Source organism: Cheilinus undulatus, linkage group 15 (assembly GCF_018320785.1).
Source record: "Cheilinus undulatus linkage group 15, ASM1832078v1, whole genome shotgun sequence".
NCBI lineage: Eukaryota > Metazoa > Chordata > Actinopteri > Labriformes > Labridae > Cheilinus > Cheilinus undulatus.
In genome coordinates, this window is record NC_054879.1 from 18711513 (window position 1) to 18999870 (window position 288358).

A 288358-nucleotide genomic window follows, 5' to 3' on the forward strand; every position below is an offset into this window, starting at 1 on the left:
CAGGAGCCCTCCCCCCACCCGAATCATCCTCCAGGGGGAGGAAGCAGAAGAAGTTGAATCATGCAAGTGTCTATATGAACAATAAACTGGACTGGACATAACATGGAGGCCTGTTCAGGAAGGGACAGAGAAGGATGTTCTTTCTGAGGATACTCAGATCGTTTGGTGTTTGTGACGGGGTTGTGTAGTTCTACCAGTGGCCAGTACTCTCTTCTTTGCTGTGGTGTGTTGGTGGGGTGGCATCAAGACTGGTGGGGTCAACAGACTTGGCCCGCTCTGTGGTGGACCTAGAACTGGACACATTGGAGACAGTAGTTCAATCGTCCAACCTGGTGTTCTATATAAACATCTAATTATAACATATTTATTTTTTCTTTAAATATTTCTATTGATATGCGTTCCAGTATGTTATTAACCTTGTAAAGCCGATGGATTGGCCAGGCTCCATGTCTGTCATCAGGCAAATCCATCTTGCAAAGCTCCTGTCTGCAAAGTTTGTGGCAAACCAGACACTGTTTGGACCAATCAGCATCATTTGAGGAGAACAAGGCTGTGACTATGGGTGGAGTTAGTTGCACTAACAGCAAACCATGGTCAGAGCCATTATCCACAACTGGAGAAAACTGGGAACAGTGGTGAACCTTCCCAGGAGTGTTCGGCCAACCAAAATTACTTCAACAGTGCAACGACGACTCATACAGGAGGTCACAAAAGAACCCAGAACAACATCCAAAGAACTGCAGGCCTCACTGGCCTCAGTTAAGGTCAGAGTTCATGACTCAACCATAAGAAAGACACGGGGCAAAAATGGCATCCATGGTAGAGTTCCAAGGCCAAAACCACTTCTGACAAAAAAGAACACAAAGGCTCGTCTCACATTTTCCAAGAAACATCTTGATGATCCCCAAGACTTTTGGAGAAATATTCTGTGGACTGACGAGACAAATGTTAAACTTTTTGGAGGGTGTGAGTCCCATTACATCTGGTGTAAAAATAACGCAGCATTTGAAAAAAAGAACATCATGCCAACAGTCAAACATGGTGGTGGCAGTGTGATGGTCTGGGGCTGCTTTGCTGCTTCAGGACCTGGACCACTTGCTGTGACTGATGGAACAATGAATTCTGCTGTCTACCAGAAAATCCTGGCCAAAATCCTGGCCATTACTTTTTCACACAGGGTCAGATAGGTTTCTCCTTGACAGAGGGTGGCAAGCTTCTGAGTTATCACAGTCACAGTTACCTATCAAATAATGTTTCTTTAAACTGTTATCTAATTTATGACATAACTGACCAAAAGTGACTTTTAACAAGGTTCAGTAACTAAAGAGTGAAAAATACAAGGTATTTTTAGTTGACCTGAACCCCACACAAATCCGTCTAAAGCCTGAATCATACACCTTCCAGCAAAAACTGTAAGCTGATAAATAGTGCAGGGCCCGGCCTTAATGAGAACCAAGTGCCCTTGACCTTTACTCACACTGTCCAGCTGCCTCCCCATTCCTCATACAGTGACGCTATTCTTCCATTTCATTATGTCAGACTGAGAACAGAGTATATTCTTCAGACAAGTAAGTAGGGAGGAAGAGGTTCATTCCATGTGGGATGAAGCGATCATCCCTTTAGGTTTTCTACTCCTAAAACTAACAAGCTTGACGAGGACCAGGGTATTTGTATGAAGCTGCTTAATACAATGAAAATAGTCCTCCCACTCTCTGCACCTTGCTTCTCAGAGGGCAGATGCTTTGAGGAGGGGGATTTGGAGGGTTTGTGTGGATTGAAATTGATTGGACTGGACCTTTACTAGGATCTCCTCACATTTTCCATCTAAAGAAGCTGAGGGGCTAGTAGACCATCACATCATTACAAAGGCTTCGATAGCCAAACCTCTGTTATAAGGGAAAGTAGGCAAGGTGCCCTGTGTGTGCATATGGGTGTGTGTGTGTGTGTGTGTGTGTGTGTGTAAATTGGATCTACAAGTTTTGCTCATTTTAGTTTACTAAGGTGCTCCGAAACTAAAGGCATTAATTATTTAACCTCAAACTGTATGTCTCCTCCCTCCTCTCTTATGTTTACCACTATCTTACTGATTCATCCATGCTGATAGGCCACATGATGATCTAGTGATTATTAGTGTCATCTAACAGCATTCACAGATTCTTGGTTCAAATTCCCATCAGGATTTGTTTTCCTCTTACATGTGTGGGCTTTCCCTGGGTACTCCAACTTCCTCCTACTGTCTCAAGAGATGGTCATTAGATTCATCAGTGGCTGCAAATTTTCCATAAGTGTGAATGACTGGTCATACGTAGATCATTTTAGACCCCTTTTAGGAGTGCTGTAGCACCCCCCACATTTTTTCTCCGCACCCCACAATAATTATTTTAGGAGCTAGTGCCCCACTAGATTTAAAAAAAAAATAAGAGTATGTTGCAGATAACTTTCACTGGCTGAGTGCAGGGAAAGAGGGGGAGTGTAGATCTGAATGAGGGATTCCAGGAAAACAAGCAGTTTTAGTTACTGCTTTGTGGGCAACAAATAGAGTTTTGAATTTGATGTGACCTGCAACTGGAAGCCAGAAAAGAGAGGTGAACAGTGACTCTATTTCAAGATGAACAGTCTTAAAAGGGATTGTAATATCTGACCCAAAAGTCAGGATCTATAGCAATAATAGAACTGGTCTATGGGGGGGCACCGGTAACCTCATGGTTGTGTTCTCAAGCTTGATGTACAGTGGCTGTTGTCCTTGAAGCAGGCCAATTTCAAATCTAAACCTGAGTTTCGTTAGTTTCCGACTCTGCTGTTCTATCTGGATAAAGATGCAGCAACCAAAATAAATCAGAAGTTGAAAATATGGTCCATGACCAAACCTGAAAGAACACTACACTGAGTAGCCATATGGCATGACTGATGTGGAGGCGCATACAGCAGAAGTTCAGATGTACATTAAAAAAAGGATGGCTGACCGATCTGTTTCAAAAACACATCAGAAAAACATTTTCAGCTCATAATAAAAAAACAGTGTCTCCGACATATTTTGGGAGATGGTCTTTCTGGGCAGAAAGGTAAGGTTTGAGACTGATCTGCATTTCTGTGACTGTGCAGGGTTCAGTTGGGTTTTTTGTCTAATGTGTTGGATCTGCTCTGCTGAATGATTGGTTCAGCCATCACTGGAAACTCAACTTAAATTTCTTAGGTTTTTTTTTTTTTAAAGAAATCTTTTCCAAACTATGTTGTCACACCATTTCAATTTCATAAATTGTTGCAAAAAATAGTGTTTTATACAACCCCAATTCCCCTAAAAGTAAGGGCACAGAGTAAAATGTAAATAAAATGAGAATGCAATTGTTAGTAAATCTCATAACCCCATATTTTATTCTCAACACCAGAAAAGCACTTGGAGAGCGCAGACCTCTGCCATTAGCCCTATCTCCCAATAGTAGAGAATCCTTGAAAAAAATTCCTGGATCCAGACAGTGATCTGGATCACTCCCAAAATCTAATCACTTCTTCCTTATGCCATTTCTGACATTTCCTGAAAATTTCATCAAAATCTGTCCATAACTTTTTGAGTTATGTTTCTAACAAACAAACTAACTAACAAACTAACAAAAACCCTGCCGATCACATAACCTCCTTGGCGGAGGCAATAAAAAACATATTAGATGTTATAACTAAGACATTTTACCATTTCATGAAAAATATAAGCTCATTTTGAATGTAATGGCTGCAACATATCTGAAATAAGTAGGGAGAGGGCAAAATTGTTGGAAAACTAAGTAGTACTGATGAAAAACAGCTGGAGAATTTTGATACTAATAAGGTTAATTGGCAACATCTCAGTAACATGAAAGGGTATTATAGCAGATTTTTAGAGAGTCTCTCAGAAGCAAAGACAGACAGAGATTCACCAATCTGTGAATAAGGAAATCTACAGATTGTCAAAGAATTTTCGAAAAATTTCGAAATTTCTTCCTCAATGTAATATTTCTTAGACATTGAATATCCCATGATCTAGGAACATAATATCAAAAGATTCAGAGAATCTGGAGATATCACTGTGTGCAAGGGACGCCGCTGAAGGTCAGTATCAGATGTTTGTGACCTTTGGGCCCTCAGGCAGCGCTACTTTTAAAAAACGTCCATGAATCTATGCTGGAAATCACTGCATGTGCTCAGGAACACTTCCAGAAATCCTTGTCTGTCAACACAGCTCAACTGCTGTATCACGCAAAGAAGAAGCCATATGTGAGCAGACATGTTGTCATCTTCTCAGTGCCAAGGTTTATTTAAAATGGATTGAAGCCAAAAGGAAAACTGTTCTTTGGTCAGATGAATCAAACTTTGAATTTCTTTTTTGGACATCACAGATGTTGTATTTTATGGACTAAAGAGGAGAGGGACCATCAACTTGTTATCCTCGCACAGTTCAAAAGCCGACATCTCTGATGGTATGGGGTTGCATTATTGCCTGTGGTGTGAGAAGCTTACACATGTGAAAAGGCACTATCAATGCTAAAAAGGATGTTGAGGTTTAAGAGCAACACATGCTCCCATCCAGATAGTGGAAGGCCTCGCACATTTCAGCAAACCACATAATGAATCCATCACAACAGCATGGCTTCACGATGGAAGAATCCAGGTGCTGAATTAGCCTTCCTGCAGTTCTGACCTTTCACCAGAAGAAGATATTTGGCTTTTCATGACATGAAAAATCCAGCAACAAGGACACGGGGCTGTTGAGCAACTAGAACCCTACAATAGACAAGAATGGGAAAACATTCCTCCCCCAAAACTCCAGCAACTGGTCTTCTCATTTCCCAGATGTTTACAGTCTCTCTGTCCCTACTTTTTTGAGATGTGTTGCTGCCATCAAATTCAAAATGAGCTAATATTTTTTTGCATTATGGTTAAATTTCTCAGTTTCAACATCTGACATGTTTTTTTCTACTCTTAATGTAACATTGGGATTAAGAGATTTTCAAATCATTGCATTCTTTTTGTTTACATTTGACACCGCCCTAAGTTTTTTGAGAATTGGGGTTGTACATGTTGTAGCTTTAACAAACTACTTCCCATACATTTGGGTATAGTCAGAAAGGGAATCAATAAAGCAAAAAGGCTTTTATCACCCCTAAATGCTCTGTTTGTTCCTCAGTGGCCCGCTATAATGCTGTATTAACTACATAATGCCTCCATTAGGACAAAGTGTCATCTTACTGAATCAATACCAACATATCTGACAGTCCCCATGAGTCTGTCTGTCCCCTGCTAACTGTTCATGTCATTAGTGTTTTATAGCAGGCACTTCCCTGAACTGTTCAGATGACCAACTGGAGAGGAAGTTAGGATCGGAGCATGAAAACTCTGTCAGGTCAGACAGGTTTGTTAATGTCGTTTTCCTTCTGATGACAATCAGAGGAAGTGGAATGGTTTTATCATTCACACTGTAGCAAATCAGCTACATCCAGTTCCTGAAGGCCCTCACCGGACCTGAAAATTCATCCTATATGGGATCATATGTTTACATGGACCAAAATGCCCCATGTTTGCCAGGAAAGGTTTAGCTCAGTTATCACTGTGCATGCTCACATTTAATTATAACTGTACAATAGATGCTCATTTATGAGCAAGAATTCCCACACACATACCTCCCTCCTCCACACACAAACACAATAAGGTCCCCATGAAAGGCAGGCTGAGATCTAAGGGGACTTAACCAAGTTTGACAGTCAACAGCCCTATTAAAGCAGGGCCCGCTGCAACCAAACACAGCGGTAATTGTAAATGTCAGGCAGAGTTAACACAAAAATAAATAGCTTTACGTTCCCTATGTGTTCATATAAGTGGATGAATGGAAGAAACATTACAGCACACTCCTAGCCTTAAACAAGTCAGTCATCATCAAGCTCCATAGCATGTCTGATATGTAATTGTAATCTTATAGGGAATATGATCCCTCTCAAATGCATTAAATTATAGATTTTGACTGTAAAAACAGATTACACATATGTGAACCATGTTACATTTAAGGCTTTTTCAAGACAATAAATTGACCTTACCATTACACTTAGGTTTTTTCCCCCACATTCTCTTCTTTTGTTAGATCAAATTGCAAATGACATGAACCAATGATGAAAGGACTGTCCCAGGGCTGGACTCTTCTTCTGCATTCCTCCAGGACTGGTGTTGTATGACTGACTGACTCGTTGGCTGGAAGACAGGCGGACTGTGGTCAAATCTTAACGGACTTACTTGGGGGAAATGCGGAAAGAACATGTCATGTCTCCTCTGCTGACACTGAAACACACAAGAAGGAAAGAGAGAGAGAATGTGAGAGAGATAGAAATCTGTCTTTATGCACTATGTGGAAGCATTCATGCATGTATGCCTTATGGTCTCAGTAGTACATCCGCTGGTGTCATTTGTTGTTTTTCACTTTGTTAGGTCCCAGTTGTGCAGTGCATTGTGTATGGATTAACCAACAGTTCATCCGTAGAGGGCTTCCCTCATTCAGTAAAAGACCAACATTTTTAAAACCCGTCTAATAAAATTACTTACATTATTATTTTTGTTACGTTCTATGGATGAAGCTATACTTCGTGCATATGCTGTGCAGTGTCTCTAAGTAACTAAGTTACTAAGTAAATTAAGTTACCAGCTCTAATAACCTGACACTCCAGATAAGACTGTTTCATATTAACTTGCATGGCAGTGATGGGTTCACTGGGCAAGATCGAGTGATGCTGGGTTTTAGCATTCAGGTGAAAGTCAAAGTCTTTCGGTCCTCAGCCCCCGGTATTATTTAACTCTTTTAAGTCCCGAAAGTTGACTGATGGACAGAGATGCCAGATGGACTCCTTTACGATGGCAGTAGCTGCACTTCTAGAGGCACCTGTTGTGCTTTCCAACCTGATTCAGCTCCTTGTATGCTGGGTGTCAGGGACCTGGTTGGTTGGAAAATAATCTTGGAGGGTGATTGGATGACTGTTCCGTCAGTCACAAATATTATAGGCCAGTCAGAGCACACAACACATGACTCAATGAGCCTGTGAGCTCAACAGGCTGCTGCTATCATTGTTATCTATCTCCTGGTTATCTTTTTCACTAAGAAAAGCTTTCAGCGTGGTTCTTTGTTTTCTTTTGATTAAGAAATGCCATCCAGTTCTGATAAATCCTTTTCTGGCACTAACATGACAAAGTGTCCCTGGGCAAGACACTTAACACCAAAAATGCATACGAATGGGATTAGTTGATACTGAAGGTCAAGTCTCCATAGCAACCTCTGCCATCAGTGTATGAATGAAAGTGGAGTGAATGGGTAGCTGTGACCTGGGTGTAAAAGCACTCTGAGTTGTCAGACGACTAGAAAATCATTATACAAGCTAAAGACCAGGACGTTATTGTTTGTGCTCCATGCAACTGAAATGTCACTGACTGGTCTGTGCATTTTCAGACCAGGTAGTGTCATTCATATTGGAACTTTGTAACAAGCCTGATGACAGAAATGGAATTTGGCCAACCATCGGCTTAGCAAGGGTTCAACCATTCCTGTATGATTATTCTAATCTTTCCAAATTGCTCACATTTTCTTCAGTCTAGACAGATTAGTGAAATGAGGAAAACAAAACAGTATGAAATTGCCTTCATTGATGAAATTGCCCGTCCTAGCACATGGTCTCTTGATTTTTCCTGCTAGGCTTGTTTTCATCCCTCCTCTTTATTAATAGTATTGTATTTGTGGTGCAGAACCATAGTCTTTTAATGCTACAAAATTTCCCTTCTTTGTCAGAACAAGACTTGAGTTGTGATTTCAATCACCCTGAATCTTAAAAATTACTGCTGAGTGTAAAAATAAACAATAATGGACTCTACTGATCACAGCATGAGAATTTCATTCTTGCAGCCAAACTGACAAAATTGAACCATTTTTTATGGTTGTCCCCAGATCCAAAGTCTGGGTCAGCACCAAGGTATTCTGGCTCTGCCCTTGTTCTTAGTTATGACACTAAACCTCAAATTTCTCCTGCTGCTACAAGCATGAGAATGTTGCTTTGAGAAGTCAAATGACTAGAAAAAGGCCATAAAGGCTATACAAGCTCACCGATTACCTAAGTTCAGTGTAATAACTGGAGTCACATAAAATGAAATACTTCTATAACGTTACAGAAGCCATACAGAGGATAAAAATGACCAACTATTCTTTAACTGCTGCAACAGCTGGTCACTGCTGGCTGAAACATTTTCTAGAACTCAGCTGTTTAAGTGAAAAAGTGGCATGAACATGTGGCCTTACGATTGACGGAGGTCATGCTAGGAGGGTAGGCAAAAAAAGTGCTAGAGGCACCAGTAGTCAAAGACAGACCTTGTCAGAAATGTATCCCTGTGTCCCTGGCCCTCGACCTCAATCATAAAACTCACAGACATAGAGAAAACCCGCTGCTAAATCAGCCCGTCGCTGGCTGACAAACTGGGTTTGATCCTGGTGATATATGGCTTTAATATGTGGATAGAGGAGATAGAGTAATGAAGCTAATGCAAAACAGACAATGAGGAAGAGAAGAACAGAGAGGACGAGTGGCATCAAGAGAAACTTTTGACTTTAGACCAAAATGTTGTGTTTGTGATGCCAGGAAACTAAAATAAGTTCATTAAATTATAACAATAATATGTTGAAATTTAGCATAAACATTAGCACTTCTAACCACATTTCTAAATGTTTATTTACACAATTTAAAATGTACTTATTAATAAATGTAACACTGATTGGAATTCATGCACATATGTAAAAAAATAGTAATGTAATGATGACAACTTTTGCACAATAATAAGTGAGTTTCTCTAAGTTAGCTCAGTGACTAAAGAGGTATTTTCATGGCTTTGGTCAAAGATTTATTGGCTCTGCCCCCCAAAATTACACCAAAACACCCATCCTTAGCACAAAGAGTGCAGGCAACGATGTAAACAAAAGGCAATCATGTTGTAGAAAAAAATGCTCTATTGCACTCAACTGTGTGAAATTCATCCATGCGCATGATGCAAAGAGAGTGGCTGCAGTGGAAATTGGTCTCATATTTAGCATCATGATCTCATCAAGAAATCATCCTGCTGGCTGCTATATAGACTAGGAGAGAGAGGGAGGGTGAATACAAGCAAGAGTAGCCTATTTATTTCAGATGAGTTCATCATAATAAGCTGTTAATGTCTATAAACTAAGGCTAATGGACATGATGTAAATTGCTATAAAATCCCAATAGAGGGCTAAATAAAAAAAAAAAAAAAAAAAAAAAAAAAAAACAGACAGAAGCAGAGTAAGGACAGAGAGGAGAGATGGAAAGTGGAAATAAAGGAAACTTAATAGAAAAAAGTGAGGGAAAAAGTAAGAGGGAGGAAAATGACTTTGGATAAAGGAGAAAAGAAAGTGACAGAGATGATGTTGAGAAAAAGAAAGACAGAAAGAGATGACAGAGTGCTGACATCAGAGGGCCAGCAGTCCCTCCACATCACTCAGCCTTCATGGAAAATCAATTCTCCCTGGTATGGACAATAGTGTCGACAGCAGGCAGGAGCAGCAGCTCTAAAGGCTCCCTTCAGCTATTAACATTAACACACAGAGTGGTTAGAGCGTGTACTCTTCAGGTAGTAATGCAATCACTTTAGAGTGTTTCAGGCAGGGATCCAGACTGGGCTTTTCATGAATTATGATGCATTTTTAGAGGTTATTCTATGGAAATATTTGACTTAAACGTAAAACTTCAGCATTGTATCAGTATTAAGTTTAATGACTCATTGGTATGTTTCATACCTAACCGTCACTGCCATCATGGTTTGATGAATGCAGTCATACACTGAACATGTATGTATGTAAAGAAAAATCAGTCTGTCATGCGAGATTATAGTTAACTAAAACTATTTACATAACTAAAACTAAAATTCAAAAATCATTTTCGTTAACTGAAATGAAATTAAAACTAAGTTTTACAAGAAAAAAGAACTAGCTAAAACTGTATAGTGTGCTGACAAAACTAAGTAAAATAAGATAAAGAGAGAGACAAAATATCCTTCGTTTTAGTCTTTGACACAACCATACTGACTGACACCTACACCCAGGTCTGGGGAGTGTAAAATTGCCTGAATTGATTGGTTAGGACTTCACACAGTGGTACTTTTATGTCAGGAGTTGTAGTCAAACATCATCTTTAAATAAATAAAATGAGAAGTGAAGAGTAGCCTGTTTAAATATGCTTTTAAAAATGTATGATGTTCACTTAGCCCTGACATGTATCCAAAAAACCCTAAAACTAAACAGCACCAACACAGTCTTTTCATCCAAGAAGTGTGTGTTCATGCCTTATTACAATGTCCCATTCCCTCTCCACAGCCAGGCCATGGCCCTTTACCGTGTGCAAGAGCAGTGACTGAAACTTTGTTTTGAGCATGAATAATACTAAGAACTTTTTCAACATGTCTCTCTGCATATCAGCTGGGTAGAAATGTCAAAGAATGTTATTCTATTAAGGAGTCCCTGTGTTCCCGCATTTGTGAACTCATGCTCGCCTGTCTGCACACTTGCCAACGGCACAGTCGTGGACGTCAAGGATTAGAAAGTGATGCAACTTCCCAAGTAAATAGTCCGCTACAAATACATGGCCCTAATGGCTGGCATCTTTCATCCAACCTTAAACATTTTATTTCAGACAATGACAGAGGACTCTGATCCTCTTCAGAACCGTTTTGCAGAGAAGAGCCTGCGCTAAAAGGTACTATTTGATCAATGGATAGAGAAAGCCAAAAAGCTGGTTTCTATCTGCAGTGTCTGGCCGGATGTTAACTTTGGCTCCCTGAGAATACAAAATATTATAAGAAACGGGACAAAACAGGGTGAGAGTGCAAAATCCACATTGCAAAGAAAAAAACTCAGAACTATGTAAAGGTATAACATATCATCAGAGTAAGTGGCTAAGTAGCCACAGTCACAAAATACATAGAGCATTAAGGACAAATCATGAAGCAGCATAAAGCAAACGTTAAAAGCCAACAATACACAATGACTCCATACAGCTACTTTAAACATGTAATTTAAGCAACTCTTTGAGCCCATAAAAGGTTCCTTTTTCAAGAACCAATTATATCAGCATTTTCACATTTAAAAAAGTGTGCCACCAGGCAGTTGGAAACCCAGTTCACCCTCTGACATATAGAAAGAAAACAGGAGATGCAACACTCTGCTCATCTGATGCTGACGTGCAGAAATCCTCAGGGAAGTTTCTACCTTCTGATGAACTCAAGGCAAACAAAAACAAAAGTTTCATTTGCGAGTTCATCACATTTGGGATGCCTTCGTGACAGTGGTTTTATCTTGGGTCTAGCTTAATAAAACAAACATCCCTGAATGTTTGGCTTAACAAGACAAATGTGTTGTATTTTTATTTCCTCAGTAATCACTGAGGAGGTTGTGATGATAGCTTCACCTCCCTTTACGATAGCAGCATTTGTTAAAGTGAAAGAAATGAGCACTGCAGTCCTGGGACCTGTGTCTACTGACATGATAACCCCACGTGTTACTTCTAAGTGTGTTTTTAGGTCCCATAGAGAGCGCAGGATTTACAGAGCATCTATCTTTGTACGTGTGTGGCAGAGACAGTGTTGTGACAGCTTAGAGCTCCCTACAGTGTTCATGTGTGTGAATGGGATCCTCATTGTTTCAGCGTTGCCTGACATGTATGTTTGTATGTTTTCTTGCAAACTCCGCACAATGCAGGAGGGAAAATCCCCAATTCATGCACAATTTATTGCTGCAGGCATGTAAACAATGTCTGCAGAAAAAGATAATTAACCCAGGACATTGCGGTTCTTTATCAACAGACCTTTAACCCAGGATCTAAGCTTACCAGGAGGACATTCTCCCAGCAGGCTATGAGAGAAGCTGAAAAAAGCAGTATGAGTTTGCAACATGGCTTCAGGCCCTGCAAAGCAGCTGCACACAGCTGGAGGCCATTTTACCAGGAACCAAGAGAGAAGAAAGGGAGTAGGAAGAGGGATGAGGCTATCCAAGGAGGAGGCATCTCAGCATGGGGAGAATGGGATGTGGGCCTCTGTCCTGCCCTGTCTCCATCAGTTCTAAACAGAGGCTTACACCCAGTGAAAGTGATGCTCAGGAAAGTAAAAATAGCACTGCACCATGTTTGCCATTTTCACACTCACATGTTCCTTAAGCCAAAATGTGCTTGCATACATGTGTTTGCAAGCTATTTTTCACCAACATGTCTTGGCATGAAGAGAGGGCATGTGCAGAGTGGATGAATTAATAGTTATCTTAGATTTTTTCTTCATTTTTGTACAACTTAGTTTACATACATTGAGTATCTCAGATAGATTTTGTCAAGTTTTAATTCATGCACAAAATAATAATAGAACAATCGAGTAAGGACAACAAAAAAAATTAATTAAGAAAAAAAAAAGAACAGACATTCAGTTACCCCACCCAACGTAGTTTATCAATGCACCCATATGTTTTTTTGTTTGTTTGTTTGTTTGTTTGTTTTTTTGCCTTTTTCCAGTTTTTTAGAACTATTTTTGTTACAAAAGTAGTAACCCAAACTTTGCTTTTGTGACACCAAGTGGTAAGAATGATTTATCTCCAAGAGACAGCAGAGGGGTTACTGTAGGGGCTTTTCTAACATGTCTCTACATTTCCCAACAACTCTTTCCAAAAGGGAAGAACTACAGGGCACTCTGATCCAACATGTACATTTCCAACATTCTCCCCCTTGTATCAGGCCCATCCTGAATAACTTTAGTGGAGTGTAATAGTACCTATGTACAATTTTGTAAAGAGTAAATTTACTCCTCATATCTCTTAAAGCCCAACCAGAGAGTGATATTATGTCTTGCCAAGCATCCTCTCCAACAGTATTTCCTAAATCTTTTTGTGTTACAGAGCCATGAAAAAGTATTTGCCTCCTCTCTGATTCCTGGTTTTTTGCATAGCTACAATTAATTGCTTTTGATCATCAAACCAATTTTAATATCTCACAAAGACAACCCAAGTAAATACAAAATGCAGTTTCTAAATGATGATTTTATTTATTAAGGGGAAAAAATCTAAACCTATCTGGCCCTGTGTGAAAAAGTAATGCCCCCTCCTTGTTAAACCATGGCTTAACTGTGATTAACCACAGTTTTTGGAAAGCTGAGTTTACTTTCACTGGCCACACCCAGGCCTGATTACCACCAGATTTGTTGAATCAAGAAATCCCTTAAATAGAAGCTGTCAGACAAAGGGAAGTAGGCTACAAGATCTCAAAAAGAAACGCATCATAAGGTAAGATAGACTTTAATGTCCCTGTAGGAAAATGTATCCTGGAGCGCAGGACTGAGTTTGTGTCGCAGCAGTGCCACGCCACCTTGCGCATCATGCCACGATCCAAAGAAATTGAAGAACAAATGAGAAACAAAGTGATTGAAATCTATCAGTCTGGAAAAGGTTATAAAAAAAGCCATTTCCAAGGCTTTGTGACACCAGCGAACCACGGTCAGAGCCATTATCCACAATTGGAGAAAACTGGGAACAGTGGTGAACCTTCCAAGGAGTTGTCGACAAACCAAAATGACTCCAAGAGTGCAACGACGACTCAGACGAGTCCAGACTTAAATCCAACTGAGATGCTGTGGTGCGACCTTAAATGGGCAGTTCATGCTTGAAAATCCTCAAATATGACTGAGTTAAAACAATTCTGTGAGGAAGAGTGGGCCAAAATTCCTCCCCAGTGAGGTGAAAGACTCATCACCAGTTATCACAAACGCTTGACTTCAACTATTGCTGCCAAGGGTGGCAAAAACAGATATTAGGTTCAGGGGGCAATTACTTTTTCGCATTGGGCCAGATAGGTTTGCTTTTTTTCCCCTTAATAGATAAAATCATCATTTAGAAACTGCATTTTCTATTTACTTGGGTTGTCTTTGTGAGATATTAAAATTGGTCTTGAGATCAGAAACATTAAATTGTGATAAATATGCAAAAAACTCTAGAATCAGAAAGGGGGCAAATACTTTTTCACGGCACTTTGTGTCTGGCATGTCCAAACCCTTCTCTATCCAAAGAACCTGCTCTAAACTTTTATTTTTGAGAACACTCCCTATACTGCTCCACATTTTGAGGTAAGTTTTGAAGCTTTTGATGGGTGCTTACGATGATCATTATAGTTTGAAATTACATGCCACCAAATAAAGACCATACAGCATTTTTCAATGCTGTCTTTGGTACAAAACAGCACGAAAACTCCCTTTAAGTTTGGATTCACATTATCCAATGATGGATTGAGAAAAGTATTATACAACCATTAGCCACTTAACGGCTATATTCACTTCCATGCATTGCATTGTAAAGCTTAGGGGTGTTGGAAAGTCAGCATGGACTTAGATGAAAAAGCACAGCACAGCGGACAAATTGTGATATTTTACCAGAGTAAAGTGTCTAAATTGTTTAAAATAAGAGAAAATGATTTTTGACAAAGAAGGACTGTGGCTCAGTCGGTAAAGTAGGTCATCTCTCAACAGGAAGTTTGGGGTTGGCATGCCATGTCGCTGTTTCCTTGGGCAGGACACTTATGTGTATGCATGTGAATGGGATTAGTTAATACTGTTTGCAGCCTTCATCATCACTGTGTGAATGTGGAGTGAATGGGTTTGAATGAATGGGTAAGTGTGGCCTGAGGTGTCAAAAGTGCTTTGAGTAGTCAGACAGCTAAAAAGTCCATTCATCATTTACAGACTAACAGAAGTTTTTTTCTTCTAAGAATGACAGACACAAAGACAAAGTACGTGCAACAATATATCTGTTGCAGCACAATAATACATTTCAAAATAAAACATGCTTTCTATGCCTTTATTGAATATTTAGCAAAATCAACTCATTGTGCAGCAATGACGTGATTGTCTTCATCCAGCAGCACAGAAAAGAGTCAGAGGGTTTTTATTAGATAAAGCATAAAAGTTATCCTTGTATCTGTTTAAAGATGTTACCATATTTAGTTAAGAACTATTTTTTGGTGTCATCTTTTTATTTCCTTGTTGTTTACACTCGCATAAAGATGGTTTAGCCCATGCCAACAGACATTCATTAAGTTTAATAGAATCTAAGTTAAAAACCACTGAAGCAAAGCTGCGTAACAGTTCTTTGGCAAGTGAGCATATACAGCAACAAGGCTCGCTGTCATAAATCTGGAAAGAGCAGAGCTGTACTTTGCATGATTGCATATTATCCCTGTTCAACATGGGGAATGGATTTTACACACCATGACTTTGTTTTTTCATTATCATCACCCCCCAAGTGGAACCATGCATCCTGCATCTAGTGGCAAGTTGACTGCATTTCAACAGCACGTAGTCAAGCAAGAAGATGAATGCTGCAGGTTAATCTTCTCCTCTGTTATTGCGTTATCAGGTTCAATTGTTCAAAATGTTCTTATCTGGCTGAGCAGAGCTGCCACAGGCATCGCGCTTCCGGCAAAACTGCCTCCCAGCGTTCTCTCCATGGCTTCATCTCCACCCAACTTTCACTCGCTCTACCTCCTCCACTTCCGCCCTCTCTCTGTCTTTTTCATCACCCCAGTGGTTTTAATACCATGGAGGCTCTTTGGATAAAAAAGATAGATTGGTGGCGTTGTGAAGCATACTGTGTTCATTGTTTCCTGAAGAGGGGAGGGCAGCGTCCTGTCTTCTCTCTTTGCACATCTGCTTGGGAACATCTGGATAGTGTCAGCCTTTCAACATTAAGTAGAGCAACCATCATTCTTTCCCCCTGTCTGACACATCTCATCTCCTCCCAGTCAGAAAATAAGAGAAAACGCAGAGCTTCCAAGTTCAAATCACACGACAAATCAACATGGATTCAAAATGCTTTATTAGAAGTGGCTGCAGGAAGAAGGAGGTGGAAGGAATTAAAGAACAGATACTGGGATGCTTTAGCTGGGAGCTGCTTAACAGATGTGGTGGCTGACAATCACTGACAAAATGTAAAATAAGCAGATTTGACAGTAAAAGATTGTGTAATATGCACAATTTTACAATCTTATTATCAGATTGAAGGTTGCTCTCACTCAATCAATGATAACGACATGAAAAAGTCAGTTAAAAGCTTTAAATCTTAGTTTTTTCTTCTAACAGCAGCTCTGGAGATAGATGTTATGAGAAAGACAAAGACAATGGTAAGGGTGGAGATGAAGTCTCATGGGTTCATGAAACATTATTTTATCTTATAACTGGTGCAAAAACATTCATCAGGTCAAAGGAAACATAAGCTCAAAGCACATCTGCAGTGTCCATGACACTGAATCAAAATGCATACATTCAACTGTCACCTTGATTAAAAAATGCCTCCATTGCAATGGGACTAGCATGAACTCATAGCACTGACTTTAAACTGCTACAGGAAGGCTTTCTTCCTCATCTGTTCAGATCAGCCCTGAAAAGTGCTCCCAAACGTTGTAGCAAGTCACATACAATAAATACATATTAATCCAACATTTGCAGAAGAAAAGTCAGTGGAGCAAATTATTGTGTGTTCAAGTGTGAGACAAGTGTGAATAAATTGTCAGAACACATTTATGAGGATAAGGAATGTTTGTTTTTTAGCTATATTTACAAAGATATAACTGATGGAGTACTTTAAAGGGATACTTCAACATTTTGGCAAATTCGCCCATCGCCATAATTCCTATAGTCTTAGTAATAAATTCGTTACCTTGAGTTGTCGGTGCAAGCTATTTTTAGATCGGTGCTGCCGAGTTCGGACCTGCTTTGCCAACTCAATGTAAGCGGACGGTATTCCAGCTTTCCCTCATCAAACTCATCAAATACACAATCCAACAACTCCAAAATGCTCTTGTGGACAAGTTGTGATCTGCACATTCACCATGCTATGAAATAATAACGTATAATTATGTAACATTACGACACATGAAGCAAATACTTGCAACTATTTCTTGAGTGAACCACTGGGCAGAGTGACACAGTGCAGCAGCCATGTCCGGAGTGTAGTTCCAGCTTTGCATTTAGCTTTAAACCATCTCCATCTCGTAGTGTTCCATGATTATTTCATAACATTGTGAATGTACAGGTCACAACTTGAAGGCCAAGTGAAGACAAGCTATCTGTAACTTTAGACTAAACAACTCCAGGAGTCCTAAGATCAGGGAACAGAAATCAAAGGATTTGAAACCTCCGTAATGACAATCATCTAGATGATGGGTACCATCTTTTGTTTGAGTTTGTTTCTGTATGCCAAAGTATTATCTAAACCGCCCTTCTATGTTTAAATCAAAATTTCTGTTGCTAACAGACAAACCAAAAGCTATTAGTAAACTTGGTGCTCTTGTAAAGAACACTCTTGGTTATTTGTACTGTATGTTCTGTTTGTGCTCTACACTGTGTGATCACGGTCTAAATCACATAAATACAGTAAATGAAATTAACCCTTGCTCCCTTGTGATTTTAAGCATGGTTGAGGCCAGTATGTCCAGAAATCGGACATGCAAATAAGTGTAATGAAATAATCATTTTTCAACATTTTTATTTACTTTCACTGCTTTAGACCTCTTCAACAACTTCAACTCTGACCACAAAAAAAAAAAAAATTCAATGTTACTGCCTTTTTATGCCAGTTATTGTACACTATGCCTTGGATTCAGTGAGATAGCGTCCATGCCAAACAGATGAGTCTGTTGGAGCGAAAAACACACCAGTTTTATCATCCTTTTCTCGAGCCTCCTCAAATCATATGCTAGCAAATGCATTTGTTCATGTGAGGTTTATTTTATGTACAGGCATAAAAAAATCAGAGGAAATATGTAGGATATGAATCACGAACATGCGCATTTCCACCTCTAGCCAAAATGTGACTGCAATTATGCTAATTACGTGCATTTATAAATTTACTGGATACTTGAGATATGATATATTCTTACCTATCGATCGAAAGGACCCGTGCATCCTCATGCATGTCCATCCACTTGCTATGAAGTTAGGGCAAAGTTGAAATTGTCCAAATGTCCCCCTTTCTTAGTCCAAGACTGCATTTTCGACTGTGAACACTCCACTTCCAGCATGTCCAGTTATAAACATAGATGCAGATTCGCACCCAAGCACACATGTTAGAGCACACAAACTTTTCCTTACACATGTAGCTCACTCTCAGACATCCATATCTAGTGGCACAAATCATTTCATTTAATTCCGATGATGTTTAGTGGATGAAATAGTGCTTCAAACACTCTGAGTCCATGGAAGAAATCCTGCATGTGCATTGCTGAAGGGGTTAAAATGGTGCGCTGGCACTATCTGCTGAATCACTGTGGAATGGTGAAATTTAGAGCCCTGGTGATTGAGTGACTGCATAGAAATGGTTGCTATATGTTGTTTTGGTGCCATAGACACACAGTCAAAAAATGCGTTTTTAATGGAAGTCTATTGTCCAGATTTTAGACAAAAAAGGATGGATGGAGCTTCAATAAAGTTATATGGGCAACACATTTTTTTTTTTTTTAGAAAGAAAAATAATAACTTTGGCCACATTTGATGCCTCAATCTATAAAAATGTGACTATCAACTCAAAATAATGATGCTAAAAATGAGGAATGTCCTCAAAATGGACATAGTAGGATCTGAGTGTTAAATGAATGTTCAGCTGAGTCCGAGGTCCTGAGTGTTGTGGAAAAAGGTTTTTGTTGACGATATCTCTGTACTTGGTCCATTCAGATTTCCCTCAACCCTGACCAGTCTGCTTGTCCCTGCTGCTGAATAACACCCCCACAGCATGATGCTGCCACCACCAACTTCACTGTTGGGATGGTTTTAGGCAGGTGATGAGTGATGTTGGTTTCCTCCAGACATAACATTTAGAATTGAGGCCAAACAGTTCAATCCTGGTTTTATCAGACCCGAGAATCTTGTTTCTCAGTCCTCCAGGTGTTTTTTTTTTTGGTTTGTTTGTTTTTGCAAACTCTGGGTAGGCTTTCATGTATCTTGCACAGAGGAGAGGCTTCTGTCTAGCCACTCTGCCATAAAGCTCAGTGATGGTTGTCCTTCTAGAACTTTGTCTTATCTCCACTCAGGATCTCTGGAGCTCAGTCAGAGGGACCATCAGGTGCTTGGTCACCTCTCTTACTAAGGCCCTTCTCAGCCGATTGCTCAGTTTGGCTGGGTGACTAGCTCTTGGAAGAGTCCTGGAGGCCACTGTGCTCTTGGGAACATTTATCACAACAGAATATTTTTCTTTCCAGCCTTCTCCAGATCTGTGTCCTACCACAATCCTGTCTCTGAGCTCTGCTGGCAGTTCCTCTGACCTCATGGCTTGGTTTGCGCTCTGATATGCATTGTCAGTTGTGAGGCCTTCTATAGAGAGGTGTGTGCCTTTCCAAATTATGCCCAGTCAATTTAACAACAGGTGGACTCCAGTCAAGGTGCAGAAACATCTCAGCAAAGATTGAGAGAAATGGGAGGAACCTGAGCAAGTGTTTTTGTAAAGGCTCTGAATACTTGTGTCAATGGAATATTTCAGTTTTTTATTTAAAAAATGCAAAAAATTCTAATATTCGGAATTACTTTTTCATGATGGGATACTGAGTTTAGCTTAAAGAGAATAAAAAATAATTTATTCGACTGTATCATCAGGCTGCAACGTAACAAAACTGAAAAAAGTGAAGGGGGTCAGCATACTTTCTGAATGCACTGTATATATCAGAAAAATGTTTTCTTTGGAAGGCAAAATGTGCAAGACAGTGATCTTAAACATGCCAAATAAAAGAAGAAACCCGAGCTAAGTGTCTTCTTTCCAGATGTGATCATTTTCACAAACCTTTCCTTCTTAAAGTTAAAGGAAGAGCCAACATTGTTTGTTTATTGTCTGCATGAATACATTAAAAATAAAAACACAGGAGCCTCTCTATCATCATCCATTTTTTGGAAAATATTTTGCCAATATTTATTATAAAAATATAAATGTTTCCACTACAAATCATTTTACATTAGTAGACAAGGCCATCTACATTTGCACACGTAAACTCTCACACAGACACACGGGTCAGTCTTGAGACAGAAAAAGGGTGCATAACAGTATTGCTCTCTCAGATGTCCCAGGTTTAAAAAGTAAGTCCAAAAACCAAAACACAGATAGCACAGACACATAATTTACTGTATGCTACATAAAAAACATCAACATTGCGCGGTATAATGTTAACAAATAAATAATAATGTCAAAGTTGCCTTTTTATTGTAGAAAAGAAAAAAAACAAGGCAGACAAATACAATTCAAAATAAGATAAAATATAATACAGATGATTTTTGTCTCTTTTTTAATTAAAAATGTTGCACATTTTTTTTATTTATTCTTTTTATACATACAAACATTTGTACAAAGAAGGATGGCCATGTACATATAGTGGGATCTGTAGTGCTAGTTGCTATTATGATGGTTTACAGTATGTACATGCTAATTGGAACACATAGCAGCAACAGCAGCATCCACAGGTAGACTGAGTAACAGAGGAGTGAAACGCTGAAAAGGGCCGGGGTTTCCTAAAAGCACCAACATTATCACTGTCCACCAGACAACCTTGATCTATGACCATGGCAAAAATAGTTTCATTAAAAGTGCTCAAATATGGCGCGCCGGTAGTCGAGTGGTTAAGGCGCATGCCATATACGCAGGCGACCCGGGTGCGAATCCGGCCCGTGGCACTATTTCCTGCATGTCTCTCCCCGCTCTCTCCCCTGTTTCCGACTCTATCCACTGTCCTATCAAATAAAGGCAAAAAGGCCAAAAATAAATCTTTAAAAAAAAAAAAAAGTGCTCAAATATTTTGTACCACAGTAGGAAGAGATTTAACCACCTCCAGGGTTAACAAGGACCCATCCAACAGCACCGAAGTACCAAAGTGCCACTTTAGAAATACTGAATACAAGCTGCGCTGAGGGAAAGGCTGGGTGACATAAAAGCAAGAAATAAACATCTGTACTTCATGGTACTAAAATCATCTATGTTCGTAGGTGCCTTTAGGAAATCCCACCCTGGACATACAGTAAAATGTCAATCTGGAAAGTAATCTTTCATTGTAAATGTTGCATCTCCCTCAGGGCATTTTCACACCTTGCTAGTTTAGGGCAGTGAAGAAAAAAACCACACTTTTTTATGAACACAGGAAAAAGGACCAAAACTTTACAGGAAATAAAATAAAAGTGAACCTTTTTGCTTGAGGATCTTGCCTTGATCCAACCCAAAGACAGGAGGCCCTCTACTTTTTGCATGAAACACACCAGGATTGAAAGATAAAGACTTAAATTTATACTAAAACAAAGATCTATATTATATTAAATGTAAGCTCTTGTTAATAAGTTATTGAAGAAAGCAAAGGAACTAAGACATCCTCTCATCAACCTTGTTGATCTCGACCTTCTCACTCCATATGATACCAATATCTGTATAACTCTTGGAAAGACAAAGATACCTGATGTGCTGAGTTGAATATCTTGTCCCACCTGAAGAAGAAACTTGCTAACACATCAAGAACATCTAAAAAAAAAAGAGGTCCACTTGATACCACTTCATTCAAGTTCAGTTTTCCCTTTTATGACTGTTTCTTCAGCAGTTTTACCATTTTCGTCCCCTTGTCTTTCTCAAATCCTGGCTCAGCTCCATTCTCTCGTTCTGTTTCCCCTTGTAAAAACATATACATCCTGAGATTTTACACATAGGGCATTGGATAGAGGAAACAGCAACATAACTGTACAACATCAGCTCAAGAGCCAACAGAACATAGATATCACTTAAAAATTCTGTGTGTGAAGTGTGTTATGGCCCCTACACCTTCAGAGCACAGCGTTTGTACAAGTGACAGACTCATGACTTCCACGCGATGAGACGTTTAACTGATTATCATAATTATTGCTTTATGTGACATGTCTATTGAATGCAAATGCTATAGGTTAGAGCTACAGAGTTAAATGGCTCGGTTGTCATCTTGGTGTGTCCGTAGAGACGGCAAATGTAGGTAGTTACAACGAAATCTCACGCCTCAGAGCTTGTAAGTTCACGAAGGGTCCACACCTGGGTGAGGTACTGCTATGTGCCATTGCTCAGCCATTTCAGCTCCTTGTCCCACATGCTGAGACTGTGAGCTCACCCCTCTCCTTTTAGGCTATGCTTTCCAAGTCAAGCTACTTTTGGAGAGCTCCGGCTGTTTGTTAGTCCAGTCCTTGCCGTTTATCACGGTCCAGTCCCAGTAAACATCCCCAGTCAGGTTTCTCTGACCTCCATGGACTTCCTCTGCTCTTTCTATCCTCCTTTTTTGTCTGTAAGGCATCTCAGCTTGGGCATGGAGGGATGAAGGGTGGAAGAGACTGCCACTTCACAGCTGGCAGGTCTGCACTGAACTCTTCCCTTTTCCCCCTCAGGACTTCATATTGTCTTTCAACAACGCATTGACAGCCCTCATTTGAATTATGTCATGTTTTCCCTCCATTTCCATCGTTTCCAGGTTAAACATGAATCCACCGTGTTAGACTGTGATTAGCAACCACACTGACAGACGGTCTCTGGTGTTTTTATTCATCGGGTTCCTTTTTCTAAACAGGTACTGGGCCATTCTTGGTGTGAGAATCAAGGGCTTTGAGGCTGCTCACGATCTTCTTCTGCGGTGCTACGATAGTCACTCCAACCTTTTTCAGATCCCTGGTTGGTGAGAGAGGAAGAGAGAGAGAGATGTGGAGAAAAAGATGGAAATAGTGTGTTAGTGATAGAGAATATGATACCCAGGTGACACTTAACAACATGTTTCCAGCACTGCTCCCTGCACTTTCCAATGCATCTGTCATTCACAAAGGACTGCATTTCCCACAAGGCCAATGGGCTGCCACATCTTTGAAGGTCTAGGGGGCTGTGTTGCCTAGACTCCCCATCACTAACTAACAGGGAGGCGGGCCTATGGGGCAACAGTGACAGCTGCTATTATGACCCTGTCAGTTGGGGAAACAACATGAGGGCCACTGTGGCATAAAAGACCTACTTTCTTGAATTACATTAAACTGGATTCGTGTGACAGAGCAGGTAGAAGTCTGTGGAGAGGAGCGGCACTGGTACACTTGCAGATATTACATTACATGTAACTTCTTGATACAATCACGGGCTGCTGAAAGATTAGTCCCATGCATTCAAGTGTAAGAAAAGCCAATTTGTGCAGGAAAACTAGATTAAACCTTTGAGTGCTACAGCAGAAGATTTGCACACAGAAGTTAGTCAGCTCTTTCACAAATGAATGCCCATTTTTAACAGATACAGATACAAAAATACAAGTTTACACACCACAATTTATCAGTATAAATGCATTAAAACATCTCTTCTGATATTTATTATAACAATTGGATTAGTAGAAGCAGCGCAGTTGCATAACTACAACAACAATTTTCAGCCATTGAAATATTAAAGTGTTATTAAAGTTTTCACAATAAAGTTAAATTATTTAGATGCAAGCATTTTTCTTCCAAAGCAGCAGAAGAAGCGGATGTTAAAACATCTGAAGTAATCAGGACGTGGTAAAAAAAATCACCATGTTGCTTCACTATGTTCTACAATGTAAAGGGACAGTTCACTTAAATTCAATAACAGTTTTAAATCAAAAAAAGGGATTTATTGTGTATTTTCATAAAGTCTTTAGTAAACTAAACTGAACATTTTTTGCCTGTTGGCGCTGTATCAAAGAGTTGTATGTCATAAAAGGAAGAGTTTGGTTTCCAGTCATAAAATGTAAAATATTACATAAAATAGATCCAACAGTAAACTAAGAGTCTGTATGATAATTTACTCAATTTAAAAATGACAAAAAAATGCAATTGCTGTCATGTGTCTGTAACTGTAACTCTGAACCTTATATTTGATGAATGTAACTAATCTTTCTTGCCATTCCTAAAGTACTAAAGAAATCCAGTAACAAGCTTTTATAACGACAGTCGGGCAGCAGACTGAGCATTATCTACTTTGCTGTGTAAGCTTCAGATACGTTTGCCAGAGCTCCCATTGCTAAAGCAACTTAGTTACACTGGCTTATGTAGTAATAGTAATTGCATATGGTTGTTAGCTTTCGCTAAAGCTAACACAGCTAAAGCGAGCCACTGTCTGTGTAGCCACTTCTAAAACAGGTCCATAATTTAATCTCAATTAAATTACCTTTTTTTTAATAGTTGTTGTTAGGTTTGTAATGTTTGCAGTGTTGTTATTTCATGAATTTAACTGACAGACTTTGTTTATGAAGAAAGTTAAATAAAAACAAAACAAATCTAAAACTGGAAATACGTTGTAGTTGCAAATTAGGACACTTCCTTTCTGAGATATATGGTGTGTCAGATAAACTGTCAGTGAGAGTGGCCGTCAGAATTGTAGGGTCTTCAGTCAGACATCTCCTGATTTTATGACAGTGGTTGCATTGCAGGAGGCCTTTGTTTATTTTGCAGTGTCGCAAATGTCTTAGAAGTAGCGATAGAAGCTGTTTATTTTTAGTGATATTGATACCCTTATTTATACTCCTTTTTGATCTGAGCCCTTTAACAAAATAATAATACATTTTAAGCAGAAGTGGCATAAGCTGACTAAAGCTTTGGTTAAAAAGTTGAAAAGGTCAATTTCCATCTTTAAATCTATTTTACATAGCGGAAAAAACAAACAGTCCTCATATTTACAAGTATATCTATTAAAGTTTCTCTTCAAAAACAATGTCTTTTAATAAATATCGAATTAGAACACATCATGACATTTTATTTAACTTTACCAAATAGTGATTTTACTGATCTGACTTTTAACAAATCAAAATTTAACAGTCAGCCCTCTCGTAAGTGAGCTACAGAACTTCTCTTCATCTCTTCATCATAGATTTCTACATTGGATTACTATTTTTAACTCATGGGACTTGTTACAATGTTGGGAGCACTTTTCAGCACTGTGCTGATGAGGAAGAAAATTGTCCTGTAGCAGTATGAAGCCAGTGTTATGAGTTCATGATACTCTGAGTGCAGCCACAGTCAATTTTCTTTAAGCCTAAAGTTTGGGTTCAATTTGATGCACAGCATATGTTTCCTCTTGTAAGAACTGATGAAAATTTTTGCACCAGTAATAAGATAAAACAATGCTATGTCACCACAAGTGAGACTTGATAGCAGTTTTGATCAGCTAAAATGTTATTGATTTTCAGGTTTTGAAAAAAAAACTGGGTATTCAATCCTCATCCCTATTTACAAGAGTAACTTCTGTTTATCTTTTTAGGTTTTAGTTCAAGACTGATGGAAACAAATCTTCTGAGGTAATACTAAATTAAGCCAACCATCCCTTTAAAAGTCTGACAAGTGAGAGCCAATCAATGGTTCTTGAAGTAAGGTACTGGGGTCTTGTTCTCCAACCCACCATCCAGAGCCTGAGGAGGAGGAGGAGCTGGGTGTTAGAGAGTGGTGATTCCCATGGACGGCTCCCATTCTGGGCAACTGGCCGGTGTGACGTGGACCTCGGTCAGAACCACTCTACTGAGAGAGAGCCAGGCCCGGCAACATTAACACTTTAAACTAGACGTCATCCATATCCATACATAAAAATAAATCATTTTACAATTTACCATCAACTTTTTGACCATTGAATATGCAGGGAATACAGTGGTCACCAATTAACCTTTTTTTTTCTCAAGAGACAAAATACATTCAATTTTTGAATCATAAAACATGTGGTATTATTAAAAATGTACATAAATGACACAAGGCTTCAAGATACATACATTCAAACAATCAGACAAACAGATAAACATCTTAGAACATTTCAGACAGTCATTTCCATTATTGCATATGATCAAATCTTATGGTATTGCTTAGAGGAAACTGCGATGGTTTTGATTATAAAAAGGAACTAAACTGATACATAGATTCACACTGAAACAGTTATTTTTCTCCTCTATAATTTTATACTGGTGAAAGTCAGTGGCAGGTATGATATGCTTCCTCAGCTTCAACAAACAGCGAGGTTTATTTAGTCAGCTCTCATTGAGATAAGAGCAGTGCTAGTGAATACACAACAGAGGCTGAGGTGTATGACAGAGTTAGAAAATGTCAGTGATTCTTTAACTTTGAATTGCTTTCCTTTTGATTATTAGTTCAGGTCAAGCTCATCACCACCTTAATCAAAATGTACAATGAACTTTACATGCACTCTCTTCAGATGAAGAAAATAGACTGACCAAGTGATGCGGCATTTCCTAGTCAATCTGTTCTATGCCGGCTTGAAAAAGGACTTCAATTACTTGAGCAGATGAGTCAGCACACTGCAGCCAAGTATGATTACTGTTCCTCAGAGGTCAGAGCCCTGCCAAGCCTTGTGCTGAATATCAAGGACTAGATTAAGACTGTACAGATCGATAGAGAAATCTATATTGAGCAATGCATGGTCTTAGCCAAGGCTGCTTGCTGTGTAGCTGAGCTTGCCTTGGATGCTTCAGCCTATAAGACTACAGTGGATTAAAACTGCAGTGATCCAATTTAGTATCCCACCACAGAAAACAGAATCATGGACCTATATATCTGTGGTGTGAGGTTTTTCCAAAGCACATCTGCAATGTATTTTTTCCTCTGTCATTGTGGATTCCTACCACCTGCAGTGTAAGTACTTTGTTTTAATGTTTTGACTTTTCATTAAAAGAAACCCAAAATACACAGATAGAACTTTTAGTACCCTTCAAAGACGAGGAAATAAGCTAAGAAAGCTTAGCATCATTAGAATTCTTACTGCAAAAAGCCCTACCTTGGGGTTTCCTTACAAGAGCCTTAAAACATGTCCAGGAAAACTATTTTGAACATGTATTGGTTTCATATCACTGCATTTTAAATCATCCAAGGATTTGCCTTAGGAAAAGGTTAATACTGCCAATTTAGTTTATTCTTTTAGTCCCTTTGGGTCATTTTAATTTAAAGGTTCATTATTAATTAATATAACATTACAATTAATCTTTTTAAGCCAGTTACTTTAAAAGATTGTTACTTGGCTAAGTTATGGACAGGGGTGAGAGGTGGCTGCAGCACTGACCACCGCTCTCCAACAGGCCCTGACGCTGCCATCACTACAGTTAATGTCGTCTTTGATCACAATGATTAGAAATGTCAAATTATTTACCCGGTCACATTCCACATCAATTAAAGCTCCAGTGGGCCAACAAAGCTAATGAGAGCAGGAGGAAGGATAAAGGGGAAGAAAAGAGAGAAAACCTTTACTTAGACTCTGAAAAAGCATAAAAAAATAAAGTAGATCTCCCTTGTCAGCTGGTGTGCTTGTTCCACAGTAGCTACACTCTCAGCTATTAAAGGGAAGTACCCTCTTTGTCTATGTGTTTATAAAAGTGCTAAGGATTTAAGTTTAACATACCTTGTGCAAACCCCCAACTTCAAAAAAGCTGGGACATTGTGTCAAATGTGAATAAAAACAATAAAATGAGTTGAAAAGCCTTTTCCACCTGCACCCCCACAATAATGCACATAGACAAGATATTTGAAGTTAAAACTGATAAAATGTATTGTCTTGGAAATATGCATATATATATATATATATATATATATAATGAATTTGATGCCTGCAACATGTTCCAAAAACTTTGGGACAGGACCACCTCTGTGTTGCACTTCTTGATGGAAGTGGAAGTTGGTCCAAAACCTGTTTACACCTCTCAGTATTAATGGTGTCCACAGAAGTGCAAGCTATCCATTCCACGGACACTAAAACACCCCCACACCATCATAGAAGCTGGCTTTTAAATTTTGTGTTCTTTTCCTCTCTAGCCTGGAGGACTAAGAAATGATTTTCCCCCCAAAACGTCACAAGGTAGTTTTATCTTACATTAGTAGATGCAGCTACGTACTGTATTAACTGACGGTCAAGGGTGGACTGGCAAACCAATGACCTAGACATTTTCACCAGTTGATGATGCACTTTAGGACCGGTATGAAATATTTATGATTTTTTTTCCCTGCTTAACATATAGAGCAGGGGCATAGAGCAGGGACAGCGGTCCATTGGTCGTTTTCTTCATAATGACAGTCGACCGGCCTAATTCCCTGCACACTCCGCTCCAGCTTGAAAGTGAAAGTGTTAGAAGAAAACAAATTTCAAGCACAAAGACTATCACTGGATATGTAAATAATTGTAATAAAAAAAATCTGCCACTTAAGATGCAGCAAATGTTTAGAAAGCTATAAGAACAATTCTTGTAGTCTTTCATGGAAAAGTGGAAAAGGTTACCCCATGGTTTATGGTGAATTACTGAAACTATTTTTTAATAATTTTAGGAGAAGAGTTCCTTTAAAACCTAGTCATATAACTATGACCTACAGTAGACCAGTTAACCTACTTAACCTGTTGAAAGTTCAAGATGTTTTTTAGCCCTCAGCAACTTCCTAGTTTGTCAGTCCTTACTATTTTTGGCCTATTGCAGATATCAAGTGTGTTAAAAAAAGCAGTTACAAATTAAGTTTCAACATTAAAAATTAAATTTAAACACGTAGTTAAAATCAAATACCTTGAGTTTAAAAATCTATTATCTTGTCTTTTTACTGTATTCAGCTGAATGTAGGTTGCAAAGGATTTTCAAATCACTGCCTTCTGTTTTAATCACATTTTACACCATGTCCCAACATTTTTGTTTTTGGAGTTTGTACATTTACAGGAAAAGTCTTTTGAGAGCAGAGTCAAATCTATAAACTCTCTCTATACAAAATGTACTGCAGGGTCACGGTTTACTTGACTCTATGCTGAGACAAATCCTTTCATCATTTCTGACACCCAACATTGTCCAATACAGTAATGGACTACATTCAAGGTCGTATCTTAAAAACCAAGGTGTGTGTGTCAATTACATTTTTCATCCTTTCATTAACCAAAATCAAGCCTGATTTATACATCCCTCAACATAACCATTAAAGTAATGTGTGAATCCGGGATGTGAATTTCTGTAACAAGTCTCCTCTCTATGCTGTTGCATTAGAGCCACTACAAAAAGAAACTCTTCAGTGCTGACATACTGGAGGATTTATAGAGTACTGACTGACCAGACAGCTTCATGGTCAGTCTTACAAACCTCTACTTAAGAAAAAACCCACGGTACATTTTGCAGTGTGTGCACTCCGAATGGAATTTTTCTAAATCTGACTCCCAAATAATTGATTGATAATTGATCTTTGCTTTGCATTTTAATGCTCCGCAGTAAAGAGAGAGCCATGCATACCTATTTGACAGCTATGCCTTTATTTGCTTCTTCAAAGGCCCCTCTCGTTACCCTTTTATCTTGTCAAATCGCCCCTCTCATTCCCTCCTTCAGCGCCTTTTCTCTCTCCATTACGGAACTCAGAACTCAACATCGCTCCATTTTAAAATCTTTCTCTCTATTTATCTCTCTTTCTTTTAATGCTCTTACCGTCTCCCTCTGTACTTACTCACAACGCTGAGAGCGTGGCTAAAGGTCTGTCATTATGAATTAGCATGACTCTCTTCTGGACACCTTTAGTGAGGACTCTATAGCTTTCTTTACTAACTCAGAACAAGAGTATGTGTGTGTGTTCTTCACCAAGAGCCTCTTCAAATTCCTGGGCTTGCCACAGGTTCTGGGGCCCTGTAAACACTACTGACATGAATAGGCAGAGTAGCCATGTGTGTCTCTGTGTGTGTGGTTGTCTTACTCTGTGGAGGTCTTGGCCAGGGTGTCACAGGAGCTGTAGCTGACCCCAGAGAAGGCCTCTTTGCAGGGTAAGGTCCTCATTCCATCCATCCAGTCCCCCATTGTCCCCACAGAGGGAACCTCTGAGCTGCTCCTGTCTAACAATAAGTTTGCTGGCCTGAAACGAAGAAAGAAAACACACATTAAAAAATATATTCAATAAAAATCAACGGACCAGAATATTTACAGTTCCTTGGGTCATCATACCTGTGATATTTTCCAATAAAAGAAATCAAGGTCATGGTTTCAGGTTGAAGATGCATTTACAACATCCCAATCTACATTTTTAACATAAAATTAAATAAAAAAATAACCTTGCAAAGCAGATAGGTTGGTTTCCATGTCTGTCATCAGGCAAATCTATCTTGCAAAGCTCCAGTCTAAAACACTTGTGCCAGGTCTGAAAACGGACTTGACCAATCAGGGTCATTTAAGGAGTCAAAGGTGATAGCTACAGGTGAGGTTTAGTTGTACTGATAGCTGATAGCAATGGCTGCCACTGGTGTAGTAGTTAGCATGGATATAGCTAGCTGGTCTTATCAGAACTGGGCAATATTTCTTTATTACATCAAGACTAGAGAGCCACACTAAAAGCCTTTCTTGGCAGAGAAATTCTTTTGCACTTCTCCCAACCAGCCTCTGCATGAGTTTTATCCACCAATGAGCTCCATCCTTCATAAACTACAGCAGTGACAGACTGTCCATCTCAAGTTAGTACCGGAGCTGTGCATGCCTACAACCGCTTTTGTCTTGATTGGCCAGTAAATAAAATGACACAATGTTTGTCAAATCACCTTCCAAACCTCCTCAAATGCTTTGCATGGGACGTTTCCCAGATGACTGTATAATCTATCCTTTACAATGGATATATGAAACAGTCCATCTGGCATGTCAGGTTAATGAAAATTGGCTTACTTGAATAGCTATCTCCATATATCACACACTTGATGCCTTTCCATGCTGCTTTTTTGTTAGCCCTCTCTTGTTAAATGAATTTATGAACTGACTACAAAGTGTGTTTGTTTAACAGTAAAGCTCTGATTCTTTTCACTCCCCATACACCTAGAAAGTCTCCAATGTGTGAAATAGTCAGAGACAATAAAACACTTCCTTTAGGGAGCTCACAACCCACAGGTGGATGCTCTATGGGAACGATTAAATGGAAAGGAAGCAACAGCATACTTTTTTTTGACATTTGCAGCTCTGCCAATCAGGTCAGTTCTGTCAGTGCTGGAAAGTTGCAGTACTGTCAGTAATTACACTGCCTTCTTATATGATCCAGTTGTAAAAGTATGCATTGGTGATGCGATTATAGCCTCAAATAGCCTAACTACGTATGTCTTTTAACTGTGGCACGCATGGGAAGAACATGCAACATTCACGTAGAAAGCCCATGTCAGGATTCCAAGAGGAACCTTCTTGCTGGAACTTCTATTTTCTGTCTGCTGTGAGGCAACAAGGGCACCCACAGCAACCATATTTGATATGATACAGATTCAAATATTCTTTGAGGCTTTGCTCTGGCAAATCTGCCACACCACTCATCCACCAGTCTAAACCATGCCTTTTCTTTAAACCACTGATACTAGTGTCTCGAAACTTTTCAGCTACTCTTTGTGGAACAGGGGCTATAGGCTGTAATGATGATGTCAAATTCACAAAGCATGCTCATGGTTGGCAGCTACATAAGCTGCCAAGTAGACAATATCCTTGTCTAGTAAGAACAGGCATTAAAGAACATCAACTAAGGCAAGAAGAACTTAAGCTGTTGTTCAACAATCAACAAGGGACAACATTTTAATTTTTAAGATTTATTTTTGGCCTTTTTGTCTTTATTTGATAGGACAGTGGATAGAGTCGGAAACAGGGGAGAGACATGCAGGAAATAGTGCCACAGGCCGGATTCGAACCCAGGTCGCCTGCGAATATGACATGCGCCTTAACCACTCGACTACCGGCGCGCCAACAAGGGACAACAGTTCACTTTCAAAGTTACATAAACCGGTCTGGTCTCTCTTTTGTATTGATAAAAGAAGAGGTGATGCAACAGAGTGGTAGCATGACCCTGTCCTGATTTCTATCAATTAAGAGGGTTTTTTTAGTGCACAGTTTTTCTGCATGGGGTTTTATTCATGTTGCTCTTCATCCCAGCTTTGTTGGAAGCTTAGTCATGATTAGATTAGATTCTAATACACTGAGATTCATGTATAAAACATGGAATACTTTATATTCCAGGCTTGCAGACCTTTACAGAATTATAAATCAACTAAAACCACAAATACAACCAAAGACACGCCTCTTGTTTTTTTTTTTTTTTTTTTTGAGTATTCATTAAACGTGGACTTTATCTTGGGGCTTTGTTTACAGGCAGACATTGAACCTGGGCCCAAAATATTTCCATTATATATTTAACATACACAGAACAAGATTACTAACAAAAGCACAATCAGTTTCTGTCTAATGTCATTACAGTTTCCTGCTCTACACATACCATGAGGCAGATTTCGACACTGGATTTGATTAGACTTGATGGTTTCAATTGGATCAAATCAAATTAACGGCACTGCGTTGGGCTTTAGAGCGCTCAGTCAACAGAGGGTGAAGGAAAGCCTGCAGGGAGAGTTCTGACTCACGAACTGATGGTTCAGGACAAGAAGGAGGGAAAGGAAGGACAAGAGAGGGTGACAGAAACACAAAAAGATACAGAGAGGAAAGTGGGGAGGATGCTGAAGATGACAAAGGAAGTTATTTCCTTTATCTGTTGCTTCTGCTTTGAAGCCATTACTCATGCTGTTTGCACAAATGTGTTGCAATTTGTTGTGAAATCCGATCAAGTCAATACAGGAAAGGGAAATGAGGTCAACCACCTCAGGTCAAAGAGGAACTCAAAACAAACTGACCAATCAAATAGCAGCCAAATAATAGATTAGTTGGGGCTGTCTGTGAGTTTAGTGCTGGGAGAGCGTTATTTAATGCTGGATATAATGCACACTCTTTCAACAGGGACACCCTGCATCTGTTTTACAGAGCAGACAAAGACACCTGCGTCACGACCAGCACTGACACAATTCCACATACACACTTATGCACACAAGGGAATAAAGCCTTGCAAACAAGGCAGGACAAGACTGGAAAAAGGTAGTTCTCCCTCAGGGAAAACTATTCATAGCCTTGTAAATAAACTCATTAGAATACCAGGAAGTCCACCTCCGCCTGGCTGATTTAGATTGGCAGGGGGAGGTTTGGAGCTGCTCTCTGTGTTTATGTGTGTTAGAATGTGGGAAGCCCTGCCCCAGGTTGGGTTACCTTTGGGGAATAAGGAAGGTGTGGGCTCATACACAGCGTTGCAATTACAGTGAAAAGTATACATCATTTTGGATGTATTTTGCACTTTCTCAGATTTTTATGAATCAATTATGGTCAATATAATTTGGCCTTTTTTAAGAAAAAAATTACAACTCAATCTCTTCAATGTCAATCTGTTCTACAAATTATTGTCAATCAAATGAAAGTATGAAGCTATGTTAAATAAATTAGTGCATTAACACCCCCCCCCCTTCAAATCAGTGCTAACAGCACTGAGTCTGTGTGGATAGGTCTCATCAGTCTTGCACATCTGGACACTGCAATTTTACTCTACTTCTCTCTGCAGAACTACTCAACTCTGTCAAGTTACATCCCTTCTGAAGTCCAGCTACAAAACTATATAGGACTGAAGGCTGCCTTTTGACTCAGTAACTCCAAAACATTCACCTTGTTGTATTGAAACCATACCTGTGTAGCTTTCGCTGTATATTTTCGGTCATTGTTATTCTAGGAAACTAATCTTCTCCAAAGCAGTAGCATTGACTAAGATTGTCCTCCTGGATTTTTCTATATTTTGCAGAATTTATTTCACTCTATCTTCACAAGCCTTCCAGGACCAGCTGCTGAGAAGCTTTTCTGCAGCATGATGCTGCCACCACCATGCTTCACAGTGGGGATGGTGTGTTTGTGGTGATGTGCAGTGTTTGGTATCCACCAAACATAACGTCATGTCTGATGGCAAAAAAGCACCATTTTGTTCTCATCAGAACAAAGCACTTTCTTCCACTTGACCACAGAATCTCCAACATGCCTTTTGGTAAACGCTAGTCGAGATTTAATCTGAGTTTTCTTCTATAGTTGCTTTCTCTTTGCCACTCTCCTGTAAAGCTTTGACTGGTGAAGAACCTGGGTAACAGTTGTACGCAGAGTTTCTCTCATCTCAGCTGCTGAAGCTTGTAACTTCTTCAGAGTGACCATAGGTGTCTTCGTGGCCTCTCACTAGTCTCCTTCTTGCGCGGTCACTCAGTTTGTGCAGATAGCCTGATCTAGGCAGATTTACACATGTGCCATATTCCTTCCATTTCTTGATGATGGATTTAGCTGAACTCAGGGGACATTCAGTGCCTTAGAAAATTATATCCATCCCCTGACTTATAATTTTCAATAACCTTTTCTTTGAGTTGCCTGGAGTGTTCTTTTGCCTTCATGGTGTAATGGTAGCCAGGTAACTAGTGACTGAACCTTCCAGACACAGGTGTCTTTATACTACAGTTACATAGGACACATTCACTGCACTCAGATCCCCACTTCACTAACCGTGAGACCTACAGCAACTGGACTTCTGTTTAATTAGGTCAGTCACTTTAAAGGGGGTAAACATTTATGCAGCCACTTATTTCACATTACACATTTTTATTCAGTTGACACTGCTTGTGAGGATTGGTTTCAGCTTTGATTCTAAAGAAGTTTTTTTTTTTTTTTTTTTGTGAAAAAAATCCCTGTTATATTACTCATAGCTGATTTACAAAACATATACAAGGGTTAAACATCCAAGGGGGTAAATTCTTTTTATAGGCACTGCATCACCATTGTATTTCAACTCCAAAATTATAATTTAAGTTTTAATAAAATACTTTTTTCAGTCATTACACATATAGATTTTCTTATCATTTTTATAATGAAGAATGGTCCATTAGCATTCTATTTGTAACCAACATAATAACATAATCTTTTCTTTAGATATGTTCCACCTTTTGAAAATAAGAGGTACAGGTGTTGCATTTAAAAAACAAATATAACTCTCCCTGTACACTCCAGGTGACATATTTCTACTTAAAGAGGCAAAATAAAATCAAAAGGATGTTACAGAGGAAATTATCAGGCTGTCATGGAGCAACCTTTAGAGAAACAGCAAAACAGAAACAAAAACCAGCCATCAAAGGAGAAAGAAAGGCGAGATGACAACTCAACTTGAGACAGGAAAAAGGGAAGAAAAAAGCTGCGTTTGAGGGAGTAGAGTGGGTGTTGTTACAATGATTGAGTCTTTTCCTGCCAGATCAGAGGCCTGTCAAAATGTTGTAGGCCCCCCAGGACCCCCTGGAGAGACTGGTTTGTAGGAAAGGGAAGGTGTATGGGGCCATGCAGTGATGGTGGTTTGCATGAGTGGGAGAAAAAAAAGTGCAAAAATCTCCTTGAGAGGAAGGTTAAAAACTTTTTTATGTGAAATGAATGCTGAAACGACAGTACCCGCTACATTAATGCACCATAAAGAAATGACTGCAATAGTAATGGCAGGTCTTTTTTATATTTTTACTTAGATAAGACTGCTCAGAGTTCTTTTTTTGTGCAGCATTATTGATCCTCTCCTCTCCTGTAGCCCCTTTTCCTCCTTTCCTCCTCTGATCTCATCTCCCCTTTATCCTCGGTGTTCTTTCCCCCTCTCCTGTCTCCTGTGAGAGGTAAACTGCAAATGACCTTGTTTCCTCTTCAATATCTATTTCTTTGTTTCTTTTGTTGTTACATTTTCAGCAACATCTCACCGCAGCTCAAGAGACAAGATGATTGGAGAGGAAACAGAGACATGCAGTGATGGGGAAAATAAAGTGTAAAGAGAGCATCTGTATGATGGCAAAGGAGGGCTGAAACCCCCTCATGGACTAAACACGATAGAAGAATGCAGAAAACACCCGCTCAAACAGAAGGCAGAATAAATCCACCACAGAAAGAACATTAAGTCTTCCCCTCATTCATTTCCCTTCCCCTTTTCTGCTCTTTCTTTGATTCCTCTGACCTCTAAATAACCAGGGCTGTGTAGTGTCTTGTTTTTAGAGCTCTCGGGGGAGGAGTGAGGTGGATGAAGAAGAGGGCGGACAGATATGTGGGCAGGAGAGAGAGGGGAGAATTCACAGGGATATGTTAAACTGGCTGATAATCCAATATTATATCTTTTAATTTGGTTTTGAGATGTGGTCACTGGGTATTCGCTGCCTCTGTTGGGTGTGATGGATACGATGTTGTTTTAATCAATACCTCTCAGGTGGTCTGAGGGAAGCTATTAACCTAGATGACTCAGGTGTGACATTTTGATTTGATACCAATCAAGCATGCAGAGTTTGTCTGAGAAAAAGCCAAATTGTGGTGCTTTGATGTCTCAATGCAGAGAGCTTTGGAGTTTATTATTTTTGGAAGCCAACATATGAACATATGAAATATAAGAGAACCAAATACTGGTATTAGGCTAATTTAATTAAGAATCATTTATCTTTAAGGCACTTCTCTGCAGTACCTAACATCTATCTTGTATTCCAAATTCTGCCTCTATGAAATGCTACACAACTTTATGATGTTTACCATCGCCAACAGAGATTACAAAGCCTCTTATAGATTCAGTTAAAGGGCCCTCCTTGGATCTGATTTAACAATATCAATGCATTATGGATGCATAACATTATTGGCAGTTTTTGCAAAAGGCAAGTATAAAATTTCTTTCACTTTTTACAACAAATACGAACAATAGTTTGAGAAGTTTCATGCAGGATCATCGGACCTACATCAGCTCGAGTCTTATAGTTTGTTCATCCTCATTCCTTCAACTATGAAGTGTTTTTGGGACTGAAGTTCATTAATTGTTCAGGCTTAAAATTCTAATTGTGTGTTTGAAGGTTTAAAGGTTTAAGGATAAGCAAAAATGAAAGATCAGTATCGATATATAATGAATTGAATTTGTAATTATTGGCATATCAGAAATTGGCATAAACCCAATATCAAGCATCTCTACAAAGCATGGATTAGTTACATTAATGCTAGCCTCCTGGCTTGAATTTGCCTCCAAAGCCAGACTTAGATCAACTTTCAGGGCGACTGAAAAAGTTTGATATCATTGGGGTCAAATACATCTCCTTTTGTTCAGTATTCCAACTTTTATTCAGGTCCTGACATGGCTGTGCAAAGCCCCCCCACCCCTCTAAAATTAGATATTACTGAAATTTTAGATTTAGTGTACAATTGAGCCAGCATTGTTTTTGGCACATTTCTACCTTAAACTCACTAAACTATGGGGAGAAACTGTAACCATCTGCTATGCTGTATAGTCTTGTTCTCCATGTCCTGTAAATCACTGAAAGCTAATGTCACTACTTTGGTCAAGAGCATTATAAAACTGAACTTCAAAAATACAAAAATCCCTTTAATCTCTAAACCCTGTTTTTGTTCCAGCCAACGGACATTCTGAAAATTAAACAAAAAGCCCATATTTTTCTGTGAATTAAATTTTGAGCGTTAATAGTTTCTTTTTTCTCATTACAAGTTCACAAAATTGTGTCATTATTAATTTCAGACAAACTACAAACTGACTAAAACAGCATCATTATTTGATTGTAGAAACACTATCAGCCTTGTAAAATGAGATTTTCCACAGCATGGTAAAGAAGCTCTGCTTTCACTGTGATTCTCTCATAACTCAGTATGCTGCTATTAGCCAGCTGAACGGTTGAAGTCTTATCCATCAGCAGTCTGCACCATAATTACCAGTCTGTAAAACTAACTCTAAAGTCTTTTCATTAGTTCAGACCCACAACCTCAGTCACACACTCAATCTAAACTGTTACACAGCCTCCCACCTCTAGTTGCTTTTGTCTCTGTGGTTGATGGCCACTGCATTGCTGCCATAATGTTCTTTAATCCAATGTAATCAACAGTCAACTGATAGCGCTGGTAGCATCTCATTACAACAGCTCTGTTTAGCACTATTTTGATCCTGAAAATGAGGATAAAGATGCACGCGGGCTGTGTCAGGCTGTACTCACTTACAACCAAAGTGCTGAGTAATAGCAGAACATCCTCCTGGATGTTAATCTGCAAAGACAAAACGGATTGAAAGCTGGCGGTGCTAGCATTGCTAACATTGGCTACATTCAGAAAACCAGCTACACACCGTTTACCTTCTGCTAGTATCATCCTGTCTTAAATAAAAAGTGCTCCATTTGGACTGTTTTCTGGGCGTCTTCTTGACTTCAGGACAGTCCACTCATTAAAACAATGATTTAATAGGACATGAGCATTGCAGAAGCACTAAAGGCGCAGTGGTTGAACAGTGCAAGCTTTACATACACAAGTGCATTGATTTGTAAATCACTATTCCTCTGACATTAACAATGTCGTTACTTCAGTTATGCTTCTGCTACTACCCCTGGTCCCGACTCAGCAAGGCATATCAGGGGCATAAAAGTTCTAGACTGAGTTCTGTTAGTACATAAGCTGCTGTAATCATCACCATACCATGTTTTAGACAATCTGTTAAGTCAATCAGATCGACAGTGGTCTCTAAACTGACTGGGCTTATGTTAGTCCATAATTAGTCCCTGACAGTACACCTTGGCCCATAGACCCCAGCCACTCTCCATCCACATGCAGGGACAGTAAACTCTGGCCAGGCCCCCCTCTGAAACCTCCAGATGCCTAACCCAGGTCCCAAGCTTTGGTCTGGGCTTTATAGAGGAGGGAGTGCTCCATTAGCAAGCCAGGACAGCCAGGAGACAAACGAGGTGTGTGGACTTGAGTGCAGCTGCTCCTGCTGCGCAACTGCCACCAACACCACACAGACAAAGGCGCAAAACACACACACATTCACACAGTTCTCATAAATCACCACAGCCGCCTCTGTCTGCCAGCCTGTGCTCGCCTAGTGTTAAAAGCCAATCAGGGAAATTACATGCAAACTCCAAGGGACCTATTTTCACTTTCTTAAGAAATCATTAGTCAATGTTATGAGCTCTGACGTCTCCATAATACCACGGCCGTCTGCCGCACACCCGACGCCTGCCCCCCACCATGCTCAGAAGCGACAACTGTACATGAGCTGACCTGGTTACCCACAGCCCCTGAAAGAGAATGGTGGTCCCAGCAAAGGAGCAAGGCATGAGGGAGGAGTAAAAGGAGGGGAAAAGTAGCACAAGATCAAGGGAAAACTAAGAGAAACACACACAGGCATTAGACTTCATGGGAATGAAAAAGATGAAAAATGCAGACGTAAATTGTTTTAGGGTACATCTAGGGGAGGTGTGATAAGAAGTGCTTAATTTCATGTAACACCCTGTAAATACAGGAAACAGGAAGGCAAGATTTATGACACAGTCTTGTTCTGAGCGGCTCTAAAAACAAACAGGCATGCACCAAGCGACAAGACTTGACTGAAACAACCACTGCCTCTTCACAACTATGTCCTCTGAATTTATGATACGACACATTTATTTAATGTAAAAACCCAGGAAAAGCAGCAATGGAGGCTGGAAGTCAACTGTTTATAGATTCACAATCTTGTTGGCTTTTTCCATGTCAAACTAAAATAGAACTGTCCCAGCCATTTAACAGAACAGACATGTTTGTGGCTGTGTAGTGACAAAGGCTTATCTTTTACATGTGGATATTTGTGGACTTTGACATTTTGTTTTCACCATTATTGTCCTTACTGTCACATCCCCTCTGCCTCTACACTGCCCCTAACAGTGTCTGGCATCTTGTTTCAGTGTCATGTTAATTTTGAGGACATGCACAACTAACTAGCCATACAGAGAAAGTGGGCATGTTGTAGCAATAATGTCTGCATGTAGCTAAAGTATATCTCCACCTTTAGGTTTATCTACATCCAGAATGCTGCAGAGTTGCATTTTTAAAACTTAAAGATGTGGTATCATGCGGTTACCTTGATGTTGTGTTGGCTGTGATTTTCAGGCTACCAGGGTTGCGGATGAGTTTATCTAGGATGCTGACGATCTGTTCAAACTTCGGTCGATTGTTCCTCTCTTTCTGCCAGCAGTCCAACATAAGCTGGTAAAGGGTGGCTGGACAGTCCATGGGCGGGGGGAGGCGGTACCCCTCATCTACCGCTTTTATTACCTGAACACAGGAAAGAACAGAAAAGGTTTTAGAAATAACAGATGAGATTCATGCATTAAAAACTGTTTCTATGTTTCAGGGTTTTACATATGAATTAGTAACATAAGTAAGATGTGGAAATGTTGACTATGTGATTATACACTCAGAGGTGGGCTGTGCATGTTCAGCAAATTAATTTGATGAATATCTGTTCAGAAATGGGTTCACTGGAACCAGCAACAGCATTTTTGTGTTATTTTATTAGAAGGTTTGACATTTTCAGTGTTGTGTGTTGCAAAAACATCAGGAAACAAAAACAGTTTCTGATTTACCAAATGGAGGTTCTATTAAACTAAATCAAATTATGCTACAAGGGACCATTTCAGAATAAAAAAAAGTCCCAAAATGATTCCAAGCAACACCCTCAGGATCTAGTTATTGGGCAATAACAAAGGTTTAAATGTTTTGTCTTGATATTTTCAAAGTTTTTGTTACATTTTTAATCCTAAATGGCATCCTGCATATTCTGTTTCTATCAAAAAACATTCTCCTGCTGTCATGTTTCATAAGCCTCTGCGTAACATTATAATCATCTAAATCAATGGGTGTTTCAGGCGTGTCCACTTTATTACCATTTCTAAAACTTGGCAGATTTGCAGAGCTGATAGCACAGCTGGAGATGTGTATGTCATACAAACCTCCTTTTAAATAGGTTAACTTAATAATACAGCTGTACTTACATCCTGATTGGACATCTCCCAATATGGACGTTCCCCATATGACATCACTTCCCAGAGAACAATGCCATAACTCCAGGCATCACTTGCTGATGTAAACTTCCTGTAGGCAATGGCCTCTGGAGCGGTCCACCGAATGGGGATCTTACCTCCCTGTGAGACAGAGTCAGTCAGTTGATTAATGTCTCATTAAAACACACAATCAATCATCAAATAAGGCTGTGTTTTTTAAACTTCATCTGGAATCCTCATATATTCGCTCATCAGTTTGTCTTTGGTGTGTTCAATTCATGTAAGACCAGAAGTCTAGCATATGAATAGCAAATGAAAAAAATAAAATGAAAAAATGGGCTGATTTGAATTAATTTTTTACCAATAATTCAAAAAGGATCTCAAGGTTATACTCCATTCTGCTGTTCTAAAACCCTCTGAACCCAGGGGGTTCTCTGGTTTAAGTTAAGCAGCGAGCTCTCAACCTCTGGTGCAGATATGCTACTTTTATCTTTAGTATGATTATAGTTATGTGGAGTATTTTTTTCAATCACACAAGCAAAAATACAGAAATCTAAGCTAAGATGAAATATAACAAAATATATATTTTTTGGCTATTTTATGGGATCCAAAAGTTTGAAATTGTACTGAAATATTGTTTTGAAAGACATGCTTAAGAAGGCCACACACTCCATGATAATCCAGCAGATTGTTGGGCTGAACCCCTTCTTCTGATCAATGTCAGCAAAGGCCTGATTATTGGATGGTTCTAAACAGGAAATTTTGCCAGATTGTCCTGTGGCGTGGTTTTAAGAGTGAATTCTGCTCTCCCCAAAAAGATCAGAGGCACTCAACCCAAGATTGCAAATATTAAACATGTTCAATATTTGTGCTCAAAAATCCTGTTGTGTTAGGTGTAGCGAAGACAGCCAGGCAGACATTGAACAAAGATGTTAGATGGATGTCAAAAATAGCGGGGAAATTTGTTGCAACAAAACAAGTGTTTAACAAGGTGTAAAATATTATATATTGTAAAATATTGCATGGACGAACTGACAAAGGAGAGGAGCTGGACTGAAACTGCAAGCATAATAGACTCGGCCCAGACTCTGGTAGTGGGGACTGTGTTGATCTCTACTTCTACACCACACACTATATGAATGAAACAATGAAAGCAGTGATTAATTGTCGCTATTTAAAAACTGGTTCAGATTTTCAAAATCTTGATGTCAGCTTTTAAAATCTATAAGAAAAAAAAAAAAAACTAAAAACCAAAATCTAAGGTCCCCCTTACAGCCCTTCACTGTGTATCCTTTGCCATCTTATCTGAGGAGCAGACAAATGAGAGACATGGAGCTCTTGAAAGAAGCCCTAAACAGCAGCCAAAGCTAACAGACACCTGCCAAGTCTCTCAACTCATGATGGTAGCTGTTCAGACTACAAATGCACACACCACCCTCTCAACAACACACTTTTATACTGCCTGACCTCTGAAGAAACACTGGGGAAGACACAAGACAGAAAAAAACATTTAACTCAAATAAACACAGCAAACACAAACATCATAACACTCACAAACTGCTCTTCCACTCAAACTGTACCCACCTTCTGCCCCAAATGTTTAAAAGGCAAAACATTTGAACACCACTGGACTCATGCATGGAAAGTACACAAAAATGAAAAAAAGAAAGTAAAAAATTTAACCAAAATAGACGACGCCACAAAACACACACACACAAAAAGTTCCATTTTGGTTTTGAAGATCTGGTCACATGCAGGGAGTGCAGTCAGAAACTGTTTATTATTCTGTCTTAATATTTTACATTATGTATTTCTGGGAGAAAAGGCAAATGGCATACTGTTTATTTGACAAGCAATTCTCAGCCAGAAAATTATACTGTGTTTAAAGGGGCTGCACGCATGGTCTAGACCACAGAACTGAAATGACCACACACTGAGACACACAAGATGGAAAAGGAGAAATCAAGACATATAAATAGGCTAAATGAGTGTTTGATGCATTCTTTAAAATCTTGTCCTACTCTTGTCTGTGTGTTCATTGACTGTATTTAAATGGGCATTTCCTTAATTTCAGAATTAAGGGTGTTGAGAAAATATCTATACCTAGTGGCTGTCTGGTAAATTGGGTAAAGTGAATACTGGAGAGCTACAAAAGCCTTTCTCTCATATTTTAAATATTTTTATTCATGCTTGCTTTGCCTGTTGGGACAAAGTAGAACAGACAGCATGTGACACATTTTTAAAAATGTGTACTACAGCATCATGGAGTCAGTACATGACTTCCAATTATAAAGATCAATACGTAGCAGTATTTTGCTAGAATAATTTAAAACTAAGCAATAACATCCCAACTTCTATGGATACAATCTAAAGCAATATAGTGACGCTCTGTTCCATTGCTGCATCTATCACGTGTAGTTTTGTGCAACATTACTTTTAAAGTCCCACATTCCTGAAAAATAAGTCATACCGCAAAACTGTGCCTGATACATGTATCTGATAATGTTATTTGTGCCTTTATCTGAGTTCCAACTCACCCTGGTGGTGTAGGCCGCCTCCGGGTCGTCCTCCAGGACTCTCGAAAGACCGAAGTCTGACACTTTACACACCAGGTTGCTGTTGACCAGGATGTTCCGAGCTGCCAGGTCTCGGTGAACGTAACCCATGTCTGACAGATATTTCATGCCTGATGCTATTCCACGCAGCATGCCAACCAACTGGATGCCTGTAAACTGAGCATCGTGTTTCTAAAAAGAGCAGGGAAGAACAGAGAGGATAAAGGTAAGAACGTTTATGTTGTACTTTTAATGTACATCTTAAAAATACAAAAGGAGTGTGACCTTTCTGACTATTTGCATAAAATGAAACCTTTCAGCTCGAGTTTCTCCCGCATTTTCATTAACCTTTAAAAACCACCGTTGACATTATGTACTTCTTCTTCACTTAGACTATGAAATATCAAAGCCAGAGAGGCAGTAATGTATGGAAATCAGGATGAGAGCAACATTTTACTGGAACAGGCTTTCTTTTTCTCCATTGAGCCCTGACACATTAACCTCAGACTCACACTGGGCTATTTTTTAACATATTTATAATAGATTAATAGGTCGATATAATAACTGAAAAACCCTTATGTGAAGTTGACTGGCCTTATTTCTGTATCCACCTGGCACGTGACTGAGTGCCCTTTGTCTACGCCCACAGTTCCAACCATTTGTCTTCACATGCACTAATTTGCTCTGTTTGTCCAAGACCACGTCATTTGTGCGATGAGTGTAAGATGAGTGTATTTTCCTTTGAAAACCAATTGGGCCCACCTCGAGTTTTATTTTGTCTGGAGCAATTTGTGGCCAGAACCACCTGGCTGAGTCACTTCAAAGCTTTCCAGAGTCAGGACACGGACATGAGCTGTAATGCACACGCCATGAATTTGCATGCATGTGCTTTAGTGCGTATGTGCAGATATGACACATCCTCAGTGATGAAGTGCAGGCCTCTGGGAAAAATGTCAGGAAACAACAGCTACTCCTCCTGCATATTTCTGGATAGTGTGCAGACGCTTGGGGAAAGGCCTAAAAACAGGCTGAAGTACAGCTGCCTCCATGCCAGTGTTGTGGCTTGGCTTTTGTGCTTTGGTTAATTTCAGTGAGGCAGGTCAATTCTTCTTTAGGAGACGGAGGCATGGCAAGAATCAAATTCACTCCTGGCCAGACAGCTCTGGATAAAGTTCATAAAAGTTGTCATTTGATAAGTCCTGTGTGGTGAATTCAGCTGTAACAGCCAGCACTCTTAAAATGGCCTGTTCTCAGGTACAGAAACATTTACTGGAATCTATGGAGTTGTCATCCTGTTTAAAGACAGTTCCTTAATTTGGTAGCACCAAGACAGCAGGGTTGGACTGTTAGTCTTGTATAATGAGACATTTTCCCGGTAGGCTGATGCACTTCCTGGCTGGTATGCCCTTGTCTTTGATGTTAAATCCAAATCACTGCGCCACAGAGCAGGAATAACAACCCATTGGTGTAATTGGAGATGTAGTGGATTAGAAATATGAGGTTCCATAAAATGTAGATATCAGAGTATCAGCTATTTATGATGGACTTTAAACTTAATTTGCATGAAATTTGTATCAATCTATATTATTTCTTTTTTACTTAAGAGTGACTTTATTATCATATTAATTTATATTAAAAGTGTCTATCTTGTCTGAAATTATAATGTATTCAAACAGAGCATTTTTTTAAGACTGCTTTCACATTATGTACCTATACTTTGGTGAATGTTGTGTGCTTTGTAGTCAGGTCACACTACATGGGAGTCAGTCGAAGACTAGTGAACACATATGATGTGAGCCTTTAGCACTTACTGCTCATTTGAAATAGTTTGGGGAAATAATGTGGTAAAACTATTTAAGGCAGTGAAGAGATGGTGTCAAAAACTGCCAAGGTAAAATGTTCTTCCCAGTTAAGCACGGCAGAGATTGACAAAATGATTATAGACGTTTGAACCAAATATCAAAAATAGAAGCTTTACAGGCACATGCTCTTTTGAGGGTTAGAACCACAAATGACTGAAAGAGGGACAGAGAGACCTAATTTATGATGAAATAATGTGTTGTGCAGGTGTAAGGCAGATTTATTTCACCAAATTAACATGTCCCTGTGTCAGGACAAACCTTGTAACTCCATTTTTCATTAATCTGTTTTTTTTTTTTTTGTTTTTTTTTTTATCTAAATCATTGCTATTGGTCATCTTCTACATCAGTTCGTCTCAATTTTAAAAGCAATAGAAAAATGCTGACTGTTACCATTCAGTGTTAAATCAATTGAAAAATACAAAACTTTTTTCAGTCTTTTAAAGTGTTGATTTTGGAGATATAAGGTTTTGGTCTGATGTCAGTGTTGTTAACCTTGCAAAGCAGATAGATTGGCCAGATTCCATGTCTGTCATCAGGCACATGTATTATTCAAAGCTTTGAGTTGATACTTCATTCTTAGGCAAAGAATGACCAATTAGACTCATCTTAGGAGACTAAGATGAAGAGGTAGCTTTTGGTGTGGTGAAGATTGAAGAGCATTAATGTGGCTATAGCTGTATTTTTTTTTTTTTTTTTTTTTTTTTTTTTTTCTAATCAAAACTGGATGACACTACTTCTACTTAAAGAATAGCAAAGAACCACAATAAAGGTTTTTCTCTTTGGAAAAGCTTCAGCAAAAGCTTCATTTACCAACTAGCTCCACTGATAGTAAACATCCATAAAGGCTGGTTGTTGAACTTATGTTGGGTGGTTTATTCCCAAGGGCTGCACACACCTACTCATACAGTTCTGTGCAAACTTTTAGGCATATTTGAGCCAAAAAAATGAGGCTGAAGTAAGGCATGTAATGGCCAGAAACCAGCCTGAGAACACCGTCAGGCAGGAAGGAGGATTGACACAACCTAGACTGTGCTCTGGATGTCCTTGCATAATACCAGGGGCATGGGAAAATAACTGGTTAAAAAACAACAAAGTCCACACTGTTAGGGTTGAGTAAGGAGTGGATGTTGCAAGTCAACACTGCCTAATGTCTGGGCAAGTAGTAGAGTTGCCATGAGCACCCTGGTCTTGCTCTGGATGTCCTCAGGGCCTAAAAAATGCTGGTAGTCTCCGAGTATTACCAGGGCTGAAGAAGCTTGGACAAAAGAAATACTGTTGAGTTTGACCTCTGCTGCCAAGCCACATAATGTACACCCCCCCCCCCAAGGGCCAGGGTTGTGGCACATCGGCCCCAGTGATGAATCCTTAGTACTCTTCATGCCTAAAAGTGATGCACATGACTGTATATTTTGTTGCTCTACTTCTCCTGTAATGAATGTGACAGGCAGAACTTTTGCCCAATCACCTCTGGGATTTTGCCCTAAACAAACACCACATATGGGCTGTTCCCCAGCTGGATGTAGAATACTGTATATCTAGTGCCATGGATATGTGAAATATTTTATCCAGTGTTTAAGTTTATGAACAGGTTCTTTTTTATGTGTATTCCCAAATCTTGTTTTCCACCGACAGCTTCAGGGTGTGTTCTTTTGTAAAAGTAACAATCTACTGTTAACTCTGAACCTGTGTTTGTATATGAGGGTTTGGGTTTGTCGGCACTCACTCTCAGGAAACTGTCCAGTGATCCGTTCTCCATGTACTCTGTGACAATCATGACAGGTTTACCTGTGAAAAAAAGGAAAGTGTCAGTTTTTGGGCATATCAGGTTAAACTCATATTTTCTCAGTGTACAAGAACCAGCCAATCAAAACGCACCAAATATTCAACATCATATGGATTTTAAATGTATTTCCTAACACTGGAAAAGTCAAAGGGAGTTAACAGAGACTGTTGGTTGACTTAAAGCAGACGTACATGAGCTTTGATAGGGACCAGGTTGAACTCTCTCCTCTCTCACACAGACATGCACGCTCACACACTCAGGAGTATGAAATGATCCCAGTCATAGTTTTAGGGTTCCAGCAGGTCAGCTGTCAAAGTGTGACATCTTTATTTCTGTGAGAGATCTGGCTGTAAATCCAAGCTGCCTGTTATCATCTGTACCTGATCAGACTTCGGCCAACACAAGGTTTATTACAAAAGGGAAAGAGGGAGAAAAAAACTTTTAAGAAACCTTTAAATCAGTGATTGTTGAATGTACAACATTGGTGTTGGGACCTGTTTGTGTCCCAGATGGATTTTCCTTCCCTGCGTTACTCTTGACTTACCGCCATCCGTTAACTTCTTAGCCATTTTATTCTGATTAATGTGCCCTCCCTACTCCCCCCTTCACCCTTTTTCATTGCTGGCCATCTTTCTTCTGACATTCCTGCCTCTTTTTACCCACCACCCTATCCTTCCCTGAAGTCTTCTTACCCATCACCCCATCCTTTTTTTTTTAACTCTTGCATGAATTAATGTGAGCCCTTCCCACATCTGGCAACAGAGGCTGGGTGGAGAGGGTGATGGAATCAGTCAAAAAAGAAACAAATCCATTATTCTCATTGGGAAAAATACATGTTTAATGATGGAAGTGAGCTGACTCAGTATCTTTAATTAAATTTGAAAAAGCAGATCTGGTGTGAATTGCAAGTTTACAAAAATGTTCCGATGAGTCAATCAGATTTGAAAAAGTTGTTACTGGAACAGCAAACAGTTTCAAATAAATGAGCCGAAACAAAAGGTGCGCTTGGTTTAAATGGGGAGAATGGAGATTAAAAAAAATATCAGCTAAAGCTTCCAGTTTTTGATCCTCATGAAGTATATACTTAAATTTAAACAAACACTCCTACGCTCCTGATTAGAATTTCTGTAGTTTTTTCCCAAGTGCATGGATTGTCTCAGTGTAATTGCAGTGTGTTCGCTTACAGTAGAATTACAGTAAATAAATAAAGATAAGGTTAAACATACCATCCACCCTACAATCTGGCTGTGATTGATCACCCCGTTCAACAGGAAAACACACAATTCTTCCTCCCTCCTGTCCTCCGCCCTCTTCCCGTCCCTCTTTCTCTCTTTTCTCCACATTGGCAGCAAAGCTAAAGGCCCAAAGCCCCTTTATTGTGAGAACACCAGTGAGTAGGTGTGAGTGCAAGTGAATGACATAAAGCAGGACATGTATGTGTGGTTTATTCTGCAAGAACACAGCGTGTGGATCAGCCAAAGGCAGCAGCAAGGTAAATGGGGTGTGAAAGTCTCAGGATTATTAAGAATTAACAGGAGCAGCTTAATAAATCACCCTGCAGCTGCATGTGTATGTGTGGGCGTGCATGTGTTTTTGTGAACATGTGACTTTGTGTAGGTGTGTGTCTTTGTGAGCGAGAGGGAGCATATCAAATGGACCTCCTAAAACTATGCACACTAGCTGTTCTGGCTCACACACATGTGTTCAGGGTATCCCTCCAAATGTCAAGAGTAGATGCAAACACCACATACATAGACAAAAAACACAACAACACACAAATACATACTCCTTCACACTAGGCTTCTCCAATTGGTCAGCAAGAGCAAATGAAATGGTCGTCAAATGTAAAGGTCTCTGACCATGGTCTGAACGTTTCAGGACCTCTGCTGTGCCTGAAATCACGCACCCATTCCTGGCTCCCTGTTCTCTATATAGTGAGCTGTTTATGGTGGACTATACAGTGAACTCATCGCTCAATAAAAAAATACATATTTGGGATGCTACTCCACTGCAGACAATGATGACATCCCTGTCACAAAGAAACTTCAGCAAAAACATCTGTGTCACAAATGATGGCAAAATTTAACTGAAACTTATACTCAATGTATTTTCACAAGAAGGATACAGATGATTTTCTAATGCATGTAATTATTTAAGGGAAAATTTCTTACTACCTTGTAAACCCAACTACTTGATCAAACAGATAAGATATTGTGGAAAAATGTCTGAAAACAATAACATTTCTGTATATGATTGTAAATATTGCTGGGACAATACTAGAGTACGATCTTAATGGGGTATAGTCTTAACATAATATACATGATTATCACTGGACCATTATAAAAGGCCACCACAGACCTGGACCTATCCCCTTTGTAAAGTGTCATGAGGTAACTTTGGTTATGAATTGGCACCATGTAAACAAAGACTGACTGACTGATTGACTTGACCAACCTAGTGATCCTCCTCACTTGCTTTCTGTTGCTAGGTTATGTATGCCTATGCTCCTTTAGGACACCTTGCTGCCCTTGATATTTAATGTTTTCAGTGTCTTTGCATATTTGATTTTATTTTAGGAAATTTCCCAAAGAAATTGTAAAAAATGTAAAGGAATAATGTCTTTTCATTGGCGGCAGCTCTACACCAGGAAACTGTACCTTTCTCTCCACCATCAATGTTGACAAAAATGATATTGGGAGTTTTACACCAGATGTAACGGGACGCACACCTTCAAAAAGTTCAACTTCTGTTTCATCTGTACATAGAATATTTTCTACAAAGTCTTGGAGATCATCAAGATGTTTTTTGGCAAATTTAAGTTCTTTTTGGTCAGCACTGGTATTGACCTTTGAACTCTCCCATGGATGCCCATTTGCCTAGTCTGTTATTGTTGAAACACTTTCCTTAACCCAGTCAAGTGAGGCCTGTAGGTCTTTCTGGGTTCTGGGTTTTGTTTAAGATGAGTCATAGACGTGCACTTTGAATTTGGTAGGCTAGCCAGTCACGGGAAGGTTCACCATTGTTCCAAGTTTTCTCCATTTGTGGATAATGGCTCACACAGTGGTACGCTTGAGTCCCAAAGCCTTAGAAGTGGCTTTGCTTTTCCGGACTGAATGATGTCAGTGGGTTTGTTTCTCATCTGTTCTTGAATTTCTGTGGATTGTGGCATATTGTGTTACTTTTGAGATGCTTTAGCCTACTTGGCTTTGTCAGAGAGGTTCTATTTAAGGGGCATCCTGATTCAACAGCTCTGGCAATAATCAGGCTAGAAATTGAGCTCAGTTTTCCAAATTAATTGAAATCACCATTTAAAAAATGCCTAATGTAAAAATTAGTTTGATGCTCTGAAGAATTTAAGTGTGATATAACTGCAAAAAAATAAGAAATCAGAGATGGGGTGAATACCTTTTCAGAGCACTTTATCTGAAATAACAATTAAGTCAAATGCTGATGTTATTTTCCATTATGTCATTTGGTGTAACATTTTCACAGTTTCCAACATTTTCAACAATCCTCTCATGTTTGTCATGTTTGTCTAATGAATGACTTTTTCAAACTGAAAACACATCCCCTTCCCATCAGCTGTTAGGTACTTAATGGCAGACTTAGACTGATTCAACAGATAAATTCCAGCCATTAACATCAGTCCATATTTGCTGATGTGTCAGTGTTTGCCAGCTGGTTGATGTTGGCCTATCCTGAAGTTAAACCAATGAATACATACTTACATAGCATACCTACAAATGCATACCTACTTTTAGGAAGTGTTTTGTTCAGAGGCTGAGTTGGGAAAAATTAGATATCCACCTGAAACTGGTTGGAATTGGCTTCCCTTTCAAAACTGTATTTGCTCAAAACACAAAAATGAATAAAAGGTGCTTAGTATGTCTACATATTGTGAAATTTATATATTGTCTATATTGTCAGATTGTCTTTTGGTGTTCTTCTCTCTGTCTTCAACATCTTGTTTCAATTCTCAAATGGTCGAGGAAACTTTTGTGGCAACTTTTAAAAACCGTTCTCTTGACATCATTTGTAATTTTGGCAAAAATAAATCCCACAATGCATAATTTCAGCAGCATTATGTCTGTAAGTCATGACTCAGAAAAGTGAATCATAAAATGGACAAAAAAGTCAGTTTGCTGTTTTTATTCCCTGGTGATTTAATGAATAAATTAATCAACACAATATGGTTGAACATGCTGTCTCTTGCTGTTTGTACATTCCATTGCGATTCCATTTTTGGTGATTCTGTTTTAGATTAGAGGAAGTCATGCTACTAAGCCACTTAATTCAATTGTTTGAAATTCAAGAGGTAGGGAGCAATTACGGCATTAAAAATTACACGGGAAAAGCAGGGATGAAGAAAAGAAAAACAAATGAGACAGAGGAACCAGAAATGAGGACATGGAGGTATGGGAAGTTCTTGGTGTGTTTTAGTCTACTCTTTAGAATAAATGCACTGGCAGAACTACTTAACAAGCCCGGTGCCGCAGGGAGAGATAGAGGCCAGGCCCGTTTCACAGCGACAAAGTTCAGACTCATTATTTCCCTTTTTCTGCAGTCATTCCTTTTTAAAGAGGCCTTCTGTGTGCTAATGATAGTCTTATAAAGAGGCCCAGAGGGGAGCGAGTCAGAGATATGGATTTATGGATTTATGTCTGCTTTGGACACAGGCTTTGATCAAAGCACATTGATCTGCAGAGATTTACACCGCCGCAGCTCAATAAAACTCCTGCGCTCTTTTACACAAGTGTCGGCCACTTTAGAGCAATTTGTCAAAGACAATTCAAAATCAGGTATCAGTGAAAAGACTCTGGTGCAGATTAGTGATGTAATGTGACTGCATATTCTCTCTCTGTCTGCTTCGATTCTTTGTCCAAGTTTTAGCTTTTTTTCCTCCTAAAACTTTCAGGTATTGTTTCCTATGGTTTATTTACAACCATAATTAAAAACGATTTCCTACAACGGTAACTCTATTCACTGTGACCTAAATAATAAGTCATGAACACACTTACTGCGTGTCACCACCCCTTCCAACCTGATGATGTTGGGGTGATCGAACTGCCCCATGATTGACGCCTCAGCCAGGAAGTCCCGCCTCTGCTTGTCAGTGTATCCTCCTTTCAGAGTCTTGATGGCCACACAGATTTCCTTTTTGCTGGGTAGCTTCAAGCGCCCACTGCACACCTCGCCAAACTCACCTGAAGAATAAGACCATAGACAATACAGAACAACAACACACGAATGAAACACTGTGATAAACAGTCAATGTAATGCTATGGATAAATCAAGTTGTATATACTCAAAGAAATATTTTTCTTTATTCAAAGTAGTATTTTTCCATATTTTATTGTTAGTGATGCACAGATAGCACTTTTTCAGACCAAGTAAAAATGTGTGAATACTTAATAACACCTTTAGAGATATTTAAATTATTTTACTATTTTTTTTTACTATTTATTTTACTTAAATTATTTTTGTAACACCTGTTACACTCAGTAGGAGAGGAAGGTTGTGCATCACGTCAATGAAGGTTGTTAGCTGATTGCTTAGCCTAAGTTCAAAAATCATGCAAAGTTTCAAAAAAGGCAGTACATCTCAGAATCCAAGTTATGGAGGAGAAAACTCCAACATTTCACCTCAGCATAAGGCCTTCATCAGAGTGTTTGATGGCAGCCTTGTGCTGAAACACATAAACATTGCTTATTGTGATGTGAGCCAAATAAACAAGTGAAATGACGGCGCTTTGTCCTCCATAACTTGGAATCTTAGATGTGCTGCTTTTTTAGGAACATATGAACCTGCTACACTCACTGTGATGTAAAAAATTACAGTTCAACATTGTTCTTAATATGAACAACTTCCACATTTTAATAGAAAATTTAGTTTTTAATGTTGTTTTTTGATAAACCAACATATTGGTTTCTCAATGATGAGGACACTTTAAGGAAAATTTGATTCTAAAAATATTATGTTTCCTCTAAGGAAGAGTAACATTTCTGCCCAAATGGTTTATAGATTTGTTGGCATTTGTATCATATGCTTTTTAAATAGTGAATAACTGTCTGATAAGCAAAAGTTTCCAGCGTGTCTCTGGACCGGCCAAGATTTAGGCTAAATCCTTGACTTTGCACTTGCATCACCTGAATTGATATTTTGGAAGGTAAAGCAGGATAATCTTGTTAAATTTAGAGATAACATTTACGAAAAAATAAAAACCTTCTGTGTCCACCATGCAATTTCTAAAACTTTTATTTTTGAGAATTTAAAAACATTACTTGGTACCTTACCAAGTAAAGAAAAAGAAGAACTGATAAACCAGGGCTGGGGTTACATGCATAGCATGAGACCAAAGCAGTGCAGTTATGGTGCACTGAGTAATGATGGTATTTCTTTTTCTTAATTTATCATTTTAACAAGTGAAATTATCACAGAGTGTGTAAGACAAGGCTGCAGATCAAATTGGATCCTGTGATTACTTCTAATGTCACAGTAATTAAGAAATGCATGCTTACTCATGCTGTAGAGGGATCAGAGCATAATTATGTGTTAAGACTGCGGTAATGACACCGTATGCAGTAATAGGCTTTGATATAGGCAACCTGATTTCACAGTTCAGATGAACAGATAGACCTTTCTTCATACTATAAGGTACTGTAACTCCACTTCCACTATGGGAGAAGGTAATTATCATTCCTTGCTGGTGAGGGGATGCTACCTCAGCATGTGCCCATGTGTGTGTGTGTGTGTGTGATTGTGTGTGTTTCTAGTGTATTTCATTTGGTATTGTTAGCTTTGTGGGCAGACCGGCCACTTCAAAGGCAGTCGGCCAATCCTCCAGCTGCTGCCGTGGTTTGGATGGACTGCAGAAGATAAGTATAATGTGTACATTTGTGTGTATGTTTCTACATGACTGTGTTTTCCTCTATATGTTGTGCGGTGATGTAAGAGCCAAGACATGTGCAGATCTCTCTCTCAGTGCTATACAATCATTTCCCACAGCAGCTCTGGATCAGAGAGCACAGATCAGATCCTGGACTAGAATGAACACGGTCTGGAATAACTTAAGCTGGAATAATTACAACCTGTCTAAATACCGAATGCATGCCTGTTCTTTGCTCCTGGCTCTGTTTGGGCCTTCAGCAGCGGACAGATGAACCAGGCTGAGGCCACTTTTTATGTGGTCACTTTAAGAAAGGAGATCTCAGTCCAATAAGGCTTGATTAGGGACACTGACTCCTTTCCGTGCTTTCAGCACAGCTAGGTATCCATCTTTGATGTTAAAGTCTGACCCATGGAAGCAGACTGGAGCATGTGTTCTGTCTTCTAACACACAATCACCGATTGGCAAGAAGATCAAAGTCATGTTAACATTTTTAATGAAGACAGATGAGGTTCAGGGAAAGTTTGGATGAAGAAGAAATATGTTGTGCAGGGTTTTGAGTGTTTATATGGGTTCATAAAAATCACACGGATGGGTGGTATGCTGTATTCCAGCTGACAGATAAAAATGTTTACATCATGGCTTAAGCTCTAAAGTTAACCTCTGGTTTTCACTTCTCATTAACTTCTTTTAGGACAGATTTAGAGTAAAAAGTCAAGATCTCCACTTATTTGCAAGCTGGTTTTAGTTCAATTTAAAACTAGTCAATTTTCTCAAAGGCAGCAGGACTCATTCAATAATATCTTCTTAAGATTCTCCTTAATTTTTTTCCCTTGAAAAGTTTGATTGACAGTGAAAATGTCATGAACTGCTGTTTTTATTGCACCTGTGTTTTTTATTCAACATGCTTTGTCCTTGTAAGCTTTAAGCTAGTGCACATTTTCCTGATTTCCTGATGCCCCATGAGCATAAGGGGGGGCTGCAGGGCTGTATCCAAATAACAATATACCATTTATATATACCACAGTTCCTGTCTGGAGGGACAAAGAGGGACACACCTCTGGCTCTCTATCTCCCTTTCTCTCTGTTATGAGCCACTCAGGCCCTCTCCTCCAGTTATAAGTGTATATAGGTGTGCTGTTTGGCAAAGCATGACATGACAACAGACCAGCCTACCATTTGTTGTCACAGCCCATTAGACACCTCAGGAACTCAGCATCGTGGCTAATGCTAAGCTAGCCAAAGAAACGATTGAAAATGGATTATAAAAAAAAGGATGTTCAAAGTCACCCAAGTTCCAGGCTCATGAGAAAAGCTACAGTAAGGGCTACGTAGGTGGGGATAGCAGCATTAGAACGGCAAAACAGATGGCTTCCAGAGTAAAAAAGAAGTGGCTATGATTTATGGTTCAGAATTTGTACAAGTTTTTATGCCCTGTGTCATATACCACAACGCCGGTCTCAGAGGGTTAGGAACTGTTTGTGAGGCCCAATGTCTCCTCAAATTTTTACAGGGTTTTCTGTCTTTTTTCCCCACATCTGAGCTTCTTTACAAAAGATAGACTATCACGGTAATTTTATCATGGTTTTAGTCACTTCTCATTTATTAGCACCTACTGTCCACCTTACAGCAACACATTATATCCCAAAAGTCTAGTAGGTGTCAAGCCTCAAGAGAATTGTTGTCGCTGAATGCTAGCAATAACCCTAATTTTGTTTTTGCTTTCATGCAAAATGAGACATGAAAACATTGTAAAAAAATAAATAAAAAAAAAAAAGCAACGATAAAAGTATACAGTTCTTATTAATACACATCTAAAGTTTGCTGTTTTGGAGCTGATGTGTAATATATAACATGTTTATCTTTGTTGTCATTTTAAAGCTGCTATCCAGCCTGGATAAAAATAGACTTTTGCACAGTCAGATGTTCAGCATCGTGTTAGAATGGAGAAGCACTAAAATAAATATACTTTGCCTCAGCCAGGCACTGTTGGCATTAAAAATGTATAGCATACTGTAGTGTAGCCTTCTTCAGTGTGAACTCAACTATATGAGAGGGCACCGGGGTCAACTTTTATCAGTTTAGAACCAGGATATAGATAGTCCTATTGACTAGATATTTCATAGTTTATATGTTATGTTATTGGTAACTTAATTCAGCCTTTTTGTTTAAATGTTCCCAAATGGTTAAGCAGTGGAGATCAAGGATGAATGGATTCATTTTTTTAGTATTAAACTTCAACCAAGAAATAGAGAAACTGTTATTACTGGATTCTAAATGCACTTTTAAAAAGAAACTTTAAAAAAAAAATACTTTGCCCTTCCCATTTTTATTGTAGCTCTATAGAGATTAATACTATGTCTCTATTATGAACTATGAAAAATGCGTTGCCAAGTGTATTGTAGTCCAGTTTAGAGTCAGGAATTACACTCTCAGGCCGTCCTGACAGCTTTACAGTGTGCAGAACTGGTGGGACTCTTGAGAGCAGCCTCCTGTTATGTGCTGTGTTCTTTACTCTCCATCTCTTCTGCCTGCACTCCAGCATGAATCACAGTGCATTACCCTCCCGTCTGCACTCCTGCTCAAGTTATCAGGGAGAACATGTGGAGAAGAGAGGAAGCTTGTTTTACTGTGGCAATCATTAGACTGGGTTCAGAATTAAAGCATCAGGCTGTAACCGGTGGGAGGTGATGAGGGACTGAAGAGAAATGAAGAAAAGAAAGAGGGAGGTGAGCAGAACAACTTCTAATTTCACTATCTCCCCTTCATCATAGTGGAGGGCTGAAAAGAGGAGACCTCAAGCTGGGGTTTTAAATGCTTCTCATTTCAAGCTGTGCAGTATATGGCACAAAGTTAAACTAGCCTGCTGCTATGAAGATGTAGATATATTGCAGCTCTACATGCATCTCATTTTAGCTGTATGTGGTCGTGAACTTGGTGTGTCTTTGTGATTTAAGTAGAGTGTGAAGGGTAGGAGAGTGGCATTATGAGGGGAGAGAAGTTCAGGGAGAAAATAAAGCATTTGTGTCAATAATTTGCTTTCAGCACTTTGTTTTCTTTAACTAGAATGACTTTTCAGTGCTTGTTTTCTGCAAATAGGTAACATTAAATCATCAGAGCTTAAAAGGACATCATATTTTGATCTGGAGCATTTTTTTCACTGTAGAGGTCTCTCTTTTATAATCAGTACAGTACCTAATAAAATGTATGAGACATCAAAATATTGTCAGATCAGATTAGGTGTAAAGATGACAATTTGCGTCAGTATTCTTTAAAAAAATTTAAACAAATTTTTAAAACAAAAACATCACGCTTTGAAAAAATCCAGATTCACTGACAGACAGTCATTTGACCTGGGCTTAAAAGGTAGAACCAAAAAATGAGAGAAACAGGAAGAAATAATCCCTCCCAAAAGCTTAACTCTATAATATTGTTTTAGTGTTTTATATAATGTATTTAGGGAGACTGATTGATAAATATACATCTTCTGACCTTTTTCCTTTTTTTTTTTTTTTGTTGTAAATTTATTGCACATTGTTAGTAGAGTATTATCTTCAGGTGGCTCATGTTTACCTGACAGTGTAACTGTATTGTGCTTTCTTGTGCTGGTTGGATCTTAGAATACCTGATTGTTTTTCAGTTAACATTTCTGATTAAGGCATTGGACATGAAAATAAACAATTAATTTATTAATTTGGCCATCATACTGTGTCTGTCTGTTCTCACCTGCTCCCACCACCTTATCAATAGCTATGCAGGAGGCGTCCAGCTCTTTAGCGAACTCGTGCACAGCCTGGCTTGGGTCCTCGTAGGTGTGAGGGTCCACATAGGTCCTGATACCTGGCAAACGCACTGCAGAGAGCAGAAAGAAGGTTGTGTGTGTTAGTGACTATTTCAAAGGTCTCGCTTTTTTGTTAGTTGCCTACACCCATACTGTATGGCTGCTTTTCAATGGCTTCAAACGCCGCTGTGGCAAATCACACAAAACATCTCTGGACAAAGGAAAGAATGCTAAAACACAGTGATAGCATATGCTTAACACTGCTAAACCTGAAAGTATACATAGTCCTCATATGTGTGGCAAGAAATATTTTTACGTGATGGGTCAGAATGCACAAATTATATATTATAATAACAGCAGTTTTAAAATAATTTACATGGTCTGTTTGTAAGTGAAACCTTTCTATGTGCACCCAATATGTTAAAACACATCAAAATTAACAAAACAGAAAAAAAAAATGTAGAAAATTGTAATCTGGCAAGATGGATGCTTCTCCCCAGTGCAAAACACATGACAGCCTGCTTGGAGGCTGCACAAAGGGACTCTCTGACCGAAAGAAACAAGATTCTCTTGTCTGATGAAACCAAGGTTAAACTATTTAGCCACGGTTCTAAACATTATGCTTGGAGGAGACCAGGCATTGCTCATCCCTGGCCCATTACCATCCCAGCAGTGAAGCATAGGGGTGGCAGCATCATGTTGTTGGGGTGTTTATCAGGAGCAGGGGCTGGGAGAGTGGTCAGTGTTGAGAGAGTACAGAGATATCCTAAATGAAAACCTGTTCTGCAGCACTCAGGATCTCAGACTGCACCAAAGGTTTACTTTCCAACATGACAATGATCCTAAGCACACAGCCAAGGCAACACAGGAGTGGCTTAGGGGCAACTCTGCGACTGTCCTAGAGTTAGAGCTCTGACTTGAACCCAATCAGAATCTCTGGATAACCTGAAAATGGCCATCCACCAACAATCCCGATGCAACCTGACTGATTGGGAGGATTTGCAAAGAAGAATATCAGAAAATCCCCCAATCCCAAAGCTTCTTGTGTACAATATCTAAAATTCACTTTGCATGATGGGGTACTGAGTGTAGATTAATGAAAGAAATAATGAATGCAAACAATTGTCGGGGGTCTAAATACTTCATGAATGCACATTAAGTACTGTTTCAACCAATTTTAAAAGTATAATTCTCTGAATACTACACAGAAGAAGATAACTTCGATTGGCTACTGCAGGTATGCCATAAATCTTGTCTGATATTCATGATTCAAGACTGATAGAGGCTCCAACTCAAGGAGTAGTTGTATTGACCCCACACGCTTCAAGATTATTTGGGCAATAGAGAACTAGTTGTAATAACTTTTATTATCTGTATAATATGCTCTGTTTCTGCTCTACAATATGTGATCATGGTCTTGGTCACACAAATAAATGAAATGAAAATGAATTGGGCCACACCCACAGATCATGGGGGGCCAACTGGACCTGAAATTTGACCCTAAAATCTTCTAGTGTGTGGCCAGCCAGTGTTGATTAAAATGCTGTAAAAGGAAAGGTTAAACTTTGCACCAACACTTTATATCACTTCTTAGTGGGCTGCAATGAAACACAGGGGGGATTTGCACTAAAATAACTGTAGACATAAAACTATGTATGATCAGACAGCAAAACCTTCCATTGGTTTGGTAAAGTAACTATCAAAACAATCAAAAACTCTTTAATTATACATTTTTTCCTGTGAGTATTGGTTTAAGACAGACTTTAAACATAAATAAATAAGTAAACCTGTCCTTTGAGTAATAAAATCATACTTTATTAGCCCCTGAGGGGAAATTAATGTTGTGCTTCTGACCTGGCCTAACGATTCATGAAGCTGCAGATAGCTGCACTTCAGTGCCTGGGGAGTTTGGGGGGCGATACTTAGGTCAAGGTGAAAGGAAGGAGTATTTCTAATATATAATGGCTGTGGAGAACTAAAGTAGGGCATAAATAAGAACAAGCAACCAAGATGTGGCCAGGGATTCATAGGCTATGAGAGTTTATTTTAAACCTGTCATCCTTCTGTATTGTGTCACATCAGTTGTACCTACAGCTTTACGCCGCATTGATCTAATTTACATCTGAAAATGTTTTTTTGATAAAAATGACATTTTAAAAAAATGTAAAATCAACTGAAGGACTGTCCTCTGGAGTAAAACCTATAATTAAAGGTTATAAACCTAAACTTTCAGTACGTGCAGCAGCCTGTCAGGAAACAATTTGATCCTTTTTCCTTCAAATGAAGCCTTTAGGATTGGTTTTTAAATGGACCGAGAAACCTCCACTCAACATAGTCTCGGTCCGATTACTGTCATCTCATATGACCAAATGAAGCCAAGTAAAGGGGAAACTACTCCAAGCTTAAAGAAGATGCTTGGTAACAATAACTGTTGGTAACTGTGTGTAGGAACAAGAACAACCGAAAGTAATTGTCTTATATAAAGAAATCTCTGCGTTTTTCTTCTAAAAGAGTACAGAGGGCAGATCGAACCAGGCCTCAGGAACCAGTCCAGTACTTACAGTGACCATTGCCAAAGTGCAGTCTTTTCTCATCAGGATGTTTGGATTTGCTGTGGCAACAAAACCTGCCAATGCAAACAGAAAGAGGTCATAAGAAGTGCCACATTGCCCAATAAGAATTCACCCCTTGGCCCTGCCTGAAGAGCTCTGTGTATGTGTATGTGTGTGTGTGTGTGTGAAATCCCAGCTCTTATAAGTCTAGAGAGGATCAGTAAGTCTTATAATGAGCCTTGGATTTATTCTCTCTCTGAACTGTACTGACTGCCAACTTCAGCCACACTCACCTACAAATACACAGACACACAAACTCCTGAAGTTTCACCTACACACACTGTAGTGTACCAACACATTCACCTGAAGATAAAATATTAGAAACAGGCTAACAGAGAAAACATACTGGATGAAACATCACTATTTACACTGTGTTATGTTTGCTGGTAAATGGTAATTTTTTTAAGCCAAGTGAGTACCGGACAGACCTGCCAATCAGGACATAGAGCAGCACAGTGAGCAGGATGATGGCCACGGCAGAGGAGATGGCGATCAGAACAACTTGGCTGCTTTCACTGGAGATTGAAAAGGCTGCTGAAAGACAGAGAACAACAGGCAGAGGTGACTTATTTTTGGTGGTGCTGTTATTTAACTTATACAAACACACACATAAAATCCTTCAAATCCTTTGGTATCCCATAATGTAAATATATCAGATCCCTGAGGTTTAAAGTTATATATCCAGCTTGCAGGAAATGTTAAAGCCTAAAGGACAATATAAAACCTTACCATATAGAATAAAAAAGAAAAAAAGAAAATCACTATAACAGCATAATGCAAGTATCAGTAAAAAACTATGTCACCTCTACATCTTTAAAGGACATTACTTTCAAAATACATTGCTCCAGAGTGTCTCCTGTATTAATACTTTTTTCTTATTCCCCCATGCCTAAATACTGATCTTACCATTATTTCTCCTACAGCAGGGATATACTTGAAAAATTCCTGTTGTGTTCTGAACTTACAATCAGGGCTGGTCTCAAACTGGAAACTGGGGCTGCTGGCTCCGTATCCTGCAGCGGTGCGAGCTCTGATCTGCAGCAGGTAAGCCGTGTTGGGCTTCAGACCATTCAGAGTCACATTACAACCCCGAGCACGCAGGATGGTGTAGCTGGTCTCCTGTTCTTCCTGTAAGGCACGGGGGAGATCAAAAAAAAAGACAGGGACACAGAGAGGAATTAAATATTTGTGCCATTTCTATGTTTGGAGAAAAAAGTATTTTAGTACAGGCTGGAATTTTCAATAACCACATTAGAAAGAGTTGTATGATAAAACACAGTAAGTATTACACACATGTACATCAAACTCATGTGCAAACACTGAGAAACATCTTGGGCAGTTTTGTAGGTTTCTTCCCGATCTGATGAATTATGCCTTTTGTATTTTATGACTTCTCTCCTACTGATCTCCACTGATAAAACAACAGCAGGATTTACACACAGAGTGTGCATGCGACACATTGTTTCCAGATGTGGGAAGAAGAAAGTGGTGGAGAAAAAAATGAGTGGGCAAGGGAAAATTTGGAAGAGAAAAGATAGAAGGCAGCCCTGAGTTTCCATGAGTAGTTTTGCTCTATTGTGCTCTAAGCCTTTTAGATGTAAACTTCAAACTGGTGAGAAATTAATGATTGAGTTTATGTCAAATAAAAAAAATCCTATTACACCAAGATTTTTATTTAACTTCTTGTCGTTAAACCCTATTTCATACTCTTTTTTAAACCACATTTGAATTAAAGCACAAAAATGTAAAACATGCACTTTTTTTTTCTTTTTTTTTTCCTCAATGTGTAACCGCATCTTTCTTGCAGAAAGTAATAAAGAGTGGTTTCATTTACCTTTTTATGGGCTTGACAGCAAAGTGTTTAATTTTTAAGGAAAATATTGTTAAAGATTTAATAGGTAGAATGTTATATATTTATAAATATATATGTGTGTATAAAACATAAAAATAATGCTGACGAGATGTTTGTGAGAACACAAAGGTCCAAATAAAACAGAATTAAAGCTGCTTTCATGTGTGGGTCAGTTAAATGTCCTGTACCCAGAGCTAAGCCTGTCTGTGAGTATAGATGTAGAAACGCAGCGGTTCACTGTAGGTGGGTTTTATTATGATAAAGTCCTCCTCCACAGGGACACTCTCTCCAGGTGATACCCATCATCCAAACCAAATAAAGCTGAATATTTCATGCAGAGAGCTCATCCAACTCTGGTGATCTAAAGCTGAATACTGCATGTATGACAGTTAAAATCTGGGATAAGTCTGGGTCTGTTTGTTCTTTGATTATTTGGAGTTAAAAAGTAAAAACGGCTGTAACAAAACTCTGGGGCATGGATGCTAACCTTCATAATACTAAATCACTAATAGAACAGGTTTCTGTAGTTTGAAAAGATGTGAAATGACATGTTTTGTCACACAGTTTGACAAATTAAAAAATAAGTGGAAAAATCGGAAAAATTTCAGTGTTTTATACAGAAATCAGCCCAAGGTAGAATCACAGGTAATACGAGAGCTGACATCTCAAAAATATTCTAAAATATATGGTTTGTCTGAGAACCGTGCCTGACTTTTTTTGATGATTAAAAAATAAAATAAAAGTGAAATGCCTTAAAAAAGTAAAATGCTGTATCCAAAGAAAGTGATGGCAAATAAGTATGGCAAATAGGTCAAATAAAAAACCCAACAGTATTTACATTTTATGCACAAAAATATTCATGTCATGCTCGGGCTGCAACAACAAATTGATGAAATCAATAAAAATCGATAATTAAAAGTGCTGGCAACAATTTGTGTATCTATTTGTTGTGTTGTGCGATTATTGCGTCACTGTTTACGTCACACACAGACAGCTGATAAACTTTACTTTTGCTTAGTTTAGTACTTCTCTGATTATAATCTGATGATTAGCGAAAAAATTGAGTAGATATATTCATCATCAACCGTGTCTCATGATGGAGATGAGACGCTAACAATCTAAAAATAGCTTGTTGTCGTAAAAACTCTGGCAGAACTTTAGTTTCTGTTCTGAAACGAGACTGGATAAAAACACTAGCGCTGGACTGTCAGGCGTTAATGTAGTCCATAATATTTACCTCACTTTGTGTTCTAAATGTCCGCTTAAACAGGAGAGAGGAAGGAAAAGCGTGAGCTGCAGTCACAGGGCGAGAGGAGCAGCTGGATGTATGAGTGTCTGTGTGACAGAGATAGTTTGTGTGTCTGTCCGTGAGTGTGGGTCGGTCTGACAACAAGCACGAATTAACTAACGTTAGCTTGTTGAATAAGTGAGTGAAAAATGTTTATAAGTTATAATATCAATAGCTTTAAGAGGCTGAGGCTTACCTGTGGCTCCTCTGGGATAAAATAATTGCAAAAGGACGTAACAAAAGCAGAATCCCGTTATAAAAGTCTTTCATTCCAATCACATCCAGGCTGTCGTCTTTAGTATGATCTTAGAGTGTTTATTTCTGTTTTTAAGGAGGGAGACAAGGTAAAAACATGAAAAATATATTTTTAATTTGTAAAAAAATCATTTTTTGTTCTAAAATCTCTAACATTATCTTGACAGCCTCTGAATATCCATGTTCAATATTTTTCTAAGGGACCCTGCAGGGGGAAAAAAACACCCGATTCATCGATGAATCGAGAAAATAACCATCTAATGAATAGATGATTGAAATCATCGTTTATTGCAGCCCTATGTCATACCGCATGACAAATTTGGGTACTTAAATTACAAATATGTGAAAAGTAAAGTATAAATTTAAACGGCCACATATGTTTCCGGAAAATTCTGATTTGGGACAACAAAACTAAAAAAAATTCCATTCCATTCCTTGAAGTTTGGACAAAATTCAAAATTTTAGCCTTAAATGTCTCCCATCCATATTGTATATCTCAAATTCTGCATTTCTATAATTTTAATGTGACATGTATTGTCATGGTGGCTGCGAGTTCAATCCCCCAAACTCAGCTCCATAACTGAAACCCCCACACTCAGCATTTTCAATGAGTTCAGACGAGCACTGCACAGAGCACCAGAGATCCCAGAGAGCATGTACATCCTGGGATTCAAGAGCACAGGTGCATTCTGGGACCGCCTTCAACACAAATGCAGAAGTTCACTTTTAGATGCATTTCTCCCTCAGTACAAGAAATTTTTGAATGAAAACAAATGTTGGGTTTTCTGTTTAGTAAATATATGATGTGCCTTTATCATTGAACAGAGTCATCAGTTTAAAACAAGAAAGAAACAGCGGAGCTAGGCAGCACTGGTCTGTACTCGTTATACTGTATATTGTTTTGACTGCGAGTCCTTGTGTCTCTTCAGTGTGAAGCAAAATAAGTAGCAAATATGCATTATATTAGGTAGCACAACACCGTTAGCTCATGTGGCATTTTACCCAGACACATAAAAGTGTGCAAAGGAACGTTGTTTCTTTAAACTGCTCATCCAATCCTTGATGCAGACAGATCTGTCGTGACATCTCTCTCTATGATGCAAACTGTTCAATAGAGGGAAAATATGGGAAAGCCAATCTTAAATCTTAATGACAGCCTATTAGGGATGAATCCAACAATCCTTAAAATGAGCTACACGTTTTGCAGCACAGCCAAGCTCATAAAAGCCATCAATGCCGTATCATGCTCAGGCATACTCAAATCTTCCGTTTATAGAGCTGGTTACAAAGGGGAACACATTGGTATGGGCAAGGGCATAAACACACACACATATACACACACTAAAAGAAATGTCCCGCCCATTAATGGAGTGGATCAGACTTTTATGGAGCACAAAGCTTTATAAACCGCCTTATGTGTGAGGAGGTAACCGATACAGCAGACCTGCACAGAGACGACTCTTCATCACGACCATAAATCTACTCGCAGCTTGTCACTGTTCCGCGTTCCAGACAGCATGTGATCCCCTGAAAATCACACACAGGTGTGGCACAAGCACCCCTGTGTGTGTATTATGTGCGAGTGTGTGAGATACAGAGAGACAGAGAAGGAAACTCAGGTCAGGCGTCTCCTTTTCACGCAGGCTGTGGCCGGACACACTGTGTGATCGAGATCTGGTCCACTAGTGTGTGTGTGAGCGTCTCATCAAAACACAGCTAGAATTTAATATGGCCTCTGTGCTGCGTTATGCTTTGGCAATCTAAACAAAGCTGTGGCAAATTATAGCTTGTATAACACACACACACACGCACGCACACAAAACAGATAGAAACCTCGCAGAGAGCCCAAAAACAGGAGATGTTCAGCAGAAGTCTTGTAAATACAGTCTTTTAACTCAGCATTCCTTCCATCTAAGACTAAATAAACAACCCAAATTAAAGCAGATTAGAAGCTCCTTCTCTGCTTTTTAGATTACTGTGATAAAACATGAAAAAACAATCAGGAAAGTGTATTCCCACAAATTTTATTTCCTGAAAGTGCTCTTGGAAATGCCTTATCGGTGGCAGAACACCCTTTAGCCCTCTACAGCAACAGCAAGTTCATATAGCTAGCCTGGGATTTCCAAAGATGAAACACCTCTAGTCTTCTGGGAAGCTGTCCTGTTGGAAATTCCCAAGAATATCATCAAACATTCATAAAGAATTCCCATATATATGGCCCAGAGTTCAGAAACAACCCTCATATTTTGGAAACTCCTGGTTCTACAACAGTGTGATGCAGATAGTTGTGATGGTAAAGAGCTGTGTTAATGCAGACACAGGCAAAAGACTTGTTGGTCTTTAGGGGGTCAGCTGACGTTAACGAACCTCTCAACAACATGAACCTCTCTACAATTTACATACAAATATCCCTAAGTCATGAAATGTTATGTCCACTAAATTCCATAAATAATCAAACCCTGAGAAATTTAAAAGATATTTTTTGAGAGTCCTTCAATACCAGTATTTGTAATCAGGCCGTCCTGCAAGTTTGCCTGGGCCCCTTAACAACCCAGAGAATCTCGGTGCTACTTTTTAGCAACTTTGCACACTTCTCACATACTACTGCCACACTTAACACATTTTTGCAACATTTTAACCCCTTTTCATCACCTTTTTCCTGACAATTGTTTCCACTTCTAAAAATTTTTTTCACTTTCAACTCATTTTCCACTTTTTTAACCCTTTTCTGCCCATTTTTGCTACTATTGACCATTTTTTCTACTTTAAACTAATTTTTGCTGTTTTCAACATACTGTGCTACTTTTAACAAATTTTGTGACTTAATCCTATTGCATCACTGCAACTTCAGACAAATTTTTGCTATTTTAAACGCATTTTGGCTGCTTTTAACTAAATTATGGTACTTTTTAAAGTTTTTGACACTTTTCAACTTTTTGTAATCAATTTCTCTGCCTGTTTTTGCTACTTATGACACCTTTTGTCACTGTTAACAAATTTCTGTCACTTGAAACCCAATGTTGCCACTTTATAATTTCACCACCTTCTCTGCCAGTTTTTGCCTCTTTTTACCTCTTTTGACTCTCTCAAGTAATTATTATTGAATCTTTTTAGCTGTTTTACCTTACCTAAAAAAATCTTTTAACACATTTTGTCACTTCTTAACCTATTTTCTTGAATTTATCTGCCTGTATTCACCAATTGTAACTGCATTTTCTTATATTTTATGTTATTTTTTGACACTTGTAACCCCTTTTCACAACATTTTCCATGCTGTTTTTGCCATTTTTAACCCACTTTTAACACTTAAAACACATTTTGGCACTATTAATCAATGTTTTGCCACTTTTTAATGCTATTTCCCACTTTCCTGCCCATTTTGCTACCTTTTAGCTGATTTGCCAATTCTAACCCATTTAGCCTCTTTAAGCTTCATTTGTCCCCTTCCTTAACCCAGTTTGCCTTTTCTAACCCCTATTCACCTCTTTCTCTCCCTCTTTTTTGCCAATTTAACACATTTTTGCCTTTTTAACACATTTTTTTGTCTTTTTTGTGAAAAATAAATACATAAATTCTGCTACACAATCAGCAGTGTTGGGGACTTTTAAGCCTTAGCAGTCGTTGGCCCCTCTCTGAGATTTAATGTGGTCTTCTGCTTCATGGCTGACTTGCTGTTGTCCCTAAACACTTCCACTTTCAAATAATATCACTTCCAGCTGGCTGTGGAATATCCAGCAGGGAGGAAATTTCATAAGTTGTCTTATTGCAAAGGTGGCATCCACCACAGTACCACACTTGAAGTTCCTAAGCTCTTCAGAACAACCTATTTTGTACTGCAAATATTTACAAATGGAGAATGCATGGCTAGGTACTTGATTTTATACATCTGTGGCAACAGGTCTGATTGAAACACTTAAATTCATTAATTAACAGGTGTGGCCAAATACTTCTGTCCATATAATGTACATTTTCTTAAAGGAAATTACCCATCGGGTGGATATGCAAAGAAATTAAATCCTTATTTTTAGTTGTCTGGAAATGTAACACAAAGTGGCTGCATCACCTTCAGCTTGTGAGTCCAGTCACTTTAGATTTACCATGGTAGGCCAGATGATTGTAAAGATCAATATTCACATTTAACCTCATACAAGAGGAGCCCAAATCATGTCTTAAAATACCTCTTTTGCCCTGCCTCATACATAAAACAGTCTTAAACTGTAAAAAAGTGTGCTGTCACTTTAAGACTTTCCTTGAGAGCCATCTGTTTAACTCCCAAACTCTTCTGATAAAACTTAACAGAGGTATGCCTTTTGAGTGATGTGTGGTTGTTGGAAAATGTTCTCTTTTCTACATTAAGACAGCCTAACGTCATCACTAAATTACTATTGGATTACAGGATAAAGTACACTGTGTATGTCTGTTTCAAACTTATGTAAATACAGACAGAGAAAGCCACAAAGTAAAAAGCTAAATGTCTGCCTGATGCAGCAAATCTGAACATCTTCTTGCTAAAAGCTTCCCTTTGATCTGCCTGTTTTTGTGTTTTGTTTTACTATCCTGTTTATGTGTATATGCAATTATGTCTGCATGTGTCTGTGTATGTGTCTCTGAAAGCCTCTCTCTGTCTCATAAGTGAGTCATGCTGTGCTCTTGATGTGGGGAAATTTGTGCTGCGACTCTTGTCCTCTGATGGCCTTGATGCTTGGCATGCCTGAGGCCATCAGCGTCCCTCTGCCTGCCACACGGAGAGACCTCTATCCTGGGTTGTCATGGGAGTCTCCCCTGGTTGCCCCAGTTCCCTCTGCAGCATGGAAAGGTCTTTTGTCTGGGGTTTAAAATCCGTGGATATGTATGGCTGCTGTGGAGAATCCTCTGGGAACTTTGTTTGTGAGTGTTTTTGTGTGTCTGTACCCGAGTGTCTCCAGTAATTCCTGAGAGACGATGCGATTAACAGGGATCAGTGTAAAAGGCCCAAAGATTTTTCATAATAAACGTCTGTCACACTGACTCTTCCTGAGAACCGAACCATTTATTTTTCTCCTTATCATCTTTTAATAAAAATACATCTTTGGTGTGTGAGCATGTGTGTGAGATTTATAAGCCAGTGTTAAGATTTAGACCTGCAGTGAGCTCTTACCCAGCATCAGTCATTAACTTTTCCTTTCGCTGTTTTCCGGCCCTGTTTTAACAACTTAGGTAAGGATGGCTGAGCAGGGAGCAGAGTTTAGAGAGGAAACAGCTTCTGTCGGCCTACTAATCAAGAGATTAGGGGCCGCTGTTGGCATTCAGGCAAACCGTGATCCGGGACACACACAGACACACACACCCTAAATCTGCCAGAGTGATTAAACTTGCATCCACGGCTAATTTCACCATCAAATGTCAGCTATAGCACAGCATTGGTGCTGAAAGCCATTGTAATTCGTTCTGCACTAATTTCCCCTCACAGAGGAATGGGCGACCCCACAGACGCATTTACTGTCTGCCATAAACCTTGTCTCCATTAGGGAGCAGAGGGGAGAGGAGGACAGGATGAGAAATAGGAGGAGAGCTGAAAAGAGATGAGAGATAGAAGAAAAGGAGGGAGGGAGGAGAGGTAGGAGGAGCAAATATAAAAGAGAGAAAAGAGGTAAAGAAGTACAGAAAAGAGGCGGGGTAGAGACAAGTGATAAAAATGCTGAATAGATAAGCTAAGCAAACATCCCTCTTTGACTCGGACTGTGCCCTTTTCAAACTCTATGTCCAGAGACCCTACAGATATCTGACACACTAACATGTCCAATTTAACCAACAGAAAAAATGTTACTTATGCACCAGCAGTCAAAGTACAATATTATCTGTCTGCATGTGTCAATTAATTCTATATGCCTGTCGCTGGAAAGGCTTATCATACTGTTAGCACCTGCTGCATCACATCATATAGGCTAGCTGGCATGCCGAAAAGAAAGTTGAGCATTTTCCAAAGAGCACCAGGAGAGAAGCAGCTTCCTCCCGAAAGTACCAGGCAATGAATATGCAACATCTTGCACAAACAGGAAGTGTCCATTTGGAAATGTCAAACAGAAACATTGGGTATGGACAGGAAGTAGTTTTTTTGTGACCATTTTCAATGACAACCAACTTAACAGAATTATTTTGTTCTATTAACCAAATGCAGTCCTTGTCTTTTGTGTATTCTGATGTTAATAAATTCAAATTTTCATATAAAGTGTTGGTTGTGATTAGGAGACATGATCTGTCATGTGGTATGGCACTCTGAATATTACTGAAAGGAGCATTAATGAAGAATCATACTTCTCCATGAGCTCATATGTGTGGCTTTGGGGTATAATCCAAGTGTCCCTGGTTGGAGGCTAAAAAAAAAGGGGATGTAGCCCATAAAAGCTATTCAAAATAGCCCATTATATTTTTATATTTTATCTTTGGTTTTCAAAATGTATTACAGCATACCAAAATCCTTTATCTATTTATTTATACTTGCATACACATTTGGCATCAAAGTCCAGGGTGGTTTTCTATACCATGAGTTAAATTAAATAACTGCTTAGCTCATCAAAAATGCATACTGCATCCAGTTAGGTACTGGAGCCACATTTGGAGCAAACCAGTGTGCAGAATAAAATGTTTATGCTATTTGACTTCAGTAAATGAACAAATTAATTAATTCATCAAAAAATGAAAGAATAAATAAAATACAAAAATTCACAAGTTGCAACTTCTTAACCTGATTTGACAAAATTAAATTTTATGTTATCATTTGAACCTTTTTTTCATAAGTTACACGATTTTCTTTCTTTCTTAGAGTGTAGAAATAGAATTTTGAACCTTTGAAACGGAGAGGAAAAGTCAATATCTTCCGACTAAATATGAAACATAATACAACATAAAAAACACATATTTCCCAAAGCTCAAATTGTCACAGAAGTGCAGTGAAAGTGCTTTTTTGCTTTGAGCCACATAAAGTTAAGTATTAACTTCTATATTCTGCACCAACCTTTTCGTAGTACTTGATTTCATAGTCGAGGATAATGCCATTGGGTCTCTCTGGCTCCTGCCAGGACAGGGAGACGCTGTTTCGAGACGTCTTCTCCTTTTTGATTACAGTTACCGGGGAGGGAGCTGGGTGGGAAACACAGACAGAGAGTGAAAAAAGAAAGAGTGAGTTTCTTTATAGTGAAGTTCAGTGGAAGTTCAGTCCCCAGTGTTGCATCCTGGCAATTGTCTATGGTTCCTGTTAGCCTAATTCAGTTTGCTGCCCATTGGGGCCACACTAATGTCTGTAGCCAAGAGTTGGTGGAAGTGGAACAGGTCCATGTACAAAATACAAATGCCAGTTTGTGAGGAACTACATGCATACACATATTGGCCTCCTCGAATAAAACTAACTCCAAGAATAAATGCAGAAAATGAAGGTACTCTATGAGCAGCATTAAATGACAAAGAAAATCCTTTTAGACCAAAACTCAAAACACTTTTTACAGAAAATGTGGGCTATTTTAGTGAAAAGGTTACCTCTGGGGAATAACAACTTTATCAATTATTAAGTTCCATGATGTTGCCCTATTGCTGCTGACTAAGTGAATTCTTACCAAATCAAATTGCTTGTTTTGAGGTATTTGTTGTGGTACCTCTAATTCCTCTGCATTACTCAGAAAAACTGTTAAGCTTTATACCCTTAAAACCTTTTCTTTCCTTGTCTTCGACTTCTGTCCTTGTCCCTTTCGGTGTGGTGCTTTCTCCCTTCGCCAACCTTCCTCACCAATCCCTCACCCATGTACTGCCTTGCCTCAGGGAGTTCACATGGTCCCAATCTAGTAATTCAGTGCATCCCTCCCGCTATCGAGCGCTGCCACCCTCTCCCTCCTTCTCTCTCTCTCTCCCTCTCCTCACTCCCTTTCTCATTTCCCTTTTTTACTGCTCTCTAATTGCCAGGCAGCTCTGGGGCCAGCCCAGCATCTGAGGCATCGACTTTTAATTTTATTAGACCACAGGAAAAAACATGTTTGTCTTTGAAATGTTCGAGCCTTTCTTGATTGTGATTATATAGTTGCCGAGTGTGTTCATGTGAGTGTGAGTTTGTGTGTGTGTTTGTGTCTTTCCGTGCATAAACTCGCGTGTATTTCCGCGGGAAGTTATTTTTTCTCTCGTAATGAATCCAGATGGGGAGAATCTGTTTCTATACCCCCTGCTCCTCCTCTCCTCCTCTCCCTCTGGTTCTGATAGTGGGGTGAGGCTGTGTTTTTTATTGGCTCTGTGGTTTATGGTGGTAATGATTTACTGTGTCTGGGCCGCTTGGAGGCAGCTTCAAGTTCCTCTCCACCTCCTTTTCCTTCCCCCGATTTCTCTCTCTCTCTTTCTACCTCCCTCTTACTCTCTCTGCATGTCTAACACTTTATTTGCTGTCGCTCTCTGTTTCTGTCTCTGGTATAACTCTAAAACTGATATAGCATACAAGGCCCAGAACAGCCTTAAAAAGTGGCCTTCATTACCTCTCACCTGTGATGTAAGGGACATGATACAGGGCTAAGAACACATCTAGTTATTCTGTACCGCACTGGTGGGCTATTGGAAGTGACAGAAAGTGTGCTGGTTGTCTGGAATTCACTCAATGGAGATGCTATTCTGTGGCATCGGATACTGCTAAACTCAAACATTGGCTGATTAAACTAGAACTGGTTTCTAGCATCATTCTCTAGTGGGGTTGGGGGATTGAAGGGGTCAGCAAATGGACCAGGATACACTTCAGGTTATTAGCCTGCTGCTATCATATAATGGAAATTCCCTTTAATAAGCTAACAGAATTAGATTATCAGTAATTTTGACTTAAGAAATTATCTGTTTTACTAAATACACATTAAGTAAACTCTTCCACCAGGGGGCTCTCAACCCAAACAGTAACAAAAGATCACGTCGAGGGCAACAGGGAATCATGGGATACTTTCCAGGTACTTTATCCCCAAACTTAAGTAGTATTGCCAATGTAACCATGCAAAGCAGATGGATTGGCAAAACGCCACGTCTATAGTGCAAATTCATCATGAAAAGCTCTGGTCCACATCGTTTGTGCCAAACCAAAAAAGGTTCTGACCAATCAGCGTCATTTGAGGTAATGGAGGCGGTAGCTACAGATGGGGCTTGTTGTACTGTGAGCAATGGCTGCTGCCAGTGTAGCGGTTAGCTCAGATGTAGTTAAGGTACAGAGGCAGTTTTATCAGATTAGGAAATTTCTTTACCAGAACAAGAACAAAAAGCCACATCAAAAGCTTCCCTTAGCAGAGAAGATGCTTTGCACTTCTACCAACACGCTTCAGCATGAATTGTAGGCAGTGATAAGCTCTGCCTTTCCACCGCATCAGCACAATCCTATAGGAGCTCAGGTTTCAACCACAACTGTGCATCCTCTTTTTGTCTTGTTGCTTTGACTGGCTCATATTGAATATGACATACAGAACATTTATCCACTCACTTTACAAGAATTTTTTTGAAAAGTCCTGCCCTTCCCAAACCGCTTCTATGGGAGATTTCCCTGAATGTGAAATATATGCCCTACTAGTCCATTTACAAAGCCATCTGTGATAATGCAGATATTATAGTAATTAAAGCTTATAATGTCAACAAAACCAGTGAAATCAGTATTATAATACAGTAAAAGCAGAGAACAAAAGTACAGATAAAGACACCAATAATACAAACCGACAATAAACCTTATGCTGATACCGATCCTTGGCAGGTATGTTGATGACTCAGAGGGAAATTTGCATGGCATGGCATATCTGTTGCATTTAATGACACCCAGACAGCTCCCTGCATTATTTCATTCAAATGTTCCCAAAAAAGTAACACTTACGGAGGTAGTGAAAATGTAAACAACACCCAGTATGTTGATATTATTATGGTAACCTGGCACTGACATCATAACCAAAAATCACTTGGTTTTATGTGTGACAACAACTAGAGTATGGTGCTAAAAGAGAGTGAATTTTTTCCAATCTAACAATAGTATTTTCTGTTTGTTTTTTCTATGTTTGGGTTTTGTTTGTTTGTTATTCAAAATGTCTGTATACATTTTCATCACTGCTATATTAGGGGTCAAATGTATCAGCCAATGTTTAAGTCTAACAGCTGGGATTAAAGCTGTATCAGAACAACCATCCATCATCTATCACGCTTATCTTATATGGGGTCACAGAGAGCTGGAGGCAATCCCAGCTGTCACTTGGTGAGAAGCGGTTTACACTGTGCACTGGTTGCCAGTCAATCACACAACTAACAGATAGAGACAAGCATGCTGTCACTTTCACATTCACACCTACGGGCAATTTAGAGCCACCAATTAACCTAATGAGCATGTATTTGGACTGATGGAGGAAGCCTGAGTGCACAGGGTGATCAATCACATTGAAAGGCAAAATCAGAACCAGAATTCCCATCATGAACCATCTTGCTGTAAGGCGACAGCACTAAACATTGCATCACCATGCTGTCCCATGTATCAGAGGGTCTAAATGACAGACTTGTCTTTACATTTCTTTCAAACAGAACACATCAATCGATGGCAGCTATTCAGTTCTACTTTGTGTCTTCCCATCTTCTAATCACACAGTTTTGTTTGTACTTTCTCTGTGACAGTACAGCTATTGATTTTTTACCACCTCATGACTTGTGAGGTTTACATTATTGATAAAAGACCTAAAACAAAGATGAAATATTGATGAGGCCAATAACTGCATCATAAACAGTAGAAAGAAGGATTCATCTAGCTGTGTTTATACAATAAACACTCCATGTGCCAAGTTCAGCTGCAGTTCACTCTGCTGATGTTAAATGTTGTTCACAGTAGTTATGACAATGACTGAAGGGCAAAGGAGGTAGAAGGAGGAGAGTTATCTGACAGCACCTTGACAGCGCAGCCAGGACACACGGCTCCTTCCCAGGGAAACACTTAATCCAGCTTTTAACAGCTTTGGCATCTGTACGTGTGTGTGTGAGAGAAAGTGTATAGACGGGTAGGGCTGGTGCACTGACATACCTAATCCTTGTAAACTCTCAGGGCTGATGGAGAGTGTGCAGCTGCAGGCTGAGAGACGACTGTGTGTGTCTGCGTGCATGGCAGGGAAAGCTGGTACAATGGCAAGGTGAGTGTCTGTGTGCATGATCCTCTGAAATGTGTGTGTGTGATTGATCCATAAAAGACTGTGATACATCCCTTCTTATGATCACTTAAATACTAAAGCTGTTTTTCAATATTCAGAGCACACACAAACTTCCTCTCCAAATCTAATACATATTCTAATCACAGAGAATCCTCTAACCACAAAGATTACAGTGCATACTAACAAAGGAATCCAAACCTTTGCCAAACCCTGTTAGCTTTTTCATTTAGATTCCCTTCCCTCAATTTTTCGGGCTTTTCAATTCCCTTGCTCTGCTCTCCTTATAAAAGAGTATCACTGATTCCTCAGCTTACACATTCACATACGTGCAAATTCTATATTTAGCACTCATTTGTGTTTGACACTTTAAAGAGGTCACATTAAATCTTGTCACATCAAATACAGTCAAGCTGTGACAACTGAGAGTAAACACTGCAGACATTCATCTGTATGTGCAGAACGGCTACACTTGACCTTTCACATAAGCATATTTATCACACTGACAAGCCTCTTGGTAAAGTTAACAAATGTTTGTTTGAATGTTTTCATCTTATCTTTATGTCAATGTTTGCCCTTCAGTCTGCTCCTAGAACACGCTGCAGTTAGAGCTGGATGCCGTACACACAGAATTATACAATCCTTAGTTTTAGCCTTGCCTTAATTTCCAGAGTGACTGCTTTATGAAACAGACCTGGTTAAGGAACTACCTAGAAAGCAGCAAGATATGTGCAAAACAAATGCGCAGCAATCCTTATTTGACAGATCAGTACACACTGAATTCAACTCTGAATATTTTAATAGATTTTTTAGCGTCTTGTCTGTCTGAATTTACACTTCTAGGGACAGGTACAGTGCCCAGGATTCAGACTTGCATCATGACTGTAGAGCTTGCAAGCATCAGACATCACATCGTGTTGTAATCCACATCTCATCAGTTAAAAATTCATTTCTCTGCCCTGTGAATTTCAAGCTTCTGTTAAATAAGTACATGCATGTATTCATACTCTTCCATCAACAGAGCAATAACATGCTGATGTAGATGGCCGAAGCACAAAGGTGTCTGTTTATGAATGGTGGACCACGATTGCTACTCCAAGTAAGGCTTCAATACAAAAAGGAAATGTTGACTGCACAACAAACACTGACAGTTCAGTATGGTACGATTATTAAAGTAGTATGGTACTGCTTTAATAATAGGGTATTTCTAACACATTTTTTCTGTTAAACTTTTAGAAAAGAATTTTTCAGTACAATTCAATATAGTCTAGTCAAAGTGTTTTGTTTTGTCTTTGTTTTTATGTTCTTGAAATAAGACAAATTCCAAAGGTTTAATTTTTCTACCCCAAAATAGCTAGCAGGCTTGTAGGAACCTGGAATTCAAAGATATTCCTGTGTTCCTCAATTAAGTGTGGCACATTAAGGCTCTCTGTCGGTGTTCAAAGTCAAAAAAGAAAGGGTCAAAGTAATGCCAGGTCCACCATGTTGAGATGCAGCATACTTGTTTGACCTTTTGTATGAAATCTTGTTCAAAAATAAAACTTTTAAATGTCCCATTCGATACAGTTGGCCAAAACATAGTGCAACACAAGAAGTTCAGAGTAGTGATTCCTAGACTTGTAGACAGAAACAGAGGATCATTCAGGGGAGAAATGAGGGGGAAAAAAAAACAAACCAAAGAATGAAACGGAATAAAACCCTGAACTCCTAACACCAAAATATGAACAATCACAAAGGCAAACTGTGTGAGAGAACAGTAAAGGGAGAGGGGGAAAAGGCAAGGAATAAATTGATGTACTAAAGTGAGACCTTTGTGCATTCCTTGCTTGAGTCAGGGAATTCTGAGGTTTGGCTCCACAGCTAGATTTATTTTACTCTTGGAATTTCAGAGAACCACTTTCCTTTGCCTTGTTCTTCTTCTCAGAACTGAATGTGTGGAGGGATATTTGTATAAAAGATTGATGGGTGTTTTAGGACCCCGTCCTCACTTTAAGAGTGTCTGTTTAAAGGATGAGGTACTTTTTTTTGCGAAGGAGGAAGATATTCGATCCTGGTCGTTAAACAAGAGAATAGGAGCCTGGGATCGCCTTGTAAATGTCCCAGTTGATGGCTGAAGTGCATATGCTTGGAACACATAAACTACAGACTTGTGTACTGTATATGTGTGAGTTGAAAACAGATTTTGACAGGTTTGGTTTGGTTATGTAAATGCATCAGACCATTAACTGTAACATCTCACCGGCTTGGTTGGTGGTGATGGTGACAGCAGCATACTGCCTCATCTTTGGTGCCAGAGACGACACTCCATTCTGTGCTTCGATCTCAAACGTGTAGTTGGTGTGAGCCAGCAGATCGCCCACTGTCACCGTGGTGTTGTGCAGGCCTGCAGCTCTTGGCAGGAAGCGAACGTTGCTCCGGCATGGCTCACAGCGCTGGGTCCCTGCGTTACTGCCATTAGCGGCGCCCCCACGACAGCGTTTGCAAAGGACGGTGAAGGTGATGTCTCTGCGCCCACCACTGTCCTCCGGCCAGCTCCATTCAAGGATTACTGAGGTCTCATTGATGGAGGAGATCACATTTCGAGGGGCTGAAGGAGGACCTGGATGACAGAAATAAAGTGAAAAAGAGGAGGTAGATATGAAGAAGAGAGAGGTATGGGTGTTAGGTAAGTTGGTAAAGAAGGTGAGGACATTGAAGAAAGGGACATAAGTCTTACAGCCAATTATAAGCAGTTCAACTAATATACTGAAGTACAGTTTCCTTCTCAGAAAAATAGAATTCATACAAGTGCAATGTAAAGACTGTTCATTTTTTCCTAATATGAGATATGTGCTCAGTCCAAAGGAACAGGGACTGTATTCAAGTAATCATCTTGCAAAATCAGCACATTTTATTTAAAGTAAACCACTTTCATGACATATGCCCAAGTACATCTGCCACTATAGTTACTCTGTGGCACACAGTAATACTGAGGTTTAGTTTATAGGACTCTGAGTATCTAATGGAGCAAATATCTGTTTCCTTTTTCCCTTTTTGGATCAGTAAGAGAAGAAAACAGCATGACACAAGCTCTTTCACAAAAAAGGCTCTCTCAAGTTCTGAATGACATATAAAAGTAAAAGCATCTTATTACAAACAGATTTGCCTGAATATTTCCAGATTTTTATATCGAAGCTATGACTGTAATTGCATGGAGGGCTAAACAAAACTGCCAAATAACTCCACAAGCCTGCAGAAGGAGGAGGAGGAGGAAAAAGATTGAAATAAGCTCACTGGATTGTGTTTGAAATTAAATGCTTTGTTTGGTTTGTTTGACTGACAAGAATTTGCTTCATTCTTAAACTATGCATAGCTCCTGTCGTGATGATCTGTATTATTGTTTCGGACTATTTTTATAAGACAGAGCTAAAAGAATAATACAAAAATGTTCAGAAAATATAATTAAAGCATCAAAAGCTTTGGAAGTTCCAGAAATATGAGACTTTCAATAAAATGTTAAAGGCTGTCAGAAATTTTACACATGAAAAGATAGTCAAAGGCAGTTTCTGTGACAAAATAATCAATTACAACCAGGCTCTAAATCAAAGAGTTACATCGTATACAGATTAAGAGAGGTTTAATGTACATTTACTATAAGTTTTATCAGGACAAAATGGTGTGGCTGTAAAGAGTTGGAAGTTAGAAATGGCTGTCTGTCTCTGTTGAATGATACAAAATATAACTCATGAAAAAATAGTTGACTTCAGATGCAGTGGATTTAAATAGTATTCAAATCCCCTTAGTTTCTTTCAGTTGTGTTGTGTTGCAGCCTGAGTGTGACAAGACAAAAGCCTCTCCTCAGTGCAAAACACATGAAAGCTCACTTGGAGTTTGCGAGAAACAAGATTATCTTGTCTGATGAAACCAAGATTGAACTCAGTTGGCCTCAATTCTAAACCCTTTGTCAGGCACTGCTCTTTGTGTACCCAATACCATCCCACAATAAAGCATGCTGGTGGCAGCATCATGCCGTGGGGAGGTTTGTCAGCAGCAGGAACTGGGAATCTAGTCAGGGTTGAAGGAAAGCTGAATGGAGCAACACACAGAGATATCCTCAATGAAAACCTGTTCAGCAGCCCTCAGGGCCTCAGACTGGACTGAAGGTTCACCTTCCAACATGACAATGACCCAAATGTTCTAAAGTGATCCAGCCAGAGTCCTGACTTGTACCTTTCAAACATCTCTAGAGAGACCTAAAAAAATGGCTGTCCACTGACGGTCCTCCACCAACCTGTCTGAGCCTGAGAGGATTTGCAAAAAAGAATGGCAGAAAATCCCCCAATCCAGGCATGTGAAGCTTGTGTCATATTCAAAAATACTTGAGGCTGCAATTTCTGCCAAAGGAAATTCAACTAAGTACTAAGAAAGGGTCTGAATACCTACGTCAATGTGATATTTCATTTTTTTCTTTCAATTTCTCAAATTCTGTTTTCACTCTGTTATTATGGGGTACTGAGTGTAGATTAATGAGAGAAAAACAAACAAAATTGAAAAATGAAGGGGTCTGAATACTTCCTGACTGCACTGTGAGTAATTACCCACGCCAATGACATCAGCAGGGGGTTATGTAAAGGGTTACGCATCTTTGTTTGTTTGTTTATATGTGTACAAGATAACTCGAGAACGGAAAGTCGGATCTTCACCAAACTTTCAGGGAATATTGGGATAGTGACAGGGAAGAATCGATTAGATTTTGGTGATGATCCGCGTACCCATTCGGTTTTTCTCAGACTTTGAATTTTGAACACCATAGTAATCAATGGGAGTGTGAGTTCCTCGGTGGCGCTGCTTAGGCGTGGGTCTGCCGCCTCAGACGGCCATTCTAGTTTCCTATGAGTTTCACCTGTATGTTAAGATGAAAGAAGAAACTTCATCACTCATGTCTGCATGTTCTTCAGCAGAGATGTCATAGGCATCAGGGATCGGACTGTGATGTCACTGTCTCACAGAGGTATAATGCCCTCCATCAGTTACTGGAAAATGCAGCCAAACGAATAGCATCCTTTTGCAATGCTATTACACCCAACACTGTTAAAACTCATAATGCTGACAAGATAGTGTAGATTTAATAACATACTCAGACATGACTCAAGTCCTATTTAAATTAAAGAAATGTCAAATGTAAGAATAAGACTTTTTAGAAGTATTTTAATACTTTCAATTAAAGAGAATGATTAAAGACCTAAATGATCTGCAGCAACCCTGGATTATTATAGTCTGATTCAGATTTGAATATTATCTAGTTTGTCAAGATCTTCTTCACAACTGTTGGTCTGATATCTGGCATCAGAGTAAACTGGGGCCTCATCTCTGTAGTTTTCTTTGAATCTACCCCGGACAGTCCTCTAGGCTCACCTACACCGCCAACTCCACTGATCACATCAGAATCCTGTAATCACAATAAGTTATAACCTTCACATGCATGCACATGTACACATGCAGGCAATCATAAACCAATTTCAAATGTCAGTAAAAAAGTGAACATGAAGATTAACATGTGACATCAATAATGTTGTGTAAGAGCTGAGGATGTGCAAGCATTTTCCACTCCTTCACTCAGGGACTGCTGTACTGATGATTCTCTTTAGACTCTTTCAGTCTGCTAATGTTAACAGATGCTAAAAATCAGTGGTAAAAAAGAAATGCTTTCACTGTTTTGAGCTGCTCAGAAAGTTAAAACAATATTGATGATCAGTGAGTTGAAATGGCACTTTTTGTGCACTCTTGTGCTAATTTGGAGGCGATGCTCTGGGACACAGGGGAATGCATTGATGCATTTTTAATCGCTGGAACTGAATTCTTGGGAGTAGACAAAATAAACTTCATACACTGCTTCACAGCTGTTAAAAAATGTCTCACATTGGATATACCAGGAAATACCATCAGGTTGGAAGTACTGTTTTAGTATTATGGGTTTAGGATTTCTCATATCTCTGCCCTTGGAGGATTTTTCCGGCAATACTTCTGTATGTCCTGAGTTAATTTTAAACAACCTCTATCACAACAGTAAAATCCCTTCTGAGATAATCATGATCATTATCTTCTAACAATGTGTCTATTCATCTACAGCCCTTCCGTCGCTCAATCTGTCCCAATGAGGTGAAATTTGCCTAGTTGACAAGATGGCATTGAGATAATGACAACAGGGACCTGCCGTGACTGTCTTTCTAATTAGGATTCTGTCGATGGCTGTGGGCGTCACATTGTGTTTTTTCTACTGTTCTCCACATAATGAAAGATTTTTTCCCTCCTCCTTTGCACGCTTAGTAGCGGATATATCCATAACCTGACATAGGGGAATGCAGAGATTTATAGTTTTATGGGGATTGTAGTTTGGAAGGCTTGCAGGAGGCATCTGCATCTGCAATCCATTTGCATCAGAGGGAGACAAAGGAGAATCATGTATGGAGCGGAAAAACACAATAAAAAAGGTTGTGGCTTGGTGACCTTTAAATAAATAGGGAATTCCAGCATTGTTTGTCTATTAACCTATGTTTTCCTCTGAATTGGGAAATTTCATGCTATTATAGCAAATCTTTAACTATTTTATGTGGAGAAATCCACCAATAAATGAGATCACACCCTATAAACATATTTAAAATGTCAAATGAGAGCCAGTAAAGGCTTATTTTACAAGTCTTTTTAAGCTTCCAGATTAAGTCTGCCCATGTTTAAGATGCATGACTTTTTTGACCAAAAATTCTTTGCTGTTGATAAGACTAAATTAAGTTGAGACAAGGACCCGTTTCTTGTTGCTTAAACAAGGTTAGTTAAGGGTAGAGTCATGTGAATTCATTTGCATTCTTTACATGCCATCGCTTTTACTCTGCTTACATCTGTCTCGCCTCATTTACACTTTCAAAGTCATTCATTTATTAGAGTTGCTTTTGAGATACTGCACTGAAAAAAAAAAAAAACCCTATTCTGGAAAAATGTTTCTGACTGAAAAGCATCTGAAAGCATTTAGACGATAATAGGATACTTAAACCCAGTGACAGCCAAACTAATGGGTTTAAACATCTCACCAAGGCAGATTTCATTGCATGTTTTATAGGCTAATGAGAAAAATCCTCCCACACCACAGTGTAGGAGATCTCTTGTCAGATATCTGATCGAAGAATAACACAAGAAGTTGTGGTCGGGGTCGTCACTTCAACAATCCAGTGACCCCTCATATATATATCACACAGCCCCAAATGTTGACCTTATGTGGTGTAAAAGCACACTTACGGGTGCAGGCCATGGAGGCGGGGTCTCCTTCTGCTCGAAAGTAGTTCTTCTCGCAGCCACAGTGCAGTGAGCCCTCATGGTGAGAGAAACTATGTGGTGGACACTTTGAACACTCCATATTTCCAAGGGTGGATTTGTAGAAGCCGGCTCTGCACACTGGAGACAAAAGAACAGACAGATACATGAGCATCATGCTGAGCCAGCATACCCAAAGCTACCTAATAGCTGCATTTTCGGTCAAAGCACAGAAGAAGAAAGGGGAGACAGGGTTTATTTAATGCACTCACAGGCAGGCAGACACATCGTGAGAATAAGGCGGACTCTAAATCTGCAGTTAATGTTACAAGAATCCATTGACTGTTGTAGAAGAAGAAAAAAAACAGTAATTCTCTGAAATGTCTAAGTCTCTATTTCTCTCCCTCTTCATCTCTCAGAGGGCACAGCATGAATAATGCAAATTGTCCCTTCAGATAAAAGGGCTGCTCTCTTTAAATATCGTTGATAATAAATCTGCACTCAGCGGTTCTTTTAACTCCTACACACCACAAATCTGTTGCAATCTGTGGAAGTAGGGTGACACTCCACCTGTGTATACTACAGTAGTTCACATGTGTGTGTTTGTGTGTAGGAAGAAAGATCAAGGGTGAAAACAACTTTTATTTATTTAGCTATTATTATATTTGACTCTTTATAGTTCTGCTCTCCTCTTTTCAGATTTCACCGGTTAAAACTTTTGCCATCATAATGGCTTAATGCTATAAACTGTAAAATTACTGGAGGAAGGCTGAGTGATGACCATTTGATCACTGATGCACATTTTTGGGTCAATTTGGGGTGGCTGGCATGTTGAAAACGCTGTCTCAAACTTTAGATCCACTTGGTAAGAAGACAAAAGGTGGGTCTTAAGCCTTCTGACAAGAAGCTACATTGTGCCATCTCACTGCCATATAAGCCATGCACCTACTTAAACATAGCTCACATCCTCTATTCAAGACTACAAAAAAGTATCTTGGACCCTCACCCAAACTCCAACAGGAAGTCCACCAGTTTCATCTCAGTTTTAAAATAAGACTTCTCATATGGTGCCTAATGACTTTAACCTTATATAACTTTTGTCTTCTTCAAAATTTTCAGGCAATGTAACAATACTATACTGAAGATACCCACATGCTATTATCTCATCATAGTGCCCTCTACTGGCATCAAGAAGTGACACAGTTGGGCCATTTCCTTATGTCTCTATCTGTACTGAACCTAACAAGCCCAGATTTTTCAGCTGAAGCCCTCAAAAACTGTCCACAACACTAATGTGTCATTAAAGAACACCACACTGGCAATGTTAGCAGTTCGGTATCTCGCCATTTTCACAGGAAGTAGGCATAACTCTCATATACAACATCTGATTTGCTTCAAATTTCACATGTAAAGCCTGCCCCTCTACGTATCCAAAGGTTAATTGAATCATTTTGCTATAGCCAAGATAGAAGGGCCTTGATATCCATGCACAACACTGACAAATCTTATTAAATGATGCCTCACTGTCAGTGGGAGCATTTTGATATCTCGCCACATTTCACAGGAAGTTGGACTAATTCTGATATGAAACATCTCATTTGCCTCAAATTTCCCATGTATAAACATGGCTTACCACTCTACAGACTGTAATGCTAATTTGATGGTTTTGCTGTAGCGCCACCTATTGTAAGAAACCAGTAACTCCTTTAACATTGACATGAATACCCAATATTCTTTGAATTCTATTCTACAAATATCAGTCCTTCACAGATCACATGTACACATTAGCATACTGCCACCTAGTGTTGACAGCCAGTACTACCTCATATAGTAAGTGAAATATGCTCTTTATATTGATTGAATGACAGTCCTGGGAAACACACTCCAACATGCAGTGGTATATGAGGGCTCCTCAGTGTTGCTTGCAGACCTTGTGGTAATTATCATTATTATCATTGTTACTGTTATCAAACCAGGCAGTAAACATGTTCATTTTTTACATAAAAAACAACATTGTGACAAAGGGGGTGTATGCAACTTCCACTGCCTCTGCAGTTAAGTCTCAATTGAACACAAAAGGAATTGCTTTTCTTTTTTCTTTTTTCTTTTTGCACTGTGGCGCAGGGTCACCTGTCCTTTAACCAGGGGTTTGATCCCCAATTGGGGCAACTGTGGATCAGTAGGTAGAGTTGCCATCTTGCAATTGGAAGGTCATGATTCAACCCCAAGCTCCATCTGTCACATGTTGATGTGTCCTTGGGAAAGACACTGAACTCCAGTTTGCTCCCTCTGCTGCCTCAGTGGCAGTGAATATGAATAGATGCGTATGAATAACATTAGTTCATACTAGTGGCCAACTCTCGCAACCTTCGCCACAAGTGTGTCGGTGTGGGGTGAATGGGTGTGAATGGCTGCGTAAAAAGCGCTTTAGTGCTATAAGGTGCTTTACAAGCTCAAGCCCGTTATCAATTACCTCTGCATTAGCTTCATTTTCAATTACTAAGGCTTCTACTTGAAGAAAACACATTTAGAGATAAAAAAAAATATTCCTTAAAACATCTCTAATAGATGTATAACTGTTACTCATATAAGAAATGCAGATGTAAACAACCCAATGTCTTTTTGATTTGATCATTATCATGATTGAAAAGAGCAAACTGTTTTTGCAAGTCACTGAAATTTGAATTTTATTGGAAAATAGAAGGATGACTCTGATTGATCCAGACCTGTTTCTTTTTTTTTTTGTTTGTTTGTTTGTTTGTTTGTTTTTTGTATTTTTTAAAACCCAAACATGGACTCCAAATGTTATATGATACTGTTACAGGCATCTTACTCGCTCACATACACACACATGAAAACACACACTAGACGAACAAAATGGCTAGCGGCACTAGTGAGCCAGCAGAATGTGTGGGCTCAGCAGAACAGGTCTGACAGATCCCAGTGGTGGACAACACACTTCTGCAAAAGCCAACACTGCTGATACTACTGCCATATCCATCACTGACACTGGCACACCAAGGTCCCTGCGCTGCACTAAATACTCTTCTACCCCCCACTTCACAGCGTGTACGTCTGCATGCATGCGTGTGCGAGTGTGTGTGAGAGTAATAGTATGTGAAGCGGGTTTAAACAGCCCTATATGATCCTACTGATGGAATGACAACCACAACGCTTGCTGACACACGCAAAACAGACCACCCTGATTGGAGGACACGGCAGGAAATTGGACCTGACAGCGAGCGCCCCTGGCCAATCAGGTAGCAGAAGCAGAGAGATAAGCGCTGGGTCAGCAGAAATGAAACAGAAAACAGAAGTCCTGATAAAAGAGATAAAAGTTCAAATGAACTGATCTCACAACAGTGGCTGATTCCTAGCGTGTTCCCTGCCTTCATGAAGAATGTTTGGCTGAACACTTATGCCACTAACAGCTCACCACAGGAAACACCAAAGAAAATGCCTTCACTAAATTTATTGGAAAGCTAAACCACTGGGATCAAGTCCAACTGAATCTGTTTTCATTTAGCTACTGTGTGTACTAGCTCCTAGAACTGATTTAAAAGTGGATTCACAACCAATTCAAATGTATAATTAGTCAGCACATATAGTAAGTACATAGCTACATAGATGCTGTATAACTTCAGAATGTTGTATGTAGGCTAATGTATCATCTTTTCTAGTTGTGTTAGAATAATGTATCATCCATAAAAAGGTCAAAACATGTATGTTGAAATATTTTCAAAATGTAGTACAGATGTATGACTGTATGAAGTTTTCTGCTAAAAAAATAAGTGCATTAGTTCGAGACTTTGAGAAAAGTTGCATAAACCAGTGTCAGTGTATGTGCTAATATATTCTATTATCTTAGCACATTAAACCGCATGACCAAACCATAATCAAATGGCCAACTGTGGCCCTTGGTCCAATTTTAAAGACACAGCTAGTTTAAAAGATAAAATGAAATTTGACCCATATGAAAACACAAAGCTTGTGCATACCTTTTTGTACCTCTTTGTTTGGACAATAGGTGGCAATGCAGCTAAAGTAACTCTGCAAACCAACATTTTGACAACAGTTTGCATTATGTAAATTATCACTGGATCACTGGAAACAACATATTTTGATTCATGAAGTGAAATTTGTTCTTAAACGCATAAAGTCTACAAAAACTACCTAGAATGCACATTTGTGCACAAGGTTTTGTGCAACATTGCACACTTTAGCCACCTCAAGGGGTGGTGGCGTTCCCCAGGCTCTGGCGATGTTGTTTTGGGGGTCACAGGCTGAAAAGTTGGGGAGCCTCTGGATAGGATACCAAAAGTTAAAAGTTAAAAACCTGACCTGCAAAACCTTATGAACAAAATGTTCAATAAGGTTGAGTGAACAGTCTGCTAACAGGAAAAAAGATTGTCCTCTATGAAAACATTCAAACCCAGCAAGCATATCGCCATACTTAAAGCTAACCTCATAAAGTGGCTACACAGTCTACGCAACTATATTAGCTTTAGCTCACTTTGCTAAAGCTAACTTAGCTTCATAGGAATATGTAGTAATCTTAGCTAAAATAGGCATTAGCTTATTTGGGCTAGGAGCAATAATCAATGGGGCTAGGAGTTTGTGAAACTTTTACACATTAATGTGCAATTGTATCACTTATTGTTATAAAATACTAACTCTTTAAGCTTTCTGGTGTGTTTATGCTCTGAGTTATATTAATGTCATCATACCAAAATTATTGCTTAATAATATAACAGAATAATAAATCTGGATTCATCATTTGGGCTTGGCTTTGTACACCTCAGGAGTAACTGCATCTTTCCAGACTTGGAAAAATATGACAAGTCAACACTCCACAAATATAAGATAACATCCTTGTTCTCACTTGAAAGTTAGAAATATAAAGGGGCTTTTCTGTGTCTAAGACGGCCGTGAAACTTATTAGTCTGAGAGTGGATCTCATAAACATTTACTGTAAAAATTAATAACTAAAACTGCACTCACAGTATGAGCTTTTCATATGACAGTATATTGATATGTAGTATTTTCTTGACCACAGCCCTAAAAATGTTTTTATAACAGTTGGAAAAGGATAATAAAGATCCTGTTTCTTCCCTGTGAGTGTGCCAGGATAAAAAGCAGCTCTGACAGAGGCTGATGGTAAAATCAGACTCAGCTCACAGGAGGTTAACTACTTATCTGAAGGGGAACCGAGGTATGTTACAGTGACATTCAGCTAGTGTGTGCAGGGGTATGAGTGGATAGTATGATATCATGTGAGGTGGCATGTGTGTGTGCCCCAGGAGAGGAAACACAGCACCTCTTCGATGACAGAGTGTGTAAGATTAATTAAAAGATGGTTGTGTGTTGATGTGTGCATGTGACACATCCACACGGACACACATTCCACAAGAGCATCACGGCCTTTACAAATAGAAAGAAAATTAAATATTTGTAGAAGAGAAAAGAGGAAGGTTATCACCTCTCAATCATCTTTTATTTATTTTCAAATCGATAACGGCAGCAGACACAGCCTGTGAGAACAGGATATCTATCCGTGTATTTCTTTGTGATATGCACATGCATGCACAAACAGGCAGGCATTCAAGTTGCAAAAAACATCAAATATTCAAACGTCTTCCTTTTATTAATATAAGGACAAGTGAAAAACCATCTCTCTCCACACATCCATGCAAAGCTGCAGCAGCCACATGATAGTAGTTGTAAAATAACTGGGGCTGCAATTTGCTTGATCAATAGTCTGGGTCATAGGACACCCTCATCAATAATTAACATGACTGCTGCCTGCTGGTGGTCACACACAGACCTTCTTTTACAACATGCTAGAGGAAAACCTGACCTGACCTTGGTGAAAGGGGATTTTGTTACGATGCAGCTTTCAAATGGGACAACTTTCAAAGGCAACTATGAGAATTTATTGTCCAAATGAGACATTTTAAAGCCTAAAATGGTCAGTATTTCATCGTTTTAAAATGTAACCATTACGCCTAACAGTACATAACAGGGAATAAATGACAGGAATGTTCCATTACGTTATTATAATCTCATTAAAAAGAACAGACAAGCTTGCATGCAGTGATAATCAGGGAAACCTCACTCAATATTGCATGCAACATGTTAATTCTCACATGACTCATCACCTCATGACCTCATTGGTTGGTAGTAAATTGATTGGTGTCACCCTAGAAAAGTGGGAAAGTACTTCTGCCCTTGATCGCTTTCCTTTTGTCAGCATATCCAGCAGCTTCAGTTTTGTTTTCATCTCTTTCTCTCTGACACACACGTCAAGGCTCAGTCTAGATGCAACCACAGCCGGAGCTAAACACCAACCCAAACAACTGATTTCCTGTTTCCATACCACATTGCCTCTTTTTCTTTTCAATCCGACAACATCCCAATGACTTTCACTCCCTCTCTCCACCCCCTTCCATTTTCCTCTGTGTCCGCCTTTCCTTCATCCTGCCCAGCCTCTAGTTCTTCTAGTTTTCTGTGGCTTTCCTTTATTCCTTCCTTCTTTTCTTAATTGGAAAAGCTCTCTTTGAAATGGAAAAGTTATTTACTTTGACAGTTTAGGCATTTGGCTGGTGGTCTTACCCAGAACCACTTCCAGTGTTACAGGGAAACATGGCAGCAGTAAACATGTTGCCCCCCCTGCCATGAAATTCCCCTTTGGGTCGACCAGTAACAAGTTACAGAGATTTGAAGAAAGGTCAACGACTTATGAAACCAACATAGGCTTGGCGGGAAATTTCCACTGCCTTTTAATTATGTCATTGTTAAAAGTGGGACATCATGATATGATTTAGGAACATTTGGTATTTATTTGTAAAATATGCACTTAAAAATGTCATCATGATAATGATATGACAGCTCATTTTAATCTCACTGGACATTTTGTCTGTTAAATATTGTTTTAAGACTCTGGCAAATTTTTCAAAGACACTAAACGATGGCACAAAATTGGATTACAGTGAAAACAACTAGAAAAATGAGCCAAACTCTGTAAGAATCCACACGCAGATAGCAATAAAAACCACTCTTGTCTTAACAAAAGAAATATAGATCTACTTTTTAAAAGACAAAGACACATAGAAAACATTAAGCTGACTCATACACAATCCTTTACAGATGGTATTTCTGAAATCCAATGATATAAACTGCCTCTTGTCAGGAATATAAATAAAACTTATCATCCAAGTGGATATAGGCTGTTTCTTGTGGCTAGTTGCTCTGTATTCTATCTCTCTTTCATTCATTATTGCATCATTTGCCATGATAATAACATTTGGCACATACTGGAGTATTTCCATTCATCAGTATGACAGACATATGTGGATTTGCGAGCCATCTGAGCAGAGAAGTGATTTTGTACATCTGCGAGGTCCCAGAGCCAGTATCCATCAACTGCAGGACACATTAACCATCAGGGACAGTGAGGAGAGCTGCCAAAGCTAATCAGAATATAAGAAAGTCCTGTTACAGGCTCACGGCTCTTAAGGTCGTAATTGCTGCTTATTTTGTACTGTGGTCATTTTCAGTCCTGTGCTGGCGCAGCAGAAGCTAGCTAAAGGATCAGGTGGGATTTAGCAGCAATATCAGCACAATTTAGTGATTCCTTTGTTGGAGATTTGTAAGCCTGTACAAATTCCTTTTCCTTTCCTTTCCTTTAGCGGCTGAATGCCATCGATTGTAGCTGCAATATCCTGAAATGGGCACGGTATATGGATCAAGAGTGCATGTAAAAGGAAAAAAAAAGTCTCTGATGACAGAGATTTTTAGTTTATATATGTTTTTAGTATATGTAGATGAATTTGAGCATGACTGAAACATTCAAAAAGGCAATCACACTTTTTAAAATGGACAAAGCATAAGGAATTTTTTCTTTTCCATTTAGAGGGAGCCCTGTATATTAAGACATATTTGCCTTACTGGTATATCAGTAGTGTTAAGTATCACTGCTTTATAATCTTAAATGCATCTGTTTAGTGTCACCAATCTAAAATTAAAACATTCAAAGCTCCATTTTTCCACCTCAGTCTCAGCTTAAAATTCTCACTGATATAAAAAAAAAACTCTTCTGTGGTTGAAATGAGAAAATTTGCTCAACTAGCTTTAGCTGAGCACCAAAACTGTGCCACTTGATCCATCTCCGACCTTGATGTGCAGCTCTATCATTGCCATGATGACCTCATAAACTTCATTTTGAGCAGCCATAGAAATGAAGTGGCTGGCTTCATCAGCTGAGCGGTGAAGGGCCAGATTGGAGTTTGTGATGCTAACTGCAGGCTAATGGCCTGGAGAGACCCAGCTATTCAAGTCTGTTTATCTAACCACACTCAAAGAGACTCTTCTGCAGCCTAGATTTTCTTTGTGTGTTATGTGTGCACATATGTGTGTGTGCTCTTGTGTGTGTGTTTGATTTAGAGTCCAGAATGCTAATCATTATACCACACAAGCACCCGCATTCAGTCCGTGTAAAAGAAAGTTATCCTGCATATATGTTTGCGTGTGTATATTTGTGTTTTTGTGGATGTGTTGTGTGTAAGTTTGTGTCCAAAAAAATTTGGCAGAGTAAAGCTTAATTAAGTAATCTGATCCAACACTGATTTGCATAATAAAGCCTTCTGATGAGGAGGATAAGAGGAGGACCAAAGGAAGTAGAGGGAGATGAGGGGAGGAAAAGGAGGAGGATGTGAGGAGGAGGAGGAGGGAGTGCAAGGTGAGGACGGAGGAAGGTCTGCATTGTATTTATTGTTGCAGACAGGAAAGCACAAAGGAAATGTGTTTGTAAGTGCAAAACTACATAAGCACATTAACATCTTAAAAGAACAAACAAGAGTTTGTGTTTGTGCTTCGAGGTTTATTGACTTTAACAATCTGTGTGTCATTTACCAGTATTACTGCTTACACAAGTGGATGAGGAATAAATGTATTGATGTAGCAATCAAAGAAGCAGTACAGGCAAAGTCTGCTCCATTTTTAAAATTAGATACTAACAGTAGTGAATTTTGGCCTTCTAACATCAGTGTAACCTTGATGATAACAAGGACCGAAATTTGAACCCCTTCCTTTGTTTTCCTCTCTTACTATATTTGAATACAAGGCACTTTAAAGGGAAGTTAGCAAGCTTAGCAGACCTGTTCTGTATATAATGAAAAAGTAAAGCAGAGGCATTCTCAGTTATTTAACAATAGGGCCTTGTACATGAAAGCTAAGAGTTGACAAAACATTAAAGGCCAGTTCTGTAGAATATTTTCATCTATTAACTGCAGGGTAAAAGAAGTAGGGCTGTCAAATGATGGAAATGTTAAATCAGGATTAATCTCAGAATTTCTGTAGTTGACCATTTATGGTCACTTCCTCAGTGTCCTCCACCTCTCTGTGATACAGTAGAGCCAGAATGATTTTTTTCAGCCAATCTACAGAGATCAGTCAACCTCACAGAATTAACATCCCATAATCCGGCCAATCAAGAATGGTCCAGTGTTTCAAACTACCTTTTTCCTTAAGAACTTGAAAAATGTAGTTATACGTCTCTTTCGGTCCTAAACAAATGGCCCTAAAATCAAAAGTAACCACGATATGTTGATGGAACTTACACATTTTATTTTATTTAATTTTTTAATTTATTTTTTAAACATTTTTTAAGCATAGAGCTATATGACATGATGGGTATTGTTTGCCTAGGATTTCAAAGCAATTACTGAAATTTTGGCATGAAAAATAGAGGAACCATATATGGACATATGCCTGTTAAGGACATATGACCATTTCATCTAGCAAGCCATATTAAGGGTATTTTCTTGACAAATAACTCATTATAATGTAGGATAATAGTGCTCTATAGTGTAGTTGGATGTTGCCACTGGTTTGTAAAAATTGAAAAGTGATCCAGTGGTAAATTCTAATAATTTATAGAAATTATTAGAGTAAAATAGGCATGATTTTTGGTCAGTTTTATAAACTTATAACATTTTATTACATCTATGTGCTTCATATCAGTTCTTATTTATACTGAGAGCCATGTTTCTGCTCTCAACAGTTTAGAAATATGTGACATTTTTTAAGTATTCTTTTGGAATTACAAAGAAAACAAAGTGGTAAATAGTGAAATATATGGGATTTCAGTTTTACAAGCGTGTAATTGTGATTATTATAGGTGTTCGTTTTGAATTGTAAGATAAAACTAGTGGTATCACCATTCCTTACACAGGGTCCTGAAGCCAGTCATGTCCTGCCTCTAAAAGAGGTCATAATTTAAGGCAGCCTCGCCATGTCTCGTTAAATGAGATCTTGTATTTAAATGAACTGGTTAATTGGAACCAGACCTGCTTTTAGTGAAGATGTTAGCATGAACTTAACCACAGTAAAAGGAACTTAATATGGACTGAAAAAGAAATAAGGGGACAGTAAAGAGATTAATCTTTGATAAAACAAGGCACAGATGATTTGACTTTTCATTTAGCTGTTTCTGAAGTTTTTTTTTTAGGTGAAATGACACATTAAGGAGTGGTGCTGGACTTATTTTACATCACTCTAGCTGCAGAGAGATGCTGATGTGCCTAAAGGGAAAGTTAAACATGGGACTAATTTCATTTGGATAAAATGGTGCACAAAATGGCAATTAATAAGATTAATCTTGACAGCTCTAAAAAAAATCTATTTTATAAATGGCGAACTTTAAAAGTTACAATCCAGCTTCTATATTATTTATTCAATAGAGCAACATGGACATATTGGTCATTTTTCCTTTAAAGTTAATAAATGGAGCATGAAAGAGAAATAGCTCTTTGTTAAAGATTGTGGTCTGTGTGTGAGAGTGTGTGCCTAAGACTGCTGTTGTGTGAAGGACAATAAAGTGGAGCAAAACAGGGCAAGTACTGTACAAAACCCCACACACGCAGAGGCATGGATCAACTCCCTGCTGTATCCATCAAGGATGCAATAACTGTTCCCAACACTCTCCACACTCCAGAGGTTAGCCAGGTCAGTCAGAAAATCCAGGACAACCAGCACTGCTGCACAAACACGCTTTCCCAAATGCACACGCGCACATGCACACACACTGAGGTGATGTTAATTTCACAGGGATGGATGTGGGGAGACAGGACTTAGCCTCACACATAAACACAGGGAGCAGGGAGGAGAGACAAAGGACAAAGAGAGGATGAGGGAGGTTGTGGGTTTGGGACACGGATGGAGAGAGAGTGGTAAATCTCAGCCAAAACATAAAAACACATTACCACATTCCCACACTATGCACACACTTCAACAATACACATATTTGTCTCAATCCAACAAGCACGTTAGCATTACAACTGTTAGTATTTCCTGGGAACCAACATAGCAGTATATGTGTACATGTCTGTGTATTGTGTTATGTTGTGAAGATGACACTGACCTCTTGGTGCCCTCCCACTTGTTCAAACACAGATACACACATGTGCATTCCACTGTTACACTCCCTGGAAACACCACTGCACAACCAAACAGGCCTTTAAACCATCTACCTCCAGTCATCCTTTACAGGACTATTGTGCTGCTGTGAATAAAACCGATAACCAGTTGTGTACACCAAACACTCTTATTCAGCTGGTGATTTAGAGCTGGACAGGCCATTGTGCAGTAATCCCATCTGTGACAACAGCAGCCGTTAGCAACCATGTCACCATTTCCATGCTGATGTGGAAACATTGATGTGGGACACAGACAGACTTCAATCCTCTTTAGAGTTTCATTTGGTCAGTAGGGAATTTACCAGTAATTTTAGTCAAATCTAAAGCCAAAGCAATGCTTTTTAATATTTGATACAAAACAGGCTTTTACTGTCATTCAACAAGGATCATGACATCACATTTTTAAGCTAAAAGTAATGTATATCTGTCTGCTGTCTTCTTTTTGAAGAGATCAACAGAACAAAATGAGGGGTTGGATGGAAAACATTTTAAAAGTAGTAACACGTTTGATGAGCACTTCAGTGCAGATGAACAAACAAAAACACTGTAGTGAAAAGATAGTGATAGAAAGGGTGAGTAAAAAGGGTAGTGATGCTTTAAACATTAATTAACCAGTTAAATATGTGTCTATATGTGTCTGTGTGTTTGTGTGAGCATGTCTGGCCCCTCTTTGTCACGCCCATTTATAGAGACAAGCAACACCAGAGCAGTTTTATTGACCAGTGCCAGAGCGGACACTCTCTGCACTTTAAGAGAAAATAGGCCATCTACAATGCTGCCGGACAGACACACACACGCACACACACACTCTTGCACACACACAATGATGGTGACCCACTTCACTCAATGTGCGTAGTCGGCAAGACTTACAATTGCTGAGAAGAAATTGATGTGAGGCACTTTTATAATCGCATTGATGCAGGACAGCGTCAATGTCGTTTAAAACGTTTCAGGACACGCAACATTTTATTATAAAACTAAGAAAAAGAGTAGGATGAAAAAAAATGTATCTGCTTTAATGCTGATTTCTAATCTTATTCGTTAATGACATTAAGCAGTGGTCTAAACAATATTCATGCAGTTTTAAATGATTTAAATTGCCACTAATTTATTAAAATTTGAATACATGTACAGAACTCTTACTGAATATGCTTTATAAATACATATCTTAGGATGATTAAACACCATAGGGACAAAAGTATTTGGCCACACCTGTTGAGTGCTGAATTCAGACGTTACAATCAGATCCACTGCCACAGGTGTGGCAAACATTTGTGATGCAAAATGGGTCGTTCTGAAAAGCTCAGTACCTTCAGAGGTGGTACTGTGATGGATGCCACCTTTACAATAAGATAGTCAAAATGATCAATCCCAGTGACATTCCAGCCAATGAACAGAGGTTTAAAGGCAGGTTCAGCTTTTCAAACAAAATTTAACTGAACTTCCAAAAACAAGTCCAAGAAAAGAGAAACAGTGAATCTGTTTCTCTCCAAGGAGACCAGAATGTACATACACTATATGGACAAAAGTATCTGGCCACACCTGTTACTTATTGAATTCAGATGTTTTAATCAGACCAGCTGCCAAAGGTGCATAGAAATAAAGCACCTAGCCATGCAGTCCCCATTTACACACATTTGCGATACATAATTGCTTATTCTGAAGAGCTAAAGGAGACCCACTCCATACTCAAGTATATATATTTGAATACAATGTCATCACAGGCATTGTTGGTGTAGTGGTCAGGTGTCTGAATACTTTGGTCCAAATAGCGTTTTTTAATTTTCCATGTCACACGTAAGCACACTGTTTCTTCTATCTACACTAACAAAAATACAGTTAAGCCAAATTCACATTCCAAAGTGAACTACAGCCCTTTCCTTTCTGACATTTAAGAAAAAAACTCAGCGATTTCAGCATCAGTTGTGTGCTCTTACTCTAACCCCCTCCCGTTTATTGATATTCCGATGAAGATGCATCCATATGCTTGCTGACATTGAGCCCCAGTCAGGAAGGAGCTCCCCTGCCTGCTGAGGTCTGAGTGAAAAGTTGTAAAGCCCCCCCTGGGGAAAGACCACTTTCACTGGAGGACCACCTGAGGACGACTGAAGGACACAAACACAGGAACACGCACACGTTTATGCATATGCTGACAGACACCTCCTCACACATCTCAGTATGCTGCTGCTGCCATATGGTAAAGAGCCCCCAGGCTCTTCTCACTTCAGACAACATGACGTTGTGGCTCATACTGCCCACAGTGTTACTCTCACTGGGAAGTGAACCACCTAGACTACAGAATAGACGCTGGCACGAGCTAAAAAACAGATGGAAAACAGTATCATAACTCCCAGCAGTTGTTTTCTATTCCTTTCCCAGAATCATCACTGAGGGGCTACCACAAATCAAAACTTATCAACACATCCTGTTGTTGATTTTCATATGGAATATTGTGTGGAAGAAATTACACTGACAGTGGTCTGGTTTTGCATTTGTTGCTATGGGAGACATCATAAACCACTGCATAAACAGTGATATGATCCATAAGATTTTATTCCTTTAGTTTCCACAGCGCAATCATCAAACTATAACTTCACTTAAATACACCCTGTACAGTTGTTTTAGTGGCCAGTGGATTTGTCTTTCCTTAAATTTAAAAACAGCCTGTAAGGGATGCATGTGTGTTTGGGCTAACAGGATTAGAATTTCAGATGGGAAACAGCGGCGAGGGCGGCCATGACTCCAAGGCCACAGGTGGAATGACAGAGTAGAGTAAGTAACTCGGAAGGTACTTTTTCAAATATTCATCATAGCTAGCTTAATCTCAGAAACATATCATCACACCAAGCCAAATATTTCACATGTATCTCATTAGTTCTAACCTTGAAGTGAACACCACCTTATGAATCACTGACAGAAGCAGGAAGGTCAGAGTCCATTAGTTAAGGTCTGAGAATTCCTCTGTGTAGTCCAGGTCTGAGGTGGCTAATAGGATTGTGCTGCATGCCAGAGGGGGGAATGAAAGGCAATTTGATCAAGGTTTCATGTGACAAAATAATAATCACATTCACAGCCTCATGCTAAGGAAGCAGCACCTTCTAATAGCATTGTTTTGTGTTTTGTCCATTAACCTTGAATTGTTCATATCTTGATGTATTAACTCAAGAGAGATGAGGACGTGTGAGTCAAGCTAGGAAATCCCAAATAACCTGGAAACAATGTTGAAATCTTGATAAAGAACCCTCAAAGGATCATTTCTGAATACACAATTAATGCTTTATGTTGACTTTTATCCTTTTATCTTTTTATGCAGGTCAGACACATACATCATTTATTTATTGTGTGTGTCAAACATTAAATGGCACATTTATTGGCAACCATTTCTGTGGTTTTTGGAGCAAACAAAGTGCAAAAGTTGAGGAAGTAAAGCACATAATCACTTTTCAAGTGAACATTCCCTGTGTGCATTTATGCTCTAATTGAACACAACAGTATTTTCACTATTACTACACAAAGGTATTTAGCAGCAGCGGATTTATTTCACAGACAATTTATTTTTCTCAGTCCACCCGCAACTCGCAGCTCAGAGGAGCACAAATGCAAGCGAAGAGAGATGTCAGTAGTGATTCAGAAAGGTGAGGGAGAATCAGCTGTGCTCAGTTTCTTTACTAACTGCTACTCGACATATTTTTAAGTCTCAGGAGCAAGACTTGAGCACTTTCCTCTTCAGCTGGACTACTTTATAGACAACCTGCTAATGAAGTACTCATGGCATGAGATCCTGTCACACCCCTAATGTCAATAGTTGGCTAAGACAAGATCAAATTATTTAATTGAATGAAGGATGATATTAAGTCAATGAATAATGACATCAGTTTCATTGTCTGTTTCCATGGAAAGTCAGCAATATCAATGTGACTTTTCAGAGTATTATGATCAAATAAAAAAAATGTTGTTTTTTTTAAGATGACTGATGATTTCTTAACTACTTCAAAAAGTACTTTCATTGTCATGTACCTTACAAGAGCTTTTAAGGAGAATAATTGGGGTTCATATTAAAACAACTAATCCCCACATTCAGTTGTGTACTGTGCTGCTCATGTGTAAAAGTAGCTTATTTTATATTATGAATAGGTCTGTTGAAAAATATTTCATCCCCCAAACATTTTCAATTTGCTTGAAATATCTGTCGTTGAATGAGTGAATAACATGAGTTTATACAGTGGATGGATTTTGCTAAAAATATATAGAACTGTTGATATCTGAGAACTCTTAAGGGCAAACTACTGCATCAAGACGAAGTAAGGAACTGCTACCCTATAGGAGTGTGTGTTCAATATGTGCATGCATTTGTGTGTCCATAGATGTATACATGTGCATGCTTGTGTGTGTGTGTATGCATGCCAGAGGATTCCTAGGGCAGGTGTCTCAGCAGTGGTTGGGGCAAAGCAGCGCTAAATCACTCCTCAACTGACACACCTCACCACAGGGTGCCCCGCCATGTGTTACTGCAGAGGGAGGGTGAGGGAGAGAGAGACCCGGGGTAGCGGTTACTGGGTCAGAGAGAAGGAGAGAGATAAACTTCTCTATAAATCAGCATCTTGTGATTTGGACACATGTGTGTGTGTTTGTGTAAGTGTGTGCACGACCGGGAGAGACAAAGAAAGAGAGACAAGGTGCATGCAATGCCCTTGGAAGTGTGTTTGTTTTTGTGTCTTACTGTTTATATGTATGCACCACTTCTGCCCGTGTCTGTGTACTTGTATATGACAGACCAGCGCAGGTGAGCTACAGACACAGCCAGACATCCTGGCACGAACCAAGAACATATCAAGGCTCTCGCCTTACCCTCACCGAAACCTTCTCCTGGCTAACTCCCATCATCCTCAGCTGCTGCGGGGTATTTCACACACAATAACACACATATTCTGGTTGAAAATGAATTATATCAAGAATTGAGGTTATTCTCATTTATATATTTATTTTGTTTTCAGTATCAGAGGTCTTATGTGTTGAACAATTAGAACAGGGATGGGCAACTTAGATAACAAGGAGGGCCATGATTATTTTTTTCATTTGTTTTTGTTTTTAAGATTTATTTTGTGACTTCTTTGAAAATTAACGAGAGATAGAAGAGTGGATAGAGCTGGAAACAGGGTGGAGAGAGTGGGGAATGACATGCAATGAAAGAGCCACGAGACGCCAGACTTAAACCTGGGCTGCCCACATGCATGGGGCGCAACCTAAGTACCTGGCCATCTGTGCCCCAGGACCACAATAACTAGTGTAAGTACACAGAAAGTATAATCTATTACGGCTGAGTAAAAGTGATTAGTTACTTTCTACCCCTGGTTACATGTTTGCCATATGAATGCAAAAATGTTCACAGAAATGCACACCTGCTTCAATCTTATCTTACACACGTATTCTGTGTACACACATAGGCACAGAAACCTGCTGAGTGTGTAAACAAAATGTTTCGTGCATTGAATATGTTAGTGAGTCATCACTGATGACACAAGCATGGATAGTATTCACATGGGTCCTTTAAAAATAAACTTCCTGTACTAATCTTAGAACACATACACGAACACACATTTACACACACACAAACGCACACACATACTCACAACTAAGAAAGCTGTGAAGATTCATGAGAGCACTTACACAACACACTAGAGACTAAATAAGATTAAGTAAAATGACTCAAATTTAGGAATAATAAATATATGAAAACTGCATGAATGAAAGTCAGTTTAGTTTTAAAAAAGCCCCAAGATCTGCAATGCAAAAACTGAGCCCTTTAATGCACTACCGTAGAGTGGCCTTGATTCAACTGATCAAGTGTAATGCCAGTTTATGATATTGGCATACTGCCTCTCAGTGACTAAGGTAATCTTAAACAAAGAAACGTAACAAAGAACTTGGATATTTTTAAACACTTGGTGGAAGTGGTTAAACATGTGCTCTCCTTCTCAGAGTCAAAATAAGATTCAAATTCCCTTGAGTCTCAAATTCATGTTATTCCCTAAGCTCAGGATTGACTCAGTCGTGACTTTCCAAACTTTATTCTCTGACTTTGTGTACTAGGGGTGCGGTGAAGAGGGTATTTTGTGTTGTCGGGGCAGAGCTATTGAGAAGTGCGGCTTCAGCAGAAGTGTATATCCAGTTTGGCACCCTGCAGGGCTAACCTTAGTGGGAGTCTGTAGAGCCCCAGCTCATCGCAGTGGGAAACAGAAGTTAAATAACCAGATTCAAGTAGACATCCTCTGGAAGCAAAGCTCACAGGTTTCACCTGAGATATTGTGATGTGCAAATACACTTTGAAAAGTCTTACTTGCAGTCACATACACTGGGAAAACAATACAGATACACAACATGAAAAGACATGTGGAGACTCACATGTCTTGTTCCACTGTTATCCTTCCTCAATCTCAAAGAGAAAACATGTGGATGTACAATAGTGCATATGGCTAGGAAGACTGGTAGAGCTGGAACAGATGAATCAGTACAAACTGAATTTGATACAGAACTTCCCTTCGAATACATACTGTATACTTTAAAAGAATACACATATGATTACACAGTTCTTAGCATCAGTCAGACATGCTTCTATTGGGGAAGCTGAAACTGAAGTTGACACACACTGTAAAGAAGTTATTGGCCTTTTTAAGGAGAAAGCACATACTGTCCATTCTGTGTCATTCACTGGTCCCCAGCCAACCACAGCTAGTGAACCTTACCTCAACACTTTGTAAAACCTTCTATGAAATCTGCCTTGACCTGTCTTAAAAAGCTGAAGAGTTTTAGAGTCTCATGATGGTCAAAGGGCAAACTCAGAAGCTTTAATGCCCAAGGAAGAGCCAAAATGTGCAGAAACACTGAATTCTTGTATTATTTTCTTTAAAATCTAATTTGACTGATACTTTTACCACACCATTTTAGCCCAAACCATTTCCTAGTAGCCCTTTCCCTTCATTTAAAGAAGAATTATAATGTTGATAGCTGTCTTAATTACCGACAAGAATAGGCCACCAGCAAAACCCACCTTAAAGCATCAATGAAACCGTTTCTCTTCTCTGTCTTATTGAGTTCATTGGTTAGCAATAGTGTAGGCTAATGTTATGAGGAATGGCAAGAGCATGAAAGGCTCTCACCGCTGCCATTCATCAAGAGAGAAGGTGGACATTCATCATTAGGTTGCAAAACAGTCCCGTAAAGAATGGACTGACACGGCCCATTTAAATTCAAACCAAATTTGGAATGCTTTTGTGTATTGTTTTAGTATTAAGGAGCATTATTAAGAAGCCAAGTATATTGTTTCTGTCTGTTTGAGAAATTATTTGCAATTAGTTTAATAGCTAAAATTTGACAAAACACAAATCTGGATAGAAAGTCTTTCTCACACACAGACATGTAACAGTGTCCCCCTTAATGCTGGGGCCAGTGACAGGCTGAAAGGCGAGAGTGATGGATGGGCAGGGCTTAATCACCTTTAATCAGCTCTGTCCTTGAATAATGATGAACAGTCCTTTTTAACACAGAGAATACAGAGAGAAAGAGAGGGAGAAGCTTTGAGAAAAGATGTGTGTTGCAAACTCTTTGTTGAATTCACAAGTAGTGGCAGATGCCACCCCTCCTCCTCTGCTTTCATTCCATACATCCACTTTGTTAAAGCCGCACAGTCTGCATAATACACCGGCAACTGTGTTTTCTCTGCTTGGCTCACACAGTCTCATCCATGTACCTTTAACCTACAACAAAATCAACTGACAACAGTCTACATTTAGCTCAGCAAATGCTAGATGCAGGCGTTGCTGGGTGACTGCCATTTTCCTCTAAATTCCACAAAGAAAGCTGAGATAGAAATATTCAGCGCCAGACGCTGTCGATGTTAAAATGGGCTCTCAGCTCTGCAGGTGTGAAAAGCACCCACCACTCAGAAGAGACACAACAGTTAAAAAATGTCGACTATTTCCTGATTGAATGCAACTCAGTGCATTTTTTCTCTCTTTCCCGGGGTTATGTTTTAACTTTTCAGCCATCACATCTGTTGAAAATAAACAAAACATTTGTGAAACCTTGAGTCACTTACAAACAGCACTGAATGGGAATTTACAATTTTATTAGATACTGATGAAGGTTTCTATGTTTCTGGATGAACAGGGTAAATATATCATTCTTTCTATCATTTTCAAACATCCATTAGCCCCATCAGTCTCCATGAACCCTCCCACTCTCCCATCAACCACCCCAGGCCTGGTGGTTGACAGGCAGCCGAGCAGCAGCGCTGTCAGGGAGGCCAGAGGCTGGAGCGTGGGGGGCCTGATGAGGCTGCTAAGCCCCAGGACAATGCCATTACAGTGGGGATGAGGACTGCATGAATGACATGAGGAAATCATGAGGCCAGCCGGAATGTTCACCCGCTGGGTGCACACATGGTATTTCACTCTATGGCGGGGTGATAACCCCCACTCTCCCCAAAACAGCCGCCCAGAGCAGTCTATCATTAAAAAGAAACCTAGTGTAGGTTCTCATTGCATGCAGATGTAGAATGCTGCATCATTATATGTATACAAATAAATGAGAGCTGCAAGATGTGTGTGCACTCTTTATTCTTATCTTGGTCAAGTAGGTGACTGGACTCAATTGAGATGCACACTTTACCTCACCCTCTCTGCAGATGATAAACCTATTGACATGGCTTCTTTGTCATGATGATGGTTTTAAGAATCACTTCAAAATAAAACTTCTGGGGTGCAGATTGCATAGTGGTTGGGTTACACCCCATGTACGCTGGCAGTCCAGGTCTGTGGCTCCTTTCCTGCATGTCTTTCCCCGAATCTATTTGTTTCTGATTCATCCACTATCCTTCACTTTCAATAAAGGCATAAAAAGCCTCAAAATAAATCTTTTTTTTTATCATTATTATCTATTTTCTTTTTCTTTTTTTAAACTAAAGATCTGTAGCCAGCCTCCCATTTGGTTAAACAACAGAATGAGCGGGTGCCCCCCCCCATTGAAGGGGACCCTGAGCTCAACCTCATGTGGCCCCTCACTTTAAGTCTCAAAGGAGCCAATAGGAGCATGTTACAACCCCATATGGACTGGTCCATAGAGTGTGTTACATATCCTCATTGACAGCAGCCACAGTTCACTGGCTAACAAGAGTCCTGCAGTTTAAACTCTTTGAGTGTCATATGCTCTGAAAGAAAGCATGTTACAGAGACCAGTAGCTACGCGGTCACTCACAGCAATGAGGTCATGAGCGGCTGTGCTCTAATGTTAAAGCATATCTAGCTAACACCGTAAAATGACACTCAAAATGGATCAGCTCAAACACATATATTTTCTAATATTAGAGAACTAATCTTCTTCTCCTTTGGATTCTGCCAGAAGCCACAGTTATGATTGATCCATTTTAAAAATTAGGTGACCCATGACAACATTTACCCTTAGGAGATGTCATGCTGTTGCTTGGCAACATGTAGTCAGCAGTCATGCAGGTTTAAACTTGTGAGCTTGACACATCATCATACAGTAGCTGTTTTCATGCAGTCAAACATATATTAATATAAAGTTAGGCGTCATTTCACAAATGCTCTGCAGTGTCAGAAAGACCGTCTGTTGTATGTCAGAAAACATACTGCATATATGAAAACATCTTTCAGTGTTAACCAGATGTTAAGAATTGAGTGCAATTAAGTGAAAGTGGTGTGGTATGCTCCATCGAACTCAACATGCTTCCTCATCTTTCCCATGTACTGAAAGAGCTCATCGAGAAAGTAAAGCCCTTCTTCTCTTTCATTATTGTTTTTATAGGCCCATAAATAGTCCTGGCTAAATCAATGAGGCCACAGAGACGCTGATGGAGGAGTTAGGGGATAAAGGAATGGAGAGATGAAGGGAGTGATAGATGGCATCATTATAACACAGCACATCTCACTTAACAGAAATGTTGGCTTTGGAAGTAGCATGTTTTAGTGTGTGCCAATTCCTGTCTCGCCTTGCATAAACGTACAAACATAGACACACATACACACTCTCAGACTCACATGCAAAAGAGACAAAAAGTAACTAAAGCCTTTTGAAGCCCAGTATTTCCACCCCCAGAACAGATATACATGAACACACACACAGACACACAAATATACAATATTCAGATTGGAACAATTAAAACATATTTTTAACCACACGCTATCTAAACCTTTCCAAGCTAAGCTATCTCACACACACACACACCATCATAATTAACTCAATTGCAGCAATGAGAAATGACGATAGCCTATTCTTTCTCCACCTGGGGACAATTTACTGGGAATCTCAGTTAAGCTGAACACCCTAGTAATTAACACTGAACCCCAGTCAGTTAGCAGCTTGATAGCATTCATCATTGTTTTAGGTGAACTGAAAAGAGCCTCTTCATGCACAACACAGTGAGTTATATTTTCTCTGTAAAACCCTGGAAGTAGAAGGTCTATAAAAAGGAATAATAACTGCGAAACTACAATGTACTTCAAGGGTGCTTCTCTCCACCTTTATCTAAGAACCAAAGACATCATTTCTCTTTCCTCATGGAGTGGAAACTGACGTTAAAGATGAGGCAAACTTCCTCAAAATTATGAATCACTTCTCCATGTATAATCATTTAAAAACATTTATACACTAAAATTTCCTGTTTTAGGCACTGCTTAGTGGGCAGAGCAGGCACCCTTACACAGAGGCTATAGTCCTCAATGCACAAGTCTGGATTGAAATCCGGCCCCGGCACATCTTTAGGGCATGTCTTCCCCCATACTCTCCCCCATATTTCCCTTATTTCTACAGCTGTCCTATCAAAATAAAGGCAAAAAGCCCACAAAATAATAATAATTTAAAAAAACCTCTGATATATTTCCACGTGAAAATGAGGGACTAGCAGTAGGTAGTGCACACAGCCTACCTTGCAAATTCCCCATAACCCTTCTGTTCAGTGAAGGACTGGAGCAAATTTGTCCCTTTTAAGGAAGTCTTTGCAATTTGACAGAACATGTCTGGTCTCTGTGCCAGATAGGCTTCGCTCAAGATACATGCAGAGTCTGTTTTTGACAGTGTTGCTGCCAAAATGTATCAATCAGGAGCAGATCAAACCAAACAAGAATGAGACAGTCTATTTCAAAATACCACACAATGCAAAGATTCCTCTGCAAATGCAATCCCTGTGTCAATATCAGGGCCCATACTGTGGCTCAAGCAGGTCATCAGTCAGTCAGAAGGTCACAGAGGTGAAGCAATGCCATGGATAAAGAAAAGTTCATATTTAAGGTGGAACACTACACAATTTCTAGACAAATCTTGGTCCATGGTAGGGTAAAAAAAACACAGAATAGTACTGAACTGAACAGCAAATCAACCTAGAAAGACAAAGTAATCTGTTGTTATCACACTAATCTCAAGTTGGACTCATTGCTATCCCAATGCCCATGCAGTTCCAGTGTGAGCTCCAAGTTTTCATGTGATTGTGTGATCTCCACCTGTTCAGGGTAGTGCACTGTTCCTTTGCTTTAGTGGCATGTTCAGTGGGTGAGGGTGTGAACCAGTGGTCACACATAGGGCCGACCCAATGATACAGACACAAAGTATTTTGGGAGCTAGCTTACTTAGTGAAAAACCAGTAAAAAGATGTGTCCACTTGATTACCCCAGCTCTTGCTGCCTATCTGGTTTTGTAGTTAAGTTGTGGATGGCATTGGGGCAATTAGGTGGGGTTGATAGTTTTAGCAAAATCAGCCTGGGTCTGATGGCAGTGCTGTATGGGTTGTGGTGGTCTCTGAGGGCCATGTAGTAGGCTAGGTAAGTACCAGAATGGGCTGAGGTTGCAAAGTGAGTTTGCATGGGAGAGGGCTCTTGTGTTTTATAGTCAAAATGCAGAACCAATTCAGTACCTTAAATACAAGAAAAGTAATTAATGGCCTAAAATTTAGCATAAGCTGTTTCTAACACAGTGTGTCTTGCTGTCAAGGTAGAGCTGAAGAAGCAGAGGCAATTACTGTTCATAACTCTACAACAGAATGACAGTTAAAGAACAGAGAAAAATCCTCCCTGATTTGCTGAGATGTGTGAAAAAACTGACACACTGGATGAAGGATGTTTGCTTTATAATTAAAAGGTGTGCACACCCACCATTAATGTATGGCACTGTAATTAACACCTTCATCCGCTGTTAATGGGATTCAGTGCAATCTATCAAGGATCAAGCAGTCACTTCCCACTCCCCCTGTCTTCCAGTCTCTCAACCCCTAAATTTCTGCATGTGTGTTGGCAGCGCATGTGTCACTCAGCACGACATTAGCATGGTAAGTGCATGCAGATGGCAGCCACAGCCAGTAACCTTTCAGGAGCCATTTACATGCAAATCGATGGATTAATTGGCTAAAGCTCATTTGAGTTGGGGGTCTCATCAATACCACACATTTCAATTACCCCTGAAACTGAGCTGTCATCCCATCCTATCATCCCATGACTCCCACACATGCAAACACACACATTTACAAACAGGATCCACTGGAGTACAGTACACTGATGTCTTTCTGGGGTAATTGAATCTATTAAAAGAACATGACAACAGTAGATCTTTCTGGCTGTTTCATACTATTCTGTCGTGGTTTGGTCATTTTAAAGTAATTTTAACTGTCAATATAGCTACAAAATCAAATAAAAACACTGAAGTAGTTGAAGTTTGACTGATTCTTTTTCCTCAACAATAATGCGATCTCGTCGAATGTGAAACCACAAGCAATCAGTGTAGGTTTTGTGCCAATATGATATAACACATCATGTCAGAGGTAGAGGACAAAAATCCTTGATCCAGATTCCTTTAAGAGACCGCATCAATAAAGCTGTTTGCAGCTATCCAAATTCGATCAGAAAAGCAAGGCATCAGTGCAAAGGTCTTGCATTAATCAGTGAGATAGCGCTAACATTCCTCGAGGCTTTGCTCTTTGGCATCCTCACCAGGTGTTGAAATTGAACACTTAATAGCAAAAGACTAGCGGAGCGGAAGAAATGGAAAAATTGGTCGGTTGTATCGCCAGGCGTGGGCCGCTCTACCTTCACCTTGACAAATGTCTGGTGCCATCCTTTTGAACAGGGGGAGATGAAGGGAAATGAATCGAAGGAGGTGGGAAATCTATGGATGATGAGTACAGTAATCTTGTTGGACACTGCTGTCTGCCATTTTTCTCTGCTCATCTTCACGGTACTTCTCACCTTCTATGCATATCTGTGTATAAACGTGTGTGTCTGTGTGAGAAAGAGAGATAGGGAATGTATAAGTGAGTGTGAGTATTCTGTAAGAAAGGTCAGTGCTCATCTCCACAGTATCCTTCAACCTTTAAAGGTTGAATCCTTTGTCCCAACATAAGTGACACTTTATCCCAGCCTCTTCAGGAGAAGAGACTTAGACAAAGACAGAGAGAGGGGCCCCTGCTTTGAGTGCAGAGGCATTTTTGGCAGCGAAAACACTTGTTGACACACAGCTGTGGTTTCGGTGATGCCAAAGCAGAGGGATTTAGGGAGCGAGGGGGACAGCATGGTTTCTCCCTGTACTGGCAATTACTCTCTGAAAAAACGAACCATCTATAAAAGCTTAACACTAACATAACTTTATTCTGCATCATTATTCTTAACTTGCCCATTGAGATCCAGAAATCTCCAAACATAACATACTGCATTTGCTCTAGGATTTAGCTCCAGAGTCTCAACTCTGGGTCCCATACCATTCTATGAATATTATGCATAACAACAGATTAAAAATAAGAGCCATACTGTATCTGTTTTTTTCATCCTAAAATTAAATACATCAATTTAAATATATACATTTTCCTATTGCGATATTACTCTGTCATATTAATTTTGTTTTTTTAACAAAGGGGATGTTCACACAAATTCAAGATTAAATTTGGTTGAAATATTGCAAACTGGTATCACAAGATAAAATAGCACTGATTGATTTCACATGATTTATTCTTGCAGATACTTCTTGTTATTGTCAGTGAATACCATAAATAAATGAGAAAAGCCATACAGAAACACACACAGACACACAGCTGCAGACCTTTAAGGTTGTCCAGTGAGGTTTAGCGTTGCAGTCACCATGCTTGGCTGCTCTGGGCATGCTCGGTTGTGTTTGGCATTCAGGGTGCAGGGACAGCTAAAGGCCTGATCACTGAGGCCTGACTGGCCTTAATCAGCACATGCAAACTGACACACTCATATGCATACACAACAGTGCTACATATCTCACAAGAAAATGACCCCCTCCACTCACACTAGTGGGCACATTCACTTGTATACACCAAAGGGCATGTCATTCCAGCTGACACCATTTTCAAGTCAACAGCCATGGCTGAGAGGTAAAATGTCACCACTCTGCTTCTTGTGGTCGGACAGGGATGGCAAGAGTATGAAATAAATAAGTGCAGGGACCATTCCTTTTATCTTTATTAAATAATACAGTAAGAAAAATCAGGGACGCATGGAGTCTGAATCTTTGGATAACTTTTAGAAGGACAAGTCTGTCTTAGACATCAATGACTTTTCCACATGGGAACAACATGGGAAACAAGTTCTCTTGAGATTTGTTACTTTGTTTGGTATGTCTTTTTTGGGATGCATTTTTAATTTCTAGGGCATCAAAGCCAACTTTGAGATATTAAGTTTCTTCTACTGACTTCTGCTGACGATAACTTACTGAGCTCCTGATCTGGTCCCTCTTAAACCCTTTTTCCACCAAGCCAGTTCCAAGGCTGGTTCAGAGCTAGTGCTTAATATAGCATCACTTCTTTGTTTTTTCCATAGCCAAAGAACAGACTTTGGGACAGAGGAACAAGTTTCAGCTTAGAATTAATTCCTTGCTATTCCAGCAGAAAAAAAAAAGTTAATTTTTTGTCAGGACCTGAGTGCTTAAGTTGGGGGCTGCTTACATCTGAGGGTCTTGGCTAGATTGCAATGTACAATAACAAGGTAGAGTATCATTCTTAAGAGTTGAGCTTCAAAAATGGAAATGGACCTAAAAGCAAATTAGCAGAGGTCTGAAAAGAAGACAAGCTGTCTCCTGGCTGGACCAGTGCAGTTTAGACTTCAAAAACAGTTTGGAGAGTCAAAAGCAACACTTGTAAAGCAACAGGATCCATAATTTCAGTCATGCTAGTATTTGGTGCCACTGTTGGTGGAAAAAAACAGAGACACACAGTGACATAATGCAACTGCAGAACCAGCTCCAGCCCTTGGAAAAGCAAACGGTGAACAAACTATGAACTGACTACAACTCTAGCTCAGCATTAGTCTTTGAAGTGGCTTGGTAGAAAAGGGGTACCAGTCAGCTTTGCCAGGTGTCAAAGTGTTATGTTACACCAAAGTTATCCTCATTGGGCTTTGTAAGTCAAAGTAAACCATAGAAAGAGTAGTAGCTTTGGTTGCATTGTCTCCAAAAACTACTTTTTGGTCCAGGACAAGCTCAAGCTTTCACTGGTTGAAGTTGCATAAAAAAGACCAATTTTTAGTTCCACCCAGCCATGGTCTAGAAACATAGCCAAAACAACAAACCAGTTCTTAAGTTATCATTTCCAGCAAACAGCAGGCTCAGCTTCCAAGTAATTTACCTTCTTGACAACTTTAATGAAACTGAAAACCCCTTTTCTGTCTTGCAGACTAAAAGGATTAAGTTTCATTGTCATGATTTTCAACAGCTAGCAAAACTGACCAAAGATTTGTACTTTTACAAGTCTGTTGGATTCAAGCAAAAATGAAAAAAAAAAAAAAAAAAACAGCTATCAGGACACTGAATAGGCCTGTAACTATTGATAAAACTACCCGCATTTCACAGAATAGTGGAGTTGTAATATTCAGAGCTCTTTGCAACATTTCTCGGCTGGTAGAAGAGAGACTGTTTTGACAACCAGTAACAAAAAGTTTGCCTGGGTTGTGTAGAGAATAGCCAAGAGCAGTACGGTAGAACCAAAGTTGAAAAAAAAAAGCCAAAAAAAAGCTTCAGAGAAAGTTCCAGAGAGCAGCAAAATTAAAAAATCAGAGAAGGATAACGTTCAAAACTAGAAAAAGACATACTGTGAGCATGTGGGGGGTTAGAAATTTGGACACCGATATGGGACCCTGCCCCATTTAGCTAAGAACAATCAAAATCAGACGCATGTCTTTTCATGGAACAGATCCAGAGAACTACAGGCTTATTCAAATGTGAAATGTCCAGGATGCATTTTTTTTGCTACAAATCATACATCTTTATTTATTTCATGCCACCTTAACACACATACATCTACAAACTCATTGTTTTGATATATCTAAAGGAATATATCAAACTCTATTTTGCTAGATATGAAAACGTTTAGGGGCTATTGGATGGATCCAGGCCTTACTTTCAGGACTAGGGACCTACTCAGGGACTTCTTTTGGACAGTCAAAATCTATGATAAAACTTAATATGCTCTAGGGCCTTTATTTACATCCAGAACAACACTGAAAATCATTTTAAACGTATCCCCCATATTTCATGCACTCCTGTCCTAATTAATAAATGTCTTAATCTTTAAGCCTCTTGTAACAGCAGGCCCCAGGTGATTGCCTACCTTTGCCTAATGTTAAAACTGTTGGGCCAAAGAAAGCAAAAAGATTTTAATTATTTCTTGAAACAAACCTTGGCAATGATTCACACCTTATCAAGTGGCTTTCTAAGTAGCTTGAACTACCAGATAGGAAAAAATAAGTTTTTCAAGTGCTTTACTTATATCATAGAATTAAAAAAAAAAAAAAAAAAAAAAAAAAATATAAAAAGCACCCTTTCTATTAGCTAACACTACCAGAGTTTGGGAACTTGGTCATATTTTGCGAGATCACAGACAACCTAATGACCTGTAAGTGGACCTGAAAGCTTAAGAGCAGCCTTTCCCTCCAACCTCTGAAAATGCTGGATTTTAAGAATTTAATTCTGAGCAGTTTCCTTTGGTCCATTTCAGCCTCTCTTGGGTCAAAAGGAGAAAGACTGTTGACAGATGGTCGCATCATCCCAAAGTTGTATCATTACAAAATGAAATCCATTTTGAGATGGCGGAAAATTCATGTCCTGACTTGTACAGGTCGATGAAGGATTGGTTTGGCAAACTAAATTAATGCACACAGCAGATCAGATATGTATATGTGTGTATCCATAGGTGTGTGTGTGCATGTCAGCGAGAAGCGTCTCCTGCTGCGGTAAGCACTTTGTCTTCCTTTCCTCACCTCCGCTCACTTCTGGTTTACTAATGACCTGTAGATATTGACAGATATGTCTCCCACACTTATGTCTTGCACTTATTCCCTCTCTCACTCTCACGCTCTCTCTCACACACACAAACAAACAGATACACAATCACAAGCACACACAGATCCTGGAGGAGCTCTAAAGAATCTCTTCCTGCTGACTTGATTAAGATGGAAGACACAAACAGAAAAAACACCAAGGTTACCACAGCAAGGTCAACAACACAACAGGCACAGGTAAGAGGGAACAAACACATTCAAAAGCAATAGAGGCTGAACTATTGCACAGTTTGGTTAGACTAATTTACAACATTTGTTTAATTATCTAGACCTGTGGTGAGCTAACACTGAAGACTGATATGTACGATGAATTTTTTGTGGACAATCTGATGAGCAGATATATCAGAAACATAAGGTAAAAAAATTGCAGAACCAGGGAATCTGTTGGACATTATATACAAATGATTATGAATTGCAGATGCATTATAGCCTCACATTTTTGGGACATTACTAAGATCTTCCCCACTCTGGGCTGCATTAGTGGGCTGCAGCTGGTCAAAACCATCTGTGGTGCCTTAGTGTGGCCAAAGTAATGTCGATCTTTGAGAATAAAGGAATTCAGACATTGAATGCTGATTGACTGCCAGAGTTTGATTATGTGGTATGGATGTGGCTCTTCATGTAGCATTAAAGCTAATGCTCATGCTGAAATGCAAATAGTGAAAAGTCCAAAAATCGGTATACCAGTGTAAGACAAAATCCTAAAGAAAGTTATCCCATGACAGTTTACCTGTCAAGGAGGATGGGATAGTAAATCAACTATGACTCGTCTTCTTTTTAATTGGGGGATTATCAGGGTATCACACAACTCATCCTCACCGAGGAGTTTACTCTAGGGTACTGGACAGGAGGCTCCTCCGAACCCTGGATACAGGAGGGACAATGCAAAGGCTGCCTTGTCCATGAGACAGTGTACCAGCTTTTTACCCTTGCAGGACATCTTGACGGAGCAGGCTCATCCAGCCAACGTGTTTTGTGGACTTGGAGAAGGCTTATGATCCAGTCCTTTGGGAGTCATGTGGGGGACACTGCAGGAATTTGAGGTCTCAGGGCTAATGCAGTAAGCCATCGGGTCCCTGTATAACCAAAGGGAGAGTTGTCTCCGCCTTCTCGGCTCAAAGTCAAACGTGTGTTGGCCTCTGCCAGGGCTGCCTCTTACCTCCGATTCTGTCTGTGATTTTCATCGACAGTATCAAAAGGTGCAGCTGGAAGGAGGAGGGTTTCTGGTTCAGAGACCTCAGAATTCCATCTCTGCTTTTTGCAGAAGATGTGGTTCCGCTGTCTTCCTCAGCTGGGGTCTCCAGCAGGTATCGGGGCAGTTTGTAGCTGAGTGCAAAGTGGTCAGGATGAGAGTCAGCACCTCCAAGTCCAAGGCCATGGTTCTCTGCCAGAAAAAGTTGGATTGCTCCCTCTGGTTGGGGAGTGAGTTAGGGTAAAAGGGAGTGTAAGACTGAAAAGCAGTTTGGTGTAGCATCAGCAGTACAACGGTACTGTGTGAGCTAAGCCAAAAGGCGAAGCAGTAAATTTACCTCCCATCCCTCACCTTAGGTCTTGAACTATGGGTAATGACTGAAAGAATAAGAGTGAGGATAGAAGTGGCTTAAATGAGTTTCTCCACAGGATGGCTGGGCTCAGCCTTAGAGATAAAGTGAGGAGTTCAGTTCTTTGGAGGGAACCAAGAGCAGAGCTGCTGCGCCTTCACTTTGAAAGGAGCCAGTTGAGGTGGTTGAGTGACGTCCATCTGACCGTGATGCTTTCTGGGTGCCTCCTTTTGGAGGTCTCCCGGGTACATCTGGCCGGGAAGAGACCTTGAGACAGACCCAGAATGTGCTACAGGGATTATATATCCCATCTGGTCTGGGAACACCTCAGGATCCTCCAGAAGGGGTTGGAAAGTGTCACTGGGGAAAGGGATGTCTCGGTTGCCTTGCTCAGACTGCTACCACTACGACCTAGCCCCAGATAAGCCTGTAGAAGATGGATGGATGGAATCCCAAGCAGTAGCAGACTTTCTGATAGCCTTCTGCAGCAAACGGACGGGCCCAGAGACAGAGCAAAATTGTAGTTTATTGAAAACTTTTTTTCTAATAGAGCAGCCCAGTTTTTATTTGTTGTGTGGCTTCCCCTTTTTACTTGCTAATTTTCTTTCATGTGTTTTGTCAGAAAACTATGGGACTGAATGACACTTCTGTTGTAAGACAGATAGCTGAAGCAACTTTTACAAGTCACTTCATCAGTGCTTGCTGTCTACATCACAACCAGCAAAGCCTCTGTACAAAATTACCACCAGATTTCCATGCTGTGCCCTGACTCTCAAAAGTGTTAAAACAGACATCTCTTTTCTTGCCTGGCTGTCATTAGGCTGCAGTGTTTGTTGAAATGGAAAGGTTGTTACGCCTGCATCTGCGATGTAGCAGCACAGCGTGATCAGACAGCTGCTGGAAGACAGACATTTATGCGGTGACGCTTTGGTTTTTCAAACTGAAATGACACTCTGAGGCCTCTCTTCACTGAACGCATCGCAGATGTACAATGCAATGATGCCTCTGACAACTACTCCCACTGTCACTATACAAGCGTACAGGATGTGTTTAGATAAGTGAGACACTTGACAGCAGAAGCCCTGTGACATGTCTGAGGGTGCAGCAGAGGGCACCAGCATATCTTCTGCACGCAGGATAGCATACATCCTGCATGTCTGGCTTAGAGCATGGCATCTTAACATGTATGCTTTACAGGGCTAAAAAAGAACAAAAGAAGCTTCTATTGAAAACATTTTCCTTATTTTAGTATGAATTTTATTTGAAAAGGTGTTAAAGTGTTATGGTCAGCATGATGGGGTAAGACTTTATCATCTTGTCCTGTGATTTGTGCTTGGTCATATAAAGCCCATACTCTGCTAAAATTGGCCATTAAAGCCATGCACATGATAAAAGATAGAGCTGTGATGTGAAGCACTGATAGTAGTGGTAGCAAGTGCTAATTGAAAGTAAGGAGAAAAAGGTTAAATGCAAATGAGCTGCTGATTGTACTGGAGATCAGCCACAGTTGCAAGACATAATTAAAATAAAGGGGTTTAGAAATGAGCAGGAGCAGAATTTTAAGTAAAATTTGTATTTCTGCAGTTCAATTTTGATTAATGAAAAGAACATTTCATTGTTTTTAATGCGCAATCATTCTTTTTTGTTATTGCATCAAACAAGGACAAAAAACACCAAACATTTACTGATTTTAAGTGTAACTTGCCTTCTTTTTCTTACTTGGGACCTGTTTTTATTAAGATGTGATGGAAAATATATTTATCAGCCAGTGTACTGGAACATTTTTAGAGCAATTCTCAAAGGAAGAAGATTAGTGGCACAAAAATGGAGAAAAAAATAAACAAAAAAGCCAGCCAGCATGCCTCTGTGGATGCAGAATTGATAGCGGTAAAGTCACAAATCACAAAACAAGCATTCTGTGCCAAAGAGTTTTCAGCAGGGGTCTGTATCCCAGTGACAGCTTGCTTTCTTTCGCTCTTGCCTTTCAATCCCCTCCTCACCCTCCCATCCTCCAGCTTGCTCCCTCTCATCTATCAGGAATGATGGAGTGACTCCCCTGCTCCACTCCCCCGTGTCCCTCCCCTGTTACATTACATGTGTATCCAAACATCCACCGTGTCTGTCAAACAGGACGTATCCCGCGGTGCTCATCCTTCTGTCCTTGCCTGTCCACTGACACACATGCTCCACACATATACACCAACGCACACACGTATTGTCAGGAGTGCTGCAATGATCATTCGTCAAAGTTAAGTCACACCCGTCAGCTGCATGTGTGGAAATGTGCACTATCCACACTTGTGTATATTCATATACAGATACATCATAAATGTGTTTAATTTTTTGTGTGCATAAAAATATTAATGCAAACCATTTTTTCTGAACACATAAACCCACACATGCACAAACAAAGTCCAACTACAGTAGTGGTCCTGTCAACTGTTGGGGGTCTCTGTAACAAATAAACACCCCATCTATCCATCCCTCCATTTTCGTCCTAGGCCTGGCTCTGATGTGTGTGCTTCTGTGTGTACTTGTCTGCGTGTGTTGAGTTAAATTCCTGAGCCTGTGGTTACCAACGGCTTTGATGTCCTAACAGCACCAGGGCCCTGGGGTGACAGGCTTACCCGCCACCCGGGGTCTGTACTGCAGGGCCCATAAAGAGAAAAGCAAACAGGCAATAACACCCTGAATGAATAAAACTTTCCTGCATCTTTGGCTCCAGCTTCCTCCTTGGCCCTGCGTGCAAGAAACACACTCACACAGGCGTACACTCGTACGTTCGCATACACACTGACACTGCATTAGCACAAACTCACAAAGGGATAAAAAAGTTTGATTTAAGAGGGGCTGAGACACAAACAGACACGCTCCTGCAGTCATTTACCCTGCATGCAAAGTGTTGACGGGAATATGAATGGGCCTTTTCTCTCTCCAGTGCATCGCTGCAGATAATTTTAAACAAAGACACACACATTGACGCACAGATGTGTATGCTGCATATTGTAGATGAGCATTTACAGCATCATTGCTGTGTTTCCTCACTTAGAGAGCTTCCTGCCTGTGAACACCAGCTGAATGGTGTCTCTAATTAATGCTATATGCCCGTTTACTAACTCTCTCTCTCTTTATGCCTCCTCTTCTCTTTCTCACTTCCCCTCCTCTCTTCTCCCTCCCTCCAGACCAGTTTTATTTCCATCTTGGCTGCAGAGCTGTTGAGTATGAGTCAGAATGATTGCTCCAGGATTTTCAGCAGGCTTAAATTAACAACATGAAAAAAGGTCACGCGAGATCAACTAAAGTCAAACATTCCTAGAGGGGTTGAATGTGGCCAGTACTGACATGTAATACTTTAAAAAATCAAACAGAGTTTTTGACATGTTATAAGAACATACTGAAATTAATTCTGGTGCCTTTTCACATGAATAGCAAACAAGAATATCAACAAGATGGACAGTGTCTATACGGTAAATTTCAATGTCTGAAGCTGCTGATAGGTCTCATTCAAATGGATTACTAGCATGCTGCTAAAACTATCTTTATTTTACATTCTCCAGAACAAAGACTCTTGATGAGTGACATATCTGATTCTGTTTCTGGTTTCTGTTCAGCTGTATTGACCTATCAGGCATCAGCAGGCTTGGTGTGGGCAAGAGAAACAGTCAATATGCTTTGACACACAAGTTCCCATCAGCAGTACTCTAACAAAGGTTTATTGCTCTGTATAAACAGGCATGCAAAAAAGTTCAACTAAAAGTCAATCATAGATCAGATACTTTAATCTCAGCCCCAAATAATCTTCGCATGTCTACAGAGTTAATAAGCATTTAGATTTCCTGACTTTCTTGAACACATCAGTACTTATTCAGTTCACCTTTTAACAATCATCTTAAAAGCAGTTTTCTTCTCTTGAGGACAGGCCTGACAACACTTGACTGTAACTTTTCTTCATACAAATCTGCATCTTAATGTATTATCAGATAAGTTAATTTGTGTTGTAAATCACAAGAAGATCATTTACTTTTCTTGAACTTAAGCTATGGCTTAATTGGAACTCACAGAAACAGATAAAGGGGCACTAATCCTGAGCATTATGGACAAAGAACAGAGGGTATTCACTGGACATGACAGTGGAGGGGGGAGGGGATCACTGCACTCCCAGACAGTGAGTAGCAGAAAGTGTGCACTAGTTACAGGAATCAGTAGGGAGTAAACGGTGCAAGACTTAAATTCAGCTGAAAGTACCGACCTTTCAATAAATATTTTTGCTCCACGTCTTCAACTGATGTAATATGTTTGCAGAAATGTTTGAATCCTTGACGTTATGTTAACAAAGCCACAGGATGAATCCATGCAGTTATACTGTATGCATCATATCACATTCAGCAGATCACATTCATCATAACTGATGAATGTGATCTGAACCTCAATGTTCTCCCTCCTCCTGTTTGTACCCATTTGTTTCAGGGAAAAATAAGGCCTTAAAGTTCATTAAATCCATAATAAAGAATCCTGATATTGCCATTTATGGACAGCATTGTTGACTATAATGCTTTGAGATAAAACCCTGCAAAGTCGGATCAGCTGGTTTTACTGTGAACGATAAATACACGCTTAATCCATGGATATGTATCGCAGATTAAATCGAACCATTAAATTATATTCACTTCTATTCTGGCCTAACACTAGAGTTAGTTCCATGTATATTTAACCCTTCTGTTGTCCTTGGGTCAAAATGACGTGCCCCTGATTTATCCCTACATTAGTTTTATTTCCATGTAAGTTGTACAAAGTAATGTACTAAAGTTGTCTCCAGGTCAAAATGACCAAACAGTTGAAAGTCACAGCATCCGTTTCATACTGCATAAATGTGAAACTGATTTAGTTCTGTCTGAGACTGATCAGTAGCAGCAGTAAAGATGTCAGGACATGTGCAGACTCTACTGTCTGTGACTGGCTCTGACAAACAGGTAGCACAATAGATGAGAGTGTCAATAAATAGAAAAACATATGAAAACATATGCTCATGATCGAAATATGACAATATTTGAGAGTGAGTGTGGCTTCTCAGAGGTTATAAAGGTGCTGCAGATGACAGTTCTGCCCCAGCTGGGGCAAGAACAAGGAAGAGGTATCACATCTGTGCATCAAAGAAGGACTATAAGACACATACTAAGAGCTGCAGGTGTAAATAAAATCCCTGCAAAGGTTGTGCACTTGCATATTGCTATATATTTGCAAATTAGTTGACTGAATTCTGTTGTTTGAATTGCATTTTGATTGGTATATTTCATTTCATTGTCCACTGGCAAAGTTAGAGAATGGGATAAATTTGGGATTTACTGTACTTTTCTGCTACATTCTTAGACTATATACATACTATAGAAATACTGCACTGAAGAAAATTACTACAGTAAAAAACAATATACTAAGAAAAAAAATGCATAGTCAGAGAATCAATGCAGTCTTTCTGCCATATAAATATGGAAAACTGTTTGTACTACCAGTGTATATTAAGGTTTCATTGTGTGAAGTTGTCACGTTAGACATGAATGTGAGACAACGCAACACAAAAATGACTATATTAACTATTTTGTGCGTGACTACTTGGATTATCTTTCTCCGTATGTTCAGCATCACCAGTACACAATGGAAAAATGGTAAGGAGTGCACAACCCAGTATAGAAGACACTTAGGTGACTAAAATATTCTGAAAATATCCATCAACACCATGTGCTGTCAACTTATAGTGTTCAGGGTGCTCAGTTGTGACCATTAAGGACTCCGTTTATATGCTCTACTTGCTGGAAGGGCACTTTTTGAATCCATGGGAAAACTGTTGAATTTATTTTAACATACTGTGAATTTATTATATGGGGTGTCAACAGAGTGATTCAAGACCTTGCTTTTTGGATCGCTCTATCCAGGCCTTGTCTTATTCCTCCACAACCCCCCTTTTCTTCAGCTCCAAAAAGGAATAATGCCAGGCAGCACGGCCAAATAGCTGCAGCAGAAAAGGCCTCCACACTAAACCAAACTGACAAGAGAGGAGGAGACTAATGCAATGAAGCACCAGCGTTAGAGCAGGGCTGAGTACAGTAACTGACTTTTCACACACATAGGACGCTATCTTCTGATGTGACCATGAGTATCTGCTTAAAAATGTGTGGGGCAGAAAACAAATGACACTCTTTCTCAAACTGTTGAGGTGCTTCTCAACCAGGAGCTTTAACAGTTACATGTTATTGTTACTGATGTAGACTCTGCAGCTCCTGTCAGGAGCCTGCACATCCTTAGTATACAGGCAGAGAGCTGCTAGGAAAGAGAACAATGACTCTGAGGACTCAGTGGGCAGGATAACTAACAGGAAAAACATAAAGATGCATTCAGAGAGAAACACCCTGTCAGTAGATGCAAAAACACTTTATGCAAAACTGAAGAAAGAGAAAAAAAAATGGTGGATTGAAAACACTGTCATTGTAATAAGGGCTTTGTGGTGTGTGTGTGTATCAAGAACTGATCTGTTCTTGTGGAGAGCCTGGCAGTTATATAATAGCCAACAGAAACAAACAAAATCCTTCCAAGGGACCAGAGGGGAGCCAATAGCTGCATGGATTCACAGCATTCAGCCACAACAGACTACTAGAAAAAATGTAAAGAGCAGCACAGCCCAAAACACAATGTTGGCAACGAAGAAATAGGAGCTCTGACAGACAGAGTGTCTGGATTTCTTCTGATTCACTTAGTTTATATCAATAAATATCTGAGAAGGAAAAATACATGTGTGCCTTAGGTTTATTATTTTCAAGAACAGACCAAGAAAAAAAACAAAAACATTTTGAGAATATTTGAAAATGCAAAGAAGTCAAACGCCACAGGTAAAATTACATTTTAATGTCATAGGTGAAATTAGATTCACAAAGTGGATGGGACCTTCTAAAAAATGCTGCTGGACAGCGGACTCCTACTATACCTGAGGATGGCGTAGTTGAACACAACCATGCACACTTAAAAAAAGTCATGCAGACTTACCTTGTGGTGTAGTGGTGTGTGTAAAAGTGAGTATATAGACTTTTTAGAAGTGGGTATTCTCTTTTGTCACATCTATGGTGACAATGAAATAAGAGGGTAAACTCTGTATACCCAAATATTACCTGTACTACACCACTTCTTGTAAGGATTTTTTTAAACGTTATTTTGATTTCAGAATAAATCTCAGTAAAAGCCATGTTTTTATTTTACATGTAACTTATTGCATTTAATTTTTACACTAAAGTGTAAAATATACAACTTGAAATGACTTAAAAATATTCCTTGCATTTTGGAAGGCATCTTTTGACCTCCGAGGGGCCCAACCCCCACTGTAAAAAATATTTTATTTAAGTTCAAATTTTATTTTGCACCTAACAAAATTCCCATTGCACACATACGCAAATCGTTTTAAAGAAAATAACCTATTCCAGACACATCTTTTTGCATTGGCATGTAAAAGGCCAAATGAACACGAAAAGTATTTCATCCATCAGAATTTTCTGTTTCTAATGTTGCTGGGCAGGATCTTGCTTTGCTTTTAGTTCTGTGATTGCTGTGCCCTTTATAAAATATCTGAGAGCCTGGGTAGAACCATTCTGTAGAAGAACATTCATGAATGATAGTACACTAACCAATCACATCTCTCCTCTTGGTGGGGGGGATGTGTTACCTTTGACTTTGCTACAATTTCCTCCTGGTGTAAGGTGCACAAAGCAAAAGGTTGTTTAAAGGTGCAGTGTGTAAATTTGGGGAATGTTAGGGACATCTAACTGTCAGAGTCTTGACTGTGACACTTAGTTCTGATAGTAATTGTGGAAATCATTAAAAAAAGGTTTTCTGTGGTTTGGTTCCTTCTGTGGTACGCTACAAAAATGCAGGATGTAAAAATCCAAGATGCTGGAGTTCATGGAGGGGACCTTAAATATTACACAGCACACTTTTAGCATTACCCAGTCAGGCTTGCTCAATCTCCTGCTTGATGGGAGCCACAAGTTATGTCACCATAATGAAGAAGGACAAAGCAGATGATCTATTAAGATTAAATTTGGAGCAAAAACAATGAAAGTTTTGGAGAAACATTTCAACTCCTGGATTCTTGTGGTGGATTTAGTATTCAAGTTACCTAATGTCAATGTGATCATTGAACAGGAAGTAACTTAAAATCTATGAGGCTGCTCTACCAGCTTGTTTCATTCTGCTGCTGGTGTCACAGTTTTATAAATACTGATTTGGAAAAGCGTCATTACATAGAGCTGCTGTTCAGTCAGTTAATTTACCAAGCCAGTGATGATTAAGCATTTAATTCTGTCTGATGGCTGATTACGGAAATAAATCTGAACGCTTTTTCCATAATTGGTCACTGCTCCGATCTTATACAATATTCATGAACAATATGGCTGATTTCAGGTGATGAGTTTCAAAAAGTCATGACCGCTGTTCATTGTTCAGTGATGAAGTGTGTGTCACTTTCTCAGTTGTGTGATGTGTGGTCTGTTAGACTTGTGTGGCAGGGATGAGTGGTGAGCCGTCTTTTGTTTGCACCCCAGTATGATGTCAGAGCCATTTAAGAGCCATGGTTGCTGCTGATAAAAGACGTTTTTCAAAGAACTGGAACTTATGAGCAGGATTTCAAGAGAGTAAAGAAACAGAACAATACTTTCTGCAGCTAGAACTTAAATGTTCTATTGACTGCTATTTTAACTCTGATATCGGACCACACCAAGGAACAAGCTAAATGAATCACAAAAGAAACAACACAATTCAGGAGTCAATCAACTGACTGCTATAAGGAGCATTTAATGATATTAAATGAGAATGGGATGCTGAATCATTTCAGAGGCATTGCTTGTGTATTTCATTGTTCAGGTTTGATGTAGACTTGCGTGACAGAGTCATTGAAAGACGTATAATGTGTCTGCTTGGAAGCCGAGCATGTCTGTGCACAAGGGCAGCAGCTAAATCACTTAAGCACAAGGGTGGAGAGTGATATAAAACATTCGACAGGAGATGGACGGCAAGCTTTGAACCATCAGCCAAGATGATCAGCCACTTGGGGGAGCAGGGGGACAAGGAGGAAGGACAGGATGTAAACATGGAGGAAGAGGCATGTCTATTTGGAAATGCAAGCAACAATATGATGATCAGTGGACTGACCTAGTTTGAATGATTGGAAACTTTACTTTAAAGTGCCTTAAACTTGGCATTTTAAGTAAGTGTTCTTCCTTCTGCTTTCACTTTCAAAGACATATGGTGAGTAATCTAAGCCAGAGCAGCAACTCAAGCTTTAGTAAGCCTGGGTATATGTGTGATTTACTGTATGTGTAATTATAATAAGCATTATGGAGCTGGCAACTCTGTGGATTGAATGTCCTGATAAATCCAGGAAGAATGTAAACCTGCGTCTTACGTCTACATGCTGCAGAACAGCTGCTTGCATTTCCAACACACACACTCCCACCCAACACACACACATCCGTTTGCTGTTTTAGGATCAAATTAGGTTTGCAGGAATTTCACACTGATGCTAGATAAGAGTTAGTTCACCTGCTCCAGTCTGTTCTTATGACAGATGAAAGAGCAGCTTAGCCAGATTAGATCTGGCCTCACATTCTCCGTAGAAAGGCCGAAGCCTGCTCACAAAACAAACAGTAATCCTGACGATGACTGACGCGTCCATTCACCTGGTACAGTCGGAAAAACTCACCACCTTTTCTCCCTGACAGCAGATCCGATGACATCTTCTGTTCGGATCTGGATGATGAAATATCAAAATAGGCTCACCGCAACATCCTGTGAAGTGTGATGACCCATTAAAGCCATCAGCCGCACACACACAACAGCAGCAACAGCAGCTTAAACACACACATGGTGTCCCATCGCCAAAGCCAGACAGAAGGCATGTGTTCTTTTGAAGGCGCCAGTGAAAAAACATCCTCGCTTTCACAAATGTCTTTGCCTGTACACATAAAAACACGCACACAGCCAGGCAAGATAATGACAGTCAAATACTACAGTGTATTCTATTAAAGCCCTTAAACACACTTTGGAGGCTGTATAAACAACAGCAACTGCTCTCACACTCTGTCTCTCTTTCTCTCTCTCACACACAGAGCAGAGGCTTAGGTAATCGGGAGATGCTGCATCAAGGCATTCGGTCAAAGAAAACAAAGCATGAAATATTCAGCGAAGGTGCTCCATCCTCATGACTCAGAGCTAACAGTCGGAGCCAACAACACTCAATCCAAACACCTCGTTCTGGGTCTTAAATCCAGCCAGGTGCCGCTGCTCGACAACGTGAATGTTGCATTGGATAAAGTTGGATAAAGTTGCTAGATAAGTTCATATAACACTGCTTCATTAAATAGAAACAATGTGGACATGTGTCAAATTTTAATGTGTGGTTTGTTCCCATTTAAACGATCTGAACTCTTTCTGTCTGCAGTGGATTCAGAGGGTTCAGGGGCCCATCGTGAGGACTTCAGAGCATTGTGAATACTTGAACGACTGTGGTTTGGACATGTTTTTCACTCTGTTGAATCTGGCCGTACCTCTTTGAATATGTTTTCATCTTTTTCACTCTCTGTCCGCACGGCGACCTAACCCCATGCACTCATCTATCTGTTAACACAAGAGGGCCTGGAGAGCGAGCTGCGTGCTGGGGGCCCCCCGTCGGCTGCACAAGGGAAGCTGTGGGGGCCTGTTGGTGCAGCTGTCCCACTCCACAGTAACATAAGACCTTATTAGAGTCCATTAGTCCTCTCTGAAACCAATAAGAGATTGTCGAATACATCCAAACATTCACACAATTCACAGGGAGACAGGAAGTGACAGGAGAATGGTAGGAAGGGGCACAGGGATCTGCCATTTGTCTGCATTATGTCACATTCTTGCAACTACAAATTCTCTGTCATCCATTTTTTGGAAAAGGACAAATTTATGTGGATCTGGGCTTCCAAATATTTGTATAGCATGTGAAGACATATTCATTATTAGCCAATTAATCAGTAGAAATCCCAAATGTTATTTGGATACTGGACACTTCTTAATTATGTTAATTTTATAATTTTAAGATCTTAATTCCCCTTTGTATTCAAGGAGGTTAAAGCCAATTTCCTCATGTTAATCATCACATTTATATATCAAACTATTCCTTTTCTGTTGCCACCCCCCCCACCATGTTTACAGGATTCCATTGGACAGCTGCCACAAAGTTTCTCCCAGCATCTGGACAGTGAGACAGGCTGGTCTGGAGTCCACTGCCCTCAAAAAAGAGCTTCCCTTGGCCCTGACAGCAGGGGCTTGACCTGGGAGACTGTCTTTGATCTTTAATTAACACTGGGCAGGGCTCAAGGGAGGACAGAGTTGATGAACATGGGAGAGTTTAGGACCAGCTACAATAAGTCAGAGAGCTGCTGACAGACCGGTAGTCCTTTTTGTACACTTTTACCACAGTTTTAACTGTTAAGACTTTGTGGGACAGCCACAGTGCAGAAGTAGCTGCTCTTAAATAGACTCATATGCTAGCTTCTTAAACAGAGTGAGGAGATTGCTGAAACTGAGACTAGAGAAGTGCCGAAGAAGACATGGTTGGAAGACACCAGCCTTAATACAAGGAAGGTGGTGTTTCATGGCACATGCAGCTGGAAGGTCTGTCTCCTGTGCCAAAGCCACTGTGAGCAGATTTCTCTTTGTCATAGTCAAAAATAACACACAGAAGCATAAACCAGTGAGCATGAATTCACCAGGTATATGCCCCTTCTTTTGCAATAAAACATTCTGTTTTTTAGACATGCCATGTGCTATTGCATGCTCATATTAAGTAAAGCATACTTTCCACAAAAATGGTAGCAGCTGCTGTACAGATGGAAAAAAGAAAAAAGTCAAAGCAGGGAAATTGATGATGCACTGTGTCTGATGAAAGATGTTACACTCGCCCACTGATTATCACAGTCATTGCAGATTGATTTTAAAAACGGAAATTAGCAGGATACATCATGTTTTATTTAACGCCCTTAAAAAGAAAAAGTTAACAACTGAAAAAATTGGAAATTGGAATCCATTTTGATCAGTCTGAAATAGACTACGCTGATTCATAAGGTTTATTGAATAATTCTCACTCTGATACAAAATGGACTGAAAAGTTTTACAACAGAGCAGTCAATATATTTTTGTCTTCTTTTTAAAAAAGAGAGAGGGACAAAGGCTTTAAGATGAAACAATATGGAAAAATATGCTTGCCTTATCCTTTAACTGATCTATTCCATGCATGCGTAAGTAGTCATAAAAAATATATATATAAGAAAGTTTCCCATATTTTTGAAACCCATTCTTGCATATGGACAAGTCACTTCAGGCTCTAAGGAGTTTGAACTAAGTTTATCATAACCTTAACCACTCACACAGGATAGTTTTAGAACTTTTGTGTAGTTTACTGAAACTTATAAACCGGTAAAAGCATTTAACATTTGGGTGTATAACAAAAATAACAAAATGGGCCCTGTAAAATAGAAGGAAATTGTCCCTCTTTGCTTTTTCATTCTCGCAGAGTCCAAGTTTTGGACTTGGTCGGACAGAAGCCTGCTCCACTTTAAAGTCAGGGATTTATAGTCTGGTCTGAGTGCACTTAATGTCAGTGTGTTCAAGTTGGCAACAGTCTGGTTGACTGGTAACCTTGCAAAGCAGATGGATACGCCCATTATCTTGTTTCTCACTGGCGAATCTATCTTGCAAAGCTCCCGTCTGAACTGTTTGGGCCTGGTTAGAAAGTGACAGGACCAATCAGCGACGAGGGGCAGTACTTTCTGGCACGGCAAAGTTGTGACATATGCAAGCAGCAACAAGAGGCCGGTGCTGTTATGGTGGAAGACATTAGCGTGGATGCTGCTAAAGTGCAAGTTTTATCAGAACTTGACAACATTTCTTCGATAAAAGAAGAACAAAGAAGAGCAGTGAGTTGTTTTCTTTTCAAAAATGACAAAAGTCGTGTACTGAGATGTCTATTATCACCATGGTTAACATTATGCAGTTCTCTATGGAGTTTATTCCTCAGTAGCTGCGCACGCACACCTCGGTAGCGGCAACGACATCACATGGTTTGTTACTCTGATTGGCCCGCAGAGATGCGACAGACAGAACCATCATCCAATCGCCCTCCGAATTTTTTTCTTTTAAAGGCTCTGCCCTTTCCCAGACGCTGTATATCGAAGGTTTTCCAGGTGGACGTGTGAAACAAATTCAAAGAGCTTCTACATATTGGTGCATTAACCATTGCAGAAACATAAAAAATGATTTTGGTAATTACCAGTGCTGTTAATTTAGGGCAGCTGTGGCATAAACCTTACTTTGGTTAGGGTTAGGGTGGTCTAATAAATTTGTTAAGCACTGTATATATATGACTTTGTTATCAAAATGACAGCATTTTTACAACAAAGATAAATACATGAACTTTAAAAATAGTCTAATAAATGAGGTTTTTATGTCGCTTTGGCACTTGTTAACCCAATTTTCCTAGCTGGGTTAAAGACCCTGTAAAGTGAAATCCAAAATTTGTGTCTTAACACACTAGATATGTTGGAATATGGTTGCTGTAAACATGCGAAAACACTGAGAACTACATGTGACTGAATTTTGGATTTAGACCATTAGAAATGTTTTCACCCATTTCCTGGCTGGGTGTAATTTGGGCGGGGCAAGTATGTGGGCCGCTGATGTCACAAGCCCACAGTGGGGAATAACCCTGCCCCTCTAACACTAATATATAAAACCACTGAGCAGTTCATCTCAGTACACTATGTTATCTGATGATGTCACTGCCTTTATTGAAAGTTAACAGTCAGTTAAGTGCTGTTTTTTGTTCACTGTAAGGTAAATTTTGCCAAATCTATCAGCTACAGTGGCTTATTGATCATTGAAAGCATCACAACAGAGATCTGAGCCTGAAAACAGACTTTGTCTCTTCTCTGGCACAGAGCCAGGCAGCTAAACTCTGTTCATAAGGTGAAGGGGCAGGATAACGATGTGAGAGCTTTCCTCCATTCAGATTTTAACATTTTTTAAATCCCTTTTTCCTGAGTGGGTGTCGCTTCAGCTCAATGAATTGACGCGCCCACACCATCCTGGAGCAGATTTTGCTGCAATTTTCATGGTTTTGAAGCTTAATCTGATATACTACAAGATGTTTAATTTGAATGAAATTTGAACTAGGGGTTCATAATACAGTGACCTGTCGTACAACAAACCTAAATACAGATTCATTTTCACTTTACAGGGTCTTCAATTTGTTTAAACCATAAAATGTACCATGTATGGCTCTATTCTGAGGAAAAAAAACAGTTAATAAGGATATTCTCAATCTGTGCTGTAAATTGAACTGTTTGACACTGAGAAGAAAGCTACTCACAGGTTTAAAAAAGTGGTAAATTAAAATAGAAAGAATGTTTCAGTCAATGACCACCATTAGAGCTACATGAGCATTTCACAGGGCAGGTATAGGCCTTGTCCGCACGTGTAGGCAGGTATTTTTGAAATCAGAGTTTTTTTTTGGGTGCTTTTTGACCTTCTGTACACATGCAAAAGGCATTTCAGGTCATTCAAAACACACTTTTTATGTTAGGCATTTTACAGCGGTGTATTTTTTATGTGTTCATACGACGATTTTTCTAAAATGCTGCGCATGTGGATGGAATTTTTTTGAATATGGATAAGGAAAAACCTCTGGTTTTAAAAAGACCCCCATGTGTGGACAAGGCCATAGACAAAGACCAAGGCAGATTACGACCAGGTGTGATTAATCAATCAGTAGTTGCTTCTAATCCTGCTAATTAGTTGAAACCAGCTCACTGAAGAAGGCAGACTCCCAATCATGTCCTTCTAATGCTAAATTAATATAAATACTACTACTGGTCAGGTGTGTGCCTTTGTTGTTGTCAGTATCTGGCGACACTGTCACTGATGATACTAATGGACTGAAACATTGGATGCTGTTTTTATACAACTTTTTGCACCCATGAGCATTACGGTTTGATAAAAAAAAAAAAAAAGCTTTGCATTCATATCAGAATGTGAGCTTTTTTGTGGCTCTCTGTCTAGTTTCTTCTCCGCCAGTATCGACAGACCTGAGAGTAACTTCTTTTTATGCCCCATGTATGTGCAGTTTAAAATCACTTTGAATTTAATATTAAACACAGACCCATAAGGCTTTCAATATGTTGTATAATGATGGATCTTTTCCCTATGTCTTTTTTATCTTTCTTTTGTTTCATATACAGTAAATGGATTAGCATAATTTGTCTGTTCCAAACTTCAAATCTCTTTCAGTGGGTTTAACATGGTCATAGTGAAACAGTCTGAAGGGACAGTCAAATGACAGTTTCAAAATCAGTAAACATGCTGTTTGGAAAAAGTTGCATCTGCTCCCAGACTTTTAAACAAGGTATGTTTCATGGTGCAGTGTGCCAGACTAGTTCAGCAGGAGCCAGAAAATCTCAAGTGACTTCTATCATTGTGACATTTTGATTACTTCCAATATGCAACTGGCAGCAGCTCAAACCAGACCCCCTCTAAAACATGTGGGATGATGATGTCGCAGACAGACCGTCCAAAATTAAAAGGCATAGTCAGGCAGCTAGACATACTTTCTGATTCAACCGTCTCTGAGGCGACAACGGATTTTTGGGTGAGATGGAGTATCTCCAGACTCCAGTGTCTACCCACTCATGACTCCACCAACACCCACAAGCATCACCACAACTTTTCCATTATTCACCACCCACTACAGCCCGTCCCTTTCTTCTGGGTTATCAGTCCCATCCCTGCTACTCTGGTTAAGATCTTCCCAAAGCTAATGATGTGTCACAGAGAGGATTACTATTGAACTACTGCATGTTGCTCCCTGGAGCTCAAAGATCTGGATAACACATCACACACATGCATGGAAGCAGACATGTAGAACCATCCACCAACACGCTGGGATTCTGAGGTTCTTTAAAAGGCATCAGGCATATATAATACATACCTATACATAAGCATACACGCATGAGCACATTAAAGGTTGTGGGCTGATGGATATGAAGTGTGACAGTCGTCTTATCTGACTCATTGCACTCTGTGCAGCCTTGGCTAACTTTGCAAGAGTGTTTTTAAAAAGGTTAAGGTAAAAGAAAAACTGTTTCAAAGGAATGGCAGGTGATAAAGAGATATTAGATATAAAAAGCATGACTCAAAAGGCTTTCTTACTTTGGCAGGTGTTGCTTCTTTCCTCATACCCTGGGTTGCATAGACACTTTCCAATAGGAACGAGCCACTCCCCATCTGTGCTGCAGTACATTCGTGGAGGCTCCTCCTCTTTGGAGTGATTGACGCATGAGCCTTTGACCTCCACCAACGACTGAGAGTCCATGGGCACCGTATCAGGGAAGGAGGCCAGATTCCTTACAGTGTTCGGGCACTTCTTGAAGTAAACCCTCACTGAAACCAAAGCTACACAGGCGCCCACGTCCTGGAACGCCAGGTAGAAGCCCTTCTTAGTCATGGGACCAACCTCACGCACTTCAGTGTTGAGCTTGAGGATGCGATCTCCCAAGTCCATTTGGGTGAAACTCTCATCAGCAGCGATGGTGTCAATCTTAGAGAACTGGTGCTCTCTGAAGTGACTTCCCTGGTCGTCGTCTGCCTCCAGGTAGAGGAGGTTGAAGGTCTCCTTGCAGGTGCCCAACACCAGCGGAATGGAGTTGCAGTCCCTCAGGGTGAACTTCAGCTCCACATAGATCTTCTGAGCCGACTGGCGAGGGATCCAATTGGTGCGCAGCCAGTTGTTCTGGCTGTACTCCATCACATTGCAGACCTGGAAGGTCCTGATGGGAGTGTAGTGCTCATCCACCCCACTGATCTCCTCCCACTGGAAGAGATGGAGAGATGGGGAAGGTGGAAGACAGAACAGAGGGAGACAAAAAGGAGTAACAGGCAAGAGAGACAGGTGGAAGGGAAGCAAATTTACAGAAAGAGGAGGGATGCAAAGGAGGAAATCGTGAAAGAAGCAGAGGGAATTGAAAGGACGGGTGCGATCAAGACAGTGATCACATTAGAGGAAAATTAACAGATTAAGGTGATTACGGAAAAACAGGGAAAAGGGTCAAAGGGTTAGGGTTTAAAATAAAAGAAAGAAGGTATAGGAGGAGGAAAGAGGAAATTTGAAGCCAGAGAAGGAGGTAGAAACAGGAGAGGAGGGGGAATAGAAGAGAAAAACAAAGTTATCTCCACCCTGAAAGCATTTACAGATGAATTATTTAGACTCAGATTCACTTTTGCTGAATACTAAGCATCTAATAAACACTTAAGGGTGAAAAATCACACTACCAGATCTCGTGTAAATGACTCAGATTAATTAAAAGCAAACTTGCTGGCTTAGCCAAATTTACTAGATTAGAGCGCTGTGAAAATATCTCAGAGAAAAACCATGAGCTGCAATTTCCCATCTCCACCCTACTAAATTTGTATGAAGCTGCTTAATTGCTGTTAAATATTAGCAAAATCTCATAGTGTTTTTTTCCACCCTTCTTCTAACATGTTTTTTTCTCTACAAGTGAGGACTTTCAAGCTGCAGTCTTGGTTATTTGCATCACAGTACTACTGCTACTGAAAGGAAACGTGCTGAATCCACTATGAAACAAAAGAAGCTACGAAGTATAGACAGATGTGTGTATACCAGGAACGTTCGTGTCTATCTTACATTTTCCCTCCACTGGGAGAAAGCAATGAGAGGAGAGGAGAAAAAAAAGAAAGCTGGGTCATTGCTTTGAATTCAACACAGCGGGAAGTCTCATTGATCATGCGCTTTGGCTTCGCTGTCCAGGCGAATCAACACTGAATCAGAGCGATGATGAATGGGAAAACACCTGAAACACTGGGCTCATTGTGGTTAAAATGACAATCATTAGAAAGAATGAGCGTAGATGCATAAATGGATGCTTTTTTTTTCTTCTGCGTGAAATTCAGAATGGATGTATGCCTCAGTGAGCAGTGTTTCTTCACAGACAGACAGAGAAAGAGAAACCCACTCTGGGTAAATGGAAACTGAATTATCGCTCCTTTCACACAAGCATTAATGGAAACATAATCCCGCACACACATATACATTCACATAAGGCTCATGTGAAGTGTTTAGAGTCCCATAGCAGGCGGACACAGCAGGTGCTTTCAGCCTGAACACAGAAATTAATGACGAGCAAAGAAACTCTAGGTTCTCTATTACATGTGTTTTTGTCCCTCTGTGTGAGTGTGTGCTGGCATGTGTGGGAGTTTAAGTGTATCTATGAGTGTCTGCCGCTCAAGGAGCTCTCAGGCTGAAGGATGACCACTTGCTTTTCATCTCACAGTGAAGTTAATGAAACACCCCTGAGAGAGAGAGAGAGAGAATAAAGAGACAGCTTGAAAGAAAAGAAAGAGAGTAAAAGAGAAAGAGGAAGACGAAGGGAGAGATAAAGCAAGAGGAAAAACTGAGCAGAAAGATTCCGTTGGTGTTTAGTCTCCCCCGTCAGGCCTTCCTTGGCGTCACCTCATTCATCAGAATGTAGTTGGAGCTCTCTGTAGGCCCAACAATAACAGGGCAAAGTGGAATGGGGTGGCGCTAAATATAAAGAGGCGAAGAGAAACTTAACATTTCACCTCGCTTTTCTGAACAGTTTAAAAAGCCTGACTGGAATCCATGTAGAAATAATGATGTGATGACATGCGGAACAGTCTGATGATAGACGCTGACACTGCAGGAAGTAGGGGGATGACAAGATCTGCAACTATGATTAGTGATGCTGATGACAGTGTGTTTGATAAGACCATGTAGTTAATTTAACATAATGAAAACAAGCTTCCTATTCTGCTCCAGCTTTACATTTTTTGTGTTTCTGGTGGCTAAACGTTGTCTTTTTTTTCAGGACTGAAAGCAGCACAAGTGGAAATCATCAATTATGTGTTTAGCAAACCAAATTCAATGTGATTTTTGTAGGACAAGGTTGTTGGTACATCTTTGTCTCTTTGGAAAATGCAGCAAAGACAACCTGATCTTTTTCTTTCTGACTTTTTCTGACATCTCAGACGTCTAATAAAGTACGGCAGACTCTTGCACCAGCTATGAGTAAGTTATGTCTACTGATGTGGTGTAAAGTCCAGCTGATCCAGTGGTTTTCAACTGGTCCAGCTTCGTGACCCACCAACAACTCTTTATTGAGAAGTTGCTACCAAAATTTCTGATTCGAATTTTGTTTTGTTTATCTGAAAAATTGGATTTATTTGATAAAAATAGTACAGTCTGGACCTCATACAGTACAGGAAATGTGGAAAATCAAAGAGACAGGACAAAACAAGCATATTATAAATGACTTTCATGAACTGTTTGGCAGAACTTGCTTCAAGAACACATTCATAACCCACTGTAAAGGGTTCTGCAACCCACCAGTCTAGAACCACTGAAATCAGTGCTTTAAGTGGTCCAATATGTTCGGTCCGCAGTAGTGCCACTTCTTAATTTTACCCCTTAGCATACTGGGACTTAATTTGGCATACTGGGACTTCTCACCAGCTGGTACGTCCTCCTGTCCTTTCCACTGCTTACAGCTTTTATGGATGGTTCATTACAGCCCTGGTGCCGTGACGTCCGTCTTTGTGTACAAATTCATGTTAACTCAGTAGTCACTGTGTTGGAGGAAAACTGGAGTAAAAAATGTTCCCCTCTCCTGTACAGGCCAGCACTAGCATGACACAGGAAGCAAAGAGCAGCGCCTCCACCAAGGACCATGATGCTCCACTATCACCAGATCATTTCAATCCTTCCCCGAACAAGAAATCAGAATTGATTATATTCAATACTATAATATTTTTTAAAATTAAATTTTATGTCAGTGTTGACATTGTTCAGTTGGTTCTTTTATAAAAGTGGTGGTGTCACATTTGTCATTTAATGGATTTCACTTAGAAGTGACTGTTTTCATGTCCATATTGCCTAAATTATTTCTGTGATTGTGTGATACACTGACACCAGGTGATTAAGGGAGTACAGGCATTTATTTTTTCTACTCAAAGCACTGACTGGACTAAACCCTACATAGTAACTACTGAAGTTGTAACTGTTGGCTGGATGCATGGAGTTCATCTTAACTAGTACAGCTCAATGCCCAAACTAATCAAAATATTGTTGCAGAAATGATGTTTTCTTTAAATTTAACCAATCTGTAAACAGTTATTTTGAATGCAGTGCTAACTACAGTGGTGTAATTTGTTTCTAACTGTCTGTAAACAGGCTATTGCCATAAAAAAAAAAAAAAAATTCTATTAACTCCTACCAAACAATAAAACAGATGCAAATTATGAAAAAAAACATGTTGATTAGATATATACTGAAGCATCTTCCCTTAGCCTCCAGCCGGTATGAAGAGTGAGAGCGAGTGGTAAAGTTACCAGTAACAGTAGATAAAATGTTGGACGGTTGAAATGATCTCCACTCATGGAAACGACAGTGTAACTGATTACGGAGAACACACTGCTGACACCAAACAGCTGCTAAAATCCTCGACTCCTTGAAATCCAACAAGTCCTCCCATCTTTCAGACTATCTAGGGGATCTTACACCATCTAGGAGGTAGGTGTAAAATTTAAGTTGTAATATAATCCTGTGTTGAAACTTCACAGCTATTGCAACACTTAAATGTTTGCAGTGCCTAAACTCTGTTGTAAGTTTGGAGTTTTAACTTCGGTATAGCTAGTGCAAACCCTTCTCAAAGGGTGGAGCTGATGTTAACAGAGCAGTATTTAGTATCTACATGGGTTTTACCCGACATGTTGTGGACTGAACTTTATTTTACCTTTAAAGAAAAAAAAAACAATTGCATAGCGTGCATCTGGTCATAAGGAAATTGCCTTTTAGCATTGTGTATTATGTTTTGAGTCAGTGGAAACCTGTGCATTAGGGACTGTTTCACTTTCTATTGCTGAATTACCTCATCTATGCCGTTTAGATATCAGCGGCCTATCCAACCTACGAACGTGAGTTGGGTCAATATTTTAATCCCAGCTATAATCTTCTTTCCAAAGCTAGCCCAGTAGTTATTGTCTTACCAAAACCGAATGGTTCCGGAGCCTACACCAGACCACAGTCCTTTAACAATGTAGGCCACATGCTGTTGCAAACTTTTTTTCTTAGAAAGCTTGAATGGTAAAAACTAACCAGGCCACACTTACTTTTTTGTCTGACCTGACTGTGGGGTAAATCGTGTCCAAAACTGATAAAAGTGGTTTCCCCTCCAGGTTTCGTCCTGTGAGGTAGATCTGCTGACAAAGTCGACTCACAACATAGATGTGAGAACGTGCAGATATGCAAACTGGACTAGATCTGAGGTGATGAAGAAAGATCGCTGCTCTCTGCTTTTTTGGGCGAGTTTTCCACACACAAACACACTTGGGGTTCAAAATGAAACCCAGGTGTGTGTATGCCTCTGTCAGTCTGTCTGACTGTGTTCAATCCTATCCCAGAGAAGATGAGCAGACTTTGACGTGACCAGTCTGTCGAGTCCCTGCCAAAGCAAATAAGACCTCCGCTACGATGTTAGGATCCCTATCTAGCATCTGTTACATGGACCCTACTTTTCTTTTCCATTCCCAAATATTACATCATCAGAACGACTGTCTCCATCCTTGCATCACCTCCCAAGCTGAAGCTTACTTTGTGTTCTTATATTAACAAGTAGAAAGAGGGAAGGAGGAAAAGATAATGAACATCTTGGCAGCATATTTCACCTCAAGAGCTGGAGAAACATTGCTACCTTGCAAAGGTAATATTTTACCACCACTACCTGTCACTTTTGCCAAACAGAGGCAACAGGGAACTGCATGTCACCCAGGACAATAAGTCTTAACTGCAGAGCCACCCCCTTGTTTTTTCTGCAGGGGATGAAACCACCCTCTCCCTCCCTTTTAATTGATAAATAACCCTTAGACCTTACACCAGTGCTGGCGACCCTGACCCCCTGATGGCCACTCTGGGTGCACAGTTTGGTGTGATCCTGCCCCTGCTTTCTCTGATCTGTGCTGTAGGTGAAGCAGCTAAAGGGACGGTAAAATGGAGGGTGGTAACCCGATCTGCTCGGGGCATTACAACGACGGCAACAGGCACAACGCAAGTCACAGAGTCAGCATACCAGTTCACCCACTTCAAAGACGTGCAGGTCAATGGGAGCTAATGGACCAGTTAATGGGCAAGGATAGAGTAACAATGCATGTATACCAAGCTGTATTTTAGGAAACACGATTAGAGAGAGAGCCTCCACTTTGAGAATACAGGCTCTATTTTGGACTGAGTCTGATAAAGATCTGATGATGATTTCGTTTCTGCTTTATTGATAACCCTCAGTAAGCAAAAGGCTATGGAATCAAATAAGGGCTGGATCTTATTTGTGAAAGGGATGTCTGAGTTTTTGGCAATTTTTATTGTTCTCTCCTTTGTTTTTATAAACTTTTTTAAGATATACAGTGCTTAACAAATTTATTCGAACACCTGTCATAGAAGCGAGAAAACATAAATATTTTAGAAATCTTTCAAAAACTTGTTTAAAACTAAAAATGTTGTTATTTATTTGGCAAATAACAAATTGAAACAACTAAATAGTCCTTTTTCACACATAATAACCAAAAACTTCTCTTTTGTTATTGAGTTCCAAATAGTTTATAGCTGTTCCCACAGACTTGCTTTAGATGAAACTTTTGTGCCATCAATCTTTGAACCTACTAAATCCCAAATTTGTTCAATAGGACTCAAATCCGGACTTTGACTTGGCCAGTCCATCAGTTCTAGTTCTCCAGATTCCTTTTTCTTGGTCAAATAGTCTCTGCACAGTTTTAAAGTATGACAAGTCATTGTCTTGTTAGTATATGAACCCACGACCAATCCGATTCAGTCCAGAAGGGATTCCATGATGCACTAAGATGTTGTGGTAGATGTTCTTGTTCATGATACCGTCCATTTTCACTAATTTGCCCACGCCGTATCCACAAATGGAACCCCATATCATAACAGAATCTCCACCGTGTTTCACTGTGGGTGCAATGAATCTGGCATCAAAACATTCTCCAGCTTTTCTGCAGACATAAACACGACGATGCTGCTGACCGAAGAGTACAAACTTGGACTCGTCCGTCCAGAGTACCTTCTTCCAGTCATCAACAGTCCAGTGTTTGTGCTCCCTGGCAAATCTGAGGCGTTTCTGGATGTTTGCAGGCCTCAATAATGGCTTCTTAGCAGCTATTCTTCCCTTTAAGCCTTGTTCTATCAGTCGTCTGCTTATGGTTGTTCTGGAGACTTTCTCAGACTCTGATCTAGAAGCATTCATCTCTGCCTGAAGATCAGCAGTGGTCTTCCTTCTGTCTCTAGTACTTCAGATCTTGAGATGTCTGACATCTGCTTCAGTTAACTTTGGTTTCCTGACTCTTCCTTGGGGCATTTTGTAAGTACCAGTCTCGGCAATTGACTCCAAAGCATACTTGACCACACTGTCAGAACACTTTATGTCTTTCCCTATTTGTCTCAGAGACCATCCAGCATCATGAAGTGCTTTAATGCGGACTCTTTCATTTTCAGTGAGCTCTCCACATTTTACCATTTTGAACAGGAATGAGGAATTTCAAACTGAATTCACCTTTTTATACCCAAATTTGAGCCGGCTCACTGGGCTTCTCTGAGAAGTCAGAAATTAATCAAGCATAACATTCAACCACTAAAATGAATTTTTCTATTTTAACTATAATTTGACATATTAATCAAGAAATAATAATGTGCTTTACTATTTTTTTTTTCAGTTTTTTTGTAAATCAGTAAATTTGAAAATTCCTGGATAATAATAATTATATTTTAGCATTAAAAATATCATTTTGGTTAAAGAGCTTCTACATATTGGTGTATTAACCATTGCAGAAACATAAAAAATGATTTTGGTAACTACCAATGCTGTTAATTTAGGGCAGCTGTGGCATAAACCTTACTTTGGGTGGTTGGTCTAATACATTTGTTAAGCACTGTAGATTATATGACTTTTATACTCCAAAGTCATATATAGTACCACAGTCCAGTTTACCTCCACACATGGAGAGAGGGGTAAATCTAAAAGCTGGATCAACCACAGTGACTGCGTAGCCAGTTTACTCTTTAGGCTCCATGGGGAGGTCAGAGGGGTCACAGACCTGACAACTGCAGCGTATCAGTCAGTGGACATCTCATCAGCTGGTCTCACCAACTAGAAACCTAAATACACTCTTCATGTCTTCTTCCGCCTGCTTTTGACTCCCAGCATTTCTCTGCTAATCCTTGTTTATGCTTTGCTCAAGGACACATCAGCTGGGGGATGATGGGAAGCATTATTTCCGAGAACCATGTCTGCAGAATATTAAAAATACTGTGAGGTGTGTAGGCTTGTAATTTGTTATCAGTGGTTGTTTAAATATACCAAAGATCCAAGGCTGCCCATAAGGTGAGATAGAGGGGAGTGCCCGGCCAAACTGGGGGCCAGCGGAGGTCAGCAAAATCCAGATCCAGTTTAAAGTTTAAAGTTAAGCTGCTATAAACATATTTTAACCCTTTTTACTTGAATAATAACTACTCTTATCAAAGCAACAAATATTTTTATGTATATATTTATTTATTTAAGCAGTAGTATATAGCTGTCACATAGCTGAAACATAATTAAAATGTGTTAAAAGTGACAAAAATTGGGAATAAGGTAGTGAAACTGATTTTTTTAAGTGATGAAGATGTGTTTAAAGTGCCAAAAATGGTACCTCGCCAGGAAAAGGAAAAAATGGGTTAAAAGTGAAAAAATAAAAACTGCAGAAAAAACACTGGAAATGGGTTACAAAAAGCAAAATAGGTGTAACAAATACTGAAATGCAGTTAAAATGAGCAAAAATTGAGATAAAAAGCCATGAAGAGGGGTTAATGGGGGCCAAGATGGCCACAGAGATGGGTTAAAGAGACAGCAATGGACAGAAAAGGCGGTGAAATTGGATTTCAAAAGCAGCAAAAATGGGTTCATTGTGGCAAAAACAGGTTGAAAATGGGTCAAAAATTAGGCCAAAATAGGAACAAATCCAGATTGATGAAAAGAGGCAAAATAAAAGGACAAAAGTGGGTTAAAGGAGATAAAAATGGGCGGAAAAGATGTTGAAATGGGATTTCAGAAGCAGAAAAAAAGGGTTTTAAGTGGCAAATATCTGTTTAAAATGGCAAAATGGGTTAAAGGTTTAAAATATGGACGTAACAGAGAAATGCCGCTAGAATTGGCAAATGGCAATAGGAGTAAGTAGTTGTGTGTAATTGGTGCAAAAATGGGTTAAAGAGACATAAATGAACAGAAAGGGTGGTGAAATAGGATATTAAAAGCAGCAAATGTGGATTAGAGGTGGTCAAATGTGTTTAATACGGCATAAAATAGGTCAAAAGAGGCATAAGTGGTCAACAATTGTGGGCCCATTCTCTGGGTTTGTCAGGGACCCAGCTCAGGACTGCAAAGGTCTAATATCTGTAAATAGGCAGGGGGACAGGATTGTGCATGTGGGTTGTAATTCTTGTATTAAGAGATGTGTTTTTGCTAATTTTGAAAATGCTCTTATGCATAATATTTGTTGCATAACATCTGCAATAAAACACTCCAGACTCCCTCCTCCCCGGTCCCTTGCCTTGCCCTGTTAATCCTCGTTTATGGACGGGCTTTTCTGTGTACTCTCTCTCTTTATGGGGGGCTGGGCTGGGGGAGAGATTTCTGCTGGTCAGGCTGATTTCGCAGATGGGGTGGCAGCAGTGCATGGGGGCTTTAAGAGCCCTCGGGTGACTAAAGAAGTTGAAACAGCAGTCTGTGCTCTTAGAGCGAAAAAAGGATGGCTGAAGAAGACAGTCTGACATATAAAAATCAATGCTATCATTTATCCTCTCTTTTCAGACCTGGTCATTTTAAAGATGGGATCGGAATGTCTTTAATTGTGTATGTCATGGTTTTATTTCACACTTTCTGACTCTTTTTCCATCAGTATCAAGCTAACTAACAGTATATCAACACAACTAATGCCAGAGTCCCTCAGGTTTGCATCCCACAATTCATAATTCATTTTCTTTACTCTCTGTATCTTTCCCTTTGACTTAAATAAAACTGATTTTCCTATGAGGTAGCTTTTGTTGTGTAACATCTGACATTAAGTTTTCAAGCATAAAAAAAGAGATTCTTCCTTCAGGTGAAAAATGGGTCAAGTAAAGATCTGACTTCATTATATAAACTCAATTGAAAATGTTTTTTTAATGTTTTTTTCTTAAAGTTTTGCAGCTGAACATTTTAAACTGCAAACTGGAACAACTTTGAAAAAAACTCCTCAATTTGGTCCAATCGATTTCATCCAAACATCAATACACATCAGCTGCAAAAAAAAGCAGTACATTTGCATCCCCAGTTGGTTCCTATAGAAAGTGGACTTCGCTTGCTACGTGTCCATTAATTCTATTTTGCATGCACAGCCAGCGTCTGGGGTTTTGGTTTGTTGCTGAAGAATGCTTTCAAAGCACGCAAGAATGTAATCTTTAACACTCTTTAGTCTTGTGAAGGGCTAAGCCCCCTGGACACTGCTCAGCAATCAGCCTGCCTCCCAGACAGATAACAGTATATCTGGATCACACGCACTCACACACACACAAACACACACCCAGAGTTGTCAGTGTAGTCTGTGAGTCCGGAGCGAACGTCCTGGGGAGGCTAAGCTCTTAATTTGTTGTGACCAGAGCACGTTGTGTCTCAGTAGGCCGATAGCTGCGGCCCCTCCATCACTGTGAATGACTGTGTTTGTCTTTATGTGTGTTTGAAGGCTCTGTGCCACTGCCACATTATGAGAAATCATTTGTGAGCAGCAGTCTCTCTGGGCAGGCTGCTTATCGGAGTGCAGTCAGTGGATGACGTGAGTAATTACAGATGATTCACCTTGAGGACTTGATCATCAGCAATATCTCTCTCTCTCCTCCTTTCCTGTCCTCCCCTCACTCTTCTTCTGTCTTTCTTCCCCTTCTCTTTCTCTCTTTTCATCTTTGATGCCTTTTTTTCTCCTATCCCCTTTCTGTCTCTACAGATTCATTCTAACTCAAGAGTAGCATTGGCTTCCATTGCTGCAGCATTTTCACAAAACCTGCAACCACTCTGTTTGTCTGAACTTGTTTAAAGTAAATAACATGAAATAAAGCAGAGCTGGCCATGCACATCGTATAAACTCCGTCTCACATTCCAAAGTCCAGTCCTGGATCAGGTCCTTGCTATCTGTCCACATTTTCCTTACTATACACGTGAATAACTTCCATCAGCACAAGATCAATCTTTTACTCAGAATGGTCACGCAATTGTTCTGTGGCCTGGAGTCTTCCTTAAAGAAAATGCATTTTTAAACTGCATGCAGTTTTTCCTTTGGGCCAGGCCTTCATTGTGGTTCGACCTCGTAGAGAAACTCGGAGCGCTTAGACCGTGCCAGCACTGTATACGGCCGAGGGAAACAAGGTTTGGCAGCTCCACGGAACAAATGACTGGATTACCTTAAGCCACTGCCAAGGAGTAATTCTAACACTTAATAAAGGAAAAAAGGAAGTGAGGTGTGTGGTTGTGTGCGCAAGTGTGTATGTGTGTTGTGTGTCAGTGGGCCAGCCCTTAGGCACAGTAGTCTAACTAGTTAGACAAATAAACACTGAACAAGAGCTCACAGGAGGGACTGTGTTAGTAGAAAGAGGCTGTATGAGGCTGCAGACGTTCCTTTATGAAAGTCTAATAGGACTTTCTTTGACTTTTACAAAGCTGGAAATTTGAACAGTAATGTGGTTGAAAATCTGTGTGCTCTAAACTAACTAAATTTTGCATTTAAAGGAAGGAAATGTGTGTTTGGTAGATGATCTCTTTGTTGTAATGATGCCTATTGGCAACAGTCTTATACCATTGGAAAGCCTTTTTTATTTCCCTTTTAAATAGTGTCACATTTGTAAGGAGCATGTATTTGTGGGATGAGCAGCAGAGCTGAGAATGTGGGTTGCGCCCATGAAAAAGTTGCCAAATCTCTGACAATACCAAATAGCTTCATCTGCTGTTGATACTGACTCGTTTTGAGGGTCTTGTTGAGGCTTTTTATTGTTGGATGCAATCTCCCCAGTCTCTATCCTCAAAGATGGAAACAGAGCGGGGTTTATCAGAGACTACCTCCAGAATTTGGGAGTGGAGAGGAGGGAATGGCCTGCCAGCAGTCCTGACCTCAACCCTATTGTGAGATCAGCTTAGGCAAGCTGTTTGTGTTAGAGAGCCAACACAACCACATTAGCTCACTTATGTCAAGTGCTGGTGGAACTGAAACTGAGGACAGTAGGAGAAAAAGTGGCTATGACTTATGGTTGTAAAGTTACTGACCTTTAACTTAGTGGTTCTCAACTGGTGGGTCGAGACCCAAAAGTGGGTCACGGAGCTGTTTTCAGAGGGTTGTGAGTTTGTCTAAGTGTCTTTTAAGGGCTTTTGTTCCATTGTTTAAGTTTTTGACAGCAAAGGGTACAATTAGATTTCTATATTTTACCCTGAAATATCAAAGAATTTTCATTGTGAATTTTGCTAACTCATTTTTTTCCCCCTTGATTTTTAAGGAAACCAAAGGTGATTTTCCCCAAAAGGTTAATGAGTTTTCCTAATTTTTTGAGAGAGTTTTCTTTGGGCATTTCGTTTGAACTTTAGCCACTCTTCCCTGGGACTTTCCCACCTAATTTAAAAAGAAAAAATTCACAAGGAATAAGAGACTTCCAGGACTTTTTTTCCAGAAACATTCAGCAATTGTTTCTGGTAGTATTTCAAGAATTTTCAAAGGAAGTTTTGGGGAATTTTCAGATTGTGGATTCAGTCTGGAACAGAAATTTCCTTTATACCTTCAAGGATTCTTTAATCTTTATGTCTTATTTTCTTTTGTCCTGTCACATCTCTATATAGGATTCAAACAGCACAATCTTTTATTAATAAAATCTAAATGATTGACAAATTCATCAGAAATTTGGGTCACCATTTTTAATATGGAACATGTGTTGGGTCCCAAGGCAAGACCAGTTGAGAACCACTCACCCACATACTCAGCTCTGCTGCTCATCCCACAAATGCATATTCCTTACAAATATGGTGCCATTTAAAAGGGCAATTAAACAGGCTTTCCACAGTATAAGAAGCATTGATACAACAAAGAAATAATCTACCAAACACACATTTTCTTACTTTGCATGTTAAGTTTATTTAAAGACTGCTCAAACAGATTTTTGCAGTCACAGCTATTTTTTCAAATAAAAATAAGCTGACATGTGCAAACTGAATTGCAATATAATGATGTATTTTATCCAGAATGTATAAATGAGCACCCCTGACAGATGTGATAATGGGTGTTACAGGCTAGTAATGGTTAACACAGAATGAAGGGAATATTAACAGTTAAGAACAAAAGTATTAAAAGTGAAATCTCAATAATGGAATTATAATGTTTACATGCAACTAAGTAAAGCCCTATTTCTGTTGTTGGTGTAATATTTACTAAAAAGGGCGAGGCTTATCATAATTTCTGTGTGGATGCTTATGTGCCTAAAACCTTAAAACCCTTTAATGCCTTAATCTTTTGTTAAACACCCCGACAAACACGCAGTTCAATTTTCTGTAAGCATCTTGACCATATGGCAGGATCTGAATACTTAACCTTTAACCTGTGTGATGAAGAATGGACATAAAACGTCTAAAGAAAAGTGGGTTAATCTGCACTTGGCTCATTGAGTCAACATGATAGTGTGAACCCCAGGAGTTTGAAAATCACGACTTCATGCAGAGCTGGGGGCTGAGTCCTGCATCCGTGTTCCTGTTGGGGGATCTGTGTTCCAGATGTAAGCATATTCAGACATGATGTGGACAAATATGGAGATAGAGGATACTTACCCCATGCGATGGGTAGGAAATCCATCCTAACTCCCCTTGGCTCGCTTTAGAGTCTAACAGGTTAACTGTGATGAGAGAGAGAGCGAGAGAACAAAGAGAACATGAGTGTCTAGTCCTTGTTAGCCCCAATTAGCTCTCATCTAATCCCACAGGAGGGATCACTAGCACTGATCATGACTTTTTCTCAGCTGCCTCACACACACGCACTTACACACTCACTACATGCATTATGCTAACCAACAGCGAGAGCCGCCTCTCTTGCCTCCTGCACTGCCTAAAAGCAGATGTTGGCCTTGGCAAAACTGGCCACAACAGAGATATCCTGAAAAGATTTTGGACTAAAGTAGGGCCGACTTTACAAATACCAGAAGAAGTATTTCATTTCCAAGTCTCCAGTTTTTGACCCATCTGACCCCACATTGTACACAGCCACACATCGTGATTGGGCTGTCACCAGGTAGAACTGCGTCAAATCCAAAAATCAGATCCAATCAGCATTTCAGAGGTGGTCGGAGATGCAATTGGCCACACTGTAACAAAATATAAATCCAGTTATAATGAATGGAAATAAAATTTTATGTCGGTTTCCTGCCAAGAAGTCTTTCATGTCAAACAGAAATCCAGATGCAAGGAGAGGGAAAGTAATGTCGATGGAATATGACAGAGAACAACTGAGACAAGGACCTCCATTAGCGTGACACTCTGCACTTCAGGCTGGAGAAAGGAGATATCGTGCAAAAGTGACTGCTGTGTCAGTACTCAAGGTACTGCATGGAGAAATCATGACTTAGAGGACATTTTAATTCTGCTGCGTATCTCCGCAATAAAAAATTAAAAGCTTGCAATAAAAAGAGCAATGGCATCAACATGTCTTTATTTGTTCGTATACTCTATCATAAAGTATTGCTATTGACCACAGGAGCATAGGTTAATATCTTCATGAAGCTGTAAATGTGGAGGAAACATGCCTGATACGCCCCATTTCTGATTGAATTGAGTTCAGGGTCTCTCCCTTAAAATTGGAGTGTCAGTTTAGCTCGCTTGGTAGAGCAGGTGCCCACAGAGGCTCAACACACTAGCTGCAGGATCAATCCCCAGTTTCAGCTCTGTTTGGTGCGTGTCTTCCCCTACTCTCTTTTCCCACATTTCCTGTTCCTCTTAAGCTGTCCTATTTGAATTAAGTCAAGTCTTTTTTAAGATAAAATTGAAAAAATGAAATGTAAAATGGATAAAAATGAAAGGAATGGGACACCAGATAGCCCAACAGTGATGGCGTGCACCCTAAGTCTGTAGGCTATAATCCTCAAAATCGCAACCCATAACACTTTGCCACATCTCATCCCCCACTCTTTTATCCTGATTCCCAATTTCCTACTGTTTATCCTCTATAAATCAAACTACAGAGGCTAAACATGATTAAAATTACTTGAAATATTTTGGATATGCATTGAAATAAACTATGTTTAAAACTTTGCTGTGTTCCCTTGGTTCTCCTAATTGCTGTTTGCTTTTACAAACATAATGCTTTATATAAAATGAATGAGGGGCTACTATAGTGTGGCATCCAGTGCATTCAGACCCCCTTCACTTTTTTTAAATTTTTTTGTTGCAGTCTGTCAAAAATTTTAATTTTTATTCTCATTAATCAACACTCAGTACCCCATCATGACAAAGTAAAAACATAATTTTATTTATTTATTTAGTTAGTTAGTTAGTTTGAAATGTTTAAAAAAAAAAAAAGAAACTGCAATATCATATTGACATAGGTATTCAGACAATTTGCAAAAGCACATGAAATGTAACTCAGGTTCCTCCCATTTCTCTTGATCGCTGTTGAGATAGTTCTACACCTTGATTGGTAATTAAGATTGATTGGATTGCATTCGCAAAAAAATCTGTGTGAAAACCAAACGGGCTTTCACCTGTTTTGCAATGAGGAGAAGCTTCTGTCTAGACACTCTGCCATAAAGCCCAGATTGTGGAGGGCTGCTGTGATGGTTGTCCTTCTGAAACTTTTCCCATCTCCACACAGGATCTCTGGAGCTCAGTTAGAGTGACCATCGGGTTCTTGGTCCTCCTGCCCAGATTGCTTAGTTTGGCTTGGCGACTAGCTCTTAGAAGAGTCCTGGTTGTGCCAGACTTCTCCATGTGAGAATTATGGAGGCCACAGTGCTCTTGGAACTTTCACTGCAACAGATAATTTCTCCAGATATGTGCCTTGCAACAGTCCTGTCTCTGAGCTCTGCAGGCAGTTCCTCTGACCTCATGGCTTGTTTTTTTACTGTGATATGCATTGTCAGCTGTGAGGCTTTTTATAGAAAGGTTTGTGTCTTTCCAAATTATGTCCAATCAATTTAATTCGCCACATGTGGACTTGTATCAGGATGTAGAAACATCTCAGCAAAAAGCAATAGAAATGGGAGAAACATGAGCTAAAATATGATACTTCTGTTTTCTTTTCCTTTTTTTTTCTCAAAAAATTTTGCAAAAATTTTTAAAATTCTGTTTTCACTTTGTCATGATGGGGAACACAGTGTGAATTATTGCAAATATTTTTTTTTAATTATTTTTCTTTTTTACAGTAGCATCAGGCAGCAACATAACAAAATTGAAAAGGTGACAGGGGATGTAAATATTTTCTAAATGCACAGCACATATTTTTTGGGAAGAGTTCACTTTAAGGAGAGGGGAAAATATTAAAATAAAAGAAACCCCCTTTTAAATAACTTTAAAATCTGTATACTAATGTCTGACACATTTTGACCTACTGATGGCTCAGTAAAAATATGTCTTTGTGACTCAAACATGCTTACTAGCTGGCATGAAAGAAGACGATTAATGATCGTCTAAAAGTCAAACCAAAATGCTTAAATGGTTTCCGTATTAAGTTTGAAACAAAACTGACTCAGACTCTTTTTCATCCTGCTGAGAGCAAATCAGTCCACAGCTCAAAACACACACACACCAGCGTAAACTACACACACACTCTCCACCCGAGCAGAGCGAGCACACACAACAAAGTGAAGCAGTGGTGCAGTCAGGCCCTGCAGCTGTAACTCTATTCACTGTGAAAATATGAGGAATACAATCTCTCTGTATTCTCCCATTCAAAGCTTCAATAAGTGGAGTGTACACATCTCTGGGGACTGTCAAAGAGAGTGTTTGTGGGTCAGGATGGACTGCTGTGGCACTGTGGAAATTATTTTAGTCATGCAAAATTTACCCCTCACAAGTGAACGAAATCTGAAAAGGGATTTCACTGCTTCGTGGGCTGATTGTTGTTTTACACTGAAGTAAAAGTTGAGATGGAAATCATTTTCTTCAGGCTGGTCTGATAACTATCAGCCAGAGTGGTGGAAAAAAGAGCCTGAAAGGAAACACGCACAGTGAGACTTATTATAAAATTCCAGCTTCAAACAGCTTCCAAAGGCAGGCTCACCTGAGCTGTAGCCATGCTTAGCCACTCAGCCAGATGAGTGGCAGTCGACACATTCCTATTAGAGTCTAATGAAGCTATCTGTTCATGTCAGATAATAGCAGCTCAGCATCCAGGGCCATTGCTTCCAATTTACATTTCTCAACGAGCCGAACCCACCACTCAAATTGAGCCGAGCGGGGGAATTTGAGAGCAGAAAATTAGACGACTCTCATATCGCAGGAGGAAAAAGCCCCCTCCAGCTGCACTTGGCTTGGGAAATCAGCACCCACACATGCACACAAATACACACTTGAAAATGCATGCATAAACACAAACCATGGTGCAGTGATGAAAACACAAAATCACACCACAGATGCTCCCTATTCAGGACTCTAGGGGAGTAAACACAACAATGAAACGTATGCAGATTGACTAAAACGTTCCAACATCCCGTACACTGTAGCCTATGCATACACTCTTCGTGATGCTCACCAAAACATGGGCACATTCCCGCGCATGCGCACTCCGGCGGGCACAAAATAAGAGCATACACAAACTTGAGCTGACAGTCTTCCTTACTCTCGCTCTCCCTCACTTTCATACACACACAGTCAGTTAGCAAGCTAGCGCCAGCCAAGCATATAGCCCCTGCCCCATCAGGGAGTGCCTCTAAACGGGAACTTGGAGTATTAATAGCAAACTGAGCCAGCCTGTCTGGGAGGGAGCAAAACATCAGCAGGTGAATCAATGTTTGACACATATGCAGGCCCCCATCAACACCCACATGCTTTTACACACCCTGACAAAATGATAGAAGAAGACGCCTCACCACAGGCAATCAAACAACTGCAGATTTCCAGGATAAACTGATGCGTCTGCATTGATTTCTCTTTCAGCCTGTAGACATAATTTGCACCCTTGCAAACACAATCTGAGACCACTTGTCATATAGCTTTAAATCTATTTTTTCTCTTGCTATGACCTAGTATTTCTTGGCATAGCACATGCTGAAATATTTACATGAAATGTTGGAGCTAAGATCTGCAGGGTGCCCATTTTGATGTTCCCGGAGTTTAACACCATTCTGACTGTCTAGCTCAAACTTTAATTCAATAGTCCAGCTATTCCAGTAAAATTTGATGAAGGTTTCCCAGCAGATGCATGTGGAAATATAATCCTCAGACATAATTAAAATGTTGGAGGAGTGGCAGGAGAAGCTGTCAGTCAGAGAGCTAGAATCAACACATGGCTCCATCAGCAGAGCCGAGACCGTCCCATCTGGACTAACCTGATACATTTAGGATAGAAAAGAAAAGAAGACGCTGCACTGTGATGTTACTTTAATATCTGATCATGCACAAAGTGTAAAGGGCATTGCCTTTGCAGCCTGGCTCTATGCATGTGAAAGGCTGGCAGGCCGCAGTGCAGGCAAAGCAGGGCGACTTGTGTCTGTGTTAAAGGGTGAAGTGTTCACCTCCCATTATGAATTATTCAAGTGCAGAGTCGCTCTGTCTGATGTTGCTGCTGCCTTCCCAGCCCCTCTGCCCCCATTCCCCTTTCTTTCTTTCTTTCTTTCTTTCTTTCTCAAGACTTTCGCCTTTATATCTCCTATACACACATGGCTTTCAACCCCCACATAAAGGCATATAGCATCCCTGCACACATACCCTATAACATTATATCTCCTCAGACAAGCACACACCCACATACTCAAACACTCTTTCTCTTTACTATGAAGCTTTAAAGGCGTTTTGTTCAAGGTAAGATGCCACTGTGTATCCAGCTCAATGTTTGTCCAACTCTCATCCATAAGCAGAGACTCATAAAAGTGTATAAAGTTGTTCTTTCTTTCTTTTTTTTTGAAATGAAAACTATGTGTAAGCACATTTCCAGCACCATCTCTGAAAGGTACCATCACTCACATACGCCCAACCATCCCAGCGGGACTGCTGCGCCGGCCTCTCCGGGCCAAGCCTCCCCACCGCCGGCTAAAAATACCCGAGGCCTCCCGACGCCCCTCAGCGGGCCAGAATCACAGCACGCAACCACGCACGGAGAAGTGCTGCTCCACAGGAAAAAAAGACGCTCAAAACTTTTGTTTTTTTTCTTTGAATTATCATTTCAGATGCGTAAAATACTTTGGATATCATCTATTCGCTGCTACAGTGATGCTCTGACGGACCTTATCTATTTTATTTCAACTTTCTCAAGTTCTTTCCCAAGTTTTAAAGTTGACAGAAAGCAATAAAAGTCATCCTGTAAATGATGTGGGAAAAATAGGAAAATGACACTGCGTGATGTTTGGGTTTAATATTTAAAAAAAAAAAAAAATCACTCCTTCTGTTTTTCCTTTTTTTCATGTCATCCATGCGCTTTGCGCTTCAAGTCCGTTTTACAGAATGCGATGTAACTATCACAATTTTACTGACACAACTTTTCTATTTGGCTAACAAAGAATTTACACCCGCTGCTTTTATGAAAGTGGATTTTTTTTTTTATTGGTTTGCACCATTTATGCTCTTTGTGCTGCGCGCTCTCTGGGTTGGATCATGCGCCTGCGTGGAAATGAAAGAATAGATTGATTTATCCTCCACAAGGCAGAGCAAGGGAAGCACCTTGGTTTGGTAATAAAAACCTCTATTAATTATAATAATAAGATATGCACAATGATAATAAAACAACTGACAAAAATGTGATTTAAAATTGATTAAAAACTGCCTCACAGTCTGGCGTTTATCAGTCCCAAATGTGGAGCTCTGATTTAACAGAAGGAGAGAAAAAAACCCTCTGCTTCTCATTAGTGAGTTTGTAACTTCATGTTGCTTTTATCTGGTTGTTGTTTCTCTGAAACTGCGTAAAAAGTAGTCTAGTGGCTTCCTTTCTCTTTGGATTTCCTTTAGAAAAAAATATTTACAGAGCAGAGGAGCGTGTTTGGAACAGCAAAGATGGGGGAAATAAGTTTTCTCTGTCGATCATTGTTATCTTTAAACATTTAGTTTGAATGTGTGTGAATTTTCATGATAGAAAGACAGAGTGGCTCGATAGTGACACTCTCTGGTGAATTAAACCAACGGAGGTGTTTCTCTTATAGAAAATTATGATTTAAAAAAAAACAGGTCAGAGGATCTGTCTCTCTCCTTCTCTCTCTCTTTCTCAGACGCACACACCCACTCTCTCACACACATCCCTCACACACTCACTAGTCGACTATTTTTTTTTTTTTTTTTTTTCTTTTTTTACCTTCGTTATAATTGTCTTAAATTGTATTTGTTGCTTTTTCACGTTCAGCGTGGAGGTCACTGTTTTTGATGCGTATTAGAATAAACATGAAGCATAATAAACTCTTCTCAGGGACCTTTGCTCCAGCCCTGATTGATCTCTGTCATCTTTCTCACTCACAATTCCCACTCATGGAAAGAATCACTAAAAAACAAACAAAAATATTGATCTGTATCTCTGAATTAACAGCAGAGTAGAGAACAAGACTGCGTTGGCGCAAGACGAGGCGCACAAAAGGACAAAACAAAACTGTTTAGAGTGGATGAACAAAACGAAAACTGCAGCAACTCCGAGGTCAGGGTGTTGTATTTTTTTTATTTCATTTCTGTGTGGGCTGCATGTCGTTTCTAAGAAACTTTCTCTGACGTGGCATGAGACCCAAACTTTCCAAACTCATCCTACAACACCAGCAGGAGCCCCTTACTGTTTACAGTCCTGTGCGTCTGCGTCAGAAGGATCAGGTTTTGCGCATTTATTCTTCACATGGATCTGACTGTACATTTGTTGGATTTTATGCAAATAGAACACGAATAACTCAATCTGAAGAATTGCTACTATATAATGGGTCAGCCTGTGTCAAGTCTGCTAATTTATTCTACACCAGGGTCAGAGGGCTGTTGGTGTAAACATGAAACAATTAATTTATTCATTTTATTGCTGATCATAACATTTTTAAATTAGATAAGTGTAATTATTGTCACTGTCCCTTTATTCAGTGTGACCCACATCTTTCCTCAAATGTACTGCCTCCCCTCTGTGTGCAGTTTAACCTTTACGCAGCTCTGGACGCGCGTGCTTTTCCTCTCCACTCTGACCTGCTTAAGTCTTCAGCCATGCCAGATAAAAACTAGCAGTGAAACTGTTTAACAATATTTTTGAACAGATAAGAAAGTCCTCCAGTGGCTTTAGAGAGGGAGACTGGACTTGTTTTCAGAGCAGCTCCACGTGTTCAGAGACTCTGCAGAAAGTGGACCGCTCTGCTCTGCGGGGTTTCCAGAGATCACTGCATGTTCATTTTCACCAAAGCAGAGGAGGACATTTGCGCAATAAAGTCGTCTGATCCCTCTTTATTTTCGCTGCTCGTTTCACTAACGCCAGGCTGAAGTTTTCGTCTCTGTTATGGCTTCGTTTGATGGTCAGTTCATCCACGCAGCAGCCTAGAAGTCAGCTCTTTTGGACCTATTCAGGTCAGAACCGTAAAAACACATCCGCGTCTTTGCGCACTATATGCGCTGGAGCTCATCTTCTATTTATTGCCTTTAAATCGGAGTGTCTGCTCGCCTAAGTGGGGCGTCTACCCCGAATGGATCCTCAAGAACAGCATGAACCTGTGATGGGAACAGACAGTGGAGTTTCTTTGCGTCTCTTAACCTCGTTATAACTCCACGATGAGCGCTTTGGGAGCTGTCTCGCCATCTCATTCCATTTTAAACAACTATTAACCCCCCATGCGCGAGATTATCCGACTGAGGCTCCCTTGTCTGCTTTGTTTGGGTCTTTTCAAGTTTATTCCGAAAATTTCAGCCTTAAAGTGGGAATATCCCGGCTCCACATGGCTCCCTGTCTCACCCCCACGCGCTTTAGATCACCTTGTTATTGTTATCGCTCTAATTTGAGACAAGTCCGCGATGCGTCCGACACGCGCGCGCACGCATCCACACATAAACACACATGTGAGAAGGCAGAGAGTTGTCTTACCTTCATTGGGAGGGTAGATGATGGGAAACACGGGGAGAACGCAGGACAATAAAACAGGTAAAATGAAAGGAAGTGATCGCGAATTGCAATCCATGGCGGCGGATCAGAGGTACATAACTCCATGAAGCCACTGACTGATCTGAGAGCGTCTCCTCTCCTCTCGGCTTTCTCTCCTCTCTCTCGCTCCGGATCCCTCCGGCTGGAGCATTTTTCCGCTGGGTCCTACAGAGTCTGACAGACAGGGAAAACACAGAGCGCAAGTTCACCACAGGTCACTTCAGACCCTTTAACGCGGCGTCTTCTCGATTTGGATGGCAAAATATTTCTCTCTCTGGCATACATTACAGTCAAAGCAAGGCTGAAAACCCTCTAACAAAATGTAGAGCCGGGGCTGAGAGAAATATTTAGGAACAATGGAAGCAGGTCTGATGCAGTTATTTAAACCCATTTTCATACTTCACCAATCTTATTTAGTTGCCATTTTCTCTGATGGTAAACAGAGTAAAGGTTTTGACTGAGAATGAGAATCTGTGATTTTTAAATTACACAAATGCAGTCAGTCTTTCTTGGCCATGTCGACGTTAAAGCAGCCCCCCTCCAGGATCTACAGGCCATTTTTCAAACAAAGCAGGGAACTGAAAGGCTCAACTTATGAGAATCAGTAGAATTAAAAGAGAGGAAAAAATGAAGGAAATCATGTTGAAGTCAGTTTTGAAATAAAGCAAGCATTAGTCAAATACAACACCTGGATTCATGTTTTTTTTTTTCACTTGAAAACATTTTTAATATGAAACAGCACACATGAGAGTGGAAATTCAAATACTTCTCACACAAGGTGTGTGTGATCTTTATTATTTTGGGGAGTTATTTCCCACTAAGACTGAACAGCACAGGGTTGTTTAAAAAAAAAGATAAGTTATTTTAACTGAAAAAAAAAGGCAAATCAGCTTATTCTGAGTTGAAAGATCACATTTTTAGCTTTAAGTTAGAAGCACTCAGCCACTTTGAGAATCCTTTGTATTTTTACTCAGCTTGTTAGAAAATCATCCCTTATCTGCAAGGGTTTCCTTGAATGTTTTTAGGTATTAGACACATGTGCACCATGGGTGAAGTTGCTGACTAGGTGAGACACGTCCTGCCTTTAGGGAGCAACCTCACAGGATAAAAGAAAATTGCAGACTTTCTTAGAAAACAACAGCCAAGCTTGTTGCAGGTAATTGATTTATTTTTATTCAGCTCCAGTAAATTCTATAAATTCTAACTCAAGTTTACTCCATGCTACTTGCTTATTAGTTGAGTAAGCTTAAATCAAGTACTAGTAACAAATAGAAGCAATTCATTTAAAGTATGTCCACAATTTTCTTTTTTCTGTCCACAATACACAATGGATGGCTTACTGAATATGATGGAAAAGGACTTCCTGGCTCAGTGTTCACATTTCACTTATCGTCTCTTGTAGACACTAAGTTGGCCTACCTTGAGAGTCAAAAATGCTCGAGATTTAAGTGTGACGTGATAGAAGGTTACACACAAATCAGCATTTGAATCTCAGTTTTAAACACTTAAAAAGTTAATTTTAAACTAGTACTGCACATTTAAGTTAGAAAACTAGCATCAGTATTTATTACTCAGACATATTGTTTGTTTGACAGCAGCACATTTAAAATAAACAAGTTATATTGTACCATATTTTCCTTTTAAGCATTTAGCAGAATAAAGTTGGTAAATAATAAACATTATTATTTAGAAAAAGACTTTTCCAAATTAATGTTTAATCTCATGAATATATACAAATGTTGTATTTTTAATGACATACAATAAACCTTTTATGAATACATAGAGAGGGTCCCCTCCCTAGACTCCACCATCTTGGTTTTTTACATCCTTTATGTTTCTACAATACCGCAGACTGGACCAAATAACAGAAGAAGGGATCAATGCAATCTAGAATTTGACTGTTAAATGGTGCTAATATTCCCAAATTTGACTCACTGCAACTTCAAGTAGGCTCAACTATTTTTATTTTACAGTGTAGACACTTTTACACCATGAGTGAAGTTACTATCTCAGTCTGGGAATCCCCATCTAAGGATGATGTACTGAACTCAGTGGAAGAGCACTCTCTGTGTCAAATGGCAACTTTCAGTCTTTGTTACTAGAACCTAATTCAAAAATTTGAAAAAAATAGCTGAATTTAATTTTAGTATCATCAGATCAGTTGAATCTAGTGTGTATAACTTCAAAACATTAAAAAAAAATGCAAGTAATAAATCTGAGTTGATGAACCTGTAAAGTTGAGGAAAAAAAACAATTCAGTAATCTGAAATGATATACTTTAACCTGAGTCATGCTCCAAAAAGTTATATGCACTACTTAAAATCTTTGATGTAATCATCTACAACAAATATTTTGAGTGTTTTCAGCTTGTTTATTGTCCAGTGCAGTTACTGGATTTATTTTGTCAGGAGGACCTGGTGTTCTGGCTCCTATGCATTACACTACCACATAAATGACAAATTTACTCACTACACTGGTGTTAGATTAGAAATATAGACATAACAAATGTAACTATCATGGTCGTTTCCATGTTACAGTGCTCACTGACCGGCCGAGCTTTTCCTCCTCATTGTTTGCAGTACACTTTTGTTTGCGTCTACTGTGTGCATTTTTGTGGGAGGGCCATTAGGGGCCCCTGACACCACAATACTTGGTCGTCAGTGAAAGGCTGGGTGGCAATGTAACGTCAGGGCCCTCACTGAGACGCCAGCTGTTGCGGTGGGGGGTTGAAGCCTGGAGGTTTAGAAGGCATCTGACGAATGGGGAAAGTTTTAGGGCTCGGCACACACACGCCAACAACAATCTAACGCAGTGATTTATAGGAATTGTAACTAAATGAAATTAAAAACTTTCCTCGGAGTAATTTATGAATACAGCAGGAGGCCTCACGCCGATATATACAAGAAATGATTAAAGAAATTCTTCTGGCATTGAATAAAGTGTTTTTGAAGAAAAACTAATATACTCATCATATTTCAATGGTTGGGATTTCTTCAAACTAAAACTGAAATGTGGTGAAGTCAAATGTTTCAACAGTGGCCAGCTTAGTAACTCATATTTATGTTATGCCCCTCCTAAATAAACGTAATAAACTTTTTTGAGGAGAACAATTACACAAACATCACATGTCAGAAAACATTCCTAATTTGGTGGAAATGTGTCCAAGTGTCAAAATTACACACTGCATTTGATAAATCACTGCATGTGTAGAGCATTCACACACATTTTCAGGAGGTAAATCTAGGCTATTGTTTATATGTGTTTTCTTTTTTACGTGCTTAGTGTTAGGTTTAAAAACTCTTTCAAACTCAGAGCAGATATCTTAGAACAAATGACTTTACAGCAAACTCAGAGCGGCGACTAACTAGATTTATTAGTCGCAGGTCGTCAATGGAAACAGGGAAGAATGATGCCAGCAGGTCTGTAGCCACATTATTAAGTGGCCCAGGCATGTGGATTTACAGCAGGTTTTAGATGTGCCAGCCTTCATCATACATCATCTTCTACATCCCACTAATTCACTTATTACACACTGAGAGAGATTAATATAAGAGGTCCCACGGCTAACCATCAATTCAACGGCTGCTCGCTCCAGGCTCCTAGTTTACAGGGATGAGGATGGAGTTTAGTGGAGAACTTTGTTAGGAAAATGCTGTTAATTTTCTAAAATTCATACTGGTATATCATTAATATAGCTTTTAAGAAACTGACCAAAATAAACTGCAATTTAACCCATTTGTGCCAATTTCATTTTCCCATATTATTATGCACAAAAGCATGTTAATTGTGTCTCTTAGGAAGATGTTCTGCAGTTATTTGATCTCATGTCTAGAAAACCTGATTTGAATGGGTGGAAACTTGTTGCCAGTGTGCTCATACTTTGTCTCTAGCGCTGTACTGATGAAATGTGAACAATAGTGCAAAAAGGAACATTAAACTGAATATTTATTATTTAAAAAAACTTTCTTCATTAGGAAACAATTTTTTAACACAATCTGAAAACAAGTCATTTTTTCATCAGCTAGGGGACCTGTATCCTATTTTTGTGACTTTTTTTTACCCCCACCAAGGAGGTTATGTGATTGGCAGGGTTTTTTAGTTTGTTTGATAGCAACATAACTCAAAAAGTTAAGGACGGATTTGAAAATGAAATGAAATTTTCAGGAAATGTCAGAAATCGCATAAGAAAAAACTGATTCGATTTTGGGACTGATCTGGATCACCGTCTGGATCCAGGAATTTTTTTTAAAAGGATTCTTTACTATTGGGAGATAGGGCTTACGGCAGAGGTCTGCACTCAGACTTTTCTAGTTTTTAAATGCCAACAAACCTGAAGAAAACTCATACTCATATATATATATATATATATATATATATATATATAGTGATCTAAAAAGAGTGGATATTTTTTCAGGTTGTGTCACAGTTAAGATCACAACAGAGGGGTCAAATGTGAGTAGAATGTCAAGATACACCAAAGTAACCACAGGAGTATAACTGTCAGCATTCATAAAAGCAGGCTATTGGTGTCACATGGCATACAAATACATTGTTGTCTAATTCTTAGTGTCTTAAATGTTCTAAAAATGCAAATATGGACAACAAAAAGAGGAATCTATGTATAAAGTTGCCATAATTTACAAAAAATGATTTTGTGTTTTTCTCCCTGATGTGTAAAACACTCAGGGGTTGAGAGGCATCTGGCTGCAGACCTCTATGGTGGGGCATTTTGGGCTCCTCTGTTGAAGACCTCTACAACTTTTGTTGGGTTTTTCCTTAGTTTGTGGTGTGTTATTTTAATCTCATCCCTCTCCCCTTCAACCCTGATCCTAAGCTTTAGGGTTAAGGTGCCCAACCTTAACCTCTTTGGGTAGTCCGTACTTTGTGGTGTGTTATTTTCAATTTTAGTTTTTTTTTTTTTTTTTTATGGTGTGTTAAATTTTAATTTATCCCCCTCAGTAAAATTGCAGTTTTTATCCATAAGATTCTGCTGTTGTGAAAAATAGCCACTGACTGTAACCGCTGACGGCAAGCAGAAAATATATACCCTTCAGTGCGTCATTCTGGTTCTGGCTTGGGTAATGTACGTCACTTCCCGCCATGATCGAGGACACCCCATTGTTGTGGTCTGCAACAGATGAGCCCAAAACATCCCACCTAGAGGTCTGCAACCAGATCCTCTTGAGTTAGAAGTCATCACAGAGGAATGCAATTTTATGACGGTAACGCAGTTAGCACAATTTAAATTGTTTTTTTTTTCAGACCTCAGCTCAATTCTAAACAACAGTTACATTTTTGTATTTTTCATGATTCAGCCCTCCTGATTTTAACAAACAGTGCAATGAGGTAAGGTTTGCATCTTCAACACTAACAGTTAGCAAGCTAGTAGGCTATCTACCACATGGCTACTTACCTCGTTGTCATTATATGTAAGGTTAGGACTGCCACATTTTTACTCCAACATCTTCACATTCTGGATGTGTTTGCTAGGAGCTATAAGCTAACTAATAATGCTGATCTGCTCTATGATGTTGTCCAGGAGAAAGACGAGCCCGAGTAAATAAACAGCTTTAAACACTGACATATTTACCTCATTAAAGGTCAAATTCTTTGGATTAATTTCAGCCATAGTACATAAATGTGGCACTGAAAATGAACAAGGTATGAGCAATTTTACTGTTTCTTACAACTTATTTGCCCACCAGCAACAATAGTTGCCACTTGGACAAATGTCTCCACACACACAATACTAAGCATCTGATGTGATTTATTTATTATTTGGGTTATTCTAAAGACTTTCATAACTAATTTGATGTATCATTATCAACCATAAAAGCTTTAAAATTATATAAAAATGATCTTTTCTTGTGAAGGTGTGTCACTGTTCAGCCCCAGCTCATGACAAAAAGTACTTAGAATTTTTTTTTTTTCCTCATGACTTTTCCAAGATGTCTACTCACATGTTAATGATAGAAAAGGTGTGCTCAACATTTTAAAATTTATTGAGAGAGGGGAACTGACAATCATGGACATCGACAACTATCAGAATTCAAATATACTGTGTAATATTTCTGTCCTTTTTTAAAGAAATACAACTACAACTGTTAAAGAATTTAGGCACTGCTTAAGCTTAGGTGAAAGAAAAACGTTGCCAAAAATGGATCAAGAGTAAAGTAGAAAAACTAAAACATGCATTACTCTGCAGTTTTGACTGTGATTGTTTAGTTCCATAAAGGAAAGACATCTAAACATTACAGCTTTAATTGTTTCGGTCTTCTGATAGATCCTGTCACTGAGTTTACAGTCATAAACCTAAGAGTTGGTCTTGACTAATTGCTGGAAATCTGTTTCTGATTGTGGTGAACTGGAAAAATGTGATGGGTCCCTCCCGTCGATCCACTCCAACATTTTTTCCCTCCTCTCAATGAGCGCTTGTCCATTCTTGAACTCTGTCCAGTGGAACAATCGAGTATGAGAAGGAGGGAAATATTGATTTAGAGCTATGATTGTACCTTATGATGTGTCCTGACATGGCTGAAGTGTATAACACTCCAAACTCACAGAGCAGATGTTGTTTAGGAGCCGCCTTGAAGCCCTGATGGCCCGGCCTTCCTGCGCAGTATCATACAAACAAACAAACAGATAGTCTGACTGTGTTTACCGCCTGCTGTCAGTACCCTCGTCCTCCCTGTGGTTCTCAGGCGGCACATTCCTCCAAATTCACAGTGTTCGAAACGAGGAGGGGAGGACTAGCAGGCTGCTGGCATGTAACACTATCCCCCCACACCAAACATCATACATGGTGCCAGCACCACCACTCTGCACACTTTTCCCTCATTCTTTGGATCTGTTGTGGATTTAAAATTCTGCATGTCTAACACATTTGCAAAGGGGGAATTATTCACTCGGCATGAGGTAGAGGGACTACAGGAGAGCCATCAGCATCCACAAGTGACATTCATGGAAGAATAATGAATGTGTTTAGTTTTTCAACTTCCTCCTTCTACTCTCAATGTGTACCCATTATTAAGGTCATGGTTCATCTGGCAAATTATCTTCTCACCCTCAAATCGACGGCTCTGGCCTGCTATAAAAGCAGGCAAAAACACTGAGCTGGGCATCTCTCCATCCATGAGCCAATCCCTCAGTGTCTCTCTTCACATCCAGCCACAATAATGTCCCGTCAGACAGTGGCAAGAGGTTGGCAGGGAGGAGAGCGGACGGCATGATCGAAGGACAATCGTGGATTTAGCTTATCGATTTGTTTGCATTTTCCTCAGAATCAAAGGATTTTCTCTGAAATTATTCTAAAAAATAAAAGATGATAACAATAAAACCTGCTACACGTTGCTACTATTATAGTTGTTTTGTTTGCTTTTGTTTTCCCACAGTTTTTTTCTCTGTCCAGTGTCAGGAGAAAATTGGTCAAAGCTACGGTTACACATGTGATTGTGTGCGTGATACCAGTGTAGCAGTCAGTTTTGCACCACTAAAGAAAAGCAGCATCACAGAAGAACAACATTAAATTCTAAAAGCAAGTTATTAATTAAAAAAAATCAAGTGCTGCTGCAGAAATGTTTTAGGAAATCAGGGCGAAAGTAAATATCTTTGACAGTAATACATACCAGAACAGGAAAATATTCAAGATGAAGAAGGGTAGAGTCTTTCAAAGCTAAAAACCTCCCAGGATGTTATGTTTAGGAGTATAAATGAGAGTTAAGATGAAACAAAGTCACATGTGAGTGAGTGAGCTCGGTAAAAAGTGTTATGTTGTGTGAGTAAAATTGAAAAACTTTTAAAAGCAACACAAGAATGAAAATGTTTATGGTAGAAGAGTGGCGTTAGGGGTCACGTTTGCATTCAGTCTTAAATTGATTGTCCACAAATGCTACATTTGTTTTGTAACACAGAACACATATTTGATACAAAAAGACATAAACTTAGAAAATAAAAACAACATAAGATATAAAATACATAAATACCAGAGTTCATCAACTGACAACAGGACTTAGGGGTGTAGCTAGGGATTCTGGGCCCACAGAAAGAACATTACACAGGACCCCCTTAACCAGGTAGCCAAGTAACAAATGTTGCGGCACTTTTACAAATATGTCTGCATTGTAATGTTTTTTAACTATAATTTTTCCCATTTATGAGCAATATTTTTACTATGGTAAAATTAAATTTACTTGCATTATTTTGCAGCACTGGACTACACCATTTGGACATTTTTAAGGGAGGGACAGGGCACCCCCAATATTGTACAAATTTCAGGCAGTTAACTGATTCACTTAGTCGCTTTTGAGTCAATAATGACACTAATCACTAAGGAAAAATAAATAAAAACACTTTCCATTGCAGGCATCTCAAGGGCCTGGGTAATCTGTACCCTTTCCCTCCTGTGCTACGTCTGTGTCAGGACTAGATAAATAGGTAAAGCAATCCTTATAACCATGGCTGGAGTGGGGTTCATTTTCAGCCCTGGACTCTCACAGCTGAGACTAGGCCACTTTAGTTTACAACCTTTTACAGTGGATATATAATGTTAGCCTTACTTAAATATAAGAACAAAATAGTTCACAATTCTCAACAACATTGTTCATCCTTTATTGTAGCAAAAATCAAATTACAAATTAGACACAAACAAGTATAAGTTTCCTATTAGTTTTAAGACTGTGAGAGCATTGTAAAACTGTAAAAACAGTTATGAGGGCCCGATGTAGAATAGTTAAGAAACAAGTTTCACTGCTGTTTTAATTCTAGGAGCCAAACTTTATACTTCATGTTTCCATTTAGCTACACATTAGCTACATTATACTCAGAATAAAGCATTGTGCCAGTTTGTTCAGTTATTAAAGTGCACCCAATACTTCACTTGATTAAAAAAAACATGGTAAGTCATACTTCTGAAATATAGAGCTGATATTAAGGAATTGTAAGTCATAAATATAGTATCTGTCTTTTTAATCTTTTAATTATGACTAACTATCTCATTAAAACTCATGATTATAATCTACTATTTTTTAATCGGGTAGGTTTTCTTGTCATTTTTGCACAAGTTCCCTCCATACAAATGTATTCCTCTTTTTAATTATCTTTGAATCAAGTTATTTGTGTGTTTCTGCAGTGCTGAAAATGTCACTGATAATCAAGTGTTAACCACTGTTGAGAAAGAAGCATAATTACAGAACAAATAAACTTGTGTTTCTAGTTGGACGCAGATGGGCCGGACCTCCCTGATCACGCCAGTGGGCTGTGGGAGGACATTAATGTCTAAAGTGAAATTCTGCATAAATAATGATTGCTTGTACCCCTTCATGAGTGTAGTCTTTATGATCTGTTTCCTGTAACTGTATAACAGTCCTTGTGGCCCTAAAACCAGTCCTGCCCAGGTGCCAGTTTAGTTGGTAGAACAAGCGCCCATATACAGAGGCCAGTCCTCCACCCACTGGTCACAGGATCATCTCCTGACCTCAGTGCTGTTTTTGTGTATCTCACCCCACTTTTTCTGCACCGTCTCTTTTCAGCTGTCCTATTAAAATATAGGCAAAAAGCCCAAAACGATATTTTAAAAAAAGAAAAAAGAAAGAAAACAGCTTGGCCTACTGGGAATCATCCAGATTAGCCAGTCGGGGCCTGCTTACAACCATCATTTATACCATCAGTCATCAGGTATCTGTGTCACTGTTTCAATGCAGATGTTCCTAGCTGTAGCATTTTAAGAAAGAAAGAAAGAAAGAAAGAAAGAAAGAACTATGTGGATACTGAAGGCTGGAAGATCAAAAACAATGGACCACGGATGAAAGATGTCAAAGTGAATGTGATTAAACATTCATCAAACTCAAAAATATGCCCAATATTAATGAACAATATATAATAGAACAAAGGATTCTGAAAAGGAGATAATATAAGAAGTACTGTATCCCACAATGATATGTATCATTTGCTCTGCACTGAATGGGCCATAATTTTTTTCCACATACAGTATTCACCCCATTGGATGTTTTACCCTTAAATTAATTTTATATATCAATCATGGTCAAAATATTTAGGCTTTTTGACTAATAAACAAGCTTAAGCAGCTGATATGGGAGACTCTGAACACAACAACTGTTGCCCAGGTTCTTTACCAGTCAAAGCTTTTGGAGAGTGGCAAAAAGAAAGCCACTGTTGAAGAAAACTCATAATATATCTTAACTAGAGTTCACCAAAAGGCGTGTGGAAGACTCCTAACCTTGATTAGCAGATGGATACGCCCGTTTTCCTGTTTCTCACTGGTGAATCCATCTTCCAAAGCTCCCGTCTGAACTGTTTGGGCCCGGTTAGAAAGTGACAGGACCAATCAGCATCGAGGGGCAGTACTTTCGGGTGCGGAGAGTCATGACGTAAGCAAGGAGCAACAAGAGGCCGGTGCAATTATGGCGGAAGACATTAGCGTGGATGCTGCTAAAGCGCCAGTTTTATCAGAACTTGATGACATTTCTTTGTTAAAAGAAGAACAAAGAACAGCAGTGAGTTGTTTTCTTTTCAAAAACGACAAAGGTCCTGTACTAACAAGTCTACAGTTGCCATGGTTCACGTTAAGCAGTTCTGTATGGAGTTTACTCCTTCGGTATGGCCGCAGTGTGTTGTTGCTCTGATTGGCCCGTAACGATGTGACAGACAGAACGTTCATCCAATCACCCTCCGAGTTTTTTTTAAATGCTCTTCCCTTTCCCATTTGCTGTCTGTGAGTGGTTTTCCAGATGGATGTTTGAAACAAATTGATCTGGCGTGCCAGGTTAGGAGACTCCAGGGTAATTGGAAGAAAATTATTTGGTCTGATGAGACTGAAACAGTGTTTTTTGGCCATCAAACAAGAGGCTATGTTTGGCAGACACCACACACTGCACATCACCACACACACACCATCCTCACTGTGGAGCATGGTGGTGGCAGCATCATGCTGATGGGATGCTTCTCAGCAGCCAACCCTGGAAAGATTATAAAGATAGATGGCAAAATGAATGCGGCAAAATATAGGAAAATCCTGGAGGACGATCTAATACAGTCTGCAAGAGAACTGCGGCTTGAGAGAAGATGTATATTTCAGCAAGACAATGATCTGAAGCATACAGGAAAAGCTACACAGAAGTGGTTTAAAGACAAGGTGAATGTTCAGGAGCGACAGAGTCAAAGCCCAGACCTAGATCCAAAAGAGAATTTGTGGCTAGACTTGAAAAGGGCTGTTCACCCTGTGCAACCTGACAGAGCTTGAGCAGTTTTCAAAGGAAGAATTGAGTAAAATTGCAATGTCCCGATGTGCAGGCTTGATTGAGATCTATCCACACAGACTCAGAGCTGTGATTGTAGCCAAAGGTGCATCTACTAAATACTGACTTGAAGACAGTTAATATTAATGCAGACACTTATTTTACATTTCATAATTCTATTTAATTGACATTACTATGTACAAATCTGTTTTCACTTTGACACTGAAGAGGTCTTTTTGTAATTGTTTTTTGTCAAGTAATCCAAATCATATATTGATCATATAAAATCAAAAACAGGGTAAAATATCCAAGGGGGTGAATACTTTTTAAAGGCACTGTAAATTTGAAATCTCTCACTAAGACTCCTTCATGTTCTTCTCCAGTCTTGATATCTGCATCTGAATATTAGAGCTTCAGTTTTTCCAACTCTGCATCATCCTATGTATTTATTGTGTCTGTTTGTTTTTGGGCCACACATTTCAGAGCTCACTAGGCAGTCAGCAGTGTTGAGGGTGCTTCATTTCCTGGGGAAGGAGATGGAATTTCTGTTGATTGTGCTTATTTCTTTGTCTGTTAAGCCTGGATTCTGTTGCTCAGGCAAAGCGACCAGTCGAGACTGATTAAGCCGTAAAATGTAAGACACGTAACTTCCAACATTCCTGAGGATTTTTTTTCTGGGAAACACTGACCGGAGGAAGCGAAGCCTCCGTGAACTAGTTATAGGATACACTACCACACATAAAGACAGCGTATGCATGAGAAATACATGAGAAATTTAATAAGATGTGACTTAATTCGATGGTGTTCCTCTAGTTTCCCCCAATGTCTTACCTGGGAACAGGCTTCAAACTGAGCAATGCCCTGAAACAAACAGTCTGACATGATGTTTTATTTACTGGAGGATAACTAAACAAGGCTAAACCATAAAAGCTGGTAATTAGAGAGAGAGAGGAAACGGCATTTGGTCTCCTTGATGGCGTTGAGGTTTTGTCACAAGGAGACACAAAAATGCAAACAAGCAGAAACTCTCTCTCTCTTTTTCTCTCTCACAACACACACAATGTGCAAGTCATCACAAAGTAAAAAATGGAGACAATTTGTGTAATGACCCATTTACTTTTATTTTTGTGAACATTAATCTGTATACTGTTTCCCCATCTCTCGCTCTTGTTATTGTTGGATTGGAAAAATTAATCGTTTTTAACAGAGAGAAAGATTTGTTGGAAGCAGCGTGCTTGATTACTAATTTCCCTGTAATAATAAATTCATTTCATGGTGTTGCAACAGCACACTCATGGCCAAGTACTGCTTGGGATAATTAGCTAAAATGAATGGAAGTGTAGTGTTTTCTGGGAACGAGTTCAGTCCTAATACAAGAAGACGTCGGTCGCAGAGGCGGCTCTCATCAATCTTTGAAGGACAGTGTCTTCACCCCCATCTGACTCCCTCTGCCGCTCATCCTGCCAGTATTGTCTTGGATACTATTCCTCCTCCATCTGCTATAGGATTAGATTCACACACATGCATGCACGCACACACTGGGGGTTTAGAACACTGTGGCCAAATAGGACATAGCTATGTCTGCATCGTACTTGACACAAATGCAAATTTAGCAGTTTTTATCCATTAACAACTTTTCAAATATGTTCACATGCATGAAAAATTTATGGCTCAGATGGGATTTCTTATAGATTAAGCATAAAATACAATGAATTTACTTTTCATATATTTTTAAATATTTTAGAAAGAGTAACAGGCAGTTATTTTAAGGAAACGATTGTTTTTTTAATGAACTCTCTATTAAACCCTTTAAGAAACCTGTGTTGTAGTATTTCCAAATCTGGGAACAGGATACTATGAATGTCAGAATCACTATAGTGAATATGTGTTACTTAGAGTTCCTTTAAAAAGTATTCACATCTTTCTTTAATCTTAAGGTGAAAACAGATTTCTACAAAGTAATGCCAATCGAATGAAATACGTAATGTAAAATCAGTGATTGCATAGACATTCACCTCTTTGAAGTGACTGACCCAATTCAACAGAGGTCCAGCCAACTGGTGCTACTAGTCTCACAGTTAGTGAAATGGGGATCAGCTAAGTGCAGTTAATGTGTCTTAACTGATTGCAGTATAAATACAGCTGTCTGGAAGGTCCAGTCATTGGTTATTCAGTATTCCTGGCTACCATTTCATCATGAAGACAAAAGAACACTCCAAGCAGCTCACAAACTGAGTGACAGTGCAAGAAAGAGACTAGTGAGAGAGGCCACCAAGAAACCTATGACTACTCTGAAGGAGTTACAAGCTTCGGAGCTGGGATGGGAGAGACTGCATACAACAACTGTTGGTTCTTCAGAAGTCAAAGCTTTGTGGGAGATCGACAAAGAGAGAGCCACTGCGACAAAATGCATGTGGGAGACTACATGCTCACGTGGAAGAAAGTACTTTGGTCTAATGAGACCAAAATGGTGCTTTTTGGCCATCAGACAAGACACCAAACACTGCACATCACTACGAATACTCTATCCCTACTGCGAAGCACAGTGGTGGCAGCATCATGCTGTGGGGATGCTTCTCAACATCCAGCCCTGGAAAGCATGTAAAGGTAGAGGGTAAAATGAATGCGGCAAAATAAAGGGAAATCCTGAAGGACAGTCGTATTCTTAAAGGTCACATATTATACAAAAATCCTTTTTTCAGGCTTTTCTAGTAAAAAACATATGACCCTGATCTGTCCACAATCATCTCAAGAATCTAAAAAAATCTATTCCCTCACCCTTTTTTTCCTCCACCTTTCAGAAAATGTGTGCTGAAACAAGCTGTTCTCAAGTTTGTCCCCTCATGATGTCATGTGGGGAGTTAGCCCCTCCCCCAGGTTTGCTTGGCCCCCCCCTGTTTGGAAGAAAGTTCTGTTCTCCTCTCATGATCCTCTTGTCAACTGGCAGCTGACAGGAGGATCAGGAGAGCCACATCCATTAAGTCACATCCATTTCCTTAGAGGGGAGGAGTCAGACAGCTCATTAACATTTAAAGCTATAGACACAGAAACTGCTTGTTCTGAGCAATACGAAACAGAGGAGTTTTCACACATACAAAAATCCAATACTGGTTTTTTTTTATTTTTTTTATTTGCAACAAACTTCACAGGCATGTTTTAGGGAGCCTGAGACCAATATAGACATTTCTTAAAGGGGTAAAATATGTGAACTTCAAATGATTCTTCTTCTAATTCTTATATAGTTAAGATAACTACAGCTTGAGAGAAGATTTATTTTATGTCTGTAAAAGCTACACAGAAATAGTTTAAAGACAACAAAGTGAATCTTCTTGTCTTGCCAAGTCAAGGCCCAGACCTCAATCAAATTAAGATTTTGTGGCGGGACTTTAAAAGGAATGACTTGAAGGGGATGAATATTTATGCAGTAGCTTATTTTTATTTAACTGACATTACTTTGAAGAAATCTGTTTTCACTTTGTCATTAAAGACATTTTTTTGTTTTTTCATTCAAAAAGCCTTATTATATTGATCATGATTGATTGATAAAATCAATAAAATGGTAAAACATCTTGTGAGTGAATACTTTTTATAGGCGTAATGTGTATGTGTAATGTGTGTGTGCCTGTAAGCCGTCTAATGGGCTCTCTCTAAGCAGCATTGGGAAGACAGTCAGGTCTGTTGCTGCACTGTTGCAGAGACGTAACTAAAATATTCAGGAGAAAAGCACCTTAATTATACAGATGATGGAGTACAGACCCTGAAGTCGTGAGTGTGTGTATGTGTGTGAGAGAGGGAGAGTATGTCAGTATCACACAGCTTCCATAATAGCATCTAATTGGCCTATGGCTTCAAAAGTCTCACTCTCACTGGGTGCATCTGTGTCGTCTAGACTGCTGCTGCATCTTTTTCATTAGGAGACAAAATTCAAGTGAGCATATATACACAAGAACGTATATATCTCTGATGTACTGTATGCATGACATACTTATGCACTCACGCGTATACATACATGCACAAATATTAACTCAATAGGACATCCACACAAACAAAGGGTAACAGCCTTTTGTGTTTACTTCGGGTGCTTTGGGAAAGGAAGACGGAACAACACAGAAAACATTGCAGAGTACAGAAACACACACTAATATACACACATGTACACACACTTGTTGCCTTCTGCCTGCCAAAGCTTCTAAATGAGGTGTTCCTTTTTCATTAATCATGCTTGTTGTTAGGGTTACCTGAGCGACACAGCAAAAAAAAAAAAAAAAAAAACAGGCAGTTGGAGCATTGAGTGACACTGAACAGCCTTGCTTACATACTAATTAAAATACATTAATGTGATTATTTCAACACCTACTCATTAAATTACAATCTCAGCCTACACAGCATGCTTTCATTAGGACATATGCTTCACTTATTTGTGAGGGGCTTTGACACAGAAGCATATAGTGTAGATATAAAGGCATTAGGATTAATGTGCACCACTGATGGATGGCATGGACAAGTTTTGCTTTGAAAGTGACCGTTTCTACTGTAAATTAAAGTCAAAACAGAGCAGGGTGTAGGGCAAACTTCTCAATAGTAATGTCTTTGTCTAGCTTTGTAAACCCCCCTTATGTGGATTTTCGTTTTCCTGTCATCTGCTCCCAGTCTCTCGCCTGTGGAGCTATGAACAGTTGGCAGGCATGGTGAAAACCAAGGTTTTGGGTGTGGTACACATCTACAAATGTGATCCTGGTTACATTAGAAATAACCTTGTGTTGAAACATCATAGTGTCCTGTCTAAATCCTTACTGGAAGCTCAGCTGGAATGTTGTTTTGTTTGTGGCTACACACTTAACACTGCTACGATGCATAATATGCAGATTACAAGGCCACTTGGAGCATAGACAAACATTTCCTACAATAAATCTATTCATCAGTTAAACATCATAAGACAGAACTTTCAACCCCAGGCATTTCAACTACTCTGAAATGTGAAGTAGAATCAAGAAATGCTTTCCCTAAATATATAATGTGCTTCGAAAGAAAGGCAGAAGCAAAGAAAAACTCTTCTCATTATTAAACACTAGTTAAAGAATTAAACATTATACTTTCAGAATGCTGAGCAGAGCCACAAACATGCACTTGAAGCTGGTGCATTATTCCCCTGGTGTATACATCTTAGCTTTTTAGCTTGATGCCAATACATCATAGAAATTGCTATTGTTGATCAACATAATTAACTTTGCAATCATGGTTATTTTACCTAGGTAGAATAGACTGATTCTGAAGTAGAAGATGCTCATGGGCTACACTGCAGCAATCTGTTTGTCTACAGATGTGTCATTGGTCAAAAGTTGGTGGCCTATAGGCTCGATAAATTTAGATCAAAAAGGTTTGCCCTGCCATTCATTTAATCTGAAGTAATGAGGAAATTTCATTTGTTCTATATTCATTTATGACGTTTATTTGTTGTGGAAAGATACAGTATACAACTAAAAACAGCCATCCTGTACAAGTATTTTAGTGTTCATAGCAAATGCTAATGTGCAAAACCCCTCACTAGAAGGGGTTTGATAAGAATAAAAGGTAAAAACTGTTCATTAAAAAAAGGGGAAAGCTAAACATTCAAGCATTTGAATGCATACTTCACACTTTGGCAGTTATTCCCTCAGAACTGGGCCCCAGAGTATGGGCCCTCCCAAGTTGAATTTACTGATACTAACCATGTGTATTAGGTGGATTAGTAGAATAGGTGCTAGCATTCATCCGAGATAAAGTTACTTCATTTGGAGGATATTATTGGGTTCTGTTGTTGGAATTATTTATTCATGCTATTTTTTTCTTTTCTCAACTTTGCCATTTTAAACCAAATGTTGTCACTTCTCCCCATTTATGCCAATGTTTTGCCACTTGACACCATTTGAAGGTGTTTACAGCCCATTGTTGAGACTCTTAACCCCAATTTCAACCACTTTTCATCCGTTTTTGCCCCTCTTATCCCTGTTTTGCCAATTTGATTCAATTTCTGCCCCTTTTATCTAATTTTTGCCACCTACTGCCCATTCTTACCTCTTTTTTCCACTTTTAACCAATTTTACTGCTTTTTGTCCATGACTGCCATTTAGTTTTGCCACTTTTTGTCTCTTTTTTTGCACTTTTTGCCAATTTTTACTACTTTCCCATGACTTTTTAACCCAGTTTTGCTACTTTTTGCCCATGTTTGTCACTTTAGTTGCCACTTTTGCTAGTTTAAGCTCATTTCCTGCACTTTACAACCCCCTTTTTCCCCTTTCCCCTACTTTCTTCAACAGTTTTGCCACTTGTCATCCTTTTTGGACACTTCTTCACCATTTTTAGACAATTTTTGCCAATTTTCATCCATTTTTGTCCCTCTTACCCCATTGATACCACTTTCTGCCTATTTTTACAACCCTTTCCCACTTCTAACCATTTTTTCATGCTGTTTGTACATGCTTGCCAATTCTTTTGCCACTTTTGTCCATTTTTACTGCTTTTGTACAATTTTGTTGCTGTTTGCTCATGCTTGCGGCTTCTTTTTCCACTTTTTGTCCTTTTATTTTGCTAGTCTTTATACATTTTTTGACACTTTCTCCCAAATTTACCCAAATTTCCCAAACATTACCAATAAAGGGGGATTCTGTTTTAAGAAAAGGGGTTTGCATTTTGAAAAGGCTCTTTTGTACTACAGTAATTATAAATAAAATCTTTTTTTGTAGCTTTGATAAGAGTGGTTATTATAATGGCTATCACAGCTTAACTTTACAATGGATCATGATTTTGCTGACCTCCATGGGCCCCTAATTTGGCTGGGCCCCAGAAAGCTCTCCCCTTTATTCCCACTTTGGGCTGGCCTTCCAGCCATTAGAAATTAACACAATTAGCCTACTGAAACTTAAAATCTTATATTTACTTAAAACATAGTGATGATGTTGTTTGTTTTTTATTCAGGATTTTAGAGCCCGACTGTAGAGCCCGTCTAAGGATTTGATAGCTGACTGATTTGTTTGAGACAGCCCGTTAAACCAGAGCCCTGAGCTGTGAGGAAAAAAAGTCTACTGAGAGTATTACATGGTTTTTGTGTATCTATTTGGTTGCTACTCTATGTTCCACCAAAAATTCAATAAATCTAGTTCTGCTAGCCCATTTATACCAGCCATGCTTGTAAACATGCCTTTAATAGAGAGTTTATAGAGCATTAAAATAGCTTTACAGAAACTGTGAAAACCTTTACTGTTCACAGACAAGCAAATCAAGCTGAAGTAAGAACTCAAGAACAAAATGAGGGGAAGTGATTTTCAGTTACTTATGTCGGCATCCAACTACTATGTGAGCTTCTGGGAGTGGAAATGATTATATTTGCTCAGCTGAAAGTAATCACATCAGCTCATAATAAGAGGTTGTCACATTACCGATTGATGCCGACAATGCTGAAATTGACTGCACATCACATAAATGTGCACACAGGGATGCAAACCCCTGTGTACAGAGAATAATAGGACATTGTATCAAGTGTAGAAGACAAAGTGAAACTGCTGGGTGTGTTTCCTCTTTCCCTATACACTAGTTCACAAAGTGTTGATAGAAAATCCAGCAGATATACAGGACATCTTTAATTTACATTCAAAGTAATACTAAACAGAAGAGTGTTGTTTTTTTTTGTTTTTTTTTTTTAATGTAATTCTTCTGCATTCACTCAGAGAAGAAGGCAGTGTTCAGAGACAGAAACATGGATAGGAAGGAGGGGGAGACACATGTGGGAAAGGAGCCACAGGCCGGACATAAACTGGGCCGCGCATGTACATGGGGCAGGGAGTAACTGCTAGGCCATTTGCACCCTGTAAAATTAGTATAAAGAAATCAAGAAAACATCTCATGACATTTCACATGCAGTGCGGGCTTGGACTGTATGTTTGATTATACAAACCAAACAAATACAGACCAAACATTTTTCCACCAATCAGCACATGTAACAGTGGCAAGAAAAAACTTGATTGTTTCAGGCAGAAATCCCCAAAAGAACCAAACATCCATCTGGATAGGCTGAGAATATAGGAATGAGTGAAAGTCAGAGAAAATGATGAAGACAAAAAAGACAGATTGAAAGACAGCAAATATAACAACAAATTATAAAGACTTACAGTAGATGTATATCAATAATTATAGCCCAAAGTCAAATTCTTTTCCAATCTTGCTTGAGGTACATCAATCAGGGATACACATGTGCATAAGGTGCTCAACATTACAGGGCTGTTGTGTTTTGTGCCTTAAGTTCCATACATTTTCATTGCTAGACAGGTCTGGACAGGCTGCAGGCCAGTCTAATACCCACTCTCTTACCTGTGCAGCCATGCTGTTGTAACTCCTGAATGTGGCTTGGCATATTTTGCATTGTTAATGGTGCCTTCACAGATGTGCAAGTTACCCATGCCATTGGTACTACTACACCATCACAGAAGCTGACTTTTAAACTTTGTCTTGATAACGATCCCAAACATCCTTTTCCTTTTAAGTCTGGAACAATCTGTAATGTGGATTTATCAGACCATCCCAGATGAGCTGGGGCCCACAGAAGTAAGTGTCTCATCAGGATGGTGTTGAAATATGTGACCAAAGCCAGATAAAGTTCCTGCAAGTCGGCATTCCAGTGGTTGAGAAAAATGGATACAAAGTCGTTTTCTTCAAAATGATCATTTTTCATTTTTCTCATTTTATGCAAGTCCGACATTTAAATTACTCATTCGATAAAAAAAGTAACACAAATGTGATATTTAAAAGTATTAATTTTGTGTTTAAAAATGCCCTCTTTTTGTAGTTTCTGCGAGGAGATTGGGGGGAGGGGAAACCTCACCTTTATCAACAAGCCTCAAGATGCACCCTGCAGCGAAGAAAAGTAGAAGAGACGATGAAGAAGCAGCAAGAATTATCAACAGACTTGGGATGAATTCAGGATCACTTAACAGTGAAAGTTTGATGAAGGCGGATTTCCTATGGGAATATTTTGATGAGCGTCACCAGTCCGATTCAGAAGCTTGGTTTGGGTGGACTTTATGTAAATGTGGCCCTGTTGTTCACGCCCTTTACCTGGCCTGCCTGAAGGTATGAAAAGTCCTGAAACTTTGAATCTGGTTTTCTCAGAACAAACAGGAACTCGAAGTTAACATTCAATGAGGATATCTTTGTAAAATATGCTCAGATTAAGGTGTATAATACACCATTTGAAAGCTTGGAATCTATGCTTTCATAATGTGTAAAAACTCAAAAATGACCTCGGAAGACTTGCAGGAGTTTTTACCAGCTTTGGTGACATATGGCTTCCACATTGTATGGTAGAGTCATAACTTAAATTTGCTAAATGCTGTGTGTTAACTGACAATGGTTTTCTAAAGTGTTCCCTAGCCCACACTATGATTTCCATCACATAGGTTTTCAGACTCACTACTTGCATACAGAGATTTCTCCAGATTATCAGAATTTTTTGGTGGTATTAGTAGAATAGTGAAATCTAAATTCTTTGCAGCTGTACATTAAGGAATGTTGTTCATAAACTACTGGACTATGTGCTCACTCAGTTTTTCCTGAAGCAGAGAGCTTTACACCATCTTGGTTGGGAATGGCTGTGGCCTTCAGGAATTCTCTTTTTTATTCTCAGTCATAATTCTATCACCTGTTACCGATTTACCTAATTACCTGTGGAATGCTCAAGGTGTTTTGTTGAGCATTTTACAACTTTGCGAATCTTTTTTGCCTCTTTTCAAACCCCTTATAAGCATAGCATCCCTGTGACCATTCAAATGAAATGTGACCAGCTAAACAAATGTGTAGCAGGAGCCCTAAGAAAGAGCTTAACAGCTATGGAAACAATCAGTCTAAAAAGGTAGGTAGTCTTTTCAAAAACTTTTACAGAAAAAATTGATCAGGATGTCCTTCAAATAGCAGTGACACTGAAAGTTTAACTGTACGTCATATTCCATCAGGTCCGTCCACAGGTTTGGCTGGGCCCCCTGACAGACCCAGAGAACAGATCCAGAGAACAGTTGTGATTTAGTGACAGTATCAATTCATGTTTGTTGGATCAGTAGCATTGGTGCTAATGTCATGGCTAACAGTTACTTCATTTTGGAGTTGAAGTGTGCCAAACTATTACTGGGTTCTGATGTTGAAAATATTTATTTGTGCCCCTTTTCAAGCCATCCCCTATAACCTCTTTTTGCCACTATTATTTACCACTTTTCAGCAATTCTGAACAATTTTTGACCTTTTTCCTCTCGTCTTACCCATTTTTGATACATCAACCCATTTTTTTACACATTTTTACTCATTTTGGTCACTTTCCCGCACTTTTGCCAATTCACTAAACACATCACATTGTCACGTTAAACTAGTTTTTTTACTTTTAAAATCTGATTCCATCACCTTTTCTGACCATTTTTGCCCATTACAATTTTTTCCACTTTTCAGTCCCCTTTCATCACCTTTCCACCCATTACTGCCACATTTAGACCCTAAGCACCACTTTTCTGCCTGTTTTTGCCACTTACACCTATTGTTTCCTCTGTTGACCAATTTTCAGCACTATTAAACCATTTTTAACACTCTTCACTAATTTTTTGTGCCAATTTTATCCAGTTTTGTTTTATCAGTATTTTTTATGCCCATTTTTGTTACTTTATACCCCTTTTTAAATCTTTTGCCTGCTGGTTTTTGCCACTTTATACCTTTTATGACACAGTTTTGGCCATTTTGATCATTTCAACATTTTCACCACTGTAAAACAATTATAGCCACTTCAAACCAACTTTGCTACTTTAAAAATTGGATTTCATCACCTTTGCACCCATTTTTGCCACTTTTTAATCCAATTTCACCACCTTTCTGCCAATTTCTGCCACATTGAACTCTTCCTAATTTGTTTTATTCCTGTTTTTGATACATCTGCCTAGTGTCTCCTCTTTTGACCAATGTTCACCATTATTAATCTATTTTTACAGTCTTTGCTTAATTTTGTTTTCACCAATTTTAATCAAATTTCAATATCTGTCATGCCCATTTCAACACTTTGAAGCCCCTTTCACATTTTTTTCCTGCTGGTTTTTGGCACATCAAACCCATTTTGCCATTTTTTTAACCCATTTTTATTCTGTTTTAAGAAAATAGTTGTGCATTTTTAAGAAGACTACATACTACATCATTGGTTCGCAGGACCCCCAGGGAGGGCACAAAAGATCTTGGGGGGTGGGGCGGGGTGGGGGGTAGAAGCTTTTGAGGCTGCCAAAATTAGACTGGCAAATACCGATGATAACCATGATAACATGATAACATGATAACCATGATAAGTCGTTTATAAAATGTCCTTTTGATACAGAAAGCATACATAGGCCTTTTTAAGGATTTTATCAGTGAAACAATTAAAATCTATGTCATTTTTTGATAGCATGTGTCACTTTTTCTTCTCTCTTGGGTCCTGGGGGGGCTCCACTTTTCTTAGGTAAGGAGGGGGCAAGGAAAATGGTTGGGAAACACTGTATTAATACATTTAAAGTGTTGCTTTGATAAGACTGGTTATTTTTTTATTCAGGTAAAAATATGGTTATGACAGATCAACTCTACAATGAACCATGATTTTGCTGACCTCCATGTGCCCCCAGTTTGGCTGGCCCCAGAAAGCTCTCCCCTTTATCCCCCCTTATAGGCAGCCTTGATTCCATGCCTGTCGTATTGTACAAATTTAGCTATGGGACGCTTGCCATATATCCCACCTCAGCATGCAGTGCTCAATAGCAGGGACCCACTTTCCAGCATGAGTGGTTCCCTGTCTCCAGGCTGAACTTACCGCTTGCTCTTGGTCATGAGTTGTAAAATGAATTTATTCAGTTTATTGTGCGCCAAAAATATGAGCACTTTGAATCCATCAGTGAATTGACAATGACAGTGCTCTTTGGCAAACCATTACTAATAATTCTACTTTCATCAGCTGGATTCACTTTGTCAGGTAATCCACGGGAAGACAGGGGAGTTTGAGTTTCTAACCTGAATCAATCAGACATGAATACAAACAGAAAGGATGAATGAATAAAGGAGAGCATCAGTACAGGTCAAAACAAGCCAATGACTCTATCATTGCTCATCACATCAAACCCTGTTCCCGTAAAAACCCAAACAGGACTTCATCATGGATCAGGTATGTTGCCATCCATTATCCCTCTTTTTGTCAGGGCAGTCAAAGTGTGTATATCCTCTGGCACACATGGTTACCATCAGCACCACTCTGACCACAAAACCACAGTGTTAGTCTAATCTCTAAATACTGTGTGTAATAGGCCCCAGTCATTATGTAGCTTTGCTTTATGACACACACAGAGCAGCACTGCTAGGAGAGTGTTTGTACCACAGCCAGGCGAAACACTGTAATACTGAATGGTAATACCCTCATCAGCCGTCACAGCGCTGCCTTTCATGTGAGGAGTGTCTGATTCTCTTCCTGTCTTGTTTACAGGAATTAACATGCTTTTGGCCTTTGTGTCACACTTCCTCCATGTCAGCTGATAAAGACGGAGGCACAGGAAGAATGTGGACATATTCAATAACTGTGGAAATCCTGTCTGTCTTAACTGTAGCTATATTTCTCTCAGTGGCTCTTCAGTAGGCTCTCTCTGCCACCAAGACTCATCCTGAGAACAGAGAGATTACCTCCATTTGTCTTCATTAGCATATTAGCTAACAGGCCCTTTGCCGGAGCCCGTGGGAAACTGCTGTAATTGCTAAGATAGCTGCAGACTAAACCACTGAAGGAATCTGCAGAGCAGTGTGTGTGTGTTTCAATAATGGAGGGATTTCAGAGATGAACCTCACCTTGACTCCTCTGTCTCATGCTCCTCTTCTTATATCTCTGCGAGTGCAAACTGTATGTGAGAGAGAGAGCAGAGAGTTGAGAGGAAACAACAACCCAGAAAATTACTCGAAGCAGCCAGCTGTTTCTGAATCTCATCATAGGACTTTATCAACAAACATAATTCTGGCGCCAACCTCCTATGGTGCTCCAAACATTTCCATGAAAAGAATAATCACACAACTTTGCCATCCTCACTTGTGAGAGCTGGCTGCTTGCAAGGGGTATTTTTGAGTTTTCAATTCATTCACATGAATGCAGAAATGAATTATCCTTGCATATTTGAACTACTAGGCAGGAGAGCTTGTTTGATCCATTCTAATATATGGGTGATTGCAATACACTGTGATTCAAATTACTGAGTGTGCACTCATCCTCAAAAACATCCCATACAGTCCAACTGGCAGCTGAAATGCTCCTAATTGCAAGGCACAAACAAACACAAAAATTACAGCAACTGTGCCCAATTAGGGGATATTTTTGCATTGCTTTCTGTGGTTCTATGGTTGATTAGCTGCCTGTTCAGGTGAGCAGTTACCATTGAATACATCTGAATTTCATAGAGTTCAAGTCAGATGTTGCAAGCTGCCAACATTTCTGTAGAGTATTTAATACAATTTGCCAATGCAACCTCATATGATTCAAAAGATAATTGAAACTTTTACAACACCCTCTCATGAAGAGGACTATAATTACTAATTTATTATGCATGCAAAATCTGGAAGCATTGGACATGAGTTTAGTGACAGGAACAGTCTGTTTTTTGTTTTTTTGTCAGCGAGGTAGCAGTTCTGAGAGCAACAGTCCATGTGGAGAGCAAAAGAGTCTGACAACAATTTAGCTCTAATTAATCTCTATCAGCAGATATCAGAATACTAATACAGCCGTGACTATTCTGTTTGTCTAAGGAGTTGAAACTGCAAATACTGTAAAACACAAAAAAGTAAGTCCACAGGGCTGATTCCATAAACACCCACTAATACTGCAAAAGTGGTGAATTTGTCATTTTCTAGTTCTGCCCAAATTCTCACACCATTTATAGTGAACCTATGGCGTCCCACTGTTCATCTTGAAAATTAGCTAATGGTTACTTACCAAGCAGTATACAAGTGCATTTAGAAATAGAATGTCATGCATTTTTTTCCTTGATTTTAATTTTAAAAGTTACATTTCTACACATTCTAGATTCATCTAATCTAAAGTGAAACACTTTCAAGATTTGTCTTGTTTTAATCTTGATGATTATGGGTTACAGGTCACAAAACTCACTCACAATCAGAGCTTGTCAGAGGGAATATATTTCCCACCTGGCCTGGGAATGCCTCCGATTTTCCCAGTAAGAGCTGGAGGATGTTGCTGGGGACAAGGATGTATTGGCTGACATGCTTGGCCTGCTGCCACTGGGACCTGACCCTGGAGGAGTGGTAGAAAATGGATGGATGGATGGATGGATGGATGGACCAGTGGACATCTTTATCAGTGTCCAGTTTGACAGTGAGAAGTGTCTGATTGCTTTGAAAGCTCATTTTGGTAAATGGACTCCAGACTCAGTAGGTAGTCACTATACATTCACCTGTTCATATTCTATTTTGTGAAGTCTCTATGAGTATTAACTAATTCTATTTCACTATTCTGTCACTGATTAAACTGTAAGAGTATTTGGGTCTTACCCAAGGACACTTGGATATGTCCCTGCAGGAGCAGGGGTTGAACCTCTCAGTTGACAGACAGCCGACTACACCATAGCTGGATAGGCCTTTGGTTTACATTGCTGACCCTGATACGGAAGATTGAGGGTTCCAATCCCAGTCCGGGCAAAATCAGAATGCAGTGTTGACCCTTGGGCAAAGTCCCTAACGCCATGAACACCTGCCTATGTCACAGATGCACGTTGCTTCAAAATAAAAGCATCTGCTAATTGATAATGTGACATTGTAACTATACTACTGCTCTACAACCACCTCTTTTTTGGCCCTTCTGGTCTTAGGATATTCTTGTGAGGTCTGGATGTTGATAACCTGACACACCAGATGGATGTGTTTCGCACATCCATCTGGCAAAGCTTCAATAGGAAACGTCTGAGAAAAGGCAGAGGCTTTGAAAAATCCTCGGAGTATGATTGGGTGAACGTTGTGTCTATCACATCTCTACGGGCCAATCAGAGCAACAAAGCATGTGACGTAGCCGCCAGCAAGCTGCACATGCACAGCCACTGAGGAATAACACGAAACATGGCGACTATAGACATGTAAGTACTCGACTTTTGTCGTTTTTGAAAAGAAAACAACTCACTGCTGTTCTTTGTTCTTCTTTTAACAAAGAAATGTTGTCAAGTTCTGATAAAACTGGAGCTTTAGCAGCATCCACGCTCATCTCTTCCTCCATAACTGCACCAGCTCTTGCTGCTGCTTATTTACGTCACGATTCTGCTGTGCCTGAAATTACTGCCCCTCCTCGCTGATTGGTCCTGTCACTTTCTAACCTGGCCCAAGTCTACCATCAGTCAATCAGTCTTTATTTGTACAGTAACAATTCATAACATAATCTTAGGACATTTAGCAAAGAGGGCGAGTCAGGACTGTGATCATTGTTATATTGCTTAAATATCACCACTGATCCACCAAAAGCAACAATACACAAAATTTAGCAAAGGTGCAATGACGAGGAGAAACTGCCTTTTGGCAGTAAGGAACCTTGAGAAGAACCAGATTCATGCTGAACAGCATGTGTTGATGTTGTGAGGGGATAGAGAGACAAACAGACACAGACAAACAAACAACAGTGAAAACAACCAAAGAAATCCCTATGTAGGGACTAGTTAGGAGTGAAAGTGTGTGTTGGTCTGGACACAGGCTTGTCTTCAATCATTTATCACTTTCTTGATCTTGTTAAACCTTGATTGTTGCATGCCTAAAAGTATTTCAGGCCTGAATGACTAACAATCCAGCTGAGGAAACAGGCAAAAAAAAAAACATAATTACAAATGTTCAAATGAAGAGCAAATGAAAATATGATCCAGGTGAACTAATGATTAAAGGGTGAGGTGTGTCATGAGAACAAGTGATGATAGTCAAGATACCAGGTGACATGTTAGCAGGAACTGTAAAGGCAGGACACATTAAATTAAACATTAAAAAGCAATGTGTAAAGATGAACTGATTAATGTTGATTATCAGAAGAACATTAACAAGAAACACATTAGAGCAGATGACTAAAATCCTGTTTAGTTATAGTATTCATTGTTTAAATGTGTGAATCCTAGTGCTATTCCAGAGTGCAACACTGCATCATTGCTGACAAAGAGGACAACAGAAAATAAGGTCAAGCTAAAGCCCAAAAACACACATGCAGTATAATTATTAAGCACACAATACACCAATCTGGCCAGAGGGGGGCTGGGTTGCGTGTGAAATCCAAGCAACATACTCACGCATGCTTGTTAGACAGTCTAAAGCATGGTGACACAAGCCCCGTGGCACAGTTTCACTGACACACACACTCAGCATCACGCCATCTCTTACCTTCAAATGACTTACTGTTACTGCAGACAGCATTATTCTGTGCAGAAACCTCTCATCGCCCACTCAAGCGTAATGTTTTTAGAGACAGTCTGATATTTGTTTGTTGAATTAAAGTCCTGATGTCACTGCCTGAAGCTGTCCTCCAGCCAATAGTAGACAAAACTGTTTCCCTTAACCAAGAGATTATTTAGGGTCAGTTGAGTGTCTAATCAGTGATGACATTCACACATTAAGATCCTCATGATTTTATGTATTTAAGCTGATCTTACAAAGCAGAAAATGTGCTGTTACAAGTTAACACTGTGTAAGCAGTTTTCAGATTTTTTTTGGATCATATCTCTTTTTAGGTTGTCTGCAGAGACAAAGAAAGAACATTCTATCTTAAAGGTTATGTAAATGTATTGAGTTCCAAATGCATCTGACAAACAGGGGCTTCACATACCTTTATGCAAAAACCACAAAGAAAATGCTGCAAAGGGTTTTAGTGAAATTATTTTCTGGAAGTAAAAAGCATGTTTTAATAATGGAAATAGCACCATAAACATTAGAACAGATTTAAAAAGTTTTAAATGTTGTACTGTCTTCAAGGAGATTTTGGAATCCTTTCAATTATTTGCCATGACAATTTTCTCCACAGATCCTTTGCGCATCACATCACATGCACAGAGAATGTCTCTGTTTCTGTCTCCATCAGCTTTCTTACAAGAAAAAATGCATTAAAGCCCCCTAAGTATCTCTTAAATAGATTTAACATTAGACTTCGAGGCTTTGATGATGGTGTTGTTGGTGAATTTTCCATGCGATCTATAAAATCTGACATTTTAAGTATGGTCTTGCTGTGGGCTTAATTATACAAAGTCAATCTGATAAGACAGTGATGCTCTCAGTTCTTTGAGTAAAAATATCATACATGTTCTTTGCAGATGACGTCATGCAGCAGTGGAGAACATCCCTTTCAGGGGTGAAAAGTGATTTCTGCACAGAGAAATGCTACTATAAAGGCCACGTTTTCAGCGTGTTCTCAGCTAGCTCAGAACAAGACTCCTCAAGACTCTCATCACCCTTCATCTGACTAAATGATGCTGGATGCTAGAAGGTCTGCAGGACTAATTTTTGATATTGATCACCTTCACACAAGGTAAGTGGGTGAAAATGTGGCAAAAAAACACTTTTTTGTGAAGGGTAGGGATCGTATTCAATGGCTGTCTCTCTCCTCCTGACCAACAGACATTTGGGATCAGCTGATTTAAAACAACCTCTTCTTATAGTTGTGTGTTGCTCTGATTCAGTGGTATCAGTGTCTTCATCCACTATGAGTTGCTGTTGTAGCTTTTCTTGTCATCTATTTAATTGGACAGCAAAGAAATCAGCCTTCCGCATGGATGGTTTAGCTGCATAATTTTGATCATTCAGCAAAGCTTCCTCTCTCCTCTAAAGTGCAGTGTTCTCATCCAATTAAGTTTAATTAAAGCTCTAAAAACCATCATAATGTCAGCAAAAATACTGCTCATAACAGTTCAAAACAGAGCCCTAATGGTTGCCATGGTAGTGATCATATTTGACTTTTTCTTGTATAACCAATGGCCATTCACAAGCAAGCTCCTATTCACAGTGTCCTGTAATTTCATTGCTAAATGAGAAATGACCTGTTTAGTTGTGCCTACTTAAATCCAATGTCTCGGCTAGACATTGAGATTTTTATCTGTTTGTATTACTTTGTGATGTAAACCCTTCATAAAGGTGCCACTAAGAAGAGTAGACAAAGAGGTGTAAGACTGAATGAATCAGAGGGGTACATTCAGTAGGGGAGAGACTGGTGCAGTTTGATAGTGTCGCTGGCTTTGCCCTCTATTGGATTGATTGTATTTGATTAGAGGTGCCATGCTGTCTGCCAGGGTACTCCGGCACCACTTAGATTCTGATTGCTTTGCCAATCCACCCAGGCTTAAACCTCCCCCGTCCTGCCATCTCCCCTCTCATCCTGCTCCACCGTCCATCCTTCCATGGTCGAGTGTTTGCCAGAGGCAGAACCACATGGGTAATTCCACAGAGACTTAGACTGACTGAAAAAGTGCTCATTTGACCTATCTGGTTAAATAAAGAAGGGCAAAAACACTCCCCTTTTCCACACGATCTCTCCTGTCTACTTTTCCATCCCTACCTCACTGCTGTCTTTACTTCAGAGCCAAGGCCGTTCCAGGCCCTGTCAGGTCAGGGAACTCAACCGCATGTCAGACATCTCACTCTGACATACAATCCTTCCCTTTCTCCGTTCTCTGCCAACCCCCTACCTCATCCTCCCATAGGCTTTCAGGGAAAGTTGCACTCTTTTGTTTTGCCAAAGTTTGCATCCTAACACTCCTCCATCCTTTTTTGCCTCTAAATTATACCAAACAGAGGTTGCAGAGGTCTTCAAGATGGATCATTTTACGCCTAAGTTAGGTAATAAATCATATGTTGGACCTAGCGGTTCTTTCTTTTGTCATATTTAACAGCAATCAGGGCGGTCTGACAGCTGGGCTGTCTGTTCAAGGATTCAGAGGAGACAAATTTACCCTGCTATTCTCTACAGACCTCACAAAAATATAGTGCCAATCAGTCCAAGTAAATAATCACATTGCATTTCTCTGCACAAACATGGTTGATTTTTGAAATCTGATCAAGTGGGGAAGAGGGGACTTTTTCAGGGTTGCCACTGACGTCATAAAAAACATTCAAATGCATTCAAATCTCCAGAATCTTCACTATTTATCATCCCTACCGTTAGTAGTTAACAAGCCATAATTTTACAGACATATTTAAATTAGTGAGGGAAAAGCATGTTAGAAAATGATTTACAGCTGACGGGTACATGAGTGCTGTCGGGGTTTCTTCTTGTGAAAGGTAAATTTAGCCTGATGTATTGGCAAACTGATATGTTGGCTTAAACCACTAACACAAACACATACAGGCAGGATGCCAGAACAGTGTGCCAAAAGTAGGATAGCTTTCCACAAAATATGCCCAGACTCCCACCTTCACACCTCATGGCCATTTATGTTCTGTTTGGTTCTTTTTAGATCACCTATAGATTTACGGCGGACCACCTGCGAGACTCCCCATCCGAGCACAGACACAGACATGCATTGGCAGACATAAAATACAACCAGCTGGCGGGCAGCACAGAGTCCAGTGAAGGAAGCCTATGATTGATGTCTAAACACAGAGGAATGAATGAAACCAATCAAAACTAACGAGGAATGGCAGCTCAATACAATGGAGGCTGGGCAAACATAAGGAATATGTCTGCGGGTTGACGAGGATGCAGCTACATCCTCTGATTACAATAGCGGTCTTCCATACTGTATACAATCTGTGCACTGTTAGTCTCAGTTCAGTGTACAAATGTTTACCTTGAGCATGGGATGATGAACAATGACTTTCACGGGAAAGAGAAGAACAATGTTTTACTGACATTGATGTTTTGGCTGGAGCTGCATTGCAGACGCATCCAGACTGGTCTTCATTTTGTCCTCCCTGCTCAAAGTACACAAAGCATGTCCAAACTGTTAAATATGGATATAAACTTTCCTGAAGCTTTGACGGATTATTTTATTCTAGAAGAGCATGTGTTTGCACTTAAGTCACTAGGCCAAAAGGAAAAGATTTGGTTGCCAAGCTGGAAGTCTAATACAACAGCTCTGCTGTAAATCCTGCTCTAATGACCATTATAATGATCTAGTTTTGTATAAACTGTTTAAGAGAGATGTGAATACAACTTCATGGTCATTTAGGAAGTTGTAGTTAGTCTTAATGAATTGATATAAATGGGAAAAGCCAAATCAAAGAACCACTTGTCTGTGTAACACAGTCATTCAAACAGCAATTATTGTACAGTGATCATGTTGAAACAGTGCATTTTAAAATATATGAACAAAGGAAAACAACTCATTAGTGTAACCTTCATAAAGTTAGGATTCATATCAGGACTTTATATTGGACTGTATTAGTTTAATCTAGGGCATTGGTTCCCAACCTGGGGTCCAGGACGCCCCTTGGGTCCTGGGGGTGGTTTCGCTTTTCTTAGGAATACCTAGGGGGGGATCCAAGGAAAAATGTTTGGGAAACACTGATCTAGGGGGTTCTTAAAACATAGTAAAGGTTTGTGTATGTGCAACAGCCTGGACAGAAACATCCAAGTACGCTAAAATCTTAGACGGTTGAAATGGTGCAGATATCATGTGGATTTAAATGCACTTTCAATTGAGTTAAAACTTTTATTAGAGGTTTTTTCCATTGTATAATGTGCCATGCAATTGAAGTAGAAAACTCTGCTTTTTGTTTTTTCAAAATAAAAAGCAAAAAAAAGAGAAATGTAATTTGGTCTGCAAACTGAACTGTGTGGAGGAAAAGCTATAAAAATATATTAAATCATTATACTTTGTGTTGATAAGCGTATGTTATTGTATTTTTAAATTTTGACAAATTATGTTCACTAAAAATGTAAGTTAAGAAAAAAATAAGGCAGGGTTAATGAACCAGTGAGATCCATTCTGTATAAATATGCAGTGATTTAAACTCCTGTCCCTTTACCCTGAGGAATAATTGAATTTAAAGGGGGTTTATTGTAAATTAGCATTATTGTCATATGTTGATGTTATGGTCCTCAACCCATGGGTTCTGTATTCATGTGATTCTGCCTGATTGGAGCATAAAGGAGAGAGAGAGAGAGAGAGCCTGTGATGCAGCCCTCTGTATTATTATTTTAATATTTAGGAGTAAAACTCAGTAATCAGCAGAAAAAAAAATAACATCACAAAGATGCTGTACATTATGATTCTATTTAAAATATCCACAACATAACCAATTTTTTTTCTTTTTCAAAATTCAGATAGAAGGGTTAGCCATCTATACCCACTAATTTGAAACAAAAATGTAAGAAATACAAGTCATCAAAGATTTTCATAGAAATATTTATCTTGTTATGTTTCTACAATTTGGTCTTTATACATTTTATGGTATCGGCATGTGATCTCAGTATTTTTTGTTTTCGTACAATTTTGAAATTTACTTAGGGGCCACATTGAGTGAGAAAGACAGCCAGGTTCACATCACAGATTATAAAATGACTTTATATGCGAGCGAGTAGAGTTGCTGAAATCTGTTACTCATTAATGACTGGTCCTCAAAGTCACATGGTAGGGCAGGATCGACATGTCTGATTGGTCCTTAGAGCCATGTGACACGGACAAGCAGGTAAGGCATGTTTGATTGGTCTCCAAATTCACATAACACGGACTGGCAGTAAAGCCAAAACAGTCTGGAAGAGAGAGAGGCAGGGAGGCAGGGAGGCACTCGGCGGAGAAGCGGTGGTGAGACGTATTTTATAGTACTCATTTGGTATCGATACTTTGCTAAAGGGATCGATACCAAAAGAGTACTTGGTAAATACCAATATATCAATACTTTAGTATTGATACTCCCACCACTATTTCCAACCAGCTTTCTTTTCGGTTAGGTTGTCCCCCATGCATGTTTAGATTGCTGGGTGTTGTTGTTTTAGGTTGGGCTGTAATTCATCACTAGTCCTACTTTCTTGTGGTTTTCTTCCTTAACTTGAGCAGGTAGTTTATTTAGTTTGGTAATCTTATTTGTGTGGTGGCTGGTCCAATGGCCCATTGTGGGTTAGTAATGTCCGCTACCCCTCTTGTGTTCTTTTTAGCTGGCACCTACATTCATTGATTTAATTTAACAGATTATATTGATTGGTTTAATATAAATCACGCTTAGATTTACAAAAGGCAACAAAATGCAATAAAAAGGAGATTGAATGCAATGAAATACAGAAACTAGATAGACCTAGTCCAAACCTAATCCGAGCTAAATTACTATTTATAACCATTAATATAACCATGAATGGGACTTAGTAACTGTCATAGTGATAAAAACAATTTTGGAAATTTTGCAAGAATGGGTTCATGACATAGTAGGGAAACCTGAGAAGCCTTTGACCTTGTCTTTCCTAAGTTTGTGAAAGCTGAGCTGTTGGACTGAAGAATTTTTCTTTGTTAAGCAGTTTTTATTGCTGATAACCACAAAACGCCGCAGACCTTTAACAACTCAACATTATTCTGAAGACTACGTAATGCTGGCCTTAAGCTCTGACAGTAAGAAATAATACAAATGAAACAGGGTGGGAGCATATTAATGGTTTAAAACTCCTTATCAGAAAACAGTAATTAAGTCTGGCCTAAATTACAGCATATATGGGTGTAAACTTTATTCTGGTATTCCCAGCAACACTGCGGTCTGCTGTATCCTGTGATGAAGAGGGCGTTGATGACAAATATTTGATTTATACAGGAACAGTGACTTGCAGCAGTGTGAATGACTTTCTCCGATCTGAAGGTTATTCATTACGCCTTCTTGTTGTTAGTTGGCGCCAAACATGTTGACAACAGATGTCTTCTGCCTCTGAGAGTTACTGGCATCACAAATAGTCTGTATAAAATAAAGTCACATAACTGTTTCACTCGCCAGACCTTTGTGGTGAGCTTACTCACCCCTCATAACACACACTTACACACACACATTAATACATCATGGTGGTTCAGTTACTCAGTTACTCACACTTCATATTGCTGCGATGTTTGTTTTAGCAACCACGAAAAGAAAATTAACAGCTCTTTATGATGTTTGTGTGTCTCTAGACACTTTCACGAATGCTCAGACCCTGCCAGGCTTTTCTTCCGAGAACATCAGCTATGTGCATTTTGATAGGCTTTCTGTTACTGGCTGTTAGGTACTGAATACGGTAAATGTCATGCAGACAAATATGAGCAAGTTGGAATCAACATGTAATGGATTTGGCATAAACTTCTAGGTTAGATGGTGACTGGCTGACCCTAACATAACTTAACAACTCAAGGACCAGATCTTATAACTCTTTGATGAAAAAAAATGAATCAGTCAATCAATCAAACTGTGTTTATAGCACCAAACCATAACCCAAGTTATCTCAAGACACTTAACAAGATTTATGATTTTAATTGGTTCTTCATTTGCTTTTAGAATTGACCTTTATTTCATTCTAATGCGTATATCAAAGGGACCTGACATTGGATAGTTAATCCTATTCATCCATCCACAGTGACATACCAATGACGCAGCAGTGACGTACGATAAATATCACTGGTGTCGGCTAAAACCTCATGTTTCGTAACTATGACCATTCAGTGCTAGGAAACTTTAAAAATAACATGTTTTTTTTCTTTCCCTGAAAAGTAGTGATTTTAGGTTAAAGGTTTCTGCCCGACACAAGCAAAATGAATTATGTAAATATGAAATATAATGAGTCATGCATCATTTTGAACCAGCTAAAGACTTTTTCTTGTATCCCTTGGTTGTTTTAGCCCCCTGTGTTGCTGCACTGTAAGACTGAACAGTTGAAGGCTGTTAAAAAACAAGTTGTGTTAAGTTAAAAACCCCAAATAGCTATTCCAGCTCTATTTTTCCGAGTTGAATAAAAACATCTTTAGTTTTAAGTTAACAGTACTCAATCATTAAATGTTTTGGCATTTTTCTCAGAATAGCTTTGGGTATTAGACACTTTTGCACCATGTGTGAAGTTACTGACTCAGTGAGAGAAGCAACTATAGAGTGGATGATGCACTGAGCATGATGTAGTCTGAAGAAGAGCATGCTGGCTTGAAATGTCACTTGCTTGCTAATGAACACCTGATATGGGAGCTCCTTGGTGTGCAGACCTTTTCTCCTTGCATTCTACTTCATTTTTGGATCCAGCAACCTTTTCAAATTACATTTACACAGATGTATGTAGTCCACCTTTGATTTTTCTAAAATACACCATTTGAAATCATTTAAAAATATCTCTTTTCTTCTTTTTTTTTTAATGGAAGGCTTTTGGCGAGCCCCTTTCAGTGTCTCAAGACCCCCAGGTTGAGAACCGCCACCCTAGACTAGCCCCGCTTGTATTTTGTACGGTGGCTGGTAAGGGCAAACGGTCTGCAAAAGCCTTTAGAGACGCAATCACAAGTCCAAACAAACTTCAAAAGGGGAAACACGATGCAACTGACAAAACACTCTCCAAGAATCAAAACCAAATTCATGAACGACAAACGTGCTTCTAATACAGAACCTAACCTCCTGATCCTAAACGCTCTTTAAAACCAGAAACGACAAAAAGCACTGGGCCTTCAGAGGGGGATCATAGCTACTGTAATGTATATTAAATCAGAGGGGGTTTAATTTATTACGATGTTGCTGAAAAACCAGAGTGGGGACATTTTCCTGGCCTTTAATCTATAAACAGGCATACACTGGGCTCGCTCAAGCCTCACCTGATGCTTTTTTAGTCCTGTAACTGGGCTGTGGTGTTGGTGATGTAATTAGCTCAGACAAAGTTTCACTCGCCAGTGTGAGAACTCAGGGCATTTGCAACAATCAGACCGCAGTATAAGAATATCAATCTTTAATTTTGATCATGTGTCATGAAAGATTCAATCAGATAGTGAATGCTGAGAACAGAGGACCAGAGTGGGATGCATTCAGTTTGAGCAGAGGCAGGGATAAAACGTATACCCCCTGGAGATGAAAATGTGTTAACAGAGGGGAATCAGAACCAGGAGGGAGGAAATATTCTCTCCCTAATATAACTACATAACTGGTAACAAGTATTATTACCGCGTAGGGGAGAGTGGAGTGATTTATGCAAAAGGGGAAGTAGTGCCACCCTTTGTTTATAGATAACCAGAGAAGAAATTTGTCATGTGACCACGTATTTTTGAAGTGCCATCCATTTTACCCATTTTGCATAAAAGGGAGACACATGGCATGAGAAGTAAGCACATTTTAGCTCAAAAAACTGTGTTTTGCTTTTCAAAGTAAAATTTCTATGATCAAGGTTTTTTGATTGTTGTGTCTGAACAATTACAGACAACTTTGAAAACATTTCACACGTTTTAGTGCTTTGGTAAGCTACACAATGAGTCTATACAGTTCGCATGATGTTAGCTCTAAACTGCTGGATCATGCTAGTTTTTAAAAATAGTGGGGCTGGGGTGATTTGTGCCAAAGGGCCTGGGTTAAGTTGTGCCAGTAGCACACCCACAAACCCAGACCCACAGACACACCCAAACCCTGGCCCCACACAACCAGACCCAAATACCCACAAATGCAGACTCACACACCCAGAGACACAAATCCCAGACCAACAGACCTAGACCCTAACCCATACACCCTCTCATCCAGACCCCCACACCCAGTCCCACACACCCAGACACACAAACACAACCACACACCGAGACCTACATATCTAGAACCCAGTAAAGAAGGGTCAAGAACAGCTGGAGAAGTGAGGAGATCGGCATGCCTCATCAGTGTTTGATTTACCTGCTATTTGTTTAATTTAACTAACAGTGATTTCAGTTTTGAGTTTGCACTGTTATTAAAGAGCAGTTTTATTCAGTTTTTAAGTGGCCTAAGTCACAATGGGATGTTCAGAAATTGGCCTAAATCACTTTATTCATATATGTTACATAATTGACAGACAGCGTTCTATGTATGAAATGATTCACAAATATATAATTTTTAGCTATTTAGTTTTTTTGTGTTTTCCCAAAAACTAGAAAATAAGACTTTTACCATTGGTTTAATAGGGTGATGATATCTAAATGAAACTTAAAAGAGTAATTTTGTATTGAATTTGTCTTGCTTTTATATAGCGTTACAGTTTATGAAAATAAAATGATCTGTTTTACTTCAATAATCTTCAATAATCACTGGCACAATTTACCCCAACGTATTCTTCTGAAAGGCACAACTTCCCCACACTGGGGGCAAGTTGTGCCATGAGACCACTTTTTTTCTGAAAGCTATATTTCTTAAACAGTTTATTTCAGATCCAAAGTTATTGTTCCCTGATATATGAACGTACTTAAGTTGGAGGCATTACTGTCATGGCCTCACTTGAAAGTCACTTTGAGTAAAAACTGGCACAACTCACCCCACTCTCCCCTAATGACTTCAAAAACACAACCATAAGTTCGTCCTCAGCTCGTTCTCTCTTCCATCTGTCTGTCTCTCTCTTTCTTGCTCTTCCTGCTAGAGCGCTCTCTGAAGGCCCGGTGCTTTTTGTCGTTTCTGGTTTTGAAGAGCGTTTAGGATCAGGATCGTTTTAAGTGTGGAATCGTTTCTGTATTAGAAGCGCATTTGTCGTTCATGAATTTGGTTTTTATTCTTGGAGAGCATTTTGTCAGTTGCATCATGTTTCCCCTTTTGAAGTTTGTTTGGACTTGTGATTGCATCTCTAAAGTTGAAGCGTTTCTGTTATTGAAGCTGTTTTGTTTCATTTAGAGTGCCTCTGGCTTTTGCAGACCATTTGCCCTTACCGGCCACTGTAATTTTGGCTTGCAGGACACCCCTGCCTACCATGCCTAAGCCACAATTTTAACACATCTCTTCAGGGCTGTTTATTTTGTTTTTTTCTCAAAATAGAATCTTTGCCTTTTACCTAATTACCTAACTCTCATCCTAACCATCTCCTGTTAAGTGAAAAGAACCCTTATGATGCCACAAAAGACCAATCCAGCCCTCAAACACTGGCACACTTTGATAAAAGTTTATAATGTTCAGTCTTCTAAAACAGTCCTTCAAAGTAATCCAAAAATGACACCCACTGGGGTTGGGAATCTCCCAAAGCCAATTAAACGTCATGTGGGTAATCATGCACTGTAGCTATATCCAGACTTATAACCACATCAAACTGATTGAGGTGTTTAATATTGGGATTATTATCAAGTTGGACGAAAAAGTTTGGTGTGGTCACATGAAGGAAATAGCGGTGTACCACATTTTCATTTGTGTGCATGCCTTTAAAAAAAGCATGGCACACAGCGATAGAAGGATTTATTTTAACATAGAGGGTAAATGGCAAATCTCAGTAAATGCCAAGGGGGCATTAGGTTCACTGCCTTCATACATGTATTCTGATTCATGACGACTGCATTAGAGAATTTTCAAACAGTGACAATAATGATCATCTGAATTCTTCTACTGTTTTCTGCTGGTTTGAGAAAATTAAATTGGTAACACTTTATCTTAGTGGGCCCTGATGGCCTTACCCTTACCCCTAACCCTGAACCTAACCCCATATTCCTAAGATTAATCCTGGTAATATTGTTGTAATTCTCTAGTAATTAGGCGGCATTTTATCCTAAGCAAAATCCTAACCTGTTGTTGGACAGTGTGGGGAGGTTGATGGGAGATGAGATTTTTTAACCCTCTAACCCCAACCCTAACCCTAAAACTACTTAAAAATTATTCAGGAAGGATTCATTTTGATTTAGTGGACCAGAATGAATAAAGAATAAAGAAAATTAGCATCTGATTTCCACGAAATTAGTTGGTAAAATACCACTTTATTATCTGAAAACTGACACAATATTACCAGGGTTAAGATTAGGGTTAGGGTCGCCACCTAACCCCACAGTCTGTAATGACACCATGTTTGCATAGCGAATGGTTTGGCTTAAGGTTAGGGTAAATTAACACCTAAATGCAAGATAATTGCCATAATATTACATGGGTTAAGGTGGGGGGGTGGGGGTTAAGGTAGGGGGTTAGGGTAGAGTAAGGATTAGGGTTACCACCTAATTACCAGAGAATTGTCATAATGTTACAAAGAATTACTTAATAATAAAACATTATTACTAGGTCAACACTTCCATAAATTTATCATATTCCCGTTATTGCTTGGTAAAATGAAAAATTGTTACTAGGTAATTACTAGGGATGTTCCGATACCATTTTTCCTTCACGATGCGATTCTGATACCAAGGTGTTGGGTATCGGCCGATACCGAGTACTGATCCTGAAATGACTTTCTGAAATGACTGTTCAGACTAGCAAATTATTTTAGACCTACATTTGACTCAGAATGGCTCAAAAATAGATTCATAACATACAGCATCTCTGGGACCCTAAAGTTGTTTTCCTGCTGATTATTAAGTTCTGCTGCTAAATATTAAAATAACAATTATACAGGGGGCTACATCACAGGCTTTCTCTATCTCTCTCTCCTTTTTTTAAATACAAACCTTTCCAAATATTTTTGTGCAGCATCACATGATTACAGAACAGCCTGCTATTGGCTGACAGACACTCACAGAGAGAAACAATATGGCAGTTAACATTCAAACTAGCAGTAATAAATGATCGTAACTTGATTAAAATGAATTAAAGATGTTCAGTATCGGGTTTACCGGTGTGGATTTGATCATCAAAGTCCCCAAAAGACACACAAGTTCCAGGATCGCTGAAAATGCCGCCACAAAGATTCAAAGGCATCAATAGCGTCAATGAGAAAACACAACGGCTAGCTTCAAGAGGAAAAACAAGTAAGATGCAACGGGTTATGGTTCAAAAGTTTTTAACTTTTAATAAACTGTGTAACTTCTTGTCTTTTACAGGGCGGGACTGGAAGGCATTTTAACGATCACATTCTCGATCATGCAGACAACATTCTTTGCAGCTACATCAGGTCCCTTGGTTTTTCTTCGCTGCCACTGCGCCAAAAACAGAAGCCCGTTCATACAGTGGCAGCAAAGAAGAATTGATTTCTGGTTTATAGAGCTAACAGTTAACATGGCTGAAACAAACCAAAATCTAAAGTTAAACCAAACAGTATTGGATTGGTGCATAAACTCGTTTACTCGCTGATACCAATACCTGCATTTTAAGCAGCATCAGACATATTTCCGATACTGGTATTGGTATCAGAATAACCCTAGTAATTACCACCATATTCTTGAGAAATGACTAGATAATTACATCTCATCACTATAAAATTACAAGGTAATTATGGACCAATGAAATAAAGTGCTACCATTGAATTATATATGACCAGCATTCTGCTTCTTTTATTTTAAAAAGAAATGTCAATTTTCTGATAAAAAGTACAACTGAAAGTCAAATATTTCACATGCTGGCCCAAAACTATTTAACTGTCTGTTTCATTGGAGAGATCGTCTCTGTTGATGTTGTAAATGCTGTCAGAGAGTTTCAACAAAGAGTTAAAGTCTAAAAGACAGTGGGTATTTGAAAAAAATGTTGAGCTTAAAATCAAAACTGGAAAAATGTGACATGAAATTAAAATGACTGGTACAGTTTCATTCTTATATTTTGGCAGCCTGGTCCAGCTGGAGTCACTAAGGCCACATACCACAAGTGAACCACATTGGTAAGCAGTACATCCTGTTTTCCAGACAATCCCAGTATTGAGTTTTTCTCCCAACAGGCCTTTCCTCTGCTGCAGCTAGCTGAAGTCATTACACAGTGTGAGGGCGGTGATGCTGCCCCTGGAGGTGGTCAAGAGGTAAATTGGAGCTGAAGTGAGAGGCTCTGTGTCCACTGTGTAGAGCAGGGCCCTGACGAACCCCGGGGTCTTCAGGCCCCTCGTTAGAGACCAGCCTGCATGTTTTCATTCTCTGGCAAACTGCAGGAGGTCAATTGCTGCTAAATTACCGGCTTTGGCTGGGAAAACAGCGTGCAGATAATTAGTTCACTCTGCCTGTCCACACGATTAAGTTTTCTGAAAAACAGTCTAAGAGACGATTCAGGGCTCCAGCGCTGCAATTTGACCAACATTAGTCTAGTATTTGTGTGAGAGTATCTGTGTTTGAGAAGTGAGTAGGAAGCCTGAGAGGAAAACTGTGTTCACTGTTTAACGGACACAAAAACATCCCAGGACTGATGCAACGTCTGCGCTGAGACAGAAGATTCACAAGATCTAGCAAATGATAAATTAGCTCTTGACTCTGCTGTCACCAACACAACTTTAAAAAGCAATGTGAGCATTGGCTGAAATAAAGTCATAGAAATGGAAAGTTTCTTTTATCTATCAGCAGGGGTACTGGTAAGCTAGCAGTCTAATAATTTGCTTTTAGGTTGAATTGTTTGGGGAGAACATGCAACACTACATATGGTGTAAAAAGGTCACCACAAACTAACTTAAGAACAATGTCCCCACAGTGAAGTACTGTGGAGGGAGCATCATAATTAAGGGCTGCTTTTTTGCCACAGCCTGGGCTGCTTGCCTTCATCATGGGGAAAACTGGTTCCCCTTTATCAAGGTATCCTACAGAATAATGTCAGGGTGGCTGTCTGCAAGCTGAAGCTCAGAAGTTGGGTGATGCAGCAGGACAATGACCCTGAACATCAGAGTAAATCTACTTCTGCAGGGCCTCAAAAAAAGAAAATCCACCTTTTGTACTGACCAATTTAGGGCCCAGACTTGAATCCAGTGGGGCTTTTCCATTACAAGGAGTGGCTTGGCTTGGCTTGGTTTGACTCGGAACAGCAGCCCAGCACGGCAGGGGATTTCCTTTTCCACCACAACCGAGCTACCCATTTGAGGAGGCAACACAACATTTTAAGTCCTCATCGGTCTCATCCACAGTCTGAGCTCTCCACTGTCTGAGCTCTCCACTGTCTGTTCGCTGTCCAACATTTTACAGCAAGAATTAAACTGTAAACTGACAGTGCAGCACGTTGCTCCCCCCAATAATTCACGCTTATCATCAAAAAGAGAGAATTTCTTGTATAGAAGTTAAAAAACAGTCTTCTAATGATTGATTCATGGGTCTCTAGATGGTAGAAAATGAACACAATCATATTTTTGGATTGGGCAAAAAGAACTGGATGCTTTACGAGTGACAGTTGATAAATTAAAGACTGTCTCTATCATGGGCTAACCGTTTCAAACAGCTCCAGTATTTACTTTAAAAAGTCTATAATTCATTTGTTATAAGAAGGGGAAAGGGTCAAAGTTGTTGTCCATAGGTAGAAAAATGTGTAATCCTGGATCTGTGCTGATCTGTCCTGATTCCACTCTTCAGTTTGTGAACTCAGGCCATGTGCAACCATTGGCTCGTTGTATGAGCACAAAAATCTGGCGTTTTGGTCATATGTCATAAACATCTCAGTCGCACAGTGAATGCTGTTACAGAGTTGTTTGTTGTTAGTTTGAGCAGAGGCAGAGATAAAGCGTATCTCCCCATTGGCTGAAAATGTATCATCAGCAGAAGGGGTATCCTGTACTTAAATGTCCCATTTAAAGTCCAGTAGGCTGTTGATTGTCTAGAATACAGTGCATGAAAGCCATGGAATCACCCAGATCTGGTTCACAACTGAAACTAGAAAATAATGGGTACATTTTGGCCCCTAGTTTGTTTAGAAGGCCTAAGTCATTTTGGCTGTTGCTTTATATTTCTTAGCCAGACGTGACCATCTTTGGAAGGGAATGTGGATTTTCACTGGTATGCCTTAATCTTAATTGACAGGTAGCAACTTGTTAATCACACATTGGCCGGACCCTGAGGCATGCCCTATTTTATTGTCTGCATCACTCCATAAATGGGCCCTGATTTATAAATTTAGCATGATGCTTTAAGAGAGGACTGAATCACTGTACTTGGGACATAGACTAATTAGCATTTTTAAAATGTGAAGAACCAATTTTTGAATAGGTGTCATTTCCAAGTTGATTTTACATATCACTGATGAAGGGCCAAAACCTTCTATCTCAATTTTTCATAATTTTATTTTTATTTCTTATTTTCATAAATTAGGGCTGTTGTTCAACCTTAAATCAGTCAGTTGGATTGAACAAATTTTAAAGCAAAAAAACATGCTGACTATGACAACTCAGTGTGGAATAATTTGAAAAATACATTTTTTTTTTTTCAATTCCCTGAAGGTAGAAGGTTTTGGCCTAGTGATACATAACTTTTTTTGTTTTGTTTTGTTTTGATTTATTATTCATTAATTTCACAAGTGCAGCTTGCTGACTGTTTGCAAAAATGCAGGTTTATGATAAGGGTTCTTCTTTCAATATTTTATCATGCTTTTTTAAAATACAGAGAAAGAGATTAAAGTGTTGTGTCATTCTTGAAGTACATGTTTATCTATTTGATATTATTCACTCCAATTTATTGTTTGCATCATGATGTGTTTGTTTTAGAGTAAAGACAGTAAATACACTCATGATCACTTTATTAGGTATACCTTTTCAACTGCTCTGCATCACAAATATCTAATCAGCCAATCACAGGCAGAAACCAGTGCATTTAGGTACATAGATATGATGAAGGTGATCTGCAGAAGCTCAGACCGAGCATCAGAATGGAGGATAACTCTGAATGAGCAACACTTGAGACATGAAGTAGTGTGGTGCAACAGTGTGACTGAAGGTGTACTGTTGTCTATCCACATTGCACTGGTACAATAGGTCTAAGGTCATGAGAGCCACGCTAACCCCTGCATGCCTGGAAGATGTGAGCATGAGATCCTCTTTCTGGGTTTCATAAGCTATCTGAGAAATTAAGAGACAATGAGAGCTTAATAATTATTGCAATTAATCTGAAATCTGCCTGGAGATAAAACAGGTAAACACATAAAAGAATGATTTTGATGATATGTATGAGGTGTAAATTGATTCTCTTTGTAGTGTGGATTAACAATCATCACTTGAGGAAATGTATTCATACAGGGTCATTGTCTTGTGAGAATTTCCGTGCAAAGAGAATGAGCTGGCTTCAACTTCACTCAATAAAAATAAATGGAAATGTGATTCATGAGAAGTGATCTCGCCTTTGCATGGCCTTATTTAGATAATTAATGACAGGGCATATTTTACAAAACCAAAATAGCTGCTGAGTATGCCTCTCTATTCTTTAAGGGACTAAAATGATTCAGCCTATTGTCGCTCTCTGGCTGTCATACACGGCAGCTTTGTCATTAAGCAAATGCATCATCACATGATCGAACAACAACAAAAAACTGGGATTTTTTTCCATTCTTTCCTCTTGCTAAAGATATTTAAATTGTCTACAACAATCTGAAGAGTTTGCTGCAGGCCCAAATGGTGTAGCAGCTTTGTTTTTGTGAGTTTGTCTGTATGTTATCTCATAATTCAGTTTAGAAATAATCCATAGTGACATTCATCTGCAGTTTGTCAAACCAAAGTAAAATCTATTCATACATTCCCAGTCTTAAACAATTTTCCCCCATAAATGAAATGATTTTTTTTTTTTAAATATATATGTTTAGAGTACTGGTGGAAATTCTGAATTCTGCACAGTCTGCTTTATTTTTTTTTTTTTTCTAAGACAAAAGGCAAATGTTGACTTTTGAAATGGGCCGGATAATGGAATAATGGCCAGTAGGAAGCAACATTGACAGGCCCTCTAAGCAACCCTGTTATCTCTAATTATCTGCAGTGTATAATCCAGGGGTAAATAGAAAGTAATATCTGTGCTGTGGACACAAGGCTTTCCTCTCGTGTATGTGGAGACACAGATGCAAACACAGTTATCTGCTGCACAACCACCTAGCCGCAGGCAAACTGCTCAGCTTTTAATACAGAACCTACCATTACCCATGATGCACACACGGGCCAGCAGACAGTGCAAACACACCAGCACATGCATGCATGCACAATAAGCTCGCATGCATGCTCTGAGTTTGCAAACAGGCTGAAAAGAGAGATTCATGCATGTATGCAGGCGACAACACATAACAACTAACATACCATACATATTGCTTTTCTTTTATCTGACTCTCCTCAGCTATCGCCACCATACAGGCCTCCTGTGACCCCCAGGGGTCACAGCTGGATGCGTGTCCTCCCCCACAATGACCTTTGTTAATGTTAGAAAGAGAGACCTCCAGGGAGGATTTCCAGTAAGGACAGACGACCGCAGACTCAACATCCACAACATCCACAACACGATCTAGTCTAAAATAGATATTTATCAACAATCTGGTTAATCCATCTTTAAATAAGTGAAGTTTCTGTAATATGAAGGGGAAACATACTGAGGTTATATACTGTGTATGCCAACATTTGAAGGTATTCCCTTTCTCATCTGTCATGCCTACATAATAACACATTTCCTGAAACAAATAGAGCAAGTTTGCTCCAGCCTCAAATCTTTTCAGGATTTTTTAACGCCATTTTACCACAAAAAAAAAAAAAAAAACTTTTAAAAAAAAGATAATAATTCTTGTTTCTTAAGAGTATATTTTTGAAAACAAAAATGATCTCAAGGCCCAAATGGTCAGGTCAGCTCTTATATGCGTAACCACAGATCTTTTTACCTTTATTTCTAAGTGACCATCTACATCAGTGGTGGGCAACTGGCGGCTGGGGCGCCACATATGGCCCTACACCCCATTCAATGCGGCACGCACGTGGATTTTAAATACCAATTAAGTATAAACTTGAATTATCTTTCACTACTGGTATATGGTTAGTTTTTTATTCAGTTTTTGATTACAACATTTTGAAACTTATTTTTCCTGCTCTTTTGATTTTTATTCGGTTTTATTTGATTTTTATTCATTTATATTTAATTTCCTATTAATTATAAAAGAACTATTTGATTAGACAAAATGAAATTCCTCTTACTTTCAAATTGCTTTTGTGTTTATTTCTAATTTCATTATCATTTCTTTTATTTAAATGGTATTTATTTTATTTTTCTTTATAAATTTATTTTTAATTATTTATGTTTCTTATTTTTCTAAATTTTGTTATTTTTTCATTGTCTTTTTAATGGATTTCTCTAAGTGCAAGTGTTTCTATAAAACTTCTTTATATGCATCATTAAATGTACTTGTACTAAATAAAATGAAATAACAAGTAACTCTAGTATATGCTGCATTTAAAAAGCAGTTGAAATTAGTTAAAATTTTTATCTCATTACTGAACATTTTTCTTTGCTCTACAGTTTACAAACAAAAATGTTGTTATAATAAGTGATCATGGAGGCAACATATTCTTCCTTTCTTTTGATTTTTAGTAACCACGAGTTGAATTGAACATTTCCAGCAATCTGTAACAGTTAACTATAAAATTAATGCGGCCCTCTAGGTAATGAAAGTTGCCCATCCCTGCTTTAATGATTTTTTATTTTTTATTATTATTTTTTTTTTTAAATCAACCCCTCATTTACAATTTTTTGGAGAGCATAGGACTCTTTATGACACTGTGGTGTGTCTGCTGTCTTCTATGCAGGGGTCTGCTGGGGAGGAGGGATCACAGAGATGGACAGAAAAAAGACCAAACAAAGGAGGCTGTTGGCCAGGCTGACATCCATCATAGACAACGCTCTAAGTCACTTCATGACACAGTGGGAGCCCTGAGCAGCTCCTTTAGCAGCAGACCTGCAAAAACAAGCTACTATAAATCATTCATCCCTACTGCAGTCAGACTCTTTAACACCACACCAGAAATGTTATGATAAATGTCTCAATCACATATCAATACTGTAATTTTTTCACACTTTAAATGCAGTGAAATTATTGATGCTATTAATTATTGCCATCATGTTATTAATGATTCAATGGGCAAAGCACACAGAAATCTCTTGAGGCTAAAGCTACTACTATCACCAGGTAAAACCCAACTTCAAAAATACTGAAATATCCCTTTAAGAAAATATTCAAAGATTTCAGATAAGCAGCACAATGTGCCTGCACTAAATGGCTGATAGATAAAATAATGAATATGAAATATTGATAAAGCAAAATTAATAGTAATTACTGAGACATTAAACATTATTTTAGGTTTTGATCAAAATAACATAATTGTAAGATCTATCTTTGAGATGGAAAGCTGATGGACTTTCCTGCTGAAACATCATCAAATCCCTAAATTAGACTTTCTCCCACTCTTTAGGACACAAAGACTTCCATTCTCCCTGAAAATCTGCGGGATATAACTGGCCAAATCTCCTCCCTATCAGGGATTGGCCTCCAGTTAATCCACCTATTGTTATTCATTAGTCCCATCTCTTATCACAGCTTCATCTGTGACCGCTGACCCTCCTGTCGAAACACATTAGCTCATTGACTCTGATTAGGACATCATCTGCCCAATGTTAGGGGTCAAGTTCATAATGTGCCATCCTAATTACACAGCTACCTTTTGTTTAATTGGGAACATTTGGTTAAGTTAACATTACTCATCAGAAGAATGACTATATCAATTATGAAAGGTTGAAAGATGCAAACTAAGTCCTATTAAAACACAAATCAAGAGAAATGTATGTGGAGATCATGTGGGTAAGTTTGATTCTGCTGACTTCAGAGATACTGAGCTTTACAGGAAGACATTTAAGCTGACAAAAAGCAAATCTCCACAATGCACTGCTGCAGTTAAATGCGCAACATTTGGTGAGTCCAATCTTCAAAATAATTAAACCTTTCATTGCAGGGCTTCACCCTAGTTCCCTCATCTATTTCCAATTTCAATGTCAAAGGCCTGCATTGAGAAATGGTAGAAGTGAGTGATGGCTGTAATTCAAGGGGATGAAGTGAAAGGCAGAAGAAAAGGAAAAGAGAAAAGCCCCGGCCCTTGTATGAAGAGTAAAAAGTGAAATATGTACCTGATGTTCAGATAGGACCTTTTTTTTAATCCAGCTGGCAGAAATGGAATATATAATGAGGCTATATTTAGGGCTTGATAACATGACTGCACTGAGTAATGAAATAGAGGAGGTGGAGATTCATTACCTGCTGCATTATGATTTAATCAAACTGAAAAAAAAAAAAAAAAATTACACTATTTCTTCTCCAACAAAGGGCTCTTTCATACCTGATCTTTCCCTCTTAAACCTGTAAGAGGTCAGCATTGTTTCTAGAAATCTGTGACGCCTTTGGCTAAAGGTCTCCTGCTGGAAGAAGACAGGTCTTTTATGGGTGTCATGGTGAAAAAAAGAAGACTGAATTTTAGTATCTCTAGCTTTATGCCAGTCAAAGCTTCCTTTATTAGCAGGTTGTGACATTTTAAAACCAAAAATCTGTGGCTTTGTCACTTTGATAACTGAAAGGAGAAGGAAATTCTAAGTGCCTTACCTCCATTCTTTGTCCTAATTTTTCTACATGTTCAAAATTAAAGCTAAGAATCTGCTGTTTCTCATCTTTTGTCATGCACACCATGTCTGTTATGTTTTAAATCATATATGCAGGCTTACATTAGATATGTATGGACATGAACCTAGCCGGCCAGTAGCTCCCTGCAAAGGTCAGCAAGCCAAGCAGAGGGAAATAGCTGGAAAATGGATCTCACCTGTGAATGTGCTTAGGATTTCCTTTTGTGCAATTTCCGAAAATGCTTTTGTTTTTCTTAAATTTGGCCTAAGGTCAAAATCGTAGTTTCATCAGGATAACAATGAGCCTCCCGTAATGATCTAAAACTCTGCATTTTAGTGGTTAATGTGGTTTCTGATGTAATAACGCTGTGTTTAAGATTTGTTAAAGTTTATGCACAGAGAACAATTAGGAAAGAAACACTGGATTAAAACAAGTAAGAGGACTATACTTCTGGTTTGGATCTACTTAAACACTTCACTCTCAAGGCCCACACTGTGAGAACCACAAGCTTGTGAATGTGTCTGTGTCACTCTGTGATACTTAACCCAAATGATACTTGGCAGTGGGATTTTTATGCCAGATCCTGGTCCAGCTTGTTTGTGTTCAGGAAACCATGGGTTACAGTAGTAGCTTACAGACACATGACATGAGACATCCCTTACATTTCCCTCCCTTAACCCTAGCCCAAATTAAAATTTTTGCATAACCAAAAAATAAATAGAAAGTCAAAATAAAAAAATAAAAACCTTTGCAGATGAATGCAAATTAACCTTGAAGTAGAGATATGTTTTAACCTTTAAAAGAATACAAACTGTGTTAAAAAGATCAGCAACCGTCATGTTATAGCGCTCGGCTGAAGGCTGTAAAAGAAAGAATCTCATCCAGTACTCGAAAATCTAAGTTATATCTTATGGCTCTTTTAAGAGAGCCGGCTCTTTTGGCTCGGCTCCCAAAGAAGAGCCGGCTCTTTCGCCTCCTGAACAGCTCTTTTTTTAGGATCTTTTGAATCCCTATATTTTACCTTAACTGCGCAAAAAATAATGGTTAGTGTGTTGAAAACCCTTCTGCATTCAGTGTTTTTATAAGCCTTATAATTGCCTAATTTTGTGCATTTATTCTGTTACAAAACCAATCCTAGGTTTAGCACTTAAATTCCCTGGTTAGAGTTAAAATTAATGTCGAGCGGGAGTAGGCACGTTTGCACATGCCCAGTACAAATTGGGTTTCTAGGACAGATTGGGTAGCGACACCCCCCTCTCTGTTTTCACATAATGGTATAATCCTTTATCCTCACATGTCGCTGGCCGCATGGTCGCCATACTGGCCAGTCAAAACAAAGTTCTGACCAGAGCTGGGGCTGAGCACTATGAGAGCTAAGCAGCAAAAGGTTAAAAAAAAACCTGGCCTGCCCGCTTATCAGTCCTGCGCATCACAGCGCTTTAATAATAATATAATAATAACTTTATTTGTATAGCACTTTTAAAAACATGGGTTTACAAAGTGCTTTGACAAGTGCAGAAGCAAGTACAAAAACAAAGCAACAACCCAGACAAAAGACAGAAACAGAACGTGACATCTAGACAGATAATAATTCATCTACATCGATAAAGAGCGACAATATAGAACCAAACCTAGATGACCTGTGATGCCATGCAAACTAAGACATCACAGACGTCAATCAGAGTGCAGTCATGAACTGCACAGCTAAGACATCATGAACATCAGGATGCAGGCAAGACACAGACATCAGTACCATAAAATGATAGGAACCCAGGCAAAGCATAAAATGATAGGAACCCAGGCAAAGCAGGAACCCAGCTACACAGGCTGAGACCGAGAGGACCAAAATTAAAGACATAAGAAATTAAAAGAGAAACAGTAAAATGTAAATGAGAGGACAAAACAGATATTAAAACATGGTGAAACAAGTTCTAAAACTGTAAAAGCAGTAAAATTGATAAGTATTATAACAGAGGTAAACATGAGGGGAAGCAGTAAAGGAGAGATTAAGAGGAAATTAAACTAGAATATGTAAGAATCTGTGAGAGGATAAAAATTATAAAAATTAAATAAGAAGATGAGACGAAGATGAGACGACATCACATAAAAGCCACTCTATAAAAATGAGTTTTAAGAAGTGATTTAAAAGATGTCAATGATTCTGCATGCCTTATCTCCTCGGGCAGGTCGTTCCAAAGTCGAGGCGCTCTGATGGAGAAGGCCCTGTCACCCTTAGATTTGAGTCTCGACTTTGGAACGACCAGGAGGTTCCCACCCGAGGATCTGAGGCTGCGGGCTGGGACATAGGGGAATAAAAGTTCTGTAATATATTCTGGAGCCAGACCCTTCAGTGCTTTAAAATTAATAAGTAAAATCTTAAAATCAATTCTAAAAGTAATGGGTAGCCAGTGTAAAGATGCTAAAATTGGGGTGATGTGATGTCGTCTGTTAAAACCAGTGAGAAGCCTAGCTGCTGCATTTTGAACCAGTTGAAGGCGAGAGAGGGATTTTTGGCAGAGACCTGAGAGAGTTGCAATAGTCCAGACGGGAAAAAATGAGAGCGTGGATTACCTTTTCCAAATCTGTCTGGTGGAGAATTGGTTTTATTTTGGCAACTGTGCGTAAATGAAAAAAGCATGACTGTATAACTTTATTGATGTGTGTTGTGAAGGTGAGGTTGGAGTCAAATTCTACTCCTAGATTTCGAGCTGTTGATTTAATGTTTGTGGACAAAGGACCAAGGCTGTTTGTGATTGTATTGGGAGAGTTTGGAATATTGAAAAGAATGATTTCGGATTTGGAATTATTGAGTTGTAGAAAGTTTTGTGCCATCCAGCAGTTAATATCATTTAGACAGTCAATGACAGCAGCTAGGCTTCTAGGATCCTCAGGTCTCAGGGGCAGGTATATCTGTGTGTCGTCTGCGTAGCAGTGAAAGGAGACTTTATAATTCTTAATGATTTGACCGAGGGGCAGCATATAAATAGAAAATAAAATGGGGCCTAAAACCGAACCTTGCGGTACATCACAGGTAAGGGTAGAGGTAGAGGAGGAGTGGTTACCTATGGTGACCGCATAGGTTCGCTCTAAAAGATAAGAATAAAACCAGCTAAGTGCAGTGTCCCTGATGCCCACCCAGTCTCTAAGACGTTCTATTAAAATAATGTGATCAATGGTATCAAAAGCTGCACTGAGATCTAAAAGAATTAAAATGGCTCCCTCCCCTCTATCTGCTGCTAAAAACAAATCATTGGTGACCTTGAGGAGGGCCGTCTCAGTGCTGTGACCTGCTCTAAAACCAGACTGGAATTTCTCAAAGAGGTTGTTGTGAGACATAAAAGATAAAAGCTGTGTAGAAACCACTTTCTCTAAAACTTTGGATAAAAATGGAAGTTTAGAAATAGGTCTAAAATTATTAAAATCAGAAGGGTCAAGGTTGGGTTTCTTTAAAAGAGGTTGGACCACAGCGTGTTTAAAAACAGAGGGAACTACACCTTCTGTCAAGGAACTATTAATTATTGATAAAATACTGGGCCCAACCGTGCTAAAAACCTCTTTGAGAAATTTGGTGGGGATAAAATCAAGACTGCACGTAGCTGTTTTCATGTGGGATAAAATTTCACCTAAAAAGGACAGGGTTACGGGCTCAAAACTACTAAAATAATTAGAAATGTCCCTACTTGTAAGTAAAATCTGGGCTGGGGGTCTAATGTTGTCCCTGATGTCCTTGACTTTGTTGTTAAAAGACACTAAAAACTTCTCGCAAATCTCGTTAGAAGCATCAGCTTTAGACACGCTTCCAGTAGGCGAGGTCGCTTGCCTTCAGTCGGCACAGTCATCCTACGTAGAAATTGAGGTAACAAACACACTTCAATTGTTTTATCAGCTACTTGAGTTTTCAGGCTTCATGTTTTCTCCCTTAAAGTCTCATGGACAGAGAGAAGAGAGCCGTTTATCTGTCTTAAACCGGCATATCACTCTCTAGCACTTATAATTAGTCTTCATCAATAATAATAGTTGAAACAGAGGTATTACAGCCATTATTCTCTCAGTCTTGGACAGTTTCAGGCTGCCCTCATCCTGTTTGCATGCTCCTTCTTTTGATAGCCACAGCTAACAACATTTTTAAAACCAAAAGAATATTGTTTATGCAGTATATAGACTTCTGTCCTTATGATTCCCTTTGATGTCCTCTGAGACTGAAAAACAACAAATATTTAATTTCTGACCTGGACAAGACACCCTAATTGGAGCAGCAGGTTTCTTTGCGATATTACGTAACTCCATGTTGTAAACTCCACAGGCAAGGCTGGCTGAATCGTGAATATATAGTACATAGGTGTATTAACTAAATTGTATTTGTTTTCAGCCACCGCATTTATCAACACCCTCTCATTTGTACACAGTGAATGGCCAGAAACACATGTTTTATGAATTACATGTGAACTTTGTTCAAAGAAGATTTCTACACCCAAATCTGTGCTGGTTTCTACAAAAGTGCTACCTGGCAGACCTATCCCAGAGCTGTTTAGTCTGAATAAAATCAACCTTCAGTTACATTTTTTAAAGAGGTGCATGCTAGCTTCATACCTCGGCTCCAGCTCAGGGTTCAGGGCTATGCAGAGACACGGCATATGATGTAGGGTTTATGGAGAGGCAGAGATCAGGCTTATGATGTATCGCCTGTTAACCAACCAACTGTTTTGTCCCATTTATGCACCCTTACCTCCTTCATCTTGGAATTATGGTTCCTTTGTCACAATCTAGCATTTGGCTATTTGTCTTATTTTATCTTTGATGCTTAAACTCCCTGTGCAACTGCATTTCTATCAGTATGCAGTTGCACAGTATACTATGATTATGCAGGAAATGCCCTTGAATTGCACTTTGGACTTGGTTTCTGTTAGTAATGTTCTGCCTATCTCTTAAATGTAGGGTGGTCTTAGAAATGCTGTGTATCATCTTTAAGGGCATAAACAAATATTACAATAATAATCATGTCTTGAGTGTCTTCTAGCCTTGTAAAGTTGTATCAGCTTGCCTCCTTGTGCCCAGAAAGTCAAATAAAATATTTGTGTATTCCACTGACCCTGTTTTGCTTGCTGCCATTGCAATACTTCATTGAGATGCACACTTTGCAAGATAAACAATGTTTTAAAGGATCTTAAATGAGGTAATCCAGAAGCAGCCTCTCCTCCCCTTGCCCCAGGCAGGGTTTTTTTAATGCAAGAACTGTTACACACCCTCTTTTATGTTAATCTGCTCCTCTGGCTGCAAAATAAGAACCACATGTCTTGAAGTAGGTGCTTCAGAGTGCACTGACAGACCGGTCTTTCATGTAGTGGATGTTGAAGGACCTGGCAGGGGCAGCGTCAGACTTGACTGAAAGAAAGAGGCAGACAATCGCAGCTGGAGAGATCTTCCAAGTTATTGAAAGATGTGGTTACTTAATAGACTTGACATTTGGCAGTTTGTGAGTTTGTTTATGAGGAAAGCCAGACTAGAAGAGATCAAAACAACTGCATAAGAACTCATAGTTCTACCTCATTCTCCCTGTTATTGTGTCTGTCCAAATTCATAAACCTCCAGACACTCCATTACTCTCCCTTTGACTTCATTGTGTGTTATTAAATGAAAAGTAACATTCATACAAAGATCTGACACTCTTTTACAGAGTCCATGTAAAGTAAGTCTATGCAAGTGTTCAAAGATGTCTCTCTCTTGATGCTAGCTTTACCAATAAAGTGTTCCATAGATCATTCTGAAGACAGGCACAAAGAAATGGGATGCTAATAAATTAGTGAGTTTAGTCATGTTGGCAGTTGGCTTTGGTCACACAGTGACTAATGTAAAAGCTTCAGTGCTCTGAGCTACAATCAACTACTTGCTTGCATACATGCTAACAAAGAAAATGTTGTTAGACATAAATCTAACATGAAATGTAAGTAAATGTGTATTTTGTAGATAAATTCTTTGCTGTAGCAATGTTCCTTGGCAGTACATCTTATAGCGTTGGAAAGCCTGTTTATTTCCCTTTTAATGGTGCCACATTTGTAAGGAACATGCATTTGTGAGATGAGCAGCAGAGCTGAGAATGAGGGTTGCACCCATGGAAAATTTTGCCAAATCTTCTCTGCCATGCAAACATCTTATTCTGCCAATGATTGTTGCAAGTCAGCCAATGTGGATGTGTTGGTCACCCACAAACAGCACACCTAAGCTGTTCAGTGGGGTTGAGGTCAGGACTGCTGGTAGACCATTACGTCCTCTCCACTCTCAAATTCTGGAGGTAGTCTCTGACTAATTCTTTTCTGTGGGGGTTATTTTGAAGGAAAAAGTTTGGTCCCTGACTATGGAGATATGCACAACCCACATACTCAGCTCTGCTGCTCATCCCACAAATGTATGTTCCATACAAATGTGGCCCCATTTAAAAGGGAAATAAGCAGGCTTTCCAATGGTATAAGATTAATTTCCAAGAAGCATTGTAACAACAAAGAGATGATCTAGCAAAGACACATTTCCTTACTTTCTGTGCTACGTTTATTTACTTGCTACATGGCACGTTACTGGAGGATACCCCTGGAGGGTACAAATAAGATTTCAGGTGGTATACAACAACCTGATGTGTATGATGTAAACTAGGAACATGGCCACAATCGTGGAGGTTAATTTTGTGTTAATTATGACATTGTTAGAGATTTCAGATTACTTTTTGAATGTAAAGAGTAAAGTAACAAGTTAGTTTTACAATTCAAGTAATCCATTAATTGACACTTTTTTCATAAAAGTAATCTGTTACTGACAGAAAAATTCCAATTTTCTTCTCTCCTCTGTGGCTACCAAAAAAAGGAGAAAGAAAAGAAGCGCTGTTCAGCACTGTTTTTCCATTATGCACATAGCATCATACCAGCAGAAGGTAATCACTTTGTGCCAATACGCGTGCATCGCTATCAATCATGTGTATTACTTTAAGGAAAAACTTCACTGCGCACTGATTTCACTGATCTCATTTGATTGACAGACACCTTGACAGGCAGACGCTACCTTCAGAAATACAGCTTTAGTGCTAGCTGAGCTGACAGGAAGTTGAGCTCAGTGGGCGGGCTCTTGTCTGCCGTTAGGTTGATCCAAAGTTCGGTTAACACAGCGATCTCAATATGGAGCCTGCCACGGACTGGCTTCAAAGCTGTTTGAGTCTGCCTTTGAGGCTTTGTCCAATTCTTTTACAGTCTATGGGAGACAATAACACTTTGTAAAGATGTGGAGATTTAGAGAATTATGGACTTGGTTTATCAGTTTGTCTTTATAACTTTAAGTAGTTGTCTCTGTTGCTGTGTTGACTGTCACACCTCCTCTGCTTCTACATTGATCTTTACCACGTGTGCAAACTACATCTTGCATTTGTGTTATGTTAAGTTTTTAAGGACATGCAGAGCCAGTGTGTCACATACATGCAGTTTAAAGCAAGTATGTCCTTATTGTGTATTGTTCAGGCTACCAGGTAAAGGGAAATCAATATGCTAACACAGAGCTTTACAAACCCACTTAATTGCTCCTGACTGCATTACCACCAAGGTGATGACAAGTCTCTCTGGTGTAGTAGTGCTGGCTTTGGTACCTGCTGCTACTAAAGAATGGGGTGTGGCTCAGAAGTGCTGTAGTGCAGCCTCAGTGGTTCAAATGACAGCTCCTTCTGTCTACATGTGGTAGAAATACTGGTATCCTAGGGTAAATTATTGAGCACTAACTTGCCCATGTCGGCATAGTCTATAAATGTATGAATGTGTGTGAAGGGTAATGGTGACATGCAGTGTAAAGTGCCTTGAGTGGTCAGAAGTGCCGTCCATTTACCAATTCCTCCCTGACTCCCTGAGGGTACTAATCGTCTTGTTTTCATGCTGTTGTCTGCTGCTGCGTTACAGACATAGGTGCCTTTATGTGGCCTTCAGCCCAGGGCTGCAGTCTGGAAGATCAGTCTACGCGATAAAAAAAACCCATAAACATCATTGACAAAGAAGCGACTTTTAAGTGACTTGCCCTCAGGAGGTTTCTTCTCCTGTTTTTATTTTATTTATTTTATTTTCATGTACCCGTGTATCTTTTTATAGCTGAATAGTCCTTGATTGTGTACAAAATGTGAACACCATGAAAAATATGCTGCTGTGTGGACACCAGAGGTGCAATGGTTCAAGTGTGCTACATAGTTGACAGTGTTGTCAGGATCTTGTGTTTCAGGTCCAATGTCATGTCTAGTTTTTCTCAGCATACAGTATTGCATCTTCTTCAGCAGCTTCAGTGAGTTAAAGTCAGTGAATCTCCAAAGTCAGAAGAGGTAATACTCTGACAACAACAGATGACTTTTTAAAAATTTCAAGCCATCAAGTAGGTTTTGCAGTATTTAATCTTTTACCACTCCATAACAATTGTAGAGCATTTCATCTACACTGGCAGCGTAATCCATTGATACACTGACCACGAGGCTGTAGACTTGGACTCCTGCATAAGCTCAGCTGAACATTTAACAAAGTTACAGAGGTAAGGACACAGCCTCCTTTTAGCAGGCAGAAACTTTGAGAAGAACCAGACTCATGTTGAACAGCCACCCCTTGAAGCAGTGTTACAATCGTGAGAGTACCTGGAGATAGAGAAAGAGAGAGAGAAACAAACTGAATGATACCATGGCCTGAATGTCAGTAATGATGGTAACAGTATGTAAGTGTAAGCAACAACAACAATGCATGATGACAGCCTGATTAATCTAATATTAACACAAGCAGCTAAGATGATAAGGAAATGGAGAGGACTGATATTTATTCATTTGATTGTAAAAGTTGTAGTTGAGCCACACTTAAACTCACATGCACTTTTTAGTTAATGATAAAAAATGTAACACTGATAGAGAGAAAGATGCATGAAGAGGTAGGAGCCCAATGTGCCCCAACTTTTTTGGAATTGGGCTTGTATTTAATTTAATAGAACAAATGTGTTGTTGTTCCCAGTCATGATGTTACAATACAAAAGTACTGTTTAACATACAGAGCCTTGAATTGATTGTTCAGCCCTGTCTCTGACTCTTTGACCATTTCATTAACTCCTCCTCTCTCCCCGTCTCTCAATCTCAATTTGTACCTTGGCACTTTTATACGAACCAGCTCCTCTATCTGATCAAAGCATCGATTCACCATCCGACTGTCTGTTACAATCCAGCCTTGTTCAAACAACTAGGCTTCCATATGTGTTATTCTAATTAAATCTATAGCGTAGTTTACTTCTTTGACAGCCCTCCTTCTTTAAGTTGTCCATCGAGCTGGCCTGGAAACAGAGTGATTTACTCTGAGTAATTGAAAGATCAACCTGGAACTGCTCCAGGTTTTAATGTGTCTAGTATTTGCAGCTCAAGGCTGTTTGCCTATTACTTTTGCACTTCTAATACATTAGCCATTGTGTTGTGATTCAAAGCAGCAATAGATCTTTCAAAAGGCCAAACAATTGGCCATTATGGTTATTGTTTTTCTGAAGGCTGTGCACTTGTATGCAACTGCTTGCACTTTATTACTAAGAGGTGGAAAGAACTGCTGAGTAAATAAAGTGTCATACTGATCGCTATTTAGTATTTTCAAAGCATTGGAGAACCATGTGACTACCCAAAAAATAATGTCATGCATCTCTTGGAAGTTTGTACTGTGGACCACTTAAACTGCGTCAAACAGAAGTGTGACAAATTTCTTTCCTGGTAATTAGAGGACATTTATACAGTCTCGTATATCTCTGTTAAAACAGTAACTAACTCCTCAGTAATACATAAGGGAGGGCAACTAAGAACAACTTGATCCCTACTCTAGGTTTACTTAGCCTGCCTTATAAGCACAGAGCAATTATATGTTTTCATGTGATAATACCATCTGTAACACTTATACAGCCTCACTGTTTCTTCAGCCCTTCTTACCGAAAATTATTACCAGACCAAATGGACAAATTTAAGGGAGAAAGGCAATACTGTTTGTTTAGCCAGCAACCAATCATGGCCAACTCTGAGCACCGAGCATGGAGCCACATGAGAAAGGAGTTGGAACTAATGGAAAGAGGTATGGTCGATGTGAGAGGGCAACAGTGGGCTGGGAGTATACATGTGTAACCCATTTCACAGAGCCACGCCATGGGAAATATCCACCTTACTCCCAGCTTCTATTTCCATAAGATTAATTCAGGGAGAAATAATAACAAACCTGCAGTATGTGTTAATTGGGTCATATTTCAATGCTAACACAAACCTGTTCATTAATGATATTAAAATACGGAAATGTGTGGAAATGTTTTCTTATAACTAGTCAACATATGTGCTTCCCCATATTCAAAAAGGAACCTTCAGGGAGAAAAAGGTTGTCTTGGGTCCAAAACAACCTGCTTGAGCTTTACACAAGACTACAGCCAGCCTACAGAAAGTTTGGAAAAGTCTTTACATCTCTGTGGGAATGTACAGTAGAAGGTGGAGTGGATCACTTGCTCATTTCCTTTTCCTGTTTCTTTTCCTCAGGTTTTTGTGTCAGACAGTTATGTCCCTGTCTGAGCTTCGGTATTGGTCATTAACAACGGAGGGCGTTATTGAAGGGCTCAGTGGTCATTTCCCTTCCTAATGCCAGCAGTTACCACTTGAGCCTCTAATTTCCACTCCTTAGCCAAATACACCCCCACTGAGTCACGCATAGACACTCGTGGACACACACTGGAAACCACCTGCATGAAACTGCAACCAGGAGCCTCAAATGGTGAGTGTATTAGATACCAAGGCATTACATGTGAAGAGCCAGATATCAGGAATACTGAATGCACTGAAGGTCTGCCACACTTTTTAAGAAAAATGTTCAGTTTTGTTCAGGGTTAATTAAACATTGCTTGCAAGAGTTTACAACTAAGAAAGATACAGATGAGTTTATAGACTAGTTTGTGGGCTTGGCTAGGCTATGGCTGCAGTGGTTGCTGTGACAGCACCAGAGATGGTTAGATTAAAAACATTAAGACAGCCACTATTAAAAATACTCTTATAAGATGGTTTTAACTTCTTTTAAAAAATTTTAATAAAACTTTAGCTCATTGTCAGAAATGAAGTTGAAGTCATAGTAAAAGACAAGGAACATTCATTTTCTTCAGTCAGCCGTTCAAACATGCAAATGTTTAAGTGAGATATAGTGAGATACCAACTCAGAAATGGCAGCTTGTCAACTTCAGTTTTCTCTCCAGATTCCTCTGATCCTTCAAACGCACACCATATCAAAACAATTCTTGATTCCTTTATTGGAAGCAGTTTGTCTTTTTGACTTTGAGATACACCAGCTGTGATATTAGGGCAGTATTGACATTGAAACTGAAATAAAGTTGCAGCCAGCTGCAAATTTTGAACTTTATTTAAAAAATTTTATGACTACTTTGCAAACCTGAAGTGAAAATTTATTCTAATGTAGTTGGTGGTCCCTCTTTTTGAAATCTCACTGAAACTTGTTGTAGAAACTGCATGCAACCAATATTTCTTAAAGATATGTAAAACTGCTTTGAAATTGACATTTTCTCTCACATTTGGCAAGTAAAAGTTTTTCCGGCATTAGCCTTTTTGCCAGTTCTGGCTGCAGACCATTCATCTGAGGCACTGTATATCTCAGAGCGGTAATACATGCTAAAACCTTAGAAATAAAGACAGATTAAACTTACTAGGATAAAAAGGTAAGGACACCAAAAGTTAATAAAAAAAATCTGACCTGCACCACCTAATAACAAAACATTTTATAAAGCTGAGTCAACAGTCTGCTTACAGAAGAAAAAGCTTGTTTCCCATGAAAACATTATAATGCAACCAGCATAGCTCTGTTAGCTGCATAAGCTACGTAGATACTTTTAGCTAGGCTACATCAATAGCAGAGCTTCATGCCTGAAGCTAAGCTCACAAAGCAGCTATGTAAGCTAATCTACTTTGACTACACTGTCAAGGTAGTTTTAGCTACATTTGCTAAAGATAACATTGCTAAAACAAACTTAGCTATTGATAACAGAGCTATGTGGCTGGGGTAGCTACAGCTAAGCTTACAAAACAGCTATGTAAGCTAATCTACATTGTCTGTTAAGCCAAATTAGTTTTAGCTGTGTTTGCTAAAGCTTGTGTTGCTACAGCACACATTGCTAAAGCTAGCTTAGCTATTTATAATGGAGTTATGTAGCTAACATACCTAAAGCTAAGCTAACAAAGCTGCTATGTAAACTGCATAGGTGTGTAATCTACATAGCTGGGCTAGCTTTGGCAACAGTTGCTACAGCTCATATCTACTATTGCTAACAGATAGATTAGCTTATGTAGTAATGCTCCCTATGTAGCTAGTGTAGCTTTGTTAGGTTTAGCTAATGCAAAGGAATCTGAAGCAGACTATTGCTCTCTGTTTTATTTATGGAATATTTCTTAGTCTCTGGTGTTTGCAGTGTGGTTATTTCATGACTGTAACTGCCACTTTTTTATGAATAAAGTAGAAACTAAAAAAATCTAAAACTAAAACTGGAATTACATTGTACCGGCAAATTACAGCACTTCCTTTCTGAGGTTTAGCTACAGTGTCTCATGTGAGTGGTCTGTGCAGCCGGAACCCTCTCCATTTTTACCCAATACTAAATACCCTGTTATCTGCTAAGGTGCATATGCTGGTCAACCTTGTGTTTCAAAAAGACTAAAATTAGTCAATGCTGATGTTCAGCTTTCATCTTGCATCCCTAATGTAACCCATAAAACGTATTTGTGCTTATTCATAACCCCTCTCTGTAGTAGCTTGTGTTGTCCATGACAGAGTCTGCCAATTCTGCAGTGGACTGACAAGCATTCACATGCACGAAACTACCCCTGGACAAGGGCTTCAACTTAAGTCTTTATATCTGCTCAACCAGGGATTAGACTACAGTCCTACAATGGAGCTGCCATGCCATGCTTGTTATTTTGGGGCTAAATTCAGAGTTCTGGAATCAAGGGGTCATCCCTAACCGATACTGCCTTGGATAAACTGCATCCCAAAACTCTCATTAGCCATGCAAATCCAATCTGCGAGTGGTGATTGTCTAAAGAAGAGAAAGAAGTTGGGAGTCTTAATGTGTATCCAGTTAGCCCTCACCCCAGAGTTCTCCCTCACCCTGTTTTCCTCTTCTACTACATCACAAGTCTTGTCTCCCCTCACTGTAGGCTGGTTTAACCGAGGACATTGTCCCGGCTCCTTAACTAATTTCTCTCCCTGCCACAGCCACACAATGCTCCTGTACCAACAACTGTGTTACGGCTGCTCAACTGTACAGGCCCTGCTATGCCAGCACAGATTGAGACCATGCTACAGGAATTAGGCACACACACATTCACAAACACACACACACACAGGAACACAACCGGTGCCACATGCACGCAGGCATACACACACACAATGAAAGGCCTACCCTAACTGCCAAGTGAATCGTCGGATTTGCATCTCATTTCACCGGTGTGTGTGCATTAGTTCTGTGTGTGTGATTTTTTTTATAGCTCTTTGAATACCTTGGTGGTACACAAAGGCTTTCTCTCTCTCCCTCTCTGTGGAAAGGCCTGTACCATTGCAATAGGGAACAGATTTAGATGCGCAGTGACAGCTTAATAAACTGGATGTCTTTGAATGCCTCCATCTGCGAAGGGAGGTGTCTGGGTGGCTCGGGGAACTGCTTAAGATGCATCAATAGGAGGAGGATCTTTCTCTGGTGGTGCTAAGGCCTGCACAAAGCCCACAGTGGCTGACCTACAAAATGCTGGTCAAGATGGGGCTTTATGTTGAACGGCTGAAAGGGAGGAGAGGTCTGATTAGTAGGTTAGGGAGAGTTCAGCAGCGCTGTAAGGTTCTGGAAGACCTGCCGACGAGGTCTGAATAGGCCTGGTGGCATGGTAAACAGGCTGAATAGGAACCCAAAGCAGAGGGGAGTGGAGAAATAGCGCTCAGTGGGAGGAGAAATGCTTGTCTGGGTTCAGGGAACCCTCACAGGAGCTGTGTAGAGGGCACTGGCCCTGAGTCTTGGACCCATTAAGGTTGGCACTTGGTGAAAATGGGGCTCCATGCCGTGGTGTTAAACCAATCCCACTTCACAGCTAACCTCCCATGTATTCATCATCAAAGCAGGAGGAGAGCCCATGATAGGCAGAGCCATTTTAGTACAGTAAGGAGCACACGGGGAAAATCTCCATATCAAATTTGAACACCTTGTCCCAATACTTTATTTATCCTGCACAGTCTTACTGCTCTGAGGAAGTCTGAGCAAAAAAAAAAATCTCACAGAAAATGAGTCATTCTGTTTGTTCTTTATAAACTGCTCTGCAAACTCTAACTTGGTGCAAGGCCATTACCAAATTCTCCTGGATTCAAACCCCCTTTTTCTTCTTCCAGCTCTAACTCTTCTATTCTCTGTCTGCCCACATTTCATCATTACAGTACACATCTCTGGTTTTGTTTTTACCATTGTCCAACAAAAATTGGTTTGGGACTCTCTTGGGTCCCATTTGAGTACTATGCAATGGAGTGTTTTTTTTTCTTCCTCTTTCATTAAATTCAAAATAGGACCCATCCCACGAGGAAAAAAGGAGGGGAGAGAGAGAAAGAGAGGCTGCCTCCAACTATTGTGCTCAGAAGTAAGTGGAGATCTCCCTCACTCTCTCTCCCTCTCTCTTCCCTCTGTCTGTCAAGCATTGTGGTACTGGGAGGGTCAGACTTGTTGTAAAGCTTCTTTATTAGGATAATTATGAGGAGCAGACATGCGGTTGTTCTCTCTACAGTCCCCCTATTCATTCGCTTTCTTCTCTCTTTTTAATTCAACAATGAGGTACAGAAGTGATCATTCAGTTTAACCAGCGCTGCTGTTTTCCTCTGTATCCTTTATAACCACTTTACCAGGAGATCCATCCATCCACCTCCGCCATCCCAGGGCCATTCATAGAGTTCAGGACCAGTTCTCCCAGCTCAATCAGAGTGAATTAGGTGAGCTGGAATAGGGATTGCTCAGTACCTTCTGCTGTGCACCGGTGTCCAGCAATTATGCTAATGCTCAGCAGTGGGCCTGTATGCATAGCCCCAGGGCAGAGAGAGTGGACCACTCCCCATTCAAGCGCTTAACCCCAATCTAATGCTCCATTAGTGCCACAATACTATAGCTCTCAGTTTGAATACTAACTGGCTTCTTTCTCTACCTCTTTTTTCCAGACAGCCCATAAGCACACATAAGTCTGTTAGTAATCCACTCGCTTAGTCTTAACATGTGTTTGTTTGAATGGGTTTCCATGAGATGTGAATGAACAATAGCATGGGAACCATTCACGTTTTGCTTCGATGCAAATGTGGACAGATTGGATAAGTATATCTGAATGGAAACTTAGAATTTGGGCCTGATTTTTCTCATCTGTTTCTGAGAAGAGTCTGCCAGAGGAAAGGGGATAAAATCCTACCTCAAAGCTGTGTTATTGCTCTGTTTGTGTGTACTTGTCAGCTGATTGTGCAAGTATTCTGGGCTGATACTTTGGTGAGAGTACAGCTGTTTCTTCTCCGTCATGGCATCATGCCTCCTATGTCTTTTTGCCATTGTTTGAGGGAGCATGGTTTGCTCCTTGCTCCTGGAACAACTGAATCAGTCAAAACACTTCAATGTCAAAGAGTTCTGTTAAGAAAATAACTCTCTACGACCTACCCTATCCACTACAGTACATCCATTATTCATCTGTAATCTTACCCTTGCTGCCTGTACATTAGAATCGTCATGATTGGAATATCTCAGCCTGTGCAGACATCTCCTGATGAGTCCGTCTGGGCCTGTTTTCCCATAATATCCTCAGATGCTACCTAACACTATGACAACACCATTGTGGAGCCTCTTTCTGCATAGCAAGACAGAGTGGAAACCATTATTAAATTCCAGCAGAGATCCTCGTTCCGAGCCAGGCTTAGCTCATTAAATTAAAATGACGAGGATCTTTGTTTGCAGCAACAACAGAAGAGCCTGCTAATTGCCTTTTTGATATGAGGAGCTCTCGACTCCAAAATAAATCAATCCAACTTTTTAAATAAGCCACGGGAGTTGAGAGACACTCATTTTGAGCGCAGTGTGTGAACTTACACCCACATGGAAGGGTAAATTGATTGTTGATGTTAGGATTTAAAGAATCTTAGCGTCCTCTGGTTCTGCCTGGTGTACATGTAAAAGGTGTCTGGAGTGCAATTCTGATCCTAATCAGATTCTGCAGGTCAGAGGAGACAGACAGAGAATAATACACACACTTGTTATTACCCTGGTGGGATCTGTAAGTCTGATCATGCCTGTGAATGCCTCATCCCTGCTTGGCCTTCCGCGTTTGTTTTGGACAAATCACAGTTCACTGTGGTTAAGCTGAACCCGCTTGCCCACATCTCTTGGCTCACTGAGGGTTCCCGTGTCTATGTGTCCGTGTCTTTCTGTGCGCGTCTGTGCGTGCAAACAGGATTTATCTAGCATGTCGTACACAAGGCTGTGGTGACTGGCAATCTGGATGACCACAGTGGGAAACAGAGCTTCACAATATAGAGTAAACTCTCTCTGTGTACACCAAACGCACACTCACACACAAAAAACACAAAAGACAGTGAGGGAAAGATGCTAGTAAATCCTATTTGCTTTGTGTTTGGACATGGTATCCTCAAAAACCCACACAAACACACTCCTTCGCACACTAAGCCAAGGACTAGTTGTTCTTTACATGCATAGTAATAGATAACACACACCTACCAGGACAATGTAAGGTCATGTCAACCTCTATACTGTGATTATATGGTTTTCAGTGCTGATGATGGGACAAATTTTCACAATTCTGAAATGATATGCAGTTGTGGCTTATTCTGTTCTATTTGTCATTTAAATGTGAGTTTTATCCAAATTCTGAACACAATTAAGCCTGAAAAGTTTTGTAAATGAGATAAAGATGGAAGACTGATTGCTCTTTCTGTTTTGTTTGTAATTTAATTTGACAGGAAAGAAATATTAACAAACAATCCATAATCATTCCCACATATTTAATATACAAGAACTAGCTGGGACTTTCAACTGGTTACAATATCAGAAAAAAAACAAAAAACATCCTGATACAATCTAAACCTCTCATAAAGAAAAAATATTGGCTATTGAACTGGCTGCAAATTGTTATTCAGACACCATATATCTCAGAACTGAATTACACAGTAAACCGTTTGAAATAAAATTGGATGACACTTCAATCTAGGAAACCAAAAGTTAAAGGTCAAAACCCTGACCTGTAAAACCTGATTACTGAAACATTTAATAAGCTGAGTAAACAGTCAGCTTACAGGTAAAAACCTTTTCCTACATGAAACGTAGCTCCATTAGCCTTGTAAGCTATTTAGATAACAGAGCTATGTAGCTTACGGAGTGACCCAACAAACATAGCTAAAACGAAGCTCACAGAGCTGCCACATAGTTACATATCTACGTTATCTACTTAGAAAAGTTAACTGTAGCTATTTTTGCCAAAGTTCACATTGTTAAAGCTAACCTGTCTTCAGATAACAGAGCTATGTAGCTTACTTAGATAAAGCTAAGCTCACAAAGCATTTATGTAAACTAAGCAGGTACGTTATCAATGTAGCTATGTTAGCTTTAGCTCGGTTGCTAAAGCTTGCATTACTAAAGCCTTTTTAGCTACATTGGCATATGTATTAGAAATAATGTCAGAGCTAGTGTACCTATGTTATCTTTAGCTAAAGCTAACGAAGCAAAAGTCAGCCACCATTTATGTAACTACTTCTAAAACAGGTCAATATACGTAATCTAATCCTGGATTAGACACTGTCATTTTTCTCTGTTTTATTTATGAATAGTTTCTTAGTCTGTATTGTCTGCAACATGGTTATTTCATGAAAGTCACCACCAGACTTTGTTTATAACAAAGGTGAATTTGTAAAGAAAATCTAAAACTAGAACTATATTGTACCAGCATATTCTGGCACTTTCTGATATATGAGGCGTCTCAGATGAACGGTCTGTGAGAGTGGCTGTCGGAAATGAGCGGTCTGCAGCCGGACTGTCTTACCAAATTTACAGGAAAAAAAGTTAATGTGACAAACTTGACTGTGTCTCTACTTATGTGCACATCTATCCTGGTTAAGAAGTACAAATGCCTAGGTACGTACAATGTCACAACCAAGGTACTAATGAAGTGTTTAAAAATGAGGTGTGACAGGGAAATTTACACCAAAGAGGACCCAAATGGAAAAGGAACATAAGACTTAAATAAAACAAAAGGCAAAAATACAACAAAACTACTTCAACTAGAAAAGCACTCGGAGAGCACAGACCTCTGCCATTAGCCCTATCTCCCAATAGTGAAGAATCCTTTAAGAAATTTCTGGATCTGTCCCCATGTACCCACGGCATTCGCTGATTACACCCTCCCCAGTGGGGTGGAAACATGGTGAGGCAAAGCACTGGCTTCGCTATGGGTGGACTGTCATGGCGGAAGCACCGCCTGCCGGTGCCAACAGATACACTGACAGTCTCACCCATGGTCTCACTGGACGACTAGAAGTCATGGCAGAGGGTGAATATTCCTCTATTTCTCCCAGCATTGTAAGTATTCTTGCTACAATTTGCTGTCTTTCTCCCAGTATGCTCCGACTCATCTCCTTGACCAGGCGTGCGTCTTTTAAACTCTATAAACTCCAAAACTTTGAATAGAAACACACCCAAAAATGCTGCTGGGATTGAAGTTACTCATGTCCATCATCTCCTGGTGTAAAGTGGTAACAGCGCAGACCTCTGCCATTAGCCCTATCTCCCAATAGTACAGAGTCCTTTAAAAAATTCCTGGATCCAGACGGTGATCCGGATCACTCCCAAAATCTAATCAGTTCTTCCTTATGCCATTTCTGACATTTCCTAAAAAAAAAAAATCATCAAAACCTGTCCACAACTTCTTGAGTTATGTTGCTAACAAACAAACAAACAGTACATGCTTATGTATTTCAAATGTAGAATATCAGTTGGCCTTTAGGTTTCATATGGAGACGTCCATTATGACAGCTAAACATAAGCACGATAAATATGTTAACAGCTGTGGGGGTTTTGGAGGGGGGGGTTGTATTAACAATTCTACGAACTGAGCACAGAGAGAGCATTTTTGTAACTCATCCTTTTATTTTTGCAGACAATTACAATGCATCAGGCAAGCAGGCAAGCAGAGCTGTAAACATTTAGCTCTTCAAAAAACACAATACAATGAAATGCATAAAGTAAACAACAAAATAAATAATAAAATAAGAGAAAGCGCTGGGATAAGTTTTCTGCTACTATTTTAAGGAAGCTGTAAATTTGCTAGTCTGAATGCTCTAGCAGGGAGTCACAAAGCTTTGGGGCTCAAACAGCAATGGCCCTGAAACCTTTACTTACCAGACTACATAAAAGAACAGACTGCAAGTTCCTGCCAGAGAATTTCAGTCCCCAGTCTGGTTTATAAAAAGTTACAAGATCAGACTATAAGATAATGCCTGGTTGTGTAAGGCTTTAAAATGTAACTGGTAACCAGTAAAGGTCAGCAATAAAATGTATTCAAGAGTAAAGAGCATTGCAAAAATCAAGTCTGAGGGTAATAAATGAGTGAATTACCTTTTTTAGGCCTGAGAATAGAAGAAATGGTTTAAGACTAAACTGGTGGAAATAACATCACACCACTCTGAGCAGCGGAGTGTCAAATGAACAAACTGGAGTTGAGGATCACTCCAAGATTTCTGGTTTCTTCAAAGGAAAATCTAGGAGTCACTTTTACAGAGTTAAAAGTATTTTACTCAAAATTAGTCAAATGTATTATTTTTTGAGTGTATTTAGTTCCAGCCACCACCAGAGTTAAAATAAAAACACAGATACAATTCTACTGGAGTTAACTTTAACCACACCCACTCAAGTTTTAATTCAGCTGCCATCACTCATGGACGGTCCCAGCCGCAGCTAAACCTTGGCAATCAGGATTTCCTCACCTGGTCAGGAGTACTAGATATTTCAACATATCTAGTGCGTTAAGACACACATTTTGGATTTCACTTAACAGGGTGTTTAACATCAGGTGTGTGGCTGTGCTGACTGACAGGTGGGTGTGTTTTAGTAGTTTTCTGGAGGCCTAAAGCCTATGCTAACTCCAGCTCTCAGCTTCACCAGACTGATTAAATTCAGGTTGATGTAGCCATTCTAATTAGGTGAAAACCATTTTTCTGGCCTCTGAACAAGCCTTTGTACAAACAGAGGCCAAAACACCAGTATTCTTGAAGTGTACAGAATACACATTATTCAGGAAGTTTCAACTGCTGATACCAGTCTCAAACTTATCAGCTATAGTTTCCTATCTGCCAGTATTTCTGGGCTTCATGTGTGGCCCATGGCTGTCTTGACAAGTTATAATGAATATCTAGGATATTTTTAGTAATTTCATCTTCTTTCATGTGTGAACATTTTTTTTGTAGGAAACAAACATAATGCCAAATCTGTTCTGTACAACATCCAAAGGATTCTCAGATTGCACTTCCTTCCCATGTTCTGCCTGTTTTGTTCTCCAGATGGACAGAGTTTCTGCATAAAATCACACATAATCCATCAGTTCTACTCTGACAATAAGAAGCAACCAAAGCATGCCCAGAAGTGTTGTCCTTGATAGATTCTTCAGCAATAAAAAAACATCTTTTTAAAGAAATAAAGCTGAATAAGTTCTTACTTTTGACAGCATCACAGGAATCATTTGATTGTTAGATGGAAATGCTCATTCACCGCACCTTTTTTTCTCTTTTTACATATGAGCTGCAAATTTCATCGATTACCACTTCGCTCTACCCTCTCACTGTCTTACCCTTCAGTCAACTATCACGCACCCACCCTCTCACACACACTTGTTTGGAGAGTTTTGGCCAACGCAAGCAGAAACGCACTCTTCTCCACAAGGACACAGTAGCTTTTCTTCCTTTCCTGCTCCGCTCAGCAGCAAAAAATTATTATTCTCTCACGTCAAACAGCAGTTGAGGAACACGTGAAAGGAGAAGAGTGTATTTATAGCGACAGCTTTGACATGCAACCTTTTCTTTCAGTTACCTCCTAGTTCTTTATCTCTATACAAGCCCTACAACTCCGTAACATCTATGCATTTACTGTGTTTATGTAACACTTAAGGGAAAATTAACAAAATAACCTGTTAAATGGCATTTAACATGTTAAATTACACTGGCTTCATTAAAAAAGATGGCTATTTGCAGATCTTGGTGTTTTAAGAAAGCCCTTGTTTTGTGTGCTTTGCCCTCTCTGTAATTCTATTTATTAAATAACATTGTTGTATAAGAGATTGTAGCATTGTGTGAAAATAAAAATAGTGTAATGCCTCTCTAATGAAATTATACAGATTTATGGAACTTAAAGCTATATTTGATTAGCAAGACAGGTGCACACACATTTTATCTCAGACATTAGTTGGCTTGCTAGTGGAATAAAACAAGATTTTTTAAGCCACAAAAAGACTTAATAGAAGCTCTGTGAAGCATACAACTGCAGCTGGTAATACCAGCAGCTGAGTGCCAATTTCAACCTCTTATCATGTTCAAACTGACGATACTTAGTTAAGCAGGCATAATGTTTAATTTGCTCAACATGTTAGTTCAAGCATGTTTACTTTGCTGTGAGGACTCATGAAACAGGCTGAAACTAAAAATGAATCTTTCATGAGACCTATAAAAACAAACAGGACCTTCATAAGGATGACTAACTTTTTTTTTACTCTTCAAGTATAAGATATCATTAACCATTTGTCTCACATGGACTTGTTGTCTTGAAAAGCTTGTAAAACATCAATCCTGTGGTGCACATCCTTTTCTTTAGGACAACCTGGGCTTTAAGAATATGTGTGCAATAATGTTTACTTGATTTTTTTTTTTAAGTTATGAGACTATACTGACAAAAGAATCAACTAAACCGAAATAAAACAAAAAGATTTTTATGTGTGGCACACAGTAAATAAGGATGACCAAGACTTTTTTGCAAAAAACTTGTTCTCCCACCTTTTGAGAACCAAAAAGTGAAAAAAATGTCATTTTTTGAAAATGCAAGTCTTCAAATTATTATTCAAATAATAGTTACAATAAGTCCTCGCACTTTTTGTTTTAGCTGAAATCTTGCCATTTCTCAAAGCAGCTCCGGGCTGCAATGACACAGAGAGTTAAATCACATTCTCTCTGTCTTTCTTTCTCTCCATTATGAGCTAGTCAGGCTGTCTCCTCTGTGATCTAAGAGTTAAGAGAAAATGTTAGTCTTATTCCTGAAATTTTGATGTCAGGTAATACATTTTCTAAGAGTCAAAATATTATCTTTGCTGTCTTGATATAATGATCTTGGATGTCACTCTTGGAAAAAGCGAATAAATTCAAGTTCAAAGGATAATAAGAATATAAAGGTGTCCTTTCATTTTAATAAACAGCACTGTGCAAGACTTTCAGGCATGTTTGGGCAAAAAATGAGGCTGAATTTAGGTTTGTAGAAGTGAGTTAGCCCACCTGAGGGCACCATCAGGGAGGGAGGAGGATTGACACAACCCTGGTCATGCTCTGGATGTCTCTGCTGCCAGAGGGGTGGGAAAATAATCTGTTGATAAAATCAAAAAGTCTGCATCTTTAGGCCTAGGGTACCATCCAGATGGGTAGTAAGGCTGTCATTAGCCCCGGACATGCTGTGGATGTCCCAAGGACATGAAAACTGCCGGCAGCCTCCAGGCGTATCACCTGGGGTGAAAAGGCCCAGACAAAAGCAATGCCATTGAGCTTGACTCTGGATGCCCAACCACCCCTCCCCTGCCCAGGCAGTGGCATACAGGGCACCATGATGAATCCTTAGTGTCCTACATGCCCAAAACCATTGACTGTATATATAGTGACACTTGTATATGGGCTCGATAAAAAAAGGACCTGAAAAAGCAAATTTTATACACTTTTAATTGTTCCAACTTCGAAAAATGTGAGCAAATTCAGACAGAAAACACCTGAGTTCATATTGTAGACACTGATACATTTTTTGATATGGGAGTGAAGTTTACAATGGGTATTCAGATTTTCTTTCTTTTTTTAAGGAAGGTCCACCCAAAGAGAGTTTTGAAATAATGGAAGCTAAGTGATACTTTTACATGATGACAAAGTTTAATTAAAAGAAAGGCAATATACAAGCATCATGAGGCTTAATGCAAGACTTAATGTCAACAAATTCTTGTGTTCCAGTATGAGTCAAATTGTTGCAGGAACTAGCCTGGAAGGTAACACACATTTTCACATGCTACACAGCTATTTTGGGGATTAACATGAAATGCTTCCTCTGTATGGAGCCTCTGTCTGGGTGTTTCCTTTAGTTTGACTGACAGTGAAGCTGTCCGGCTGAGTGCTGGCAGAGGCAGGCATAAAAATGTAAAGAAATTTGCAATAGAAACTAAAACCCGCAATTTGATTTCTTCTGTGCTTTAAACAAATTTAAATGTTGTAACAGAGTCGTAGTCAAAGTCAAAACCACTACCACTACAAAGCCAATGTATACAAGCGCATGGGGTCATATTTTTACATCAGCATGTAGCAGAGACTTAAACTGTTGTAGTGGAGCTTCTGTAGAGCACATCATTCTGTGGTTTCTGTGCGGCATCATTAGTTTGTGTGGTTAAGCTTAGTTTGGTGAGTAGTAATGAGAAAAATAAGCTGAAATGTTGTTTGGTTAAATTATTTACCCTTCAGGATAACTGAGAGCTTTTAGCTGAATGCTGGCTTCAGTTCAGGGACGTGAATGGAATGCAGCTGCACTTTAAAGAGAAAGACAAAAAGGGAAAACAAGATTTACAAAGGAAGCAGACAACTGTTGGTCACAATTTGCATCTGTTGTACACTTTTCAAAGTGAATCATGTCTACGCTGCCCTTGCCTTGCTCCCTACAGCCTGGATGGGGATGAAGACACAGAGAACATAAAAAAACATCCTCCATTTGTCACCCAGCATCTAATCCTCCCCTTCCTTCCTACAAAGGATGGGACCATCACAACCGTCACACTGACAGGTGGGAATTATCTATCACTCCATTAGGGGGATTTGTATCCCTCTAGAACGGTCAGAGTGTGGGTGGGCCAAACAAGCATAATTAGTCCAACACGCTGGTGGTGAGGACCACAAACACTCACAAATTAACATGTAAAACTAGTATTCAAGTACCTTTGTTTAGAGTGCTAATTGCTCTCATATTTTACCTGCAGCAAGATGTGCTTACATAGTTTGACTTTTATACAAAACATAGTTTTAGAAATCACCTGTTTTATCTATCCTAGAGGAAACTGGTATGAAAAAAAAAAACAATTCCCCAAAAGTTGGGACGCTGTGTAAAATGTAAATAAAAACAGAATACATTGATTTGCAAATCTCATAAACCCACATCTTATTCACAATAGCACACACATGAATGTTGAAACTGAGATGTTTTACCATTTCATGAAAAATATCTCATTTTCAATTTGATGGCAGCAGCTTATTTAAATAAAAGTACACAAGGCTGGAAAAGTAAGTGGTAATAATGACAAACAGCTGAAGGAAAAATTTTTGCAACTAATAAAGTTAACTGACAAACAGTAACATGACTGGGTATAAAAGGAGCCAAAACTAATAACTTAAACTAAAATTCAAAAATCTTTTTAGTTAACTGCAACCAAATGAAAAAAAACTAACCTTAAAAAAACTAAAATTAACTAAAATTGTATAGTGTGCTTATAAAACCAGCTTAAGTAAGATAAAAACAGAATCAGAATATCCTTAATTTTAGTCTTTGACACACCCATACTGACTGGCACCTACACCCAAGTCTGAGGAGTGTAACATGTCCTTATTTGATTGGTTGAAACTTCACACAATGGTAGTTTTATGTCCGGAGGTGTATTCAACCATCATCTTTAAATAAATAAAATGGTAAGTGAAGAGTAGCCTGTTTGAAAATGCTTTTTTTTAATGTATGATGTTCACTCAGCCCTGATAATTTTTTGAAAAAACCAAAACTAACACTTAAACTAATAAAAACTAAAACAAAGCATTTTTTGCAAATAAAAACTAAACTAAACTAACACACAGCTGTAAAAACTAATTAAAACTAAATTGAAACTGAAGACAGAAAGTGAAAATGAAATAAAAATGAAGACTAACGAAAAATCCAAAACTAGTATAACCTTGCTTCAGGCTCTCAGGCATCCACAAATGCAAGTCAAGGCTGTATCATGCAAAGAAAAAGCCATATGTGAACACAATCCAGAAACACCACCATCTTCTCTGGGCCAATACTCATTTAAAATGGGCCGAAGCAAAATGGAAAACTGTTCTGTGGTCAGATGAATGAAATTGTTAAATTCTTTTGGAAATCAAGGATGCAGTGTCATGTTGGTTTCCTCACTGACCAAACATTTACAGACTGTTTTCAAAAGACCTGTCCCTACTTTTTTGAGATGAGTTGCTGCCATCAAATTCAAAATGAGATATTTTTCATGACATGGTAAAATGTCTTAGTTTTAGCATTGGATTGTATGCTATTGTGAAAGATACGGGTTTATGAGATTTGCAAATCATTGCATTCTGTTTATATTTACATTGAATACAATGCCCCAACTTTTTAGGAATTGGAATGGTAATTTATTCAAGTAATTTATTCTTGAATCATGTAAATAAACAGCAAATTTTATGTATGTTTTTTTTCTTTTCTTTTTTTTAAACTTTTTTAGACAATCACTACATGAAATTGGACAGATACCGAGGCCACTTTTACAAGCCTTTTCACAAAATAAGCACACAACATATCTGAGTATTTACATTAGAGAGCTCATCTAACACTGGCAAAATAAATAAGAGTACTGCATACATGTAAGGGAAAGTTTATGAGGATTCTGGGCCAATTAGTTGTGGGATTTTTTTTATTTAATTTAATCTATTTTAAAAATGTATTTATTGTTAAAATCTTATTTTATTTCATTTTATTGTATCTTATTTATTTATTTATTTATTTATTTATTTATTTTGGTGTGACAAAATCTACAAATTTTTGTTACAAATTTTTTATGTTTTCTTGTTTTTTGTTTTCTTTTTTTAAACACATACCAGTCCAAAGCCTTGAACTATTAAAGAGGACAGAAAGATTGGCCTTGGATGTCACAACATCCTGATTAAAACCAGCTGATGACAGAGAGCACACAGGGAGGTGCAGTGTGATGGAGAGAGCATGACAAACAGCAGAAGATGGTCAACATCCTTAGCTATGATAAAAACTCTCTGTGCTTGTCATCAGGATGAGGAACAGTTGAAGTCTGCAGAAGAAAACCCAATTTGAATAATGTATGATTTATAAACTGTCCTGAAATTTGCACAAATCTGCATAAGCACACACTTACAGTACACACAGCACAGCAGAGCTGTTTGGTTGTTGTCATTTACCTTGTTTGGAAAGCGTTGAGATTTGTTGAGCTCAGCTTTTCTGTGTTTGTTGTGTGTTCATGTGTCTACTCACTTATTATAATATTCACTAACTTTCTCTAAGGATCTGATATTTAGTCCAGACAAATCATTTGTTATCATGAGTGACAAACAACATGACGAACCCCCCAGCTGACAGAAAACTCCACAGTCCCAACAGGATGCTTTGACTGAAATCATGACAAAGTGTTTTACACAGACAGGGCATCATTTGGTATGCTAAATTTGCTTTATTCATGCTTTATTTTATTTGTTTTATTTGTGACTGAGCATTTACATTGTTAAGAATTTTGTGTTTATTTTAAGACTCTCAGTTAAAGGTTTTCAAATGGCTTTTTGCTCCACCTGCACATCACTGCTGCAACTTAAACTGTTCTAAGTCAAGATCTCAAACTTCAAGATTTCCCAGGGTGTCACCTTAATCTTTAAATTCAGCACTGATGTATGCTCAACCATATTTTACTCAAGGATTTCGTCTTTTTGTTTATCCTTGATAATTGCCTTCTCCATGTGAGCCTGAAGAACAAATGTTCCACTCTGATGAGTTAAGAAAAGGAGAAGATTCTGGACTCTGAAACAGACTTTACTGACAGACTGACAGATTCAGATCCAACTGTCATTTCTGTCCTCGTCCAAGGACAATGGACCTGTCTCCCAAGTCTCCGTCTTTTTGTCTGAGGCTACGATACTGTGCTTGATAATTATTAGGAAAACCAGAAAATATTCATGATTGAAAGTAAGACACAGTATGATATTACTGGCTTAGAGACTGGCTCACTGTCAGCTGTTGTGCAGTTGAAAGTTAAAAAACAGGACTAAGGTCCCATTTTATTTATTGGTTGTTTCCACTTCTTGTCTTGTTAGCAAATACATGAGGGCTGGTAAAAAAGGAAGGCCACAAAAAGTAGTCAAAGAAGAGTCTTATTTAACATAAATGATCAAACATATCAATGACTAATGACTGTGATACATAAGAGCCAGTCATGTCTAAAATGTTTCTGTGAGTGAGATAGGTGCAACAAAGCAAAAAAGGGAAAGTTCTAGGTGGATGTAGTCGGCCCTGCTCAGAAAGAGAGGGAAATACTCTTTCAAGGTAAAATCAGGCCTGCCCACAGAACAGGCTGGGCCCCTGAAAACTGCAGAGAATGGGCCCTCCCCGGTTGTGATTTATCGATAATATCAATGCATTTGTGTTTGATTGGTACAATTGGTGCTAGCGTTCTGGCTAGTTACCTAATTTTGGAGCTGAAAATTAACCTCTTCTCTCTACTTTTTTTTGGCCATTTGCAACATTTTTCCCACCACTTTTAACCCATTTTCCCAACTTTTTTCACCAATTTGTGCCACTTTTAATCCATTGATGCCACTTTTTTGACGATTTTTAACACATTTTATATAGACATTAGTGGATAAGAGTTATGAGTATTTGGGTTTAAGATAAAAATTTTGACGTTAAAAGCTTAACTTTACAATGGGTCATGTTTTCATAGCAGGGCCCACTGAAGGTCCCCTCCCTATGGACAGCCTTGCAGGTAAGAATCAAATACTTTTGCTAATATGAACTCAGCTGTCCCCTCAGCCAGGATGCACCCACATTCTTTTCTGTTTTTGCTGCAACTCTAATGCCTACCAGAACACACCCAGTCCTGGATTTTGATCATCCCCCATGTTTGTTTTTCTTTTGAAGTCACACTCGTCTGTTCATAGGAGTTTCTGTGAGATCTCCTGTGTATGGACTCTTCACTGCAAAATTGTTACTACAAATTTTTAGAGGATTATAATGTTTAAAATTTGAAGGAAACCTAATGTCTATGGTCCCATGTGTTTGAAATTGGTTAAGATTAAAACAGTGTGTGGCTAGACAAAGCAAATACTAGCAAATGACCCTCTGAGCTCCCTCCATACTGTAAGCCTCTCCAAGCACCTTAAAGAGTAAGAAAGGACTGACGGACAGGCAGACAGGTGAGCAGAGGAGAGCTCATCCCAACAGTTAGGTTGGTACAACTAAGAATAAATTAAATCAACCAAAGGGAGTTTTGTATGGTTTTTTGGATCATATTATAAAATAAGTTCATATCCATCTGCAAGGATCCTTGGATTCAGAAGCAGTGCTCCTTCAGGGTCAATGTCAGTTGGCTCACGCCTCACATCAGTATACCTCCTGGACTTCTCCCTTAGTGAGTAAAGCATAAAAAGCAGAGATATGTGCATACAGTGAGGTCACCTTCAGACCAATGCCAGTGCTTTGGTAATGAAGGTTTAACAGCTACCCAGAGAATGAAATTAAATATGCAGGAGGTCAGGCTATTCCTTCATCTTTGCTGTATCTGCTCCACCCATTACTCTTACATTACTCTTCTTCACCCTTTGTTCACGGTACTTCACTGGTTAAACCTGCTTTTTTGTTCTGGTCCTTTTTAGAGGTAATTTTCAGGTTATTTGTAATGCAGTTTAGACTTTGACTCATGTGGAATTTTGAATTTGTATTGAAAATTGTCTGAAAAGATTCAACGTGAATGGTTGGTTGAAGTGTATACTGTTAGAAATACAACATAAAGGTTTCAATTTTCTTTGAATTTTGAGTTTAACTGATTTTATGAAGATCATGGTGTACCCTAACCTGACATGCCAGATGATCTGTAAAACCTCTCATACACAGCATTTGAGAAAGGGCAGAGGCTTTGCAAGAAAACTTGGAGGGTGATTGGATGAATGTTCTGTCTGTCACATCTTTACAGGCCAATAAGAGCAACAAAACACGTGACGTAGCCGCTACCGAAGAGTAAATCCATAGAGAACTGCGTAACACTAACCATGGCAACTGTAGACATGTCAGTACACTACTTTTGACGTTTTTGAAAAGAAAACAACTCAGTGCTGTTCTTTGTTCTTCTTTAAGCGAAGAAATGTCATCAAGTTCTGATAAAACTGACATTTTAGCAGCATCCACGCTAATGTCTTCTGTCATAATGGCACCGACTTCTTGTTGCTGCTTGCTTACATCACGACTCGGCTGTGCCCGAAAGTATTGTCCCTCAAAGCTGATTGGTCCTTTCACTTTCTAACCGGGCCCAAATGGTTCAGACGGGAGCTTTGCAAGGTGGATTCGCCAGTGAGAAACACAGAAACAGACGTATCCGTGTGCTTTGCAAGGTTAGGTGTACCCACTGTTTTCTCCGAGTATTCTGTAGAGTTTTTTTAAGTCCTTGATATCCTCTCTATTGTTCTCAGTCCCTCCACCTGCTTTCTTTTGAAGGTGTCTGGTCCCATTGGCAAAGTCAGGGTCACCTCAGGGTCTACTTTCCCAGGATTGTGATCATTCACTGCAGACGAGAATCACTAAGCTTCTCTCTGGAGGCTGAGACAACACAGAGGAAAGGGCATGGGGAGATTGGAAGGTAATGAGTTCATTAATTAAAGGTTTTTCAGTCCGAGACACACATATATGTGCACACACAAACCAGGTCTCTTAGGTCTGCAAAGGCATCACAAGTGACCAATCCATTCTTCTCCTGATTGGTGACCTCTGCTTTAGATGAGGTGCATGAATTACATTGTCATTTTCTTTGTGCGGATAAAGAAGACACACAGAAGCAGGTTTTTTTGTGTAACCCAGTCGGAGGGGAAATTAAAGACCAGGAGCAGCAGCTATATTATAATGCTGCTGTGCACATAAGCCTCATTAAACTTTTGATCTCAGTGAGGAAGCCAGTGGTGACCGTTCACCCTGCACAACCTCATGAGTCCCAGAGGTTCACAGATTTAGCAGAGGTGACCTGTCATTTCCATTCCCTCTCTCCTTGTTAAGCGTCTGATCTCTGAGCTTCGATTTATCCACCACTGATCCAGAGTGTGTGTTTATGTGTGTGCGCTGAGTCCTGGGGTCGTAAAGAATAGACAGCAAGGCTCTCTAGTCATTGATTAGGCACAGGCAGATCTGACCCTCTCATATCCAGCAACTAAAAATCAGCAAGGTGGCTCCACGGATGTCTCACACACACAAAAATGGGACAACACATACTCCATCGATCACCATGACATACACTGAAGATGACAGATACACTGACAGTAATCAGCGCTGAATGTGAAGAAAGACTTTCCTGAAGAGCAAACCAATTTATTACTGACTGAGACTGAGTGATAGACAGATGGGCACACTGATGCATGAAGACAGGTGAAAAGATGAAAGCTTTGTTGAGAGGGAGAAGAAAAAAGATCAGAGGAGCCCAATGGAGACATGTATGACAAACTGACAAAGCCAAAAACGGGAGGAGGAAGAAAATGATGCATGTTGGAGGTCAGACAGGAGCATTTCCCCCCTATTGGTGGCCTCCATCTGGGGTATAGGATTACACGCACACACATATATAAACACACACACAAGCATGCAGTCTACCTCCACCAGGAGCCTGAGATTGGATTATTGATTGCATCAAGACAGAAAGATCTCAAAGGACAGGAGGTCTCTTCATAGTGGGACTTTTCTGGTGATAGTTACCGCTAACAGGAAACAATGAGTGACCTTAACTTTCAAATTATTACATCAACTCCTAACCTAGAGACTGCCACACAAGAGAAAGGTTATAATATGGATCTAGTGTTTATTTTTTGGTACTTTGGTCACTTATTGATTGATTTAATCCCTAATATTATAAAAATAAAAATGAGAGTTCAAGATATTACCTTCCCAACACAAGAATATTTGAAAATGGGGTGGACTATCAAGGTAAATACTTTCTTTCCTTTGAAGATATTAATGTGCATGAACATTTGCATGGTTATTATAATTGTTTTATTTTTAAGTTAATATCATAACAAACGCACTCTACATATTTGCATTCATACATTTTATTTCATCTATTTTCCCTGATAACAAGGACACTTTGACTTTCTTGAGATATGGACTCTTGTCATCTAAAGATAAAAATACTGGTTTTCTGATGAGAGGGAGTTAATTTCTTAAGACCTTATGAAATGAACTGAAGTTAAGTCATTGTTGCAGAAAAAAATCATTATTATCTCAAGTTTACAGGATAAAACAGTTGAGTTCTCAAATAAAAAAAAAATTAAAAAAAATTGTTTAGCACAAACCAAGTCAAATAAAATGTATGGATCAGAGATTTGGCTAGACTTTTTTTTGACTCCAAACATAATGGCCAGCAGTCCTCAAGAATTATGGCCATTAGAAACAACCACCAGGCATTTTCTTAAGTAGCCATCTGTGAAAAACAACCTGCATTTAACAGCAACAAAACATACAAAAACACAGATATCATGATACAGCTTCACGTCTGTGCTAAATTGGAACTGGGGTCAAATATTTATCTGTGAATCTGACGGTAAACCAGAGTAATTGTTAACCAGTTATCATAGCCTGCTTGACACATTACTCATGAACAGAAGTAAGACATTAATTGAATGTGAGCTGTTAAAACAAGCATAATGAAAATTGTGAGCTGTTCTTTACACAGATGCTGTCAGTTGCACAATGTACGCCTATGTTTAATACCTAAACAACAGTCACTCTTAGCTTCACATTAGCACCGTTCACTTTAACTGAGCCTATTAGCACACTAGCTGCAGCCATAACTTAGCAGTTTACAAATACCATCCTCCACTGAAAACACCAATAAATCATCTCAACAAATAACAAACCAGAGCTCCGTCAACTATGCACCATGTTAAAACTCTGTATTACAAATAAAAATTGAATCTTACTATCAATTGTCCCATGTTAGTCCTTATAAACTGATGATCTCAACTGTAACCTCTGCTAAAATAGTAAAATCCCACTATTGTGGTTTATTTGGAGTAGTCCCAAAGAAATGCATAAGTGTCCACTGTGGATAGTTCAGTACAGTTTTCCTCTCACTGATGGCACTTCCAACGCTGCTCCTGCTAATTAGCCAGAAAGCCCTTAGCATGAACACCCAGCTACAGGGAAGTGTGACAGTGCTCTCACCGTCAGCCCTACCAATCACGCCTTTCTGCAGGACAGGATTCCGTGTTGAATAAAGTTCCCCCTACTTAGAGAATTGGTCCACTACAAGTCTCTGCTTGGCCAAGGCCTATCCTTGTCCCAACTGCTGCATCTGTGTTTATGCCGCTCACCTTTCTATAGTTATCTTTGTTATGACCTCTTTATTACCTGAAGCCCCGACTGATTCTTAATCCTTCTATGTTGCTAATTTCTCTGCATAGTTTTCAGTAGTTACAGAGTGCGGAGATAGGTTTTGTTTGATATCGTCCATGTTGATCACATGTATATTCACCACCTTACTTACCCATGTGCTATTGTGCGTAAATGACTCTGAGGGAGTAGGTCATACTGAAATAACTTTGAGTTCATATAAGTTTGAGTTTATATTAAATGATGTATTATATTTTTAGGTAACACATACACACATAATATGTAATCATTCAGTTTTTACTTAGTTGTAATTTGCACATTTTTCAGGGTAATTGGTCTGTGAAACCTGCCAGGGACCAGTAAATGCCTGCTAATGGAAACTTGGGTATCGATGCATGTCTCAACCTCTTTTAGTTTAATTTTTGTTAAAAATATATCTCTGATACATATATAAATACAGTTCAAATATATTCTAAGCAAATGATATGAAAGCAAAATGTAAGACAAAATCTCAAAAGAGGGCATGTCTCCAACATGCTGAACCCTAAGGCCATTTGAGGACTGTTCACCCATATCATATGGCACATATGTACGCAAACATGGAGACACGAAGCAGACAGATTCCCCTTAACATCGGCTACCGAAGAGACCTGGAGACTAACCTTTGTGATTCACAACAAATCGAGAAGATTACTGACCTGAGTTCTGAGGAAGATCAGATGAAACTTTGGTTGTCTCTGAGGGAGAGCTGCTCTCTTTAGCTGCATGAAAAAAAAACGTTGAATGCAGAAAATTTTCCTGGATAAGTAAGTATAGAAAGAAACTACAACCCCCTATACCATAATGTGCATGGACAATGGGACAAAGTTAAACAAGTGAATTGTTAACATATTAGAAGTATCCTGTACTTAGTGCTCTATTCTTGAGCCTTTAATTGCCAGCATTAAAGCTTGTAATTAGTTGCACCTTATTCATAACAAATAGAGACATTCCAAGAGGATAAAGTGTAAGACGCTGGTGCTGTGGCAACAGGAGGTCTCCATTTAAACATTTCAAGGTGAGTTAACGCCCCTGACCTTGACCACTTTCCCATGAAAAAGCCTTAATGGCTCTTGTGAAGTTTTGGTTGCTCTAAGACCTCTAGGCTACTTGTCTTGCACAAAAAGTACAGTAGACTGAAGAAGATGGGAACTGAGATGAGTAAGTTAATCATTTCATTGTTGCTAATGCATTGTTCTATGGTAAGACTTCAAGATATGTTGACCATTCGCTATGCCCAAACCCATGAAAATGTAATGCACTGAAGACAGAGGATCTCATCTGTGATGCAAACATTGTCATTTACAACTCTTAAGGAAATTTTAGCTGTTTCAGCCATGATCTTTACAGACATTCCCTCACTCCATGCTGAATTATCCTGCTTATCTACAGATACAAACAGGTTGACTAAGGCTGGCCACACACTAGACAATTTTTTAATCTGAAATGATTTTAAAACCGTGAGAGACCACAGACTTGGGGACAATTTCCAAAGATTTTTTTATCTTTAATCCTCTGAACGCACACACTAGACGACTCAGCCAGACTGTCAGATCGCTGGAGACCACACACCTACCGACCTGCCTACAACCTTGCATGATCATGTGACTTCAGAAAAAAAAAAACAACACGGATGTCTGTCGATACGGTCTTGCTGTCTCTTACAGGCATTACAGGCGAAGCAAAAATTATAGCACGGGAAAGACTCAGGATGAAATCATGGCTGAAATTAAGTTAAAGTCGCATTCATGGTTGTGAGTGGTGAGAGTACGTATGATCTGGCTGGGACGCTACCCGGTCCGCTCGTTCTCATTGGTTGTTGTGTGTACTCCGTCAGCGGCACTACGACCTAGAATCGTAAATATCAAATGTGTTTGATATTTACGATTCGGGATTTTGAAGGCTACAACGCGATTTGGAGCAGTAAAACAATCCACACACGAGGATTATTCAGACAAATAGTCATTTGCGACGTGGCTCCTCTCAGGATACACCCTATGCTCTAAGATAGATAAGATAAGATAAGATAAGATAAGATAAGATAAGATAAGATCAGCCTTTATTAAACTCTGGAAATTTGGTCATCACAACAGCTCAGAGAGCAAAGTAATCAGCATTATTTTACCAAAGTAAATAGTGAAGAAAAAGCATGCCTGTGATTCTAAACATAGAAGGCATAATTAGCAATAATAGTATTATTTATACTTGTATACCAAGATCTAAATCTAAATAAAACACACATAACATGAATCATATTAATGCAAAAGTGTGGCTATATGACTAGGAAAACTCACACATATGTAGAATAATGGTTATGATAATAATTTAATGTGCACTGATGGGGCAAAGACTTATTGACTGAAAACTTGGTCTTTCACGACAGCCCCATGTCAGACTACGATACTCTTGTCCCGTATTGGATACAGCATGGCCATACTACAAGAGTGATCCCTACCGCTCATTATTAAACTGACATCACCACTGTCGCTATGACTGTGTGTGAGTTCACAGGTAATCAGGAGGGTCAAAGAGAGTGAATCAAACCTACAACAGAAGCGCTGTGTGTGATACGAGCAGTCTTTTTTGCTGAAAAGAGAAAAAAACAAACAAGAAACAAAAATGGACCTGTCCTAATGTATCAAGAGGAGGACAACATGGACTGGCTGTCCTTCCAACGGAAACTGAGGTATGAATGTGATAACATGTCAGGAAAATCCCTGTATATACACACAAAATCAACGAGGGGAGTGAAAGTGTGGCTTTTTTTTTCACTCTGGTAAATGTTGATGCAAAGATAGCAAATTCTCTCCTATTGGTAGGTGCCAGAAAACCAACATTGACCGTGGGTCAAGGTGTCAAACTGGACAATGATGCAAAAACAACTCTGATGATAGTCCTGTTGAATCATGGTCATTGGGCAACTTGGACGCATTATTTATGTCACACTAATAGACTGTTTGATGATAAACTGCAGCCAAAATCTCTGTGGTCTGAGCTGACCTCTATTCTGGTCGATGACATTGATGTTCCTATTAGAAGTTCCTATGCACATAAAAGAAAAATGTCTGTTCTGCTTATTATAATACCAGTAGACATGTGTGCCCTGCTAGTTTGGTAATGAAATGTACAGTTCTGTGCAGAAGTTTTAGGTATGTAGAGCACTAACCCATCTTCACAGGTCCTGATGTTCCACAACCCCGGGCTGAAGAGAGGAGGGAGGACAGCCAGAGTCAGTGTTGACACATCTGACATGTACATGGGTCACTCAGCAGCCAAGGTCAAGCTAAACAACTTTTCTTTTGTCCTTTGCACCCCTGGTAATACGCCCAGCAACCACCAACAGTTTTTCAGGTGCTTAGAGCATACTCACGACAACCAGGGGGTTGTGGCAACCCTCCTAACCGCCCTAACAGTACCCTAAATTATGTTTAAGCACCACATCTATCACCCATAACTCTGTCCTAAAACTGTGGTTTTTGTTTTTTTTCATCAGATTATTTTCTAATGTCCTTGGTAATGTACAAAGACATTCAGAGTATGGCCTGGGTTGTGTCAATCCTCCTTCCCGCCTGATGGGGCCCTCAGGTGGGCGTCCTCACCATTATACATCTTACTTCAAACTCAAATTTCGGCCCAAACATGCCTTAAACCCTGCACAGTACAGTATATGTTAGTTTATTATTAAAGTGCAAACCCCAAGCTCCTCTCATGTTCTTCCCTTTCATTCAAATACTACTTCTCACATCATACATTATAAACAAGATAGCAATATACCATATACCAAATCTATGGCCTAGGAAAGTGGACTTGAGCTTGATCTTTGCATTTTCTAGTCATCTGACTACTCAAAGCACTTTAAACTATGACCCATTTGCAGTCCTCACACTGATTACTGAGGTCGCCTTGGCTAGGTTGACTTTTTTAGATCATATATTGTTGGTTTCCATGAGACATTTAGCTTTTATTCCTTTAAATTTCATTATTGTCCAGAAAATGTCTCACTTCTGCAAAAGAAAAAGATCTAAAGGTTAGAACTTAATCATTCAGTTGGCATAGACCCCCAAAGTTCATTCCAAACTCGGTGTCTGCAGGGCCCACATAAAACGGGTCGTATTAAAGCCAGTAAGTCCATTCAATTTTATTGTTGGTAACTGTTACTTTTGAAAAATGTAGAGGAATGCAAAGCCTGCATGTCCACTGGTCCTATTATTCTTCAACAGCTGTAGTTTTTCCTCACTTGAATGTGGTTTAATATTTGATAAACGGCACCTCTAAAGTCACACTAATATGCACTACTTAGACCACTTGAAATGCATGAAAGTTTGTGAGTAGTTTGTGACTGTGCTGAATGATCCATGCCATACATTGTTAAAAGGGAGCAAGCTAATAAAGCTGTGTGGGCCACCTTGCCATCTCTTTTATTTCTGTGATAATGTGAAGGTATCAAAAGCAGCATTTTTAATATGCTATGTGAAGCAGCTAAATTCTGCCTTGTTTATTTTATACTGGTCTGATGAAGTCCAGATCAGAGAGGGCAGCAGTCCCTGTCATTTGCTTTAGCTGGGGGGATTTGCGTAACCCTTTCAGGGCAGCTTTTGCCCTGGTATCATGCTTCAGCATCCCTAGACAAAACAAACCAGCATGGAGATCATCTGATGGTAATGGGGCCATCCATCATCATTCACTGTGGGCATGTAGTCTAATTTACCACTGTGTCATAAAGGATGTACAAAGATGATATCTACTGAACACAGGTCTTCTTTGTAAACCGTGATCACCAGGTATACAAGAGAATCCGTAAAGATGCAGAAAGGTTGCAGGGATTCGGAGGAATTGGACATGCATTCCTGGGTTGTAGCCACAGCAGGTCTGTACAAACATGCTCCATGTGTTTAGAATGATCAGCCTGTGAGAGGTCACTGTTTGCCTCTTATCCCACTGTTTGGACAGGACTCCAACAATCACATTGATCTCAGCTCACCAGGACATTTACACAAGTGCCCTGCATGACAAAGCTGCAAGCCACATTTGTTAGATATTAACTTGCAATACAGTGATTCTCAAACCCGGTGCTGTATAAATATTTAGACGATCTTTTAGATAGCTAGTGATCTCAAGGAGCATGCTGGATGAGTTTGGGAGTGTGTATTTTGTTTAGAAAGGATGGACCAAAGATCATGGACAGGCTAACACTGACAGCATGTTCAGTAGACTGACAGAGAGACTTCAGTGGATTCTGGTCACTGAATCATTCTCTGATCTAAAAGGAGAATCAGCAAGCGAGGCATGGGTTTCATCATTCTCTCAGGCTTATTCAAGCTTGAGAACATGATGAAAACCTCAGATTCACAGGCTGGAGAGTGTTTATTTGACCAAAACCGATCATTTTTCTGTCTGAAATGGTTCATCCTGAGGTTATGCTCAGTTAACATGCCAGTTTCTCAATCTCTTATCTCCTTGATATAGAATTATTACTTTTTGAGCTATCACATAATCACTGACACATCCTTTACTATATATTTCTATGTTATGTATTTTTGTGCCACGGCCTATTTTGTTACATTTTTAATGTATGAATGGGATGATCCAGTTGAAGACTGGCTGTGATTTTAACATTGAACTTTGGTTGAAAACAGGTCTAAATGTCTTAGACTACATTATAACTTTTTCCAAAAAGCTAAAATAGACACTATATCAACATGTTATAAATCAAAGGTTTAGGGGGAAGTTGATATTTCTTAGAGCTATTTCCTACATCATTTGCAGCAGTGTATCAAATTCACTCTATGCAAAGATGTACTGGCAACAGATTTTATTTTTTCATTCTAATAGAGAGATAAATAAGGTGTTTAATGGACTTTTCATTGAGGAGGTCTACTAACCAAAGCAGTCCACCTGAGAAAAAAAAGATCTCAGTAGGCAAACATGGTAACTTTTGACAAGATGTTCAAAGCTGGTTCTGGACTCCAGGTTTTGTAATGACTGTTTTGAAGACACAGATTCAATACCTGTATTAAAACCAGATTTTGGCTGGCTCAGAGTGTTCCCCAGAACTTCCTCTAGGTCTGTATCCGGTTTGTCGCAGCTGCATTGGGTTTCGACTGCATGTCTCCCTCGTCCACCATCACCCACCGACTGCGTTACCAGTGCGCATCATGGAGCAGCATCATTGGATGGCTTGACCAGTGAGACCAAGGAGTTTGTGCGGTAATCACAAAATCATGTCTGGTCTTCCAAGACGATACTACTGAAGGGCTGTAAAAGCACAGAAAACTAGAAAAGCACTCAGAGAGTGCAGAGCTCCGCCATTAGCCCTATCTCCCAATAGTAAAGAATCCTTTAAAAAATTCCTGGATCCAGATGGTGATCCAGATCACTCCCAAAATCTAATCAGTTCTTCCTTACGGCATTTCTGACATTTCCTGAAAATTTAATCAAAATCTGTCCATAACTTTTTCAGTTATGTTGCTAACTAGCAAACTAACAAACTAACAAACCCTGCTGATCACATAACCTCCTTGGCAGAGGTAACAAATCTGAAGCTACTGTTTGGAACTGCAGGTGTTGGAGATGGTTGGACTTGCTTGTATTTCTCTTTTTTGGTCCTCCATTTGGATTTTTGTGCTTCTACCATGAGTAATTAACCCCATAGACTTACTGTACCGATTCTCGTTCCTCCAAACTCAATGCCTTATTATGATTTTTGGTGATGTATTAAAGTGAAATGTGATCTGGTATTTGTCTGGCATCAATACTGAGTTATTCTGAAATTTAACCAGAAATTTTAATTAAATTTCAACAAAATTTCCTGCCTCGTCGACCTTCTCTGTGTTCAATTGATGTGCAGTGCTCTGATGTGAAGCAAAAATTCAAGTTCTGTGATTCTGCTGCAGAAGGCTCTGTGCTGCTGGAGCAGTGACACAGTGGAGCCTGTGGCAGTGTCAGTTTTGTTGACTAAAACAGTGACTACAAATTTTAGTCCACGGCCTATTTCTGTGAGCAAGATGAGTCCAGGATAAGAATTACCTATGGACCTCTGGTAATTTTTAGAATTACCCCCTGAGGTCAGTTTGGTGTGGTGCATTCATATGAGATAGGCAAAGTCCATAATGTACTCAAATTTACAGACATTTCTGAAGGAAAATATGAAGGTGCTGCGGCATGAAAATGCACAATCAATTTTCATTTCTAAAATTCATACAAAAACATTCAATGTCACTTTTAACAGATTTTATGCAGTTGATGCTGTAACCATTATTCTGCGCTCTGTTCATTTTTGATCATTTTACATCCACAACAACCCTCCTCAATGAGATCAGCTGTTGTGGCCTAACCACTGAATGTTGAGCAGCACATTTCATATCATAAATTGTGTTATTCATGTAATGTATGACTAAATAATATTGATATAAGATCAGGCACCTGTAAGAAGAACAGAAGAGCTGTGTGTATGAAGAGAGCAGAGGTGCACGCACAAACATTTGGACAGTAAGCCATTTTTACACATGTGCTGATTTAACTGAAAGAGAAGCACTATCTATAACCCATATGTGTCAAAACTTTGCAAACAATGTCCTGTGAAGCCTCTATTATTTTTTCAAGCAGAGAAAGGAGTGGAAAAAGGCACACAAGCCGTAAAAAAACATACCACCCTAAATTTTAGAAAGGCTTATTCATATGGGATGTGAATTACCCATGGAAAATTTTGTAGGTAATTTGCCCTAGAATTTTTGCATTGCAAATCACAGACATGGTCAATTCACACAGGATTAAAAATACAGACGTCCCGTGAGATTATTGCAAATTACCAGAGGTCCCTACTAGTCCCCTGTTGGAGTTGGCATGTTCTGTTGGTGAGAACATGCAAACTTCACACAGAAAAAGCCCATCCAACAGCAATCCAAATAGGAACTTGTCTTGTTGTGAGGGAAATATGTTAACCACTGCACTTACATCTATTAAATTTATTGAACAATTTTTTTGTACATTTTTGCTCCCCGCAATCTTTAGAGTAAGTTTTGTCTCAAAACAATAACAACACAATCCTGAAGTCCACCATTTACATTATTACACAATCTTTACATAGGTGACTGTGATACAATACTTATTACTGCAGTCATTTAAGCTAAAGTTAGAAAATTTAAACTTGCTGTTAATATTTTTTCATTTGTATTATATTCCTAACTCTGCATTTGTCTGTTTGCTTCAACCTTACAAGAAAACATCTGATCTTACACCTAACCACAGGTTTCCAACAGAAAATGGCAATCTTTATTTATTATGAAAACTGCATTGCAATGTCAAAACTTTAGAGACCCAAAGTTGTGTTAAAATCTATACTTTAGCCATACTCTTGATTTTTTATTTTTTTGTAATCGATTACATAAATTTAAACACTCTACAGTGTAATAATGACATAAACACTTTAACAGGAAATGATTACATTGAGAGATTAAATTTCTAACTCCAGAAGTGTTGGGCTAAAGTATCACTGGTTAGTGTTAAGAAGTCAATTTTTAACATTAAAATGAGTCAGGAGTGACACCTAATGTTAAGATATCAACTCTCTAAAAAGAGTCAAATCAACTCTGTGGTGTGGATCCATACAGACACCGTTAAAGTGTCAGTATTAACTCTAACAGTGTTTGTTCGAGTATGCAGGTTTTTCTGTGTACTTTGAAAAAAATATTTTCCATTTTGAGACATCTTTTCAAAAGAAAAATATTCACTGGTATACAATTTTGATTTCACAAAATTATTCAGTCCTTGAATAGAAATGAAATTCTCAGTCTAAAGTCGTACCTGAGATGTCATCATTCTCGCTTCACTATTTACTATCAAGCCTTTTTTCCTGTGAGACCCCTCTCACTCTCACATTACTCCTCTCTAATACTGATGTGCATGTGGCAGCGTGCCTGTCTGCTCTTGGCCAATCACCACCCTTGATGGGTGCCAGGCTTTGGCACTGTGTTGGCATAGCTATTGGAAGGGATAGTTTCCGATTTCCTGTCCACTGACAAACAGTTTGAGTTGGGTTGGGGGGCTGAGTGTCCTTATGTAGCCCCACATCTGTATCTAGCTTCTCTCTGTCCTAAGGCCAATGGAAAATCCTACACCTCTTACTGATTATCACCAGAGCGTATACCCAGGTATATAAGCTGATGAAATAATTGAATATCCTACTCTGCTATGGACTATTGACATCAGTGTTTATGAGGGGGATGGAAAACATAAACAGAGAGGCAGCTATAGAGTAAATTGAGAAGTAGATTGTCGGGAAGTGAAATGTAGACGTTTTTGGCCAGAGTTGAGGGAGGAATCTTTAATTAGAATGTGTTGAGAGATCATAGTTTCCCTTAGAGCTATCGGGCCTTTTCATGTTTATATAATGCATATGCATGGGCTGGAGCAATCATCTGAAACCAGATACCCAATTCCACAGCAATGCAGTTTTGGAGCAGAGACTTTGCACTGGAAGGTAAAGGTTGAGATTTGAAACAAACATATGGTCAGCATCTGAGCCTTCAGACAAGCAAAACTGATGAAATATGAACAATGGGTCTTACAAGTCATCCCCCCTCAAAATGCTGAGATCACAGGAAATCATCAAGTCATGCCAGAATGCATTATGGGATGTGGGTAATTTACATGACTGTGCTTCATCTTCTAAAAGACGAGTGAATACTGTACCACTGGTGTGAAAGCATGTCATCTCACGGCTCCGAGCCTGAGAGCTTTGACGTCTGCCAGCATCATCAGATTCGGAGCAGATCCCCGAAGACGATCCGACAGCAATCACAGCGCATAACACCCCCCGCCCTCTTTTCCCTCATCTGAACCAGCAATAATATGATGCTGGATTAATTTTTGTTCCTCTTGGTAAGCTATGAAGGAGAAAAAAATGCTTAGTGTCCAAAATAATGAAACATTCCATGACACGTCCTTATCAGAAAAATGAAAAAATCACATTATCTTCAAAAGGGGTTTAAATGCCCGCCCGCCCGTTTGCTCGTTACCTCGAGCTGCATAGGGAATATCAACTGAGAGACAGTAATTCGCTCAAGCGCTTAATATTCAGTTCTCAGCTATGTAATATGCAAATTCAACGGGGTCATGCAGAAGTCAAATTGAAAAAAAGAATCCCTTAAACTTAATTTGAGAGGCAGTGGAAGATTTTTCTAAGAAAATCAGACAGTTATGGATAGGGTTCAGTTAAAGTCAAACTGGCAGCCTCCTCTAGGGAGCTCAGGGGTCTCTGCAGCCCTGACACAAGTTGATCTCTTCAGATTCACTGTGCCTGCACTATTTTAAGCCCTGCAGCCACCACATTAACACTCAGCATCTCTAGCAGTGGATTGCTTGTCCTACAAATCAGATGGTAAAGTATGTGAGGCCTCTGGAAAGAAAATACATGTACGCTTTATGCAAGGGCAATTTTTTTCACTTGCAGTAGACAGATTACACACGTTTGGAGTGATGTAGAGCCTCTTTATTGCTCCTATATTTTGCACATGCTCTTGCATAAAACCCAACAGGTCACAAGAGAAATCTTCATCCACTCCATATTGATCTCAGCATAAACCCATGTCACAAAATGAAATTCATGCATTTATGCCTCTTGTTTGAGATCCCATTACAGTACAAAGCTGCCAGCTGCAGAAAAAAGTCATTACTTAGCAGCTTTCCAAGTGCGATCTGTTGGCTGTTAAAAAGAATAGGCCCGTTACAAACCACGATGCCTTAGAGAATGGGATATCGATTTATCTCTAGCGGCTCCAGATGTGTCATTTTGTTGTGGCTGCACGCTTTGTAAAATCTACCCGGATCTGATATCACATGTCCGGTAACAACCGGGGATTGTTGTCTCAATGATGGCCCGGATGATGCCGAAAAGGGACAGAGAAGGAGGCACCACAGGGCCTGATAATCACTGCCAGAGAGGAAGAATTAGCCATTTGAAGATGGGCAGGACTGATAGAGGGATCATGAAGCTATTAACCTCTAAACAAGCTGCTGAGAGCTCAGCAGATGGCCGGGCTGATGGTGAGCATGCTGCCAGATTGGGCTGTGAGCGGAAAGGCAGCTTCTCATGGATGCAGAAAGTGGTCCTCCTGGGCACCACATCTTGTGTTTGTACAATGTGTTTTCATGTATGTGTGAAAGACTGCAAAAACATGAAAGGCTGAGGGGATGTTTGCATGCATGTATATGTAAGAGTTCTCAATGTCATAGCTGTGTTTATTACACTGTTATTTTCTACCTTTTCTCTGCCTTTTTATGGTCATCACTGGCCAGTTTTGATGTTGTTAAGTACATCACCAATACAAACAGAACAGAAGATTCTTATTCTTATTGCCATAGAATCTTTAATATAATACGCATGAAATTCATCCATGAAAAGGAAATGTTGGTTTGCTGTTTAGAACCTACATCCTATGGAGTTGAGTTTTTAATGAAAAGACTCCTTAGGAAATATTGAAGGCAACAGAGGTGGGCAGAGCACAACGCTCAGTCAGCTCACCAGACAGATTGAATGGGGCTGTATCCTAGATGTACTGTAACAACTATTAAGGTAGACCAAGCTACCTGAGTGTGAAACGATGATACATGACCATGTGAAGAACACAATTTCATTCCACTTTATTTCAAATTTTTTTCAAACATTCATTTACTCTCGAAAGGACATTGAGGTTTCCCTTATTTCCAATGTCATCAAGATTACAAGCTTATCAAAACAAACAAGACAAAACAACAATCAAATACAACCAAATATAACTGGAGAAATCAAACAATTTTATCTAAAGACAAACAACTTTTATCCACGATGTCAGTCAATAGCTTCAGGCTGTCCCAGCAATGTCCATAATTGGCTGATCCGGCCTTTTTGTGTGAAACTTCTCCGCTCTGTTCATGTCTGGCCACTACTAGTGATTCAGTCATTTTTCAACAAAATTTATTTAAATGGGATACAAAGTATGCAGTCTTGTAAAAGACATAATTTTGCAAATTGTCCATCTTATTTTAACCCTCTGAGCCAACATTGTTGTCTGCAACAAGAAATAACAGATATAATATAATAGCCACTTTTTTTTCCTCTGGAAGCCCTCTATTCTGGCTTTGTAATGACGTTATCCACATCTTCATAGTCCTTATGGAGGCTTTTCTAGAGCTTGCAACTTTGGTGACTTTCCTGGGTATTTAAAGTTAAAAACCACACATAGTTTCCGCTTCTAGCAGTAAATGCTACCCACCATTTTGTATCCCACAATGCATTGTAATAGGCTATGACAGCCAATGGCAGGCTTTGTTGCACTGCACATCATTACACTTAGATCTTACAGGAGATAACCTGAATAGCTCATAATGGAGAGGAGAAGAGACAGAAAGCCTGTGATGTGTCCCTCTGTGTCACTGCAGACAGGAGGTGCTTTGACTAGAGATAACACAACTTTATGAGACTTTTTGTCACCAAATGATTATTTTTTCACTTGTTGTTTCCCAATAGATGGGGGAACAAATTTGTGCACAAAGTCTTTGTCATTATTGTTTACTGCATGTAACATAGAAATCTTTAAGTGTTGACTTCCATTTAAAAGTTATTAAAAAGTTGCACCACCATCCTGGTCAGTGTTGTCAAGTGTCAACACAGTGCTTTACACAGTGTGAGGTCATGTGTACTGGGTGATGGAGATGGCTGTGCTTGTAGTCATGATAGCTCATGTCTCAGCACCAGAAAACTGGTCGAACCAATATAGCACTTGCTCTTCTTTTTAAGAGAATAGAAATAAGCATAAAAGTTGCTTCTTATTCACCAAATTTCATGGTATCTTTTATATTTGAAATGTCTCCAAAAACCCACAAAGTATTCCATTATAAGAGCCCAAACCTGTGAATGTGACAGAGCATGAAAAACTTCCTGACTCCCATCATACTTTCAATAACATCCTAAACCTCTGGAGAATCTGTGCAAACCACAATTGAGACCATCAGCATCTCTCATCACGCTGCTCTAAGTTAGCTATGTGTGTATAATTTTGTTTGACATCTGCCATCCATTTGTTTACTCTTCATAACAAAGAAATATGCTCAAGTTGACAGCTGTAAACTGAGCAGGATAGGGTTTAACCAAAGAGAACTCAGACATCAAGAGAACATGAAAGCTTGCTGGAAGAATGGAAGACAATTTCTCCCAAATGAAGACATCAGGCTGAAGGCTGCATGTGCTCCAGTCTGGAGTAGTGCTGCAAAAACACACAATGCTGTGCTAATAAGTGTCAGTTGCAGAGGCTCTGGTGTCTGTAGACACAGTTTTAAGGCACAGTGCTGGGAAAAGATAGCACAAGTTAATACAAAGTAGGGAATTTTATGTGTTTTATGTCCTGCAAAAATCTGAGGATGGGAATACAAATATGCACCACACTGTCACACACAGCACACTCTCAACAAGAGAACAGAACATCCAATTAATATTATCATGATTTTTTTTTTCTTTGCTTTAGTTCATGTAATTTTTTTTTTTCTGTGGGAAAAAAATTGCTTTACCTTTTCAAATGTTGGTTTGGTACAAACACCACAAATAACAGGTTCATTAGTAAAATGAACCCACTAGATAAATACTCTTCATGTTTACTGTAGCCTTGTAAAGTAGATAGATTTGCCAGACTCCATGTCTGTCATCAGGAAAATCCATCTTACAAAGCTCCAATCTATGTTTATGTCAGATCTTTAAAAAAAGACAAATCAGTGTCATTTGAGGACACGAGGCAGTAGCTACAGGAGGGGTCTAGTTGTATTGGAAGGAAATAGCAATGGCTGTCACCAGTGTAGCAGTTAGCTCGGATGTAGCAGTTTTAAAGAACTGGACCACATTTCTTGGTGAAATAAAGGGCAAAGAGCAGCACTGAAAGATGATGGAAGATTTCATGATGGAAAAGATGTTTGTCTTCTTCTGACCTGCTTCAGCATGAGTTTGCAATCATTACAGGTAGGGTCTAGCAGACTGTAAGCCGATGTGTTCAGTGACTGCTACAGTTATAGTGATTAGCTCAGCTATAGCTGTAGAAAAGTTGCAGTTTAATCAGACCTCAAGGATATATCTTACTTAAAACATGAGCAAAGAGCCACACCAAAAGCTTCTCTTGGCAGAGAGTTTTTTTTTTTTTTTTTTTTTTTTTTTTTTTGGATATCTCCTGCGCATCCAGAATTTTAGCCACCAGGTAGCTCAGCCATTCATAAATTTTGGCAGGGCTAGCCTCAGGTTAGTGCTGGAGCTGTGCATTTCTAGTACCGCAGTTTTAACTTGTCACCAATGTTTCTCTTGACAGATAATTTAATTTAAGTACCAGTCTTAAGGTTAAAGGCCTTTTAGTTTTAGACACATTTTAGTCATTTCTACCCATTATAGTTTTACTGTAATGTTAGTCGCAAAACCTCCGATATGTTTTAGTGTAGATTTAATCTATAAAAAGTCCTTACATTTTAGTCTTTACTTTTAGTCTAAGTATTTATTCTCTTGCCTGATAACCAAGTCATTGTAATGTGTCTATGCACCAAGCCAAACCTGGGATCCCTACTTTCTACGGCAGAGGCAGAAGTGCTACAGATGCTTTGTGTTTTTAATGTCCAACAAAAAAACTAAATCACATTTTAGTCTAGTTTTAGTCATCTTGAGAAAATCTAAACTTACTTTTAGTCAGTTTTACTCATCAAAGGTCTATTTTGACTAGTCTTCCTCTTGTCTTTCTCATGGAAAAAAGGCTGTGGACTAACAATTTTAGTCATAGTGTTAGTCAACAGAATTAACAGTTCTTGTCATTTTGACTGGCCCGTCATGAATGTGTGAGCAAGAATGTTTGTCCAATCACCTTCTGAGACTTTTTCAAAAAGTCGTGCACTTCCCAGATAATGTAAATATATACAGTGCTTAACAAATTTATTAGACCACCACCCAAAGTAAGGTTTATGCCACAGCTGCCCTAAATTAACAGCATTGGTAATTACCAAATTATTTTTTATGTTTTTGCAATGGTTAATACACCAATATGTAGAAGCTCTTTAACCCAAATGATATTTTTTTAATGCTAAAATATAATAATTATTGTTATCCATGAATTTTGAAATTTATTGATTTCCAAAAAAAAAAAAGTGAAAAAATAGTAAAGCAAATTATCATTTCTTGATTAATATGTCAAATTATAGTTATTTACTTGCATTCCTGAACAGAAAAAATAGTTTTAGTGGTTGAATGTTATGTTTGATTCATTTCTGACTTCTCAGAGAAGCCCAGTGAGCCGGCTAAAATTTGGGTATAAAAAGGTGAATTCAGTTTGAAATTCCTCATTCCTGTTCAAAATGGCAAAACGTCAAGAACTCACTGAAAATGAAAGAGTCTGCATTAAAGCACTTCATGATGCTGGATGGTCTCTGAGACAAATAGGGAAAGACGTAAAGTGTTCTCACAGTGTGGCCAAGTATGCTTTGGAGTCAGTTGCAGAGACTGGTACTTACAAAATGCACCAAGGAAGAGGCAGGAAACCAAAGTTAGCTGAGGCAGATGTCGGACATCTCAAGATCTGAAGTACTAGAGACAGAAGGAAGACCACCGCTGATCTTCAGGCAGAGATGAATGCTTCTAGATCAGAGTCTGAGAAAGTCTTCAGAAGGACCATAAGCAGACAACTGACAGAACAAGGCTTAAAGGGAAGAATAGCTGCTAAGAAACCATTATTGAGGCCTGTAAACATCCAGAAACACCTCAGATTTGCCAGGGAGCACAAACACTGGACTGTTGATGACTGGAAGAAGGTACTCTGGACGGACGAGTCCAAGTTTGAACTCTTGGGTCAGCATCGTTGTGTTTATGTCTGCAAAAAGCTGGAGAACGTTTTGATGCCAGATGCATTGGACACACAGTGAAACACGGTGGAGATTCTGTTATGGTATGGGGTTCCATTTGTGGATACGGCGTGGGCAAATTAGTGAAAATGGACGGTATCATGAACAAGAACGTCTACCACAACATCTTAGTGCATCATTGAATCCCTTCTGGACTGAATCTGATTGGTCGTGGGTTCATATACCAACAAGACAATGACCCCAAGCATACTTCAAAGCTGTGCAGAGACTGACCAAGAACAAGGAATCTAGAGTCCTGGAACTGATGGACTGGTCAAGTTAAAGTCTAGATTTGAATCCTATTGAACAAATGTGTGATTTAGTAGTTTCAAAGATTGATGGCACAAAAGTTTCATCCAAAGCAAGTCTGTGGGAAAAGCTAGAAACTATTTGGAACTCAATAATAAAAGAGACTGTGGAAAAGTACTAAAAAATAATGCCAGCAAGAATGCAAGCTGTTATCAAGGCCAAAGGAGGCCATACAAAATATGAAGTTTTTTGGTTATAATGTGTGAAAAAGGACTATTTAGTTGTTTCAGTTTGTTATTTGCCAAATAAATAACAATAACATTTTTGGTTTTAAACAAGTTTTTAAACAACTGCATATCCCACAATACATTGTGATTCATTTTATTTGTTGTAAGTAATACCTTTTCAAGCTTTCAACCCATATATGTACTTTTTCCCACACTTGTATTAATAAGACATTGGTAAATCATTCGTAAAGAGGTGGGGTGACGGTGAGGTTAGGTAAAAATAAAACACCCTGAGAGTAAAAGGTTATGTATAGTTACGGTCATGGCTGATTTGAATGGTTGCCATCAATGGGCGTCCGAACTCTAATCTTGAAATCAGATGACTTCACTCAGACTAGGTCCATGTTTTATGCAAAGTATGATAAGACCATGTTAATGAAAACAAGATAGGTTTTGTAAAGAAGCCCCCGCATCAGATGTTGTTCAAGAAACCATTCTAAAAATCCAACCTTTTCCCTCCATAGATCATCTATTAATTTGCTTTAATAGCAGTGATAAATACATAAAGATCCTTCCAATTCATAATGAATGCATTTATTAATTTTTGAAACCTCTTTTTATAGGCTTTACTATAAAGTTTTTGGCACCAGCAACACCTCTGATTCCTCTTGCAGCAGTGCGAGACATCTTCATATCATCGGCTGATGAAACATTTCAGTAGAATTCCAAATCCAGTCCTCCAGGGGATTTTCACCCTGTGTTAGAATGTTGCTTGTGTCATGTTTTATTCAGATGTTCTTAACCAGAGGCCTCTGTTAAAATGGCAAATGCTTTGAGGAGCAAAAAAGCGAGGGTTAGGCCATGTTTTTAAAATGTTAAAATGTAGGTTAAGATTTCTACAGAACTGTAGTTGTAAGGTGAAAGCAGAAACCAAAGTAAGGTTAGGGGGGGAAACAAGTCTAATGGGAGATGGTGAAGGGATTCTCCATGAACAGCATGATTTGCTCGTGTTCCTAGAGGCTTCAGCCCTTAGCTACGCCTCAAGGTATAAAGTGGAAAGTACAGGAATAAGTACAGATTGGTGCTTTTAAGCTTACACTTTCCTTCCAGACCAGAGCAGCTTTGGTTTAGGTCAGCAGGGTGTGAAAAAGGTCAGGGTGTGTGTGGATGGTTGGAAGGGGAGAAGTGAGTTAATTAGCTCATACTTTCATAAAGGCATGTGGTGCTCTTATCCCCACAGATCCCACAAGAGCTTTGCTCAAAGCTCTGGGTAGCACATGTAATCCTCACAGCTGAGAAGTGACTCATCACACATACATGTGCGCACACACATGAACAAACACAATTTGTTTTTTTAAACCCACGAGGACTTCATGATCACTTCATTTGAGCTATAATTCCCTCCCCTATATCCCCTCGCTACTTGTGTGGGCACAGTGAGCACAATGACGGGACGATTCAGACATCAACTACTTACAGTAAGACTGAGAGTGGAAGATTACATATAATCTTTATTTGTTGTCTATGTATAAACAAAACTGGATATCATCAAAGAAACTTGATGATCCTAAATTTATAGATTGCCTGCACTAAACTCCAGCTGTGTGTACTTCCAGCTGCAAAGCTTATGCCAAGATAATTTAGCTATAAGCTAAATGAGGATGTAACTACTATAAGTTAGGTCTATGCAGGGAAAGCTTAAGGCATAGATGATATAGTTGGTTGCCTAGAGCGCTATGGTCTGAGGATGCTAGCCTAAGCCTTGCATGTTTTGAATATTGCCTTTATATATAACTTTTTTTTTTTTTTCCAAAAAACATTACAGCAGGAAGAGAGAAGAAAACTCAAAACTTTCTGCTTCATAGAAAAATATCCCCCACTGTGTCATACCTTTTCAGGTTCTGTTGATTTCAGTGCACATTTCTTGTTACTATGAAAGACAGTGCAGCTTTAATTGGAGCAGACCCAATATTTTAGGTGATACCAACTAGGGCTGACCCTATCCATTATTCTGTTATCAATTAATCTATCAATTATTTTCTCAAAGGCTGGTTTAATCTATAGATTATTCTGGGGGTAAATAAGCTAGTTATTCTGCAATTAATGTGGCTACAAGTTTTGCAAATGCATTTCAAAAGCTCGTCATTTATTTATTTTAGTGGTTCTATATTTTTGTCCTTTTTATGTCTTTAATCATAGAGTAGGACAGTGCATAGTATCAAAAACAGGGATGAGAGAGAGGTGGAGGGACATGCAGGCTGAACTTGAACCAGGGCCGCCTGCGTACATGGGAAACACCTTACTCGCAATTTCCACATATGGCAACTGCACTGCGCACCGAAGTGCTGTGGGTTTGCTTAGAGCGACCTCGCCCACTGGAAGAGTGTCTAGAGTGCTGCGCTATGGCACCCAGCCCTGATCAGCAGGCAGAGATCACGGGAGAACTGCGAGTTCAAGCAGGAACAGTATGTCAACAGTGGACTATTTTACCTTTTAGGGTTAATTTATCATCCTTTCCAGTATAAGTCTATGATATTATTGCTGCTGCCATTGGTTGGGTACATTAGGAAGTTAAAAGATTAATGTTTGCTTAAAGGATCTGTGGTTTTATGTTAAATTCTTTGGCTAAATGTCCTCAAAAGTTTTCTTTGTCAGTGGCGCCATTGTAGCTCTGTGACCCACTGACCCCTCGTGACCCTTTGCTGTCACTACAGGAGGAGTCGTAATGTTGGTATCATGATGATTTATGATTCCGTGCATTGTGTTAAATTTTGAAAGAACCGGACATTCTACGCTTGTGACTTCCTGTTTGGAGCTCTCTGATCGACGGGAATTGAAGCTGTTTGGCAGCAGCCAGCGCTGAAAATAGACCTGCTGTTTATCTCGAATAAAGCAGAGCAGAGTGGCGCTCCAGGGACCAGCTGCTGCCACTCTGGAGTGCCGGCTGTGGAACTGCTCTGATAGACTAGAGAGGGAGCTGGAGGAAATTGTAGGTTAAACCACTAGTCAATCCTTTTCCCTTTTTTAATTCTTCTCTTTAAAACAAATATGCATGACAAGTATGAAAAACAGTGTGTGGACAGCTCAACAGATACATAAGATTTGGGTTCCCATAAACAAAAAACATCCTCCAAGGTGTCTTTTCATGTTGTGAAAAATAAACACAACCATATGGAAATTAAGTTAAAAAACATTATTTTTTTTTTATAAGCATCATCTCTGTATCAAAACCATGATAGACATACAAATGAAAAAGAAATTCTAGAAATATAAATATATTATAATAAAAAAATACACAGTAAATGACATACATAAGAGCATCACATTCCCTTCAGTTTCCTCCAGTATAAAAGTATTTCTTAAACACATCTGACAGAGTAAAGAGGGAATCTGAAACATGTGGAAAGATACCGTGGCGTTACCTTGAGGGATAATGAGGTGCTTTATGCAACCAGTAGCACCTTGGAAGTGTAGCTGGCAGCACTGGAGAAGTCCAGCTAATCAGAGAGTTTTAAAGCTTGAAATTAGCAACTTAGCATCCTGTCATCCAGCCAATGACTTTGGAATGAAAAGTAGTGGTGGGATTATCAATACTAAAGTATTGATATATTGAAATTTTCCAATTACTCTTTTAGTATCGATCCCTTTAGCAAAGTATCGATACCAAATGAGTACCATAAAATGCTTCACACCACCGCTTCTCCACAGAGTGCCTCCCTGCCTCTCTCTCTTCCAGACTATTTTGGTTTTACTGCCAGTCCATGTCACATGAATTTGGGGACCAATCAAACATGCCTTACCTGCTTGTCTGTGTCAAATGGCTTTAAGGACCAATCAATGTCGATCCTGCCGTACCATGTGACTTTAAGGACCAATCTTTTTTTTTTTTTCTTTTAGGACCAATAATTAATGAGGAACAGATTTCAGCAACTCCACTCGCTCACATATTAATTCATTCTATAGTCTGTGATGTGAACTGTCTTTCTCACTCAGTGTGGTCCCTAAGTAAATTTCAAAATTGTAAGAAAACTTTAAAAATATGGAGACCACATGCCAATACCATAAGATGTATAAAGACCAAATTGTAGAAACATAACAAGATAAATATTTCTATAAAAAACTTTAATGACTTGTATTTCTTACATTTTTGTTTCAAATTAGTGGGTATAGATGGCTACTATAGCCCTTGTATCTGAATTTAATAAAGGAAAGAAATTGGTTAAGTTGTGGATATTGTAATTCTATATACAAGTTTGTGCTATGATTATAGTTTATTTATTTTATTTTTTACCTGCTTAAACATTTTAATTTAATTGAATTTTCCCCCTACATGAATTTCTTAATGACCTGCATACACCTTTTCAACTGCCTGAAATGTGTAACTTTTGAAAGTTTGCGAGCCCAATATTTTATTCTTTCTTCAAAAGTATAGGTATCGGTATCAGTATCGATAAAATTACATCAAAAAGAATCGGTATTGTATTGAATTAAAAAAACATTGGTATCGCCCATCTCTAATGAAAAGCTCTTAGCAGTATCAACATGTGCAGGAGTTATCACCAGCATTGACTCCCCTTTCTATAGCCTGACGAGGGATTTGTGGATTTCTCAACAAGGGAGGTGCTGATATTTGAAGACTTCAGCAAAATGCAAGTCTCAGGCATTAAGATCAGCACAGGAAGGAAGGGAGAGCCACATAGGTGATGGCTAAAAAGAATTATTGCTGTTACTTTGACAGCTAGGTGTTATCAGGATAGGCTGGAGGTGCTGGATTCAGGAGAGGGTGGTGCTGGGAAATGGACCAAATTGGAGCAGGGGTTGGACCAGAAGACTTTGTGAAAAGAGCTTTGTAAGGCTGATTCTCATTAAATCAAAATCCTTGTTCAGATTAGTTACTTTACTTACAGTTTGCAAAAGCCAGGTATACAGAGGCTGGTGATGGCGTCAACTACAAAAGCAACCATGAATATTGTCTAAATCTTATAGTGATCTTTTCCAGAACTTTAGGTACGTTCTTTTACTGAGCAATATTTTTCCAACAAGACTCCACTTTATCAGTCTAGGAGCCTACTTCTAGCTCTTTCTAGTAATGCCCCTGCTTTTCACACCTGTCACACTTGCATCTGCATACAACAACTGTTGCCCTAGTTCTTCAGCATTCAAAGCTTTATGGGAGAGTGGCAATGAGAAAGCCACCGTTGAAGAAAACTCAAAGTTGCCAAACAGCCTGTGGGAGACTCCATGGTCAAATGGAAGAAAGTTCTTTGGTCATATGAGACCAAAATGTTGCTTTTTGACCATCAGACAAGACGCCAAACTCTACAAACGCACCATCCCCACTGCGAAGTACAGTGGTGGCAACATCATGCTGTGGAGATGCTTCTTATGAGCAGCCAGCCCTGGAAGGCTTGTAAAGGTAGAGGGTAAAATGAATACAGAAAATAAAGAAAAAGGAAATTCTGGAGGGCAATCTTATTCAGTCTGCAAAAGAACTATGGCTTTGGAGAAGATTTATTTTCCAGCAAGACAATTACCCGAAACGTATGGTGAAAGCTTCACAGAAATGGTTTAAAAATAACAAGATGAATGTTCTGGAGCGGCTGGGTCGAAGCCTCGACCTCAATCCAATAGAGAATTTGTGGCTGGACTTGAGAAGGGATGTTCACACTTGACCCTCATGCAACCTGAAGACTTAGTGACGTGATTGCAGCTACAGGTGCATCTGCTAAATACTGACTTGAAGGGGGTGAATATTTGTATAGTCACTTATTTCATATGAGATATTCGCCCATTGCCATAATTCCTATAGTCTTAGTAATAGGTTCGTTTCCTTTAGTTGTCGGTGCAAGCTATTTCTAGATCTGTGGGGACCGATATACCAGCTGCACAGCTAACGCTATGGAAGCAGATGGTATTTTTTACTTTCCCTCATTAAACTCATCAAATACACAATCCAACAACTCCAAAACGCTCTTGTGGACAAGTTGTGACCTGCACATTCACCACTCTATGAAATAATAAAGTATAATTATGTAACATTACGACACATGAAGCAAATGTTCTAATGTAATGTAAAGTTCCATGATTATTTCATAGAGAGGTTATTGAAACTTGTTGATTTGATGATGAGTTTGATGAGGGAAAGCAAAAAATACCGTCTGCTTCCATAACGTTAGCTGTGCAGCTGGCATACCCCCCCCCCAGATCTAAAAACAGCTTGCACCGACAACTAAAGGAAACGAACCTATTGCTAAGACTATAGGAATTATGGCAATGGGCGAATTCGCCAAAATGTTGAAGTATCCCTTTAAGGCTCTAGATAAATCTGAAAAAGGAAATAACTTTTTTTCCTCTTCCTGTTTTGCTCCACTTTCACTTCTCCTTCAAACACAAGCATCACTGGGAGTAACTCAGGACAACTGAACAAACACCATCATTATTGGCTCTGGTGTCTGTTTGAGGCCACACACACATATAACACACATTAATGGCTCCTAGAGCATAGGAAATGAGTGTGTTTGGGGTCCAGCATGTTGTTAACAAGGTAAACAGTGCTGGGGGTCACTGGGGGGTAAAAGTGCTGTTTATCAGGTGGGAACAAGCAGGTTGGCTATTGACATCTGTAATGAGATTAAGACAGATAGGAAGGAGAAGATAAAGAAAGTTTAAGGAGGGGAAGGAGCATGCCGAAACAAGGGAGTAAATCTTGAAATGCGAAAATAAGGAATGGAGGGTGGGGGGAGTTGTCTCTTGGATAAATTCTTCCATTACTCACTAGAGACCATGTTGTATTTAATTTTCTCATTCTTCACACTTTAATGATCTCCCTTTGAGCATCTTGGCTTTTCATCGTGTGGAAAGCACAGGTGGAACATTAATGATGACGGCACCACATTAAATTGTTCCAGGACGCCAGCATGCAGCATACCAGATCCCCAAAACTGGCACGCTTGAGTGGAATCCAGCTATTTTTAAAGGTATTCACTCTTAAAATGTCAGAATGACATCATTTTTTTAATTGAGTAAAATTTGATTCAGGGTCAACCAAAGTTCAATGATGCAAACTCTATGTTCGCTCTGAAAGCTGTTTGCAATTTTTTCCACACTTCTTTTACATGCACCAGATATGAGGCATGAAAGGGAAGCTCTAAAGGGAAATAAAATGCAGATTAACAAAGAAATGCAGCTTTTGACACTTTTATACAAGTTGTGATGATAATAGAGGCTTATGTTTGCCTTTAGCTAATTAGCAAAGATACAGGCATGTGTGGGCTACTGCATCACTGACTAAAAAAAATGTTAAATCTGTGGTTCTTTTCATCCTGGTTTCATTATCTAAATAGTTTTTTCTCCATTTCCACAATGTGTCATATCAACTAAAGCGTATGGGTTTGAAGTTTAAAGTCTCTTAACTCTACACTGCAGCACAGAATGCAATCCCATTTTATCTCACATGGAGTTGAAATAGCAAAGATAAATAAGCAGAGCAGCAGAAAGAAAAAGACCGTCTGCTCATCCAAACTGTCCATAGATTTTCACACTGTTCCAAGATTAAACAACCAACTTTAAATTGTCATTAAACTACAAAAAAACTGAAATGTTACAGTCCAGTAGATTAACAGTCTTTTATGAATGAACAGAACCATTTGACCCACAATGAAAGTGACTAACATTGATTAAAACAAGCATAGTGGTTTCCAGGAGTCACAGGTTATGTCCGCAGGTCCTGTACAGAGGCTGCTGTCCTGGAAGCAGGTGGACTCTGCTAAAATCAGGTCTGTAGCTTCTTTTCCCCTGTGTCATTCATCACTTTATCTCTCCAGTTTCCAACTGTAACCACTGTCTGGAAAAAAAGAATTAAAATAAATTAGATATGTTGAGACCAAACTTATGTGAAATGAGGACTCAGCCTACATGGCAAAGTAACTTCAGGGGTTCCAAAACTAGAAAAGTTCTGGTGACCACCTCCTCTGTGCCATATCATCACCCAGCAGCAAACCAGCTTACTTCCACTCTGTTGCCTCATGCTCCCAATTTTATCTGAATGTTGTCATCAGCTGGCTGAGTATAGAGTTTTCTTTCCTTCGTTTGTCATCATCCAGACAGGAGTGATCTCCTGCCAGCTAAAGTTGATTCTAGACACCACAAGACTTTACATCCAACTGTGGAGGAAACATTAATGGACTGACCTGTGCCTACTTCTGGACCTAGTTGGTCATCAGACTCTAATCACAAGAGGTCACAAGTAAGAGGCTCTGATCTGGGCAGAAGAAGAGTTTAATGTTCATTCACTGGTTTCTTTTAGTCTCTGCATATGTGACACTGATTTACTTGGCTGTGTCCATTTATATCCTTTACAGTGCCTTCAGCTACACAAATGCTACTGACTGCTGTAGAATCAAAGACTGGCCACTGGGTTTCTGTGTGATGAAGTGACCATACTGAGTATGTAGCTGTGAGCGAGAGTTTCTGTCCCTCGGTCCACCATCTGTAAAGACCCATGTGATGCCACATGCAACTCAGTCATTTATAGATTGTCAGCCATCTTCTTCTCTTTCTCTCTCTGACATGTTCACCACAATTTGCTTTGCTTTTTATATAGTTTGTGTGTTATAGTTTAGGTTTATAAAAGTTTCTTTTGTTGATTAAGTGCTGTTGGTTCTAATTGTTGCTTTGTTAAAAAAAATATATCGTGGACATAGTAATAATATGCTGGTTGAATAGAGTTGTGCACAATCTCAAAACTGGTTTATTTAGACACAAATATTTCTTAAATAACAGTAATGAAGTTATTTAAGTCATTATTTTGAAACTGGTTTTTGGTTGCTGTTCCCTGTCTTTAAGGCGGTTCTCTGTTTTTTAATCTTGAATGATCATTTTATTTATCTTCACAATCATCATAACAATTATAAATATTTTAACATTTAACAAGATCTGGCATTACAAATCCCTCAAAAAATCTTTAAAATACTACGAATAATATAAAAGCAATGAGTACTGAGCATTTCATTTTTGTTTTTGTCTTGTGAGGTGGAATAAAACAGAAATCTTAAAAAAAAAAAAAAAAGGTTAAGGCTCAAGAAACAGAGGCTTGCCTAAGGACTGTGGTTCTGTCTTTATTGTATGTTTTATTGTCTGTCTGCTTGACAATGTCTTGAGAATCAAGTCACTGTCCACAATTGTCTTTGCATAGATGTAGCAGATGGCTCTTAACATACACACACTTATTTCATTTCAAACAGAGAAGGCCTTTACATCTACTGCTCACTTCCTTTGAGCTAATATTTATTCTGTGGAGGTGATAAAAGCTTTATGGAGACTTATATTGACACATTTATAAAGAAGTGTGATCAACACAAATAGGCATTCTTGTTAAAGTGCAATATATTGATAACTACAGGGTGTTATGCCAAGTCTTAATGAATTGGGTGTCAAATGAATCAACAGTTTGTCAAGATGCAGAAAAAAGTGCAAAAGTGGACTAACAGGATCTTTATGCATAAATACAAAATAAAAAAAAAAAAAGGTTTTCCTGTTTTCCTGTTTGGTTTTAAACTAACAAAGATAATAATGAAAAAAAGGATCTTTTGCCACCCAGGCTGTCTATCTGTTAAGTTTTAAATCTGAGTGAAAGCCCATTGCCCTTGTACCTTTATGTGCAGTACTGTGCAGAACTTTTGGGCATGTTTGGGCCAAAACTTGAGGCTGAAGTAAGGCGTAGATGTTGTGAGCTCGGGGGCACTAATGGGTGGAAAGGAGGACAGACACAATCTCACCCGTGCTTTAGATGTCCTTGCATATTACCAGGTGTGTGGGACAGTTATGTTTTGAAAAGACTAAGTCCACATCTTAAAGGTGGATTAAGGCATGGATGTGGTGAGTAAGCAAGAGATGTGGTACTGTCTGGTATAGCAGGGATGCCACAAAAAACAAAAAGAGATGTCAGTGAGATGACCTTGGCTGCCGAGTGGCACACATGTGTTGACAAATTGAGCTTGGCTCTTTGTGTTCATAGATTTTATTTTATTCATCCTTAAAGGGATATTTTTTTTGTTTTTGGAGTTAGGTCATTTCAGGTACCTGGCAATAGCAGTGACATTAGTATCCAGTGAAATCACAGCAAGTATTGCCCCTGTAAAAGAAGGCTCTATTGTACAATGCCAGCTCTGGCTACATGCTCGTCCACCTCAGTATATCATCATATCGTCGTCATATTTATGTTAAAAAATACATATTTTATTTTGAAAAGTTATTACAAGCTGTGCATTCTCCTCTTTAACCTTCAGTGCAAGCTCATACGTATGAGAAGAAAAAATAAGAGAATTATGTGGAAAAAATACCCTGCTGTAAAACACATGGTAACCAGCTTCAACAAATCAAAAATTTTCTTTTTATCCAAGACTGTTTCCTTTTTCATCTTTACCTGTGCCTCATTTTTCTTTCATTCTACTACACTCCTCATATCCTGTCTTTTTGTCTGCCTGCAGCCTTTTGTAAGTTAACCTGTTCTTATTGGAGTGAAAGGTGAGTTGGTTTTACTCATCCTGAGGGCTGGATGAGTGGCTGCTGAAGGCCCTCCTGCTGAGATTAATTGGAACAAAATGCTTCCTTGTTCTCAGAACAGAAAAAAGGCAGATAGGGATGGAGACAAAATAAAGGCTTCACTTGGGGATAATTGGAGGAGCATGCTAAGAGAAGCAGGTGAAGAGAAGAATGTGTGCACAGGCATGTGTGCTCTGCATACAAAAACAGTGATATCTTAGGATGAAGTTAAGTCAGTGTGTTTATTGGTGTTTGCCTTTCTCTGTGCATGCATGTGTTTGTATGCACATACAGTATACCTCTGTGTGTAGCAGTGTCCTATGGTGACACATTAACAAGCTCTCAGCTGGGTGATGTGATTAAGAGAGGAGTAATTCTCCTCTCCTTCTCTGACCTTAACAGTGGTACAGGAACAACAGCAGTGTCTAACAACACTACAGTGTCACTTTACCCTTTAAAAGACTCTAAATGGATTTTCATACACTTAAACAGAACATGGCGCCTTGATCTCACCTTGCTAATGGGATCGGTACTTTGTTATGCTCAGAAAAGAGCAAATGACCCCAACATTGAAGGTTATGAGACTTTAGATGCTTCTATTGCATCCTAACATGAAAGAAAAGCAGCTGGAATCACAACTTTACACTGAGAATAAGGAAAAAGTTTTCAAGATGACATATGGAGACTTGCCACTCAGCTCTGCCCAATTTGGCAGAAAGGTAGCAATTATTAACTGGAGCTACAGTGGCTACTCATGGTGGCAGCTTTGCTACCATTTAGACAAAGCTCTTTTTTATTCATTAAGACTTTTCAACAAAAGAGGGAGATGACCTGTTGTAAAGAGTGGCTTCTCTGGTTGCACAAAGCATTCTGGGATCCTTCTCAATTCAAAAGAAAAAGCAAGTGTAGATGGGTAATGGGTGTGGCAGCCCAGTGGTTCTCAACTGGTCAGGCTTCAGGACCCACCACCTCCTTAAGAAAAATCGCAACCTGCATTTTTTGGAAATGTTCAACCACTCAGATTCATTTAATCTCAAATGTGTGACCCTAAATAAAAAACAGTTAGCAAAGAGACAGGAAAAAAAAAACAAACCTAATTTTCCATTTCCAAGACAGTTTCCCAAGACAACATGGAAATTTGGAAATTTCTTGACACCACAGGAAAACATAAAAATATTCCTTTAGTCATTTAGGGCTTTTGTATATAGACTTTTGCCACGTTTTTTTCCCCTGCACACTTTTGCAACTCACCAGAAAGACCTTCATGACCCACTTTGGGTCCTGACCCTCCGTTTTAGAATAACTGCCCTTGGCCTGGCCTACTCACCACATCCACCCTTTTACTCCGCTCTAAAGGTGTGGAATTTGTTATTTTTCAACAGGATATTTTCCAATACTCCAGGTCATATGCAAATACATCCAGAGCAGGACCTGGGTTTTGCCAATCCTCCCTCCTGCCCAATGGTGCCCTAACTCAGTGGTTATTAACTGGAGGGTCAGGACCCAAAAGTTGGTTAGAGGGCTGTTCCAGCGGGTCGCAAACTGGTTTCAGGAACAAAAAGGCAAAATATCTCTGATATTGAAGCACTAGGCAGACATCTATCCATATACTTTAATTTGCAGGAAAATGAGTAAATTCTGATTGTTTTCTTGAGATCTTCACTTATCTATCCTGTTATCTTGGATGCAAATATTTTCAAGAAAGTTAGTTTTCATATGATAATTTATAAATGTCATCTTTTAAAAAAATGTTATGATGGTAAAACATAGGGAAATAAAATGTCTGCATGCATGTCATCCCAAAGTGTTAGCCAGTCTCTCTGTACAGCCTTTTGTTGCGTCCAAATTTCAGCATTTTTGTTGAATTAATTTAATAAAAATAAAAAAATTTGTGTCCCTACTTTACATTATAGATGGGGGGTCCTTTGGCTGGACCAGTTGAGAACCACTACCCTAACTCATCATATGTATGTATATATCTGTCTGTGTAAATTTAGCCTATATTGTTCCTGTAATACTTATGCTAACAGCACTTAACTTCTTACTGTTATATTATAGGCAGAATATTCATGATTTAATGGCATCACATTTGACTGTAACTGGATGCCAGCATTAACCTTGTTAGATCCCTGAAACAAACAAGCCTTAATGGAATTCAGATACTTTAATAGTATTAACTCAAAATATCTAAATGGCGTTGTTATTCTATTTTTAATGAAACTGATGTTCAATCAGGGTTATACAAAGTTCAAAAGCAATAAAGCACTCTGAAAGCAGTTTATATAGTTTATACTTTTTCAGCTTCTTTTACATGCAAATAATTATTGGCGGGGGATTGGGAAGACCTTAAAAGCAATTAAAAATAATACAAACAAAGAGGGCAACTAATTTAACACTAACAAATGTTAAATAAATAAATAGCAATGATAATATACGAAAGGTTTGCCTTTCAGCTAATCAGCAAAGATGCCACTTAGCACTACCATGCAGCATAATTTAAAGGCTGAGTTAAAACATTTCACCTGGGGTGATATTTTTTTGGACCACTATAAAAAGCAAGGCTTCAGAATGCTTCACTATAACCTATTGAATGAGCACCTTACCAACATAGGCCAAGGAGGGCCATGGGGTCAGCAACATAGAAACACAGGAAGATGGGCCTGCCTACCAGTATGTTGACCTAGCAACTTATTTCCAAACAACATGTCAGACACTTTCTCTGCACTAGTTGATTTCCTTTATCCGCATACCAGTATTTCATGAATGCCAACAGTGGCATCAGTGATACCCTCTACCACTGCTGTACTCTGAGACAGGCAGTCACCAGTGCCAACCAGAGGTCCAATCACAGTGCTGCAGTCTCTGTCATGTAGAGTTACTTTTTGGAGAAGGTGCAGGTGGGATACATCTGTAGGTCTCTAAGGCTACATTCACACTGCAGGCCTTAATGCTCAATTCTGTTTTTTTCTCAGATCTGATTTCTTTTGTTTGCCTGTTCACACTGCAGTCAACTTCCAAAAGATCAGATATCTATCTGATTTAGAACCGCATATGAAAGTGGCCTGAATCTGATTCGAAAAGGTCAGGTTCAATGTGGCTTCTGCTGTTCACACTGTCAGAAAAAAATGATATACCAGTCACATGTGAGCAAAAAAATCTGATTCAGGTCACTTTTAACTGCAGTGTAAACATAGCCTATGCAGAGTTTAGGGCTATGTGGACCTGTGGTGACGGCTATGGTGTAGCTTTGACACAGAGGGGTCAACAGGCTTTACTTGCATTGCATATTTCATAGTCGGAGTGGTGCCAAATCAGGGTCCTACGATAGGGTTAAAAACTGTCCTGTGTTAGCTGGGACTTTTCGTATTTTGAGCCAAATTTATCCACCCCCCAGCAGGACACCCCTTGACCTGTATCTTGACATTAATACTCTGGAATCACTGGGCAACACTTTACTGATCCTGGATCAGATCATCTGACACAGAAAATAACCAATCATGCACTGATCGCGTCAGTCAGGTGACACCTGTCAATCAATCACTGCCATGTCGCACATTAAAAGCCACAAATCCTGTAGAGATAAGTTTTGTTTTTGGAGAGTTCTGTTCAATTAACACAATTTAAAATACGCAATATTGGTGCAATTTTTCTGACACCAGGTCCAGGAAAAGTCAGAGGTTAACAAGGGACTTACAGAGGGTCCCAAGAAAGTGAATGTACTAAAAGGGTTTTATTCTTTCTCTATAATAGACATAGCTCAAATTATTCGCACAGAGGTCTGTGGTGTAGTTTTCATAGTAGAGGCTATTTTGGGGTAAAAGAAAGTGCTACTGCTGGGGCACTGAGCTTAAAACAAAATATCGTGTCCCTTATTGGCACTGAAAAAATTGGCATCCCTACCTACAACAAGCAAACTGTACAAGATTTGAATCATATCTAAAGAGAAAGCAAACTACAGTTCGTGTCAGCCACATTTAACACTGCAGGTTGTACCCAAAAGTTGCACCACAGCCGTACTGAGGGCAGAGAATTAGTGTCAGTCAAATAGTTTGAACATGCCCCTACAACATTCAGAAAAGAGGTCTAATCAGAACACGCAACATCAGGGCTTGGCTTTAATTAACAGTGACAGAGTACAGCTACATGGTTTATCTAGGACAGAACAACTGACCTAAGGCTAAGCTGTCATGGTGAGCGCTGCTCCATCCTCTCATTATGCCTGTGTTACTCCACTGTTTGATTCCTGTTATCCTTTAACCTTTGCCTGTTTTTCTGACCTGTCCACCTAGCTGCATATGCCCAGCAGTCTTTTCCATATTTAACCAACACCTGAGACACTCAATTACCTTCACACTTGCTTTCTAAGTCTTAATATTCTGTGTTTGAATATTTTCATTGGGGTTTGCCAACACAGAGAAGAGAAGAAGTGTCAGAGCTTCTCCAGCAAGGGTTTTTGATTCATCTGCAGATCAAAAACCTTTTAAAACGGGTATTTATTAAGACTTGAACTGGTTCGATTGCAGCCTTTCTTCACTTTGCGATTATTGAATAAATGAACGCATGGATAAATAGTGGTTAAAAGGGAGTGCAGATGTACTTACAATGGCTGAAAACCAAGCACTTTTACCTGCATGAGAGCACCTTGAATAGCGACAGGATGACATTACGTTGAACTGTGCCACGTCTTCTCACTGCTCATAATTGCTCTCCACTTGCCTTTAATTAAAAGACATAATCCCATTAACAAGCAGAAATAGGATTAATACTGCCTCAGACTCCAGCTGCTGCTCTGTAATGAATATGTGCATATGTGAGTGTGGATCTGAGTGTGTATTAGAGTGTCTGGTCCCTTGACTCAAAGATATCACCCGTACCACATGGGTGATGTGGGTGAGAAGTCAGAAAGAAAGAGAAATTAGAAAAGGGAGACTAGGAAGTTGGAATATGATATGCTTTAAAATTTTGAAGTTTTCTGTATCTGAATTATTGTTGTTTCAATTTCAAATAAAATATTTTGTATAAAATAGGGGAGAAGATTGCGTATGTTCTCATTTTTATCATTTTATTCAGGGAAGAAAGGGTTAAAAGGAAGGAAAAGAGAAAGTGATTTAATGACAAATGAATGTGATGAGAGGTCACAGTCATTTCCACTGAGACATCCTCCCTCGCTGCTGAGCTAAAGGTGAGAAACAATCACCGTGAAAGGATGACATGCCAGCACAACGCCACCATTGTAGAAATAACAAAGGCTGCTGCTGAGCAACAAGGATAAGAGGACACGGTAACAGGGGAACATTCAATGTTCCTGAGTCGATTATGCTGTTGTTACCACACAGAGACGCATCCCTACAACAATCCTGTCCTCAAATGTAACACTCCTTATTCTCATGTCTGTCATTATCACATTTTCTGCTTTCTCCTACCCTCATTGTTGTTTCCAGTTGGTAATATAACCATGTGACTTTTGCTGTGGGTTATGCCAGGTTGATCTGTAGAGGAATTTATGTTTTTATGAAATGTACTGCAGATAAAAAGTGATGGATTTCGTGAAATGTATGATAAAGTGTTGCTTTAGTGAGCTTGTTTTTCTTTATCTAGAGATGCTGAGTGAATTTATAGAGGATCTTATCAATATTCTATTTTAATATGATGTTAAAGATGGGTGAAATAATAATCATTAGCCAAGGTACAGGATGATCTTTTTCCTAGCTCTGGTGCAGTGTAAAAAAGGCAACATTTATGTGTAATATTGTACATGACTAAAACAATGGCACTGCTGCCTCACAGTAAGAAAGCTCCTCACTCCTGCCCATCAGACAGGGACTCTTCTGGGTTTGCACGAGCATGCGTGGCATCTCTCCAGGTATTATTACTTCCTCCCACAACCTGAAGACATGCCCGTCAAGTTAACTGGTAGATATTGTTATCTGACGCAGAAAGTCACCTTGTGTTATTCTCCCCATGATCATGTACTGGTCAGTATTCCAACAGCCATCTCTGTCAGTCTGTCAAGTATGTGTGTGTGTCTTTGTGTGTCTTTGTGTGTGTGTGTGCTCGATGTGTCAGGGATTGAACCACTGAGTGGTCGAGTTCAGAGGGCTTGTCTCTGCTCTCTCTCTGTGGGCTTCTCTTTGACATGACCATAAAGTGACAGTGTCAAAGCATGGACACGTCACTGACAAGGTTCAATGGATAAACGAGGACAAGAGTGTCCTCTTAAACTGCAACTCTTTTTGGGGTCACTTTTACAAAACATGTAAGTATCTTTAGCAACTGCATTCTGACTGAAGACTGATAGTAATGATAAAAATGTAGCTGAAGCATTAAGATTGCCCTTCATGGAGATAAGGGGCCTAGCCCAAACCCTGAAAAACAGCCCCATGCCAGTATCCCTCCTCCACCAAAATTCACATCTGGCACAGACAGGCAGGTAAAGTTCTCCTGACCTCCACCAAACTCAGACTGACTTATCTAAATGCCACTACACAGTGCCACTGTTCCATAGTCCAGAGTCGATGTGCTTTACACCACTTCATTCAACACTTGGTATCGAACTTGGTGATTTGAGCAGCTGCTTGGCCATGGAAACCCATCCATGAAGCTCCCGCTGCACAGTTTTTGTGATTACATTAATGCCAGTGAAAGTTCAGAACTGTTCAGCAATGTAATGGTTGGCAACTTCTGTGCACCAGGCTTCTTAGCAGTCGTTAACCTGGCTCTGTGTTTTATGTGGGCTTCCTCTTCCTGGCTGAGTTGCTGTTGTTCCGAAATGCTTCCACTTTCTCATGATATCACATACAGTTGACGGTGGAATCTCCAGCAGGGATGAAATTTCATGAATAGTCTTTTTGCAAATGTGGTAGCCGTCACAGTACCACACTTGAAGTCAGTGAGCTCTACAGAATGACCCATTTTGTATCACAAATGTTGGTAAATGGAGACTGCATGCTGGGTGCTTGGTTTTATAAGCTTATAGCAATGAGTTTGGTTGAAACACCTGAATTCACAAAATCCAGACCTAAAACACCATTCCGCTAAAGTGAACTCCGGACTTCACACAGCGATCAGACCTTCCTGACACTCTTCCTTGTAGAGTCTAAAAGCAGAGCAATCAGTGGTACAAACCACATCTAACACCAACAAATACTTTATCTAAAAGCAGCAGTGTGTCAGAAACCATCACCTTACCTTCCTTTTGGAAATCCCCTTGTCCAGTCCAGTACACATTATTTTAGCACACAGACAAGGAAAAATGTATGCCATTAGAAAATATTTTAATAGAAACATATTATACAGGAGGAAAATGAAGCTAATACTGCTTTGTATTATTAAGGCTTTAGTATGAGATGACATTACTTTGATCTCAGGTGATCTTATTTATCAACTCTCATCCTTAAGCATTTAAAGAATTGGGTTTGTATTCTATAATGCATACTAAAAGTGGAGTGCAAGTGTCCACAGAAAAAAATGGATTGTAACAATAAAATTAAAATAATATATATGAACCCACAAAACCATGCATGTACACACCTTTGACAATGTTAATTTTCTAAATAGCAATTCAGCTGGAGATACAGTCACAGATGGATCAGTGTCATAGTGCGTTCTGCACACCCACATTCAACCATAAATGTAAAGAACATGAGTGGTAATGCATTTTAATAAGCCTGTAACCATTATTCAATACATATAACGGCAACAGCAGACAGGATATATTATTCCTTGAAAGAACTGGGGCAGACTCATTAAAACATGGGTGTAATATATGGGGTATCTTAAATATAATAAGGTATCATTATACAGACACTGTTTTTTGTACCTAAAATTGTACCAAAACGGTGCAGATGAATTGGGTTGGTACCTTTCTTGGGCTTTTTAAGTGTTAATAATGGGTGGATATATTTTACAATGCCAGTGGATCAATCATACAGCATGATTCAGCTCAAACAACTTTATTAATCTCCCCTAGGAGCAACTGGTTTGCACAATGCTCCCTCAGTATGAGTCTATTAGTATTAATACTTTTTTTAGAGTTTACATGTGATGTCTTGTGTAAAGATAAGAGTTTGAAAGGTGACCACAACCTTTTTATAATTATTTAATTATAGAGAACTTGGCATGAATTAAGACTCACGATGAGGAAATGGAGTTTAACAGCTGTTCAAGAGATGGGACTGTCTTTAACTCCAGCCTCTGCTTATTTACAGAGTTTCTATGTGCACAGGTGTCTAGAGAAAGCCAAATGTTTATGACAGTCACCAATAATGAATGTATTTTCACCAATGAGTCTGGATCTGCTGGAAGTTTTTAAAAATGGGACCAAATTATTGCTTTCTGAAAGTTAATTGGGTGTGTGGTCATGTTTGTTTTTTTACAAGACTGTGGTATATTCCTGTAGCACCAGCTAAATGTAAGTCGTGTCTTAAGGTGTAAGCTAGTTGAGTGTAACTTCTGAACTAGGGCTGTCATGACTAATTGCAATTAAGTAAAATCCACAATTAGTACATTTTTTTACATTTATGATTAACCTTCAACACACTTTGGTGAAGCCGCTGCAGTGTCTCTCTGTGGCCCCAGTGATGTAAAATAAGTCCATCACTGCTCCCTAATGTCTCATTTCATTAAAAAAAAACACTCACAGACAGCTCAGAGGACAAGTCAAGAGTCATCTGCACATTGAGTTATTAACATGTAACTTTTTACATGTAACTTATTCTCTTTTCAATCCATTAAAAGTTCCTTTTTCCATGGTTGAGCTAATGTTACAGTCTTTGAATCAGCTTTGTAGCCAAACAGGAAGTCAGTGGTACGCTATCATTGAAGGGATGAAATTATCCCAGCTCAGAGATAATGAAACTACGAGTCTAAATAAAATCATCTTAAATTTATGAGGAATGTAATCTATTTAGAAGAACACTTCTCTGAAATGCCAGAAAGTTTCATGGATGCATAGATGTATTTCACATTCCATCTGGAAAACCTCCCATACAAAGCATTTGGGAAGGGCAGGACTTTTCAAAAAAATTCTCAGAAGGTGACTGGATAAACATTTTGTCACATTCATTACTGGCCAATCAGAGCAACAAGAGAAAACAAGGTAGTCAGACATGCACAGCTACAGTTAAAACCTGAGCTCCACAGGCCAGCGAGGCTGTAGTATTCTCGTCAAAGCCCGTCAGGGATGTGAAAACACATCTTCTCTGCCAAGACAAGCTTTTAATGTGGATCCTCACTCTGTTCCAGTTGCTCCTAGGGGAGATTAATAAAGTTGTTTGAGCTGAATCATGCTGTATGATTGATCCACTGGCATTGTAAAATATATCCACCCATTATTAACACTTAAAAAGCCCAAGAGAGGTACCAACCCAATTCATCTGCACCGTTTTGGTACAATTTTAGGTACAAAAATTATATCAGTGGCAAGCTCTGTCCCCCCCAAGTTTACTTTTCGGGAGCCTAAAAAAGTTAAAAATTGAAATTTGAAAAGTTTGATACCGCAGCGCAAGTGCTGTGCCAAGCAGGAGTTTCTATGCGTCAGTATATATGTGTACGTCCATCTTTTGACAAATCTGTCTGACATCATTAACAGGAGTTTTTTTCATCACCTTTGAAATATTACAGTACAGTATTACCGCCCACTCCAAGCATCAACATCAGTGGTTCTCAAGTAGGGTGTGCCTTGAGGCCTTGGGAATTTTTACAACCATACATTATTGCTACAATTTTTATGACAAGTGCTGTGACCAGGCCTGCTCTGTCTGGGCATCTGAAAAACCCAGAGAACGGGTCCTCCCCAGTTGTGATTTATTAATATCAGTGCGTGTGTGGATTAGTAGCACTGGTGCTAGCATCCTGGCTAACAGTTACCCCATTTTGAGCTGAAAAGCATGATAAGCTATTATTATTTTTATCTATGCTACTTTAAACCAATTTAACCACATTTTCTTACCCATTTTTGCAGTTGTTTGGCAAATATTGCTTTTGTCACTCTTAACCCATTTTTGCCACTTTCTCCGAAATTTTTCTACCTTTTTACTAATTTGGCCTAGTTTTGTCACTATTTTTTTCAAGTTAAACCAATTTTTGCCACCTTTTTGCCAATTTTTTTTTCCAATTATATACATTTATGCCACATGTTTGCTATTTCTGACCAACTTTTGCCACTTTTTGACCACTTTTGTTACAGGTTTTTTTTTGTTTGTTTGTTTCACTTCAACTCATTTTGGCCACGGTTTGCTCATTTTTTGGCACAGTTGTTCTTATCACTTAAACCCCATTTTTGCCACCTTTTGTCGCCACTTTTTGCCCAGTTTTATCGTAGTTTTAAAAATATCACTTTAACCCATTTTTGCCACTTCATAATAATAATTATAATAACAAGGGTTGCAAGCAGCACTGAAGGGCCCTCACACCTCAGTGCATGTCGGGGTGTGGTGCAACCACCCATGTGTGTGTGGTAATAGTATTGGCAAGCCCCTGCATTGTGCTGCAGCTTGGCAAAGAGACCATGTAGATCCCCCTTTGCCCTATCTCATTTTTGGCGCCCCCCTCAGTGGCGACTGTGTGATGGACTTGCAAAATTCAACCACCAGATTGCTATATCCACTAGGTGACAATTTGGGGAAATTTTTGTAAGTTTTTGAGTATGTTAAAGGCTCCAAATTAGCAATTCTTCAGTCAGGAAAATAATAATAACAACTACAATTTCAATACGGTCCTCACAGCGAGGTCAGTGCTTGGGCCCTAAATATTGTTTCCAGTGAAAAATAATGCAATTGTACAACTTTTAGCTCTTTTTTCACTGAGTGAACAAAGTAAGGTGTTATGACAACCATTTCAAAAATCATTTGAGCTGGCAGAACTGGAAAACAATTCTGTGAGTTAAGTCTGTGTCAGCTGAGTTCAGGTTGGATTGCACTTCTTTCCCACCACTTAAACTCACGTCTTTACTTTGAGTGACATGATGGAATATACCTGTATATGGGTTAATGTCAGTGCAAAGCCTGCAAATGAAATGGAGAAAATGCTTATGCTGTCTGCATAGAGATGAAGCTGCACTGTAAAGCCCTGACATAGAGATTGCATAACAGCTCATCCATAAAACATGAAGCTATGCATATGCAACACACACACACAGGCAGGCAGGCATATGGTGCAACCTCCTATTTCCTTCTTTTTGCCCTGCCAAGGAACCACTAGTCAATCACAGAGCCGACTCTTTGTACTGTATGTGCATTCTTGTCCATGAGTGCACATGTTCAAGTCAGACTGTGTGTCCTTCTGAAGGGCTCTATAATTAGGTTGGTTTATTTTCTCCTGCTTACGTTTTCTTTCTACCTCATAGCTGGTCAGGAGCAAAGAGGTAGCCAACAGGGTCACGTTCGTCAGACTGGATTAGGATTTAGTAGGCTGCAAAACCACAGCAGTAGCATAGGGGAAGTGAAGATGCAGCCACGGTTCATGTTTGCTTTAAGCACAGCACATGTGCACTGATTAAAACAGGGATGAGAAAAGTAGAACATTAAAGGAAGAAGACTTCCCTTCAAGTGTTTTTGTAAGACACTTTGGTGTCCTATTCGGAAACCAGATAATGATGGCACACAGAGAGGCCATGAGAGGACTTTGAAACTTCAGGCCATTCGAGCTGCAGCTTCAGCTCGGAGGACGTTGGAAAAAGCTTGACAATCATTAAAAGTGGGAAAACTTCAAAGTGAAACTTAAAGAAAAAAAGTGGAGATACTTTCGGGGATAATTATGAAACTTAGAGCTGAAATTTGTCCCATTTTTCCATGCGCCAAGATCCAGAATCTTCCCTCTCCGCCTTGCTGTCCTCGAGTTCACCTCTCTGGCTTGTTTTTCCCAAGCTGTCCTCCTTGTTACCTAGCTAATCCCAGCCACTGTCAAGATTTAAATGCTGCTTTCAGCGTGTGCCATATTTTCAGCATTCAGCACTCAGCATCATTTCCCTGAGCCCGACAGACAAGGAGAGAGAGGGGGGAGAAACTGGATCAGAGATAAAGAGACACACTCCATGGATTACACACACATACACACACAAATATGCATATACACATACAGGAACACATTGTATGAGCCTCTGTTTAATTAGCCCGCTGGTTTATCAGGGTGATCAGGAGTTCAACACAGTAAAGTTTCCGGTGGATAAAAACAGTGTTTGGGGAAGCCGAGGCCTAATGAATGCTGAGCAGCACAGAAGAGGAGGGGAAGGAACTGAAGGAGATGAGAAAAGGATGACAAGAGGGCGCCTTGGTTTAATTGCTTACCTGATACTTTCCTTTCCTCCTTATCGTCCTCTCCTCATCTATTACGGCAGATGAGAAAATTGCCTCTGACAGATGCATCCGACACAGAATGCTTTCTTTTATTTGCCAGGACAGAACTGAAGGTTTTATGATGACAGTTTTACTGGGATAGTAACTGACAGAGGCTGCCTCAAACATCAGGACATTCTGCAGCTTTGCGTACCGAGGTGGGATCGCCCAGAGGGAGTTGATTGAGGTAGCATGTGATTATATTTTCTTCAGATTTTAGCAGCTTTGATTTGAGCTGTATATTTCCATGTAAAGACTTCATCGTGTGTCTGTGAAGTCATTTGTCAGGCTTCGTTGTAGCATCGCAAGCTAAAGAATATGATTAAAATCTGTCCTCTTTGCTACACTTTTGTGCTACAACAATGGTTGTAAAATGATTTTATAAACTAACGCTGCAGTATAGGTTGTTTGCAGTCACGTGATGAATGTGGAGAATGTCAGATGTAGGTCAAAAATGAAGAACAAGAACCAATTGGAAAAATTGCAACATTAAAGCTTTAAATGGATCAACGTGTGGCCCCATTTGGTGGGAACAAACCATACACAAACGGTGTCTGACACTGTGTCTCCAGGCTTCAGAATGAGATTTTATAATCCTGTTTCTCTATGAGCGCTTAGATTTATTTTGTTTGAAAGCACCACCACTTTCAGGATACAAAAGTAGCTTTTGATTGTTATTTTTCCCTCATTTGAATGGATAGCACAGTGGTAAACAGCACAAAACATTTGCATTCTGATGATACTTCTCTTTGCAGAAATCACTTCCTGTTCTCCAGCTGGAGTTCTCTGCTGTGACACGATATCATCTGCAAACTAACTATTCAAAGAACATTTGAGCTGGGGGTCCAGTGTTAGACAAAATATACACAAAAAAGTATATCAGGAGGATGAACAGATAATGAAAAAGTGTTTAAATTAATATATCTGAGGATTTAATTACCATTGAAGGTGTTTGTAAAGGTTGTAAAGGTTTTACTTGAGCAAGTCATCAGCTGTATTGTTTGCTAAATCATAGTGTGCTGATTGGTCACTGATTGGGTCTAATAAAGGAGATATCACACCAACCAGGCAGCCACATATACAAACTTTTGACAGTTTAAATCATGGACAGGTTCTCAGTGACTGCACCAACTGCTTTCTGAAGTGGAGGTTTGAAGCGCAACGGTGGTTGTACCAGAAATGCTGTCTCACACTAACTTTTTGCCAAACTTCAAACAGGAAAAGTGGTGGAGTTGAAGTGAGCAGCAAGCCTGACTTATAGACAAGACCATCAAAAAAATAATGAAGCTATAAAGCTACAGATGTATGAGAGTCCATTTTTACTTATTTGGAATAAACTGACAACTCAATCAAGTGAGAAAGCTAGCTAGGCAGTTTGATTTATTTTCTTAGGAACATTTTGTTAAGATGTTGATTGTAAAATAAATAAATTTTTAGTTTTGTCAATTCATTGAAAACCAACAGGTGTGAAAATTATGGGTTGTGCTTAACAAAAAGGTTGTCATAAAGTTGACACTGTTTAATATATCATGTATGGGAACTAAGCTAAAGAAAATTCCTGAGGTATGACTTTTGGTCAATGTAATCCAATCTAGTTTTGTAATTGTGTAAATCCATGTGATTAAGGGGAGCAGCAGCACATTTTTTCACTTAAAGTCCCTGTAAAGTGAAATCCAAAGAGTTTGTCTTAACACACTAGATATGTTGGAATATGGTTGCTGTAAACACGTAAAAACACTGAGATCTACACATAACAGAATTCTGGATTTAGACTGTTAAAAAGTTTTTCACCTCTTTTCTGGCTTGGTTTAATTTGGGTGGGGCAAATACGTGGGCTTGTGATGTCACAAGCATCCATTTGACTCATTTAAAGTAGGTGATTGATGATTCAGAATCACCCCCCCACTCTCTCCCTCTTGCACTGCAAACCTGACTTTAAACACGTGATTTACCAGTGTATTATGTGGACCGTGGAACCATGGAACATAATCGGTAGTGAGACAAAGCTTGTACTCACAGCCACGCCAGCAGAGACTGAATAAAAAAGTTGCTCTCCATCACTACAGCTTGACACAGCACTATGACGTGTGAGCTGGTGCCGTATGTATGAAGCTCTCTGTCAGGATGGATGGATTGTGGACTAATTCAATGGTGCATGGAGTGTTATTACAAGGAGTGAAAGAGGCAGAGTCATCTTCACTTGACTTTGTCCTCACAGTGTGAAACAATATGCCACTACAATACTAAAATGTTAGTGCTGGACTGATGGACATAAAAAATCCATGACATTTATTCAGTGTGTGTAACGTCAAAACACAAGCAGAGATGAAATATAAGAGAATTCAGGGTATGCTAGTATTTTCTTCTGTATGTTTGACTGATGAAATTATTCCAATAAAATTTATTTTTTTACTTTAAGTTAAAACTTTTTATTGACTAAAACTGAAGTAAAATGTTTAAAGTTTTTTAGCTAATTTTGGACAAAAACTTCAAAGGTAAAGAAAATGTGACTAAAACTAATGAGCATTTTAAACTAAAAAACAAGTCTGAATAAAACTGAACATAGCTGCCAAATTTGACACTGCTAGCAGCTCAGGACTTATTCCTCATTCATGCTCTTTCAGATATGCAAGCCCGCAGGTTTGTCTTTAGACACAGGCTTCCAAGTGAAGACTTCCTGGAGACATTCTTACATTAATGTATGCATCTGTTTTTGTATTCTTTGTGGGCAGGAAGTCAGCAGCCCACTGTCACCTTTGTGTCTAAACACTGCAGTGATTCTTCTTGAAAACTCTCCATCTCTCCTCCAACTTTAATTCAAATAAAATTGATTTAATAAGAGGCAGTTTGTGGAAGAACAAGCAGACAGACTTACTCCTGCCAGAGAGTTGGATCATTCCCTCCCAGTTATAATGTAATCTCACGTCCAATTAGGGGAATGACAAAGCGGTCTTCAGTCTTTGGAAGGAGGGGAAGTGTCGTCTTATGCCTGTGTGTTTATGGGGATAAGCTTGTTCCATCGTTCCTATTACTCCTGCCAATATTTTCCTTTTACTCCCCAAAATTTTTAGTCTCCAATTTTCCACTGGCTGTCTGGCCAAATCATCAGCGAGCCCAGCAAGGGAGGAAAGACTCAACCATACTGACGATCCTTCTGCTTAGGAGGAATGCTGGGATTGTGAGTTTGGATGAGGCCTGGGAGTGGGCAAGGATTTCGTTTTATAATCACAAGGAAAATCTGAACTCTTTGTCATTAGAATGAGGAAAATGACACAAATATGGTGTCATAAGGATTCAGTTAACATTCGGTACTGGTCTGAGTAGAAGACACAATCATTTTAGGTCTGTATCAAGATGATAAAACTTGTCCTATATTTAGGCAGAATGATCAATTTTAACCTTGGATTTATTTTCTTACTTTTAAATGGTTCTTTTAATAATTGAATTTGTAGTCAATCAAAATGTAGTTCTATAGCAAGTTTTAAACAACCAGTTGACTAAAGTGCTGCACAGGCTTAAGACATAGAGGAGGAATTATCATCTATTCAAGCCTGGGTGAACATGCAAATTTAAAGAGTTTAATTGCTTAATTTTTGAAAAATTTGCATGAATAACTCACTCTACTTGAGCCTCCAATCATGCCCAAAAATCTAGAGAAGGTATTCCTTCTCCCACATCAGGCATTTTAGTTGGTTGTCACTAAACATGCCAACAAACATCCAAACATGTCAGGTAGTGAAGGAAAAATGTGCTTGCCTGAAAAAGTTATGCTGACTCGGGCAATGTTAACCATGGTTATAACTTGGTAGCAAAAGGCTGAAATTAAGTGACAGAAAAAGGTTTTCACAACTTATCAAGCAATGCGATGTTCTCGCTCACTTTCCTCCGAGCAACTCCTTTTTATACCTGTGCCGGAAGAACAGGCATGTTGTGATGTTTAGCTCAGGGTAGCCACAGACAGACACCACATGGTTCTCCTCCATTTATGGGTTAATGATGGGTCATTCATGAACGAGCCGGTTCAAAGAGCCTAGAAATGAACTGGTTTACAGCCTGGTTCAAAAAACGAAATGTGTCTCATTAGCTAATGTCTTCATGAGCACACGCTGTACGAGGGGTTAATTTTTTTCTACCATGATCGTTTTGATTATATTTAGGGAAAAACCTCACTGTGTATAGATTGGCACGTCTCATTTGATTGACAGATAGCTTGACAGGGAGAAGCTACCACCAGAAGGCTAGCTTTAGTGATAGCTTAGCAGACAGGAAGTCCAGCTAAGGGGGCGGGCTCTTGTCTGCTCTTAGGTTGATCCAAAGTTCGGTTGAGACACAGATTTCAATATGGAGGCTGCCACGGATTGGCTTCAAAGGTATTTGAATCTGCCCATTGTAACCAGATGACTGACAAAACAGAGGCTTTGTCCAGTTCTTTTACAGTCTATGTTGGTAGATACTGTAGGTAGTGTCTGCCTATCAAGCCATATGTCAATCAAATAACACGTGCCAGTCAGTGCGCAATGAGGCTTTTCCTGAATTATCATTGTAAACCAGATACTGGGAGAAGGCTCCGTCACCTCATATGCACATTTTGCACAGATAAAATGAATGAAATGATGATATGTCATGTAAAGTTGCACACAGCCTCACATATTATATACTTTGGATCATGTGTAGTCAGCAGTCTTGTACCCTTTACACATCTTGCAGCCATGCAAGGGGTGCTGGAGCCTATCCCAGCTGTCATTGGCTGAGAGGCAGGATACAATGCCAGTCCATCGCAAGGCTGATGTATAGAGAAAGACTACCAGGCACGCTCACACTGACACCTATGCCAGTTTTAGAGTCACCAGTTAACCTAATGAGCATGTTTTTGGTGGTGGGAGGAAGCCTGAGTACCTGGGGAGAACCTATGCATGCATGGGGAGAACATGCAAACTCCGCACAGAAAGGCCCTGACTGGAAAGCGAACCAGGGACCCTCTTGCTGTGAGGCAACAGTGCTAAACCCTGCACTGCAGTGCAGCCCTACTCACAGACCTGTATATACAAAAAACAGTAACAAAGTAGTTACATGTTTGGTTGGGCCATAATGAAATCAGTGCTATGTAGCTGTAAGTTTTTGCACAGGTTTTGTTCTTGTACAGGTCAAAACATGTTGTTGCCTGAAATTGTATACAGGCTCATTTGTGTGCATCTGGAAAGGCTTGTATTTGTGTTGTTTTTAGATTTATAATTTTGGGTTATTGTCTAATTTTGGACTTTTACATGTAAGTACTAGTCAAACTGGTCAAAACCAGGTGAGCACACAGGAGTTAAATCTAAGGTAGAAGGGGATGTAGAAGACCTGATCAAGGAAATGCTGCTGATAAAAAAATGCAATAAAATATTCACATAAATTGAGAGATGGCAAAACAAGAGGGAAATTATCCAGATTTAGGGGCCTGTGACTACTATTTGAAAAACAGTTTTTGAGATAAAATTTGTATTTGCTGATTCAACAGTTCTCTCTCTCTCTTTTTTTTTTTTAAGGATTTATTGAAGATTCGAATTGCAAGTAACTCTGTAACACTGGCAGAGCACAATAAAGTAAAAATCCTCGGGGAATATTCTTTACCCATCTTTTCAGGGTTTCCATAAAGGTCACTCAGGTTTCCGTTAGGTATGAGGGTTTCACTGTCATACAAAGGCAACACTGAGATGATGGAGAATGGAAAATAAAAGAAGGCTAGTTATTGAATTTAACAACATTGGTCAATCAATTTTTTGCCTTCTTTAGAAATGTAGCAGTTTGATTCTGTATTGGAGGGTCCCATATTTAATTTAAAAAATGAGGTGCTAGAGAAACAGAGCCTTGACTACAAGATCTCATCCAAAGTGAAAATGGGATACTGACTTCAAAAACAGCAGTGGAGCGTTTGTGGAGACTTTGATGAGCAGTTCACAAAAAGAGCCTTGAAAGCCTGAGATTCCTTTCAGACGGAGAACTGGCGCACAGAGAAGTGAGAGAGCGGCAGCCAACATACACCGTCTGCTTCCAGCACCGGGTAGGAAGAACACACACACACACACATACACAGAGTAACAGAGACGCAAACAGCCGGGCAGCACAACAAAAGAGGAATGTGGGTTATTCATGAGTCTACAATATTACTGAACAGCTGGATTGAAATCTATGGAGCAGAACATATACAGAGAGAGAAAGAGAGCAGAGGCCGGGTACTATTGATGTCAGTCATTGTTCCTCTCACAGCACATGTACAGCATGCACCACCCCGGCCAATAGGGGTGCTTGCTGGTGAGACTTTAGTGACCCCATCTGGCAGGGGATTGGTTGAAACGCTGAGCTGAAGAGAGATGAGAGCAAAAAGACAGACCACCCACCAACAACAGTGGTTCTCATTGGATAATACACCGCTCATCCAATTGTTAGTCATCTTTCTGAGTTGCAAAAGTTGCGCCTTTGTTGTTCAAGGTTGTCTGAGAAGTGTGTGGGCTAAAGCGTGCAGCACGGAGGAAATTGAAAATTGCTCATCTCTGTGTGGCGAATAAAGAGCAGCAGCCCACAGCAGGCTGTCAACTTGGTTATGCCACCCACTCTGACAGCTCTGCCTCTTTCATGGAGCGCAGGAGTTGCACTCAGACTAAGTTTGAGGCCTTCAGCTGCGTCTGATGTAAGAATTGTGCTCTCTTTGGTCTGTAGACACATGAGTGAGTTAGGTTCTGTGGTACTTTGAAATCAAATATATATATTAACATTTTAAGATGTATATGGAAAGATTTGCTTGATTCTACTCATCCGCCTCTTCACAGATACTCTGAATGGGATGGGACAAAGGCAAACACAGGTTAACAGATAATCAAACTTTTAAAACAAATGCAAAGACTTCTAAGAAGAATCAACACAACCACTGAAATGCTGGCAGAATATCTTGTTCTATAAAACTCAATACATGTATTGTCTTGAAATTATACATGGTTCTAAATAGTGACAAAAAAGTGCAAAGTGCCATGGAGCAATGTAAGGATTAGAAAATCAAATGATGCAAGAAAATTCTGGAAATTGTGTGAAATTAGGAAGAAAAGAAGTCCCAATAATGAAACTATCTGACAAACAATTGTAATATTTGAAAAACAGTATTTTTTAAAATATTATGCTCACAAAGCAGTTTTTCAATGTCACTTAAGCTCCTGTAAGGACATTTTGAATTATGTCGATTTTGGTTCCCCTGTTAAGTGAAGTATTTGTCCGTAACCTGTCCATGTTCAATTGTTGTCCCCTCAGAAAATGAAAGAAAAAAAAAGAGACACAAACACATATTACTTATTTATTGTAATGTATTGATATGGCTAAAATGATTCCCAGCCAACCAAGGACAGAGCATTGCTTTTTATTCTTTCTTTCTTTCTTTTTTTTTTTTTTTTTTTTTGATTGAGGAGTATTTTTCTGTGGAAACTACACTTAAGTAAGGCTGTCAAAGAATACAGTTTTTAATTGCAATGAATAGAATTTCTGGAGTTAATCGCGATTAAAGGGTAAATGACTTTTTGGATATGGACCTGTTTTATAGATCGATTTTAACATAATTTTAATCTGAAAAAGGAACTTGTGATTGATCTTAAAGGAAATATAAGGTGCAGATGACTCTGACCTGTCCACAGAGTTGTCTGATTTTTTTTTTTTTTTACCGTGGGGTTCTTTTGCACATTCCTGGTTGTTTTTAACATGAGACACGTTCGCACCCTGAATGAAGTTATCCACTGAGTTAGAGTTCCTATCTGTGACTTTAGGTGGTCCTAAAGGATGTATACTGCTTGTACTTCATCAGTATGAACTGCCTTGCTATGGGGATGACACTCTTCTTTTTTCTTGCCACCGATATTCAAGAGTTACTGCAGCTCTGTCGTATTGTACATTTTTTAACACTTTCAAAAGTGTGGTTTAACAATATGTATTGTGGACCAAGATAGACCCTTTATAAGTGTTAAATTTAAGTCTATATAAATATTTATTTTAATATAATAATGCAATTATAGTGCAATTTTACCAGAACAACCTGGCTGGAGATCTATTCTCCTGTTGCTCTTGCCAATAAGGAAAGATCATATTTTACTGTTCAACTCCTCCGTGCTCAGTACTTAAAGTAAACTTTAAATGAGATACTTTTAACTTTTACTTGAGTAGATTTATAGACAGGTACTTCTACTTTTATTTAAGTAAGTTTTAACCAGAATAACTGAAATTTTCTTACACGTCTGCCAAGTCACTACTTCTCAGGAAATGAGACAACACGATGTTTTCCCATTACTTAACATTGAATTTTCAGAGTGAGCATTATGACTGACACTTGTTATTAAGCAGGAAGTAAGTAAAGAATGACCAATAGCATTGTCTTATTGAATAAAAAAAGCATATAAAGTGGAGATAGGAGGTTTTGACCCATCACTGACAATTAGGAACGTGTAGCATGACGCTCTGTCACTATGCAGCCTGGAAGGATTCAGTAGGGCCATATACTAAGACTCATTGAGACAACTGGCTATGAAATATGTAAGAAGAGGTTGTTGCAATATTTTCCTGTAAATCATTTATGTGAAACCCAGCCAGTGTTTTCAAGCATTTGAGTATATAGTTTGTAGACATAACGATAATAATAATGATAATAATATGGAAATAACCCACCTTTATACTGATGATCTGGTTTGCCACTGTAGGTCAAAGCATCTTTATCAATTTCAGAGAGCTTCATGACAAAGTCTAGGGCTCTCACAGGAGCTTTAAGATCATATGAGTGTTACTTTTCAGGGGGAAAATATCCTTTTTGCTCGAAATATTTGGGACTTCTTTATATAGGAATAAAAAGATGAAATGTATGCAGGGCTACACATGGCAAATTCATATTCAATTAATGTACTGTCTGTAGATGCTATGTCCATGCTCATGAGATGCTGCATACTCTTTTAAATGTACATGTCTGTGATGGTTAGTGCTTTGGACCATCCTGCCGGTGCAGTTGGCTGGCACTGTGACTCTGCAGTGGATCAGGAAAGGTTGTCTGAAGGTAGAGGAAGGATTAGAGCACTTCAAAGCAGTACTCACTTCTAAGCTGGCTGATGCAAAATCCGCTTTGTGTAAATGGACAGCCGGCACTCCGGCAAAAAAAAAAAAAATCTGAGCCCGAAGCCGAGGAGGACTTGACTGTACTCTTAATGTAGTGATATTACTTAAAACAGACACGACTTAAACACTTAAAGAGGATGTGTGAGCATTTTCACTCCAACTTTGAGTGAGCAAACTCACAGAGAAATTAAATCACATTATTATATAATGACAAGACTCATACTTCGGCTATTGCTGACAATTTCTTGCCAATGCTGAGTTTGGGGGATTAATGTGTAAATAGCTTATTCTTCACACCATTTACAGTATCTTTAGTGTTTTTATATTGTTGCAATGAGCTTCTTAAATACTTGGTGCCCTGTTTTTGGTACAGTGTGCAGAAAAAATGATGCACACAAGGAATTATGCAACACAAATATTATGCAAATTTCATTTTACAATGAAGAGGACAAATCAGCTTTATATTCCTAGGTTACACTTGACCATGTTTAGTTTGGTAAGATGAAGATTGCACTGCATGTGAGTTAATAAATGCATTCCTGTTCATCATTATTAGTGATTAAACACACATACAGAGACAGTGAAATGTGCAGAGCTCCTGGTTGTTTGTGTAGTGATACTAAGCGTATGAGGCTGGAGGCTGATGGAATGGCTGTGGTCAGAGTGCAGCAGCAACTTTGGCCGCTTCGGTAAGTCCTAAATCACCAGGAAACCAGACCGCCGCTGTGATGGATGTTGGTGGCACGCCCCGGATCAGGAAACCTCCGATTCGTCTCTAGGAGGAAATGTTTCAGTGCGGACACACGAGTCCGGGTCATAGACTAGCTCTGCAACACAAAAAATACCTGCAAATATACATGTGAACAAAAAACACACAAAAAGAAATGCACACACAAAGTTAAAATAAGAGCCAGCAGAGCAGTGCAGCAGATTTATGTAAGCAGAGGTGCTGTGGTCAGGTGGATAGATTGGTTAGCTGGCAAGGTGGGTGGGTTCTGTAGCCTCAGTGGCCAAGACAAACCTTCTAATCATTCCAATAGGCTGGCTGATTTATGCCGATAAATTATAGCTGGAGGAAAAATCAGCCTACAATAACAGTTCTGCCCGAATCTATCCACGCTTCGGTTTCAAATCTACTTACAGGAAAAGGAAGAATAAGTGGGCCACAAAAAGTAGTTCTGATCTCCCCCCGATTAGTGGGATTTTCTTTTGACTCGAAGAAAGGCTGCCTCAGCGAGCCTGTCCCCATTTATCTATCACTTCATATTTAGAATTACAAATGTTAAAGAAGACAAAAATGAAAGATGGCTTTTATTTTTGTCATTATTAAATTCTGGATCGCTAACATGCATTATGTTACCAAAAATGAGTCAAAGATGATTAAACTGTATAAATGTGACTAGATTTCTGTCTTTACAGCTACTCTGAAAATAAAAGTGCATTTTTTAATTATCCTTTGAAGAGATTAATTTGGGTATTTCTTTGCTTTGTGTACTACTGAATCTCACAGAGGGTGGAAAAAGGAATTATGACTTCTGTAGTCACCCGTTATTGGATGTAAAATTCGTGTTCCAAATCATTTGGATGCTGATAAGGCCCTTGAAAATGTGTGCCATTGCGTATGGAGTCAATATGGAGCAGCATTTGGTGTTGTCCACACTGAGTGCATGTTGTGTTCATCCAAACAGATTCAATTTCTGCCAGGGGATCCCTGCCAGCTCATCTCTGCTTATTCCACGCTCTGCTTTTTCAGCAACAATAACTGGAAACTTCTTTATGCGCTAAACTATCCCGTCCGGCTCAGGAAAGATCCCATAATTATTGCAGAGCCACAACAAAAAAGATTTTCCAGTGCACCAGAAAATGATTGTAGATGTCTGCACTGTAAGTGAATCACAGCCTCTAAGCACCATGTGCAAATGTGCTGACTGAGAATTAATCCGGTGATGAGTAAATATGTACAATTAAAACTTCTAAACTTTCAACAAGAAAACACTGCTTTAGATTTGAATTGTGATTCTTCTGTAACCCACAACTGGTTGGTGTGCTAACATCTGGGTTAAATAAAGAGCCATAATGACTCAAAAACCCTCACATCAATCATAAAAAGAAGTGGAATGACTACCAAAGAAGTTTTAAGTAGGGCTTAAGCTAAACAAACTGCACTTTTTGTGCAATTTGTCAGCCTAAGCAGCATGAAGAGTGGCCAGGTCAAACCTGATGGACTGAGCAGAGCAGAACCCATTTGTGGACTTAATATGTGCTCATTCCAGGACTCTACAACAACATAAGACAGAATACAACACCAGCATAAAAAAAGCAGTCATAATGTTCAGTTTTATTCATTATTTTACACTTTTTTTTTTACCAGGAACGCCATCTGAGATTGAAAATCTCTTACAAGAGAGGCTTGGCTGAGAAAGCAGCCATACAAATTCTCAAACTCGTAATAATCCAACCCACAAAGAAACCTGGAAACATCACATCATTTACAACATATTCAAAGATGGAGCCTTTAAAGAAAATAACATTCAGAGTGTCTAAAGCACAAAGTACATCCCAGAAAAAGATCTGTTAAATCTAAAGGGAAAAAACAATTAGAGGACTGCAACTGATATCCAGTAGAGATGTAATGAAAGAAGGCATTTGTTGTCATTATGTGGGTTAATTTGTAAAGCCCTTTTTACAGTCCTTTTATTAAGGGAAAAAGGTTTTTTTCATGAAATTTGGTCAAACAAATAAAGACAGGGGCTTAGTATCATCATGTAAAAAATGTTTTAGAAAACAATTAATGTCTCATAATTTTCTTGTTTGAAATATTTACTGACTACCTGACCAACTAAAAGACTATCAATTACATAGGCAGAGCCAGACATATTACAGGGCCGAGCCCAAGCAAACAATAGTCCAAGCTGCTTCCCCAGAATTTTTTGCCCATCAGGCAGTTCTGTGCACTATTTTTGCATGATTTGAAAAACAAACTTAGATTTAAAATTCCAATCAGGTTCAATAATTTTCACTTCTGCCTCAAAAAATTCCAGATGTTTATTTTTCAACTTACATTGCATAGGTAGGGTAGGAATTTGGTGTTAAAATTTACAGTTGGAACTTTGCATTTTCAAACAAAGAACATAAAAAGCAACATATGGAGTTGCAGATAATGATTTGTTTACAAAAATGCTGAAAATTGTATTTTTAAAACAATATTTATAGTACATTTTTCACTGACGTGAGTGCCGAGGTTCTTAATGGTAAAAAAGAAAAAAAAAATCAGACTTTTCTTTATTATATTTGGGTTTTGAAAATAAATTCCTATGTTGTGATCGGAAAGGCCCTTTTGCATTTTTCTAGCATAACATTCAAAAGCAGCATACTTTGAACAAAACTGAGAAATTTGGGGAAAACATTCTGGGCTTAACCCAGCTATTTTTTAACCATTTTGTCCCACCTGGATTTATTGCCTAAAAAAATCTCATAAAACATCAACCCTGTGGTGCACAGTCAAGCTCTGAACATCCTCATTTTTTAGGACAATCTGGGTGTTAAGATTATATGTGCTGTAGTAAGGCAACTTGAATTTTAAAAAGCTATGGGACAATAACAACAGGAAAAAAATAAACAGAAATTACAATTTTTATGCATAACACATTAAAAATAATAATGACAAGGATTTTTTTTGCACTGACTTGTTTTCCCATCTCTATGGAACCAAAAAGTGTAAAAATAATCATTCTGTGCTAAAAAAAAAAAAAAAAAAAAAAAAAAAGTCCTTTGGTTGTTATATTGGCTGATTATGAGCCACTATTCAAAGCACTTCCTGTCTGCAGAGACACAGAGGGCCACACCACAGGCTGTCACTTTTCCTCTCCATTACAAGCCTATCAGGCCCTGTCCTTCAGTTTCTATGGGTACACACATGCGCTGTTTAGCAATGCTGATTAGCCTGCCATTGGTTGTCATAGCCAATGTTACATCTCTTTTGGGAACTTGATATACACAGGCTAATGTTAAGCTAGCAGTAGAAATAACCAAAAATGGATTAAAAATTGAAAAAAGGACATTCAATACTTGAGTTACTGGTATGGCTTTAATCTTTAAATAAAAGTCTCTCTCTTGGAAAGTCTCTCAAGTTCCAGGCACTAGAAAAGTTAACGTAAAGACTACGAAGGCTGGATAGCGTAATTAGAACAGCAAAATGGAGGGCTTCAAGAGGTAAAAAGTAAGTGGCTACGATGGCTCAAAGTTTTTATAACCTGTGCCTCTTCTTGTCATATATGGCAACATCAGTCTCAGAGGGTTAAGCCCCACAAGCCACCACCTTCCTTCGCCCATGGTTATTAACTTTTTTCATCCCTGGTCGACTCCAGCACAAAGTTTAAAGTTATTTTCCTTAGAAGTATCTCACCGGTGAGCTCCGTCTGTCCGTCTCACCAGTCTGAACTTTATGAGCCACTCCAAAGCAATCTGAGAGATCACTGGGCGTGTCGTCCTATTTCTTTCCATGTCAGACCGCAGGATGAAGAAATCCATGGATTTAGTGCTGACAGAATGGTGACAGGGAAGGTTTCATAGTCAGAGTGCTTCGCCCAGCAGGTATTTGCACTATAAATGATCTTTCGTTGAGAACATACTGGTTTCTAACTTATATGACAGAAAAGAAGCCATCATTTCCAGTATTTTATTTTTTGTGTGAGTAGTTGGTGAGAGAATATTGGCAGCAGTTTATACACTGAGAACTAAATTATGCCTTTAGGAGTGGCCTATTAATCCTAAATCAATGACATCATCACATCCCATCACTAGGTCGGTTTATTTCCTGCTTAATGAGCAAGGCTGCTGTTTTTTCTTTGGGTTTTCTTCGTACATTTTCACTTAAGTTGATATTTAGCCGTGATTATTTTTATGACATTTTAATGGCATTTTGGCATTCATGACAAGGAAATAAAGACAAGAGAAAGAGGTCTGACAAGCAACAAAAGTCCTTTGCTATAATCAGATCCAGGACATTGCTGTCGTGTGAGAGGCATATTAACCACAAGGACAGCAAAAAAGAAAGAAAAATCTAACTTTTATACCTTAACTAGAAGGGTTGTTTTGAAGTCTTTTATTGCATAAAATGACAACTTTTCGTTCCCATTCTTTTTTGTGCTATACAGGTCCATCAGAGTTTAGTAATAGTGAATTCTGGATACATGTACATTCAGTATATTTGTGCATACTGTACCCTAAAACCATTTCCACTGTTTTCATTCTGCTCCCTCCAACCTCCTCAGCAGAGTCCTGAACTTAAAACACATTTTTCAGATGCCACATGTCACGTTGATGACAGTGTATCAAAGCATAATTACACTAAATGTGATTTTAAATGCTTACAGATGTCACTTTGCATGACACTGATCCGTGGTGCCGCCCGGTGTTCTGTGTCTGCACCAGCAGGTCGGCAGCACCAGCCTTTCCCTGAGTCAGCATGAGCACTGCTGCATTGATTAGGTGTGACTTCTCAGGTCAGGGGCCAATTTGGGGTTGCCAGAGGGTCAAGCGTGTTGTCCAATAAAACAGCGGGACCTCCAGACTGGATCCGGCCAGTATCCAGGCAACAGGCACCGCCCCCCCCCCCACCCAGAACCATGAGAGCACCCGTCCAGCGGTGATTGAGACTGCAGGGCTCCATTCTCTTTTCATCAGCTTCAATTCATCCGTTCCTATAACTTGGCCCAGACGAATTAACTTGAACAATAGGAACAGGGGGGTCGCCTGAGCATTCGCCATTGTCAGCACACAGAGCAATTAAACACAATGTTCAGTTTGCACTCGTTTAGGGTGAAAACAATATTCAAGCCAAGAATTTTTCACCACACTGTGCCGAAAAAAACAGGGAAAGTTTTTTGCTTCTCTTTTGATAAACTGAGTACTAATATAAATGTATCATTAGTGCACAAAGCCTCTTCCTACATGGGACACAAACACTGGATTTATTTATACAGTATATCAAATTCAATTTGCCTCATCACAGGAAAATATAAGCATGACCTTTTAAACCATCTTGAGTCATTGTGTACATGTGTGCCTGATTGTTTGTGTATAATTTATTCCTTAAATGTCACTGAACTTAATGCGACCTTATTGTATCACAGGCCACTACACTCATAGACAGGAACACCATAAATTAAAAGCAGCACCATCAAAATATTCTTCTAACATGTCCTTAAGCTCTTAAAATAAGCCGTTATATTACAATAACATATGACTTGACATGTAATAATGCCTTGTGAATTTAAAAAAGGGATTTTCTATGAAGAGAAGCGAGCGGTTCCAGTATGACATGCTCAGTTGAATTCAATACCAGGGTGTATACTGTAATAGGAAACCAGAGAAAAATCCATACTCACCACATCATCTGATAAAAATGTCTGCCTGCTGCTCTGCAGGACCCTGTTTAATCTATGAAAAACATTTTCTTCTGCTGCTAATTTCAAAATAATAAGCTGATTGCAAAAGAGCAATAACAGACAGCAGCAGTTAATCAGCTCCACCAATCAAACAGTTATTAGGAACACCACGAAACACGTATCATTAACAGCGTGTTTCTGTAGGGAATAAAAATGAGAAACAGATTGTGAAGCTAATCTAATAGTTGCAATGATCTTTCTATAAGAAGGTTGGTGAAGTCAGAGTGACAGAACTGTGGATGAGAAATGTGGCTGAGAGGGTACAAAGATGGATAAATGTCCGTGTAGGTTCTCATTCATCCAGGCCATGGTTATCCAAATCTTCATCAAGAGGGCAACTGAGCTTGATCAAGGTTCTCGAGGATGTTTCCAACGTCAAAACCTCAGTCAATCAATCAGTTGTCCTAATAGTTGTCCTAAAATAAGAAAAAAGTTTTTTACCAGTAAATTCTGGTAAAATTACAGTTTAGTCCCCTCTATATTTGGTTCACTTCTTTTATAATTTATTAATAATAAAAAATAATAATAATTAAAAAAAAAGTTTAATTTAACAAAGGCAATTTAATTCAAGGCAGTCTTTGCTGAACTTTAAAAAAATTTGATTTTTTTCTTCTTATAAACTCAACAGAACTCTAAAAAGAAAAGTGCAGGGGAAGCAGGATGCAAGTATTATATATGGCGTCAGCATGTTTAATATACAGTCTATAGCAGTGATTGCCAGCGCAAGGTCTCTAAAGAGATATATCTTTGGGGCAATGCAATGACCCTCTATAGGAGAAGGTTAAAAAGCAATAGGATGGACAGCAGTGGTCCTCTGGATGTTGCAGAAATGTATTTAAATGCAAATAATAAAAACATTTCATAGAAACGTACAGAGACATTTAAAAATGAATAACCTAGAATTAAAATTAATTTGGTTTTAATGATTACACTATGTTTTGTTCTTGGGCATTTTATCAAATGCTATTACACAGTTCCTACACGCTTTAAAAATCAAATTTAAGCCTTTTTAAGGCCTGAACTGAGAAAAATAATACCACTTCCTGCACTGTAAATGGTCAAAAATGAAGGCATGAGATTTTACCAGACCAGGGCTGAATGAACTGTTCATGAAATGGTGAAGGGCAAATACATTTTTTTGGCCATAAATATCCAAATTTGATGATTTCTATTACATTTAAAGGCTCTATTCTATTAATATTTCCTATGGTGATATTCATCATAACACATTTTTGCAGGTGTACTGTGCTTATTCTAAACACTTTAGCCATTAAAAAAACAGACTCTTTGTTCTGTCAAAATAAGGGTGGATAGCAAGGATTTTTAAGTGAGAAACTTTGTAGCTCAAGTTCATTAAATCCCACG

General features: G+C 39.2%; 1 protein-coding gene across 4 annotated transcripts; it reads right to left on the minus strand.

Moving 5' to 3' along the window:
- Positions 1-19940: 19940 nt before the first annotated feature.
- Positions 19941-150936, minus strand: epha3 (eph receptor A3). Of its 4 annotated transcripts, XM_041806799.1 has the most exons (19): positions 150795-150936; positions 142400-142464; positions 130138-130149; positions 128646-129306; positions 81999-82154; positions 76969-77328; positions 70574-70698; positions 61150-61312; positions 60613-60718; positions 60134-60198; positions 57518-57643; positions 51924-52109; positions 46846-46907; positions 43243-43452; positions 40697-40846; positions 39784-39977; positions 29740-29895; positions 25442-25557; positions 19941-22723 (listed from the first exon to the last, which is right to left on the minus strand). In XM_041806799.1, the coding sequence occupies exons 1-18, from the start codon at positions 150886-150888 to the stop codon at positions 25476-25478; spliced, it is 2973 nt and encodes a 990-aa protein (XP_041662733.1). In that variant the 5' UTR covers positions 150889-150936; the 3' UTR covers positions 19941-22723; positions 25442-25475. The 4 variants fall into 4 exon arrangements, with proteins under 4 accessions (XP_041662733.1, XP_041662734.1, XP_041662731.1 ...); XM_041806800.1 differs by lacking the exon at positions 130138-130149; XM_041806797.1 differs by lacking the exon at positions 25442-25557.
- Positions 150937-288358: the final 137422 nt, after the last annotated feature.

Excerpts from the sequence above, each read along its gene's own strand:
- epha3 (XM_041806797.1), bottom strand. The coding sequence starts at position 150,888 with ATGGATTGCAATTCGCGATCACTTCCTTTCATTTTACCTGTTTTATTG. Across the intron at positions 77,329-81,998 it reads CGCCTCCATGGCCTGCACCC|GTCCTCCTTCAGCCCCTCGA; the intron begins GTAAGTGTGCTT and ends TCTGTCATCCAG. Across the intron at positions 39,978-40,696 it reads GGGAGATGTCCAATCAGGAT|GTAATAAAAGCGGTAGATGA; the intron begins GTAAGTACAGCT and ends TCCTGTGTTCAG.